The sequence below is a fragment of the Eublepharis macularius genome, chromosome 1, assembly GCF_028583425.1.
Source record: "Eublepharis macularius isolate TG4126 chromosome 1, MPM_Emac_v1.0, whole genome shotgun sequence".
Lineage (NCBI taxonomy): Eukaryota > Metazoa > Chordata > Lepidosauria > Squamata > Eublepharidae > Eublepharis > Eublepharis macularius.
The window spans coordinates 160,055,130-160,272,045 of NC_072790.1; the positions used below are offsets into that span (position 1 = coordinate 160,055,130).

General features: G+C 41.6%; 4 protein-coding genes across 9 annotated transcripts; 2 read left to right on the top strand and 2 right to left on the bottom strand.

Moving 5' to 3' along the window:
* Positions 1-30,573: 30,573 nt before the first annotated feature.
* DPY30 (dpy-30 histone methyltransferase complex regulatory subunit) lies at positions 30,574-36,445 on the bottom strand. The gene is made up of 5 exons (XM_054983114.1): positions 36,336-36,445; positions 34,657-34,728; positions 34,522-34,569; positions 33,732-33,874; positions 30,574-30,790 (listed from the first exon to the last, which is right to left on the bottom strand). The coding sequence occupies exons 2-5, from the start codon at positions 34,690-34,692 to the stop codon at positions 30,718-30,720; spliced, it is 300 nt and encodes a 99-aa protein (XP_054839089.1). The 5' UTR covers positions 34,693-34,728; positions 36,336-36,445; the 3' UTR covers positions 30,574-30,717.
* Positions 36,446-38,685: 2,240 nt separating this feature from the next.
* SPAST (spastin) lies at positions 38,686-102,725 on the top strand. 6 transcript variants are annotated; one of them, XM_054987632.1, is made up of 18 exons: positions 38,686-39,212; positions 40,785-40,871; positions 44,286-44,369; positions 56,315-56,410; positions 58,189-58,281; positions 64,305-64,492; positions 66,367-66,500; positions 69,788-69,881; positions 70,980-71,054; positions 72,020-72,091; positions 73,675-73,750; positions 74,026-74,117; positions 88,039-88,118; positions 88,888-88,930; positions 96,795-96,874; positions 97,147-97,217; positions 98,896-98,936; positions 101,508-102,725. In XM_054987632.1, the coding sequence occupies exons 1-18, from the start codon at positions 38,810-38,812 to the stop codon at positions 101,628-101,630; spliced, it is 1,932 nt and encodes a 643-aa protein (XP_054843607.1). In that variant the 5' UTR covers positions 38,686-38,809; the 3' UTR covers positions 101,631-102,725. The 6 variants fall into 6 exon arrangements, with proteins under 6 accessions (XP_054843607.1, XP_054843614.1, XP_054843623.1 ...); XM_054987639.1 differs by having other exon boundaries at positions 40,788-40,871; XM_054987648.1 differs by lacking the exon at positions 58,189-58,281.
* Positions 102,726-114,888: 12,163 nt separating this feature from the next.
* SLC30A6 (solute carrier family 30 member 6) lies at positions 114,889-147,424 on the top strand. Its single transcript, XM_054975861.1, has 14 exons — positions 114,889-114,934; positions 116,747-116,833; positions 118,527-118,611; positions 119,515-119,557; positions 127,175-127,240; positions 127,973-128,053; positions 128,315-128,350; positions 129,679-129,773; positions 131,790-131,838; positions 133,381-133,500; positions 133,586-133,688; positions 140,581-140,628; positions 143,719-143,787; positions 145,285-147,424. Exons 1-14 carry the CDS (start codon positions 114,932-114,934, stop codon positions 145,780-145,782), a joined length of 1,383 nt encoding a protein of 460 aa, XP_054831836.1. The 5' UTR covers positions 114,889-114,931; the 3' UTR covers positions 145,783-147,424.
* QPCT (glutaminyl-peptide cyclotransferase) lies at positions 147,362-188,467 on the bottom strand. The gene is made up of 7 exons (XM_054975872.1): positions 188,139-188,467; positions 175,630-175,776; positions 171,382-171,663; positions 171,111-171,290; positions 162,921-163,020; positions 153,396-153,512; positions 147,362-150,030 (listed from the first exon to the last, which is right to left on the bottom strand). The coding sequence occupies exons 1-7, from the start codon at positions 188,271-188,273 to the stop codon at positions 149,882-149,884; spliced, it is 1,110 nt and encodes a 369-aa protein (XP_054831847.1). The 5' UTR covers positions 188,274-188,467; the 3' UTR covers positions 147,362-149,881.
* Between the last annotated feature and the right edge of the window lie 28,449 nt (positions 188,468-216,916).

The following is a 216,916-nucleotide window of genomic DNA, read 5'->3' on the forward strand; positions in this document are numbered from 1 at the left end:
TAATTAAAATTTAATTATTTTATTCATCAGTACTACATAAAAGTGAAGCTCTGATAAGAGTGAATTATAAGTTTTTAAAAAACTTTCCAAATGAAAGAACATCATCCCAGAAAGTATTCTGGCTACTGTGAGGTGTCATAGGGGGCTGAGTATACAGGGGGAAAGGCGGGAACAGTGAAACGAGTACTGTTATGTGATCTTTATTGCGCAGGAATATACTTCGTAATTTCGCTATCACAGTAATCTATAGAAAAATAAAAAATAGAAAAAAGACAGGGAGCTGCGTGTGGCCAGTATCAGGATAGATTGCCCCAAAAAAGATATTACTGTCAACCAGGTATGATTTCAAAGACTTCTGAGTTTTGATACCCACAGAATGAAAGAAAAAAGGAGAAACAGGCGACAAAATACTAATGAGCAGTTGATAATAGAATCGGCCAATGGGAACGCAGGGAACGGCAGGGGAGACTTGAATGGGGGTTGTTTAAAAAAATGGCGCGTAAATTTCGCTTGTAGGCGTTCACGTCCACCGTGAAACTCCCACAAGAAACCAGCGACTTAAGATCCGAGATTAATGTGAGAGAAATGCATGCCGAGGATCAGGTAATGTGACCGGCACTCGGGAATGCGGATAAAAGGTGGGGAAAAAGGCATTGAAAAAGGGGTAATGTGGATTCGACCATAGTTGACATAAATTTACTGTATGCTGGCACCTAGCTTCTTTATAGTCTTTCATTGGAAACAAGTTTGGACTGTTTTAATAACTGTCCATGTAATAAAATAATCAGTAAGGGGAAGGATGCTATCCTTTTGTTGACTGGATCACTCTCATGACTTGCAGGAAGAAGCTAAAGAACAGGCCAAGCCAAAGTTATTTGGATTGTGGGGATAGGCCAAATTGGCCATAAATAGAGTTGTGAACTCTGGGTTGGGAAATTCCTGGAGATTTGGGGGTGAGGTTTAAGGAGGAACAAGACTTTGGCAGGGTATGATGCCATAGAGTTAAGGTTGACAGCCTCCAGGTGGTAGATCAAGATCTTCTGGAATAACAACTAACCTTCAGACAATAGAGATTAATTCCCTGGAGAAATGGCTGCTTTGGAGGGTGGATTCCCCTCTCTAATCCTGCCACCTCCAATCCACCCCTGAAATCTCCAGAGACTTCCAAACCTGGAGCTGGAAATCCTACAAAGTCCATCCTACAAAGCAGCCATTTTCTCCAGGGGAACTGTATAGTCTGGAGATCAGTTGTAATTCTGGGAGATCTCTATTCTCCACCTGGAGAATGGCAATCCAACCATAAAGCTTCCTTTCTACATGTGTTTAGCTGCTTAAGTGAGCAAGTGGCAACAGCAGTAAGAAGTAGGGCTGCCAGGTCCTCCCATTCACCTGGCCAGCAGGGGGGAAAGGCAAGGGAACAGGGCTCCTGGTAGTGCTACTGGACCCTGCACAATGATGTCACTTCCCAGATGTGATGTCATCGTGCCGCCCTGGGAGCACAGGCACACAAACAGAAAAAGGTGAATGCTGGGTCCCCCCCCCTCCTACTGGGAGCATGATTGGACCTGGCAATCCTAGTAACAAGCAATGAGGAGGCCTAGTCTTCACTCCTGCAGGTAGGGCAGGCTGCTGCTGCTTAGTGTCAATGACCTCCCAGGTCCCTGTGGTTATGGCATCTGAGATGCCATCCCCTGGTGGCATTGTTTATAGGGATAACCATGAAGCAGATCAGAACATGATCTGTATAAGTTTAAAAGTTGGGCTTGTTTTGATTTAGTTTGCATTTTGTCTATGCCAGCAACTGCTGGCATAGACTAAATGGGTTATTCACTGGGAATAGGAAAAGTGGAAGAATTTGGAGTTGCCAACATAAACCCAAGTGATAGGCATAAACATGAAATGATGCATTTTAAGTCTCATAGTGCCAAATTCAAGATTAAATTTTCCTTAAAAAATTAATATCCTCCATGTGTGCTTAAATTCAACATAACTGAGCTGTAGGTTAACATAAATCGGGAAATACCACAGACATCTGTTAATGCAAAGAAAGCATGATTTGCCCTGAGGCTCAGTATAGAACAAATGCGCTTCATGAAAAATAGACTGTGAAATTTTCAGGTCAAGGTAGCAATGTTATGCACACCTGCTAGGGAGTAAGAGCGCTTCGGGAGGATTTAGCTTTGAGTAAACATTCATAACAGATTGCATTATACACAACTGTATTCAGTAATTTGAGCTAATTGGTGTGCAATGCATGTATGGATAGTGGGAATTATATGTACTGAATGAGAACATTTAGTAGCCATGTTCAACATTGAACTGTCCCTCTAATGTTAATTTTGGATTTTATCATGCTATAACAAAAGGTCTGAAGAGAGATTATACCTTTTAAAATGTGTTTACCAAAAGTATGTGCATTGCAATCTAATTATGCACCTCTTGTGTTGCTAGCCATGGTTGTAGACTCAAATTCCCAAACAGCCGATTATAAAAATACTTTTTCCCTGGGAATATGAGCCACAGATCTTATTAATCTTTCAAGAGAACCAAATAATAAATCTATCTGAGATTCATTTTTAGCTAGCAGGAGGCAATGCACCAGGAGTACATTTTGACAGTCTGTCCTGGGAAATCTGACTGAGGTCCTGCTGGAGGTCAGGAGTGGAGCCATAAGCTCAAAGTGAGCAGCTCATGAACACCAGACTCAGGGTGTATTGGCAACATTGAGTCAACGGTCAATTTTCCCATATAAAGAGATAGTTGTGTTATAACATTTCTATTGGTTCCTTGTTCCCGCTCTTTTTTATGTAAAAAGTATAAAAGGTTATGAGGTGATTTGTTCTGTGGTAGGAGACTCCTAGAGCCCATGCAACATTAAAAAATAAAGTTTTCAGGTTATAAAGAACAGAGTGGTGGTTTCCTATTTCAGTCCACCAGGGAGAGCATGGCTTGCCTCAGAAAACAAGTTCTCAGAACAATTTGGTGAGCCACCCAGGAGGCAAGCTGTACAGACACTTGGACTGCCTGCTGGGGATGGCCAGACAGCTGGCACTCATCAGATTCTTTAGGTCCTATTTGTTTCTCCTGTTGCCAAGTAGGCCCCCTCCCCTGCTTTAAGGCCTGCTATGAACGGTGTTAAAGTTTCCTGCATTACTGTTTCACTGTTGCACAAAGATTGCTTTGCACGTGTGTGTTCTGATACACGTGTCAGTTTCCTGCCTGCGTGTCAATTACCCTGCTGCTGTAATAGACTGTGTAGTTTACTGACTCCATGTTTGGATAACTGCACAAAGGACTCTCTTTCTGGGCAGCCCTGCCCTGGCCTGTATCTGGAATTCCCAGTGTGTGTTTGGACTTTATTACAAGTGTGCCCTGTGCCTGCATTGCCATCTGCCACGGACCGTGCCTGTTCCCTGTTCTGGACTGTGTTTTAAAGTGTTGTTCCCGCTGCCTCCATGGAAGCCTGCCTCATATGGGCCCAAGCCGCTGCTAGCAGCCGGGCGCCTGCCGGGGAAACCTCCAGCGAGCCTGGCTAGGCGCTCCCTGGTCAGTTCCCGCCTGGAGCCTCCCGCGGGCCGGTCGCCGAGCTTGCCCTCGCTACCGGGCAGCCTGCAAACCAGCCTCAGCTATGCCCAGCCGGCATCCATGTTCTCAGGCACCCAGAAGACCCAGAGGAAGAAGACTGCTTTGAGAAGCCATTTTGGCGAAGCGGGCACACCACGTCTGCAGCGAGAGCCCCTCGCCCCGCTCTGCATATCTTAGGAGCCGCCCCGGAGAAGAACTAAGCGCCGACCATCCCAAGCACTTAGAGAATGCATCTCAAAGAAACCTCCGCATTCCAGAGCTGATGACATCAGGACAAGCCCTGTCCGCTGGAACATCCTTTCAGCCCACTTGGATTTCCCCCTCCCTCTTTTGTCCCCTCTTCCTGAGGTGTCACTTATCACAATCTGATTACCAAAGTGGCCCATCCAAGCCATTCAGTAACCCATTAGAACCTTTGTTTTAATCTGTGAGAACCACCAAGTACAGCACCAGCCCCAGGGTACGTTTTGGGGTATTTAAGCTGGTCTCCCAGACCACTCGGTGCTCAGGCCATTCCCTATCCAGACCTCCTTGCTGTCCGTCTGTGGTCCCAGTGCTGGCATTGGGCCACCCTCGCTGCTGTGTCTCTGCTTCGCTCCAGGATTGTGAGTATCTCCCTTATCATCGTTGGGAACCCGCTAATGCGAACGTCTCTGCATTTCCTACTCTATGTTTCTTAGATCTTGTGGGTTCCTTGTATGATTGTGCAAGTTAGGCTTACGCCACACTAAATACACGTGTTTGGAACTTATTCGTTGTCTGCCTCTTTTTCACTAGAGTGTCTGGGATCGGGACCTCCGTATACATAGGTTATGATCCGCGCTTAATATTAAGTTACAGACTGCTACAGCTAATTCCCCATTATAATAAAAGAGCAGTTCTGGTAACACTCCTCACCTGGGAGGTCGACCCATCCTTTGTCAGGTAAGGGTGCTTTCTTTATTCCTTTTCTGGTCTGGCCTGGGTCATAATCAGTCTCTGGTTCAGGTTCTGGTAAGACCCAATACACTCCTAGGATATATCTTAACATATTGGGGATAACTCCATAAAGGAGCATGTAATATAACTCAAAGTCTACTAATAGAACTCAGCTTATAATATGGCCAAAGCTCGCTAGGAAAACTAAGTTTCCTTTGCCAAAAGAAGGATCCTTTAATAGTCAGATATTAGCAAATTTGCATGATAACATTTATTGAAAAACCAATGAATTATTATTGGTGTATCTGGTCTTATACTGCTAATTTTTTTTTTTTGTAATCTTTTTTATTTTTCAATATCTAACATACAACTACTACATACATACATACCCTACAAAACAGTAACTACAAAAGACTACAATAACACAAGGAATGGGAAAAAACAGAGAAAAAAGAGAGGGAGGGAAGGGTGGAAAAAAGGGGAAGGTGCCCTACAAACACTAAACACTACATTTCTGTTTTCCCTTCATACTGTCATTATTCAAAAGTTAAAGCTTTATATTATATTGATGGAGTGGTTGACCTTACTAAATGCAAATTACAATTTAATTTCAAGTTAAATTTTTCTTCCCCTCCTGGGTCCCGGACGCAGTTCTCTCTGAGCAACTGCAGCCGCAGTGCTCGTTTCCTCCCCCCCCTCCTCAGACTTCTCCTGCTTGGTACACTGGAATTCTGGGTTCCTGTCCTCAAAATCCCTTAGTTGATCTTCTGATAATATCTTAAAGGCTTGATCTTTATGGCTGAACCAGATTCCTTCCGGGAATAACCATTTGTACTTTATTCCACGTTCTCTCAGAAGAGCTGCGAACTTTTTATACTTAAAACGTCTTTTCCGAACTAGAAATGGGACGTCTTTCAATATCTTAATTTTGTTGCCCAAGAAGTCCAAATCCGCATTGTATGAATTGTATAGGATAGTGTCCCGGATCCTCTTAGATGAAAAATCGATGATGATCTCGCGCGGCAACTGACGCTTCATTGCATATTTGAAGTAGCCCGACGGGCTTCCAAAATGGCGCTTTTTACTTCTTCTTTTGTTGCCCTCGCGGGTGTCGCCAATAGTTCCAAGACCAGACCCCGTAAATCCTCGTTTTCCTCCTCTTTCACATTCTGGAGGCGCAAAATTGTCTGTGTTCGTTCCACTTGTAGCCCGATCAACTGATTCTCCACCAGTTTAAGCTCTTTATTCGTAGCCTTCACGAGTGACGCACTTTCCCGAGCAGACTTCTCTGCCCCCCCCCCACTGCTTCCTTGATGGTTTTCACTTCGCTCTCAATTAAGCCCACCCGTTGATCTGTTTCATTCAGCTTGTCAACAAAGGGTTTTATAGCTTCACCAACCACCCTCCGTACAATTTCCTCCAGCGATTCTCCCTTTAAGGCAGCCGAAACTGACTTGCCAAGGGCAGGACTTTGTTTTTTTGTTGCCATTTTGGGGGGGGCGCCAACCAAATTTTGAAACTCAGCAAAGGGGAAGAGTGAGCCTTCTTAGCTTCAGATCTCACCTCTCCTTCACGTACGCTTGTAATAACAGAAGGAATTCGCTTACTTGTAGGCTCTCGCCTAGTTCTGCTCTTTGCCGTTTCTCATGGCCCGGCAGCACTCGAGGCGCCGCGCACGTCCGCCGGCCTCCGTAGGGACAAACGGGCAATTAACCCCCCGCATTGATTCCGGGGGGCTCTTCCCGCAGCATCCTGGACCCAGCCTCCCTCACTGGGAGTTTTGGGGGCTAATCTTCGCAGATCAGCCGCCCAGACAGGGTGCTCGGCCGCTTCCTCTCGAGCCAGCGAAGAGGAGCGTCCGACATGGCTGAGAAAACGAAACCGAATCGTCTTATACTGCTAATCATAAAGCTTCTGCTAAATTGCCTTCTCTTCCCTGAGGGGACTCTGTTTCTTCTCCATTTTCTCTGTCTTTGCCTTCTTATTCTGGTCTCTACCCTAGCCTTTCTGACTCTCAAGACTTTGTTCCTATGCCCCCTCCTTTTGTGGAAGCCATTCAGGCACCTCCTTCCTGTCTCCTACTCATACTCAAAATTAAACTGTCTGTCAGGCCAACTCTGACTCTGGGTTGGTTGTTTAGGCAGCATTGCAAACTTACCTAATGTCCCAGGAAGGAGGTGGTGTGGTTACTGCATACTCTCATTTTCCCTTCTCTCCTTCTGATCTTGTCTTATGGTAACAACAGCTTCTGAAGCTAAGGGAAGACCCTGAAAAGTATTTACAGCTGTTTTAGACTATTTTTGCAGCCTACAAGCTTACCTACCAGGATATACATCAATTGTTTGAAGCCCTGTGCAGCCCAAATGAGAAAATACTAATTCTTCAAAAGGGCAAAGCATGGGTAACTGAAGATGCCCAACACTGTGAGATGTGGCCTCAAGAAGACCCAAACCTCGGGGACTTCCGGTTTTGTCGTGACAAGATCAGTTGAGCTTCAGAGAAGCTTCTCCAGAGGTGAACTGAACTGCCCCATTGGGGAGATTTTTACATCTCAAACGGGCATCTGGGGGGTGCTTGTCAGCTGGGGATTTGAGGTGGCTTCTGTCAGTAGCAGCTGATAGAGGCATATCCAAAGGTATAACTTAGTGCCAAGACGGAGGCAGAGGCCCATGACCAACAAGCTGGGAACACCGGAACTGTGTAGTGAAATTTTCAATCTTTTTGCTGCTTGGGACATGATCTACATCTACATCGGAACTGTGAGTTTAATTACGAAGAAATGCCAAATATAGAGGTTTTACGACACTGTTACTCGAAAGGAGTTAAAAAAGGGGATGGAGGAGGGAGTGGCAACCCCCCCCCCTTTCTGAGCAGCTTTCAACTGTATAGAGACACTTTTTGCTTTTGCTTTTTCTTATGGATTATTTTTTATCTTGAAATAGAGGAAGCATAGAGTTATCTACCCAGTAGACTTTGAAGTTGGTACAGCTTTTTGTTGCTCCTTCTTTTTTTTCTTTACTTAATTTTTTCTTCTTGGAGATTGGGGATCCGCGGAGCCTTTCTCTATGGGATGTGTTAGACCAGTTGGAACACTAAGCATTTGAACTGTTACTATTGTCAGGGCTTGTCACTGCTGCTGCCGCTGGGTGGGGCGCCGGCTGGGCCAGCCCTGACGTCAGAGGGGTGCCAGGGATGCTGCAGGACCCTGCTCTGTGGAAGGAGGGGCGGTATACATCACCCAGACTCCCTCTCAGTCCACTCGCTGGCCTGCTCAACCTGGCATGCTCACCCCGTGCATCCTCCATCATCTCCTCCTCCCAGAACTCTCCTCCAAGCCTCCACTCTCTCACTGCTCTGCTCCCTCTCCATGCCGTCACTCCTTACTCACACCCACCACTACAGAGCTCTCCCCCAGCCAGCCTTTATAGGGCCTTCTCTCACCGCCCCGCCCTCCTTGCAGGTCCTGCCTGCCAGGCCACACCCCGTCCTGGCCTTCCAGCATTTGCCTGGGCTGTCTCAAGCTACTGCAGTTGGGGTAGCTGGCTGTTCTGCCTGGATCAGCAACAGCTGCGTCATGTAGGCTGGCTGCCAGGCCTCTCTGGCTGAGCTGATTACTGAAGGTAGGCCCAGCTGTGGCCCCTTGGCTGGCTGCCCAGCTCTTCCCACAGAATGCCTTCAGCAGCTTCACCTGGAGGGGCTTGGTTCTGAGCATCTCCTGAGCCAGGTTGCTGTCTTCAGGCTGAGGTAGAGGCTGGGGTGTGGCTTTGAGCTGCTGTGGCTGCTTCTCCTCTCTGCCAGGTAAGAGATCTGTTTGGGCAGCTGCTGGGTCCCTATTCCCCCTGATTTTGCCCTCTCCACTCTGCTGAGCCCCCTATTGCCCCCCTGGAGGGTGGGTCTAACTGGTGCCTCTCTGCCTCCTCTAGCCCTCTGAGGCCTTGGCCCTTTGCCCCTTTTCCCGGGTGTAGGTGGATTCTGACCCTGGTTGCTGGCTGGGGCAGTAGGGCTGCTGTCTCCCAGTTGTCTCCCTCCCAGCAAGTCCGGAGGCTGAGGCCCAGACCCCGGACAACTATATTCGTATGCACTGGTGTTACCAGAAGTGCTCTATTTGAATGGGGAATTAGCTAGCAGTCTGGAACTAAATTTAGTGTGGATCTTTTAACCAATATATACCGGGGTCCCTCTCCAGATGCTCGTGCAATAAAGAGGCAGACTAAATAACAATACAACGTGCTTTACTAAGTAATGTGGCGTATGCTTGAACTAGCACACGCATACAAGGCTACACACAAGAGCTGGGAAAACAGAGTAGGAAAATAGAGATGGTTGCATTAGCGGGATAGCCCACTTGAGAGCGATGAAGTCGGGTATACTCACCATCCTGACATGGAGCAAAGACGTAGCAGTGAGATGAGGTGGTCTAATGCCTGTACTCGATCTGAAATAGAGTGACAGCAAGGAGTCTGGATAGGAATGGCACGCGTGCCATGTGGCCAGCTGAGCAGCCTCCACAGCGCTCCAGGCTCCCTTGGTGCCAGCCACAGCTCTCGGCCCATCTTCCAGCTGAGTTGCTGCACCAGCTGAGCAGCCTCTGCAGTGCTCCAGGCTCCTTCGGCGCCAGCTATCACCTGCGAACCTCCAGGTGATAGCTGGGGATCTCACAAAATTACAACTGTTCTTCAGGGCATAGAAATCAGTTCACCTGGAGAAAATAGTGGCTTTGGAGCATAGACTGTATGGCATTATACTCTGCTGAGGTTCCACCCTCTCCAAACCCTGCCCTCTCCAGGTTCTACCCTCCAAATCTCCAGGAATTTCCCAAGCTGGAGCTGACAACCCTAGCCAAAGCACAGTGCTACATACAATTATTTTACTTATACCAGGCAATCCTTATCAGTATATTTTGGGTCTATGCATGTATACAGATCAATATTTTGGATTCTTGGAATATCAGTATCTGGGTCCAAATATTTGCTTGTATATTTGAGGCTGGCATTTTAAGCCTCCAGGCCTGTTCCTGCCCTCACCATTTCCTGGGCAATGGGAGGAAGGGGAGGGGGGAAGGAGACAGCTTTCTCAGGCAATGAAATCAGACATTAGGGAGAAGCACTAGGACAGTTTCCCCAATCACGTGCTCTCTGGGGTAAAAAGGATAAAGGGCAGGCCTGGCTATAGCTTGACTCTATTACAAGGGTGAGATTTTTATGGAGCCATGTGCTGCTGCTGTTGTGCCATAGATTAATTCTGCTGCCTTCTTGTTCAGCACCAGAACAAGTTTGCCTTTTGTTTAAAAATATAACTTAAAATATTTCAAGTTTTTCTCTGTCTTTATTTTTTGCCTTGGGGGGATTGTCGTTTAGGGAGAGGGGAGCCTTTGTTTTCTTTATGTTTCTTTTTTAAAAAAAAATAGTTTTCCTTGGTTTTGTTATGCACTATTTTTAAAGGGTTTAAAGTGTTAGTGGTATTCTGTTGAATTCTCTTCTCTTTGCTTGCTTTAGATTTTGTAACTGCTTTGCATTTTAATTTTTAAAAGGTTTGTGCTTTGAGGTGGGTAGTTTCCAGGTTGACATAGTTTTTAGAAGTTTATCATTTGACATTCTTCTGGGTCTGTTTTTTTAAGTTGTTTTAAATATCTTTCTGTGTGGTATTTGTGGGGGGAGTGGTTTCATGGGGTTTTGGACTGTTCTTGTTTTAAAATTTTTAATTTTGTAGTAGGTTCTGAAGGAAAGTTCTGGTTTGGTTTTAACAAGAACTGTAGGTGAGGGCTTAGGTATTTTAAAAAACAATACATTTCAGTTTAGAGTTTAGTGTTCTCAAAAAATAAGTAGGCTGTAGTTAAGGTCCCCAAAATAATTAACAAAGTGGTGTTTTAAAAAATTAATTAGAGCTTTACTTTTTAAAGAAGATCAGGCTGACCAGGGCTTCAAAACAATCGAAATCTGGTGGTTTTGACTTCCGGTTTGGGATCCATGGAGGTCTAACGCAGCTCTACGTGCTGAGCTGTCCGTGCCACTGTTTGGAAGGCTGGAGGGGCACAAGTTGCCCGCAGCCACCTGTTCTCAGGCAGAGAACAGGCGAGAACGCTCGAGGACCTGAGGGCACGTTGATCTCAGGTGAGGGGGGTTCTACACAACGAACTCCCACCCACCCTTGAGGTCCCACCCGAAGAAAGGTTGCTAAGATCTCTGCAGTGGCTCTGGAGTCAAATTCTGGCACAAGACCTGCATGCCCAAGCCTCAGTAAAACAGCAAAGGGATTGGATTTGATCGGATTACAGAAGCAGCGATTACAACCCAAGAAAAACATTTAAGAAGGTAAAGATCACTATCTCTCAGTACGGGACAGATTACAAAAGAAATAAGTGGCTAAAGTGGATTTAAGAACTGCAACAGACTAGTTACATAAGGGGGAAGATTCCGGCAAGAAAAAATTTGAAAAAGTAACTTTGTACAGAGAAGTTAGCAGGGAAATTGGATTATTGTTTACATACCTGTGGCGGAGAAGAGATAATGGACTGTGAGAAAGTTTAAAAATCGCGAGAACTGCTGTGCAAAGTAGGGGAACAGGAAGTACGTCAGAACTACAAAGAGAGTGGAGAGAAGGGCCCTTTCCTCAAACGCCAGAAGTAGGGCGACGCCATTTTGGAACAGGGCAAGCAGTGACTTCAATGAAAAAGGAAGTAGGCCATCTTTGAAGAAGGTAAGGGCGAGTGCTTCAGTATAAAACCATAGAGAAAAAACGCCCGACATTTTGGACACTTTAAAATAGTGTTTGACAAAAACAAACTGGAATTGGACTTAGAGAGCATTAAAAAAGCGCCACGGATCTAAGGAAAAGGGCAGACTCATGGGAGCGAAGCAGAGCCAGCCCCACGATGTTGAAGAAAGAGTGGCAAACTACGATGGAGAACCTGGACAAAAATTTTCAGAGGGGAATAAAGAGCTTAAGGATATGATGCAAGAGATGGCGAAAGAACTAAAAGATTTTAAAGAGACACTTAAATCAGAAATGGCAGAACTGACAAAAGGTATGGATAAAATACAAAATGACTTACAAGTTACACAGCAGAGAGTTAACGTAGTAGAGGAAACGGTAGAAACTTTAGCAGATGCGCAAAAGACTGAAATGAGAGGAATGAGAGACAGAATGGCTGTTGCAGAATGTAAACAGATGGAAAAGCAACTAAGATTTCGTGCGATCCCAGAAGTAGAGGGAAAATCAGCCCAAGACCAGATTACAGAAATCTTGTCAGACTACCTGGGGAAAGAAGAGGAAGAAATTGCAGCTTTTTTGGACGTGGCATACAGAATCAATTCCAGATTTGCAGCCCAGAGGAAACTCCCAAGGGACATGATTGTGCAATTTACGACTAGAAACACAAGAGAATTAATTGTGAGCAAACAGTTTCAGGATCCATTAGAAGTTGATGGAAAAGTGGTGAGAATTATGAAAGAGCTGCCCAAATCGGTGCTATTCGAGCGGAAGAAATACAGAGAACTGGTACAGATGCTAAATGAACTGAAAATTAGATATAGATGGGAAATACCAGAAGGACTGGCATTTGAGTTTGGTGGAGTAAGAAAGAGCATCAGATCCGGTCATGAGATGGAGACTTTTATTAGGGAAAATGAAAAGGACTTACCAAAAAGTATAAGAAAGTGATCATGGAGTGTAAAGTTATATCTTGGAATGTTAATGGACTAAATTCACCTTGTAAACGTAAGGCTACTTTCCACTGGCTATCAAAACAAAAATGCAATATAGTCTGTCTGCAAGAGACACATATTAGAAAGCAAGATGAAAAATATTTGAAATTTGTTAAATTGGGAAAAGAATTTGTTGCTGCCTCTAAAAAGAAAAAGAGGGAAGTTGTACTGTATATAAAAGATGAATTGCAGCCCAGATTAGTTTTAAAAGATGCAGAAGCCAGATATCTAGCAGTGGAAATTATTTGGAATTCTAAGAAGATATTGATGATTGGGATTTACGCACCCAATGGTGCAAAAGAATTTTTTTTAAGGACTTAGAGAAACAACTAGATGAACTGTCCTATGATCACGTAATTTTGGCGGGTGACTTCAATGGAGTTACAAACTTGGAGGAAGACAAGCAGTCTAAAGTTGCTCACAAAAAAAGAGGACTACTGCCAAAGGAGTTTTTTACACTTAAGGAACAAGAAAGCTTAGAAGATGTGTGGAGGAGACAATACCCTAAAAACAGACAATATACATTTTACTCTGCAAGGCATTTCACATTATCAAGAATAGACATGATCTGGGCCTCTAAAGAACTGGCACTATGGACCTGAGATGTGGAGATAATGCCAAAGGTAGGCTCAGATCACAATCCAATTATGTGGAGGTTTGGGAAAAACAATAAAAGGATGGAGAATAAATGAGGACTTGTTACAAATAGAAGAAAATATCGCGTTGCTGCGAAGGGAGACCAAATTTTTTATACAATATAATTTGAACAAAGAAGTGCCGACTAATAAAGTATGGGATACATATAAGGCAGTGATAAGAGGCATACTAATGGACTTGAATGCAAGAAGTAGGAGGAAAAAGGAGGAAAAGAGATCTGAAATTTTGGATAAAATAAAAGCCGAAGAGGAACAACTTAAGAAAAGACCGGGGAAAAAGAAAATATACCAGGATATTAAAATTCTGCAGGAGCAATTGACGGCAATGGACAATAAAGAACTAGAGTGGAATTTAAAGAGGATGAATCAGAGGTCGTTTGAAGGTGCAAATAAGCCCGGGAAATATCTGGCGTGGCAATTTAAAAAAAGGAAGGAGAAAAAAACTATAAGTAAAATTTTAGAAGATGACAAGGTGTTTATGGACCAAGCGGCCATTAGTAGAACCTTCTTCAAGTTTTATGCAAAATTGTATCAAAAAAAAGAAATGAGTAAAGAGTCAATAGCGGAACATTTAGAGAAGGTGAAAATCCCGACAATTTCTGAAAAATGGAAAGAGAAATTAAATAAGGAAGTGACGGAAGAAGAAATAAAGGAAGCTATACAACCAACGAAAATAGGAAAGGCGCCAGGACCAGATGGACTAACGGCAAAGTTCTACAAAGTGATGGCTAATGAACTGGCACCCTTCCTGAAAGAAGCAATGAATGGAGTGATGCAAGATCAAAGGATTCCTGATTCATGGAATGAAGCCAACATATCGCTGATTCCGAAGGAAGGTCAAGATTTGACCAATGTTAAAAATTATAGACCAATCTCGCTGTTGAATAATGACTATAAAATATTTGCAAAGGTGTTGGCAGAGAGGTTGAAAGGATGGATGTCGGAATTCATTGCTGAAGAGCAGGCGGGATTCTTACCTAACAGACAAATTAAAGACAATTTGAGGACAGTTATAAACGCTATTGAATATTATGACAAACACTGTGATAGAGAGGTTGGTCTTTTCTTCGTAGACGTGGAAAAAGCATTTGACAATCTGAACTGGGACTTTATGTTTGCTACCATGGAAAAGTTGCAAATGGGAGAAAAGTTCATACAAGCGGTTAAGGAAATTTATAGAGACCAAAGTGCAGCAATTATAGTGAATGAGGACTTGACTAAAAAACTGAAAATCAGCAAAGGAACTAGGCAGGGTTGCCCTTTGTCTCCATTGTTGTTTATTTTGGTTTTGGAAATATTGATGATTCAAATACGTGAGGATGATACAATTCGAGGTATGAGTTTTCCTACAAGGTCAGAGCTTTTGCGGATGATATAATGGCCGAATCCACATTACCTTCGCGCGTCCCGGTGTTGCGCTAAATGTCCGCGAAACACCCGGAAGTATAGAGTCTTTCAAGCGCGATTTCAGAAATCGCGCTTGAAAGACGCTATACTTCCGGGTGTTTCGCGGACATTTAGCGCCGCGCGGAGGTAATGTGGATACGGCCAATGTTAATAGTAGAGGATCCAATTGAAAATATGCCAAAAGTAATAGAGAAAATAAAACTGTTCGGAGATTTGGCTGGATTTTATGTGAATAAAAAGAAGTCAAAGATTTTATGTAAGAATATGACTAAACAGAAGCAGCAAGAGCTAATGGAGATAACAGACTGTGAGGTAACTAATAAAGTAAAATACCTTGGTATCGAACTGACTGCGAAAAATATAGACATGTTCAAAAATAATTATGAGAAACTGTGGATACAAATAGAGAGAGACTTAATAAAATGGAACAAACTGAATTTATCATGGCTGGGAAGAATAGCAGCAGTAAAAATGAATGTCTTACCACGTGTGATGTTCTTGTTGCAAACTATTCCAATTATCCGTGACTCCAAACAATTTGATAAATGGCAAAGGAAAATCTCAGACTTTGTGTGGGCAGGCAAGAAACCACGAGTGAAAATGAAGGTCTTGCAAGATGCGAAGGAAAGAGGCGGCTTGCAACTGCCCAACATAAGACTGTATCATGAGGCAGTATGTCTTGTATGGCTGAAAGATTGGATAACGTTAAAAAACCGCAAGTTGCTGGCCCTGGAGGGACACAAAAAAATATTTGGATGGCATGCATACATGTGGTATGATAAAGTAAAAGCGGACTCTATGTTTTTGCATCACTATATTCGGAGAAGCCTCTTCACGGTCTGGAAGAAATACAAGGTGTATATGGAAGATGGAATTCCTTCATGGGTGGTTCCGTACGAAATAATAGATCCGAGAACTGTGGATAATGAACAGCAATGCTTAACATACAAGGAGATCACACAAATACAATATTCAAAGCTGAGAATAAGGACAGAAGAAGAATTGTCTCCTTGTTATGGATGGTTTCAGTACAGACAGATCAGAGATCTTTATAATGCGGACTGCCTGAGAGGAGGTATAAGACTGGAAAATTTGGAACTAGAGGAAGTGATACTACAAGAAGACAAAAAGGAAATATCTAAGATCTATAAATTACTTCTAAAATGGTTTACGGCGGATGAAACAGTAAAAGTCCAGATGGTGAAGTGGGCAATAAACTTTCATAAGGAAATAACAATGGAGGCATGGGAGTACCTATGGAAAAACACAGTGAAGATTTCAACTTGTACGAACATTAAAGAGAATGTGTACAAAATGATTTACAGATGGTATTTAACACCAAAGAAAATTGCGCTAGGAAATACTAATATGTCAGACAAATGCTGGAAATGCAAAAAACATGAAGGATCACTATATCATATGTGGTGGACATGTGAAGTAGCTAAGCAGTACTGGGGAGAAATAATTGAAGTAATTAATGAGATTTTACGAATACAAATAAATAAGAACCCAGAATTGTTGCTACTGAACTTGGGAATGGAGACTGTTTCAATGCAGCATAGAACATTGTTATTTTACATGACTGCAGCGGCAAGACTTTTGTATGCGCAGAAATGGAAGACACAAGAAATACCAACTGTAGAAGACTGGATTTATAAATTGCTGTACATGGCGGAAATGGACAAAATGACAAGGAAACTCAAAGATCTTGACCTAGGGCAATATATTGTTGATTGGGGGAAATTGAAACAATTTTTGGAAAAAAAATGGGATGTAAAAGGAGAACTGTGGCAGTTTGAGAATTTTTAAAGAATAATGTTGGAAAGGGGAGAGAGAAGGGATCTTACCATTTAGGGGGAATGTAATTACAATCTAAGCTAGCATAATATTTAGGGGAACTTTACATAGAATATATGGGATAATGAGAGTGGTTAAATAGATACATTATTACTATATATGTATATTATTACTACTATATATCATAGGTATGTTATATACAATATAAAACGATGGGTTAATGGATCAGATTTAATACAATATCAGGTTGTTGTGTTATACTATGTTGTGTGCTGTGTTACATTGGTGGCATAGCATACAGTATATGTTTTATAATATATACTATATTGATAGTATATTTGACGGAGTATATGTCTAAAAGAAATAGAATATGTTTAAAGTAAGAGACACTGTGATCCTTGCTATATACTAGGCTATATGGTTATGCTTTATTGACACGATATATATCATATGGATAGTATGCTTGATAGAGTCTATGTAAAAGAATCAGAATGTGCTTAGAGTAAGAGATATTATGATTTATAGAGGGTAGGAAAATGTAAATGAAATAGATTTAAGCAATAAGAAGGGTTAGGGGTTGGAAAGCTGTTGGAAGTCAATAGGGAGGGGGGAGGAAAAGGGTGGGGGATAGAGGGGGGGGAAAATGAGATTATATGTGTTAAATTTGAAAATTCTTTTCTTTTTTCCACTCGCCAATAAAATTTTATTAAAAAAAAAAGAAATCTGCTGGTTTTCTTGTTTTTTTTTTTTAAAGAGGGCTTAGGCTCACTTTAGTATTTTAAAAATGAAATCTGGTTTTCATGATTGGCTTTGTTTGTGGTGCTTGTGGGGCAGGGGAGTCTTTGTTTGCAGGCTTGGGCAAAAATAAACTGATGCCTTTAAAAAGAATTCCATACTTCCACTTCAAGTTTACTTATTTATTTAATTAGATTTCTAAACCACCCTTCCCCTTAACTGGGCTCAGGGCGGTATACAACATTCCAATACAGTTCTAACAGCATAATTAAATTTGCAAACGTATAAATAGTTATAAATTGAATCAAAAATCAAGATAAAAACCATTAAAATAGTGCAGTCTGAGCTATAGATGGTGTTAAACAGTATACATTTTCTCCCTCCTTAAGGGGGCAGATAATGGGGCTGGATATGGTGGTAACTGTTGCTGTCCTCAACCATAAGCCTGGCGGAACATCTCTGTTTCACATGCCCTGTGGAACTGTGTTAGGTCCCGGAGGGCGTGGATGTCACCAGGCAAAGAGTTCCATCAGGCAGGAGCTGGGGCTGAGAAGGATGAGAACAGCCAGACATCTTTTGGGCCAGGGATCACCAGTAAATCCTGATCATCTGAGTGCAATGCTCTTACCTCCAGGAGAGGCGGCCCCACAGGTACTTTGGTCCCAGACTGTAAAGGGCCTTGAAGGTTAGTACCATAACCTTGAAACGTATCCAGTACTCAACCTGGAGCCAGTGTAGCTGGTGGATCACTGATTGAATGTGTGCTGTCATTGGGGTATCTGCAAGTACCCATACTGGAGCATTCTGGACCAGTTTTAATTTCAGGGTCAGCTTCAAGAGCAGTCCTGCATAGAGCAAGTTACAGCAATCCAGCCTGGATATGACCATTGCATGGATCACTGCAGCTAGGTCTGGGTGAGAGAGGAAGGCGACCAGTTGTGTGACCTGGCACAGTTAGAGAAACACCAGTCTGGCAACATTCGTAATCTGGGCCTCCATGGATAAAGAGGCATCTAGAACCATAACCCAAGCTCTAACAGTTGACACCAGTGTTAAAGGCATGCCATGAAGAGCTGGGAGTTGGCACCCAAACCTCGTATCACCAGCCACAGGATCTCCATCTTCGATGAATTCAGTCTCAGCCGACTCTGTTTCAACTGTCCAACCACAGCCTCCAGGCCCACAGCCAAAATAGATGGGGTGGCATCTGGCCAGCCGTCCATCAACATACTAGGGACATCCCAGTGCGAAACTCAACACTAGCTGGGCGAGGGGCTGGATATAGATGTTAAACAGCATGGGAGTGAGGATTGGTGGTGAAAAGTGCCCTCACAGAATCACAGAGTTGGAAGGGGCCATACAGACCTTCTAGTCCAACCCCCTGCCCAATGCAGGATGAGCCTAAAGCATCCCTGACAAATATTCATCCAGCCTCTTCTTGAAAACTGCCAATGAAGGGGAGCTCACCACCTCCCTAGGTAGCTGATTCCACCTTTGAACTACTCTGAGCGTGAAAAAGTTTTTCCTAATGTCCAGCCAGTACCTTTCTGCATGTAATTTAAGCCAGTTGCTTCGAGTCCTATGATCCTCTGCTGCCAACTGGAACTGTTATGCACAAACTTTGTGCCTTTGTGGTATCTTTCTCTCTCTCTTAGCCAATCACAATAAAATTAAATACGCCCGGAGTCCTGTTGAATTGAAGCAAAATAGATTGTTTACTTAAACAATGGATGAGGTCCCCCTTACACAGAAAGTAAAGGGATTCCCTCGTGCCTAGTGCTCATCAAAGCTACAATAGAAGTGCAAAGCAATTAGTACCCTCAGGTTAATTATAATAATATTACAATATTCTAATATTTGTTATCTTATTGGCTCGTAGTCTTTGACACAGGTGTCTAGGGTTAGTTTGATTGGAAGACGCAATTCTGGGTCGGCTACCTACTTGGGGGAATTCCAAATTTTGCAGCCCTTTATCTTGTCCTTGCGCTTGTTCCCCTTGAAAGGACATCTTCTGCCTCCGCTTTGCCCACTTCCCTTTTGCTACTGTTACCTTTGACAGCGCCATGGAGTCTCATCTTGGCAGCCTTGGGGCCTTCAGATAACTGAGGTCCGTGGGCAGAAAGGAATGTTCCCCCACTTCTGCACTCTCTCCCTTTTTGCAGCCTTGAGAGAGATAATGCCACAGGTGGCCGACCCAGCTTGCTGCATAAATCAGTTTCTACAAAAGGCTCTCTTGTATTGATTCCTATTGGAATCCTATAGGATAATATAACATATGTGTAATATTTTTATAGGTGCATCTCTACAAGCAATATATTGTTTAGTCCTCAGTTCTTACAGAGTTTCAGCGTATATTCTTCTTTGGTCTTCTTGTTTCAAGTGTCATGTTCTTATAAGTTGCATTACAAATACTACATTGGCTCCTGAGCATAGAAAAAGTGCAAGGCATGTAATACTGAAAGGCACAGAATACTGAAAGGCACAGAAGTGGTATATAAAATCCCTTTCTTCAAACCCATATTCCTCAGAACAGCTCCTTGCTCTCCTCCAAATGACAGCCTTTCAAATATTTAAAGAGAGCAATCATGCCTCCCCTCAATCTCCTTCAAACTAAACATTCCCAAGGCCCTCAACCTTTCCTCGTAGGGCTCAGCCTCCAGACCCCTAATCATTCTTGTCGCTCTCTTCTGCACCCTCTCAATTTTGTCCACATCCTTTTTGAAGTGAGGCCTCCAGAACTGCACACAGTACTCCAGGTGCGGCCTGACCAAGGGAGTATAGAGAGGGACTATGACCTCCTGCAATTTCGATGCAATGGCCCTTTTGATACAACCCAAGACTGAGTTTGCCTTTTTTGCCACTGCATCACACTGACTGCTCATACTTAGTTTACAGTCCACTCTTACCCCAAGATCTCTTTCGCATACACTACTACCTTGAAGTGTATTCCCCATCCTGTATTTGTGCCTCACATTTTTGTGGCCCAGATGTAATATTGTGCACTTATCTATGTTGAATTGCATCCTGTTCACAACCGCCCACTTCTCCAGAGTATTCAGGTCTTGTTGAATTTTAACTCTATCTTCTTGGGTGTTTGCCACTCCTCCCAATTTGGTATCATCAGCAAATTTAACGAGTTGCCCCTTTACCCCTTTATCCAGATCATTGATGAAAATATTGAAAAGTACTGGGCCCAAAACCAAGCCCTGTGGCACCCCACTGGACACCTCCCTCCAATCTGATGAAATTCCATTGACCACCACTCTTTGGGTGCGGTCCTCTAACCAGTTTCCTCTCCACCGAACTGTCCTATAGTCTAGTCTGCAGTCTTCCAGTTTACCCATTAGAATGTCATTCAGAACCTTATGAAAGTTATCAAGTCATAGTTGACTTATGGCGACACCTGGTGGGGTTTTCAAGGCTAAAGACTAGCAGAGGTGGTTTGCTATTGCCTGTCTCTGCAACCTTGGTCTTCGTTGGAGGTCTCCCATCCAAGTACTAACCAAGACCAACTCTGCTTAGCTTCTGAGATATGATGAGATCAGTCTCACCTGGGCTATCCAGGGCAGAAGAGGGGATTACCTGTCTCTCTCAAAAAAGCCAGCTTTTAGGCTAGAAAGTCAGACTTAGGTTTTTAAAAAGAATTCAGTTGAAGCAAGACTAGATATAGTTTTAGAAACAAAAAATTTGGTTTTGTACATTTTTTAAAATCGCAATTGCAGGTTAGTGCTCTAGAGGACAGGTAGACAGAAAAGTCAAGGGCAGCAGATTAATGAGTCAGAATCAAGAACAGGTTAGTGTTCAGACTCAGAGGGCAGTATAGTCTAGTGTAGCAGCTAGCTTACATGGGTGAAGTAGTTTAGGGAAAAAATGGGTTATAGAAGGGGAGTGGGGGGCCTAATCAAAAGAGTTGTAGGGGGGGGAGAAAATGTGCCCCCCAACCTGTGCAGAGGCCTGCCTCACAGCAGCCTGCCACAACTCCTTACTCTGGCTGGGATGATGCAATGAACAGGTCTCACAAGGCCCTCTTAATTGAGACTGAAGCTGGAATGCCATTAGGGTTGCCAGATTGACACCCCCCCCCCATGGACCCCAGAGTTCCTCACGCATGTGTAAGAAGGGCATGCTCCCAGGCCCGGCGCAATGACATCACTCACAGTGACATCATCGCTGGCCACTCCCCTGGGTGGTCAATTAGGCCAGCTGCTTCCTGAATGCAGCAGAGAAGATTAGCTGCATTCTCCTCCTCCATGCTCAAAAATACTGGACATTTATATGTCTGGTATTATAACAGCATTTCCCCCCAACAGGCCCAGAAAAAATGAACTTGAACACCTGGCAACCCTAAGTGCCATCAGCAGAGCTGCTAGAGGTAGGTACTGGCATTGGGTAGGGGTCTGCTGTTCAGATTGCCTCTCCTCATGCTATTGTGACTTAGCAGGAGGAAAAAGAGGAGGAGGAGGAGCTGTCTTTTGGGCTGAACTTGCAGGGACAAGAGTTTTTAGGCTCTTGAATTCACCCCAGGGACCCCGAAGTTGTTGGAAGAAGGAGAGACTGGTGCACCTTCTTTGGTTCCTCCAGAGTCCAGCTGGCCTTCTGAGGAGAGGCTGAAGGTGGTTCAAGAGGAAGAGATGGTGCACCTGGAAGCGCAATCTTCTCAACCCTTTTTTCCTTGGGCATCTCCTTCTGCACCCCTGCTTTCGACATGGTGTGACTGCCCCTCACAGGAGGCAACTCCAGCAATTGTGCTGAGAGCAGTGGGCAGCCGGACTGAAGAGTGGCATGGAGGTCAAGAAAATTGGTCTTTGAAATGTCAGGGGGCCTGAGAAATGACTAGCCCTTTAGTAATTTGCAATCTTTGTCACAGAATGCTTGTAGGCCCAAGTAGAATATTGTCTTTGTGGTTTTGTGGAAGAACGAATGCTCTTAAACTAATATGGCATAGAAGTAGGTAAGGTTAAGTCCCCTGTGCAAGCACTGAGTCATTACTGACCCATGAGGGGGATGTCACATCATGACATTTTCTTGGCAGACTTTTTGTTACGGGGTGGTTTGCTGAAGTATTGTCATCTATACTTGTTTAAAGTGTGAGGTTCTGGGGCTTGGGGGAAGTCGTATACTTGGATTCATTGCTTCATTTCTATAAAAAGAGGTGTTGGAACTCCATGGATTATATCTTACCAACCATTTCTGTGGACAGAAGAGGGGCAATTTTAGTTGATTTTGCACCTTCCATGCTGGATCTTCCACTCCCCTATCATGCTTTTTCTGGATGACCCCTTTCCTGCGGGAGCAGCATTTCAAGTGGTGTTTTGGCCACAGTGGCAGGAGTAAGGTGAGAAAGCCAAGCTCAGTGAGTGGAAATCACTCTGGGGGACCCATGCCAATGCTGAATTTCTAAGTCCCCCCCCCATATGGGCAGTGAATTCAATGCCACTCAGCCAAGCATGAATGGGAGAGGGAGTTCTGCATATCTGGGAGAAACCCCAGGGTTTAGGCAGAAAAATACAGCTCATTTTTGCCCCTAGATCAGGCTACCCCCCCCCCCCCCGCCCAGGATATGTGCATGTATCTAGTATCACTGCAGAAATGATAAGATTACAAAAGCAACTGAAATAACACCTGAGTTCTTACAAATCTTAGCACCCCAGCCAGATGCTAAGGCCTGTGGCTCCTGTTGTGCTGCAGATGTGTGATGCTTTGTCAAAGACACTGTACTCTATGAATAGGCCTTATGGTGCAACAGGAGCTGTGTACTTCAGCATCTGTTGGGTTGCTAGGGCAACCCTAAAACTCATGAGGTCATCTTGTCATAGCAACCCAGGATGGAAGTAGGAATACATAAAGGAGAAAAGCAGAGGAGGATCCACTGATTTCTCGCAGGACCTCTGACTGTAGTTTTTATCTAATCCAGATTGAAAAATTAACAATAGACAATAGTATTTGGGAATCTTCAGATCTGGCCTTCCTGGTGCCTGGTTTGTCAGGCTTAGAATTCAAGGAAGTTGGGGTGGGAGGAGCAAGAATGAGGAGAAACTGCCTTGGGTTCACTGTGTATGATGAAAAGAGTGTTTATAAATATTTTAATAAATGAAGAGACAGTGACACAGAAGATATGTAACTGACAGGGATGTTTTCCACTCAGTAGAGTTTCACATACAGCTTGCTACCAAAGAGGATTACACTGATAGGTTTATCTTTCCATTTGGTTGTTTAGAGTGATCACAATATTGGTTTCTGACTGAAGAAGGGCTTTGATTTGATTTTATATAAGCAGCGGTTCTGATTTGGTTTGTTCTCTCTGGTGCTGTACTGCAAAGCACAGGGACAAATATAGGTAATACTGAAGACTGTATGGGTAGAAGTTGAGGCAAATGCTGTCCTAGTGCTCTCCTGGTGACAGGGAGTGCTGTTGCAGAAATGGACAAAGGAAAGCATGTTGCAAGTACTGGCATACTGGCAGGCAGCATCTGCCATGTTGTCCTTAGGCTGTAATCCAAGAATAGAGTCCTTGAAGTAAACATTGAATAAAATGGGACTTACTCCCAAGTAGATCTACTTAGGATTGTTCCCTTAATGTGTGAATGCTGTAATCAATAATATGAGTGAGACAGACTCAAGACCAAACCAATTAAGATCATTGAGGAGAAATATTTGGATGGCATGCATACCTATGGCATGACAAAGTAAAGGTCAACTCGATGTTCCTGCACCATTTTGTACGGAGAAGTCTATACACAATCTGGAAGAAGTACAGAATTTATCTACAAGAAGGAACTCCTTGGTGGGTGGTTCCATATGAGGTGATAGACCCGAGAGCTGTTGATAACGAAAGACAATGTTTGACTTATAAAGAAATAACTAAAATAGAAGCATCTAAACTTAGAATAAAGACGCAAGAGGAACTATCACCGAATTACGACTGGTTCCAGTATAGACAGATCAGAGATTTGTATAACTCGGACTCTGTAAAGGGAGGTATACGAATAGAGAATTCGGAACTAGAGCAGACCCTTCTTAAAGAGGACAAGAAAAGAATATCCAAGGTATACCAAGTACTGTTGAAATGGTATACTGAGGATGAGACAGTTAAAACACAAATGGTGAAATGGGCTATAAATTTTAACGAAGAGATAACAATGGAGGCATGGGAATACTTGTGGAAGACTACAATGAAGACAACGACATGTACAAATATTAAAGAGAATATCTATAAAATGATTTATCGTTGGTACATGACACCAAAGAAGATTGCGCTAGGGAATTTGAACACTTCTAATAAATGCTGGAAATGTAGGAAGCATGAGGGCTCCCTCTATCATATGTGGTGGTCGTGTGAGGTAGCTAGGCAGTACTGGGGGGAAATAATAAGAGAAATGAGTGAAATTTTACAATTTCAAATTAATAAGAACCCAGAACTCCTGCTACTAAACTTGGGAATGGAGGGAATTCCAGCCCATCATAGGACGTTGATATTTTATATGACAGCAGCAGCTAGACTTTTGTATGCGCAAAAATGGAAAGTACAAGAAGTGCCAACTATTGAAGATTGGACCTACAAATTGCTGTACATGGCAGAAATGGACAAGATGACAAGAAAACTGAGAAATCTGGACTCAGGGCAGTTTAACACAGATTGGGAGAAGCTGAAACAATATCTGGAGAAGAAATGGGAGGTGGGAGGAAAACTGTGGCAGTTTGAGAACTACTGAAGTATAATAAAATGTAGAGGGGGGTGACTTTACCGGGGGGGGGAAGAGATAAATGTGAATTTATAAGCAGTTAGATTAACAGATTGATATATATATAGATATATATTGGTTAATAAATAGAATATTGATAGAAAATAATTAAGGATAAGGATTAAATATACGGATTGAATAATCAACAATATTTTCTTTCTTTGATAAGATTTGTATAATGCACCAAACTGAATGTATAGACGAGTCAAATTGATAGACTATGTGACGAGAGTTATATAGAATTACCATAAAAAGATAGAATGAGTAATACATAGAGAATAAGTCAAATTGTTTGATTTAAATGTGTAAGATTTTTATGGTTTATGATATATAGGTTTATGATATATAGAAATATTCAAAATTGGAAAATGGGATAAATTGTTTATCCAAGATGGAAACAAAGACTTACAGTTTGGGTATACAATAAGAAAAGTAGTTAAGGATGTACTGCTTAGTATAATGGAGAATATGTATTTGTTTTAGATAGAGAAATTTAATAGAAGTAAGGGAAAAGGGACAAAGGGTTGGAAAACTGTTGGAAGTCAACAAAAGGGGGGGAAAGGGAGGGGGTTAGAAATGAAAAATTTGGGGAAAATTGAATGTAAATGTAAAAATAACGGATTCTAACCCAATAAAAATTTTTTCAAAAAAAAAAAGATCATTGAGGAGGATCTGTTATCTTTCAACTGTTATTTTAGGTGAATTGATGGTGGCGATGAGATTTTACTATCCCCTCCCCTGTACCATTCATTTCCTTGATAAAAATCACACCTAGCTGTTAAAGAGCCCTTATAAGGAAAAGACAGGCTACCTGTTTTAGTTAATTAAACTGAACTACATGTGACAAGGAGGATCCACCTATTCATATGTAAAGAAAATGGGTGGGATCTATTTTTAAACAAAAACACACCAAACTAAACTCGTATTTATTATGATTTATTATTTGTGCCTGTTCTGCAATGCTGTTTTCTTGCATGTTCTAATGTCAACCTATGTCAGTTCTCTGACTTTTACAATGCGATCCTAAACCAGTGTCACACCCTTCTAAGCCCATTGATCTCAATAGGATTCAAAAGGTATAACACTGCTTAGGAGTACATTGTTAGTTACTTATGGGAGGGCATTCTCCTATAAATCTGGAAATTAGCATGGAGGATCTCTTGGAGGAATTGTGTGGGAGGAGAGTTATAAATAGAAAGGTGCTGCCTATTGAAACTAAACAAGGATGCCCCTGAGTGTATTTGTACTCCAAATATTCTAGGCTGGAGCCTGGCAATGAAAATAGATTCTAGAGACAAACCCTGGTAAACCCAAATCTACCTCTTTGATTTGGAAGCCAAGCCTCACTAATCCTAGATGCATAGTACCTGCTGTGGATGACTGAATATGCAGAGATACTGAATGGAAAGCATAAATGATGCAGACACTGTAGAAAGTGATTTCCATGTTTCACAGCTTCACTTTGTGTTTGGTGGGTGACATTTTTTTCATGACATACCTATTTGTTCTTGAACTTTCCACTAGTCATATGGAAAGCTCACATCTCAGGGCCTGATAGTAAGCCAGGAAACAGGTTTTGAATCTGGGCTACAGCAAAGCTTAACAAGCTGGCCTGTAAAATGCTATCCTATATTCCAGGGTATCCTAAAAGAATCTATGCAAGAAACATATTTTTCTTTACTGGAAAATTCTAGAGATGCGTTAATACTATACGTCATGAGTTTTATAGTCCTAGCATAACACCAGAAGATACCATCATATTACCACATGTGCCCCTTTAAAGATTGGATTAGAAAGGAGAATTTTTAAAAAGTGTCTATGCAGTCTTAGAAAGCACCAGTGAATAACCTGGGATCTACTGCTGAGTAATCAACTCATGAAAGTTAATATAGTATAGGGAATAGAAGCTTAGAATGAATGTTCATGCTAGGTAAGTGAGCTTCATATTCAGATTGTAGAAGAGGGACATACATAGAACACCCTTCGGTTCTCTTTCTACGTAACTGAGGTTTTTTTCCCCTCAAGCATTCCATTTGCTTGCAACACCCAGAGATTTAACTGAATATTAGAGTTACATGAACATCTGTGAAAAATGTAACAAATTAATAGGTGTTGTCTTTTTTTCTTGGAGGAAAATGTGAAAAGTAGTAAACTTCTCTGTGTGCTAGAAAGGTCTGCAAGACTACTGTAATGGCAGAATCATATGAAAAACAGGATTAGTTTACACATCACTACATGTTCTCTGCAATATAGGTCAGTGGTTCTCACTTTTTGAAGGAGACTCTGCTTTTCAGGGCCCACTTGCAAAGTATCTACATACTATTTTACCCTTACCCAACATAAAACAGGACTCTCTTATCAGTTAACATTGATCAAGTTTATATTTTGTCAGATTTAGTATTTATAAATACGCAACATTACTATATTTCATGGCCACTTAATACACCATTGGGAGAAACCCCAAATCTGCAATGGAGCCTCCCATTTCTGGCCTAGTGACAAATTTACATGAGATTTACATCCTACTTTTGGTCCTGATTAGAGGTGGGCACGAACCAAAATACAAACCATTGCCAATTGACTTGCATTGGCTCCATTGAAATACATTGCAGCACCAAAAAGCTGCCATGAAAATGTGGGATGGAGTTACAGAATCGTCCTCTGAAGAGGAAGTTACAGAATTTTCTTCTCCATCCCACGTTTTCATGGCAACTTTTTGGTGCTGCAGTGTATTTCAATGGAGCCAATGCAAGTCAATTGGCAATGGAATTTTCCTGTGGGCAGCTGCTTTGGGGGTGTATAACTCGGACATCCGAAATCCAATCTTCGCCAAACTTGGAGGGTGGCTGGAGGACAGCCAGCTGAAGACTCCCTGTGAGACTGGCATTTCTGACTGTCAAGGGGGCCATTCTACGCCCCCAGAAGTGACAAACCATGAAACAAACTGGTTCGCGAACCAGGGCAAGTTCGTGAAAGTTCATGGTTCGTGGCATTTTCCTGGTTCGTGTCCATCTCTCGTCTTGATTTACAGTTTGAGAGCTACTGGGACAGAGAGTTTGGCATGCCATTATTTTGAAGGGTAAAGTCTCCTAGCTAAGCCTCAGTGAAATGATTGGGAATTGTATAGAAGCCCAGTCCTGTAGGCTGTATTTGCATACTTTAGCTTTCCATAAAGGCAGTAGTTACAGAGTTCTAAAGCAAAGTGATAATGGATATTGTTTTAATGCGGGGTATATCTTTCAATGTTATGTAGTATAATATAGGCATAACAGTACAAATATTTAAATAACATTTAATACTCTCCAATAGTTTGTTTTTTTAGATCTACTGTTTGATAAATTAATCAATATCTTATGTGATTAATTAGAATTCAGAGTAAGTTGAATACTTGTTAGAGCTATTTTGGATGTAGTGCTATTGTTATTAAAGATGGACACTCCTAAAAATGACCAATCTGCATTTGTTGTAGTTCTCTCATATTTTTTTCCAATATATCCTGAAGTATATATAATTTGCATTTATTTAAATACAATTAAAGATTATCGATTGAAATATTTTCACCACCAGGTGGCTTTTTTTCTGGAAATCCAAAATCATATTTAATAATTAATTTTAATAATCTTTTAAATTATATTAGTCAAGCATGGAGTTTGACTGAAGTACCTTACCTGGAGAACCCAGTTCTGTTCCTTCTCCAATACTGTGGTCAGGCTTGTTGCCTCATACTGGCTGGCACCTCTGAAATCCCCAAAAAGGGATCCCCCTAATATTGGCTATTCTGCCCATGCGAGCAGTGTGTCCTCAGATTCCTCAGTAGGTGTTGGTCACCTTCCCACTCTGAGGGGCCAAGCATCCTTGGTAGGCAAGTCAGAAGAGGGCACTGAGGGGCCTTTAAGGCCAATGCATTTACTCCTGAGAAGCAGTCTGGGATACACATGGACAGAGGAGGTGGAAGAGCTTAAAACCTCAAAGAAAAAGACAGGAATAGTCAGAGAAGGAATCTGATACTTGCAGGAGTTGCGCTAGTGGAGATGGCAGCTGTTAACAAACTGGTCTACACCTAGCATGTTTCTTGGCTAAACTTTGATTCAGCTTTATCACCCTAGTCAGGCCACAAAAGAAACCTCTGGGAAACTTAATGAAACTTGGAGCTAGCTGTTCCCAAAAAGATGAGCTTAGAGATGGTGCTTGCAAACCCCAGGTGTGAGTGAGATCATCAAGGATGGAGGCCAGAGTGGAGGTTGGTCCTCTGCATTCCATTGCATTAGAACTCTGGTGGCCATGTTGCAGGAGACATAATGGGATTTTGGATTAGCATTTAGATCTTAGCCTTCTTACCTTTAGCCATTGTACTCTTGGACCACCATCCAAGATTGTTGGCCCTGGAGTTCTGTTTGGACTTTGTGGTATGATCTGACAACTTCTAGATTATTAGGCAGCAGAAACCAGCTAAGTATCTTAGGTTCTAGTTAAATAGATTTTTTTCCTTTCCTGTCTTGCACAATTTCAATATATGATCTTTTTCACAATTCTTATTAAAATATTTATTATACTCTTGTGTAGTATTACTGGGTTTGGGGGCATCAGTCTAAATCCAGTGTCCTCCTGGCCTAGTTGGTCTAGCTACCAATTTACTGTTTTTGTGGGACGCAATCTGCTGCTGGTCTGCCTCACAAGGCTGATTTGTTTAACACCCAGTATGGCTAAATTCCTTGGTCTCTGAGCTTAGGTTTAGCTAGAGGAAACTGGTGAGTGTTCTAACCTGGGGTGCAAGGGTTCTTGTCCCCCCCGACTTGTGTTTTGTTTTTTTAAGGCTCCCCCTCCACTGGCCCATGGGACCTGGGGTCGGTGACACCATCCACCTCTCAGCAGATGTCTTGATCTGGATGGCAATACAAAAGCAGACCCATGTGCAAGAGCAACAATTCTTGTAACTAATAGCAGAGCAACAAAAATAGTGGACGTGCAATTAGGCCCCAGTGTTGGGACTTTGGCTGGCACTGTAGCACATGGCATGGCAGACATATGGATTGCCAATATAGGACTAGAGGATGATCAATTGCAACTTGTACAGTAGTCATTTTATATAGTCTATAGATTGCTGCCTATTATGTGGGAGCATATTACTCCCATCTTTAAACAGCTTTAGAGGTTGCCCATATGCTTCTGTATCCCATTCAGAACACTTAAAATTATCCTTCAAAGCCCTTTGTGTCTTGTGACTTGCCTAGTTGAGGGACTACCTCTTCCAGTATGAAAGAAGCCCTTTCTATCTGTAGAAACGTTCTCCAGATCTATTTGCTTAGTCACCACCAGGATCTGTTTCTTTTTAGGAACAACCTTCCAGGAGAAGCAAGGAAAGCTCCTACTCTGCTTTCATTTCACAGACAGTGAAGACCATCTTATTTAGGTAAGCTTTGACAGATATTAAAGACGTTGGTGGTAAGCTATACTGTGGAGGATATTAGGGCTTTTTACTGGTGTTACTTTTGTGTAACTTCATTATACTGGTTTTAATGTGTTTATATAGCAGCTTTGGCTAATGATACAAGCCTCCATGAGTAGTGACAAAGGTAGGATAAAATTATTTTGAGAAATTACTTTTTAATTTTACTAGAAGTCCACCAATAAACTTGTATTTGTTTAATGGAGTTTACGGGTCACTGCCATAATCACATGGCAGAAATATTTCTAAATATTTACTGAATGTGTTTTTCCAAATACGTAGTAAGGAAATTTGCAGTAAACTACCTGAAAATAATCTGAAATATCATGGCGACCAATGTTTACACTTAGTGGGGTGAGTCTACTTCATTGATGTCAGAGCCTGGCCATGTATATATCATATGAGGACAAGATTAGTCACTTCTCAGTCATTTTGGACTTGACTATTTTCCCTGTGATGCAGTATTTTTTTTTACCATGGTGAAACATTATTGAAAAACTTAAAAGTCTCTCAAAAGAAATTTCAAGACTTTATTCTGAAGGCCTTTCCTCCTCAAAAGCTAGTTTAAAATAAGTGAACACATAAAATGTAAGATACTTTATTAAATAATTGCGAAGAAGTAGCATGAGAATGAAATTTTTGGCTTTGTAGAATTTATACATCAGACAATGATTCATGATTATTTAAGCATATACATTGAGTAATCAAGTGGTCTTCTTCAAAAGGAATTAATTTCGGTCCTCAAACTGTGCCTTATTTTTTAACAGATACGTTGCTAGGAACTCAATAGGATTTGGTGGCCTGAGAGGGGGGGAAAAGGAAAACATATGTATTACTTGAATAACTTTAACTTAAATACTTTCATTCCAAAAATATAACATACAATAAAGCCAAAAAAAGAGTACTTTTACATTATTAAGTAATATTCTTTCACTTTTGTTCCCAATAGTCAGTAAGAGGAAGACAAGTTTTTACTAAGTTCTTGGTTCTTTGCCTTCCACCTACTAGCTAAACAATTTCACTTAATTTAGCTGGTTATAATGTTTGACTGACTCTCTATTCACATGCATTTTGGGGGCACCTCTAATTTTAACATTAAGTATCAGGAATACTGTGTCTAGTAGATTTGTAAAAAAATCTTTTATTATTCAAGATCATCAGACATTTTAAAACATATGATAGCTGGCAATTAATATATGAAGAAAACACCCAGGGCCTAAGCAGGAAAAGATACATCAGAGCTGAAATTTTGATTTCATATACCATATGTTTGCTTGCCTGTTCTTCAGTAGCTTGCTAGTGCTATATGAGGAGGAAGAGGAATGTTTTCTTCTAATTTAATCTTTTTTTCAGACTACATTGTACAACTACAAGGTATGGTAGATTTTTAGTGGTTCATTTAATCTGCTCTTCTATGTTAAATTCATGAGAAGTAATTCATTTGTTTAGCCAAATTATTCCAATCTGTAGAACAAATTCATTTTACAACCAAAACAGAAAGTGCTATGATTTACTAAGAGGCATGCTGTGCTCACTATACTCCTCTCCTGCTTTGGGAGAGAAAGGAAAAGAGAAGAAATTGCTTTCTGTTTATTCATGTTTGTAGACAAGGAGGAAGAGATTGCTTGTTTGTAGTGGTTGCATACAGTTATCTCCCATCCCTCCTCCCTTTCTGTGGAGTGCAGCTGAAAATATAAGGGTCTGGAAGGCTTCAAATAATTCCCTGCAACTCCTAGGTGAACTGTAATTTCTTCACACATTGAATTTCTAGACATGGTTAAATCCCAGTTTGGAATCCAGGCTTATAGGGAAGATGTGTGTCTGTTATGGGCCATCAAGTCGTCTCCGACCCATGACAACCCTGTGAAGGAAAGACCTCCAAAACATCCTATCATTAACAGACTTGCTCAGATCTTGCAAACTGGAGGACGTCACTTCTTTTATTGAGTCAAGTCATCTCGTTTTAGGTCTTCCTCTTTTCCTACTACCTTCTACTTTTCCTAGCATTATTGACTTTTCCAGGGAATCATGTCTTCTCATAATATGACCAAAGTACGATAGCCTACGTTTTGTCATTTTAGCTTCTATGGAGAATTCAGGCTTGCTTTGATCTAGTACCAATTTATTTGTCTTTTTGGCTGTTCATGGTATCTGCAGAACTCTCCTCCAGCACCACATTTCAAATGAATCAATTTTCCTCCTGTCAACTTTCTTCACTCTCCAACTTTCACATCCATACATCATAATGGGGAATACCATTGTTTAGATTATCTTGATCTTGGTTCCCAGAGAGACATCTTTATCTTTAAGGATCTTATCTAGCTTCCTCACAGCTGCTCTTCCAAGTCTCAATCACCTTCTGATTTCCTCATTGCAGTCTCCCTGTTGGTTCATGATTGAGCCAAGGAATAGAAAAACTTGGACAATTTCAATTTCATCATTAACTTTAAAATTCCGCAATTCCTCAGTAGTCATTACTTTTGTCTTCTAGATGTTCAGATGTAATCCTGCTTTGGCACTTTCTCATTTAACCTTCATCAGTAGTTTGAAGTCTTCACTATTTTCTAACAGTAACGTGGTGTCATCTGCATATCTCAAATTGTTAATTTTCCTTCCATCAGTTCTTACTCCAGCTTCTTCTAGATCTAATCCAGCTTTCCTTATGATATGCTCTGCATAGAGGTTGAACAGGTAGGGAGATATTATGCATCCTTGGCTGACATCTTTGCCAACTGTATACCATTCTGTTTCCCCATATTCTGTCCTAACAGTAGCCTCATGTCCAGAGTACTGGTTGTGCATCAAAACATTCAGATACTGTGGCACCCTCATTTCTTTTAACACTATCCATAGTTTTTCATGGGAAGATACAAACTCAAATATGTCCTGCTGCCTACATTCGCTATCTAACTGTACATTAGGTGTCTAACTGTAGCTTGACTGAAACCTTCCTGAACCAAGAAGCTTTAATCACATTCTATAAAAAAGGGTGTGCATGACCAGGCAAATAAGCTATGTTCACATCTGTCATAGACAAACCTATCTGTGACTTCTGAACGCAGCCATTATCTTGGGCTTCTTTTCCTATAGAATTTTCTTGGTAAAGAGGGAGACACAGGTCTGGTAGCAGCTCACTTGTCACAAAAGAAGAGCAAGGAGAATAACTCATGGACATATTTTGCACTGTCAAATTGGATTGCATTCTGTTTATGATTAAGTCAGTCTTGATTTTGATCCCTGTTATTATAGCTTTTTTAAAACCTTTTCTTTTCAATGCCAATGTTACTAATTTGTAGACCAAAACTGGATAATCAGCTTTTACAGCATGGTATCCATGGTGCTTTTCAAATTAAAGGTCACCAAAAAAAGCAAGCCCAAGTGCTTCACAGGGAATAAAAAAGCCTCCATGCTGACTTTTTTTTCTGACCAAATTAAAAATGACAAGCCTGCACCACAAGAGTGTTTACATGAATAAAAGCTCCATTTTAAAAAAGTTTACCTGCACACAGAAATCCAGCATGTCAGAAGAAGAGCTGTGGCCTAACCTTGTCCCCAACATAACAGTTTTAGAAGGAGTTTTTTGACAAGAGGAACATTTAATCATATGAGTGACACCTAGAGACTGTACTACTGACTGAACTACTGTACATTCCAGATATGTTTTCCACTGCAGGTAGTGTACAAGGAGTAATTGTGTAGGTAAAAGAAAAACAATCCTAAGAAAAATGCTTATGCACCATACCTCTCTTTTGCAAGCACTGCAAGGCCTTGTAGCAAGATAGGCACAACTGTCTGATCCAGATAGGCACGTGTAGGTAAAGACTGAAGATCCACCTTCTGTTTAGATGTCTTTTCTGCAGCAGCCTTCTCATTTTCTGCTATCCGCTGAAGAATTTAAACACATGGTGCATGAAGAGAGCAACAGTTGAAAATATGAAGCCATGAATTTCTGAATTAGAATATCCAAAAATAACCAAAGATCAATGTTTTACTTTATACTCTTCACTCCTTGAATGAAGTCAATGTGCTCTCTTAAAAAGATCATAAAGAACCCTAAGATAAAGTTGCATTTCTCAGATAAGGGTGAAAGCTCACATTTTCAAAGTTTTTTTTAATGACTGGCTGTGGCTCCAAAAAAGTATCCCTACATACTGACACGTCATAGCTTGATTTTTAGATTTACAGCAAATATTTCTGATGCAATTTAATTAAGCTACTTTGCACTGAAAAGGACATGAAAAGGTACCAAAGCATTCTATGTGGTAATATATATATATGCTTCTACTGATTTCATATACCAGGATCCACTGAGCAACAAGCTTTGTAAGGCTGAGTCCCATTAAAGCAGGCTCCCCCCACCCCTTAGTTCCACTATTCAATCTCTTTTAAAAAAACATACCAAAGATTGTGTGGCTAAACTGGAAACGCTATCACAACCCGTGACACATTCTGAGCCCTCATTCACTCAGAGCTAGAATTCACTCGCTTGATTCAAGGTTAAACTCATTAAGTTACATGAAAATCATAATTACCTCTACATTTTCTGTAAGACCATATTCTGCATGAGGATTTTCTGGAACCTGTAAAATACCACACTATTATATAATAAAAATAATGAAATTTCTTTTAAAAGAATAGAACAGTAGAAATAAAATTTCAAACATTACCTGTGGCTGACTCTCCATGATCTGTTCTGTGTCCATGATATGATGTGTAGAAATTATCAAATATAAAGTACGCTTGGAGGGAAAAAAATTACCAATTACACTGTGATACATTTTAAAAGCTTACATGAAATCTATAATTAGTAGTTTTAAATTGTTGTAAAATAATTAATATATTGTTATATTTGGGTCCAAATGTTATCAACACCCAGCTTACAATTCTTTTTGTACAGATTCATTTTTTCCTGTTGGAGGCATTTTTTACTATACTTTTGCATATTAAATCTTAAATTTGAGTTACTACACTATGAGATTGCTGAACAACATCAAGTGGTTTAAACTATTAGAAACTACCATTTTGCTTGAATTAATTGTCAAAATTACCTGGAAAAAGCTTTAAAATTTTTGTGTGGGAATCAGGTGGTACATGCTGATGAATGACAAGTAACAATATTTTTGACCAACTAGTGTTTCAAGATAGCCTTTAAGTGTATTGCAGTATATAGGATGTATTAACATGGCTTAATCTGAAGGCAAAGTGACAGAGGCTATGTCATTCTGTTCCACAGTAAATGTAGCTGGCTGGGGAACCAGACAAAACTAAATGTAGTTGCAGCTGCTATCTCAGATGCCAGAAGCTGAGCCAGGTCCTTTTGGGGGAATGCATCTCAATCCAGATCAGGCATCTTCTCTGTCAAGACAAATCCCTCATCATCTATGTTGTCTGGATTATGTTTCAGTTTATTCACCTTAATCTGGTTTATTATCACCCCAAGACAATTATTTGTGATCTTTAATTTGTATTCTGGACTCTTGCCCAGGTTTACCCAGCACAGGTCTTACTATTATCACACTAGGGTTGAGTCCAGTGGAACCTTAGAGACTAACAAGATTTTCAGGGTGCAAGCTTCAGATACCGAGGGAGCTCTGACTCCTGAAAGCTCAGCATTAAAATCTTGTTGGTCTCTAAGGTGGTACTGGACACAAATCCTGCTGACCTACAGTAGACCATCACGGCTATCCACCTAAAACCCACTAAGGCATGCTTGAGAGACCTGACTTGTTGCAAAAGTGCAACCTTTGGGATGATTTGCAGAAACTGCAGAAATCTTGTAAGTTGGTTTTGCTCAACAGCCCATAGTATTTGTTTTTTAAGTGTCATCTTAAGAAGAATTACATCTGTCTAAACACATTAACTTCGGTGAACTTTGACTGGCGTAACTCTGCTTGGAATGGCACCCACAGACTTTGGGGGATGTGTTCAAAGAGTAAATCCGTTGATGGAATGACAGCTCACGGCCAAATCCTGCACATGTTTACTGAGAAGTAAATCTCATTGACTTCAATGGAATTTACTCCCAGTTAAGTATGCAGAGGATTACAGTCGAGGACTGCCTTGCCATACGCTCTGTGCTCGGACTACGCTGGCCAGAAGCTGCCCAACTGCCTCGCATGAAGAAAAGGAGCTGTGTGCCTCTCGTTTTGATAATCTGCACCGCGAACCTTCCCGGCCTAAAACGGCAGCGGACGCTTTTCTGTCGGCATGCTGGAAGGGAAAGCGGGAGAAGGTTGGGGCCCCATCAACTGAGGCGCCGACCTGGCAGTCCCCGGCCTGCGCCTTCAGGGCACGAAGTGTGGCGTCCTACTCTACTAAGCTCAGCCCACAGATCGCTCTCCCTCACCTCCTCTTATCCGGACAATCTTGGTCCGAAGACGCAAACGAGAGACAAGGACCCGTCGCGGAGCAACGAGCAAAACAACCGACTTCCCGAGTCGCAGGACGAGCTGTCGTACCCTGATGCCGTAAACGAGAATGTCGTGCTTCAATGCTGTAGCACGCCTGCGCAGTGAGAGAACTTTGGCGGACGAGAGAAGCGAAGTAACCTGAGTTGAAAGAGAGGCGATAAGAATGTGGATTCATTAAAATAAATTTTGTAGGTCTTTCCGTGTATCTCAGTCGCCCCTCCTTATGAATGATTGTAGGTGCCAGTACCATTCCTGAGGAGTTGGCCGTGTTAGTCTGTAGTACCAAAATCAAAAAGAGTCCAGTAGCACCTTTAAGACTAACCAATTTTATTATAGCATAAGCTTTCGTCAGATGCCTGATCAAAACTGGGCAGATACAGAAGAGGAGGGGGAAAGAGAGAGAAAAAAGGGAGGGGGCATAAATCACAAGAAGGCAGAATGCAATTCTGTCTCACTCTGCAGTTTCAGGACTATGCTTTTCCTAGTCCATCATGCCTTGGGTCTAATAGCAAAAAGGTGGCTTTCATGGCGTGGGGAATAACTGCAGCAAATTCTCAAAGTCTGAGCTTGTTTATTCGTTCTGTTTAATACTTCACCTTTCTCAGGATGGTTTGCCGTTACAATAAATAAGCAATATAAACAAACAAAGCTTAATATAAAAGAATAAAATTCGGGGGGAAAGGAGTATTAAAAAAATTCATGGAAAGAAAAAGAATACTTGCGCTTAGATACTGCTCTTCTAGACAGATTAGGGCCCCACTTAAAGCAGTGAACAAAGTATATTATTATCCCCACAGTACACCTGGGGAATGGGCTGAGAGGAGGAGCTTAACCAAAGCCACCTGCTGAGCTCATGGTTGTAGTGGGATTCAAACCAGTAAAGTGCTGATCTGCAGTCCAGCTATTAAATCACTATGCTAAAACTATTGGTTAGAGAAGTAAAATAGCAAAGAGTCCAGTAGCACGATGGTTGTTGGGGGTTTTCCGGGCTGTAGCACCTTTAAGACTAACCAAATTTATTGTAGCACAAGCTTTTGAGAGCCGCAGCTCTCATCAGACGAAGAGAGCTGTGGCTCTTGAAAGCTTATGCTAACTATTATATCCATAGATACATCAGATTCATCATGTATCTATGGCTACATCAGATGTATCCATAGATACATACACCCAGCAAATTTTCAAGGTAGAGGGGGAATCAAAGCTGGGTCGCTCAGGTCCTAGTCTGTCACTCTAGCCACTATACCACACTAGCTCTCTAAACTTCAAGTTTCGACTGTCTAGTGCCTTTATGGGAATGTATGGGAATCATTCATACATTCATGTCTGTTGGGAATGTATGAATGCCACTTTGAGTTCCATGATAGAAGCTGGGATATAAATGTTAGAAGTAAATCAAATGTGTTACATTAATACCTATTTATAGGTATTTATATTTCACTAAGACTCAGGACGGAATCATTTAAGAAACAAACCTTTATCAGTTTATGGCTGGGGAACTAGCCCTCTCTCTCATTCACTAAAAGTCATTATGGTGTTATTGGCTAGAGTGATAGACTAGGATCTGGGAGACCCAGGTATGAATCCTTGCTCTCTGCCATGGAAACTTGCTGGATGACCTTAGGCCAGTCACACACTCTCAGCCTAACCTGCCTCATATGGTTGTTGTGAGGAAAAATGAAGGTAAGGAGAATGATGTAAGCTGCTTTGGGTCCCCATTGAGAAGTGGGGTATAAACGATGTAAATAAATAAGAAACACAAACAAACAGTTTAATTTGCAGCGGCAGACAGCGGCTAGGTACCGTATTCGGCAACTGAGCCACCTCCAACAGCCATGGCATTCTGATGAGACCTCAGCCGACCGATGGAAAAAAAGAGAAATCCTCACTCCCGTGGTGTAATGCTGCTCAGCGCACATTCGTTTCTATACAAAGCTTTCTAGGGCAGGGGAAAGACTAGCTTAGTCTGTCTCACATCGTACACCATCACCAGTACCTGACCTCACCCGAAAGACTCATGGCGGAATTAGCCCTCTGCCTTACCCCTCCCCCCCCCTTGCCCCATAAGAAAGGTTCTCAGATTGATGTCTATAGGAAGCTAACAAAGCGACTAGCGCGTCGCGAACGTTTACGTCAAACTAAACCGCGTTAGTCTTTGGGCGCTGCTTCGAGCAACGTTCTGTCGTCTCGGCCACGCCCCCTATTGTCGCCTCACTCTGCGCAGGCGCCTGTTAACAATAGCCCCGCAAGCCTGGGAAGACCGGTTGCGTTGCTTCATATTCAGGAAGAGTCGCAGCGTAGATTCTCCGCGGGCGCTTGCGGGCTAAACGAAAGGGGCGTAGCCTCTGCCATGGCCGGGCCGCGCGGCTGTTTGTTGTCAGTCGTTGGCAGCGGGTTATGGCGACAGCGGTGAATGAATTCTCCGGGCGGGAGAGGGAAGAAGAAGGGCTCAGCCGGCTCCAGCTCCCCGCCCCGCGCCGCCGGGGCCTCCCCTTCACCCTCGTCCGCGGCCGGGCCGGCTCCCTCCGTCCAGCATCAGCAGGCGGCGGTGGCCTCTCCTCACAAACGGAATCTTTACTACTTCTCGTACCCGCTCTTTGCTGTCTTCGCACTGCTTCGCTTCCTGGCTTTCCAGCTCGGGCTGCTCTTCGCCTGGCTCTGTGAGCGCCTTTCTCGCGGCAGGGCCCTCATGGCAGCCGCCAAAGACACCGCCAGCAGAGCCGGCGCCGGCGATGCCCCCGAGAGGGTGAGAACCTGCCATAAGCGCGCATTCGAGTGCATCTCCACGGCGCTGCGCATCGACGAGGACGAGACCGGTAAGCGGAGGAAGCCGGGTTGTCGAGCTGCCGAGCGGGCTGCGTGAGGAGGAGGTATCGCGGCGAGAGCCAAAGGGAAGGGAGCGAGGCGCCCCCCATACCCGCCCTCTCACAGTATAATGCTGGCCACGTATGGGCTTCGTTCCCTTAGGCATCCGTGCCCAAGGGAACGTTACTCGGAGGTAAGCCCACTGGGGCTTCTTTCTGGGTGTGTTTTTATAGGTATAGCTGCGTGCGCCTGCTTGTGAGTCGCAGTTCGTCGGGTGACTTTGCAGTAAAAGAGAAATATGATTAGGGACGTGATAGGCCTGAGGTGTTAAAAAAAACAGCTTTAAGCTCAGCTTGTACGCGTAGTTGAAGTGGCAAAGGAGAAAACAGTGTTTTCCATCCTTCGTTTGAATGTGTCCCAGTGCATAGCTTGAATAAGAACAACGGTTGCAGATTCACCAGGAGTAAATGGCAATTGCTAGTTGCTGCCATGCGTACAGCTGGGTGTTGGTAATCCGGGGAGGCGGGTTGTGGTAGTGGATGCCTTCGGAAAGAGAAAGCGAGTGTTCGTGTATCTAGGCGAGAGGTATTGACATGGAGGGCTTGTGGGTGGAGTCTTAGATTCAGAGCAGAGCTTTCTCAAAGAAAGAGACTTTGTGCTGCCCTATCGGTCTCTTTGTTCTCTCGGTTCGGATTGTACTTCTGAGCTATCACCGCTTTTTCTTTTGTAACGCTGCCTGTCAGGTTTGAATTCCTGAGGTGCAAATATTATTTCAGTGGTTGCCGATGTGAGTGGAAAATAATGCCTATATAGTGGTGTGCTCTGGACCTGTGCTGGCCAGAATGGTGTTATCGTTGATGTTGTAATTTGTGGGACTTGCTACTGTTGTCAGAGCGTGAGAATAAATTCAGAGATAAAACTACAGGTTGGGACTTGTTGCCTGCAAAAGTAACTTCAAGCTTGCTTGCTAACTTCTATGCTCTAGAAAAAAGGTAAACTATTGACAAAATATGTTAAAAACATTTGGGAATGTATCCTTTTGTTTTAATTGGCACCACTACTAACAAGCTTCATACTGTAAGTGGATATGGCTTTCATTTGCTGAAAATAGGTCCATAGTACTCCAATATTGTTTATTTGGAAGTACTCTTAAAAGTTAATAGAGTTGCAGTCATGTGCAAGCATGAGAGTATGTCCTGTTGAACTTAATGGAAAATTCTTCTGAATTTATATGCATAAGATCATGCTGCACAATTGATACATTTTGCAGTGTGGTGTAAAGGTTAGTGTTGGCTTAGGATGTGAGAGATCCAAGTTTAAATCAGGGTCTGCTGTGGAAGCTTGCTGGTTGACCTTGGGCCAGTCTTACACTCAATCTAAGCAATTTCACAGGGTTTTTTGAGGCTAAAATGGAGGCGAGGAGAATGATGTATGCTGCTTTGGGTTCCCATTGGGGAGAGGGGGGATATACATGAAGTAAAAGAAATAAGGTATCGCAGAAATAGTAGATAACATTTAGGCTTTGTTCACTGTCTGTAGTTGAGATGGTACTTTTTCATGATGAAGAAAATATTTTTTTTCAGCAGGACAAAAGGAGCAAGCTGTGGAATGGTACAGAAAAGGAATTGAAGAACTGGAGAAAGGAATAGCTGTACTAGTTACAGGCCAAGGTAAGCCAACCTTGGGTGTATGAAATTGTGCATGCTGGTATATGTGTGCTTGTCTTGACTTTTTTCCTTCTAATAAATTGGGCTAGAGAATAAGTCTGAATGAGAAAACCATATGGTAGAGAGTGGACATGGTAATATTTCAGCAAAAAAAATCTTCAATAATTTTTTGATTGAAGTAAAAAAGGCCTAGTTCTGTTTTTATGTTATTGCCTTGCCTTGTGATGAGATCTTCAGAGCAAGTAAAAGTTCCTTAAGGTTATATGCTGTTTAGTTCAATGCACATGCCTAAAAAAGAATTGTCAAATGAATAAAGCACAAGAGCAGGCCAGCTTTTTCCCCCCTCAAAAGAGCAGTTTGTTGGCAGAGGAAGCTTTTCATAAACATAATCACATGTTCATGTCTGCACATCAGGAGCTCTCTTAGATAAATTTTTATCCTTCTCCAAGAAGGTGGCATACACGGCTTTCTCCCATTTTATTCTTGCAGCTATTCTGTGGGATAGAGTAAACTGAGAGAGTGACTGGCCCAAGGTAACCCAGAGAGCTTCAAGGCAGAGTAGGGATTTCAACCTGGACCGCCCAGATCCTTGTCTGACACTAACTGCTACATCATCCTGGCTCACAGAACAGTTGGGTTGCCTGCTTTTCAGACATTAAATTTGTTGGTTAAAGTTCAGCTGTTATTCAAGTTGAGCTGGATTAATGCTGATCCAGGTCAGTAAAGGTTTGGTGGCCTGCTTGGCTCATATGTGCTGAACTGATGTAGTACTTGTTCCTGTATGGTGATACTCATTTATGCGTATTTATCTAAATATTGGACTGTTCTTCCACACTCTTTAGTGAGAGAGAGCAAATTGTATGGGTCTGATTTGTTCTAAATCCGCATGGATTGCTTAAATCCACTTGGCCACCTGGATCCATGCTATGGTAACATCAAAACTTGACTATTGTAATCCACTGTGCGTTGGTCTCCCATCTCAGTTAACTAGGAGGCTCCAATTGGTGCAAAATGCTGCAGCTCAATGGTTAGCAGGAGCGAGCAGGAGCATGAACATCACTCCCATCCTACCGTCACTCCCTTGGCTACCTATCAGTTATCATGCTCAATTCAAGGTACTGGTTATTACATACAAAGCTCTTCATGGCCTTGGCCTGACATACTTACAGGACCATCTCCCTCCCTATGTCCCTCCATGGCAGTTTTGTTCATCCGAACAGGGTCTCTTGCAAGTGCCAACCTACACATGGGCAAAATCAACAGCAGCCCATACATGGGCTTTCTCTGTGGTGGCCCCTACCCTGTAGAATGGCCTGCCTGAGGAGGTCAGGAGAGCCCCCGTGCTCTTGGCTTTCTGCAAACAATGCAAAAAGTGAATTCAAAAATGCTTTTTACTTAGATAGGAGGGCGGTATTGTAGGGAGGTGGTCTCAGATGTTTTGCTAATGAGTTAGGAATCATAGACTTCACCATTTTGTTGTCTTACATATTATCTGTTGCTTTAAATATGTACTCCTATGTATTACTTGTGCTTCATGTTGTCTTATTCAGTCCTAGAATTGATTATGTTCTGTTTCGGCAGTTCTTCAGTCCCGTATTGGATTCTTGCTAATGCTATGTCTTTGTAAACTTGTATTCATTTACACTGTGATATTGTTTATGGAAATGTCATTGACACTGTATGGAAATGCCTACCTTTGTCCTTGCTGCTGATTGTACTAATCTCACACTATGTAATCCGCCTTGAGTCTCAGTGAGAAAGGCGGACTATAAATGAAATAAATAAATAAACACAACTAAAGTTAATGGAATATAAGCTGTCTGCATGCAGGTTTACAGATCAGCTTGCTTAAAGTAAGCCACGTAAAAGCTGTGACACTTGCAGTGGCTCTTGTACATAGGATTGCAACTTTACAGTTCATTTGCAGCTTTACAGTCCAAACATATTTATGCTTATTTGGAAGTAAGACCTATTAAATTCAGTGGGATTCTTAGTAAGACCACTTAAAGTAGATTCATTTTTTTCGTTATACTTGGAACATTGTGAAGACCTCAGCAAATAGAGCATGTTGCTTGTTGTTCAAGTATTGGGTATCTGTTGAAGTTCAGAATAAAGGTTTTGGCAACGATGTCAACTTGTATAGTGAATGGATGAGAACCAAGTGGAGAGTTGGGCAACTCACTACGGTACAAAGCTGCCTTCCATTACTTCCTCTGCTAGACCTTCATCCTGTCCGTTAGCTCCCAGCCCTTGAACATAAAAGCCTATGAACATCCAAACTGTGTAAGAAGAGTTCAAAATACAGGAATGATGTATTCAGTAGGATGACTCATAAGCACAGAACGTGTCCTGCTATAGTGGGACTTTTAAAAACAAGATCTTTTATTAGAAAATCTATAAAATGGTCAGGTTTTAGTGGGGAGGGATCATATCGATTTCGTCTTTGTTTTGGTTCATGTTTGTTCAGGTGTGGTTCTTTGTATTGTATTTGCTCTTAGGCACAGGATTAAAACCTCAATTGCATATTTACCTTTGATGGAAGATGGTACTTCTGTTTTGTATGTAATTACATACATATGGGCCATCAAGTAAAAATTACTCATGGTGACCCCAGCAAGGGGCTTTCAAGGCAAGTAAGAAGCAGAGGTGATTTGCTGGTGTATCTCTTTGCAGAGTCTTTCTTTGTGGTACCCAGTACAAGTGCTAACCCCTCCTTAGCTTCTGAGATCTGATCAGGCTGAACCATGCCACCTTCTCTGTTCTGTATGTAATTAGCAAAACTATTATATTAGAATTGCAATGTCAAGCATTAAGAAGCATCTCACACAGTAATAATCTCACTTGTTATTTTCTTTGATTAAACATGAATTAAGGTCCAGTCAAAAGGTAGACTTTTTTTTTCGTTCCCTTGATATCAGAGGGACAGGCACATGCTTAACTCCGGAAATTAATGAGGGTGCTAGGCACATATTGAAATCAATGATTTAATGTTTTCCTTTGGATCTTGCATTTGGTTTTTATAAACCTCTAGTCTGAAATATATAAAGTTTTCTAGAAAGACCCTGTTGCTGCTCACATAAGCATTTTGAAAATCTGAACAGGGAGAAGTCTTAAGTGTTCAGTAGAGAAACATAACTGGCCTGAACATGTTCTATCTACTGTGCTCATTTGCGTCCATTTCTTGTATGTGCAGCTGTACCAAAAGGAAAAAGAGCATGTCCAGGCTTGTTGTAATGTTAGGTAACCATGCAGAGCATCATGGAAGCTTCTTGCTGTGTCAGATACTTTGAGAGGGGGTGTTTTATTTTAAAAGTTGGCTCTAATTTTAGTATTTATTTCATACTCATTTTGTAGAGTAGGAGACAGCGCTGTTGTTGTAACTGTGCCCTCATTTGCGTATTTAATTTTCTTTTAAAGGTGATCATTATGAACGAGCTCGACGTCTCCAGTGTAAAATGATGACAAATTTGGCAATGGCCAAGGACCGATTGCAGCTCTTAGGTACTACTTAATACTATTACTGATGGAAAACTGTTGAAATTACACAGTGCATATGTTTAAGAGATTTTTTTGTGAACATTACTGGAGAAATAGTCATTTGAGATACCTAAGATTTTTTAAATGGCATCTCTAGGTGTTAGATTTTAACTATATAGAAACAAAAATACAGGAATATTGTCAGTTCTGTTCTTTTGTAATTTGAACAGGACATGGGGGAAACTATTCTATATTTCCGCCCAAAATCAGGTATTTGAAAAGTAGCTGCATGCAGGGTTGTTAGAGCTCAGTCTATGCTTTGAAAAGGTTGAAGGAATTTATTTACTGGATGCAAGTTCATTTAATGGAGATAAGTGTAAAGGTCCAGTTTAGCTGCAAAATGCATAATAAGAGCTGTTTACTGGCAGTTAATCAATTTCAGATTCATAATTAGACATAAAAGCAGTACATTTCTGGAACAGATGATAGACTTTCTTATTGTATGGGCATCCTATTACTAGTTCAAAGCTCTAATGTTTTCTAAAACATGCTCTGAACCCAGAAATGGGTAGCTTGTTCATCACTGATGGTCACTATAGATATCATAAGCAAAGATGATAAAAGACAGCCCTTTCATCCATCTTGCACATTGACAAAGTTGCACTGCTTCATCTAACTTCATCTTGCTTCTCCTTAACAGTTACTATTTTGATTGTAGGCCAGCTGCATGGTTCCATGACTGATAAAAACCATAGCTCTTACCTTTCTTTGGCTGTGTGATGTGATGGTTATGGCATAAGCATGTCTGTGGCTGTGCTAATATTGTGTTGCCTTGGGTTAGGTATTCATAATTTTCTTGACGGGGAAAGGATATAAAAGAAGATCTGCATGTGAAGCCATGTCATGTGGTTATTGTTCTAGTGGTAATCAGGGAAGATCACATTTTCTGAAGGATGTAATTAAGATATAGCAGTTGTTAATCCATTGCACATTTACAATTCCTTTGTGTTCTTTTAAATTTTTTTTAATTAGTTAAAATATTCACTAGCTTCCCACTTCATTGCATGTTTTCCAGTTTTCATGTTTTAGTCTGTCCAAAGTGTGGTTGAATTCTACCAGTTCAAAATTTGGTGAGTCTCTCTGTGTTTATAGTCTGGACAGTCTAATGATTGCAACAATGAAGTTACTTCCCAGACAATGTGTGTGTTGTGGCCTCTTTCCCCTCTCAAAACTCATCCTTGTGTAAAGCCTTTGCTTAACATCCTAATCTTTTATTCCCAAGAAAACTTTGGCCTGAGAAATATGCAATGGAACATGTACATATCCATTTACTTACACAGCAGCACTCTCCTCTCATTGTATTCTCACCCTCCTTAGTCTAAATGTGAATTGTAAGTTTTTAAAGGGCTTTTAGGGATTTTTGTATGGTACCTGTATTAATGGTGCTGTCCTAATGGATAAAACAGCCATTAAGAGATAGTTGTGAGCTTTCTGTAATGTTTCCTACTTAGCTTTATGTTCATGAGGTATCCCTCATTATTCTGTCTCAAAAGGTCGAGAGACCAAACACTGCTAATTCAAAAAGTTTTTAAAGAAATGTAACCATGTATAATGATTCCTAAACCATGTATTGTACATGTGGAGTTCATTTATTTCCCCTTTAGTTTCTGAGCACTTAGTTATTTTGTTTTCCTATTCGTTTTAGCTAAAAGTGCATATGAAACAGGAAGACTAAGCAGGTCTACTTGGATTCCTGCTTTTCAATGGGAAATTACTCACAGAAAACTATTCTTAGGATTGCACTCCTGATCAGAGTTATCAGGGAGTAGCTCACATCAAACTCAGTGGGGTTCACTTCGAAGTAAGCATGCAGAGAATTGGGCTGTAAGGTTCAGATTGTATCATCTACACACATTGAAAAATACTTCACTTCTACATACATTGAAAAATACTTCACATGTTGCACTTCTGTTTAGCGTTCCAGCATGAGATTAATTTTAGTAAAGGTGGTAAGCAGGTTAATCATTTGATTTCTAATAAAGTAATGTTTCCAGTCAAATTTCTAAAAGTACCTGCTGTGTAGTCTCCAGGTTTCCTAGCAGGCTCTTATCACATAAGGAAAGATTATTAAATTGAGGTAAAAATTACTGTTCTGTGTGTCTTCCCATGAGGTTATTTTCTTAAAATCAGAGAATCCAGGATCTGATCTGGGAACCCAGATCCAGACCTTCAAATAAATCCAGTTAAATCCAGGAAATATGACTTCGGTCTCTGGCTGGCTGTTTCCTTGGTTTCTCGTGTTTTTTCCCCAAGGGGAAGGGGGAGAAGGGAAGGGGAAGTGAGGCAGTGGTAGGATGGAGCAGGAGTGAGGCAGAGAGGGGGGCAATCCATGCAGGAGCTCTCCTTGTCTGCTTGGCTTCTGTGAGTGACACTGGTTCAGTTGGGTTAAGTTGCGACAGTGTCCCTTGCATGAGTTTGGTTTGACTGGAATTCTCTGTTTTGACATGATTTTCTGGTTTGATGTTGGTCCCCTTGATTCACTATGGTCATGCTCATCCACAGAACTTTTAAGACTTCGATTTTGGCTCTCAGACCATGTATACTGGGAGTGTGTACTACGTGTTCTTGGGGGATTCCATTCATTCCCTTGTTTCAGTTTGGTTCTGTTGGGCTTCCTCTTGCATTTGGGAGTGCCTTTGGCCACTGGCAGCTTTGCCCTTGTGTGTTTCTGCCTGAGAGCCTGCTTGGAAATGGCGAATGGCCAGATGTCAGACACGGGTTAACCTGTCTGGCATAGAAGGCAGAAGTTACATAGTTGCAGTTTAATGTCTGACAGGAGTTAGCCTGCCAGTTATAGAAGGTAGGGAAGTTACATAGTTACAGTTGAGTCTTCTAGTGTTGAAAGCCAAGAGTTCCGTTCCATAGGAAAATGGAGGGGCAAGGAGTATATAGTCAGCATTGTTACAGTTAAACAGTCATTCTCGGCAATCACCTTATGTTATTTGGTTGTACTGTGTTTCCTGAATTTAAAAAATCCATTTACTGAATCTGTCTCTGCCTGATCTGATTGGTGCGGATATTTTTGGGAAGATCCATGGAACAGAAATTGACATTTTGCTGAGAATCATCTTTTCCTCCTATGGACCACAGAGAACACACTGTTGGCCCCTGCAAAATGGCAGTCGAGCCAAGAAAGAGCAGTCTGGTGAAATCTGAAGGAGACCAAGGAACTCAGTGGGAGGAATCCAAGCTTAAAGGCAGAGGAGGTGAGGGGGCCTGGGATAATACTGCAGACAGACCTGGACTTCCTATCCTGGCTGGCAGTGACTCCCTGAAGCTGGGTTCCTCATTCCTGTGCCACTGCAGACAGAGAGCTTAGAGATAGGAGGAGGTCTAAGCTTTTCATGCCAAGTGGGGGGAAGGAAGAAGCTGTCCTGAGTGATGAGAGAGAAGAGAGCGAAGAGGAAACAGGGGGAAGACTCCAAAGGCTGTGACACCAGGGAAGTACAAGCTCTACGGAAGGAAGTAGAAGAGCTTAAAGAAGCAATGAGGGCGATAGTGGGAGGAATGAGAGAACTCCTGCAAAGCACCCAAGTATTGAGAGCCCCAGCCGATTTTCCACAGAGACGTTCCAATTTACCCAGGGACCCTTCTTCCTTACTACCCTTTCAACAGGGAATCCACACACCATCTTATCACGATCAACCAGTGGGGCCCTTGATCCAGGATCAAACCCCCCTGAGTTGGCGGAAGTTAGAAGCACGATTTGAGGGGGACCCTGAAGACCTGGCGTACCTCCTGGTACAGGTGGGGGAGTTTTTACGCAAGTGGGGCCATACCTTCCCCAGTGACCTCAGCCGGGTGAGCTATATCGGGTCCCGTTTAGGGGGGGGGTCAGTGGCCAAATGGTACGTAACTCTCTATGTGGCACAAGCCCCCGAGTGACAAAATGTAAACGTGTTCGTTCAAGCTGGTAAAGAGCAATATGAAGACCCTTTGAAGGAAGAGAGAGCAAGAACCTACCTGAAGTGCCTGAGGCAGGGCAATCGCCCTGTACGCGAGCATGCATCCGAGTTTAGAGAGCACGCGGCTAAGCTGAGGGATTCGACAGTGGGAGTGAAAATTGAATTTTTCCGAGCTGGCTTAAATCCAGATTTGGTGGCTAAGGCCCTGGTACAGGATGATCTGAGAACCTTATTAGGATGGATCCAGCTAGCTTGCGAGATCGAGAATAGGGGACAAGACAAGAAGAGTGTACCCAAAACAAAGACAGAAGCTGAAAAGGACTCAAGAGAGGCGGCCTAGACTTGTCACGCCGAGAAGGAGACGGCAGGGGCAGTGGCTTGAGTGCACGGGGACACTGAGGTATATAGTGGGGGGTCATCCTCAACTGACAAAGGAGACACCAAACCACTTGCGGGAAATGACGGAGACCTGCTGTAAAGGGTACCGGTCGGCAGGTCACGGAGGAGCAGGTGCCAACGAAGGTGAGACAGAAGGGAGCTTTATTCTTCTGTGTCATCACCCTGCTGAATCCAAGGTGGGGGACCAATCTCCGAGTTAGGACATAGATCAACTCGGGGTGTACTAGAGACTTGATTGCCCCCTCTCTAGTGACAGAACTGGGACTAAATGTATACTAACTGCCAGAACCATTAGTGTTTGAACAAATGGATGGTACGGTCATGAAGGGACCTCCCTCGGATTTGAAACCGAACCGATTCCGATAGGGATAGGGCACCACTGGGAGTTCAGGACTTTCGTGGTCAGCACAGCCACAAAGTTCCCGCTGGTGCTAGGGGTGAGATGGCTGTACGATCATGACCCATATGTTAAGTGGAAAGCAGGCGAGTTGGATTTTTCCCTCGAAACATTGTTATAAACATACGTGGAGTGACCAGTGGGGGGGGGTCCCCAACCCCCTCCGTGGGGTCCCAACCCCCTCCTATCACTGATGCTATATGTTTAACCGTGGAAGAGAGGGATAAGATTCCTCCAGAATATCAGGACCAGAGCAAAGTGTTCGAAGAAGGAGAGGCGGATGAACTGCCCCCTCATCGGTCAACTGATTGTGCGATTGAACTAATACCGGGGGGAAAGCTACCACAAGAGAAACTATATTCAATGAGTTTAGGGGAGAGGGAGGAATTGCACAAGTTCATAGATAAAAACCTAGCTAGGGGTTTTATCCGCCCAGCAAAATCTCCCCATGCTGCACCAGTGGTATTCAGGAAAAAAAGAGATGGGGGGGGGTTGAGGTTATGTACTGGTTATCAGGGAATTAATGTGGTCTCCATGTCCAATGCTTACCCTCTCCCACTTATTAGGGATATCTTGGGGGTAGTAGTTCAAGGAAAGATATTCACAAAACTAGACTTACGTGATGTGTATTTCAGGGTACGAATAAAAAAGGATGACGAATGGGAAACGGCATTTAACACTCCACTGAGCCAAGTAATGCCATTTGGTCTACAAGGGGCCCCAGGAGTGTTCATGAACCTAATTAACAATGCTTTGCATAAGTATTTGTACAAAGGGGTGGTGGTCTATTTGGATGATGTACTGGTGTACACGCAGGACCTTGCTTCCCATGTGAAGCTAGTAAGAGAAGTGTTAAGAAGCCTGCTTCAGCATCGATTATTTGCCAAGCTTTCTAAATGTGAATTCCACAGGAAAGCATTGGACCTTCTAGGCTAGTGGGGGTCCCATAAAGGTTTGGGAATGGATCTGGCAAAAATGGAAGCAGTGTTAGGGTGGGAAGCCCCCTGAACTAGAAGACAATTGCAATCTTTTTTGGGATTCGCGAATTTTTATAGATCCTTTATTAGGAATTTTGCCCAAGTTGCATTACCACTCACTGATTTACTAAAAACCAAAGGGAGAGGCCCGAATGGAACTAAACCAAGCACAAAGTTAGTATGGTCTGGGGAATGCTAGAGAGTATTTACGGAATTAAAATCTAGGTTTACCTCTGAGCCAGTATTGCACCACCCAAATGAAGCTCATAAGTTCATAATACAGGTAGATGCAAGTGATATGGCTATGGGAGGAGTTCTATTACAAGAAGGGGAAGATGGGAAGATGCATCCCTGTGCTTACATATTAAAAAAAAAATTCAGATGCCGAATAGCACTGGGCGGTCTGAGATAAGGAAGCAGCCGCTGTTCAACTGGCTTTAAGCACATGGCAGCATTGGTTGGAAGAGGCTGGGGTACCTTTCGAGGTGTGGACAGACCACAGGAACTTGGAAGCTTTGAGAAAACCGTACAAACTGGGAGTGAAGCAGCTAAGATGGGCAGAGTTTTTCTCCAGATTTAATTTCATCCGTAAACACTTCCAGGGGAAGTCGAATTTTTTGGCAGATGCCCTGTCTCACCTCCCACAGCATGCTAGCCACAGAGAGGAGGTGGTAGACACAATGTTTTCCCCTGCCCAATGGGGGGCAGTAGTTTCTAGGAACTAAACTAGAAAGGGGACTTCCCCGCTGCCTTCCCTTTCCATGGATTGCGAAGAGAGAACTAGAAAAAGAATCGAGAGGGATTACCAGAGCAATTGGAAAAGAGGATAAATGGATGTTGGTATCAAAATGGGAAGATGTATATTCCATCGGGACTGAGGGGAGAAATATTAAAAAATTGCCATGATAGTAAGCTAGCAGGCCATTTTGGCTACCTCAAAACATTGAATCTAATCCAAAGGCAGTTCTGGTGGCCCAAAATGTGGCCACCTTTCAACTATGCTTAATGGGAAAACCGAGAGGAGGAAAACCACCAGGATTGTTACAACTAATGGAGAACCCCCCTTGACCTCGGTCTGTAGTATCAATGGATTTTATCACGGATCTTCTTCCGAGTAAAGGAAAGACAGTGATTAGGTGGTGGTGGACCTGTTCTCTTAAACAGGCTCATTTTGTCCCTTGTGCCAAGCTACACACAGCCAAGAAGCTAGCCAGTCTGTTCATGTCGCACGTAGTGATGCTTCACTCTTTCCCTGATAAAGTAATTTTGGATAGAGGCCCACAGTTTATTGCTAAATTTTGGAAACAATAGAAGTGACTGGTATCACCCAAAGGATGTCATTGGGATACCATCCAGAAACTGATGGGCAGATGGAAAGGGTCAATCAGGTGTTAGAACAATTTCTAAGGTGTTATATAAACTATCAGCAGGATAATTGGACAGAATATTTAGTTTTCACTGAATACTGTTATAACAACAGCATTCACAGCTCTACCGGAGTGTCGCCTTTCAAGATTACCCAAGGGTTTGAGGGCAAGGCGATGCTGTTTATTAGAGCCACTCATCCAGAGAAAGGAGGAGAGGAGAAAACTGAACTCCACAGTTGGTGGAGGGGAATTGTAGAACGGTGGGACCTAATTTCACAGACTCTGAGGAAAGCAAAAGAGGGTTACAAGGCCCAAACAGACAAGAAGCGCTCGCCTTAATGGGACTTAAAAGTAGGAGGATGGGTATTTATATCTACAAAGAAGTTATGGGAAGAACAGTCTAGTAAAAAATTAGGTTGGAAGTTCGTAGGCCCATTTGAAATAATGTTACTCCATTAATGGAGTAACAGTAAGATTAAAACTGCCAAAGAATTTAAAGAGTGTCCACCCCTTTTCCATTGCAGCCTCCTAAAAAGGGCACCAGATCCAGACCAGTGGCACCCAGAACCGGGGACTCCCCCTGCTGTGATGGTGAATGGCCAACTGCATCATGAAGTAGAATCTAGTCTGGATTCAAAACACAAATGAGGGAAACTATTATACCTTATTCGGTGGAAACATTTTAATCAAAGTTACCAAGAGTGGGTCACAGCGGAAGATGTTAAAGCTCCAAAATTAGTTGAGTTTCACAAACAATATCCAGATAAACTGAGGGGGAGTTGAAAATAAGGGGGGGGAGAATGTCAGACGGGTTAACCTGTCTGGCATAGAAGGCAGAAGTTACATAGTTGCAGTTTAATGTCTGACAGGAGTTAGCCTGCCAGTTATAGAAGGTAGGGAAGTTACATAATTACAGTTAAGTTTTCTAGCATTGAAAGGCTGTCAAAGCCAAGAGTTCCGTTCCATAGGAAAATGGAGGGGCAAGGAGTATATAGTCAGCATTGTTACAGTTAAACAGTCATTCTCAGCAATTGCCTTATGTTAGTTGGTTGTACTGTGATTCCTGAATTTTAAAAAATCCATTTACTGAATCTGTCTCTGCTTGATCTGATTGGTGCGGATATTTTTGGGAAGATCCATGGAACAGAAACTGACACCAGAGGTACCTTCTTCAGGGGCTCGTAGAATTGGACTCTAGGACCCAATATTCCTGAAACTTGGTGGGTCTTTAGAAGACAGTTATGAGTAGGCTGGTGAAGTTTGCTTGAAAAAATTATTTAATTTAATTTATAGTCTACTTTCCGTGCACGTCTTGCCCCCTGAATAACCCCCAGATAGCCATTATTCCCTATGGGGAAAACTATAAATCAAGGATTTTCTAATCTGTTTTACACGGATCAGAGAATTTTTCCTGGATTTTTTTTCTCGAGTTTCCTGAAACCCAGATCTGGAGTTTTTGGAATTTTTTTTTGGAGGACACCCTCCTAGTCACTGAGTCGTTGCTATGTTTCCTTGGCCAGATAATAAATGTTTAAAGCTGGATCTTTTATATATAGTTTCAGAACTTTCTCTGAATTTAGTGCGATTTTCACTGCAAGTGTGAATAGAGTTATAGTCTTGTGTCCTGATTTGGAAAACTTGAGTTTTGTTTTGTTTTTTTATAGTTATAGGCTGATTCCTCATGGAAGTTTTGCTGTGGTATAACATCAAAACTAGAACAGGAGTTTAGAACATTCAGACATCATCTCTGCCTTGCTGTTATCTTTCCCATAACTGATTTGGTATGCTCTTCTTGGAAAGGCTGTTGTTGACATGTGTTTGTATGTCGTCTGAGCAAGAGGGTGTGCGCATTTTTGCAGGTCCCGCCTACACCTGCATCTTTTTTGTTCTTTCAGCTCTTTCCCCAGCTGCCATTCTCCCTGCCATTGGAAAGCTTTTGGGTTTTTTTTTTTAAAAAAGGAAATTAACACATCATTACAGCATTATATTGTTAGATTGATCTGTGAAGTAGTTCATCTGCATTCTCTGAGTTTGTTAAAGTAAATATATAGCACTTTTCATTTCAGAGATGCTTTGTATATCTACAGTGAAGGGGGCTAGAGATTTCCCTTTTGTTTTTGAATAAGAGCTGTGAATTTGGAGGACAGATCATAATGTTGTAGTACTATAGCAGTATGTCAGTTGCTGACTTTAGAAAAAGCCCTCTGGAGGTGCAGGGTGTGTGTGAAGCAAGGAGAATGCAGGGGGAGCGACTGTCTGGATGCCCTGTTGCAACTACAAATACCTCTTGCATTCACAATGGCAATGAAAGCTACATGGAGAATTGTTTTGTAAGGAAGCAGCTTGATTTTTGTAGTTTGTGGTATCATGTATGACTAAAAGAAATGTCAAATGTTGTGTGTCATGGAAGTGGCTTTTTAGATGAAGCCTCGCTCCTCCTCACTCACTATGTGAAATGTGATTGGACCTCCATCCAGATTTTCTTTTGTGTGTTACCCTTTCCCGAGTATCTCTTCCCCAATGCCAATTTTCTCTCTCCTTCCTTCCTAGCTCTGCCCTGTGGGGAAAAATATACAGGGTTTGAGCGTATTGGAAACCTGATCATTGATATTGCAACCTGTCCTCTGCTTGATCCTTAAACATGCTTTCTTCTAAACAGCTAATCTCATCTGCTTAAAATTTGGTGTGGCAGGAAGAACTTTTCCTTTATTCTTCCTAATGATCCATGTTTTCTCAGTAACTGGCCAAGGTTGATGAATAGCCATCCTTTGTTCTGCCTTCCTGTTTTAAAATATAGTTTAGTTTTCTGAGACTGTTAAGGAAAACTATGTACGTATGCATTATATATGGTTAAACTCTTAATATAAAACACCTTCTTAAAGTCATATGACTTTCCCCTTTGCATTGAATGTGATCTTTAGCTATTTGAAGGTCTTTCTCACTAACTTTTAGTGTTTTATTTTAACTCGGAGAATTTGAAGTGTACGATTAGGCTGTTCTAGGAAGAGAGCTTATTAAAATCAGTCATGCAATGATATTCAAAAAGACAGATGATTGAAAGCTGTTGAGAGCAGAATTGCATGTTACATGTAGTTTTGTGATTCTTGCAGAGAGTCTTTGACTTCACACAGCACAGTGTTTCTCCCAGTGGTGAGGATTTTTGGCAGGAAAATGGGCAAACAGAGGGGACTGAGAAGTCCTTCTCCCCTTATGCAGTCTTACCTTTTAAGTCACAGCCTCCGTAACTTTTTAAAAGTTTTCAAAAGATTTTTTAAAAATCTGGTATAGTGGAATTATACAGGACACATGGTTCTGCCTTGAAGTGTAAGGTGTAGCTAGCTTCTAGCTTGGAAGTGAAATTTTATACACAGGGCCTAAGAAGGTGAGGAGGTATTGTGCTCTTGGAAGAGATTGGTGGTGAGAGGATGAGGGCCTGAGGCATTATGGAATACTCCGTTTTCTACACAGATTAGAAATAACTGGCTAGCTGTTTGGTTGTAGGTCACTTGTTATTCTTTAAAATGTATATTAAATATATGTAAGTATGCTTCTTAAGATGTTGCAGAAGAATTTGTTTAACCTTTAGGTAACAATACACTGCAAGGCAAGTGCCTGGACAAGAGATCAAATTTTTGGGGGGTAATAGCTCTCAGTTTTAAACTTGCTCTTTGAGAGCTTAGGAAGTAAGTTATATCTGTGTTGCAAGCTGCATTTATTTCTTTTTATGGGCAGTTCTGTTACAGTATTTGATTACAGTAATACTGTTCTTTTCAGAAGTACACAAGTGGACATAATAATGGAATCAGAAAAGAGACAAGACTTGTGTACATGCTTTATAAATTAAGGAGCTGTAGGTATTAAGTAAAACATTTGTGACAACCTAATTTACTTGAAAAATAATGACCTTTTGACAATAGATGTTAGGCGTATAAAAGTGATAACTGGTTTTATCTCAGACTAATGAATATAAGGTTCCTGAATAAGAAGCTAACAAGTGTGGGTGCTTGCTAGTCATTCTCAGAAAGATATTTGCTGTACAAACCATGCCATAATTTAAGGTCCTTTAGAAACCTGACTAATGTATGGGAGCAAATTGAAGCAGTAGAGTTTCTTAAGATATTTCTCATGATTGCTTCATGCAGAGGAAGTGGCAGAAAAGATTTATTTTCCTTATCCACTAATTGTTTTGTAGTGTTGTCTTTTGAGAGTGTTTTCCAGTGTTACACAGATTGGATCCTGTGCTGTACGAACAGCCTCTGGAGCTGCAGGAAATCTTTACTATTAGTGGAGCAGTGCACAGGATCTAACTCAGTAATTCTTAGCAATACTTACAATACAGTTTGAGATTTTAATTACTGGAAAAGAGGGTTATTGCACAACTTGTTCAATGGGAGACTGTCTTGCAGTTTATAGGAATCAGATGACTCAAACATTTTGCATAATAGCATTAATAGTCAAATGTGAACTAGTTTATTATCATCCACAGATTTTTGTCAGTAAAATTTAATGCAACAATGAAATATGGTTGCAACGTGTATCACTTTGTTCTAAATCTCTCATTCCTCTCTTTCCCATAGATCAAGTCTTTGCACACTGCATAAAATAATTCCCCATCAATCTTTTTCATTGTTACTTCTGACTCAGCTACTGACTGCAGTTGACTCTTTTTTATAATAGTACTTCGTTTATTGCATGTTCTTGTAAACTCATCATAAAGTGAACATTAGATTAAAGCTTTGTAACTTTAATCCATATCAAGTCAACTGAAGGCAAAATCATTTTGGTGTGATGAGAATACGTAACTTTCATTGGTTCATTTTTTTGTTTTTATTTGTCCTTTCCCCCCCTCTGTTTTGTTACATAGAGAAGATGCAGGCAGTTAAGCAAATTCCCAAGCCGCAAATGGAAGTCTATAGTGACAGTACTAACCTGGTATGCCGCAATGGACATCTCCAGTCAGGTGGGTTTGGTTTTACCAGCACCTAATTAAGGGGATGTCTATCAATATCTTATCTATTACAGAGAGTATTTGCAGTGCTAAATTGCCTGCTCCGATCTCTTTAAAATGTTTTTCTATTTATAGGTTTCTGTAAAAATACATTCCATTTTAATGTCTTAACATTGTTCTTACAAAACTATTTTCCTGTACTTTTGAAAAGTTAGCTGCATTTTAAAATGAAATAATTGCAAAAGAAAGGCATTAATTTCTAGTAATTAAAAGCAGTGTGTCAGCATTTATTATAGCCTGTATAGAATGCCACATCAAGAAATAGTGATAGATTTCAGTCCGTTAAAAAGTCTAAGAAGAATCTCAGATTGTTTTGGATTCTATTTTCTGTTAATAGCAGACAAGCAGCATTGTAGTTCATTTTTTAATTTACCGCCCGTTAGAGGAAATTGCTGCTATCACAAAGGTTCACAGGCTGCGTACATATAAGAACTGTAGAGGATTAGTGTTACTGATTTAAGTAGAAGTACTACGTTGTCTGAGAGCCTCCCTACAAGTGACATCTTCCACGCGAACGGCACTTGATCATTTTCGCAAGTCTTTCTGGGTACTGAAGTCCCTCTCCCACACCCCTTTTCCTTCTGTTCCTTCCCCTGTCTGTTAGCACAGCTGCCTGAAGAGACGGAGAAAGCCTACGACAGCAGCTTTTGCAAATCGTCTTGCTGGGGGGTGGGGGATGCTCTGGAGAAAGCTGACATGTCGGTGAAGTCCTCCCCTCTCCGTTCGAACTGTTAGGATCGCTGCCTTAAAAGTCAGAGAAAGCCTGCGTTTGCAAATCGTTTCTCTAGTCGCAAGCCTGCTCTCAATGATCTTTGGGGGCGGGCAGCTGCAACTTTCTTAGCTTTCTCTAGAGTATTCCCCCCCTCCCCGAGCTGCCCGCTGCAACTTTGCTAATCGTCTTGCTCAGGGAGGGGGGGGAAATACTCTAGAGAAAGCTAAGAAAGTTGCAGCTGCCCGCCCCCAAAGATCATTGAGAGCAGGCTTGCGACTAGAGAAACGATTTGCAAACGCAGGCTTTCTCTGACTTTTAAGGCAGCGATCCTAACAGTTCTAACAGAGAGGGGAGGACTTCACCGACATGTCAGCTTTCTCCAGAGCATCCCCCACCCCCCAGCAAGACGATTTGCAAAAGCTGCTGTCGTAGGCTTTCTCCGTCTCTTCAGGCAGCCATGCTAACAGACAGGGGAAGGAACAGAAGGAAAAGGGGTGTGGGAGAGGGACTTCAGTACCCAGAAAGACTTGCGAAAATTATCAAGTGCCGTTCGCGTGGAAGATGTCACTTGTAGCGAGGCTCTGAGAGATGCTGCTTCCAAGATAGACAGTGAAATCCTAAACAGAGTTATTCCAGTCGAAGTCCACTGCTTTCAATCAGGGTGGATTTGATTTAAATCAAACTGATTTAAATCACGATTTAAATCACTAGTCATTAAGGCTTGATTTAAATCATAGTTTTCTACATAAAGACTAATTCTTGCTGGTATAACTTTAATATGCAAGTAGATGCCTGCCTTACCAATAGGTAAAGGAACTTCATTAAAGTATTCCCAAACTGGGTCTCTTTTACAGCCTGCTGCCATTATAGGTTTTTTCCTCCAAGGAAAGAATGTGATAAACCTCAGGTCATACACACAAAAGATCCAAAGACTTGTGCAGGATTGTGCTCAAAAAGTTTCACTTTCATTTTGTACTGCTTGTCCCTCCCTCCTCACACTTAGTTTCTTCTTGTGCAGATCTGTTCCACTCCAAACAATCAGAAAAATATTGTTTCTATTCACTGAACTTCTTGCAACTTAGCACTGGAGGGGTTGATTCTGTCTTCATAGGTTTGTAGAACAATAGGATTAAGGTCTTTTTCTCAACTCTGTTCATGTTATAACATTTTTGCTGTGAAGAAGAGGCATGTGATCTCTGCTGAGCTGCCACAAATTCAGTTTTGAGAACTGCAAAACCAAGCATCTGTGATAATATCTTGTAGGCAGAGAAACTGCCCAATAATCTTACAAAAACCTCTGGAAGAGCATGACATTGTGAATGGAATAATGGAATTTATTTACCAAAAAAATTAAACATATACAGCCTTATTCTACATAATTAAAAACTAATTTTTATTTCATGATGGAATAACCTTTGGATGGTAATATATTTTCCTCAAAAAGCATTTTATTTAAAAAAAATCCGATTTAAATAAAAAAAATCCGATTTAAATTTAAAAAATCCTGTTTTTTTTATTTTTTTAAAAAAATCATTGATTTTTATCCACCCTGCTTTCAATGGGCTTAAACTGGAGTAACTCTTCTTAGGATTGCACTGTAAATCTTACTACTTGGGAAAATTGTATTCAATAAAAAAAAATAATGAAACCTTAAACAACATATTACCTGTTTGGTAATCCGGTTTAATTAAAATAGTCCTAGATAGGATTTCTGGCATAGATGCATACAACTTCAAAAGTTAGTGTCTTGGTGCTTTAAAACATTCTTTACGTTTTTGTAACAGTGGTACTATGAAATATTGACATTTCTTCAGTTAAAGTTTGGTACTAATTATTTTTTACTTGAAAATCTGGTATTTGATTAGGTTTTTTGTGACACTGTAAGATTTTAAAGGCCAGACTTGGCCAGAATTACTGTTTTCTTATCTCAAAACATCATCTGAGAATCATCCTCATCTAATTTAGTGTAATTTAGGGGAAGTAAACATTTGACATTTGGTAACTGCTGTTGATCTAAGTGTCAGTATACTGATGTATACAGACAAACCAAGAATGATTTTTTGTCTTTGTGCAACAGTGGTACTAGATTTGGTTCAGAAGTAGCAGGTTGATTGCCCAGATGCAAAGAATTGGTGCAGCTTGCTGCTGGAGAAAAGTCTGTTCTGTTAATTGCAGTCTCATTTCTTAGTCCTGTATAATTTACTGGAGCTGTGGAATTCACTAGGGTACAGACCAGCAGATTCTTGTTTTGTCAGTTTCAAACCTAAGGGAAAATGTAAGAGAAAATGGTTTTTGAGATAATGGCATAGTTTTAGAGGGCGCCATGGATGCATATGTAGTAAAGTGTGTGTGTGTGTGCTTAAGCTTCATTTACCCAAAAATATTTTGAAAATGCTCCTTAAATTTTTACCTTTGAGCCAGTGTAGTGTAATGTCTAGAATGGTAGACTAGGTCTGAAGAGACCCAATTTCTAATCCCTTCCTTTCAATGAAGCCTACTAGATAATCTTGTGCCAGTCATATTCTCTCTCAACCATTATCTTTTAAGGATAAAACAGGTAGCAGGAACCCTCCCTGTGTATGCCACCCTGATCTCGTTTGGAGGAAAGGATGGTATAACTATGCAATATATTAAGTTTTTGCTTTAATGCACTGATAACACTTTTCTACCAATCATGTGCAAGGTGATATGCAAAAATAAGGTATTAACGTTTCATGTGCTTGTTGCTCATGATATGGGAACTGTTTAATAGGTGTCCTTCACAGTCATTCAAGCTGAAGCAGCAACTTTTTCATAGCTTATCCAGTTGATGGATTGTGACTCACTTGGAAATTTTAATAATAATAATATAATAACATTTGATTTATATACTGCTCTTCAGGGCAACTTAATGCCACACCTAGAGCAGTTTACGAAGTGTGTTGTTATTGGTGTATGTTTTCCCACAGCATTCAAGGCTCAACTTGAAAGAAATGTGTCCCCAGTGACATACATGTTCTAATTTGAAATTAATATTAAGAGCTATTGTTTTATCGGCCTATTGTCCTCAAGTTTTTACTCAGTACATAAATCTTACTGTGTGAAATGGATGCTCACTGAGCACAAGTATTCAGTAATCCCTAAAAGCCCCCAAAGTGTCTGAACTTGAACACTTAAGCATTCTCTATCCAAGTGTAACCAAGCTCCAGTAGCTCTTGTGGAATCTTTCTGGCATCTTCATGCTACTGGTCGCCTTTCCTCCTTTCATTGTCTTTAGCAGTTAGAAGTTGGTAGCTAGTTTTATAGAAATCACAGCCTTCAGTCTGCTTCAGTAAATACCCCACATTTACCTTCTGTTCAGCTGGTGAATATTTCCCCATGTGTAGGATGTGTGTGGTATGCAAAATATATGTACCACATGTTTGATAATACATTTGATATAAAAAGTTATTTCAGAAGAAGGGGCTATGTCCTGGTGTTATCCTAAATGGGGGACAGTCTCCTTGTGAGATGGGGAAATTAGCATTCAAGGAGATGTAGCAAGAGGGGGTAAGTGGGCTATCTCCACGAATGTATACCAGGATTGTTCCCTTAGAGAACTCTCTGAATGAACCAGGCAGGTGTTCAACAGGAATGATTTTTATTAAAGGAGCAGTAAAGGCAAAATCACATACAGCATATGCGTCGGGCTAACTAGAAAATCAAGGTGGAAGAGGGAGAGAGGTTCAAGGTAGGGCAATATTTATCAGACTGAGGGCAGTGGGAGGATGTCCATAGAGACAGCAGCATGAGCAGCCAGCACTTTGCAGCAAGAAAAGGAGACTCAGACATGCATCTGAGGCTGTGCATATGGATCCAAGGAACACACACATCACATGGCTGTGGGCAGCCTAGTTATAGTGTAAAATGTATCCTGAGGCAGAATTACGTCTTCTGCCCCCAAAACAATAGCTTGATGGCTTGTCCAGAGGTGAAACAATAAATTGAAAAAGGCTTGATTACATATCTGGGAGGAACTATAGGTGAGAAGGGTGCTTGATGGCCTGTGATTGCCAGATGGGAAGGGCTTATCAGGTCTCAGAATAGCCCTAATTGAGAAGGTGGGTGAGGGAAGGTACGGAAAGGTGTTGATTAGATGAAGCAGGAACTCGTGGAAGACCTCTTTGTTTCACTTAAGTGCTTCTTTGGGACAGAGAAGGGCAGTTAGCCTGACAGCCCTTCTGATAATTTTACAACTCCAGCTGGGCTTGGCATCTGTTCTGCCTGACCAGGCAGTTCTCAGTGCTTAAGGCACTTGAGAAAAAGGGGTTTATGATACTCCCTATTCATAAACTGCCCTTTTGGCGAGGAAAAGGGGTATGACTGCTAACACTGTGGATGTTACCAAGTTTCACCATTTAATAAAACTTGAATACTGGTATATATTCATAGATTAGAATATATTTTAGTCATTTCTTAACCGAAATATGTATTCTCACTTGAGGAAAGCTGTCACATTCCTTCCTTGCCTCAAGTGATGTATACTAAGCAAAAGTCTGTAGATGTTAGACTTCCTTGTATGAAAAAAGGAGAAAGGAGGGTTAAACAATGGAAAAACTTGTCTAGTTTGCCTTTTTGAAAAATCTAAGGCAAATTGGTGAGAAAAGTAGAAAGCATAGTGGCTCCTTCATAGTTTATCCACAGAAGTTTCCTGTTCCAGCTTCTCAGTTATATGTAATCAGCGTTATAATGGCCAGATGAGGATGAAGCAGCTTGCTGAGAAATTCTGGTTGCTAGGTGATGGAGAGTGATAGGTGATGGTAAATGACAGTTGCAGAAGGGTTAGTTGTAGAATGGATGAGAAAAAGGATACTGCAGGGGATGGGCCACCCCTTGATTCAGCTGTGAAGGGGTTGAAAAGCTGCAGCTCCTTACTCCAGATGCATGACTGTGAAGCTTGGTATAGTGGTTAGAGTGAATTCAGATCTAGGAGACCCAGTCCCCTCTCTGCCATAGAAGCTCACAGAGCAGAGGTGGTGAACATAAAGTGTAGGAGAGGAGAATAAAGCTGTTTTGGGTCCCCATTGGAGAGAAAAGTAGGGATATGAATACCTAAAAATAAAATAAGCAAACTTACATATCCTCTTAACATAGTTTATGTGCTGAACACATTTCTTTATTCCCATAATTCCCTAAAATTACAGCCTGTACACATTTTCATAGTATGTAAAAAAAAAAGAAAGAAAAACCTCTTCTTTTTTATAGAATTGATTTATGTTTTGTTCAAATTTCATAGATAACAGTTGCCTTTAATGCTGTAATTTCAATTTTGGTCAAATGCTGTTTTGAATATTTCGCATGTGTCATGATGAACCCAGTTAAGAATGTCCACTTTATATAACATTGCCAAACACATGATCCGGTCATCGTTTTTATGAGGCTGCAACATAATTCAAAGCAAGCTTATTCTAAATATTTTAAATGTTGCTGATGGGAATCAGCAATATCCTCCTTCATATATCATGGCCGAAGAAGCTGCAGGCAACATACAGGCTTTGTTACTCAGGTTTCAGTCATATGAGAGAGTATAAGTGAGAAGAGAGATCCTGAAGTTTTGAGAAATAGATTTTTAAGACTTTTGATTGATAATTTAAACTAGAAAATAAAATATGACTAGATAACAAAGAATTATGTTCATACCCCGTGGTGACATTTCTGAATTGGCTCATGAGCATGCACAGGACTGAGCTGCTTTTAAAATGTTGCTGCATATTTAAATGCTTTCTTTATTCCTGGAATAACTAGCCCCCCATTGTATAGTTAACTATCTGTAAACAAAAAAGTATCCAGGGTAAAAAAAAAACACCCCATAAATCTATTCTCTTTCCTATTGCAGTACTTTCTTTACCCCATGTTATGGTAAATGGGGCAGAAACTTCTACCACTACAAACATTTCTAGTTCAAAGGAATTTTTCTATCCAAAGATGATTTTAGGTAGGTAGCCATGTTGTTCTGCAGTAGAACAGCAGGATTGGAGTCCAGTGACATCTTAGAGACCAACAAGATTTTAAAGTTTTAAGCTTCCAGGAGTCAAAGCTCTAAAGAAGGTATGTGAAGAAGGGGACTTTGACTCTCAAAAGCTTTTACCCTGAAAATCTTATTGGTCCCTACGGTGCCACTGGACTCAAATCCTCCTTTTCTACCCAAAAATACACTGGGTTGGGTAGAAATATTTTTCAAACGCAACACTTGTATTTTATTTCAGAATTCAGTTAGAGGTTAGTTGAATTTTCTCAGTCAATGTGAAACTGTTTAGGCAACGTAAATAATCAGTGCAGTTACCTAATCAGAATATTCCTTCAGTATTTCTATGAAAAGAATGGTTACAATGTAGTTAACATTGCATCACTTGCTATAGGTATATGGTTAAGTGTAAGTTATATGTTCAAGTCCAGTTAAAATTTAGCTGATTTTTCGTGTTCTGAAAACTTGGTGCTGATTGCTATACGTGTTTATAAGTCAACTAGTGTCTTACCTCAAACTGCTGTAGTGGCTGAGAGCTATGAATTAATGTTTCCAGTTCAAAACTTGCATATGCTTTCAACTCACTAGGTGGTTTTAGAGTCTAGTCTGCTATGTGGGCATAATACTGAATAGTCTTACAGGGCTTTTGATAGGAAAGCAACATAGTAATGTATGTAAAGTACTTTGGAGGACTAATTAATTCTAAGTGTTGGCATCACTCATTATCAAAGAGTAAATTACAGTGGTGTATACCATGAGGATGATTTTCTCACAAGAGAATAATCAGCTGAATAAGTTACTAGCAATAGTATTGTGTTAGTCTAGCACGTGAGGTCAATACCCAGTGGTGCTTAACCACCAGTTTGTAATAGAAAATACACACAACTATAGGGCTTAATTTCATTTGACACTGATCAGAGAAAATGTTAATTGCTGAAGGATAATTAGTTTTTTTTACCATATTGCAGGTAGAAAATAAATGTTCTGAGGACTTATGAATAGCGAGAAAAATATCATCTTGCATAGGTAATACTTGTATAAATAAATTGTCCAAAGCAGTGTAGTTGATAAAGATGCGACGTTTTATATTGAGATATGCTGCTAGCTGTTTGGTGTATCCTGTATTGACACATCTTTTTTTTTTCTTGCAGAAAATGGAGCTGTTCCAAAAAAGAAGGATCCACTGACTCAAACTAGTAACTCGCTCCCTCGTTCAAAGTCTGTGGCAAAAACTGCGTCTGTAGGCCTTTCAGGGCACCAAAGGACACCTAGTTATAGTGGAATATCCAATTTCCCTGTGCCTAGACCGGCAGCATCTCCAACAACAATTACTCAGAAGGTAAGGAAGTAGTCTCCAGGCACAGTGTAGTGAGTTTTTAATTTAAAAAATTGCACTTCAAAAAAAGGAATTGTTTGATATCTTTCTGTTAAAGCTCAAAGGTTTCATTCCAAAATGTCTTCTGGAGAGACCACTTCTACTATATCTATTATTCTAGCACCTGTTTTGAAAGTAGAGATTGATAACTAGCAAAACGGAACCAGTTTGATCTCAGTTTTAACAGTGCTCTTAACAATATGATAGTAGGGGCTGGTTTCAGGGATATTACATATACTTGCTAACAGTTGCTCAGTTTTCCTTTAGAAGATCAGATTTTCTTCAGTTCATCTTGAAGTGTGAATGAATGTTGCAGGACTAGTTTCATCATAGGCTACATCCAGATAATTGATATGTGTGCTTGTATTGTAGGCAGATAAATTAATTTAGCCTAACCTCCATTGTTCTTGTTCTCTGCAATTTTATTTCACTTTTCTTCATGCTTAATTTGCAAATTTTTAATCAATTGCAAAAATAAAGAATCCTGGTAAGAGCTCTTAAGAATTCTGGACCTGCTAAAATCTTTTGTGGCAATCAAGACTTGCTCTTCCAAATATTGTTTTGTATTCCCTAACTGACTAGACTACTAGAATCTTGTTACCAATCAAATACTCTTCAACATGATTAGTTATAATCATGTGGCCCAGCCCTCTGGCCACAGATCCCCAGTTGGAAAAAGTCACCAACACAGAAGTAAAAATTGGTCCATACTATTTTCCCCGCATCATTGGAAAACTTGGCATAGTAAGTGTGGCAGAGCAAGAGTGCTATTGGAGCAAGACCAAATGGAGGCAGTTTCACCAAATCTCCCCTTCTCACTGCAGATCTCCTGGTATTTTGTTTTTGTCCATGGTAGTCTCATGACGTCAATGATGTCTTTTGGGAGTTTCAAGGGGCTGTTGTGGGAAGGGAAAGGCATGGATAGATCAGTCACTGTTCATGTGTTCTGCACACGCAGCTCTAGGATCCAACCCAGAATTTTAAAGAACCCTCTGAATTGGAAAATGCTCATAGTACTGCTCAAACTGATATTGGACAAATAAGGAAATGATGTGCAACCTCCTGTAGAGCACTACATCTTCACAGTCTAGTAATCATTTTCAGCATTCTGACTTAAAAATAAAAACCACAAGGTTTCTTTTGCTTGATCAGACCAGTGGTCTACCTACTTCTTATTTGTGAAAGTAGACAGGCCAAGAGTACAACTAAACAATTTATTGAAGTTTAAAAATCCATCATATGAGCTCTTTAATATAATTATGAATTTAAAAATGTAAGCCCTGCATTTGTATCTTTGGAGATTTGAGAAAGCTATAGAATAGTACACATCTAATTCATAAGTGCCCTGACCTGGATAGTCCAGGTGAGCCTGATCTCATCAGATCTTAAAAGCTAAATAGGGTTTATTGCAAATGTAGTGCAATAATTGTACTTCAGTTAGGAATAGCTGATGAATGTACATTGCAAAACTTGAAGCTGTTTGTTCACATCACTTATCCCCTCCCTGGTAAATCTTGCGGGGCATTCAGAGGACAGGTGGTGACTATACTAGAAAATTTTAAAACTGCAGCCACAATCTTAAAGGGTTAAATTATGTACTCTGCATGAGCAGTGGGGCTTCTAAAATAAGGTACATCCACCATTGGCTGAAAAGTCACTCATAAAATTCAAGGGACCTCTTCAAAACTGCCTGTGATGGTGGGTGAGTGAGATGTGCAACCGCAGTTCTTCAGACAGCATGTTTGATTGGATGAAAGCCTCAGAGCTTTCTAATTCATTAACTGAATATCTTAATTTCTAAACAATACTTAACATATTTGAAATCATTATTTCTTCAGACTACACCCAAAAACAATAGATCCAACAAGCCCTCTACTCCTACAACTGCTCTGCGAAAAAAGAAAGATATGAAGATTTTTAGAAATGTGGATAGTAATCTTGCTAATCTTATTCTCAATGAAATTGTAGACAGGTAAGTAATAGTGAGGCTTATTGTTAAAGGATGGGGTTGAAAAGTGCTGGGCCCACTGTGGGATGCGTACATTTAAAGAGGTGGTATGCTCAGTCCCTAATATTCTTCTGGGTAGAACTTGCGCCACCTGAGGATAATTAAACAAGTCTCAGATCTTTGCTGCCAGAGTGTGCATGTGTATGGCAAAGGAAGTCCTGTCTCTTTCAAGAGGGAAACCCTGGCAAGTTCTTTGTCCCTTGCAAGGCGACTGTCTCTAGTTTCTGAGCAAAGGGCCTACGAGGGGTGGGGGGACTTAGCAAAGAAAGTCTCGTAGAGCTAAGATGTGTTTTAAAATGTTTGTTCTGAGCACAAAAGATGTATGAGGATATTGAGAAAGGGAAGTACAGAAGACAAAATGCAACTTCTAGCTAATTCAGAGCTTCCAAGGATTCTCTGGTCTTTTTGTCTGCCTTGTAAGGTAGTTCAAACATTCAGGGATTCATAGCTGAAACAGACAAAAGTCCCCTTCTTGCTAGCCCTTATTTCAAGAGTTTTCATGGGAACTGGGGGGGGGGTCATCTATGACCAGATTGGCTTTCTGTTGACGTTCATCTCCTTCCCTCCTATTTGTCAGGCTCCCTGGCAGGCATCTAGGTATTTACATGACCTGCCTTCTCACATGAAACATAGTTTTGGTCAGGGCTTTTTTTCTGGGAAAAGAAGTGGTGGAACTCTCTGGTACCAGATGCGTGTGCGTTTTGTGCGCATACACTCCCAGGACCGTGCAATGATGTCACTTCCGGGAAGTGACATAGTTTCCTGGAAGTGACGTCATTGCATGGTTCCCGGGAGTCTCTCAAGTCTCTAAAACATTTAATAACATAATTGATATTTACCAGCCATACTAATAAAATTATACCAGATTCAAAATGTTAGTAGTTCAGAGTTCTCTGCTTTGGACATACAGAAGAGAGCATGGAACGATAAAGGCATAAGAAATGCAAACATTAATTACTACATATCAGAAACACCACTAGAAGAGAAAAAAAGACAAACCCCAATTCTTTAATTGCTTTATCCTCCTCATCCAAAAGTTCAAGCCACATATCATGGAATTTTTGCCAGCGGGGGTTGCAAAGGGCCCCTTTCCATGGCTTGTGCAGGGGCTGTCCAGTGAGAAGGAGGGCAGGCGGGACGCTGCTCCCCACAGCAGGGAACAAGAGAAGGGTTAGGGTTAGGGATCCTCATCTGTTGAGTTTCTTGCTCCTAGTCAGATTAGGAAAGGCTTGGGACTGTTAGGCCAAAATAAGAGGGCTCCCAAGTTCCAACTGCCTGGAGGGGGGGAAATCCAGCCCCTTTAATGGGATGTTATTTATGTGCATGCTATGAAGAGCTTCAGCTGCTCATTGTCATACATTAAACCACTATTAAAGGGACAGGACTTTTTTCTCCAAGCCAGTTGGCAACCTTACTAAATATGGGTTGCCAACTCCAAGTTGGGAAATTCCTGGAGGGGTGGCAGGTGTCTTCAACGGGGTATAATGTCATAGAGTCCACCCTACAGGCAGCCATTTTATCTGAGGGAGAACTGATCTGTGATGTCTGGAGATCAGTTGTAATTCTGGGACATCTGCGACCCACCTCTTGCTTCTCTCTCAGCACACCACGAGGCTGCTGTGTACATAGCCTCTTTTAAAGCAAGTCTGAGGCTTCTAGTCTCTATGGTAGCTTTACCATAGAGACTAGGAGGGATACTCTTAGATCATTGCTGCCATTTCTGAAAATTCAATCAGCTGGCAGGAGGGACTTCCCTGGGAGATTGCTGGGCACCTGGGAACCCTAGCTGCCTGGCCTGCTCTCCCAGGGAGGCTCCTTCTGCCTCCAGCAGGGGAAATCGAGGGAAAATCAAGAAGAATCAGGTGGGCAGGGCCACCAGTCATGTGACAATCTTGAAGATGTTCCAAAATGGTTTTCTTGGGCGTTCTGGCTGAAAAAAAGCCCTGGTTTTGGTCAACTTTGATGTGAAGTTCTGGGGGAAAAGTGAAAAATTTTATGGGGGAGAATGTGTGAGAATGTGTTTTCCCTTTTTAACTGAGTCCTTTTTTCAATGAAAAATTTGGACATTCTGGAGAGTACTGAAAAAAAACTTCTGTGAAATATTTTCTTTTAGAATGAGTGAAATGCTCTTAAAGATGCATGCTATAGACAATACAGGTCTTAAATCCAAGATGCATTTCTGCACTGAGAAGGATGCCTAATGTTCATGGGGAGCATGCAAGGCTTTCATTGCTTCTCAGCTGTTGCATGCCTTCTGTTGTTTTTGTTCCTTTCTGTTTGAGCTTTTCACCTCTTTCAAACCACTGTGTTAAATTATCATAGATTGGGTAACATATAGCTCATTGCCTAACTGATTGGAGGGGGAAAAGGTCAAAAGATCAGAAACAGCACCAAAGCCTCAGATGAAAATACTGAAAGTCTCATTGAGAACTGAGCTCTCTTTAGCCAGTAGCTACAAAAGGAGGAAGACAGAATCTATCTGGAACTACATCTAGCTGTGCAGATATTACTATTGACCCTTTGTGTGACCTTTTTCTGACCAAATAATGTGTTATTTACCACAAAGCTTGTGTTTTCTGTTTAACTTCTTCTTTTCCTCCTTTTTTTCTTTTCAGATAGCAAAAATTAAGATAAATGTGCTAAGGTAGCATAGGGCGCATCAGTGTGCAGTTTCCTCTCAAATATTGGGTATATTTGCAATTTTGTTTGCAGAATTCTAACGAATGTATAACTTAAATTCCATAAATAACAAGTATTTGCAATTTTATATGCTAAGTTTTTAAATGATACACTTTATGTTATTAAAATAACATTAGTTTGGATTTGATAGGACAGTAAGTATTGTATGTGTTTCAATTTCCCCCCAGAATCTAGATCCCCCCCACAACCTGGTGACTTCAAAATATCCTGAAATTTTACAACTCGGGGTCAGTTAAGATCCTCATAATATTGGCCTTTCTTGTGGCTCAGCAGCAAAAAGGTGGACATTCATTACAGGAGTGACCTTGGGTTATTATGTAGAAAAAGCTAACTAGATTTCTTATAGGGGAAGTAGTGCTTTTTCCAAGTAGAATTAAGTTTAGGCTGAAATATAAAGCTACATTCTACGAGTATTTTAGTATCTATTGTGGGTGACTTCATAATTTTGATTCCTTAAAAATGGCATTGTTGAGAGACGTGAAACTAGCCAGCTGCACTCCAGAAGAATGAGATGTCTATTGTTACACTAATTGGTATTCTGTATTTGTTAGTGGGCCATCTGTTAAATTTGATGATATCGCTGGGCAAGAGCTAGCAAAGCAGGCGCTACAAGAAATTGTTATCCTTCCTTCTCTTAGACCTGAGGTAAGCAATCTGTTTTCTTTCACTTTTCATATTGCCCATGCAAATCTTGTGTTATGTGATAATTAGAATATAGTTTATCTCAACCTTGTTCATTCACAGCTTTAGATATATTCATGTAACATCTGCAATCAAAATTACTTCCAGAGAAACTTAACAGTTTTTTCCTGTCATTTTCCTAATAATTGGTAATGAGAATCACAATTCTTTTTCATTATAGTCCAATTGGGTTGATAGTAATTATGACCATTCATTGGTGAGAGACTGATTCAGTTGCATATATATGTTCATAAAAATATTTTAAATGTGAATGTACTGCATTTACTACTGTATGCTCTATAATGTGTAGTAGCTAACTGCATGTTGTTAATTTGAGTTTAAATGATTCCTCCGCATCTCTTTGAAATTGGTTATTTAGTTTTGACTGTTCTATCACATCCATAATGTTTTACCAAGTATAAGATGACATGTCCCTCTCCTAGGAAACTTACAGCCTAAAATTTGACATAAGGGAAATGATGGGGGAAGAGGAGAAACAGTGATAAATAGTGAAAGTGTGCAAATTTGAGCAGCATACAAACCACTTGCAGAACACTGAAGCTATTTTATTTATTTTACTTTATTTATACTCAGCTTTTCTCCTCAGTGGGGACCCAAAGCCATTTATGTTCTCCTCTCTTCCATTTTACCCCTATGAGGTAGATCAGACTGAGTGTGTAACTGGCCCAGGGTGACCAAGCAAACTTTCTTGGTGGAGTGTGGATTCAGACCCAGGACTCCTAGATCCTAGTCTGACATTCTAACCGCTGTGCCATGCTGGCTTTCAGATGTGACAGCTAGATGAACCAAACATGATAATATTTAAATTTGTTTGGTCCTTCTCTGTTTTCTTTGATATGGATTGTACTGGCTATCTCTTATGTGCCCTTCCTCCCCATCATCTGTTTCCTAATTAAAGTGGAAATAGAAGGTCCTAGGTTGGTTCCAAATCTTTGTATCTTAAATGTCAGGGGGTTAAATGTAGTCTGATAAATTGCCAGTTTATGTTAACTTATATTTGTATCATTTGTCACAACAGAATAACTCTACCACTCTTCTTAGTTGTTTACAGGACTCAGGGCTCCTGCACGTGGATTGTTGTTGTTTGGCCCACCAGGAAATGGGAAGACTATGCTGGTGAGAAATCATTTTTCTGTGGCAAACTTTTAGTTAAGTCATATTTTTTCAGAAATCTGTACAGTTGTTTTACATAATAGTGAAAAATTGAAGTTGCCTGGTCTCTGAAACAGCAGCATTTTTTAATCTAGTTGGACTCACTAGAAACATGTTACATGACTGCATCACCATGTCTTGCTATGAGAGCTCTTCATGTGTTTGCCATAATTTTTTTGAGTGAGAGCATTTGTAGTTATTGGTAAATCAGCAAATCGTATTTTTAGACTGAAAAAATTGTATCTTCTGAAGTTTACTTTTGCATGCCTAAAACTGCATATTGTTTTCAGAGGAGAAAAGGGTAACTACATGCTTCTGAAACACAGAATTCTTAATGTTTGGATATTTAGGACTTGACATTAATTTACATTGTGTTAATATGCAGATATTTTTCTTCCCCTTACATTGGAAATGAGCTGGATAACTTCATAAAAAATTCCTTCCTAAGGCATACTTTCAGTATTTTGCTATGTTGAAAAGGCACTTGAATAAACCATTGTACTAAGCTGCTTTCAATAATACTTGGCAAATAAGAGATTGCAAAGTTTCCTGCTTACTTCGTTTCATGAAATAATAAAAATAAAAAATGAAATGCAGCCATTCCCTTCATAAACTTATGTTTACAATTGTGATAAGATGGAGGATGTTGTAGTTCATACTTTGGAGACTAACCTGAATAGGCCTTTATTCAGTTGTTGAAAAAATTGTGATATGTAATTATTTGTGGATAGTGTTAAGTTTTTAGAAGTAGAATGCTTCCAATTCAGTTTCATACTGTCTGCAATGAAACAGTATATTGCCACTTCATTGATACAATATTTTGATTTTTCTTTAATGGCACTTTATTGTTCTGTGTTACATATTTCAAGTAACCACACTGTAAACTCTTGTGTATTTTAGCTCCAATTTGGCATTTTCTCTCTTTCTAGGCCAAAGCAGTGGCTGCGGAATCTAATGCAACCTTTTTCAGCATAAGTGCTGCAAGTCTGACATCAAAATATGTAAGTTAATTGCTTATTCTGGTTGTGCACTTAAGAAAACACCCAGGGAGGCCTTGATTTAATAATAATATAATAATAATAACATTCGATTTATATACTGCCCTTCAGGATGACTTGACACCCCCTCAGAGTGGTTTACTAACTATGCCATTATTATCCCCACAACAAAACACCCTGTGAGGTGGGTGGGGCTGAGAGAGCTAGAAGCTGTGACTGACCCAAGGTCACCCAGTTGGCTTCAAGTGGAGGAGTGAGTAAGGAATCAAACCTGGTTCTCCAGATTAGAGTCCCATGCTCTGTCAACCGAAGAAAGGGCTTTTTTGGTTGTGGCGCCAAAACTACGGAATTTTTTCCACAGAGAAATTCATCTGTCCCCCTTGATCATTTTCTTCTGCCAGCAGATGAAAATGATTGTTTCTTCTGGCATGCCCTAACTGATCACCTCCTCATTTGTTTTTAATGACTGGTTATATATAAATGTATAGTTTTTAAAAGTTGGGGACTTGGGCATGAAAACTACAGGGAAATGTGCCATGTGAAAGCCCCATTGCTGCTTAGCTGTATTGGCAGCAGCAACAGAGAATCTACACAAGCTTGTTCTCTCTGCATACCACTATCTGGCTCACTGCTGCTTTCACAGGTCCTATACGGAGCCAGACTTTGTAAATGTTCCACCTGCATTTTCTGGCTAGAAAACAGCTTAGTGCAAAATTATATTACATGAAGTTATGGCTAACTTCTCTGACAGTTTTTAAAATTAAATGTATCTGTAGGAGGTTGCATTTTTGAATGAATTACCAGCAGGACAGAAAAGAGACACTTAACACCTTCCTCTCAGGCTATGTTTCTGCTCCAACTGCTCTTTTCTTCCAGACTGCTCTTCTCTGCAGCCTCCTGTGGCTGCTTTTCATTCTTAAAAATTGTGGGAAATGACTGCATATAATATGTAGTTTGGGCATTAGAGAGGAAAGGGTGACTGACTGGGTGTAGCAATGACGAGGCATAATCCTACTATATCCTTTTTCTGCCTACTTGCTAACTTAAGCCAGGAAGTATTTGTGGGAAGGAAGAAATGGACGAAAAATATCTTGGTGTGTCTCTGTCACCCTTTCTTCAGTTTTGGTACCTCAAATCACCCTTTCCTCAGTTTCCCTCACTTTTTAGTTTTTGTCATCAAAAGTACCCCATCGTGAAAATGAGTTAAGAAAATGAAATTTGTCAGCCTGTTGAGAAAATAAGTTTTTCTCTGTTACAACCATGAGGGTTATTTAGAGCCAGCTGCAGTATTTTTAGTACATTGAATATGCTTCCTAATTACAATTATTTGGAAATCTTCAATTGCATTTTTGGAAAAATAAGGATGCCAACACTTCATTTCATTGGAACTTTTAAAAATACATGACACACAATAAAATGGAGCTTAGTGAAAGAATGCAAAGAACATATCATGTACTAGCAGTGAGTTAATGTCATAACTCATAAGCATGTGGAATGGAGTTAATGGTCTTCTCATGCAGCCAACTTTTGTTAAAATTAAGTTTGTAATTATGTATTTTCTAAAGTGAGTATGTTAATGCTCATAGGTTGGTGAAGGGGAGAAATTGGTGCGTGCTCTTTTTGCAGTGTCCAGAGAACTTCAGCCTTCTATAATTTTTATAGGTAAGAGTTCAGTATTTGTTTACTAAGCTGCTCTAGTTATTTTTACATTAAATTTTAAAGTAAGCTGTTATGATAGAAGTTAACCTTCAATTTAAATTTTATCTTGCTTTTAAGAATGTGGCATGTACAGTGTTGTCCAGTTAACTGTAGAAGAAAAAATGCCTATAGGTATATGTTCTGTATACCAAATGTATAAAATTATTTTTATTTGGTAGCTCTTAAATAATTTGGCATCTTTGATATAGAAAATGTTAGTGTTCCCACTTTATTTTCAGATGAAGTTGATAGCCTCTTATGTGAAAGAAGAGAAGGTGAACATGATGCCAGTAGACGTCTAAAAACAGAATTTTTAATAGAGTTTGATGGGGTAAGTATTAGACTTGTGTTTATCTTAGCTGGAAGCTGTCACTGTATTCTAATTGTAGCTAGTTCATGTCTGGCTCATTGTTTCGGGTATTTTGGCAGTTGCTGACTCCAAGATCCATCATTAAATTTAAGGAACTAGTGGTTAGCAGTGATATTTCTGTGAAGTTTTTTGGTAATAAAATCTCTGATTTATTTATCTCATTTAAGTCCCAATGGGGACCCAAAGTGGCTTCTCTCATTTTATCCCTGTGAGGTAGATTAGGCTGTGTGTGTGTTACTGGGACGGGGTCACACAACAGACTTCCATAGCAGAGAAGGGATTTGAACCAGGGTCTCCCAGATCCTAGTCTGACACTGTAACCATTACACTGCACTGACGTGTTTCGCCAGTAGTAGTATAGTTCAGGAAGCAGAGGTGTCTAGTGACATAGGGAGTCTTTCCTCCAACATTAAAAGATGCTTTCATTCATACATTACTTAGAAAAATCACTGGAGAACAGTGGTAGGGGAAACTGTCATCCAATCCCATTCTGGCTTTTCTGGACAAGGTAATTAAGAAAGTGGTGGTGGAGCAACTCCAATTCTTCCTGAATGACACATCTTTCTTTGACCCATTTCAGTCTGTTTTCAGGTCTGGTTTCAGAATGGAGACAGTGCTGATGACTTTAATTAACTCTGAATGTAGAGAAGTGTTTATTCATTAACTTCATTTATACCCTACCTTTCTCCCCAGTGGGAACCCAAAGAGGCTTACATCATTCTCCCCTCCATTTTATCCTCACAAAAACCCTATGAGGCACGTCTGGCTGAGAGTGAGTGACTAGCCCAAGGTCTCCCAACAAGAGTCCATGGCAAAGCAACAATTTGAACCTGGGTCTTCTAGATCCAACACTCTAACCACTATACTACACTGGCTCTTATTGTACTTCTTTGTTGCTTCTTGAATTTATCAACAGCCTTCGATCTGGTAGATTATACTGTCCTGCAAAGACATTTTGTTAGTAGAAGTAGGTGTTAAGGGGTGTGCTGTGTTGAAAATGTCAACCCAGTGTGCCACAGCAGTGAAAAAAAGGAGATCACAGTACAAAGCAAAGAATAAGAAATAACCACCATGATAATCTAACTACTACTATAATTTAATCAGTTCTCCTGTGAAATGCAACTATATCTATATACTCTTTGTGTAAATATACAAAATTGCCTTCTCATCATATACCTATTCAAAAGCTGCTAACATTAACCAATTGAGATTCACAAAACTTGCACAAGATAAGCAGTATATAATGCACTTCAATAAACTGCTGCCTTCTGACCAAAACAACTCCCCCCAAACAGTCCGAGGGTTAGTGTTTGTCAGTTGCAGATGGCTGTTACACAATGGGTGACTGGCTAATTATAAATCCTGTTTCTACCAAGATCTTCATCAGGTGTGTAGCCATATACCAAAGTGAATCTCATATGCTGTAACAGATTACATGCCAAAAACTCTAGTAAAATTGCTTACAAAATAACTTTTAAATATAATTGTAAAGCAATACTTAACATTGCACATAAACAGCATACCATCAAAAACCCATTTTCATTGAGCCACCACATTCAAGCAGCCTGAATACCTGACCCAACAATATAAAACATGGTACGAAAACATTTACAAGGTATAATTTGCCTAAGTTTTAAAATTTACCAGCAGAGTCAAGTTGTAACCAATTACAATAAAACTATTTACAAGATTGTAATGCAGAGGCATTCTTATATAACACATTTCCAAAAACACTTTTAAACACAAATTCTCATTGAGCCTCCAAAATCAAGCGGCCTGGATAGCTAACCCAAAAATGCAAGGCATTATGAAGGAAGCCAATTGCATGCTATTCACTTGCTGTAGTTTTAAAGATACCTCATTTTCACAAACAGGATCCAACAGGTGTTGCTGTCTCCTACAGAAGCTCCAACAACCAAAACAAATGATGGCACCTGTTTCAAGTCTTTAAAGGAAACACGAGAAATTCAAACAAAAATTTAACCCGTGGGGTACAACAGTATCCAATTTGTAAATCCAGTATGACTCTGGTTTCAATGGCTCCGTTTGCATGTCAATAGTACTATCTGTCTTAATAACATGTAAAACAGAATTCAGTAGCATTGTAGTAGTAGTTAGATTATCACAGTGGTTATTTCTTGTTCATTTCCCCACAGCAGAGAAAAAGGCAAACTGTGCTGGGGATTATTAGAAAAGCAATTGAAAAAAAAACAGCCAATATTCTTACACCCCTGTATAGGTCAGTGGTGCAGTCTCATTTGGAATAGTGCATGTAGTTTTGGTCACTTTAAATCAAAAAGGACATGGCAGAGCTGGAAAAAGTACAGAAGAGGGCAACCAAAATGGTTAGAGGTTTGGAGCAATTTTCCTATGAGGAAAGGCTGAAGAGTCTGGGACTCTGGAGTTTAGAAAAGAGATAACTAAAGGGGGATATGATAGAGGTTTATAAAATTATACAAATAGAGAGGATAAACAGAGAACTTTTTCTTCCTCCCCTCATACTAGAACTCGAGGGCATCCAGTGAAGCTGATGGTCAGTAGAATCAGACCACACAGAAGGGAATATTTCTTTACGCAAGTGGTACATGGAATTCACTACTAGAGGATGTATTTATGGCCATGGGGTGGGTTTGTGTGCCATCAAATCACTGCTGATTTATGGAGACCTCATGAATGAAAAACCTCCAAAATGTCCTAATGCTAACAAACTTTCTCAGATCTTGAAAACTGTAGGATGTAGCTTCCTTTATTGACTCAATATATCTCATTTTGGATCTTCCTTTTTCCTGCTGCTTTCGACTCCAGCATTATTGACTTTTATACAGTGTCTTGTCTTCTCATGATGTGACCAAAGAATGATAGTTTCCATTTTGTCATGTTAGTTTCTAGGGAGTATTCAGGCTTGATTTGTAGGCTAGAACACACTTATTTGTCTTTTTGGCCGTCCATGGTATTGGTAAAACTCTTCTCCATCACCACATTTCAAATGAATCAATTTTCTTCCTGTCAGCTTTCTTCACTGTCCAGTTTTCACATCCATACATAGTAATGGGGAATAACATACTGTGGGTTACTTTGATTTTAAGGAACCTTAGGGATTTTTTTTTAGTTCCCTCATAGCTGATCTTCTCAGTCTCAGTCTTCTGATTTCTTTGTTGCAGTCTCCCTTTTGGTGGATGATTGAGCCAAGGAATAGAAAGTCATGAACAATTTCAATTTCTTCACTGTCAACCTCAATTATGTGATTCCTCAGTAGTCATTACTTTTGTCTTCTTGATGTTAAGCTGTAATCCTGTCTTGGCACTTTCTCTTAAACTTCTTCAGTAGGCATTTCAAATCTTCACTATTTTCTGCTAGTAACATGGTGTCATCTGCATATCTCAAATTGTTAATGATCCTTTCACCAGTTTTTCACTCCACCTTCTTCCCAATATAATCCACCTTTACTTATATGTTCTGCATATAGGTTGAAAAGAAAAGGAGATAATATATATCCTTCTCTGACACCTTTGCCTATTGGAAACCATTCTATTCCCTCATATTCTGTCCTAACAGTAGCCTCTTGTCCAGAGTACAGGTTGCACATCAAAATAATCAGATACAGGTTGCACATCAAATACTCAGAGTACAGGTTGCACATCAAAATATTTATTTATTTATTTATTTATTTATTTATTCAATTTATATACCACCCATCCCCAGGGGCTCTGGGCGGTGAACAGTTAAAATCGATAAAAACAAAAACTAAAATCAGTATACAAATAATAAAACAAATTAACAAGGTGCAGTGGTGGGGAGAACCTTCCCCACCCCAAAGGTGGGAGGCCGACATGGCACCGCCCCCTTCAATCACCAAACGCCTGGCGGAACAGCTCTGTCTTACAGGCCTGGCGGAACGATAATATGTCCCGCTGGACCCGGGTTTCCATTGACAGAGTGTTCCACCAGGCTGGGGCCAGGACTGAAAAGGCCCTGGCCCTGGTTGAAGCGAGGCGGGCTTCCTTAGGGCCAGGGACCACAAGTAAGTATTTATTCGCTGATCGGAGCAATCTCCGGGGAACATACAGGGAGAGGCGGTCCCGAAGATATGCCAGTCCCAACCCACTCAGGGCTTTAAAGGTAAGAACCAACACTTTGAACCTGATTCGGAATTTAACCGGAAGCCAGTGCAGCTGGCGCAGGACAGGTGTGATGTGTGACTGGTAAGGTATACCAGTCAGGACCCGTGCCGCCGCATTCTGGACCAGTTGTAGTTTCCGGATCAGGCCCAGGGGTAGCCCAGCGTAGAGTGAGTTACAGTAATCTAGCCTGGAGGTGACCGTTGCATGGATCACTGTAGCCAGGTCCTGGGGCGTCAGGTAGGGGGCAAGTTGCCTGATCTGACGAAGATGGAAAAATGCAGACTTGGCAACCGCCGTGACCTGGGCCTCCATCGATAGGGAGGCATCCAGAAGCACACCCAGACTCTTTACCACTGGCGAAGTTGCCAGTGGTGTCCCATCCAGGGCAGGGAGCTGGATCCCAACATCTGGCAGCCCCCGTCCCAGCTGCAGGACCTCCGTCTTCACTGGGTTCAATTTCAGCCTGCTCTGTTTCAACCATGCCGTCACAGCCTCCAAAGCTCTGGCCAGATTGTCTGGGGCCGTGTCTGGCCGGCCGACCATCAACAGAAAAAGTTGGGTGTCATCCGCGTATTGATGACAATCCAGCCCAAACCTCCGCACCAACTGGGCGAGGGGGCGCATATAGATGTTAAATAACATCGGGGAGAGTATCGCCCCTTGGGGAACCCCGCACACCAAAGGGTGACGGGGCGATAGATCTCCCCCGAGCGCCACCCTCTGTCCCCGACCCTGGAGAAAGGAGACCAGCCACTGTAAGACTGTCCCCCTAATCCCCATGTCGGCAAGGCGGCTGGCCAACAAATCATAGTCAACCGTGTCAAACGCTGCTGTGAGATCAAGTAACACAAGCAGCGCTGACCCGCCTCGATCCAGATGCCTGCGAAGGTCGTCTGTGAGGGCAACCAAGGCTGTCTCCATCCCATGGCCAGGACGGAAGCCAGACTGGAATGGGTCCAGGACTAGAGCATCATTCAGGAATTCCTGCAGTTGTACCGCCGCAGCCCGCTCAATCACCTTACCCAGGAACGGGAAGTTCGACACTGGGTGGTAACTGGACGGGTTGGTGGGGTCCAAAGATGTTTTTTTCAGGAGGGGCCGCACTACCGCCTCCTTTAACACTCCTGGAAAAACCCCAGAGCTCAGGGAGATGTTAACAATGGCCTCCAAATGGTCCCGTAGCCCCTCTGAGCTGGCCTTCACCAGCCAGGATGGGCAGGGGTCCAGAGGACAGGTGGTTGGCCTCATCCCCTGCAGGATCCTTTCAACATCGTCCTGAGAGAGCAGCCTGAAATGGTCTAATACGGACCCAGAAGACGGCCAAGGGGTCTCCAGTTCCCTTACTGTATCAACAGTGGGTGGCAGGCCACGGCGAAGGGACAAGATTTTACCCGCAAAATAGCTCGCAAAAGCCTCGCAGCCAATAGTTGAATTAAGAATTTGGTGGTCTCCCTGAGAGAGGGAGACCAAGGACCGAACTGTTCGAAATAACTGAGCTGGGCGTGAGCTAGCGGACGCAATGGAAGCAGCAAAGAAATCCCTCTTTGCTGCTTTCACTGCCACCTCATAGGCTTTCATAAATGTCCTATAAGATGTTCTTGCCTCTTTGTCGCGCCCCCGCCTCCACACTCGCTCTAGTTGTCTCAGAGACCGCTTCATCTGGCGAAGCTCCTCGGTAAACCAAGGAGCTACCCGTTTGCGGGCTTGGAGAGGACGGCAGGGGGCAATAGCGTCGATGGCTTCGGAAAGACGGTCATGCCAATCATCCACCAGCTCATCTAACGTACTGCCAGGGGGCATCGGATCCCGCAGAGCCGCCTGGAAACCAATTGGATCCATAAGCCTCCGCGGGCGAGCGTAAATCCGCTCACCGCCCACCCGGGAAAGGAGTGGCATGCTCAGACGAGTCTTCAGAACAAAGTGATCTGACCATGGCACTGCATCATAGGCATCCAGGACCACCATCATCCCTGCCCCAAAAATCAAATCCAGCGTGTGACCTGCTTGATGTGTGGGAGCCGAAACAAACTGGAAGAGTCCTAGGGCCGCCATGGAGGACACCAGGTCAATGGCCTGCATAGAGGCATCGTCGTCAGCATGGATGTTGAAATCCCCAAGAATTGGAATTGTTTGTAATAGAAACATAATTCATGGTAACACATTCATTTTAACTGCCGCTATTCTTCCCAGCCATGACAGATTTAGTTTATTCCATTTAATCAAGTCTCTATCAATCTGTTGCCATAGCTTTTCATAGTTATTCTTAAATAAATCGATATTTTTCGCAGTTAACTCAATTCCAAGATATTTAACTTTATGTGTTACTTCACAATCAGTAAGTTCCATTAATTCTTGTTGCTTTTGTTTAGTTATATTCTTGCATAGTATCTTTGATTTCTTCTTGTTAACATAAAATCCAGCCAGATCTCCGAACTCTTTTATCTTATCAAGCAACTTCGGCATGTTTTGTATTGGATCTTCCACTATAACCATCACATCATCCGCAAAAGCTCTAACCTTGTAGGTAAATTCTTTAATCCTTATGCCTCTTATAGTATCATCTTCTCGTATTTGAATCAATAACAGTTCCAAAATCAAAATGAACAACAATGGAGATAATGGACACCCCTGTCTTGTACCCTTTCTTATTTCCAATTTTTTTGTTAAATCGTCATTTACTACAATTGCCGCACATTGGTCTCTGTATATTGCTTTTACTGCTTGAATAAAATCTTTTCCCATTTGTAGCCTTTCCATTGTAGCAAACATAAAATTCCAGTTCAAATTATCAAAAGCTTTTTCTGCATCCACAAAGAAGAAACCAACTTCTTTTTCACAATGTTTATCATAGTATTCTATAGCATTTACTACAGTTCTCAAATTGTCTCTAATTTGCCTGTTTGGAAGGAACCCTGCCTGCTCTTCTGCAATGTACTCGACTAACCAGTCCTTTAATCTCCCCGCCAAAATTTTTGCAAAAATTTTGTAATTATTTAACAATGAAATAGGACGATAGTTCTTGACATTACTTAAATCTTGATTTTCTTTTGGTATCAATGATATGTTGGCCTCATTCCAAGACTCTGGTATCTTTTGTCCTTTTAAAATTTCATTCATTACCACTTTCAAAAAAGGTGCCAGTTCATTCACCAATAGTTTATAGAACCTAGCCGTAATTCCGTCTGGGCCTGGTGCCTTCCCTAATTTAGTCGTCCGAATAGCCTCTTTTATTTCCATCTCTGTTATTTCTGCATTCAACTTTTCCTTCCATTTTTCTGATAATATTGGTAAATTAATCTTGTTCAAATATTGATCAATAGTGTCCAAATTCACTTCTTTTCTTTGATACAGTTTTGCATAATACTTTAAAAAGGCTCTGCTAATAGCCAATTGATCTGTTAACATCTTGCCATCTTCTTGGATCTTGGTTATTACTTTTTTCTCCCTTTTCTTTTTCAGTTGCCATGCTAAATATTTCCCAGGTTTATTCGCACCTTCAAATGACTTTTGATTCAATTTTTTCAGTTCCCACTCTAATTCTTTATTGTTCATTACTCTCAACTGTTCTTGCAAAATTTTTATTTCTTGATACAACTTCTTCTTCCCTGGTCTTTTCTTTAATTGTAATTCCTTGGCCTTTATCTTTTCCATAATTTCTTGCCTTTTTTCTTCTTTTCTCCTCTTATCTCTTGCATTTAAATCCATTAAAGTTCCTCTAATCACTGCTTTATAAGTGTCCCAAACTTTGTGCGTTGAAACATCTTTATTTAAGTTGTATGGTATAAAGAATTTGGTCTCTCTTTGTAGTAGCACTATATTTTCTTCTAATTGCAGCAAATCTTCATTTATCCTCCATCCTCGTCTTTTGGTGCCTTTCCCAAATTTCCACATTACTGGGTTATGATCTGAGCCTACTTTAGGCATTACTTCCACATCTTTAGTCCATACCGCCAGATCTTTAGAGGCCCAGATCGTATCAATTCTTGATAATGTCGAGTGTCTCGCCGAATAGAACGTGTATTGTTTTGTTTTAGGATTAATTCTTCTTCATACATCTTCCAAATTTTCCTGATCTTTAATCTCAAAAAAGGATTTTGGCAAAAGTCCTTTTTTGTGAGCACCTTTCGTTTTTTTATCATCGTCCAAATTTGTTACTCCATTAAAGTCACCTGCCAAAATTATTTGAGCATATGTTAGTCCATCCAGTTGGTTCTGTAAATGTTTAAAAAAGTTCTCTTTAGCACCATTAGGTGCATAAATCCCAATCAAAAGTATTTTCTTTGTATTCCAAATTATTTCCACTGCTATATATCTAGCTTCCGCATCATTTAAAATCATTTTTGGTTGCAGCTCATCTTTAATATACAAAACAACTCCTCTTTTTTTCTGGTTTGACGCAGCTGCAAATTCTTTCCCCAGTTTAGCAAATTTTAAATATTTCACATCCTGTTTCCTAATGTGTCTCCTGCAGACAAATTATATTACAGTGTTGTTTGGATAGCCAGTGGAAAGTGGTTTTATGTTTAGAAGGTGAGTTCAGTCTGTTTACATTCCAAGATATGATTTTACACTCCATGGTCAAATTTTAGATCTTTTGGGTCTTTTTCATAGTCCTTTAGGAACATTTCCATCTCATGTCCAGATCTGAGTGTTCTTTTGATCTCACGAAATTCAAAGCTCAATCCTTCTGGTATTTCTCATCTATATCTAATGTTCAGTTCTTTCAGCATTTGTATGAGTTCTCTGTATTTCTTCCTCTCCAACAAAACCCCCCTAGGCAGTTCCTTCATTATTCTCACTCTTTTTCCATCAATTTCCAGAGGGTTTTGAAATTGCTTACTCACAATCTCTTCTCTTGTTCTTTTTGTTGTAAATTGGACTATTGTATCTCTTGGTAAATTTTTTTGTGCTGCATATTTTGAGTTGATTCTGTATGTCACAGCTAGAAAGGCTGCCACCTCATCCAATTCTTTGTTCAAAAATTCTGCTAGTATTTCTGAAATCTGCTCTTGGGTTGATTTCCCTTCCACTTCTGGGACTCCGCGAAATCTGAGTCGTTTTTCCATATGTTTACATTCCACCACGGCCATTTTTCCTTTCAAACCCTTGGTTTCTATCTTGTGTGATACAGCCAGCTTGTCAGTTTCATCTTCCACTGTTTTAACTTTCTGCTGTCGATTGTAATTCTTTCTTGACCTCATCAGTATTTTTAACCAGCTCCACCATCTCTGATTTAAAAGTCTCTTTAAGCTCCTTAATGTCCTTCACAATCTCTTGCATCATATCTTTGATCTCCTTATTCCCCTCTGTGACTTTTTTATCGAGACTGTCCAGCGCCGTTTGCCATTCTTTCTTCGACATCGTGGGGCTTGCTTTGCCTCACTCCCATGAGTCTGCTCTTTTCCTTAGCTCCGTGGCGTGGCTGATTTACTTTTCTCGGTATAAACGTCAAATTTTAACAAAAACTTTAAAATTAGCAATCCTAGTGTCCAAAATGTCGGGTGTCTTTTCTCTATGGTTTTTACTTGAAGTGTATGCCCTTTCCCTTATCCAAAATGTCCTACTTCCGCCCAATTTGAGGTCAAGCCCTTTCCCTTCTCCAAAATGGCGTTCTTCCTTTTCTGGTTCTTCAAAGGCCGCTTCCAGCCAGTCTCTCTGTTGTACTGACGCACTCCCGGTTCCTCTTCTCGGCTCAGAGTTTCTCGCAATTTTTCAGCGTTCTCACACTTCGCTATCTCTTTCAAGCCGCAGGTATGTAAACAATAATCTATTTTCCGCGTTAGCTCTTCTCTAAAAAGTTCTTTTTTCTCAATTACTTTGCCGGAACATTCACAGTAAATTTTTAAGTCTATTGCAATTTTTATCTTCTACTTTAATTCAGTTCTTTTACCAATTTTCTTCTCAAAAAGAGAGAGAGCAATCTTTACCTTATTAGTCCTTCTTTGCGGGTTGTAATAGCTGTTTCAGTAATTAAAATGATCCAGTTTTCCCAATTTGGTGCTGAAGCTTGGGTACGGAGGTCTTAAGCCAAAAACTTGACTCCAGAGCTGCTGCAGAGATCTTTCCCACCCGTCTTCGAGCAGGACCTCAAGGCTGGGTGGGTTATCATTGCGTAGATCCCCCCCCCACAGCCGAGATCAACTCACCCTCGGGGTCTTAAGCGTACTTGCCTGTTCTATGCCTGAGAACAGGGGGCTGTGGGTGATCTGCACCCCACTAGCCCTTTCAAACAGCAGCACGGACAGCTCAGCTCCCCGAGCTGCGTCAGCCCTCCATGATCCCCAAGCCGGAAGTCCGATACTTTGCAGAATTTGGATTTTCCATGCTCACTGCATTCTACTCACCCTTTTTTGGCCATGCTGGGAATGTTTTCCCACTTCAGGGACTCTGTCTTAATATCAATGCCTCTGCTTCCCGATGCTACCAGACCCCCTGTGTAGAAATCAGGTATAGCACTGTGATATAGCACCTCTGAAACTGACCATGTGGCTACTGAACCCACAAGACCCTCTTTCTCCAAAGAGGTGAACCAGGCCATTTTGAATACCTGCAAAATGGTATTTTTGGTATCTTATGGTCACAAGCGGAATTGATTCCTAATATGGTTAGAACTTAAAGGACTATCAACCTCCCCCTGACCATTGCAACTAATTTTAGTACTTACTATGACTTCATAACCAGGACCAATTTGTGTCTTCTATTAAAGTAAAATTAGCTGCCATATCAGCCTTTCATGGGAGGGTTGACAACATATTTTCTTCTACCATATTTCTTGTGTTTCTCAGGAATATCTTTGATACCCTTCCTCTGAGAATCCCTCTTGTTCCTTTATGGAGTCTCCTGCTGGTTCTCTCAATTAAGATTAACACCCTTTGAACATATGCTTTCCTGCCCCTTCCCCTCTTATCTCAGAAGGTGGCATTTATGGTTGCTGTAACATTGGCCAGAGATGGGAGGAATTCATGACCCTACGGCCAACTCCCCATTTACTCAATTCTTCCAAATAAAGTTGACTGGCACATCAGCCTCAAATTCCGCCCAGAGGTGGTGTCAAAACTTCGCCTACAACAAAAAGAGTTATGCCACCTGTTTTTCCCTTAATGCTGCTTTTGTAGCAGAACATAACTTGCACAGGTTGAATATGAAGAAGGAATTTTTTTATCAGTTAGAAAAACCAAAGCATTCACAAACCTGAATGCTCTCTTATGTGTTATTCTGGACTCCATAAGGGTCTCGCAAGTCCTTCCAAACCTTCTGTGGATGGATAGTGACAGTTAAACTCTGCTCCAATGAGGTGAAGATCACTTGAACCATGGTGATCAGAATATACTCAGCTATGATACAAGCCTCATTGGCAGCTTTCTCACAAAGGGTCCCTCTTCAGCACATCTGTCAGGCTGCCATGTGGTATGCAGCTGATAAATTAAATTATATTAGATTTATATTCCGCCCTCCCCACACTAGCAGGCTCAGGGCGGATTACAATTTACATACATTTAAAATACATCTAACAATTTACAGTTTAAAATTATAAATATATAAACATCCTAACATTTAAAATACATATATATACATACAAGTGTACACAGCGGCATAATAAAATGCACTATACACATACACAAGGCACCTCCCTTTCACCTTCACCAGAGCATTTACTGTGAAACTCAACAGATGGAGGATGTTGCTAGTGGAGAGGGCACAACCATGCTCGACTGAACAGGGTGCCTCCGCCTAGTATCAACCATACGCCTGGCGGAACAGCTCTGTCTTACAGGCCAGGCGAAAAGACAATAAATCCTGCTGGGCCCTGGTCTCATTAGACAGAGCATTCCACCAGGCTGGGGCCAGGACCGAGAAAGTCTTGGTCCTGGTTGACGCCAGGCAGGCCTCCCTGGGGCCAGGGACCTTCAGCAGATGTTTTCCATTAGAGCGAAGGGTCCTCTGACACTCATATGGGGAGAGGCGGTCCCGCAGATATGCCGGTCCCTGTCTGCATAGGGCTTTATAGGTTAATACCAGAACCTTGAACCTGATTCAGTACTCTACTGGTATAACTTAGTAAAGCACTGCGCTGTCGACACAAATACCAAAAAAGTGTCAGCAGTGGGAACAGCTGTCCTGCATTGGTAGACTGACCTACACACACCCTCCTCCACTGGGGAGTAGCTTGCTAAACTTCCGGTGTGGGACTGCACAGAAGACCAACAATGAAAACAGTGTTGCACTTACCTGTAACTGTTCGTCTAGTGTCTTCTGTGCAGGCACACATTCCCTCTCTCCTGCTCTGCTGTGTGTTTGTTTTTTATGTATTATACATTTAGCAGCTCAGCACCACCTTGTGGACTTTTAGAGCTAGAGACTCTGTTCTGGTCAGCAGGCCTGCACATACGGAGTCCCAATGTGTGCCTGCACAGAAGACAGTAGATGAACAACAGTTACAGATAAATGCAACACTGCTTATCACTGGTCTAATCCAGTAGGGCTCTTCTTATGTTCTTACGTGTTTTGGAATGTCTTAAATATTTTCTTATGGATCAAACTCAGAGTTACTGAGTTTAGTATCATCAGCATAGAACTTGTCCTGTAGAGTTCCTCGGAGTTTAGCTTTAGCTATTTAATCTTTATGGAAAGCCCTTGGGTGAGATTATCTGTGGATTTAGAGTTGGGTGTCATCAATATGCCAATGCTACTTGCCTCTGTATTTCTTTGTCTGGACCACCTGATACTGCCATATCAATGCTAAGCCAGTGCCTGGCTGCTATAGTGAAGTGACTGAGAGTGAAATTGAATCCTGACAAAACAGATGATGTTGGTTGGTAAGGCTGTGTTCTTAAGAGGGTGTTGTGTTTTCCACATTTGACAGGACTCAGATGACCCTAGCTAACTTGGTTAAGAGACTGGGTATTATAGTAGATCCAGCATTATTGCTGAAAAAGCAGGAGTTTGGCAGTGAAAAAATGGTATGTCCTTTATCCTTTTAGCACAAACGATGGATCTAGGCCATTTGGATTTATTTTGTAGCAACTTGATGGTGAGATTATTGTAACATGCTCTGTATGGGACTGCCTTTGAAGAAAATTCAAATTTCAGTTGGTACTATCAGGAGGTAGGGGAGTGGGCATATTACATGTGTTCTACATTGATTACCGAATAGTTTCTGGGTTCAATTCAAGGGGCTGGTCATTACCCATAAAGTCCTTAATGGCTTGGAACCCATGTAAATGAAGGACCACCTCTTCTGATACACTCTGCTGCAATCACTCACCTGCACAAGGCCTGTAAATGAATGAGATCAGTGTGTACCTATACCAAAGAATCTTCTGTTTTGGCCACTACCTGGTGGAACAGGCTGCCTGACAATATCAGGAAGCCTCTAGCGCAATTATCATTCCATAAAATGTACAGAACAGAACTTTTTAGGATGGCATTTCTATGAATACTGCCATAATGTTTTAGTGTCTAAGTTTATAAATAGTTCTTAATTGTATGGATTGTTGGCTTCAACTTCTGTAATCTGCCTTGTGCCTTCTGTGAAAAAGGTGGACTATAAGATAAATAAGTAAATAACGGTTTAACCCGTGAAATATTTGACATTTTACAATATCTAATCAAATTCAATATTCTGTGTGTGCTGTGTATAACCTCCTGCAAGGCTGTTTGGGGTATGCATGTCCAGGGCATTTATCGCAACGTTATCTTAATCTTCTGCAACTTGGCTCCTAAATGAAATAATAAATAACTCTGATTTATGGAAAAACTAGGTCCAGTCTTCTGGAGAAGACCGAATACTTGTGATGGGAGCAACAAACAGGCCACAGGAGCTTGATGATGCTGTTCTCAGGTACTTTAAATGATGCAATAACTTGCCATACATACAACATATTTTCAAGGATACGTTTTATTGTTTAAATGTGGCCAATTGTGACTGTATGAGACTTTCTGCCCAAACACTTTTTTTTGTTTACTACTAAAAACTCTTTCCTATCTTCCAGGTTAACAAAAACTAAGTGCTGAGATAGTATATAGTATAGGGTGCATCAATTTCTGTATATCTCTGTTTGCAGTTTTGCTTGTAGAAAACTGACATTCTTTCATATTTCATAAATATGCCAAGTAGTAGTTTTATATACTAAATTTTGTCTCTCTCTACCCATGTAATAATTAGTACTGAGAGAACTCTGAACATTCTTACATCAGCTGACTGAAGCATATTTCTTGCGTGGGTGCTGGTTTCTAGCTCTGTGTATATAATGTTTAATTTTAAAATCTGTGTGCGTGCAAACATGACATGTTTATAAAAATATTTTATTGAGACTAGCATAACTCATTGGCTTTATTGAATTGAAAATTGCATTTTTATAGTCATTAGATTTTACCAGTTTTTTAAAAATAGCGTTCTTTTGGAGCATGTATATTTTAGCAAAAATTTATGGATAATTTTCTATCCAAAGGAAAATCTAGCTACCTCAGTACCATCTCTGAATACAACCATTCTTTCAGTTCTTGTATAGAAAAGTGTGATGTCTGCTCTTAGCTAACTAACATTTGAGATGTGGATTTTTCCAGATGTTTTGATCTCCTTACTACAGCTTCTGCCATATCTTTTTCAGGCGATTCACCAAGAGGGTGTATGTATCTTTACCAAATGAAGAGGTATATAACTTGTTCATGCATCTTCACCTACTAGTGCACTTTTGTGGGAATCTAGATTATTTTATTGGTTTAAATATTGATCATATGCTGACGTCTCAATAAAGTTTGAGAGATCAGAGGTCCCTAGTTAGATGTTACTGCCTATAGTGCATAATTCCTTATGGCTTGGATCCAGACTAATATAATATTTCCACAATCACGAGAATTTGTGTGTGGAGTGCAAGTTTCCTGTCTCCTGTGACAGCCTGAAATGACCTACAAACCCTGTTCCTAGGGGAGAGGGGACCCACAGGAACAGGATTTTAGAAGGCATTTTGGATTGCTGTGGCTTTGCAGGTGGAATTCTTTATGTCTGGAAACATTAGTCTGGATCCAGCCACATGTTACTTAATCTATTCTTTCCTTCTGTACCAACAATTCTAAATTGATTGGAAACATATATTCACACAAAGTATAACCAAGCTAAACAGAGGCACGCTATTTTGAATACTTGATTCTAATAGCAAAAGTATTTTTTAGGTACTGTAAACATTGCAGCTGTTCTGGGTTTATTCAGTTTGTTTCTGTTGGACATTTAACATGTGCATTCACTACTTGAAAGCAATATCTAAAGAGAATCATAACAGCATATAGCAAATTGAAGTGTTAAAATGTTGGCTGAATGATCATGCTGTACAAATATATTTTTAAAACTTATTTATTTATTTTTTCCAACAGTAAAAAACATAACAGTTTAAACAACCAACAAAACCAAAACAATATATAGTAACTAGAACTAGAGTAAATTTAAACTGATGGAATCTAAATAAAATTAACTATATCATGCCACCTTCATAGTGTCTGCTAGCTCAGGCCGGCAAAATTATTTCAGGTAGTTCGGTCCTTGGTCTCCCTCTCTCAGGGAGACTGTCAAATTAGAAATTCGGCTATTAGCTGTAAGGCTTTTGGGAGCTTTTTTGCAGATAAAGTCCTGTCTCTTCGCTGCGACTTGCTAACCACGGTTGATACAGTAAAGGAACTGGAAACCCCTTGGCTGTCTTCTGGTCCAATTTTAGATCACTTTGGTCTGGTCTTCCAGGAGGATGTTGACAGGATCCTGTGGCTGGTGAGGCCCACTACATGCCCCTTGGACCCCTGCCCCTCGTGGCTGGTTAAGGCCAGTCTCGATGGGCTGAGGGCTCCGTTGGAGGCCATTATTAATCTATCACTGAGCTCTGGGGTTTTTCCCATGGCATTAAAGGAAGCTGTAGTGAGGCCCCTCCTGAAAAAGCCAACTTTGGACCCCACCGATCTGTCCAGTTACCACCCAGTCTCGAACCTCCCATTTCTGGGTAAGGTGATTGAGCGAGTGGTGGTGGAGCAGCTGTAGGGCTTCCTGGATGAGGCATCGGTCCTGGACCCATTCCAGTCTGGTTTCCACCCAGGTCATGGGACTGAGACAGTGTTGGTCGCCCTCACAGATGATCTCCGCAGGCATCTGGATCAGGGCGGGTCAGCGCTGCTGGTGTTGCTAGACCTCTCAGCAGCATTTGACATGGTTGACCATGAACTGTTAACCCACCGCCTTGCTGATGTGGGGATTCAAGGGACTGCCTTGCAGTGTCTTGTCTCTTTTCTCCACGGTCGGGGACAGAGAGTGTCACTGGGGGAGAGGTTATCAGCACGTCAACCTTTGGTGTGTGGTGTCCCCCAGGGGGCGTTACTCTCCCCATTGTTGTTTAATCTCTACATGCACCCTCTCACCCAGCTGGCAAGGAGTTTCGGACTGGGTTGCCATCAGTATGCAGATGACACCCAGTTGTATCTGTTGATGGCCGGCCGGCCTGGCTCTGCTCCCGAGATCCTAAGTAGAGCATTGGGAGCCGTGTCTGGATGGGTGAAGCAGAGCAGACTGAAGTTGAACCCTATGAAGACGGAGGTCCTGTACCTGGGCCGTGGGGGGATAAATATGGGGATTCAGCTCCTGGCCTTTGAAGGGGCACCACTTCTGCCTGTTTCATCGGTCAGGAGCCTTGGGGTGACGCTGGACTCCTCTTTGTCAATGAAGGCCCAGGTCAAGGCAGCTGCCAGAACTGCATTTTTCCATCTTCGGCAGGCCAGGCAGCTTGCCCCGTATCTCTCAACCCATGACCTAACGACAGTGTCCCATGCAACGGTCACCTCCAGATTAGATTACTGTAACTTGCTCTACGCAGGGCTTCCCTTGGGCCTGACCTGGAAACTGCAGTGGGTCCAAAATGCTGCTGCTCGTGTCCTGACAGGAATTTCATTCAGGGCACATGTGCCTCCAACTCTGCAGCAGCTGCATTGGCTCCCTGTGGAATTCCGGATCAGGTTCTGGTTCTGACCTATAAAGCCCTAAATGGACTGGGACCAGCATACCTGAGGGACCGCCTCTCCCCATATGTACCTCGGAGAGCTCTTAGATCTGCAAGTAAACACCTACTGGTGGTCCCTGGCCCCAGGGCGGCTCGGCTGGCCTCAACCAGGGCCAGGGCATTTTCTGTCCTGGCCCCAACCTGGTAGAACTCTCGGAAGACACTCAGGTCCGCCAAGATCTTGTGTCTTGTCGGCGGGCCTGTAAGACAGAGATGTTCCTCCAGGCATATGGTTGAGGCCAGCACTGGATCCATATAATTAGCCTCCCTGCTGGTCTCCTGTCAGTGCGGGGGAACATATGGTCCATCTGCCTCCCCATGCTTGAAGAGTTAGAGTTAGAGTTGGTGTGGGTCACCAACCCACACCTCCACCCTTTTCTTCCCTTGTGTATGGTGGGCAGGGAAAGGGGGAAGGGTGTCCCATTTGGAATGTGGATATCCATGAGATGTTATTTTACTGGTTTTACTTATTGTATCTTATTTATTTTTGTGACCTGCCCTAAGCCTGCTTGCGGGAAGGGCGGGCTAAAAATCCAGTAAATAAATAAATAAAATATATAACAATAATAGCAATTATACCATCTATGAAATAGGAAGTGCCCCAGCAAAACAATTTCTTTAAATACAAGTATTATAATTTTATAGACTAAAGGGGTCAATTGGATAAGCTTTGCCTGGATAGATATTCAATTCAGCCATATAATTCAATATTGGAAACCCGAAAAATACAACGATGCTACGATCAGCAAAAGACAGTAGAGACCCCCTCACCTCTGCAGGAGTATACCGTATACCCTGCAGCTGTGGACAAGTTTACATTGGGACCACAAAGCGTAGCATCCAGACAAGAATAAAAGAACATGAAAGACACTGCAGACTTGGACAACCTGAAAAATCAGCAGTGGCTGAACACAGCCTAACGCAAACAGGGCACAGTATCTTATTCCAGGACACCAAAATACTGGACAACACTTCCAACTACTTTGTCAGACTGCACAGGGAAGCCATTGAAATTCACAAGCATAAGCAAAACTTCAACAGGAAAGAAGAAACCTTAAGAATGAACAGAGCATGGTTTCCAGTTCTGAAAAACACCAGGCTAACAAAACATTCTATCCCCGACAATAGCCCTTCAGAGAAGATTAGCACATCAAGGACCAATCCATATGCAAAAGAACCTCCTCAGGATACAGTGAAGCCTCCCGCCATTAGCATTCCACACCCTGGGAAACTCTTACAGGATGACTCAGCTCAACCCCACCCCTCCTGAGTAGATACAAATGACCTACATCTTTTCCACACTGTGACACTGAGAGATCTCTGTCTTTTGGTGCTACACCTCTGAAGATGCCAGCCACGGCTGCTGGCGAAACGTCAGGAACTACAATGCCAAGACCACGGCAATACAGCCCGGAAAACCCACAACAACCATTGGAAACCTCATTTCTAAAAAACTAGATTGGCTATGTTCTGTTTTTAGTTGAGCAATTTGGTCGATATTTTTTTCCATATAGTAGTGGTCCCCAAGTTTACTGTGCCATAAAGAAATAGGAGATGCTCGAGAGTCCTTCCATACTGTTGCTGTAGTGGCTTTTGCAGCAGCCAGTAGTATGGCTATTAACTTTTTGGTATTTCAAGATCTGCCCACAAGTTAAGTAGTATCAATTCTGAAGACATAGGGAGAGAATAGCTTGTGATTTGTTTTACATGAGACAAAATATCACTCCAAAATTTAGAAATGTAACTGCAAGACCATCAAGTGTAAATAAGTACTAATTTCTCCACACAACCTCCAATAATAGGGAGAGATTGTAGAGTTTATATGATGACGTTTCTGAGGGGAAAGATATCATCTAGTGAGTAATTTTAAAGATTGAGTTCTTATATTTAGGGAGCTGGTAGTGAAGATATGGGATTTCCATATCTGTAGCCATTGCTCTTTGATGATGGTGATATTGCAATCTACATTCCATAACTTAGCATAGGATGGGAGTTTGATGCTTTCTAGAGAAATTAATATTTTGGATATTTTGGATATAGCTCCTTTATACTTACTGCATTCTAATTTAAGGATTTTTTGAATTCTATTGTTTCCCTGGTTTTACAAATATATTTAATGAAAAAAACCAATTTTTTAAAACAAATCTAAGCAGCTGATGAATAGAATACCCTATTGTTGACTTGCTCCTGAATGTATGTAAAGAGCCCTTAAGTCAGAGTGGACTGGCAGATAAAGGGAAGAGAGCTGCTGATGTGGTTCCACAAATGCTTGGGCAAGAGTTTTTACTGAGTGATAAAAGGTAGATTCTTTAGCTTCTGCTTACACATTAACTTGCAAGGAGAATGATTTTTGGATCAAGTTTCATTGGTGTGCAGATCTTCAACCTTTCTTCTTCATGGTCTCTGTTTTACACAGTTTTCTAGAGCTAGGTTTTAGATGGGGAAAAAACCATTTTGACTATGCATCTAAAGGATAGGGGAGACACTTTTCTGCTAAGCTTTCTTTTGACTGCAGCAGAATTGTCTGGGCACACTGTCTCTAGGGAGGGACTCCTTCACCATGAGCCACTTCTGCATTAACTCTTTTCTCCTACTTGAATGTCACCAGCCATCAAACTTGACCCTCTAAAGAACTGCACATTTATGGCTCATTAGGTGAGAAAGGACTGTTATCAGTTGATGGCCATGATTGGTGCTTCCTGTGCCTTGGGAAACTGTACATGGAAAAGAATTAGTCTACTGCCAGAAATGTATTAAGTAATCAAGGTGCAATTGATCCTCCAGATTCAAAGTGACCCCCTGGGAGCAGGTCCTTTTGTTTTCTGAGGAAGAAAACACAAGAGGAAGCATCAGTTCAAGGAAGATAGCTGAAGGTCCTCTGCCTTAACTGCCCATGCTGGCCCCTCAGGGTTGATGTGTGGTGTGAGAACTGGAATTGGTCCTTGAGAATATTCAGGAGGATGTCCCATTGCTGCATATATACTCAGCAAGTTGAGACAGATCCTTGGAGTCATTTTCAACCCATCTCCCTTCATTACTCTCTCTGGGAGAGTGAGATACAATAAAGCAGCTATTGAGAATGATATTCCCATTGCCTCCTATGGGCATCTTCTGCGTTTATATTCATATATGAATGAATGAGAGGTTTCAGCAGGAGATGCTTCATGTTTCATCATGCTTTTGGTATCATCCATATGTCATAATCTCACTTTCACTTCCTCACCCCATTCCACAGGAACTGCTAATACGTATTTTGTCAGTACTGCCCTTAGAACCAATCTCATGTTCTTCAGCCCACTCATGACTCCATCTTTACTTACCACTCTGAAAAACAAGGCAGTTCTGCATCCTGATATCTCTGCTTTTCCAAAGGTAGTCAACTTTCCATCTGAATTACGATTTGGGTCTTTGTATTTTTTCTAACCCAATATCCAGTGAACAAAGGGCTCTGCATTCCTTGGATGCCCATGAAATGTTGGCTTTTTATATGGACAAAACTGCCCCTTTTGAAAAAATCCTAGGGCCTGTCTCTGTGTTGTATAAACATATATAAGAGGCAGAAGTGTACAGCAGTTTAGCCACTGGGTTACAGCTGCCATCCTTATCTGCTATGAACTCATCCATAAGACAGTTCGTTATGACCCCTTTCTTTTTAATTAGATTTTTCTTTTAACCCTCTCTTACACCCTCTGGGTAGATTGCTGCCACCTGGAGTTATATTCCAAAATAATTTAAATTTCCCCTTTAATAACATGCCCAAGCGTCAGGGTCTTTCGTAGGACTATGTGGCCCTGAGGAAAGGAATGGGATATCTAGAAATGATAGATACTCTGTGTTGAAAAAACCCAACAAACTACACTTCTTAACAAAATAAGTTTATCAGTTTCATACTGTTAATTAAGCTTGATGGTTTCAAAGACAGTTATCCGCTCTTAAAGTTTCTCTTCATAGACTCAGTCACAGAGATATACACAAAGGCTCACACACAGTTTGCCTGCTTCAGATATCAATTTTTCACTCAAATACACATAGATTTTCACTCTAAGGTGTGCACACAGGTTGCCTGCTTTAGACAGAATGAATATTCTCTCATAGACGCACAGTTCAGGCTTCCACTCAGGTTGCCTAACTGAACTAGAATGAGAATTCCCTCAGGCTTCCACACAGCTTGCCTGCTTTGCCATCTTTGGCACAGCAGTGCTGAACACCCACTTTTTGTAGAGGCACCAGTACCTTCTACCTGTTAAGTTAGCTGGCTAGTCTTTTCCCATCAGCGTGATGCTCAGAGACCATGAAAAAGAAAGTCAGAAGTTAGGCTGCTTGCTTATAACTGGTGGTCTTTTATGCATTCACACAACCATCCTTTTCCCCTGCAGCAGGTGTTTAAAGCTTGCCGTGGTGGCTTTTACAGAAGAACTGAGTGGGGAATGAATATTTTCCTCTCTTTGGGCATGCATAATTGAAATTGCTTCTGAAAAAAGATTTTTGTGCTTAAAATATAGTTCTAGAATGTTCTGAGTTGATGTCAATGTTGAATGAATATTTGATCAATAGAAGAACACTAGTTTTTACCATACAGGCAGCAAAATGAAACCCTCAGTGTTGCAAGCATGTGACAGGAAGTCATGTGATTCCACTCATATGGCAGAGGAAGATCTGGAGTTAATGACTTACCTGGTGTCAGATCCAGGACTCTGGGCAAAAGGCCAAGACAGCCAGGCGCAGGAAATCAAGTAGAGCACCAGGAGCTATACTATACTAAAGAACAGGATGAAATTGGCAAGTTCAGAATCCACCTTGCCCTTTTCTCTCCATACCCCCTATGCCCCTATCTGTTGTCCAGTGCTTCTTGTCCATAGTTGTGACAAGGAGCTACCCCTCCACCTGTTAAAGATCAGCTTTCTTGGGGAAATGAGGGTTCCACATTAAAAGCACAGGGAATGGCAACTCTGACTAGCTGGGCAGGAGGAGAAGGCAAAAAAGAGCTTTCACGGAGTGGAGGCCTCCATGCCTTAAGTGTGTGTACTGAGAATTGGCGGACCAGCTGGCATGCATGGGGGAAGAATAAAAGGCAAGGAACAGTTTGTGTGTAGTAACTCTGATCCTGCCTATGCTTTAAAAAATCATCCTCTTCACTGAATGGTCTACCCTTCTGCTGCTCCTCTTAGTATGCATGAGAAGAGTGGCAGGAGGTATGGTACTATTGCTTTTTATACATATGTACCAGAAGAAAGGTCTTTCAAATACTGGTAGAAAAAATGGTTTTATGGGATTTGTGGCACTTCGTGGCCTACCTGAGTGCTAACCTCTCTAGTGCATAGTGTAAGATCCTTTTATAAGTGGAAGATACTTTGGATCTGATTCAGTGTTTTATATTCTTTTTCAAAAGAGGAAAATAATGTTTCAGACAGAAGTTATGATATTAGATCTTTTATAATTTCAAGACTGTGGTTTAACATACTTATCTATGGAATATTTCTTAACAGACACGATTGCTTTTGCTTAAGAATCTATTGAGCAAGCAAGGAAATCCATTAACCCAGAAAGAGCTAGCACAGCTAGCTAGGTAAGTAACTTTCTTTATTGCTAACTCTTACTGGTGTATATTTAGCAGTATTTGTAGCTATTGTTCATTAGCAAAAATGCCAAAAGGGTATGCTAAATGTATTTTATGTTTGTGCTTGATTTCTTGGCTTTTTATATAAATAGTGGGTGTATATATTTCTTACAATGGTAATGTCACTGTTTTAAGCTATACCTGAAACTTAATTGGAAAGGTGAACTGTAAAACATTGAATAGAATGCTTCTTAATTATGAAATTCTTCCTCTTTATAAAGAATGACAGAGGGATACTCAGGGAGTGACTTAACAGCATTAGCAAAGGATGCAGCTCTTGGCCCTATTAGAGGTAAGCATATTTAGCTATTGAGAGATACAATTGTAAGATGGCTAGACCCCCCCCCCCCAATCTGTTAAGAGCAGCTTTTTTGGCCATAGGATAGGCAGAGGTGGTATGATGCGAATGCTGCCATTTACACCTGCTTATAATTTGATTACCTTTGGAGACTGTCCAGTGTAGAATCAACTGAGATCATCCATGCATAACCTTATCATACCATCTGTGACAGAAATCAGATTGCCATTCTCTTAGTGGATGCAGTGTTGAATCAGTGGAGCACATTTGTTTCTGTGGACACCACTAAGGCCATTCAGGCACAGAAAAAGATCCAGGAACGTTTGCCACTAAAAATACTGCAAATAAGCATTCTAAATACCCTTTAAGATTAGATTTTCGAGCTGAAAAGGTAAATGATGTTTTAGCTGCTGTTTAGAGGATTCAGAGTAAAGTAACAAGGGATTTTGGAAACTTGGCTTAAAACAGATATATAAAGTTGCTGGAATCCAAAAGGGAGTGGGAGTGGTGAACTTTTGAGGCCATCAGACTATTAAACATAATGCCCTCCAACCCACCAAAGCAGCCTGAGGGGCTGCAGGTGAAAGGCTGATACAAGTATGTGCCTCTTTAGATCCTCTCCAGAAGTATAAATACTGTGTGCATATCCCCAGCAACAATCAGTTTTTCATAAATGAATGTCACATCTAGGGGTGTGCACTTCGGGTATCTGATTTGGGTAAAATACCCGAATTGGGCCCGATTCGGAAAGCTTTGTTATTTCCGAATTGGGGCCTCGATTCGGAAATACCAAAACACAGCTTCTAAAAGCATTCATAGTGCTTCAGGAAGCTTCGGGGGCCCTGGGGGTTAAGTTTAAAGGGCCCTGTTGTAAGCGGCAGGGCCCTTTAAACTTTTCCATTCCCACCCTTTCCTCCCTACCCGCACTTACCTGGCACCGGCTGGAGGAGGAGGCCCTTCTGTCACCCTGCTGGACTCTGGCGGTGGCGGCCCTTTCTGCCGGCCAGCCGTGCTGGCATGGTGCCGACGACAGGGAAGGCTCTCTATGCCAGCCGGCCGCTGTGGCAGCAGGGAATGCTCTCTCTGCCTACCAGCCACCTTCTCCGCTGGCCAGCTCGCTAGCAGGGCATGGTGGCTGGAGCCTGACCAGGTAAGTAGGGTGGGGGTGGGTGGATGGGGCTAAAGGGTGGGGGTGGGTTTAAGGGCGGGGGTGGCTTCCTCCCTCCCCCGTCACTTCAGTATGCTCCAAATCTTTACAAAGCATACCAAAGCGACTTAGAAACCCGAATCCGAAGCGGCATGCTGCTTTGGATTTCAGGGTTTTTTTCAAAGCTTTTTCCCGCTTCGGGTAAACCCAAAACGGGAAACCCGAATATTTTTCAGGTGCACACCCCTAGTCACATCTCTTCAAAGCTGGAAATTAATATCCAGCACTGAAATACTAAAAAGATACTTTAATGGCTTTTACATCCCCAATTCATTTCTCCCTATAAGGTTTATTTGTCAGCAACATTAATTTTATATGCTATCCTTCATAACTGAAAATGAATAGAACTTTACTACTGTTGATGTTGCCTTCTCTGAGTAACTGAGGCTGCTAATATGGAGGTTTCTGGTGTGACTCATTTTTTTCTTTTTGAAGCTAATTGATTGCATTTATTCCAATGTATAGAATTAAAGCCTGAGCAAGTGAAGAATATGTCTGCCAGTGAGGTATGTAATCTTAAATTTGCCTTGCAACAACCCTCCCCACAAACCCCTTGCTTTTTGTCTTTTTTCATATCCTTTATATATAAAATACTATAAGCTCTCTTTAAAAGTGGTTTAAACAATGAAGGTGAGGGGACTGTTTTTATAGCTGTTGCACAGGTTGTAAATTTATACTTATTTTAAAAATTTCTATTCTGCATCTCCAGACAACTGTTTATAGCAGCTAACAAACATGGTAAAATAATAAAAATGCCATAAAATTATTAAAATTAACAACCTGTAAAACAGCAAATAAAAACCCAGCCACAGCGTAAACATTTAACACTGTAAAATTATCTGTGTAAAACAATGCACAGACTAAAAGAGACTCTAAAAATTATTTTAAAATATCAAATTGATAAAAACATATTTTGGTCAAGTGCTTAAAATAATAGGGAACGCATCAGGAAGGCCTCAAGTGGGAGGGCATTCCAAAGGCAAGGTGCCACTGCTGAAAAAGCCCTGTTTCTTGTAGGGGCGTAGAGAGCAGAGCTTGTGAAGAGGATCTTAAAACAATGAGCTGAACAGTACAGGAGGAGGCAGTCTTTCAAATACCCTGGTCTTGAACCTTCTAGGACCTTAAATGTAGGGCTCAGCACTTTGAATTGTCCCCAGAAACACCTGCAGTTCAAATACTCCTGACCAGAGATGGGCACGAACTGGAAAAAAACCAAACCATGTGGTTTGTCGTATTTCATGAACCACGAACTTTCATGAACCTGCCGTGATTTGTTGAACTGGTTCATTTGGTTCATGAAAACATCGCATCTATACAACCAACTGTGCAAATTTATATCTTCAGAGAAACTGTCATTAAAATCTCTTCTAACTCAGTCGGGAAGAAGCTCCACAGAAGATGCAACAAAGCAGGTAAGTAGTAACAAGGGTAAAGTGGATTAAGTAAGCGCCACTCCTAGGAATGAATGAGAGTGATCAGGAATAACATAAATTGAAGTGTGGATAGGTTCCTTGCCCCTGAGGAAGTAATTGACGAAAGCTGAGACATGCAAGCTGGCTCCAGTTTGGGCAGGGCACGGACGGGCTTGGAATCCTTCCTCCATCCACACAGCTTTCTAGAGAGAGAATAAACAGACTTACTTAATCCACTTTACCCTTGTTACTGCTTACCTGCTTTGTTGCATCTTCCGTGGAGCTTCTTCTTGACTGAGTTAGAAGAGATTTTAAAGACAGTTTCTCTGAAGATATAAATTTGTAGTCGGTTGTATAGATTGTATTTTTGTAAGTCACATGAGTTATCAGCTGTTTGTATTTGTGAATGGATGCTATTTATTCCTGTGTATATATATGTCTATTTTTCTATGTAATTTTGATGAAATTATATGTATTCTGGTTTCCAAATATATAGCACTCTGTATAAGCACCTAATCACTTTAAGAGTAAATGTAAAAATTGCATACTTAGAGGTTGATTCATTGTGTACTCTTGATCTTTTTTTCTGAGGATTTGCTTGCATTTTTCAGGAGAGCCTTTGTTGTGTTGCTAACTTTCTGAAAGTCAGCAGTCTCTTTTCTATGTGTTATAAAACTTTGTACTGAAAACAGTTTAGGATGTATAGCCGCGTAAGTCAACATGTTCAGCACTAGGTTAGGGTCTAAAATTCAGTAGGGGATTTAGAATTTTGAAGTCTTCTGCCAAAACAAGAAGTATTAGACTGTTTGATCAAAGCCTGGTTAGTTTAGGTAGTGACCAGCTCATCTCTGCCACTAACATGGGGCACAAAAACTGCGGCAATTTCCAAAACAGAGAACCAGCAGGGCTCCAGGTTACTGGCAGAGATGAGCTGGTCTATATCTAAACTAACCAGATACTTGCACCTTCATAGCCCATTTGGAAAACAAGGACAACTTTAGAGTTCCATATTTATCTGGCAACTGGGCTTTTAGGTTGACTTAGCAGTTAAGATGCTCTTTGCAGATTGTCCAAGTTTCTTAGTGCCAAACAAGAGTTTGTTGTTACTTTAAGCAGTTGTTTGTACCATCTGTGACATCTAATTCACAAACCACTTTAAGTAGCACTGCTTCTTATGACCCTCTGATCATGGAGACAGCTATGTGGGGAGGATATCCTTCCTGGTGGGAGGCAGAAGGAACAAGAAACAGACAAACCAGGTTTAGGTACCCAGAGACTGTTGCAGAATCCATGGTTTATTGTAACATCTGAAGCCTTATTATGTGTAAGAAATTGATTTGGACATCTGTAGTTTTTAATAAAACATTCAGTTTCAAACACAGATGTGACCACAACAAGTTTAAATGTGTTCAACATGCAAGCCAACAAATCATAGTAGTGAAAAATAGTGTAATTCACATATACAGCACTATCTAGTGAAACAAGAAAACACTGCTAATAAAATCTATTTTGTCATTGTTCCTATCCTACTTGACTTTTGCTGTTTTTTCTCATTCTACTTTGTATTTTAAAGTTTCATAGCTGAGTAAGTTATAGCTGAATAATATATAGCTGAATAATATATATATATAGGCAGTTAATGTAAAATGCTTTCTTTGCTTTTAGATGAGGAACATCAGATTGTCAGACTTCACTGAATCTTTGAAGAAAATAAAGCGTAGCCTCAGCCCTCAAACCCTGGAAGCTTACATTCGCTGGAACAAGGATTTCGGAGACACTACAGTCTGATACATCGCTTTATCAAAATGAAGGGAAAATGATGCCAGCAAGGGACATCTGATATAAACTACTGCTGGAATGCAACCAGAGTTTACAGGACCTTACAGATTCCTAAGTATCTGCACTGAAATGAGACTGATTTTAAAGGGGAAAGCAAAAGGAAATGTTGATCAGATCTCTTAGCTTTTAACATTTGAATTTATACGCAAGGCACTGTAAGTGAGCACAATAACGATGCTGTGGGGAGGAAACTAGTAATTGAGTCATGGTAGGAAATGTAATTGGTGTATTTTGTTGCTGACAAATATTTTAATGGCATTATTTGTTGGGGGGAAAATTATTTGCTCATGACTTCTGATTTCCTTTGTTAGCTACTAATTATAAAGGTCAATCCATTTTCTTGACCTGTATATATTTACAGCGTGCCAAATTAAAATATGCTTGATACATCAGGAAGAACAGTATTGGGCATAGCATTATTTTTAAAAGTCTGCAATATAACAGAGCTGATGTGTTGCTTTTTGTTCTAATGGAACCTTACACTCTATAGAATTTAGAAAGCAAGATGTGAAAGCAGGACAGTAATGACCAGTAAAACCAGTTGCTGATCTTAAATCATTCTTTTCCTGCAATATTTCTCTAAATTGTAAAGTTTCCATGTAGTATGCTTACTACTTGTTCTGGTATTGTGTACTTGCAGCCCAAGAAATAAGTGTAAATGGTATTGATTGTCAAAAGAACTGCTTGATACTAGTTTCAAAGTTAGTGACTGAATGCCAGAGAAGTTTACCCTCTGGTAATTTTTTAATCTATTCAAGTGATCATAGCTATGGTTACTTGTTTAATTATGTCAGTCTTTTATACCTTTCATTTTGTAGACTATATTCTGCAAGAGACTCAACTGACTTTTTAAAAGTGCAGTAAATAAATTTTCTTGTAAATAAATTAATTTTTATGGTATGAATGATATGTAAATCCATGGCCTTTTAAGACTAAAGGAGAGGCATATTTGCTGCTTTGTGGTATAACTGTTGGTGTTTACAAAATTGATGTTTTGTTCACTTACTCAGTTGCTATGATTAAAACACCACCAAGTAAAAACAGGATGACTGTTCCATTTTTCATCACTTCTTAACTTGATGGGGGTGAGTTGCTGGGAGGTCAGTAGAAAATAAGAACATTGGGGAAATTCTGTTAGTGTTTGTCTTCTGAGTGTTTGTCTTCTGAGTATTTTTTAAAAATTGTGACTTCCAGTGAGAAGTAAGATTTATTTTGACGTTATTGAATGAAAATGGGACAGTCAGAATTCCTTTTGCTCTCTACAGTTTGAATATAAAATTACTGATCATGAACTGATGAGCTTTTTAGCACTTCTTTAGTGACTTGTCCAGCAAGAATGACACTATAAGTGCAAAGCCACAGGCACAACTCTCAATTGTACTAAAATATATAGTTATTGCTAAAAGCTAACAAGATTTGCTAGAGCACAGCAACTGAATTAAAATACAAAATAACTTCTCATCAATAGGTTGATTGTGCATGACAGGTGTACCATATCAATACCTGAACCCCACTTCTTCTGAGAGTTTGAAAAAGAAGCTGGATTCATGCTGGATATCTTCGATGCCCCCCTCTAAATAATTTTTTACCTACTTTGCATCAAAATGCCTTCAGCATTAGTGCCCTATTTGGGTCAAAATGTATTGTGTATTGGTTAAGGGCCACTGATCTCTTCTGATGCATAACTAGACTATTTCTAAGACTACGCTTTCTCCCGTGGTCCTGGGAGTGGGGCAGTCAGTCATGACTCGTGGGTAGCTCCTCCTCCTATCCAGCAGGGTCGGACAAACGTGCAGTCCTAGGGGGAGGGGCTTCCCTCTGCTCTCCAGTTTTTTCCGGCCCTGCTTGTGCAGGGAGATGGACAACTTTGCTCTGAAGAGCAAAATCGACCCTAGGGAAAGCATTCTTAGGAAGGCGCAGGCTCGCAGGGGAAAGGAAGGACTTGTTCCTCCACCCCCCCCCCCACCATCGGAAGGAGCCGCGGGAAAGCGGAGCTGGTTTGCGAGCGGCAGAACCGACGATCCCTTGGCAGAAGGGACCCGGTTCTGCAGGGGCAGCGGCAAAGCTCAGGGGAAGCCCCGGGAACCGCGGAAAAGAAGATGTCTGCTTTTGGCGCCTAAAACGGCAATTGGCGTGGCCGCGGCTGCAGCAGAACGCAGCGGCAGCGGCAGGAAACAAGCGGCGGGGCCCCAATTCACGCCGAAACGGCTGAGAAAGGTAGGAAATATCGTTTGGGGGGGGAGCATGTGTACATGCCAGCTGGAATACAACGGGGGGGGGGGCTTGGAAGCAGACCTCTGGGGGTTGCTAAGCTCTGTTATTAAACCCCTGCACTTTGTGCTTTCACTTTCCCAGGCAAGAAATTTTTGGCGGGAATGGCGGCGGATGCAAATGCGTCCCAGGGCAAGAACGTAGAAGCAACCCTTAGTGATATGGAGTCCCCTGGCTCACCATTGTCACCACAATTAGCCCACGGGGGGAACATGGGCACAGACCCTGATCTCTCTGGCCACGAAGCCAAGGCTAATATTCTGGCTTGGATCAGATCAGAGATTAAAAAAGGACTGGAGGGGGCGATGAAAGATCTCAGGAAGCAGACTATAACCCCCAGTACTGAGAAAGATGGGAAAGCCCTTGCAGAGAGAAAGAGACAGGCAAAACCATCAGCACTCCCTAAACCAAAAAGGTAAAAAGCAGAAAGTTGGTTAAGGGGTGACTCCAGCATATCAGAAGAGTCTCCTTCGGGATCAGACTGCCAGGGGCAATCCTCAGGGAGTGAAGAGGGAGAACTCTCAGATGAAGAGGAGGAGGAAATGGGCCATTTGCAGACCAGGCTTTTTCCCCAAGAGGTTTACAATAAGCTGTTGACTAAGGTGCTAAGGACTCTGGAGATCACTCAGACTCATACAGAGTCTCAGGATTCAGAACAGTCTTATCCACAGGGCTTGGAAAGGGCACTCCTGAAGATGGGGCCCAAGCAATCTGGGGTGCCCCTTCCAGCTGCTTTCCATAGCATTCTTAAGGCAGAATGGGATAATCCTGCTAAGCCTAAAGCGTATCAGTCTGTATTTAATAAATTTTACTCCCTAACGTCTGACTCAGCAAAGCAGGTTAGGTTGCCTATTGTGGATGATCCGGTTTCCATCCTTGCTACCTCATCAATCCTGCCTATGGATGCAGAGGGAGTACCAAAGGACCCTTTGGACAAAAAGATAGAACAAGCTCTCCGCAGAAATTATGAAGCATCATCGGCAGCACTAAGAGCATTGGCTACGGGTTCTCTTTTCGCCAGAGCAGCATACACCTGGACCTCAGACCTGGCTGCAGCAGGGAGTGAGGTTCCCAAGGAGATTAAAAATGAAGCAAAAAAGATAGCTCTTGCGTCAGCCTTTGCAGCAGATGCCACATTAGATTCCTTTCAGATGTCCTCCAGGGCCATGGGCTATAATGTTGCCGCCCGACGTAACACCTGGCTCAGGAATTGGGACGTGGATCCCCAGGCACATAGCAGAGTGGCAGCGATTCCCTTTTCCGGGAGTAAGCTCTTTGGAGATGCCTTGGGCAGGTATCTAGTAGAAGACACAGAAAAGAAAAAGGTCCTACCCTCCAGGAAGAGGGATGTAAAATACAAAGGGAGACAGTCCTTTCGGGATAACAAAAGAAACAGACCGGGACATGACAGGCCCTTCAGGAACCGATGGCAAGCCAGACAGAGGAGTGAACATTGTTTCTTCAACTTCAGAAAATCGGCCCTTCAAACAAAGGGCCAAAAGAAGGGTAATCAAGCATGACTATATGCTGATGGATACACAGATTGGAGGACGATTACAACATTTCTCCGATCAATGGTACCTAACGATCTCAGACAAATGGGTGCTGGACATAGTATCCAAGGGCTATTCCTTGGAGTTCGACAGACTCCCTTGGCACCGCTTCATTCAATTGACACGGGATCCCAGGCAACAAAAACACTGCAAAATACAGGAAGCCGTTCAACATCTCCTGAGGATAAAGGCCATAGAACTGGTTCCAACGAGACAACAGAGGCAGGGCGTGTATTCAGTGTTTTTCATTGTTCCGAAGAAGAACGGGGACGTACGGGCCATTTTGGACCTCAAATGGTTGAATCGCCATGTGAAGTCTCGCAGGTTCAAGATGGAGACAATGAAGTCCACCGTACAGGTTAGTAGAGAAAGAGGGAACTTTATGGCTTCCATAGATCTCTCGGAGGCCTATTTGCACATTCCCATAAGAGAATCTCACAGAAAGTATCTGCATTTTGCTTACAACGGACAACACTTTCAGTACAGAGCCCTGCCTTTCGGTCTCAAGTCGTCACCCAGAGTATTCACCAAGGTCCTGGTGACCCTAGTAGCCTTTCTCAGGACCCAAGGGATAGCCCTGTCTCCATACCTCGACGATATCCTGATAAAAGCTCCATCCCTACAGTCAGCTCAACGGGCAGTAGAGACAACGATACATTGCCTGGAGAGACACGGATTTGTCATCAACAGGCAGAAAAGCACTCTGACACCGACGCAGGAGATCACCCACTTGGGAGTGGTAGTGAACACGATCAAGGACAGAGCCTTTGTCTCCTCGGAGAGGCGGCAGAAGGTCATAGGGATGATTCAGGAAGTGCAGGAAAGACGACAAGTGGATGTGATGACGTTAGCAAAGTTACTGGGGATGATGGTATCCTGCCAGGAGACGCTCCAATGATCCAGATTCCACACTGAGACCATACTTAAGGTTTATAATACACAAACGGGACAAGATGGTAGAGGTCCCGGACTCCTTGTCCGAGGAAATGGAATGGTGGACAGATCCAGTCAGATTCGTGAAAGGCATTCCTCTCAGAGAACCAAAGAGGATAGTGCTGACCACGGATGCGAGTCTGCTGGGATGGGGAGCACACATGCAAGGCAAAGCGACCCAAGATTCCTGGAGTCAAGCGGAAAAGTGCCTCAATATAAACCTGCTAGAGTTAAGAGCCATAAAGAATGGCTTAAGGGAGCTGCAGAGTTGGCTGAGAGGACGTCATGTTCTGGTTCAAACTGACAACATGACGGCAAAGGCTTATGTAAACAAACAAGGCGGCACCAGATTCAAGGCATTAAACACAGAGGCGAGGGAAATTCTCCTTTGGGCAGAGATGAACCTAGAGTCTCTAAAGGCAGTGCATGTGGCAGGTCAACAGAATCATCTGGCAGGCTGGCTGAGCAGGAACCTGATAGACCAAGCCGAATGGAGGCTAAATCCTCAAGTTTTCACTCGAATATGCGAGAGATTTGGAAATCTGGAGGTAGACCTATTTGCGAAGGCTCGGAACGCTCAGCTTCCAAGGTTCTTCTCAAGACAGGCAGAACAACAAGCGGAGGGAATAGACTCACTGAATGCGGACTGGCTGATAGGTCTTCTATACGCCTTTCCACCACTGAGGATCATACACAGGGTGGTTCAGAAAGTGGTGGAACAACAGGCGGAAGTGATCCTAGTCGCTCCCTTCTGGCCCAGGAGGCCATGGTTTCAGGAGTTGTGGAGACTATCGCAGGTGGAACCGTGGAGAGGATCTACTAACTCAAGAAGGCGTGTGTCACCCAAATCCGGGAACACTAAGACTGGCAGCTTGGAGGTTGAGCGCAGCCAACTGAAGGACTTAGGATATGATGACACTGTCATTTCTACAATGTTGGCTTCAGGGAAAGGTTCAACGAATAGGAGTTATAACAACACGTGGCAAGTGTTCCAGTCGTGGTGTGCAGAACGGGATATAGTCCCGGTGATGGCATCAATCAGGCAAATCTTATTGTTCTTGCAAGATGGTCTGGACAAAGGTCTCAGCACCAGCACGTTAAAGAGACAAGTGGCAGCGTTGTCGGCAGTGAAGGGTTCCAAGAGAGGGACATCGCTCACGAAACATGCACATGTTAAGAGATTTCTGAAGGGGCTTACGTTGCTGAATCCCCCACAAGTTCATAGGTTTCCAACGTGGAACCTTAATTTAGTGCTTACGGCTCTTACGAAGGAACCATTTGAACCTATGGCGACATGTTATTCCCACCCTGAGTATTACTGCTAGGTATATATCCCACGAGTCATGACTGACTGCCCCACTCCCAGGACCACGGGAGAATGGAAGATTCTGTCACTTACCGTGAAGCTTCTTTCTCTGTGGTCCGGGAGTGGGGCAGTCCAATCCCACCCTAAGTTTTTAGAATAGCATTATCTTGTAGTTGTAGGAATATTTAGAATGTTCACCTGTTCTACCGAGGTTGTGAAGGGGAAAGACAAATTAAAGGTTGTGTTTTTGAAGTTATTTCTTGTTTGTGTTACCTTTCTTTGGATGTCTGTTGGTGTAAGTTCAATTACTGACAGGCAAAGAGTCTGGAGGGGTATTCCGGGCTTGAAAACGAACTGGAGAGCAGGGGAAGCCCCTCCCCCTAGGATCGCACGTTTGTCCGACCCTGCTGGATAGGAGGAGGAGCTACCCACAAGTCATGACTGACTGCCCCACTCCCGGACCACAGAGAAAGAAGCTTCACGGTAAGTGACAGAATCTTCCATTTTCTGTGAAACAAAATCAAGGCTTTTTTCAGTGTCTGAAAACAGAAATATTGTGCTGGGTCCCTATTAACCTCCTCAAGTTATATTAATAACTGCCTGTCTGAATAAAAGAATTACCCATATTGATAAATACTATGAGCCATTGGATAGACTAGAGATGGAAGTATTTAGGGGCATATGTTTGACCTCTTACTATGGGGAAAGCCAGTGTTGCCAGGGCAGACGTTGCATTTAAAACGGCAATAAATATTCTATCTTATTTAAAATTTTACCAAATCTGCCAAAACATCCCCTCAGAAATCACAAAGTTTACTTAAGATATGAGTAACTGAAGAAAATGTTTACATTCTCATCTTCCTGATGCAGCTGAATCTTGAGGGAAAGACAAAAGGAAGTGATTTAGTAGAAATCTTATTTCAGAAGCTCAAACTCAGTTCAGGTTTTGAAATCCTTGTCACTGAGATTAGCTGTAAACAATGGCTGCAGTCTTTTGCTTTAAATTTGCTCATTTCAGTGGGAAAAAGCAATCTTAACTGGGCTCAAGATTGCAGCTAGGATAACTGCATGACTAGCTTTAGGAGACACTCCCATAGGAAGGCAACAGAATGGAAATTTGTGGCTAAATACATTGCCCTTTGAAGGCAGTATCTAAGAAATATGAGAAACTATTTTTGTACTGTTCAAACCAACAGTACTAAAATCTAGGTAGAAATACTTGATAAAGGAATGGTATTGCAACATTCTTTGGAAAGACTTCATCATAATTACTTGAACAGATGTAATTCTGTGTCTTCTTTTTGCGGTCATGTTTTATGATCAGTAGTAGCAGCTGTGACTATTTTATGTTTCAGTGTGTCCCCAAAGCCTTCAAATGCATTTAGTTTTTATTCTTTGGCCAAGGAAAACAAGACTTGTATGAGCTATCTTTCACCCTCATCTTTTGCAAGTTTTTATGATGAATTGTTCAGTAACCACAATTCTTAACATTCCCCAAAAGTAACAGTGGGAGGGGAATAAAACTGTGTGTCATATGTTGGCTAAATCATGCTTTTATTTCTGTGGCTGTCACTAAATGCAAATTCCCCTTCATGCCATAAGTTAGTAATATGATTATTTTTCCTTTTGTTTCAAGCCAGAAGCTGCGCACATAGGATCTGGCTTTTGTAAAATACCATTCCAGTTCTACTGACATCTTCCTGACAAATGTGTATTGTCTTACTACTGGCTCAGAAGGTATTCAAAAAAACAAAAGAGATACCCTTCTGTGGTATACAATGATTCACAGTATTCTATGAGGATTTTTTTTTTTTAAAAGTGCAAAGTGTTAAGTACAATAAATAACAATTAATTATAATAAACAGCAATATCAAAAATACATATAAGTAAATCTCTTAGATGAATGACAGCCAAGATACTGCCAGGAGTATTTATTATCCCCTGAGGAAGCTCTGTGAAATGGGCCACCCGCTAGCAGCCTGTTGGGGCCACTTGGAGTGTTACAGCTTCTTCTGGACCTAGGATGACCTATAAAATAAGAAAATCACGCAATTGTTATTAGGACGCACTTATATGAAATAATTAGCTCAGTTCCAGGCTACAGTATTGATTATCTGCAATTCAAGAACTTTGTTATATTGTGTTTCTACCTAGGAATTTACATTGTGAATAGAATTATATTTATTGTCATTTAATGTGTTATCTTAGCCATCATTCATCTAAGAGATTTACTTACGTGTATTTTTGATATTGCTATTTATTAGAATTAATCATTGTTATTTATTGTACTTAGCACTTTGCACCATTGCACTTTTAAAAAAGAAATTTTCCTCATAGAATATTGTGAGTCATTATATACCACGGGACGGTATCTATTTTGTATTTTTGGCATTTGAACTGTGGTAGCTTCTCCTGTTCTGTCAATAGGCATTCAGCCATTAATGGGAATGTGGCAATAACTTTCTTCTGTTCAAGGCAGAGACTGAATGTTTGTTAATTGATCAGTAATTCTACATATTGCACTGTCTACACAACCATTCAGGAGACTTGTTCATTACAGTACTGGGGTCTTAAGAGAAAGCTAAAAAAAATTTCTTTTAAGAAACTGTGTGATTTATCTACAACTGGATAAAATATTTCTTTATGTTGTTCTGGCCTACTCCCTGAAACACTGCCTGGCAGCTATCTCTTTTTATTTGAAGTACTTTTATAGAAAGTATCATCTAGGAAGACCTTGAGATACTGATGGTGGTTTCTGAATTTAAAATCAAAGGTGCTGCCAAATCTGGATTTCATATTGACAGAATTCTTAACTATGGAGAGGCAATTTTGTATTGTTTACTCAAGAGTTATCAGATGTTCTTTCATAAACTTGTTCAAGTTATAGACATTGCTAATTGTATCAAGATATTAAAAATGGCAAAATAAAATGTGAAAGACAAACATTCAGATTTTTTTCCTTGATATATCTCAAGTTGTCTTCTTGTCTTTATTCCATTACTTGGTCCAAACTTGCCTTTTGAACCTATTGCCTCTTATAACCTTTGCTGTTAATATTTCTAATGTGACATGGGAATCTTTTTGTAGAATATTTCCATCTGGATTCTCAGACAAGATTAAAAGTCTTAACTCTACTGTAAGTTCTGATAAAATAAAATGTCCTGAAATAAGCTTTTTTTTAACCTTGGTTTTGTTAGATTCTAAATAAAACAGTAAAAACAATAATTGGAGTGACTACTTTAATACTGAAGGTATTACTTATACTTGGGAAAGTAATAGCAAACAACCCTGTAACAAAAAGTCTGCCAAGAAAACGTCACGATACAACATCCCCCCATGGGTCAGTAATGACTCGGTGCTTGCACAGGGGACTACCTTCACTTTTTTACTTTAATACTAGTATTTTAGTTCTGGAAACAACAATCAAGCTCTGTCACATGATATGGATCAGGTTTTTTTTTTTTAGTCTATCGAATTAAACTAGTCAGGGTGCAGAATCTTGCTACCTCAGCAGTGATTTCTCAGTGTGCTAAAATGGGTAAAATCGTTAAAATCTTAATTAAAATTTCTAGAGGAAGTAATAATGTTCTGTCTGATTACACTAGCCAAAGCACAGAACCTTGCGGCCTTAGCAGTAATTTCTTTGCAGGAATCAGTTAGGAGGGCAGAATAAGACTGACTTGGTCTGCCTGGGTGGGCAGCAATAACTGGTGAGATATACTTTGTACGAATCTCCTGATAAAACTTACAGTATAGAAGGACATGCTCTATTGTCTCTACCTGTCCGGATTGACAGGGGCAGGGCGATTTGCATATGGAATATGAGCGTATCTCCCCTCCAAGACAGAAGATGGGAGAGCATTAAAACGTGCTAAGGTGAAAGCTCTGCGGTATTTTGGAAACTCCAATGAAAAGAGATAGCTAGGTGGAGTAAAATTTTGTTTGCTGTTCCCCACCAATGGGACATTTAAGACCCGTGCTCTATCTACTTGGAGAGAAGTGTCCCATAGTCTCTGTTTAATAATTATTCTGGCTCCTTGATGGCCAAGGTGCATCAGCGCTGTGCTAGAGAAGCCCAGTAGTGACAATTTGCGTTCTATTGTTGAGATCCAGCTTGAACGGAAACTGTCTAGGAAAATTAGAGGAGTTAATCCTGAAGGGGAAAATTTTATCTTGAGCCATAGACAGATGGCATGGAACCATGCCTGGGTTTCCAATGTTACTAATCTCCTTTTAGTAACGTGCTCAAGGGTCAGGCTTTTTCCTGGTACTATGTGGCCCTGAGGAAAGGAATGGGACATAAGAATGATACTCTGGGGTATAAAAAACCAAAGTAAGCTTTTATTTTTATAAGAAGCATATCAGTTTCACATTATTTCTAAAACTTGATGGTTTCAAAAGAGTTCTCAATTCTCAGACCTTCTCCCAGGCTTCACACATAAATTGCCTGCTTTTGATACTAATTTCTCTCTCAATTACAAGACCACTCTCAGTCTAAAACTGCATCCACTCTGCCTACACTCAGTCATCAACCAATCACATCATTCACTCATCCCTCTTTCACCCCCACACTTCATGTATACCACACCAAGCATTTAAAGACACATACTGTACACACATTTACTTAAAATCATTACACATTCTTTTACTTTATAATCTGCCTTTCTCATTGGGACTCAAAGCTGATCACAAGTATGATAAAGACTATTCAATCAGCCAATGTAGATTACAAAACGTTACATTTTAATCTAATAGCAAAGATTCCTTGTAAAACAAAATGTGGGGCCGGGACTGAAAAACTGTGAGGATAAAAAATACAAGCAACAACTGTCTAAGTAATATAAGAAAACTATCCCTGATAGAAGTCACCTTCTTGCTGATCCGTTATACCATAGTTCCGCTTCTAGAAGAATGTCCTCCTGAAGTTACTTTTTTACACATTTTATGAAATGGCCTTAGGCAAGCAGATCCACATGGGAACCACCAAAGAGAATTCTATTAGTGGCTATTGATTCATGACAGGACTCACACATACCCTTCCCACATCGATGGCACAGAATGCTGCAAAACCAGGGTGCTGACTGGAATCCTGGGGACCGTGTCACTTCAACTTGGCCCATTTACTCTGCCTTCTCATTTGTTTGGGGGAAAATTCAAGGTGCTGGTGCTGGTATTTTTAGCCCTATATAATTTGGGACCAACGTACCTGAAAGACTAGCTATTCCCTTATAAACCTACCCAACTGGTTATGTTCAGAGGACCTGCTTCAGGTGCCCCCCACCTTCTGAGATTAAGCAAGGGACAACATGGAAGATGGCCTTTCTGGCAGTGACCCCCAAACTCTGAAACTCTCACCCCAAAGAGATTTACCTGTCCCCTTCTGTTGCATCTTCTGCTGTATTTATTTTAAACTCTGCTTTTAAATTGTTTTAATTATGCATTTGTGTGCTGGTTTTAATGGTTTCTAAATTGAGATTTTAATCTGTATGTTTTTATTTCTTAGCCATCTTGGTGGCCCTATTGGGGCAGAAGGACAGGGTAAAAATCTTTGTAATAAATACAATAAATAAACTTCTCCCTTTTCCTTTTACACTGAGATTTACATTTGAAAGGCTCATAGTGTGATTTACATCAAGCTTTGAACCCCCCACCAAGGTTTGCCAGCCTCCAGGTAGTGGCTGGAGAGCTCCTGGAATTGCAACTGGTCTCCAGGCCACAGAGATCAGTTCACCTGGAGAAAATGGCTACTTTGGGGGGGGGACTCTATGGAATTATGCCACGCCAAGGTCTTTTCCCTCCCCAAACCCCACTTTCTCCTGGTTTCACCCCCCCCTCCAGATCTCCAGGAATTTCCCAACTTGGAGCTGGCAACCCTACCCCCACCTCACTACCATTTTTCATCACATACCTTTCCGACAAAGTGGGTTGTGACTCACAAACGCTGATACTGAAATAAATGTTTGTCTTTAAGATGCAAGTGGATTTTTGCTTTATTTTGTCACACAAAACTACAGCCACTACACCATTGCAATTACCTTCAATATCTTCCGTAGCCTGTTCTTGCTATCTCAACCACTTGTTTCTCTCATCTCACCCTTCTTTCTTCAGCTCCACCACTCTTAGCAAACGAAAAGGCCTCCAACGTCTACAAATTATTCCACCTCCTATCCCTTGCTACCCTTTATATCACTCCAATTGGTATGGGAACTGGATAATTTAAACAGAGCGGAACAAGAAGAAAATACATCTTTAATTTCCTCTCTTACCTGTAAATCCTTATTTAGATGTAGCAGGAGGAAGCAGAAAAGCTGAAACCCACAGAAAGGGTTCATAATTCCTCACACAGGGCTTGAGATCCAGCTTGTCTCCAGGAAGGGCATTAGAGCAGCAGAAGGGTATTAGGCACCTGTTCTTGCGATCTCAAGCACTTGTTACATTTTGTAAGAGTAAGTTTTAAAATACGTCAGCGACCGGGAGAGGAGGGTGTCAGACCTGGGATCTTAAGAATGAATACTTCAATGCATTTAATGCACGAAAGCTTATGATGGGATAAATACTGCCTCAAGTCAAGACCTCCTTCCCCTCTTCTGTAATTTCTTTTTAAATATTCCCCATATAATTTCCTTTCCACATATCTGAAAAAGCGAGCTCTGACTCACAAAAGCTCTTACTGAAATATATTTTTAGTCTTTAAAGTGCCACTGCCTGGACTCCTGTTTATTTTTTATCTGGGATCTGTGGAGCTTCGTGCACTAACGAAGAGGGGCAAAGCGTAGCACAGCAGGATTTGAGTCCAGCAGCACCTCAGACCAGCAAGATTTCCAGGGAGAGTCAGAGCTCCCTTCTTCAGAAGCATAGCGCTTCTACCACTGACTGCGCGCCACCATCAGGACCAGTTCTGCGGCAACACCAGCCGTCCTAGTCCTTAACGGTACATAACACACGCTCACTCGGCTACTCAGCATCCTCCCGGTCACGGCCATCAACATTAACGCATGCGCATTTCAGTCTGTCTATGAAGCATCGCGTCTTGAGCACGCGGGGCCTGCACGAAACTTGTCGTCAGTTCCTGCTCTAGCTGTGCTTAGCCAATTACGTGTAACCTTATTCGACTCCGACCTCATCACCATGGCGACAGCAGGGACCCGCCTTTTCTGGCCCCTTGTGGGAGCCGTTTGTTCCTCAATATGGTGAGTTACCTTTTTTTCGCCGCAAAGGGTGAAAAGGGTTGTAGCGTGACAATAGGTCTTGGGCTCGAGCGCCTGCACTAGTGCTTAGGATGGAGTCCGTGTTTTTGATGCTTTTATAAGTCGAAGGAGGGAGGGGGAAGTGGTTGTTAAGGTCGTCGTCGTCACCATTTCTTACAGGATGATTTTCATTCCTTTAATAGCTGTATGATGACTAGGAATGTGATACCTAGAGTCTCTTCGATGGGAAATTTTTTTTTCCACGGGGCTTGTATGGTACAATGGCGTTGGACTTCGAGGAGACTGGGTTGAAGCCCTTTCTCAGCCATGACTTGCATAGTGTCTCTGGATGGGTTACTACTAGTTCTCTGCTTAATCTTCCATAATGGGTGTTGTGACGTTAAAACTGTATAAGTTAGAAATGTAGTAAATGTTGCCCTAGAATTGTGATACAAATTTCAGTTGACTTTCTGTCTGCTTTGTATTCGCTGAAGGCATAAAAATTGATCTTCTCAAAAAAGTTAGTAACTCTTCTAACTGCCTTGTGGTCTTAACAGAAGCTTGAGAATATTTCTGGTACTGCATCCCAAAGGTGATCTGCCTTTGTACTCAGTGTTAACTAGCCCATAAGAATTATTACAATATCACAGTTCAGTATCATCTTTCAGACTTGCTAGTAAATGGCTGTATTCCCATGTCATGGTAAAGATCTATTACTTGCCCAGACACTCCCATTCAGATATTACAGCAAATTGGAAACTGATCTGAGGTTTCTCAGTATTCTCAAATCAATAAGCCTCCAGTTGTATTCTGCTAGCTAAGAGAGTGCACGAGCATGATAAGAAGCTATGTTTGTACCTGTCACAGACATCTAACACTAGTGTGGCTTGCCCCATGTATTCAACATTTACTGATGTATGAGCCTTGTTATGACCTTTACTTTCTTTAGGGTAGATTTTTCTTTTAATCTATCCCTTAACCCTCTGGGTAGTCTGCTGCCACCAGGAATATTTTATTCCAAGATATTTTATTTAAATTTTCCCTTTGGTAACGTTCCTAAGTGTCAGGCTCCTTCGTGGTTTTATGTGGCCCTGAAAATAGGAATGGGATATAGCAATGACAGCTACACTGGGATATAACAAAACAAGATTTTTTATTTAGTCTAGAAGCGTATCGGTTTCATCAAGGTAGTTCTCGGTTCTTAAAGTTACTTCATTTACTCTCATTCACACAGCTGGCCTCTCTTTCCCTGACTGAGGGAGCAATCCTAAGCAGGTCGACTCAGAAGTAAGTTCCATCTTATTCAATAGGGCTTACTCCCAGGAAAGCGACCTTAGGATTGCACCCTGAGTGTCCTTTCACAAACATGCTCAGTTCAGGTTCCACACAGGTTATATTTCTCTCATAAACACTTCAACATATTCAGGCAGCACACAGCTAGCCTGCCTTCTTCTGACTAAAAATTTTCTCTCTACTCTCAGTCTCAAACTGCATTCACTCCGCCCACCCTCTCAGTCCTCAACCAATCATATCACTCACTCATCCATCTCCTTCACCCCCCACTCTTCACCTATCTCATCAAGCATTTAAAGATACATGCACACATTTACTTGGAATCATTACAAGCCTATATCCCTAAATAAGTGTTCTGTGATTGTACCTTTGCTTTATGCCAACAACATTGGTATTTCAATTGTTTTATTACAAAATATTCAAAATTAAATTTATTTAGTGAGAATATTATTGCAAGCGTACATTGTTCATTAGAAAATTAAGAATTTGACCAAGATAATTTTTTTTGGTTTATGTTTGCAGGGGACAATACATTTGTTTCGCAAATCACAAAGATCCCTCCTTGGCAAATTAACACAAGAATTTAGATTAGTAACAGCTGATCGAAGGGTGAGTGTTTTCTTTTTGAATATGAAAAATAATATTCTAGATCACTTATGTAGATTTTCAGAGAAATACCAAATGTAATTTTCTATAGCTGCATAAAAACATGCAGTGAATTCTAAAATTTGAATCGGAATACATACATTGAAAGGAATAGTCCGTTGATAAATGATCTTGTGCTCCCTCTTTTTTCACTCTTATCACCTTAACTCATTACTCTAGTTATATCACTGCTCTTTAAATATTGTTTTTATGGATTTCTCTGTTTCAGAAGGCTAATTACAGTGAGCTGCCACAGCTTCCTCTACCCCTGGTATTCCCTCAACTGAATAATTAGTGTGGACCCAGGGGCATAATATATATCTGTATCCAAACTATATCAATCCTGCAATATTTTATTGTTCCAAAGGCAAGAAAAAAATGCTGCAGTGATTGTGGAAATGGCTGCTGTATGTCACTGTACATTACACTAAACTTTTGCCATGCAGTCTCAGAATGGCTATTCACATGTTACACAGAATTACACATTTCTTTTTTGGGTTTCTCCTCCCAAGCATCCCTTGTCCTTTTAAAGCCTGTCTCATGTGCCACCTGCTCCACCAGTCTATTTTTTCTGTTAGTAATCTCTGTTGCTTTCAGATCCTTCCTTAAAACCTGCGTCTACAAACATTTTTAAGTATTGTCTTCTCTCTTTTTTTGCTGTATTTGTTTTTCTTAGATATGTTATCCAGCTAGTTTATAGTCGGTCACTTCTGTGTTCTAAACTGCACCTAATATATTTAGTGCTGAATGTTAGTAGCAGTAGGCAAGAGGATACAGAGATATCTAATAATTGTGAGAGAAAAGACTGTAAATACATTTGGACAAACTAGATATCATTTTAGTTTATTTTTCTATTGCTCTATTTGAATCATTGTGCTTTTAGAAATCTGGTAAAGATTTACTGGGAGTGTCACAGCAACTTGAGTTTCACTAGCTGCAAGAAATAACAGGCCATGCTACCCTATTGCATTTTCCTTGTGAGGCTTGTCTCATTTTTATTCAACACACTTTTCAGGAGACTGTTCTTATTCAGAGGGCTTTTTGATCAGTTGATTAGAATTTCTAAGATAAATTGTGATGGTTGTTGTGGATTTTCCGGGCTGTATAGCCGAGGTCTTGGCATTGTAGTTTCTGACGTTTCGCCAGCAGCTGTGGCTGGCATCTTCAGAGGTGTAGCACCGAAAGACAGGGATCTCTCAGTGTCAAACTGTGGAGGAGATGTTTGCAGGTGATCTGCAAACATCTCCTCCACAGTTTGACACTGAGAGATCCCTGTCTTTCGGTGCTACACCTCTGAAGATGCCAGTCACAGCTGCTGGCGAAACGTCAGGAACTACAATGCCAAGACCACGGCAATACAGCCCGGAAAATCCACAACAATCATTGTTCTCCGGCCGTGAAAGCCTTTGACAATATATCTAAGATAAGTTGTTCTGCAGCTAGTTGCTTTTTATTTATTGGTGTTCAATTAATCTTGTTTGTCTTTCTGTTTTTTAAAATTCTATTTTAATTGCTTTGACACACTTAGACGGCCCATTTCAAAATTGTGTATATGTATGCATATATATGTTGCAGGATCATAGATTTTTGAATCAAGTTGAAATTCATCAAGTTTCATTTTAATCATTTTGCTGAGTAGGTACTCTGTCTTTTATAGACCTGGAAAATCTTGCTGTTTGGTACAATAAATTTAGTATGTACTGGCTTCCTGCTGATGTGGTGCAGTTCTACAAACAGTATAGGTATGTTCTGTTCTTGAGTACATTTTTTTATAATAAATATATGGTAATAGTCTAAAATGAATAGAATTTTTGGCGTCAGAAGGCTGGAATAATAAATAAAGTGTACATTTAGGAATATATGGCAGCTAGCAGATCTTTCTGACACTTTTTTTCAAAATATGCATAGACTGTCTTATGGTTTCATAGCTTTTGCTTCTCTTGTGGAGTTTTGTCAGGCAGGATTTAATAGGATAGTAAGATTAATTAGAATGAATCCTAAAAGATATGAGACCTTTGTCTAGATTAGCAGTTTACCATTAAATCAATACCAGCCGGAGGCTACTTGAACATGTTAGTGTTAAGTATTATTTCTGTTGAAAGCCTCTAGGTGCATTTGAGCATTGCTAAGATATTATCATGTAAACTTATGCCTTCTGTTGCCTTGATGTACGTTTTTATTCTGGGTTAGATCTTGAATGTGCCATTCTTTCATTATGCGGCAGTGCAATGACGTGGTTATTGTGAGAGATCAAAAAAGTTAAATCCAGGGTTATAGGCAAAAAGATAATAGAGATTATTTTAGCTTAATGATGCTTGCATGGTTGTATCATGCTCCCACTCCAGACACTATCCAACTGATGCTCCAGGCCTTGGCCCAAAGAATTGTAGAATCAGAGAAAATTGCCCTAGAACTGCTTGCAAATGTTCCTCAGTTGTTGCTTATCTTCCATCAGTAGTGACGTCCTCCAGTAGCCCCAGCATTTGTGACTCTTACAGCTGTTTTGCAATCCTTGTGGAGCTCTGACCCACTGTTCGACATCTTAGATTGTGGTTAAGAAGGGATACCTTTTTAGTAAAATGTGCTTATTTAGGAAGTGGTATATTGCTAACACATTAAAATATAAACCTATTTTTTCCCTACAGCTTTAACTGCGTACACCTACCTGACCATCTTTGATCTTTTTAGGTATGGTTACTTTTAAAAGTCTTTATCTAACTTTGAAAAAACTGTATATGATAACGTTCTCTTACTACTTAAAGCCATAGGGTACAGCATATACATTTTAAGCAATAAATGTTGTTTATGTGAAGGTATAATGTAGATTATATTTCTTTAGTAATGGTGCTATATATAAAGTCTTTTCACTTTGTTATATGTGTAAAAAAAATCAGCTCATATATTTTTTGAAAGACATTAATCTGCAGTTTGATTCTGGATGCAGTCTAGAGGAAATTAAGCATGCTTAAGTCTCATTGATCCCAGATCACTGAATATTTTCTCTGAAATTCATCATGTACATCTGCCTACTTGTTTCAAGAGTGAGAGTGGTGTTTTTATTCAATTAGTATTTTATTGTAATTGGATGATGGGCATTTACTGAAATTCTCCTGTTTACAAACCTATAATTGGTTCTTATGTATTGAATTTATGAGTTGTATAAACAAGTTGGAGACCTAGAAGAATGCACAGAGAAATCTAAATCTCATTTTCTCCTCCCCATGCTGGCTCCCATATTTCCTTCTTGCCTGCTCTGTGTCCCTAAGCCGTTACCAGCCCAAGCTTTCCCTCCCTACCTTTGTGTTCATTTTTCTTCCCTCTCTACTTACTCCAGCTCCACTTCTCCTCTCCTCGCCCTGTGGCTGCTTTTTTTTTCTCTATCTGCTCCCATCTCCTCTCTCCATGGCTGTCTTCCCTCATTGACTTCTGTTTCCCCTTGCAGGTCACCATTGCAACTGATGCTTGGGAGGGGGCTCTTACAGTGTAATCCTGAGGCCTGCTGGGCCATTGGGGCTGCATACCTGCATAACTGCAGCACCGTTAGTCCACTCTCTAAGGACTTTGGTGGGAGAGCTGCACTGGCAGCTGAGCCCAGCAAGGCATGGTGAGGTTGCTGGCGAGAGTGCCTGCCCCACCGTTCCCCTGACAACCCTGCTAGCATCTCCCAGTGGCCATGCCGCCCTCCTGACAGGCATGTGAGTGGCAAGCAAAAGCGCAGCCAATGTGTGGGCCTTGATCTCTACTGCCCTCCAACACCTCCATCCCTCCCCAGCCACAGTGCCTGCAGTCCAGAGACATCCTCTTGTGCTAGCATCACGTAATCTGCTGGACAGGGCTGGCCATCCCCACCTGGCCGTGCCCACATGAATGCAAGGAAGGTAGCTTGTTTCCCACCTCCCTGCCACCATGGAGGGGCCTCCATCAGCAGATGAGGAAGTGCTGATCGAGGGGGGAAGTGCTGATCGAGGGTGGGGCTCGGCCCTCTGCCATCTGTTTTTTTCTTCAATATTCACTGGGTTAAGGGTCTTGGTTGGAACGGGGGAATGATGGCCAGCCACCTGTCTACCACAGGGACAGGTAGTCAGCCACCTGTCCAGACCCCTATTCTCACTGGTAAAGAAAAGAACCCCCTGGTCACAACAAGTTCTCCCCCAGCCGTGTGCACTGGCCAGTCCCCCCTCCCACAAATCATCCTTGCCCCCCAGTCCGCCATGGCCATCTACCTCGTATCCTAGGCCCTAGCGGTGCTGTAATGGCCTGCTAGTCCTCTCCCCCACATGGGAGAGACCCTGCATCCCACCCCGTTCACTTCCCAGCCATATGAGGGGGGACAAGGCAGGGTGGGGGCTGTGTGCGGCGGCAGCTTTCATGGCACCCCACCTTGTGGCAGCCTGGGGCTTGAAAACATCCCCAGGGATGTGCTGTGTGGCTGCCCCAGGAGGTGGGAGGGCCTCAGTTAGGTGTGGGTGGAGAAACAGGTGGGAAGCAAGTAGGTGTTCGATGCAGACTTTATTGAACTGCCAACAGTGAAGAGGGTGTCTGGCTGCATGTTGCCAATTTCCTTTGGCTGGGACAGGAGCTGTGCCTGTTTGCACGGTGATTGGGGCAACAAGGGCTGTTCGTCATACTGCCTTCTCAGGATCAGGGCGGAGTCGTGGGCTGCCCAGGAAATGACCCCGGGGGCTGGTCTCAGATGCCATCCAGGAACGAGCACCAGGGCCTGGAACAGCCATGCTCCTTGCTCTCCCTGATGGATAGCAACTTGTCTGAAAGGGAAACAGGCACATGTGTGGCACAGAGCTGTTCTTCGCACAAGCCATGTCCAGGTCTGCTTGTGTTCTAAGTCCCCATGGCAGGGGGCTCTCAAGCAACTGACTGGGTGTGAGGGAGGCAGCTTGGCTGCTGCAGGTGCATGAGCAGATTGATCCCTGCGGTAGTCAGCATCCTGTGCTCTGCCAGACTGCTTGGGCTGGGCTGGGCGCAAGGTGTAACTTTTTGCATACAATGGGCACCTATGCGTAACTTTCTGCTGCTGCTGGGGAGTGTTCCTGAGCCCGAAACAGCTTAGGGAGGCGACAAACTCATGCCTCGTCCCCCGCTCCACCTCCCAGTACTCCAGTAGTTGCACCTACCGTGGTTGCACCTGCATTTGGTCGCTAGGCTGCTATGCTAGCATGAGTCTGTGATATACCAGTGTAACTCCTGGTCAGCTCATAGGGAGCTTTTGCACCCCCCTCAGGAGTGCCCTGTTAATCTTTAATCAATTTCAGTCCAACAAGCCTGCAGTATTATAATTGAATCCCTCCTCCTCGGCCACAAGTAAAAAATAAGGACAGAAAATAGCACTGCAGTCAAGGCAACCTTATTTATCCTATATCTAATTCTGAACATGTCCTTAGATGCAGATCGTTATATCTGTAGATTAGTGCCATGTTCAGACAATACAGATTTTTCTACAGATCTGGGGCAACACTCAGGTTTGCAGAAAAATCTGAATTTTTTTTCAAAAGGTAAGAAGGATTTAAAATAATTAAAAGAGAAGCAATATCTTGCAATGCTCCAGCACGAGATCTCAGCCATCATCCTGTGGGTCGCCTAGCAAAGCTCGATGTGTTGGAAGAGGTGGGAGGGAGAGGGGCAGGGTGGATAAAAATCAATGATGTTTTAAAAAAAAATTAAAAAATCGGATTTTTTTCATTTAAATTGGATTTTTTTAAATAAAATGCTTTTTGAGGAAAATATATTACCATCCAAAGGTTATTCCATCATGAAATAAAGATTAGTTTTTAATTATGTAGAATAAGGCTGTATATGTTTAATTTTTTTGGTAAATAAATTCCATTAATCCATTCACAATGTCATGCTCTTCCAGAGGTTTTTGTAAGATTATTGGGCAGTTTCTCTGCCTACAAGATATTATCACAGATGCTTGGTTTTGCAGTTCTCAAAACTGAATTTGTGTCAGCTCAGCAGAGATCACATGCCTCTTCTTCACAGCAAAAATGTTATAACATGAACAGAGTTGAGAAAAAGACCTTAATCCTATTGTTCTAGAAACCTATGAAGACAGAATCAACCCCTCCAGTGCTAAGTTGCAAGAAGTTCAGTGAATAGAAACAATATTTTTCTGATTGTTTGGAGTGGAACAGATCTGCACAAGAAGAAACTAAGTGTGAGGAGGGAGGGGCAAGCAGTACAAAATGAAAGTGGAACTTTTTGAGCACAATCCTGCACAAGTCTTTGGATCTTTTGTGTGTATGACCTGAGGTTTATCACATTCTTTCCTTGGAGGAAAAAACCTATAATGGCAGCAGGCCGTAAAAGAGACCCAGTTTGGGAATACTTTAATGAAGTTCCTTTACCTATAGGTAAGGCAGGCATCTACTTGCATATTAAAGTTATACCAGCAAGAATTAGTCTTTATGTAGAAAACTATGATTTAAATCAAGCCTTAATGACTAGTGATTTAAATCGTGATTTAAATCAGTTTGATTTAAATCAAATCCACCCTGGAGAGGGGTATGTGTTGCAGCCTAGAGACCCTCACTCCCTGGTAGCTGAAACCCAGCACTCAGGACCCTCGGAATATCCAAGAGCTCTGGTCAAGGACTTGTGAAGTTCCTGGCTTCCTGGATTCATTTAAGTGTGTGCACACCTTAGGCTAGCAACACTGAGCACAGGCCGGTAAAATATATTGTTGGAGTTTATTGACAAAAGAACACAGAAGCTTGTGCAAAGCAGGAATTGCTCTTAAAGAGATTTAGGCAAGGCACAAAAACAAGTAGCTTGCTATTCCAAATATCATCCAAATAACTAAAATTACTGTAAGTTGGCTAACATTCTCTAACTTAGTTCCAAGGCTAGTTGGTCTTTCCAAAGGCTTAGCAAAGAGTACACCCAGCCAACTCCAGGCATCCTGGTAGAGTGGCACGGACCTAAGAATCTCTCTCACATTGTAGATGGGTAACAATGACTGAAAGGTAAAGGTTGAGATTTTGCCTAGAGACAATGAGGCTTCTTGAGATCTGGGAAAGTTGGCTCACCAGCTTGGGAACCAATCAGGGCTCAGTTACTTAATTGGCATTACAGCATGTGAAAATAGGGGAAGTGCTGATTAGGAGATGAGTTCAGCGCCAAGCTCTGGCCTGCTGAAGGACGCTTTCTCACAAGAAGAGAGTACCCACAGGTGCATCCAGTTAACAAGGCAAGGGACTTTCCACCAGATAGGCCTATTGAAAAGTCTGCATGAACAGAAGCCTGAACCAAAGTTTTAAACTTAGATGCTATAAAAGCTGGTAAAAGGCCTAGTTCTTACAGGGTGACTGAAGGCAAGAGCTGTTTCCTTCTGAAGTTCAGAGTTTGGGTTATCCCAGCTCCAGGCCTGTGTCAAGCAAGACAAAAGTGGTAGCAACAGACAGGAAGAAGAAGAACTGCTGCTATCTGCTGAAAGGTCTTGGAGCTGCCCAAGCTCCAATTGCTTGATGCTGGGGCAAGGTCCAATCTGGCTACTACCCACCCTTGCTTTTTCTTTACCCCTCCATACACATGTCCATTTCAGCCACCAGTCAGAAGTTTTTCCTCCTCAGACCAGCTAAGTAATGGAACAGGAAATGAGTGCCATTGCCACCTTCTGTCCCCATGTACAGCACCTCAGCAGCCATCTTGAAACAGGGCTGATGGAGGGGAACTATCTGAACAGCTGCAAGAGGGGTAAAGAGAAGCTGCACAGAGTATCTGTTTCCTCCAGGTGGGAAGAAAGCCTGCTGCAGAAAGCAGATGCTGAGTACCAAGTGCTTCATGGTGTTTGGGCTGGATTGGCAGTCAGGTAGCTGAGAACTCCCTCCTATCTCAAACACACTGGCACTCAGCATCTGCTTTCCCCACCAGGTCACTTCTTTCCCTCATGTAGGTGATGGCAAAGAGTAGGCAATATGGAGGAGGAGTTTTAGGGAACAGGACAGAGGAGGAAGGTGCAGAGGGACATGAAAGAGAGGGAATTTCCATGTGAGTTTCTTGTAGGTCCCCACTTCTATAGAATATTTATGATCTATGCATATGATACAACAATCTCCAGCATATATTCTATGGGGCCAACTCCTTAATCTTAAATTTGTGTCCTGTTTGACCATGCCACTTTTTTAGGGATCTGGTGAAGAAATCTAGAATCGGGAGTTGTCATACTAAGGGAGATATATCAAGGGGTACACTTCTGGGTAGTAATGTGTGTGAACAAGATCTTGGAATACAGGTGAATGAGAAGCTAAATATGAGCAGTCAGTTTGATGCAGCAGCAAAAGAGGTGAATGCAATCTTGGGGTGTATCAACAAAGGCATAAAATCCGAATCACAGGATATCATTGTCCCACTATATACTGTGTTAGTCAGGCCCCACCTGGAGTATTATGTGCAATTTTGGAGGCCTCATTTCAAAAAGGATGTGGACAAATTGGAATGGATGCAGAGGAGAACAACCAGAATGATCAGGGAACTGGAGACCAAGCCTGAGGGACTTTGGAATGTTTAAGTATTTAAAAGGCTGTCACTTAGGAGAGGAAATGGAGCTGTTCTGTTGGTATCAGAGAATAGAACTCAAAACAATGGATTTAAACTACAGGAGGGAAGGTACCAGCTGGATGTTAGGAAAAGCTTCTTCATGTTAAGAGTAATTCAGCAGTGAAGTCTGCTGCCTAGGAATGTGGTGGGTTCCCCCTCATTGGCAGTCTTCAAGGAGCATCTGGATGAATAATTATCAGGAACGCTTTAGGCTGTTCCTGCATTGGGCAACAGGTTGGACTAGATTGTGTCTGTAAGTCTCCTTCCAACTATATGATTCTATGAAGACAGCTTCTGGATATCAAGCTGGATGAGAATTCACCTTTCTAATCAAGTGGATCTCTTTTCAGGCAGGCGAGGCCAATAAAGCCAGCAAGGCAGTTCACCATTTATTCAAGCTGACCCCTCCTTGGGATGTTTGTTGTAACTATGAAGGGGAAATATATGTTTTTCTAACCTGTCGTTCTATCATAAAACCTAGCTCTGTGGGTGATGTGCCTAGGGTAGACCCTAGCCATGGAGGACTGCTTTTATCTCCCTAGGATGGAGAAGGGGTTTAAAGAGGGCTGCTGCCTTTTGTGTGTGTTGTTCATCAGGGACAGAGAAAGGAAGGTGCTAGAGGAGGTTTGCCTCTATCCTCTACCTCTCCAAGAGATGTACATCCATCCTACAGGGATGTCCAGGTCCTTTCTATATATTTGTTCTCTTAATAGTTTATATTCTCCTGTAATACGATAACCAAACTTTTCTTTGGTTAACTCAAGTTGTGTCAATCGTGTCCTCACCCACAGGCCTCTTGCTCAGCCATTTACTAGACCTTTGCACATGCAAAGATGCTCATTGGTTCCTTAACTGTTGGTGAGGGGTTAAGCTTAAGAATGGTGGAGCACTGGAAATCTCTCAAAGTTTTCTTGGGTGTCAAAGAACTTGGATTTTTTTGGGTTGCGTTGTCTATGCCTGCACAGATATTGCTATTTTCTAGCCTCCTTTAAAACTTTTTCTCTGTCTTTTTTATTGTTGTTTTATATCTGAGAGTTCTGCCAGGTTTGCAGAAATCTCTGCTGTAGTCCTCGGTAATATTGTTGTGTGGGTTTTTGATACATGTGGTGGGTCTACACATGGATATTAGATGTATAAATAAACCCAGGTCCATAACTTGCTTTATTTGATCATACTGCCCTTCTGTATACTGTCCTTTCCTATGCTTAATGAAGGATCAGCATAAATAAATGACTGCTGGGGGAAGATTCTGCTTCTTGCTGGTTCCATTGTACAATTACCATAACATTTACGTATGAGGAGGACTTTGCATCCTTTTCTGACTTATTTATCTTACTGCTGTTAATGGTGCCAGGATGAAGAGGAATTCTCCTTTCAGCAAAGCTCAGACTTTGCTGACAGGGACCCCAAAGTTGGGAGGATAATGAATATCTCAGTACTATTTCTCATTGAAGACCCTGGAACTGATTAGCTTTTCCTCTGACCCTGGTCATACTGTTTGCTTGCTTTTCATTGTAAGTGGCCTTGTTTGGAAGATGGGGTATTCCACTCACTAAACAACAGACATTTTGCTAGTTCTGTATAAGTTGAGAACAACTGACTTGAAAGAGTTTGTTTTGAAAGTTGTTTCTCAGCCATGGGCTGAGAGACTAAGTTACTATTGTATCAAAACGTTTTGATAGTTTCATTTTGGAACACGGAATCCTTTAAACTTCCTTGTTTGAATTTTCATGGTGTTTTTTTCCCATTCAGCTTAATAACATGCTTAATAAGTTATTGGGTAATGATGAAGAAGCCCAGTCCAACTTATTCATTTGGGTAAGTTCCTCTAATGAATATTGTAATCATAATATATACCCTGAAAATGTTTGAAAATTGCTTTGTTGATCAAGACAATCCACCACAACACAGATTTTATTTATTTGTTTAAAACATTTGTATATTGTCTTTCTACCTAGATAGGGTCCCTTTATGTTGGAGGAGGAAGCAAGAAAGGGGGAAATCTCAGTTATTTTGTTTTTTCTGCAAATGCTGCAGTAAAAATGGTATCCTATTATGTGTTGGGTAGATCTGGATTTGTGTGAGTAGTCCGAGCAATTTTTTTAGAAACTCTTAAGTGCCGTGAGATAATCTGGAGAGAGAGAGGTATTTCTCAAGATGTGCAGAAGTCTTGAATAGATTCTTATCTGTTGACTGTCTTAAGATGGTCATAAAGATAACCATAAATAGTCTAGGTCTTGTGTAAAAAAACCCCAGGGTTTTCTGATGACTACAAAATATAATTGTGAAAGTGCTTTTGTAAAACATTTTCTGTCCAAGTTATTTATTCTTAATTTGGCTATGCTTTTTAAAAAATTATTAATTTCGTTATGCACACTTTACATAAGAGTCCAGCTTTGATAGTTTACAGACATGGTGGCGTGACTAGTCTAAAATCTGAGAATTCTCACCTGAATGTGATTTATTCAGCAGCAGTATTTCATCTTCAAATGAAAATCAGAATGAATTATCTGACTGCGTTGATTTTATAAGTGTACTCTCATATTCCAGGTTTGAGAGATTTGAAGTGCTAGCAGTATTTGCTTCCACAGTTCTTGCACAACTTGGAGCTCTTTTTATACTAAAAGAAAGGTAGGACTGTTTACTACTTCACATATCCTTGATATACGAGATGGTCAAATCAACTGCAATGAAATGTTAAGGGTTTTTTTTCAGATGTTGTAACCAAAAAGCAAATGCTTAGCAATGACTCCAAGTGGTGATATTTTATAACAGTCCTGATAATAGTTGCTTATGTGAAATGTGAAGATGATATATGACATGAAGATAACAGATGTCTTAATAAAAACGTAAGCTTATTGATGGTAAAACTGTGATTCTTATGCCTTGTAGTGCTGAACGATTTCTGGAGCAACCAGAGATACACACGTAAGAGACTGCTTATATGCAAAATCTTAAATATTACAGAAATAAAATACAATATTTACTCTAATGCAAGACTAGGTTTTTTCCAAGTATGCTATTAAAAAAGAAGAGTCACCTTACATTTGCATACAAGTTACAGTTATGTCCAATAAATGTTTTTTTCTTGTTGAGTAACTTTTTTTTAGGGAGGTCATATTACATTTAGGGTTGCCTTCCTTTCAAGTAAAAAAAGTGCCAAATAATAGGGAGCTGAGTTTACATACTATAATTTGTAACACAGAATGTTTTATGCTGAATAGATAGGGTGAAACTTATAACATTGAAGTTAGTAGCAAGACTCTTGAATTTAATGACAGTGGATTGCATTTGTTGATATAAACCAACTCACATAAATAATTTTTAAAATTATTCTAAATTTGCTGCTGAGGAATATGGCAAATTTCTAGGTATGTTATATACATCTTTCTTTCTTACAGTTATAGTTGTCAGGTTAGGTTGAACTCCCAGTTTAACAAAATCAGTTTTCTATTTCAAAAAACATTTTTAAATGTAATCAAATCTGGAAAATATAAAGATAAATTGGAGAGAACTTGGCTAGTTAGTATTTTTACTCAGCAGCATATTGTGGAATTTTTTTTATTCATCACTTTTTTAAGTGTCAGGGCCAGCTCTTCTTCAAAGCATTTGTAATACATAGCTGTTAGCCCATCCAGACTGAGTGCTTTATCTTTTTTCAAACTTTTTATCATTTGTGAGATCTTTTGTATTGTTATATTAAGATTCAGCACTTCTTTGTCTTCTAACTTAAAACTTTGGGAGTATTGTTTCTTTAATATAATCTTCAAGTCCTTGTTCCACAATGGATTATTTTTTATATAATTCAGAAAAATAGGATGTAAAAAATTTATGTATTTCTTTTTCTGCATGGGTAATTCCATCTTGCTTTCTAACTGCTGTGATCCTTCTTCTCTCAGTTACTCTTCTTAGACGATAGGCCAGAAAACGACTTGGTTTGTTTGCATGTGCAAAGTATTTCTGCTTCATAAAGCTTAACTACTTCTGCATCTCTTCAATTTGCAAAAAGTTCAGTTGATTTATTAGTTGCTTAATTTCAGTTAGTATTGTCTTCTTAAGTGATTTTTTATGCTGTTCTTCCAAGTGTTGAATTTTAGCTACAATTTCATTCATCTGCTTTGTTTTCCCCTTCCTTTTTTTTATGTCAGGGCTATCAGGTTTCCTCTCATAAAAGCTTTACTTGCTTCCCATACTGTGGTAAAGGAGACATCATTAGTGAAATGTTTTAAAATGATTGATTTCTTTACTCTTTTCAGGGGTCGATTGTTGGTTGGTACCTTTGTGGCACTCTCTTTCAACCTGTTTACAATGCTTTCTATTAGAAACAAGCCTTTTGTTTATGTCTCTGAAGGTATGGAATAAATAGATGTGGGAGAAAAATAACTCAGTAATAATTTGGTAAATATTTTGTGGGCTTGGTTTATTTCAGTTGCCTGGGTTTACTTGTTTACTTCCTTTCCCTCCCCTGTGTCATCTGGTGTACATGCTGCATTGAGAACTTGTGACAGAACTGTGGTTAGTTGTTATTTCAAATGCAGACCTATCAACAAATTATAGTTTGTTTGGGGATATTCACTTGGGATTCTCAATTAGAGTTTGTAGTTGGTTGTTATCCACAGTTTGTGGGTTCTTATATGCAACACTTACAAAATTCAATTTGTTCAGGAGCACTGACCTCACAGCAGGAGGCCTGGACACAGTGTTGAACTTAAGCTCTCTTGAAGGCAACTTTAAAAGGCAATGAGGCAAAAGAATTCTGATCATGCGTAGGTAACTGAGCCACGATCGTGTGTTTCTTCCCAAGCAGAGGAGGAGCTGGGGTGGGGGGGGGCGGAGAGTAGGCGAGTAAGTTCAGGTAAAATTAGTAAAGTAAAATGGAGAAAATAATTTGAGGACAGGAAAAGCTTTTTTTTGCCTGGAATAATGTAGTTAGACATACAGGCGGATGGAACAAAGGAAAAGCTTAAAGCTCTAAAATATAATTGTGAATGAAGCTGATGATTGACATTGTCAAGAGCAGTGTCACAGAACAGCCCTGCTGATCAGCAAGCACCATTCTGTTTTGGCCTTACAAGGTATCTGAACACACAGCGGTCATCCTGAATCTCAGCCTGGCAACATTCTGCTCTCCCAGGTCATCCCAACTCATAAAGGAGTTTTTTCATGATTCTCCTTCAGTACACTGCCATTAGCTGGCAATTTCAAAAGTTCCCATCAAGAGGGCCAGCAAGCTAACTTTCCCTTCAGCATTGCCATGTAAAGATTCCATCTAGTGCCTGTGTCTCCTACTTCCCAAAGACTGGTTATCTGTGGAATGGCTTATTGCACTTGTGCACTCTCTAGGGTGACAGTGGTCTAGGAATCCACCATCTCCCTTCTCCTAGCATCTGTTTTAGAAAGGATGTTCAAATGGTGGAGGTCTATGTGGTACACAGAGCAGCTACCAGTATTTAGAATAGAAAAGGATTTATTGAAAAAAGTCCACATCCATGTGTTGCACAGCAATGGTTCAAGCAAGTAATACAAAGAAAAAGTGTTAACATATTGTTCCTTGTCACTTAGCCCTACATATGCTCTAGCTAAGGCAGGCTCTTTAAACCTAAAAAGTTAGTGGTCTTAAAGCTTCTCATTACCTTGTAGCCTTTGTCTCCTCCACTGGGAATGGGCACCATCCAAGATGGAACCTGATATGAGAGCTCCTTCCTGCAAGCTATCCTCAGTTGCAATCTGCTGAAATGAGTCCCATTCTCTCCATGACCAGACAATTTATCTCTTCTGTCTGCCCACCCCGCTGTGGATCAGATCTTCCTTCAGCTGGGAGAACCATTTGGTTTCAGCTTCCCCATCTCTTTGCAGTGGCCACTAGCAGAAGGCCTGCGTGTGTAGAGATGATGGACAGTGTACGCTGTTTAGGAAAGCATCTGAAGAATCTGCTTCAGGGCAGTAAAGGAAGCAAGTAGTAGCCTTAACAATTTCTACAAAACTGTTGTTTGTTATGTACGTCTGGTACAACAATGTTGGTTTGTTCAACAGACTCCAAGTGCAATAAGCAAGGTGAAAAGAACACTATACGTGGGTTGGCACAATGGCTAAATGAATTGATCTGATGAAAAGGGTACATAAGTTTGCCTAGCGTATAGGATTGTACTTGCAGTTTATTAGAATGATTATTTTTAATGCATCCAGTATGTACAACTCAAAGTATGATAATAGACACACACATCCCAGTGTCCCTGGAGCGTTGAAATAAAATCTGCCTGAACTCATATAATAAGACCTGTCACAGATTTTCAGTGATACCAGGTTGATTATAATCTTGGTTTAAAGAATGTGGCCTTAATAATAATCAGCATTATTTTTTGCATAGCTGCAAGTACAAGCTGGCTTCAAGAACATGTTGCAGACCTCAGCAGGAGGTAAGATACAAAGTGACACTATATATTGGGGAGGGGCGAAGAGAGAGGGAAAGAGAAAAATATCAATAATTGGATGGCCTTTGGTCCACACCAGGCCCACTAGTTGCCAGGTTGAAAGTGGAGGGAAAGACCATTGTAGCCATTGGTCTTGAAAGACTTGCCAGAGTCCTGGGATACCTCTGGCTTGCTACCTTCCACCTGCTATTGCGTGTGACCTTACAGTAAAATTAGTTACTGAAGTAGGGTAGAGAAATACTTAAAAGATAAAGTAATGCAATTCCTGTATTTAAATAATCAGTAGTGTTGAGATCTGCTTGCTCTAGCCTTAAGTAATGGTTCGGGAGGCACGTTAGGTATGTAAGCCCCCAAAAAGTACAGGGAGCTTCTTCTTTCATTTGCTACTTGTCTGGAGTTCTTTATTTATTTATTTAAAACATTTGTATGCTGCCTTTCCACCCAAATAGGATCCCCAAGGAACCAACATAAAAACATTAAAATATTTTAATATTAATGCAGGATTTAAAATTATATATAAAATAATTTGATAATGTATAAACATATCAACCTATAACACCAAAAATGGAGAAGTGAATGAGACAAAAAAAAAAGTTCACCTGCTGGCAGAAGACAAAGACAGAGGGAGACAGGCGAGTCTGAACAGTTTCTTGGCCCTTGGGTTGTGTTAGAGAGAAAACTGAGCCTTCGATTTTTAACCTGGTCTGGATTTTTCCACTCTTCTATTTTACTGCCATATAAGAGTCATGTATATATTATTTGGGAGCTCTGTCCTTTTGTTGCCAGTCTAATCAAGTGAAGCATTATCTTCCTGCCTTGTTTTGATCGTAGCCATTTTCTCTAAGAAAAAAAGTGTTTGTTATGAAGGATTTCTACTGGAGGATCAGCAGAAAATCTCTGTTCAGCAAAAAGAAGGCTTGCAATTTGTCCTGTGTCACAGTAGTATGAAAATGTTTGTGAGGATATTTGTTAGTACTTGTCTCAGTTGGACTGATACATCTGACTATTCTTTCCTTTATGAGTGAGGTGGAACTCATGTAGGTAGAAATGGAACTAAATCCCCAATAATCATTGGTTATCATATCAAAATGTAATATCAACTCATTGAAATTGATAACATCCTAAATGATAATATTGTGAAAACTGAATATATATAAAATTGAATATATAGATATGAGAACAAAATACTTCCTCCACTTCTACTAAATAAGTAGTTAGAATTGGGATGGACATTGTATCATTTAAAGAGCTAAAATATTTTATGAAACCAGAAACACTTACTTGGAACTATGGGGAAACATTGTAATCAAAATTTGACATCTTTGGACTTGATGTAATTTCAGAAAAGGGGAATGAGCTAAGGGCTACAGGCACTTATAAAGAGTCATTAACACCAATGATCAGGCTGATCAGTTTTCTGGCTGCAGAGAGATGCCAACATAATTGCTAATGAATGGGGTGTACTTTTTAATTTGCTGTGTCTCCTGTTTAACGCCAGTTAATCCGTATTTTTCTTCCTTTCTTTAGTTTATGCGGCATCATTCCCGGATTGAGCAGCATCTTCCTTCCACGAATGAATCCATTTGTCTTAATTGACCTTGCAGGAGCTTTAGCTCTTTGTATTACATACATGCTAATTGAAATTAAGTACGTACAGTTACATTGAACAATAACAGTAATTCAGATACTGAAAAACTGGTGTGCCCTCTAATGCTACATTTCTGTGTTTCAGCAATTATTTTGCTGTTGACACTGCATCTGCAGTAGCCATTGCCTTGATGACATTTGGTACCATGTATCCCATGAGTGTCTACAGCGGAAAGGTATTACTTCAGGTGAGACATTATAATATGGACTGGCATTTCACATATATTTCAACAAATGAATGACAAGAAGCAGACAAAATAAACATTTGGAAATCACAATAGGCTTCATGGCATATGCTTTTTATAATCTCATTTACATTTACCAGTGCTCAATATCAATGAGATTCTTGTTTGTTTAATGTGTTCAAGGATAACTAGAGTGATTTTCAGTAAAGTTTTTTAAAAGACAACATTGAGTCATCATTGGCTAGGATACAAGGTTTCCCCCGAGACCTGGAATAAATAAATTTTCTGACTTCAGTCAGAAGTCTGGTACTTGTACTAAATTACAGTTAAAGAGACTGATAATTCTTCATACAGCCTCATGTTTTAGTGGTTAGTGTTTTGCTTTAAAACAGACACTTTTGGTTTCAAATCAGATTATAAAAAATATCCTAATATTGCCCTCAGAAGAAGCAGCCATTGATTTATTTAATCATCTATATTGTTAATGAGGTGCTAATACTAATCTTTCCCGTTGGTCAGCAAATAAAAGTGAATGCTTAAAGTTGAAAAGGATTAATGGAGAGACATGAGTACTGGCATTTTGAGATTTTGTGGACTTCCTGTTTGGGATCCATGGAGGTCTAACGCAGCTCCACTTGCGGAGCTGACCGGACTGCCGTTTTAACCGGCCGGCGGGGTGAAAATAGCCCGCGGCCGACTGCTCTCAGGCGGGGAGCAGGCAAAGAACGCTCAAGACCCTAGGGTGAGCTAGATCTCGGACGAGGGGGGGCTCTACACAACGAGTCTCCCCCCAATCCTTGAGGTCCCACCTTGCGACGGGTCGGCTATAATCTCTGCGGCAGTTTTGGGGCCAATTCGGCTGGCATAAGACCTACATACCCAAGCATCGATTGGGGGAAGAAGCTGAGAGGAGAACTTAAAATCGAAACAGCGATTACAACCCGAGAAAAGTGAAGAGAAGGTAAAGATCATTATCTTCTGAGACGGGACAGATTGATAAAAACAGAGAGGAAAAAAAGTAGATTTTTAAACTGCAACAGACTAGTGAAAAGGAGGGGAAGACTCGGCAGGAATTGAATTTAAAAAGAGACTAAGTTTAAAGAAGTTATTAAAGAAATGGGACTATTGTTTTGAATACCTGTGGCTTTGGAGCTGTGAGAAAAAGACACCATCGCGAGATCTGCTGTGGGAAGACGGGAGACAGGAAGTGCGTAATAACAATAGAGTGGCTGGAGATAAGCGGCCCTTGCTGGAGGGCAGGAAGTAGGGAATCGCCATTTTTGAAAGGGGAAGGGTCGCGGCTTCAGCGGAAGAGGAAGTAGGCCATCTTGGATTACAAAATCATAGAGAAACCATAGAGAAAAGACGCCCAACATTTTGGACTCTTTAAAATTTAATTTCTATAAGAAGACCGGGACATTTAAAATAGAAAAACGTTAAATTTTACGCCACGGAGTTAAGGAAGAGAGCGGATTCGTGGGAGCGAGCTAAAGCAAGCCCCACGATGTCAAAAAAAGAGTGGCAATCGGCAATAGAAAACCTGGATAAAAACCTGGACAAAAAACTTTTAGATATGATTAAAGAACTTAAGGACACGAAATTGGAGCTGATAAAAGAGGTTAAAGAGGTTACACAGACAGTAAAATCGGAGCTGTCAGAAGTGAAAAAAGGTATGGAAACAATACGAAGTGAATTACAAGGAACGCAGCAGAGAGTTAAAACAGTAGAAGACGCGATGGAGAATTTAGCAGACACGCAACAAACAGAGATGAGATTGGTGAAGGGGAGAATGTCAGTTGCAGAAACTAAACATATGGAGAAGCAGCTACGTTTTCGTGGCTTGCCAGAAGTGGAAGGAAAGTCAGCACAAGAACAGATGACTGAGGTGTTGGCTGAGTACCTGGGGAAGGAGGAGGAGGAAGTTGTGGCTATCCTAGATGTGGCATACCGTGTGAATTCGAGAATAGCAACCCAGAGGAAACTACCAAGAGATGTGATTGTGCAGTTTACAACACGAAATATGAAAGAGAGGATTGTGACAAAACAGTTTCAAGATCCATTGGAGATTGATGGCAAGACGATTATTATAATGAAGGAACTGCCCAGATCAGTGTTACTGGACCGGAAAAAATATAAAGTGCTAATTCAGATTTTGAAGGACATGAAAATCAGGTACAGATGGGAGTTACCGGAAGGAGTGTCCTTTGAGTTTGGAGGGGCCAAAAAACGCATCAGATCTGAGCGAGAGATGGAGCGATTTATTAAGGACAATGAAAAAGACTTACCAACAAGATCATGAGTATGGAGTGTAAAGTATTATCTTGGAATGTAAATGGACTAAACTCACCGAATAAGAGGAAAAATACTTTTCACTGGCTACTAAAACAAAAATGTGACATTGTTTGTTTGCAAGAGACCCATATCAGAAAGCAGGATGTAAAATATTTAAAATCTGGAAAATTGGGCAAAGAATATGTAGCGGCCTCCAACAAGAAAAAAAGAGGAGTGGTGTTGTACATAAAAGAGGAGCTACAGCCAAAATTTGTTATGAGAGATGTGGAAGCTAGATTTGTAGCAGTGGAATGTATTTGGAATTTAAAGAGAGTGTTGGTAGTCGGACTTTATGCACCTAACGGTGCAAAAGAAAGCTTCTTTGAGGATTTAAGGAAGCATTTAGACGATCTTGCATACGACCAGATAATTCTTGCTGGAGACTTCAATGGAGTGACAGACTTGGAACTAGACAAAAAGACTACAACGGCACAAAAGAAAAGAGGACTATTACCAAAGCTTTTTTTTGAGTTGATTCAACAAGAGACTCTTGAAGATGTATGGAGGAGAGAATATCCTAAAAGCAGACAGTTTACTTTTTATTCTGCAAGGCATTCTACATTATCAAGAATTGATATGATCTGGGCCTCAAAAGACTTAGTATTATGGACTAAGGAGGTAGAAATAATGCCTATGGTAGGCTCAGATCACAACCCAATTATGTGGAAATTTGGAAAAAAGAGAAAAAGGAAAGCATGGAGAATAAATGAGGACTTGTTACAGGAAAGAGAGAATATGGAAATACTGAGAAGAGAGACAAAGTTTTTTATACAATACAACGTGAATAAAGAAGTACCAACCAATAAAGTTTGGGATGCCTACAAGGCGGTTGTAAGGGGCATACTAATGGACTTAAATGGTAGAGCAAGAAAGAAGAAAGAGGAGAAAAGACAAGAGATTGAGGAGAAAATAAAAGCCAAAGAAATACAGCTAAAAAAGAGACCAGGGAAAAAGAAGGTATACCAGGAAATTAAAATACTTCAAGAACAGCTAACAGCAATGAGCAATAAAGAATTGGAGTGGAATCTCAAAAGACTGAATCAAAAAGTGTTTGAGGGTGCTAATAAACCTGGGAAGTACCTGGCATGGCAATTGAAGAAGAAAAGGGAAAAGAAGATAATAAATAAAATTTGCGAAGATAACAAAACGTATTTGGAGCAGGCTACCATTAGTAGAGCCTTTTATAAATTTTACGCTAAGCTGTATAATAAAAAAGAAGTAAACAAAGAATCAATAGCGTCATATTTGGAGAAAACCAAACTTCCAGAAATCTCGGAAGCTTGGAGAAATAAGTTGAATAGTGAAGTAACTGACGAGGAAATAAGTAAGGCAATACAATCTGCAAATCTAGGAAAGGCGCCAGGGCCAGATGGACTTACGGCTAAATTCTATAAGACAATGGCTAATGAACTGGCACCACTCCTAAAAGAGGTGATGAATGGGGTTTTAAGGGATCAAAGGATTCCAGAAACTTGGAGTGAAGCGAATATATCATTGATCCCAAAAGAGGGCCAAGACCTGACTAATGTGAAAAATTATAGACCTATATCGCTACTCAACAATGACTACAAAATTTTTGCGAAGATATTGGCGGAGAGATTGAAGGGGTGGCTCTCGGAAGTCATAGAGGAGGAACAAGCAGGCTTTTTGCCAGACAGACAAATAAGAGACAACTTAAGGACAGTGATCAATGCTATTGAATATTATGACAAGCGTTGTGACAAAGAGGTTGGTTTCTTCTTTGTTGACGCTGAAAAAGCGTTTGACAATTTAAACTGGGACTTTATGTTTGCCACTATGGAAAAGCTACAATTGGGAGAAAGATTCATCAGAGCAATTAAGGAAATTTATAGAGACCAGACTGCAGCAATTGTGGTGAACGATGAATTGACCAAGAAATTGACGATAAGTAAAGGAACAAGACAAGGTTGCCCGTTATCTCCATTGTTGTTCATTTTAGTATTGGAGATTCTGATGATACAAATACGTCAAGATGATGAAATTCGTGGAATAAAAATAAAGGACTATTCATATAAGGTCAGAGCATTTGCGGATGACATAATGTTAATTGTAGAGGACCCATTGGAGAACATGCCAAGAGTGATAGATAAGATCAAGGAGTTTGGAGACTTGGCAGGTTTCTTCATTAACAAAAAGAAGTCAAAGATATTATGCAAAAATATGACTAAGCAGAAACAACAATTGTTAATGGAAACAACGGATTGTGAAGTAACAAGTAAAGTGAAATATTTGGGAGTCGAATTAACTGCAAAGAACATAGATCTATTCAAAAACAATTATGAAAAACTATGGACTCAGATAGAGAGAGACTTGATTAAATGGAATAGATTGAATTTGTCATGGTTGGGCAGGATTGCAGCAGTTAAGATGAATGTGTTACCAAGAGTAATGTTTTTGCTACAGACAATACCAATCATCAGAGACTCCAAACAATTTGAAAAATGGCAGAGGAAAATATCAGATTTTGTTTGGGCAGGCAAGAAGCCTCGAGTGAAAGTGAAAGTTTTACAAGATGCAAAGGAAAGAGGCGGAATGCAACTGCCCAATCTGAGACTTTATCATGATGCAATCTGCCTAGTTTGGTTGAAAGAATGGATGACATTAAAGAACAAGAAACTATTAGCCCTAGAGGGATATAAAAAAATATTTGGATGGCACGCATATTTATGGCATGACAAAGTAAAGGTCAACTCGATGTTCCTGCATCACTTTGTTCGGAGAAGTCTATACATAATCTGGAAGAAGTACAGAATTTATCTACAAGAAGGAACCCCTTTGTGGGTGGTTCCATATGAGGTGATAGACCCGAGAGCTGTTGATAATGAACAACAATGTTTAACGTATAAAGAAATAACTAAAACTGAAGCATCCAAACTTAGAATAAAGACACAAGAGGAACTATCACCTAACTACGATTGGTTCCAGTATAGACAGATCAGAGACTTATATAATTCGGACTCTGTAAAGGGAGGTATACGAATAGAGAATTCGGAACTAGAGCAGACCCTTCTTAAAGAAGATAAGAAAAGAATATCCAAGGTATACCAAGTACTGTTGAAGTGGTATACCGAGGATGAGATAGTTAAAACACAAATGGTGAAATGGGCTATAAACTTTAATAAAGAAATAACAATGGAGGCATGGGAATACTTGTGGAAAACTACAATGAAGACAACGACATGTATTAATATCAAAGAGAACATTTATAAAATGATCTATCGTTGGTACATGACACCAAAGAAGATTGCGCTAGGGAATTTGAATACTTCTAATAAATGCTGGAAATGTAAGAAGCATGAGGGCTCCCTCTATCATATGTGGTGGTCGTGTGAGGTAGCCAGGCAGTACTGGGGGGAAATAATAAGAGAAATGAGTGAAATTTTACAATTTCAAATTAATAAGAACCCAGAACTCCTGCTACTGAACTTGGGAATGGAGGGAATTCCAGCCCAACACAGGACGTTGATATTTTATATGACAGCAGCAGCTAGACTTTTGTATGCGCAAAAATGGAAAGTACAAGAAGTGCCAACTATTGAAGATTGGACTTACAAATTGCTGTATATGGCTGAAATGGACAAGATGACAAGAAAACTGAGAGATCTGGACTCAGGGCAGTTCAACACAGACTGGGAGAAGCTGAAACAATACCTGGAGAAGAAATGGGAGGTGGGAGGAAAACTGTGGCAGTTTGAGAACTACTGAAGTATTGAAGTAGAGGGGGGAGACTTTACCGGGGGGAGAAGAGATAAATGTGAATTAATAAGCAGTCAGATTAATAGATTGACATATATATAGATATATATAGGTTAACAAACAGAACATAGAGAAAATAATTAATTATAAGGACTAAATATAAGGAGCGATTAACTAACAATATTTTCTTTTTTTTTTCTGACAAGTTTTGTACCAAACTGAATGTCTGAAGATATAGATGGGTCAAATTGATTGACTACGTGAGGAGAGATATATAGAACTATTATAAAAAGATAGAATGAGTAATATATATAGAGAATAAGTCAAATTGTTTGATATAAACGAATGTATGATCTATATGGTTTATGATATATAGAAATACTTGAAATTGAAAAATTGGGATAAATTGTTTATCTAAGATGGAAACAAAGGCTTACAGTTTGGGCATATAATGTTAAAAATAGTTAAGGATGTACTGCTTAGAATAATGGAGAATATATATTTGTTTTAGATAGAGGAAGCTAATAAAAGTAAGGGAAAGGGGATAAAGGGTTGGAAAGCTGTTGGAAGTCAACAAAAAGTGGGGGGAAGGGAGGGGGTTAGAGATGAAAAAATTGGGGAAAATTGAATGTAAATGTGGAAATAATGGATTCTAACCCAATAAAAATTTTTCAAAAAAAAAAAAAAAAGAGATTTTGTTTGGTAGTCCTGTCATAAGCTTAGTATTCTGCTGTACTTTCTCTTTCTCAACAATTATTAGCTCACAGCAACAGTCACAATCCTGTTGCAGGACTATGTCACTTAAAAAAAATAATTAGATTAAAAAATAATGATTTTGTTTTTCCAGACAACACCATCTCATGTGATTGGACAGCTAGATAAACTTATAAGAGAGGTGAGTTACATGTCACTTGTACACGTAGACAGGATTATTTGTGGACAGGATTGTGTATTTGCACATGCGGGGGACAATTGTCACTTCTGAAGGCAGTGTCTCTGACCTCTTGGGGTGCTGTTCCTATGGACTTCTTAATATGGGGCTTTTCAGGAGGTACTGGAAATTAGTACTAGAAGGAGAAGCTAAACTGCCCGCTGTGTTTTGGATCTTGCCTTCTGAAGAATTGAGCATAAGGGTTAAAAGATTATAATGGATACTGATCACTCTTTCACATGTTTTTAGATGCAAACATTCTTTTTTAACTTTTAAAAAGTGCTTCTAGTTTGAACTAGGTAAAAGTCAGGTTTTGCAAAATCAACCAAAATTTTGCCCCATTTGTTAACTTCAGAAGGGTGGCTAATCCAAATTACCTCCAGCTTTTGGCTTTGAACAACTAGGATACATCTGTTCCTTTTCTTCTGGCATTGCCAACATCTGCAGCTATACTCTACCTTCAATTTCCATTTCCCCAGGGTAATAAGGGTAGGTGACCAACAGCAAGCGGGGGAATGTGGTATGTTCTAGACAGACATACTGTCCACCTAGAGTAGTTTATTTTCATACCAGACCATTTCTGTACATAGTGGCTTGGCTCTTGCTTCTACTTGTGCTGCGCCCTTTTCCATTGAGGGAGCTGTAGATAGTGATAGGTGCTTCCACTTACATAATACCAGAATCTTTCAGTGAGCTGAAGCGCATTGTGCCAGCAGAACATGCTCCACAGCAGATCAAAGCTAGCATTTCCCCCCAGCACTTTGAATAGCTAGCTTGGAGGAGAACCTCATTCAGTATGAGCAAGAATGCTCCATGCCTGAGTCATTCCAGCTATCTAGCCTAAAAGCAGAAGTGAGGAAATGCTTTGCTTTCACTGATGGTAGTTGGTGGGAAGAGGCCGAGGTGTCAGCCTTGTCCAGTTGCAACCTCCTATGCTTACTGACCTCTGGGATAAAAGGAGAAAGGGCTGCCATGCCACAAGGGGGTGTGATAGGATCCAAAGAGCCAGAAACTGGTTCTCTTATGTTCCATTTCCCCTCCTGTCATGCCAATCAACCTTGCTGCTTTGCAAAGTCAAGGTTAAGGCCTTTCTAACAGTAAATAAAAAAGCATACACAGGACGAAACAAGAGGTGAAAAATATATCTCTGTGAGAGAGACTCCTGACTGAGGATCTGAAACCTGAGGGGGGGGGACGACCCACTTAAGCTTGAGTCCACCTGTTTATATGTAAAGTAAGGATAGGTGAAGTTGTGTTTTTATTTATATATTATTTATTTATTTAAAACATTTCTGTATCACCTTTCCACCAGAATAGGGTCTCCCAAGGTAGCAAATATCAATGCATTAAAAAATTAAGCTGTATTTAAAATGTATATATAAAATATTTAACAATATAATAGAAACATTTAGACATACAAACACAAGACAACCACGGAGGACGGCTAATAAGAGTTCACTAAGGGTACGCCAAATGAAACGGAAATGTCTTCACCTGTTGGCGGAAGACAATGACAGAGACAGACAGACAAATCTTCCATGGGGAAAAATTCCTAAGTTTTGATGCCACAACCAAGAATGCCCTTCGGGTGCTTGCTCAGCATGGAGGAATTTTAATGGCTTGGGGATCCTTTATCTTCTCTGTCAAGAATTTGATGGGGAAGATCCATTGATTGAGGGCCACAATCCTTGAGAATTTCATCCCAGCTGTTTGGGAGACAAAAAAATTGCAGGCAAAAGTGTCATAAGAATTCTGTACTGGAACTGAGCTCATGCCATTATCTTAAAGAACTGTCCGGAGGTGGCAGCCCCGCCCCTTCACTTACCTACTACGGAGGAACCTCTGGCAGGGGACAGCCTCATGCAGGCACTGCAAGGACAGGCAACTTAGCCAGTCACGGTGAGGAAGGAAACAAGAGCAGCCCTACGCCCAGAGGTGCCTATGTAGAAGTCTCAGAACCTTGCAGGAGAGAGGTGGGGCTCAGGTGATATGCTGCAGCTGGGAACAGGTCAGAGGAGGAGACCAGCAGTACCTGGGGCTTCTTGAGGCCTGAGCAAGCAGGCACAGCAACCTCTTAAAATCTCTGAGGAGGGTGGGGTAGGAGAAAGGGAAGCCTGGCCAGGAAGGTCATTGGCCCAGGTTCCCTCCACTCACCTTTAGCCCACCTCTGAGGAGAGGGTATTGGAGGAGTACAGGGTCAGCCCACCCCCAGACAATCCTTTATTAGGCCAGATCTGGGAGAGTCTGGCAGGGCTAGACTGCTCCAAGGTGTCAGTGGAGAGCAGGAGAGACATTAGGAACCAGGGTGCAGCAGAACTTTCCTCTTCTCTGCATCCTGAGGTTCATGTGCTGGCGGTGGCCGGGAGGAGGGCTTGAAAAGGGAGCATTGGTGGACACTGCAGCCCCAGACGTTACCCCTACTGGGGAGGAATCTGATGGAACAAAGTTATTAACAAAAGAAATTGAATCTGAGACCAAATAACATCTTTGTAGCCATCTGTAGTATGCAGCTATATTATGATCTTTTTTTATCCTTTCAGATCCTCTGATTTTTTTCCCATCATTGACATTTTGTAAAATAAATGGTATGGTATACAACTCTTGTGGAGGTAGCTAAATAAGAAGTGGACAGTTACGAAGTATTTTACTGATAAGTCTATTTTACTGATAAAGTATTGTTGTTAGGCAAATTTTGTCCCTTCTGAAAGTGATAGTTAGTATGGACATGAATAGATTTGAATCCTGACTTGCCCTGTTCAGTTCAATAAGGCTTAATTCCAAGGTTGTTGGGGGGTGGGGCATTGAGAAACAGCCTTTTGTTCTAAAAATGCTAGTTCAGACAGTCTTCTAGGAAGTTGTCTAATAAAATCTCCACTAAGAGCTGTGCAATAGTCATTCAGTTCAATCAGTTAGGCTTGTGCTGGAGAGCTTTGTATCATCAGAATGTATTTCTCATGTCTAATGCATTGAGCTTTTCCAAAAAGTGAAAAGGGGTGGATTGTGTTTTGGATTATTTCTCAACAATACTATGTACCATTGTATATGTTGAACTAGGTTTCCACTTTAGATGGCGTCTTAGAGGTTCGAAATGAACATTTCTGGACACTGGGTTTTGGTACTCTGGTATGTATTTTTTATTTTCCTTCTCATGATATTTCCAGAACTGAGAGCAGCTTACAATAGACACAGTAAAACCCTATTTTCAGAGCAAATGGCTACAGGTATAAAAGCCAACAAAATTGGCCTATAATGTAGATCCAAAGAATCAAGCCACAGGAAAATGTGTTGTATATAACATACTAAATAGTTTCCAAACATCACTCCAAACAGATTACTTTCAGATCACTGCATCCAACAAATTTAGACAAATCAGATAAAAGCTCTTGTGAATCATGTGACCTTACATGCATTTTGAAAGGAACCACCTATGGGAGCTTGTTCTGAATAAGAGAAAAACCTCTTGAATGTGAGGCAACAGTCTTTACCAGTTGCCATGAGGGCACTGTGAGAAGAAATTGCTGTGCTGAAAAATGATGATGCTTGGGAGGGGTAGATTTTCAGGCATGCAAGTCACAAGCTATCAGGGACTTTAAAGGTAACAACTGGCACCTTGAATTGGACCTCTGAAGAGTATTTGTTGCCAATATAATTGTTTTAATATTGGTGTCCTGTGCACATGGTGACTGGTTCCTCCTCACAGGCTGCCTCTGTTACCCAAATAGGCAGTCTCCTTAATTAGTTGGAATTAGCTTAAAGGAGATGAAGCGAGAAGGGGTAACTCTGATTCATCTCCACCTATGTTCACAGGGATTATTCCCTTTGAGAACTCTCAAAATAAAGCTAGCCAGATGTTCAAAAGAGAAATAAAAGGGTAAATGTACAAAAATCACACACAGCACACATACAAGGCTAACTAAGAGAAAATCAGGGAGGAGAGAGGAGAAAGCAGTTTCGGGGAAGGCAGTAGTTACCAGCCTTGAAGATAAAGATTCACGAAGGCAGCAGCAAAACAACCATCATTTCCTGGAGAAGAAAAGAAGGCTCAAACGGATTTGGGGGCATGTGTTTGGATCCTAACACAGCGCGCGCGCGTGCGCGCACACGCGCGCGCGCGCGCGCGCACACTCTCTCTCTCTCTCTCTCTCTCTCCCCTCTCTCCCCCCCCTCTCTCCCCCCCCCCTCTCTCTCTCTGGTGGCTAGGGAGTCCAGATATAGGTCACACTGCTTCCTGGTTCTGAAATCAGTTGAAGCTTCGGAATTGTCTTCAAGGGCAGCCTCATATGGTGCACATTACAATAAGCTAGTCTAGAAATCTCAACACAGCAGATCAGTGTGGCTAGACCAGCCAAAACCAGAAGGGCTGAATATTTATCAAGATGATGAGGGTGAAAGAAGGTACTGTTAGCAACTGCTCCAACCTCCTCCTTTCTTCACCTAATCTGCTAGAGATGGCTGGATCGCCTCCAAAATTAGAAGAACAATCCCATCCAGAACAGCTTTCCCAAGCAGCAACATCTCTGTTGCTTGGAATGCAATAGCATAGCAAATCCCAATAGTTTCCATTTCCAACATCTGTAATCTTCATGTGACTATTGATTTTATTTTTACTTTGCTCTCTAGGCTGGATCAGTACATGTAAGAATTCGGAGAGATGCCAATGAACAAATGGTACTTGCTCATGTGACCAATCGATTATATACTCTAGTGTCCACTTTGACTGTTCAAATTTTCAAAGATGACTGGATCAGGCCTACCTTGGCCTCTGGACCTATTACCAGCAATATGCTGAATCTTTCAGACCATCACATCATTCCAATGCCACCTTTAAAGATGGCAGAAAACTCTAATCCTGCTACATCTACTCCAGCTAAACCAAGCAGCCCACCTCCAGAATTCTCTTTTAACACACCAGGCAAAAATATGAACCCAGTCATTCTCATGAACACTCAAACCAGACCTTATGGTCTGGGGTTCAACCGTGGAACAGTACCTTACAGCAGTGTGTTCACTCAAGGATTTGGAATGCCAGGAATGGGAGCAACCCACGGATTCAGGACTGGCTTTATAAATGCCCCCCACAGATACGGAACTGGCACTCAAGATCAGTCCAGACCGTAATAACCATTTCCTCTATTTATTGTTTGACTTTTTTCACTTATTTTATTGCTCACCTTTTACAAGACCATTCAAATGTTCTAGGTGACTGGGATCAAATATTTCCAAAAATCAGGAAAATGTATGTTTATGTTTTCATTTAATCTTAAAGCAGTTACTGCTGTCAAGAACTGCCCCAGCTTGACAAATAAACAGCTTAATTATATTCTTATTCCCCCCCCCCTAATTTTTACAGCATAATATGAATGGAATTTCAGAAAAGAACAAAGTTGCAAAGGAATGGGTTTTGTATCCTTTTCTTCATCTGATAATTAGGGAGTGTTCTCAGTTGATGTAACGTTCTTAATTTTCTAAAATTTCAGTGCCTCTGATGCAATCATATGATCATTTTTAAAGTCACATTTTCCTTCACTGGAAAAATGTTTGCTATAAAAATACCTACTTGGAGGTAAAACAGATTTCTGAAATCCACTTTTGACATGAAGGTATTATTGTTTTATCTATATCACTGTGAGGTTTACAAAACTTCTGTTGGTTCTTTTACAGTTGTAACTATTGCAGATTCATTTTTATGTCCATCTTCTTTGCTGGACAGTATGCTGGAAAATAAAGTATTAAACATGGAAAACTGCTTTTAAAACCTGTTAATCTTCTTTGAAGCATTTAGAGAAGATGCATTTGTATGATGATTGGGTGTTTTTGTTATCTTACTAGAATCCAGATGTTTTGAGAACACTACTTTTCAAATTAGTCTGCACCTGCTTTTAAATAATAATGATACCTCTTCGTAATAAGGAAGAGGCTCATACAGAATGTCTAGCTCCTTACCCTGTAATTTTCATTAATGTTCCCTGAGAAGGAGGTGCAGCTTAAATATTTGTGATGCTTCTCTTTATGGTTAGATAGAAGACTGCTTGGTTTGTGTTCTAACTGATTTCTCATATATTGGGGGAAAATTGCAGCCAGTATCCACTTTTCTAACATGGAAAATCAGTGTGGCCGGTTCTCCTCCCAAAAAATTACACTATAACAGCATTCCTGGAATCAAATAGCTATCATAGGAATGTGGAATTTCCCTTCTCCTTCAAATTGTTCTTCAAGAATAAAGACAGCATATTACATTGTATCCCTCATGCTGGCGATTCAAACGACCCTACTTACAATCTGCAAGAAGGACGGAGGGGTGGGGGATCTGAGTTCCTCCTTCTCCCTCCCCACATGATGGATAGTTAACCTTCCTCTGCCTTTTCAGACTCATCAATTTAGTGGTAAACCTGTGCAGGGTCCTCTGTGAAGCAGGGCACTACCTAAGCAAATTCACTTCTGTCATTTGATGCTATAGTTTAGACTATTTCCTCTGCCTTTTCTGTTCAATGAGACTTTATAGAAATAAATGGTTTGGGTCATTCAATGTGTGTTACATTGAAAACATGTTTGCTATGGCTGATGAGGAGTTCTTGAACTGGAAAGGTCATATTCTCCTAGGCTAATAGAAGTTGGTCCAGTGAAAGACATTCTCTTATTCACTGTGTATTGTTCTTTAAATGTGTGTAAGTGTGGGAATAAATGAATGGGCTCTGTCTGACTTAATGACGTTTATTTTATTGTATGATGATAATCTTGCCTTTTCAAATGTGTAAACAGAGTGATGCACTGTTTTAAAGACTGTATCCACATTCTTGCGTTTTTGAGAGTTAGAAACAAATCAGACTAAAAGTCAAAATGGTTGCCTTCTTAAAATTGATGACCAACGACTGCAAAGATGCTATTTTTCCTTGGAAAACACTTGTGTTCTGTATAACAAAGTAATGCAATCAAATAATATTTAAAATATCTGTTGAGAATCTATGCATTTCTATTGTATCTTTGACTGATTTTTTCCATAAGGTTTAAGATTTATCTTTCAAATGTTGTATTATTTTGGCTCAGGTATATTTGATTTCCATGGTGCAGATAAGTTCTTGCAGAAAGAAGAAAGTTTAATCCTTCTTCCTATATGGAACAATGGTTTTCTTGCCTCAAAGTTCATGGGGATGTTTTGTAAGAAAACTATAAGCTTTGAGGAGTCTTAAATTACAATTTTTTTATTTCTGTGCTGTATCCTGTCTAGAACATCTTTATATTGTCTTGGGATTTTCCCCCCCCTTCCATTAAGAGGTGACAAAGTGATCTTTCATTGATTGTACAGTGGAGGTGATTTTTTTACATTGTATTTGTGGAATCTATCCTGTAAACTCTGTTTGATATTAACACCAGCAGAAAAATAATTTCATTGGGACTCAAAAGGAATTGCATACTTAAAGGTCTTCGCTTTGAATTGGTTATCTGGTTGTTACCTAGTCATGTTTGACCTGAAGCCAGTAGCTGTTAATTCAAGATAGCTTGTAAAATGTTAATGTTTGTCCAGAATGGAAGAGTACTAAAAACTATGAGGGGAATGCTATCAACCAAACATATATTTGATGGATATCTTAAGAGTTTTAAAGTACAATAAAGGGAATTAATTCAAATTAAGGGCAGCTACTGAAATGCCACCCTGTATATATACCAGAAACCAGTGCAATAAGAATCCAGGGATGTGTATTTCTTAGAACAATGCTAATGGCATTGAGGTCTTAGAGCTCAAATGTATGAACCGCTTAATGGTCACACTGCTCGTATGATTGTGCACCATGGTAAAATCTGTTTTCTGCTGACAGAATGGGATTTCTGCTAGTTGAGGGTGTGTTGTGTGACTTCTCTTCTACTGCAGACCCCTATGTTGCACTCAGCACTGTCCCAGGAGCAGTGTTTTTGGAGGCGCAGTGGGCTACAGCAGAAGTGAGGCAAGGAAATTCTGCTTCTACTACTTTAGATCCAAAGTAGTATGTTCCCAGCCAGCACTTGCCATGCGTACTAGATAGAAAATAAGTGAAAATATGAGTCAAAATGCAGTATCTTATTTGTGGGAAAGCTCTGGTGGCAGGTAGAAGATTTCAAAGAAATTGGAAGAGGATGGTTTACCTATGGCAGCCAAGTAACTGTTTGTGATGTTACTACTAAAGTGGTCTAATAGAACTGGATTTTTACCTCAGTGTGCATTATATACTGAAAGAGTATGAAAATGTGAGACAAAATGTATATGTGCAAACGTTATAGTGAGTTTATATGGTAAACAGTATTCAGTTTAAGCTGTGACATAATAGGTGATAGCCAAAGTACTACAAGATGACTACCTTTGATCTTACTAAATGTTAACAAGGTTATGGAGTTGGGATGACCCATCACCTCTGATAAATTAACTTTCAACTAATTAGGGCATCATATACTAACTTCAACTATGATATGATCTAATGTGTGCTATTACTTTTCTAACATGCACAGTTGTAATCCAAGGTCAGGGTTCCTTTTTTAATAGAACCCTGTACAGAATGTAAGTTTTAGGAACTGAAACTTTGCTTCAGGGTGATCTATAGGAAATGCATACTCCAGTTGTAAAGCAGCTCGTGAGATCCATTAGAGCAGAAGCATTGTGCAGCAAATGAACCATATGAAAAGCATTTGCTGTAGAAATAGATACATATGTGAGCCCAGTGAACTTGTTTTAAAATGATTAAACTAATGTGGTAGCTAGGGCAAATTAAGACCTTCCATTCATTTCTTCTTGAGATGAGAAATGGAGGATGGGGGGTGGGGGTGTTTGCTTTTGCTACAACAGAATTTGGTGTGTGGGTTTCTTTTCAACTCTGTTATCATTATTAGCTTTGGAATCTGACAAAGGGAGCTTAGACTCCCAAAAACGTATACCCTGAAAATCTTGTTGATCTTTAAGGTGCTACTGGACTCAAATCTTGTTGTTCTGCAGACCAACACTGCTACCCACCTGAAATGATTGGCTTTGGGTTCTCTCAACAATACTTTTCTTTGGAAGAGTTAATTAAATTTTCTATAGCAGAGCTGAATTATAAAGAATTGTCTCTATTCCAGTTCTTATCTAGGGTAAGGAGAATGTTTTATTCCTAAATAAACTAGAAGCCTGTTCTTGGGAATAAGTAAAGATGGACTGGGGGGACGGGGGTGGTATTTAAGACAAAGCATCCATTTGATGGCACCAAGAATGTTGTCAAGGCACATTTAGATATTCCAGCACAAAGACTTGTAGAATTTTGTTGAGGTTGTCAATGGTCAGCTTGTCAAGATTTTCTTCATTATCTGCCATGGTATGCCACACTCTAGGGAAAGGATCTGGTATCAAGTGAAGGATTGGAACTCCTGGAAGGAATAGAGGACAGAGAATAAGGCACTAATAATCAAACTTTTTGGAAGCTCCTGTAGTTGTAACCAGTTTTACATGGTATATAAATAAAATACACTTTGCTTCAGTTAGATGGATTTTTGCTTTCAGTGAATTTTTGTTCAGAAATTATCTGTCCTAACAGCCACAGCTATTACAAATATAGGGACAACCACATAAAGGAAGAGAACTAGTTTCCAGTATTGGAAATTAGGCAATGTCAGTTCAGCTGTGTGTCTCACCCTGAAGGTCACACTAAATAGGATAGAGAAACCTATGTTCCATTCCTGCCTAAAGTGTATTGAGAAGGGGAGTTAAACCCTGCCTCTAACATAGGAAACGCCCCCTTTAATGTAGTCTGGTGCCAGCAAGATGCCCACCAAAGTAGCAATGAACCAATTAAATAGTTGAGCATCTGCTCTACACCAATCAATCACTGAAATCTAAATGTGTTCATTAAAAAAATAGTTAAGTACCCTTTCAGGAAACTGAAGGCATAACACTACAATTAAATAAGTAAAAAGTCCTATACTGAAGGAGCTTGTCCATACTGTGTAATCTGCCTTGAGTCTCAGTGAGAAAGGCAGGCTATAAATGACATAAATAAAATTAAAGCCTAGCATATTTACTACAGTATAAACTTTCATGGGCCAGAGCCTATGTTCTACAATGTATGAAGTCATCACCAGAGTGGGCTGATACAAAAATCCTGATTTGAGAACAAAGAACTTTTTTTCACATAATGAGGACAGAAGGTGAAACAATGTAAGTGATCATAGTGGTTGTGTGCCATACTGTACAAATGAATGCAGAATCCAATCAAATGAGTAAGCTCCAATCTGTGGGTGTAAGCAATTTCAAAGTAGCTGCTGAGGAGGAGCAACATAATGAGATCAAATGTAAACAAACACCTTAGGAACATCCATTACTCTCTGTAGTGAGCTAGGAATTCAGGATTTAGTTGGATCAAAGTCCACAAAAGGTTGTGCCTCAGTACACCTGCTGAAGTTCCATGTGCCACAATATCCAATTGCTTTTGCTATAATAGATGAATATAGCTATTTCTCTGGAATTTATCAAGATATAAATAATAATATATTTATATACTCTCCTTCAGGCAACTTAACACCCACTCAGAGTGGTTTACAAAGTATGTCATTATTATCCCCACAATAATCACCTTGGGTGATGGGTGGGGCTGAGAGCTCTGAGAAGCTGTGACTGACCCAAGGTCACCCAGCTGGCTTTCAAGTGGAGGAATGGAAAATGAAACCAGATTAGAGTCCTGCCGCTCTTAACCACTACACCAAACTACCACAAGGTAATGATGAAAGTCCATTTGTAATATTTTCTATTTCATTCCATAATACATCAACCAAAACAGCCTCCGAAAACAAGCAAGTGGGCCCTAGCTTACGGCCCTGGGGACAGAAACTTGTCCTTCCCAATTAAAATGTGCCCCCTGTGAATAATCTGCTAAAGTTGGTTGATTTAATCAAAGTTTTGCCGCCAAATGTAAATTTATAGAGAAATGGGGCCATATACTCAAATGAAACCTCAGCTTCCTTTCTGGCTGGTTTTGCCTTCTGTTCCTGCTTCGTCCTCCCATTGCCTAACTCCCATCTCCTTATCTTGTCTTTCCCCCCTTTAATTCATGAGCCTGCCTACTTATTTTTCTTTTCCTTATCCTCTTCCTTATTCCTTGTCCCTATTGGGCAGCTGTAGCAGCACTTCTCTCTTTTCAGTGGCACTCAGCCAAAATTAGAGATTTGTAATCATGCAAATATGTGTGAGTAGAAATAAGGGGAGTAATCTAGCTATTGATCTACAAAGGCGCTCTCAGTGCAATCCTAAACAGATGTAGGAGGATGGTTGTTGTGGGTTTTCCGGGCTGTATAGCCATGGTCTTGGCATTGTAGTTCCAAACGTTTCGCCAGCAGCTGTGGCTGGCATCTTCAGAGGTGTAGCACCAAAAGACACCTCTGAAGGTGCCAGCCACAGCAGCTGGCGAAACGTCAGAAACTACAATGCCAAGACCACGGCAATACAGCCCGGAAAACTCACAACAACCATCGTTCTCCGGCCGTGAAAGCCTTCGACAATACAGATGTAGGAGGGTTTAAGTCCATTTAATTCAATGGGTTTAGAAAGGTGTAACCGCTTAAATCATACTATTATGTGTACATATATAGAAAACTTTGCCATGATTTTCCTCAACTGAAGCCTTTAAAGGAAAGGATATGGAGGGTGATGGTTGTTGTGGGTTTTCCGGGCTGTATTGCCGTGGTCTTGGCATTGTAGTTCCTGACGTTTCGCCAGCAGCTGTGGCTGGCATCTTCAGAGGTGTAGCACCAAAAGACCAAAAGATCTTCAGAGGTGTAGCACCAAAAGTCTTTTGGTGCTACACCTCTGAAGATGCCAGCCACAGCTGCTGGCGAAACGTCAGGAACTACAATGCCAAGACCACGGCAATACAGCCCGGAAAACCCACAACAACCATCGTTCTCCAGCCGTGAAAGCCTTCGACAATACATCGATATGGAGGGTGCTTTCTCACAAATGAAAGGTTGGTGATAGCCACTTGCTTTCTGAATGCACAGTTCCTTGGCAAGCAAAGTCAGGAAGCAACAGTTTAAGAAGAAGAGTTATCCTTTATCCTTTATCAGGTCAGTATTATGGGGTTTAATATAAGTCGTCATGGTATGATATACCCTGTATGTATTTTTATAGGTCTTGCTCCATTAGTTGGTCTGAATCAATTAAGGGTCATTGAATCTGCTTATGACTTCCTGTAACAATTCAAAACAGGCATTGTTCATTCCCATTATTCTAATACACAGATTACTTTTCAATATAGTTTTAAACCAAAGCAGTAAGTGATTATTGGCTGGGAAATCAAGGTCTTTTAAATAAACTTCTGATTTTCCCTTATAATCAGAAATTTTAGCCTTGTAAGTGGTGAATGCCAGAGGGAGCATTCACACACTACAATACTGTGACTTATTTGTTTGTGTATTGCTAAAATTCATCCAAAAAGATACCTTAAGTTTCCATGTGATTTTTTTTGGTAACACCCCCTCACAAGTGGATCGCTTATCCTAGCACACAGGTGGTCTATCTAGTCCAACATCATGTTTCACACAGTTTGTCAACTAGTTGCCTCTCCCAACAGACCGAACACAAAAGCCAAGGCCTTTCCTGATGTTTTATCACAACTTTAGCATCCAGAAGTTTTCATGGATATTGTGGCTACCTCTCTGGAGTTTGTCACAAGTATTGCCAGAAATAATATAGATCTTAGTATACTAACTAGAGAACATTAAATGTGGGATTTCTTTCCTACCTCTTCTTAAAAATGGAATGTGGTCATCTTCAACTTGTCTTCTTAGTACTTCACCCCGGAAATATTGCCTTTGAGAAGGGTGTTTCTTCAACAAACCCAAATCATGAAGGTTTTGTTCTGCAGTGTAAAAAAAAAGTTTAAGCGGTGAAGTGCAATATGATTGCTACAAAAGGCTGTATGCCTGAGGTGGAAACTCCGCCTAAAGAAATTTTGCGTACAATTTTCATATGAAGAGATTTTTCCAGGAGCCAGTTCGCATGATAAAGTTATTCATGACTGCCATGAAAGCTTTGTATCAATTGTGCACTGGGAGTTTTGTCCCTTCCAGGTACGTGGAGGCCATATTCCTCTTGTGACTATGGTGCACATGGAGAAGGGGGGTTAGAATCCCATCCAACACACTGTTTTTGAAACTGAAATAGCCCTGGGAGTTGCAATTTTTTTCCATTGGGCAAGTTACATGGGATGGCAGCACACTTCCAAAAAAAGTAAATAGCAGCTTCCTGGGGTTATTTCCCGTTAAGGAAATTGTGTGCATTGGAGTGGTGGTGGTGGTGGCTGAAGCTCCCTCTCCACATGTGCTGTGGTCATGATTGAAATACTACCTTGACAAGCCAGAGAGGCATGGAACTTTTGGTTCACATGTAATACAAAGCATCCTGGTGGCCATGAGAACTTTGTGTTATGTGAACTGTTCCTACTTCAGTCCCATGTACTGATGACATCTTGGAAAATGACCTCACAGGTGGCTGCATGAATTGGATGTTTTACAAATGCCATAACAATCTGATTAGCTGCTGTGTTAGATCACTGTTCTGGTAATACTTGCACTGATCTTTATTTAAAGAGTTGGGATTGCTGTGGTTGAAAAAGAAAGGAAATGTATGTGAGGGCTTTTCTATGACTGAGTCATTTGCTATATTGATGCTTTAATAATGGAGTCCAAGAATTTTTCCCTTCAAGATGTTTTTTGGGGGGAGGGGGTAGATGAAATGGAAAGATGGGAGTATCCTAACAGTGATGTAACATGTTGAGTGTGCTTTAGGGCAACATTCAGCGTATATTGCATAAGACTCACATGAACAGGGCTTTCTGCACACCTTGAACATGGGTAAAATCTTTCTGCACACCTTGAACATGGGTAAAATCTTTTTTTTTAATTTATTGGTGAGTACATAATTTAATTTATTGGTGAGTACATAAAATATTATTCAATACACAAATTCCCCGTCTTACCTAAATTATATCAGCCCCCCCTTCCCCCCCTTACTGACTTCCAACAGCTTTCCAAATTTCTCAAATTACTCTTAACCATAATTTTTCTAAATCTTATATATGTTATATCACTTATTCTAAGCATGTTCAAATTCTTCTATATCTCCAATTTTCTAATATATCAATCTACATTTCACTATTTCAACTATTTTTTAATACAATCTCCTTAGTTCTAATATTAGCTTAGATTGATTAATAGCTAAGTTTCCCCATTAATGGTAAAGTTACTTCTCTCTCCCCTTTATAATATCACATATTAATAGTTCTCAAACTGCCACAGTCCTCCTTTCACATCCCAGTTTTTTTCTAGATATTGTTTCAATTTCTCCCAGTCTGCAATATATTCTCCTGGATCAAGATCTTTGAGTTTTCTTGTCATTTTGTCCATCTCAGCCATGTACAGCAATTTGTAAATCCAATCTTATATAGTTGGTATTTCTTGCACTTTCCATTTCTGTGCATACCAAAGTCTTGCTGCTGTAATCATGTAAAATAACAATGTTCTGTACTGCATTGGAACATCTTCCATTCCCAAGTTCAGTAGTAACAACTCTGGGTTCTTATTTATTTGGGTTTGCAAAACCTCATTAATTATTTCTATTATATCTCCCCAGTATTGCTTAGCTACCTCACAAGTCCACCACATATGATAAAATGATCCTTCATGCTTTTTACATTTCCAGCATTTGTCTGACATATTTGCATTTCCAAGCGCAATCTTCTTAGGCGTTAAATACCACCTATACATCATTTTGTATACATTCTCTTTAATGTTGGTACAAGTTGAAATCTTCAAAGTATTTTTCCACAAGTATTCCCATGATTCCATTGTTATTTCTTTATGAAGGTTTATTGGCCATTTCACCATCTGGACTTTGACTGTCTCGTCTTCCATATACCATTTAAAAAGTATTTTGTATATTTTCGAAATATCTTTTTTGCCTTCTTGTAAAATCACTTCTTCTAACTCCGAGTTTTTTAGTCTTATTCCTCCCTTTAGACAGTCCGAGTTCTAAAGATCCCTAATTTGCCTATATTGAAACCATCCATAGTAAGGAGATAACTCTTCTTGTGTCTTTATTTTTGGTATTCTATGTTCTATCGACATTATCTCTTTATAAGTTAAACATTGTTGTTCATTATAGACAGTTCTCGGATCTATTACTTCATATGGTACCACCCATGAAGGGATACCATTTTCCATGTAATTCTTATATTTTTTCCAGATTGTGAAAAGGCTTCTTCTAATATAGTGATGCAAAAACATAGAGTCCGCTTTAACGTTATCATACCACAAATAGGCATGCCATCCAAACAACTTTTTATGTCCCTCCAAAGTCAGCAGTTTACGGTCTTTTAGCGTTATCCAATCTTTTAACCATGTCAGACAAATTGCTTCATAATATAATCTTATGTTTGGCAGTTGCAGCCCCCCTCTTTCTTTCGAATCTTGTAATACTTTCATTTTCACTTGGGGTTTCCTGCCTGCCCACACAAAGTCTGAAATTTTTCTTTGCCATTTGTCAAATTGTTTGAAGTCTCAGATAATTGGAATAGTTTGCAGCAAAAACATCACGTGTGGTAGCACATTCATCTTCACTGCTGCTATTCTTCACAACCATGACAAATTTAATTTACTCCATTTTATCAAGTCTCTTTCTATTTGTTGCCACAGTTTCTCATAATTTTTAAATAAATCTATATTTTTTGCAGTCAACTCAATTCCTAAATATTTCACTTTATTAGTTACCTCACAGTCCGTTATATCCATTAATTCTTGCTGTTTTTGCTTCATCATGTTCTTACACAATATCTTCGACTTCTTTTTGTTCACATAAAATCCCGCCAAATCACCAAATTCCTTTATTTTGTCCATTATTTTTGGCATATTGTCTATTGGGTCTTCCACTATCAACATTACATCGTCCGCAAATGCCCTGACTTTGTAGGAAAATTCCTTTATTTTTATGCCACGAATTGTATCGTCCTCTCAAATTTGAATCAGCAAAATTTCCAAAATCAAAATGAACAACAATGGAGACAATGGGCAGCCTTGTCTTGTACCTTTACCTATTTTCAATTTTTTAGTCAAATCATCATTAACTACAATTGCTGCACACTGGTCTTTGTAAATTCCTTTAACTGCTTGTATGAACTTTTCTTCCATTTGCAGCTTTTCCATAGTGGCAAACATAAAGTCCCAGTTCAAATTATCAAATGCTTTTTCCGCGTCTACAAAAAAGAAACCAACTTCCTTATCACAGTGATTATCATAATATTCAATAGCGTTTATTAATATCCTTAAATTGTCCTTAATTTGTCTATTAGGTAGGAATCCAGTTTGTTCTTCTGCAATAAATTCCGACATCCATCCCTTTAATCTTTCCGCCATAATTTTCGCAAATATTTTATAGTCATTATTCAGCAACGAAATTGGCCGATAATTCTTAACGTTGGTCAAATCCTGTCCATCTTTCGGGATCAATGATATATTAGCTTCATTCCATGAATCAGGAATCTTTTGGCCTTGTAATATTCCATTAATTACCTCACTTAGAAACGGTGTCAGTTCATTGGCCATCATTCTATAGAACTTTGCTGTTATTCCATCTGGTCCCGGTGCTTTCCCTAATTTTGTTGATTGTATAGCTTCTTTTATTTCTTCCTCTGTCACTTCCCTATTTAACTTCTCTTTCCATTCCTCTGAAATTACTGGAAGCTTCACTTTCTCCAAATATTCTGCTATTGAATCTCTATTCACCTCTTTTTTTGGTACAACTTTGCATAAAATTTAAAAAAGGCTCTACTAATGGCTGATTGATCTGTCAATGTTTTATCCTCCTCTCGAATCTTAGTTATGATTTTCTTCTCCTTTTTTTTTTAATTGCCATGCTAAATATTTCCCAGGCTTATTTGTACCTTCAAACAACTTCTGTTTCATTTTTTTTAAATTCCACTCCAATTCTCTATTATTCATTGCTATCAATTGTTCCTGCAGGATTTTCATATCCTGAAATATTTTCTTTTTTCCTGGTCTTTTTTTAAGTTGTATCTCTTTGGCTTTAATTTTTTTCATAATTTCAAGTCTCTTTTCTTCCCTACTCCTCCTAGCTCTTGCATTCAGATCCATTAGCGTTCCTCTAATAACAGCTTTATATGTGTCCCATACCTTCTTAGTTGGTACATCCTTATTCAAGTTGCACTGTATAAAAAATTTGGTCTCTCTTCGTAACAACGCCATATTTTCTTCCGTTTGCAGCAAGTCTTCATTTATCCTCCATCCTCTTTTTTTTATTTTTCCCAAATCTCCACATAATTGGATTGTGGTCTGAGCCTACCTTGGGCATTATCTCCACATCTCTAGTCCATACCACCAGTTCTTTGGAGGCCCAGATCATGTCAATTCTTGATAGTGTAAAATGTCTTGCAGAGTAAAATGTATATTGTCTATTTTTCGGGTTTTGTCTCCTCCACACATCTTCCAGACTTTCTTGTTCCTTAATCGCAAAACATGATTTTGGCAAAAGTCCTCTCTTTTTCTGTGCACTTTTAGATTTCTTGTCTTCTGCCAAATTTGTAACTCCATTGAAGTCACCTGCCAAAATTATTTGATCATAAGTCAATTCATCTAATTGTTCCTGTAAGTCCTTGAAAAAATTTTCTTTTGCCCCATTAGGCGCATAAATTCCAATCACCAAAATCTTCTTAGAATCCCAAATTATTTCCATTGCAATATATCTAGCTTCTGTATCACTTAGAACCAATTTTGGCTGTAGCTCCTCCTTTATATATAATACAACTCCTCTCTTTTTCTTTTTGGAAGCTGCTACAAATTCATTTCCAAGTTTTGCAAGTTTCAAATATTTCACATCCTGTTTTTTGATATGTGTCTCTTGCAAACACACTATATTACATTTTTGTTTTAAAAGCCAGTGGAAAATAGTCTTACGTTTAAAAGGTGAATTTAGTCCATTTACATTCCAAGATATGATTTTACACTCCATGATCAAATTTTAGCTCCTTTTGGTAAGTCTTTTTCACTGTCCCTAATAAACCTTTCCATCTCTTGGCCAGATCTGATGATTTTCCTTGCTCCACCAAATTCGAAAGCCAGTCCTTCAGGTATTTCCCATCTGTATCTGATTTTCATGTCTTTTAACATCTGGACCAGCTCTCTATACTTCTTCCTCTCCAACAACACCGATCTGGGCAGTTCTTTCATGATTCTCACCACTTTCCCATCAACCTCTAATGGGTCCTGAAATTGTTTACTCACAATTGACTCTCTTGTCTTTCTAGTTGTAAATTGCACAATCATATCTCTTGGTAACTTCCTTTGAGCTGCAAATTTTGAGTTAATTCTGTATGTCATGTCCAGAAGTGCTGCGATCTCCTCTTCTTCTTTTCCCAGGTATGCCGCCAAAATTTCTGTAATCTGCTCTTGGGCTGTTTTTTCCAAAACTTCCGGGATTCCACGAAATCTCACTTGTCTTTCCATTTGTTTACATTCAGCTACGGCCATTCTTCCCTTCACGCCTCTCAGCTCCATTCTCTGCACATCTGCCAAGGTATCGGCCGCCTTTTCTACTGCGTTAACTCTCTGCTGTGTAACTTGCATTTCTTTTTGAACCTGATCCATATTCTTAGCTAGTTCTGCCATCTCCGATTTAAGTGCCTCTTTAAAGTCTTTCAAATTTTTCGCCATCTCTTGCATCATGTCTTTAAGCTCTTTGTTCCCTTCCGAAACTTTTTTGTCTAGGTTTTCCAGTGCCATTTGCCATTCCTTCGACATCGTGGGGCTAGCTCTACTTCGCTCCCACGAGTCTGCTCTTTTCCTTAACTCCGTGGCGCAATTTTATTATTTTCTTTAATTTTTAAAAGTCACAGTTTAGGTTATTTTTGTAAAAACTGATATTTACGCGGTCCAAAATGTCGGGCGTCTTTTCTCTATGGTTTTGTTTTGAGGCAACCGCCCTTACCCTTGTCTAAGATGGCCTACTTCCGTTTTCCTTGAAGCCGCAGCTTTGCCCTCTTCAAAAATGGTGATATTCCACTTCCGCTGCTTACAAGCCGCTTCTCGCCAAACTCTTTATGGTTCTGATGCACTTCCTGTTCCTCTCCGTTTCACAGCAGTTCTCGCGATGTTAAAACTTTCTCACAGTCCACTATCTCTCTCTAGCCGCAGGTATGTAAACAATAATCGTTTTTCCACTCTAACTTTTCTTTACAATGTCACTTTTTAATAATTTATTTGCCGGAGTTTTCTCAGTTATATAGCAAATCTTTTGCAGTTTTCTAGATCTTTGTCACTTTATTTCTTATTGTAATCAGTCCTGTAATGAGAGATAGCGATCTTTACCTTATTAGATGTTTCTCTTGGCTTGTAATCACTGCTTCGATTATCCAATCGATTCAGGTTCCCTTCTTAGTTTGCTGAAGCTTGGGTATGTAGGTCTTATGGCAAAATTTGACTCCGAAGTCGCTGCAGAGATCTCAGCAACCTCTCTTCGGGTGGGACCTCAAGGGTGGATGGGGGCTCGTTACGTAGAACCCCCCTCACACCCGAGATCAACGCGCCCTCAAGGTCTTGAGCGTACTTGCCTGTTCTCCGTCTGAGAACAGGGGGCTACGGGCAGTTTGCACCCCTCCAGCCCTACAAACAGAGACTCGGACAGCTCAGCTCCCTGAGCTGCGTTAGACCTTCCTGGATCCCAAACCGGAAGTCGCCACATGGGTAAAATCAATAGCTACCCTTACACATACATTCTCTGTAGTGGCTCTCACTTTATGGAATGGAGAGAGCTCCCACTCTCCTGGTGTTCCACAAACTATGCAAAACTGAATTATTCAAGAGGGCTTTTTACTCAGATAGGAGGAGTGTACTGTGAGGAAGTGGTCTCTCGCATCAATAAACAGATAGGGAGGGGCTATAGACTTTACTACTATTGCTGTAAGTATGATAGATCACAGAATCTATTACTATTGCTGTAAGTATGATCCTACTGGGTAGTTCCTATGTTGTTTAAGACAGTCTTAGAATTTCCTATTTCTGTTTTAGCATTTCTTCAGCTTTGTATTGGATTTCTGCTGATTTAAATCTTTGCAAATTTGCATGTATATACATACCCTATTACATGTTTATTGAAATGTCTTTGAAATGGACTATACTGATATTGTGTAATTACAATGACAGACCTTAACAGGATCCTGGCATCTATGAAAGCCACTACTTGTGCACTTGATCCTTGCCCATCTTGGCTGTTAAAATCAAGTAAAGATCACATAAGTGAACCACTGATATCTATTGTAAATCAATCACTAACTCAGGGCACCTTCCCCTGGCCGCTCAGGCAGTTATCCATCTGCTAATTAAAAAAACCATCTCTAGACAAAACTGATGTGGCTAATTATTATCCAGTCTCTAATCTGCCCTTTCTGGGCAAAGTGACTGAGAGAGCAGTAGCTGACCAACTCCAGATCTTCTTGGAAAACTCAGGCACTCTAGACCCTTTCAAGTCTGGATTCAGACCAGGGTATGGGACAGAGACAGCATTAGTAGCGTTAATGGATGATCTCTGTCTGAATATAGACAAAGGCCATGCCTCCTTATTGCTCCTCCTGGATCTGTCTGCAGCCTTTGACACAGTAGACCATGCCATCTTGTTGAGATGTTTAGAAACAGAAGTGAGCATCAAAGGATATGCCTTGGGCTGGTTTAAATTGTTTCTCATGGAATGGACTCAAAGGGTTGCCAACGGAGATCAGCTATCTCTAGAATGGGAACTATCTTGTGGGGTCCCACAGGGTGCAATCTTATCTCCCATGTTATTCAACCTCTACATAAAACCTTTAGGAGAACTCATTTGCAGCTATGGAGTTGGATGTCATCAATATACAGATGATACCCAACTCTATATCTCGCTATCCAGGTCCCCGCAGGATGCAGTGGAAATCTTAGATCGCTGCCTGACAGCTGTAGTGAAATGGCTGAAAAATAAATTAAAATTGAACCCAGACAAGACAGAAGTGATGCTTGTTGGGAAGTCAGAGATCTTGAAAAACATTGTACTCCCCACTTTCTATGGAGTTCATTTGACCCTTGCAGACTAGGTTAAGAGCCTAGGGGTTATACTGGATCCAGCGCTACTACTAGAAAAACAAGTTAAGGCAACTGCAAAAAATGCTTTCTACAACCTCACTCTAGCTTGGAAAATGGCTTCTTATCTCAACATGGCCGATCTGGCCACCTGAATCCATGCTATGGTAACATCAAAACTTGACTATTGTAATGCATTATACATTGGTCTCCCATCTAAGTTAACTAGGAGGCTCCAATTGGTGCAAAATGCTGTGGCTCGACTGTTACCAGGAGCAAGCAGGAGCTTGAACATCAGTCCCATCCTACAGTCACTCCATTGGCTACCTATCAGTTACCATGCTCAGTTCAAGGTATTGGTTATTACATACAAAGCTCTTCATGACCTTGGTCCAGCATACCTACAGGACCGCCTCCCTCCCTATGTCCCTCCATGGCAGCTTTGCTCATCTGAACAGGGTCTCTTGCAGGTGCCAGCCTGTACATCGGCAAAATCAACAGCAGCCTGTACACGGGCTTTCTTTGTGGTGGCCCCTATCCTATGGAAGTCAGGGGATCCCCCCCCCCGCTTCTGGCTTTCCGCAAACAATGCAAAACTGAATTATTCAAAAAGGCCTTTTTTCTCAGCTAAGAGGGCAGTACTGTAGGAAAGGGTTCCCAGATGTTTTGCTAATGAGTTAGAAACTATAGATTTCACCATTGTTGCCTTACATATTATCTGTTGCTTTCAATATGTACTCCTATATACTACTTGTGCTTTATGTTGCTTAATGTAAGTTCTAGAATTGATTATGTTCTGTTTCAGCAATTCCTCAACCCCGTACTGGATCCTTGCTAATACTATGTCTTTGTAAACTTATATTCATTTTCCCCATGACATTGTTTATGGCAATGTTCTTGACACTGTATGGAAATGCCTGCCCTTGTCCTTGCCACTGAATCTCACACTATGTAATCCACCTTGAGTCTCAGTGAGAAAGGCAGAATATAAATTACATGCATACATGCATGCATGCATGCATACATACATACATCTGCCTTGAGTCTCAGTGAGAAAGGTGGACTATACATAACATAAAGTATATAAAAATAAATGTGGGGCTCACAGAATTGTGGGTTTTTCTATTCATATGTTTTGTATAGTTTGTCCTTACCAATTGCTTCAAGCCTCCTAAACCAGCGAGCAGTGTTCAGAAAGTAAATAGGAAAAGTTGGGTTTCGAGCACCAATTAAATCCAGCAGCACAAAAAGATCCTATAAAAATCAATAAAGAAATAAACCATTTTAATGTTATTTTCAGAGACAAGTAGATAAAGTATTCAAAAACTAGTGACTACTGACAATCTCAGTCAAATGGTGTTGGATAGACACTAGTGACTGGTAACAGCCTCATTTAGATGACTGTAAGCAATCACTGGTAATCTCATTTTTGGTTGCTCTCAGCATTCAAATTTCAGATATGATTATTGCCAACATAAAGGATCATTCTTCTGACAACTGTCTCCAAAGATTGAGAACTTACTGACTACAATTAAAGTTGGTAGTAAATTCTTTATAAAAAATTATGAGACAATGAGACACATAACGAACTATGTTTAGAAAAGAAGCAAGTAGTCCTAAGTCTGTCTGAAATCATCCAGCAGAGTAGAGGCCTTTGACAATGCTCCATTGTCCTAATCCTTTAGAATGACTAGAGCTTTTCCTGTAATTTAGTAAAGCGACCAGTAGCACCTTTAAGACTAACCAACTTTATTGTAGCATAAGCTTTTGAGAATCACAGTTCTCTTCTTCAGATGCATGAAGGGTAAGAAGAAACTGGCCAGAGATATATAAGTCGTGAGGGGAGGGAGAAGTGGATGCAAATCAGTTGCAAAAGTCATGAAAAAGGTGGAGTGCACAATCCAGGCTGGGTGTGGCCCCTCCCCGGAGGGAGCCTGCATTGTGCCCTCCGCCTCTTTCATTAATTTTGCAACTGATTTGCATCCACTCCCTCCTCCTCTCACCACCTATATATCTCTGGCCAGTTTCTTCATACCATCCATGCATCTGACGAAGAGAACTGTGGTTCTCAAAAGCTTATGCTACAATAAAGTTGGTTAGTCTTAAAGGTGCTACTAGACTCTTTACTATTTTGCAACTACAGACGAACATGGTCATAGATCCAGAGGAGTTAGCCGTGTTAGGCTAACTCCTCTGGAACGACTTCCTGTAATTGTACTCCTCCAAGATGGGTTTTTAATCGGACAGCATATTCTCTTCTACCTGACGTGCTTTTATTATATAGAGTATCCACAACTGTGCATGCTTCTCAGTACAGGCTCAGAAATAATAGTAGCCCCAAGTAACACACAGAAGTACACAGTTTCTAGGATGTCTTTCCAAATCCATGAAATCTTGAAGTATGATGGTGGGGGTGGTTTGTAAATAAGTTTCTGGCCGATTCCGCACGGTTTACCTGAAGCCAGAACGTTGCAGGATGTTGTGGAACATGCCGGCAAAAACGCGAAAGATCACGTTTTCTCGTGAGTTTTGCACGATGTCGCACAAAACTTGCTCAAGAAAACGCGATCTTTTGCATTTTTGCCGACATGTTCCGCAATGTCCTGGCTTCAGGACGTTGGAACTTTCTGGCAGCTAAGTGATTTTAGGCCAGAAACCATCTAGGGTATGTTGGATGTGATCATAGCCATTCTTGATTCGATGGTGGACAACTGCTTTGAGAGGAATAAGTGGTTGCTTACTGCTGGATAAAAAAGGGCATGATCCAATTCTGTTAACTCCAGTTAATTAATTACATTAATTTAGGGTTCTGTGTTTGGGAAGAGACCATAGCTCAGTGGTAGACCATTTGGTTTCCATGCAGGTCCCAGGTTCAATCCTTACTCTCTCCAACTAAAAGGATTATAGATATAAGGAAAGATCCTTCTCTGGCTGAGACTATGGAAAACTACTGCCAAAGAAAACAATACTGGGTAGGATTGCCAACTCTTTGTTTGGAAATTCCTGGAAATGTGGGGTAGAGTCTGGTGATGGTGGGGTTTGGGGAGGGACCTCAGTGAGTTATAATGCCATAGAGTCCACCCTCCAAAGCAGCCATTTTCTCTAGAGGAATGGACATTTGGACACTGAAGGGTCCTTCTCCTCTGAGGAAAGGAGGACATTTTGGGTGTTTCCCTTCATCCAATCAGGGAGAAAGGAAGTTCATTTTTCTTCCTCTTTCCTGTTGGCAGTTGGAACACCCCTTCTCCATATAGCAGTAGTCTCTTATATAGGTATAGGTCAGACTACCTCTATTTTATGTATCTGGACAACCTGTCGTAGAAAACAGATAACACACTCAGAGCAGAAGGAGAGTTACATTTAAAAGGAAATAGCACAAGGTAACAAAAAGGTAAGGCACGAAGAATGAGGGACCTGTGAGGGTAAGATGTTCTCCTTTCCTCAGAGCCTTCACAGTAAGTGTCCAAAGGTCCATTCTCCATCTGAAGCAGAGGACATCTTGGGTGCTCCCAAAGCAATTACTCCTTTTCAGGTGGGTAGTGTTCCTCATCCTGAATTATATGCTACAGTACTCTCCTTCGGAAGGTAGCATCCGCTGAATTGTACAGGTTTAGCTTACAGTGTTTAGGGTAGAAACGGATGACCATGTGGCTGCCTTGTGGATTTCCTCCACCATTGCGTTGTTTGAAGGGCTGCATTAGTTGCTGCCTTCTGATGGAATATGCTGAAATTCCCTTTGGGATGTCTTGTTGTTTGCCTTCCACATCTCTACGGTGCAGGTTTTGAAGTTGTTGCCAATTGACACTGATATTTTTCTTCTGGCACTTGGTGGCATCACATTAATAAAGAGGGAATCTGATTTTTTTATTGACTCCATCCTGGACAGACACGCCCTGATATTGAGGTTGTCTCATTCCATTTCCCCAGCCCATGAGACCTTGGGACAAGAGGATAGCAGATTGATCTCCTGTGATCTGTGAAACTTGTAATATGCCTTGGGCGGCAGGGTGGGATCCGTATGGAGGACCACATTGTCCTCCTGAAGTATGCATAGATGAGGCTTAATTGGCAGAGCACCTAATCCCGAGGTCCTCCGGGTCGATGTGATGGCTACTAGGACAGTGATAGCTTTAGCCATTCCAAGGGGCCCTTGGAGGCTCGAAAGGAGGCTTGGTCAAGGCCAATAGGACAACATGCAGTCTCCATGTGGGGAGAACGATGGACTGTAGGGGTCTTAGCAGGGTTGCTCCCCTCAAGAATCATTGAATGTGGGGTTGCCTGGATAACTCAAGACCATCTGAGAGTGGTAGCGTGGAGGTCAGTGTTGCTATTTGTTTCCTCAATGTGGCTGACTTAAGGCTCGAATCCAGTCCTTCTGGAAGGAACCTAGGACTGCGCCTGAGATGGGATGTAGGAAGTCAACCTTCTTTCTCTGATGAAGAGAGCTGTGGTTCTCAAAAGCTTATGCTACAATAAGGTTGGTTAATCTTAAAGATGCTACTGGACTCTACTTTTTTGCAACTACAGACTAATACGGCTAACTCCTCTGGTTCTTTCTCTTTGACCATCTGACGAAGGTCTTCCAGGTGGTGTTACCCATTTTAATAGCTGGCCTATTTTTTGGAGAATAGAAGTATGTTGATTATTCATGGAAGGTATCCCAGTCTTGATAGGGGTCCCTCTCAACCTCCAGGCAGTCAGACATGTCTAGTCTCGGTGTGGGTGCCAGACTGGGCCCTGTTGGGGGAGGTCTAGGATTGATGGAAGAGGGAGAGGGGAGGTGGATGACATCAACCGCAGTGTTGAAGCCATGGCCCTCTCAGCCATCATGGGGCTATCAGCATCACCTCCGCCCTCTGTTCCACTATTTTCCGTTACAGCTTGGGAATACTTGGAATGGGAGGGAATGTGTAGAGCAGACCCCTTGGTCATTGAGCTGTGAAGGAATTGGTCCCTCCACCTGGGGTGGTAATACCTGGTCCAAAATCTTGGAACCTGGTGGTTCTGATGAGTTGCCGGGGGTCCAACATTGGAGTCCTGAGGTGATCTGTCAGCATCTGGAACAAACCTCTTTCTTGAGGGTCCATTCTCCTGGCTGTATTGTACATCTGCTCAGCCAGTTGGCGAGCCAGCTGGCTCAACCTCATCACTAAGAAATTGATTGGGAGATGCATCTCTGCTTCAGGCCAGAGACCCTGAGCTGAGCGACCCTCCAGTGTTGCTCCACAACTGACTAGGCTTGCATCTGTGGATATTTGCAGCCTATGTGAAGCTGGGAAGCTCTTGCCCTGTATAGTGTTGCTATATCTGGTGCACCATTTGAGACTTTCCTTGACCTTCCAAGGGACTGAGGTGATTGTGTTTGCCTTGGTCGCTACCTGCAACTGAAATGGGCAGAGAAGAATAACAGTTTTCGTGTGTGAAGACATCCCCAGTAGATGGCTTTGCAGTTTGCCACTAGAGTTCCCATCAACCAGGATAGAGACAGACTTGGATTGTATGGTTGACTAGATAAGCTCCTTGGCTTTCTGAATCTTTTCTTGTAGGAAGAAACACAACATTTTTTGATATCCACTATCATCCCCAGGTGTAACAGCCTCTGGGACAGTTGGATGGGGCATTTGTCCAGGTTTATTTGGAAGCCATGGAGTTGGAGGTAATACATTGTTGTCCAGGTGTCCTGGAGGGACTTTCCCCACGAATTGCCCCGGATCAAGGTATCATCCAAACAGGGGTGAATGTGGATCCCCTTCTCCCTGAGATGAATGACAGGGTTGGTGAGAACTTTGGAGAACTCTCTGGGAGCCGTAACTAGGCCAGAGGACAGTGCTCTGAGTTGAAAGTGGCAATTGTTCTCACGAAACCTTAGAAAATGTCAATGAACTGGATTGATGGGATGTGAAGGTAGCCCTTGGTGAGATCTGGAGGCATGAGGAACTCCCATGGTTGCAACACTTGGGGATAGATGGCAGGGTCTCCAAACGGAAACTGTTCAGCTTAATATATCAATTTGCAAATTATGGGTCTAGAATTGCCCTCCAGTCCCCCTTTCTCTTTGGGACTGTAAGAACAGGGAGTATACCCCTAGGCCTGTCTCTCCACTGGTGATGAGTTCTATCGCCTGGATGTCTAGAAGATGCTTGAGTGCTTTCTACATGATAAGTTTCCTCTGAGGTCCTTGCAGAGAGGGGATTTCAGGAAGGGATCTGGTGGGTAAGATTCAAACTCAATTAACCTTTGGAGACCACTTCAAGGGTCCAGGCAACTGCCTTTGATTCGACCCATGCTTGATGGACTTGAAGCAGCCTCCTCCCCAATGGGCCCTGAAGCAAGTCAGGATTTAGAGGCCTTGTTGTCAAAGCCATGAATGTCTCCTCGGCCCTGCTGCTGCTTGTTTGATCTGGAACTGAAGATTCTCTCCTAAGGTTTGCTTGGAAATTCCAAGAGGAGGATCTTGGCTCTTGGTGAGGTCTGGCTGAGGAGTGGCAGGAATGAAGGACTGGGAAGCAAAGGGATGTTTGTCCCTTTTCTTAAGCATCTTTGACTTTTCACTAATATCTTCTCTAGTGCCTCCCCAAAGAGCTCATCACCCTGAAAGGGGGTAGGCCATGAGGATGAATTTGGAATGGAGGTTGGGTATCCAGGCCCTCAGCCATAACCATCTCTTAGCTACCATTGCTGACACTGTGACTCTAGAGGAGAAGGTTAGGGTGTTCAAGGTAGCACCTACTGCAGAGTGTTGGCCTTAAGGATCCTGTTGAACTCCTCTAAAGGGCATCAATGATTTTCTGAGAGCGGCAGGATAAGCTTGCACTGAGGATCTGGACACAATGGAAATGGCAGTGGTGGCCTTGATGGCCATAGCTGAGGCTTCACAGACCCTTCTGAGAGCAATCTCTGCCTTTCTATCCAGATTGCCCATCACAGAGCCCTGGCCATCCTCTGACCAGAGGCCTGAGGAGTGCGATGCTGCCACCGGGGTGTCAATCCTTGGCACCTGTAAGAACTTGTTAGTGAAGGAGAGTAAGACACATAAATTTTTACTGAGTCTGGGCATTGCTTGGCCACGGGAATGACCTATTTGGCCCTCATTTGCCACTCAAGGTACACAGGGAATAGAAAAACCTTTTCAAGTGTGTCTGCCGTGGGGAAAAAATTTTTGTGCACCCCTTGGGACTGGAGGTAGCTTGCCAGCCTTGAGGTCCTCATACTCCCCTTTGGGCCTTCCTGCAGTTCTAGTCTTCTAGGGTTTTAGTCAGTTGATATTGATAGACTTCTACCTTGAACAATTGGTTCAACTGTTCAGGTATGGTGACCTCCTCCTCCTCTGAGAGGAACTCACCCTCCTCTCTGTCTTCCCAATCTGAAGACATCTCTCCTGCCCAGCCCCCTCCCATGTCTTTAACCTTGCCCAGTGTTGCCTTCTGTGCAGCCTTAGTGGGCTACTACTGTTCAGGTCAGCTTTGCCTATCTCTGACCTGGGGAGGGGGAGGAGAGGGGGAGTTAGAGGTCCATTTGCTAGTAGCCCTGGGTCAGGACTGGCAAAAACTTAAATATCTCTCCTTTCATAGTTTGCTTTAAGAGAGGGAAGAAACTTGACTGAGAAAGAAAATCCGAGATCGCCAAATACATTACCCACCCTTGGAAGGTCAATCACCAGAGCTTGCAGGTTCCAATCTGAGCAGGAGGGACCTGTAGCACCTTGGTGGGAGATTGGTAAGCACATCTTTCTGGGCCGTGTGGGGTTTGGTGCGAGAGCAGCTGCCATTTCCTGCCTTTTCTGCAGCCTATTGCAAAGTGCTGCTCTCAACCTCCAGGCAGATGTGCGCTGCCAATCCAAGTTCCCGCTGCTGTCATTGTGCCTTTTTTGGCTGGGATACATGGCTCAGTAGCTGGAAAGTTGCCAGAAGCATGTTCCAGCCTTAGAGGCAGGATGGCACTGGAGGGATTGACGTCTGCTGCTGTGGCTGTTGTAGCTGGAAAGTTGCCAGGAGCCCCTTCCAGCCTTAGAGGCAGGATGGCCCCAGAGGGATCGGCTTCTGCTACTGCGGCTGTGGCTGTTGTAGAGCTTCCTGTTCTTTGTTCATAAAGCTCCCGTCAGAGTCCATGGAATCCATGGCACCATCGGACTCTTTGAAGAAGAGAACAGGACCGAAGGCAATGAGGAGCAGGAGAGATCAAGTAAAGGAGGAGTAAGAGAGAGGAAAGAGGGAAAGTGAGGAATCAGAATGCAAAAAGAAGCTAGAAATCCTGAGGAGTGGCAGCGTACTCTGCTGCTACAACTGCCCTCCCTGGAGGCAGGGAAGAACTGGGAGAAAGGGTGTTCCAACTGCCAACAGGAATGAGGAAGAAAAATGAACTTCTTGCCTCCATGACTGTACAAAGGGAAACACCCAAGATGTCTTCCTCCTCAGAGGGAGAACTGATCTCTATAATCTGGAGATAAATTGTACTTCTGGGAGATCTCCAGACCCCATCTGGAGGTTGGCAATCCTAATACTGATTGGGGCAGAATGTAAATCTTTATATACACACATCAAGATAATTAAGCATATATTTAATTGTCTCCCATTGATAACAAAGTGTTTAACCTGGGCTGGATTGTGGCAAAATTTGTGTTAAGAGGATCAATGCTGTCCCTTTCCTCAGGTTTCAGGGGGGACAAACCAGAAAGTTAGAAAGATAGAGAGGGCATTTGTTTACTCTCTACTCTTCAGTGCCCTGAACTGGCCTTTGATGTGTAGATTGCTAATCTCAGGATTTCTTCCTCATGGCATCCTTCTCTTCCTCTCTTTGTCACAACTCTCTCTCGTCTCCATCTTGCACTATGGATGTGGGACTTGTCCTGCAATCCAGTCCGATCCTTAGACTAGATAGATAAATAGGAATCTATATCTCCTCTTTCCTATCAGAGTATGTAGTTCCTATAAACCTTCTAAACCTAAGCTAAGTACAAGTTTGTTGTTTTCTCTCTCTCACACACACACCAGTCAGCCAAAGCTCCTACACCTATCATGTTCTTCCCGGCAAGTGATGCTCTTCTGCTACCCTCCTACTAATTAATGGAGGCCCTGATGCTTATACTTGTATATATTTTAATAATTCTTATATGGAAAAACAAGAAAAGAGGAATGTCTAGACTTGTTTGGGCTGCATATATATAGGAGTTCCAAAGCATATTGGTGTCTCTCTCTGAGCCTGTTCTTTGAGCACTAGTGTTTCCCTCGTATTCTTTCAAGACTTTTCAGACAGTTGTACTATAAGAAAGTAATTAATTGGGAGAAATTAATTGGGAGTGTGGCTTGAAACAATTACTTTAATCCTCCCCAATAGATTTCACATACAATGCCCTGAATCTGATTTGTATTTGTTGCACCCGGTGGATGTGGTGTAGACGCCATTTTCCGAGCCAAGTGCCGAGAGCCATACAGAGAATCAGAAGGGCTCCATTGCACAAATGCTTCTTCACCATCAAAGAAAATTAACTTCAGGGAGAGATCTAGTGTACCATTGGAGACAGCTTGCTGTGGAATGAGAAGGGAAGAAAGGAGACAATCAATTGCCATGCTGAGATTCCAAATTAATGCAGAAGCAACTGGAGAGAGTAAGAAATACCTCAAAAGAGTGCAGCTGCCTGTCCAGGGAGTGTGCCAATTCAAGTATCATAGCACAGGGCACAGCAGAATCAGTAGCTCCAACAAACACCTGGCCATCCCACTGTGGTGGAAAGTATTTGGAATCATAATGGCAAGCAAGCACCAAATGGCGCTTGGCAGAGGGGTTGAGGGTACTGATGATGTTTGAAAATGTGCGGTAACCATAAGGAGTGTAGCTCTGAAAGGTGTCTTCTTCAACTGCCCAGCCAGCCTGTAACCCTTGCAGACGGTGCTTGATATGCTACAATGGAAAAGAGCCACAGGTCAATTGAGACAGTATTTGTTTTCAAGCAGGCCTATGCATCTTTACTCATCAGGAACTAGCTTTGCAAAAGAAATGCCAAAATTTTCACCTCTGAAATTTTATGCTGGAATCATACCCACCTATAGCTCTCCTATCAAAACTAGCTTTCTTAAGGGTCATATTTCAACCCAGTGCTAGGCTGGCCTGATGGAACAGTGGACATGCTCATCTTCAGACTGGATGCCATTTAAGGGGAGGCAAATTTGGGAGAAGAATTTTCACGCCTTTTAATCTGTCACTATTAAGTCAGTAGCTGTGGCAGTGATTTTAGGAGGAAAGGCTCTTCCAAGATGATAGTGCATGCCCATAGAATGGCCAACAGATTTGGAGAAAAATGTCCTATCCATTCAATAGAGGATTAATGTGTGGAAATGGGCAGCTGAAGCTTTTCATAGCATGGAGGTAAATAACATCATCTGGTAAATAATATTCCATTAAAGGGACAATTTTATTTTCTCTTGGCAGTTCACAATGCTATGCCCATGTATTGCCCTCTTGGAAGTGCTATCGATCTATACTCAACACCAAGGTCGGAGTAGGACCAATGGTGCCCCAGAGAAGAATGAATGCATGCAACCAGGCCAGCCAAAATGCTATGGAGAGAGAGCGCTCAAATGCTAAAGCCAGCCTTGATCAAATGTATATGTGTGTGCAGAATATATAGCCAATTTTCTCACACTTTCATTATGTTTTCAATTAGGAAAAACATGCAAGTAGCTGTAATGTGACAGAGAAGAGCTTTTTACAGACGGTAAGCCCAGTCACAAATGTAAAGGAGAATTCTAATAAAGGCAACCTGATTCTGGACTCCACCTGCTGTCACTTAATGAATTTAATTGCCCATCCTTGATGATGTCACTTTGGCTGTTTCCTTAGCAATATGTCTCATCTGCTTCTGAAATTATCTCTGAGGCACATTTAATGTTATTGGAACCAAAGTCTAGTGGGGCATTCAGGACCTTGTATAACATGTTGATACTTGTCCATAGAAACATGCTGTACAGATTAAGCAATATGACTAAAAGCCAGTTAGTCATTCAGAAGGATACAAACTGACTCTTCCATGAAATTAAATAAATGAATTTTAAAAAACCCAGGAGGACTCAGTGCTTATGAGATTGAAACCACACAAAGATCAAGACATAATTAAATATGAGAAGATTGCTTGGAGTGAACAGAGGGTTATCACATGGTTCCTTGGCTCTCTGTACACTCACTAGGAAGGAGCGTCAACTAAATTTCATTAAGTCCAAGTTCCAGAGAAGGTGTCTGATGTAGTGACATCTTGGAAGCTAATAAGGGTTCAGGACTGGACAGGTTTGGGATGCCCTCTCTGAGCATACTAAAGGAATAGCAAGAAAAAATGTTAACAAGCAAATATAAAATCAGCATCAATGCATGAAAAAAGAACCAAGAACCTAAAGCAATTTCTCTTTTTGGGGAGGGGAACGGAGATTGACACACCAACTCCAACTTCATGTGATCTCTGCTCTGAGCACCTGTTTGGCAGTGGGCAATCTCTTCTGCAACAGACATTTTGGTCATCCCAACTGAAACTGATTAGGAAGAGTGTGATATGTTTTCTGATAGGTTTTACTTTTGGATACTGTTCTTTTCCCATAACAATATATTCTGGCCTGAACATGCCTAGTGATTTCTATGCTTGAGGCGTCACTGTTTTTCCTCTTTGCTCAGGCTATCTGCCATAAAATCTCCTAAGAAATGACAGAACTAGGAGCAAAAAACCTGTCTCTTTGAAACAAGGTTTCCTTTTTTGCTTTATTCATGGCAGATCATCAAACTCCTTGTTGGAACATACTAGGATAGATTACCATTATTTTCTAGCTCTTCCAGAATATCACGTTTTAGTACAATAAGTGCCCTGTTGTTGCCTGTGAGTATCCAAGCCTCTACTCTCATAGCTGTACTTCCACTGCAAGGATTTAACCTTTTCCCAGTATAAGAAGGTATTTTGTAGCTGGGAAATACATTTCTTCTCCCAGCTAGAAAATTCTGATTACTCTGTTGAATGTGGTTGTTTAATTATAGAATACTGTTGGTGCATGTGGTGCTTTACAGCATAAACACAGATTGCTGCCCCAAGGAACATACAATCAGATATTTGACAGCTGAAGAGGGATACAGGAGGGAGATATAATGAGAGCAGTGTATTTCTTCTAGAGGGTGTTAATTCAGAGTATGTGCTTCTTCTCTCTTCACCCACTGCACTGTCCTGCCAGCTCAGGAAAATTTACTTGAAACTCTCCAATGGTGTAACTAGGATTGCAGATGGAACCTGAAGATTTCACAGAATTACAGCAGATTTCCAGACTACAGAGATCAGTTCCCATGGAGAAAATGGCTGCTTTGGAAGGTAGACTCTATGGCATTATACTCCACTGAGGTCCCTCCCTTTCCTAAATTCCACCTTTCCCAGGTTCTGCCCCCAAATCTTCAGGAATTTTCCAACATAGAGTTGGCAACCCTTAGTGTAACCCTTGCTGTGCAAATGCAATGTCTGAGCACAGACTTCTATTCTGAGAAGAGCACATAGCTTTATCTCCCTTGCTCCCTCATAACAAACAATTTCCTTCCTCTCCATTGCATGGGAATGAGATATTGTGTTACTGGCACTGGATCAATACTAATAGGATTACTGTATTAAAGACATTTTTTTACCATTGGGAAAGTCCCTTAGTGGACAGCTGAGAGAGCTGGTCAAGAGTCTGGTCAAGACTGACACCATGAATCAGGTTGTTATAACAAGGTATCATGCTGAGTAATTATCTGAGGATAAAAAGTATCTATGGGTATTAGTAGACCATACACTGAACATGAGTCAGCAGCGTGATATGGTAGTTAAAAAGGAAAATATGGTTTGGGGCTGTATAAACAAAAGCATAGTGTCCAGATCATGAGAAGTGATGGTATCCCTCGACTCTGTTCTGGTTAGACCTCACATAGAGTATTGTGTTCAGTTCTTGGCACCAGGGTTTAAGAAGGATATAGACAAGCTAGAACATGTCCAGAGGAGAGCAACGAAGATGGAGAGGGTTCTTGACACCAAGTCCTATGAGGAAATGTTGAAAGAGCTCGGTATGTTTAGCCTGGAGAGGAGACAACTGAGAGGTGATATGATAACCATCTTCAAGTACTTGAAGGGCTGTCATATAGACGATGGCGCAAAGTTGTTTTCCACTGTCCCAGAAGGTTGGGCCAGAACTAATGGCTTGAAATTAAATCAAAAGAGCTTTCGGCTAAACATTAGGAAGAACTTCCTGACAGTTAGAACGATCCCTCAGTGGAACAGGCTTCCTTGGGAGGTGGTGGGCTCTCCTTCTTTGGAGGTTTTTAAGCAGAGGCTAGATGGCCATCTGACTGCAATGCTGATTCTGTGAACCTGGGCAGATCTTGAGGGGGTGGGCAGAATGGGTTACATCAGTGCTTAGTCCTCGTGGCCTTCTTACATGCCCAAGGTAATGATGAACACCACCTTGGGGTCAGGTAGCAATTTTCCACAGACCAGTTTGGCTAGGGAATCTGGAGGTGTTTTGCCATCTTCTGGGCATGGAATAGGGGTCATTGGGGTAGCTGGAGGGGTAGTTGTGGATTTCCTGCATTGTGCAGGGGGTTGGACTAGATGACCCTAGAGATCCCTTCCAATCCTACAATTCTATGATTCTATGACCAGTTCACCTAAAACTGGGAGACCATGAAAGGGACTGGGAGAGAGTGGTATGTCCTCTGTTATAGGAAGAGCCACTTAAATAGAGGAATACTACTTAGGCTGGAGGAAGGTTGCTTGGAGAATGGTTGGATTCCCCCCCACCCCCTGCCCAGTCTGCGGGAAGGTTTATCCCTGATAATTCTCATAGACTGATTTTTCAGACTGCCCAGTCTCACCTGACGCACAGCCCAGCTCCCTGGTGATTCTGGATATCTCTCGATCAGTATAGGAAGCAGGTCATACTGCCACATTTGATTTACATCTGTATTTGCAGCAACTTCTTGAATAAGAGATGCATTTAAAATGGTTGGTTGATGGGAATACTGTGGAAAGAATCAGAGGCAAGGTGATGAGCTACTATAAGAAATTTAGATTTAACCATCGAGAAAGAAATATTAGTGACATGTAATACAATGTTCTTAGGATATCCTTCACAGGCAAGAGATTCAGACAGTGCAAGTATGTAGAAGTTTAGGCTGCAATGTTGCATGCAACTGACCTCACTGGGGGCCTCCCGCACATACACCGGAGCAATTGCCCCATAGTGTGACCCCTGATGGCTGTGGCATGTTTGATATCCAACTATATCTGTTGATGGGTGGCCAGCGTGGATCTGCCCCAAATGTCCTGGAGCATGCTTTTGAAGCCGTGGCTGGATAGTTGAGACAAAGTCGACTGAAGTTAAACCCTGCAAAGACGGAGATCCTGTACTTCAGCTGTGGAAACATGGATTTGGGACCCTGACTCCCTGCACTCGATAGGGCGGTGTTTACACCGGCTCCGAGAGTCAGGAGCCTGGGGGTGATCTTGGATGCCTCCTTGACAATGGAGGCCCAGATCACTGCGGTTGCCAGGTCCTCATTTTTCTATCTTCAACAGGCCAGGCAGCTCGCCCCTTATCTCTTGTCCTGCGACTTGACTACAGTGGTCCAGGCCATGGTCACCTCTAGGTTAGACTACTGTAACGCTCTCTATGCAGGGCTCCCCCTGAACCTGATCTGGCGGTTACAGCTGGTGCAGAATGCGGCAGCGCGTGTTATCACAGGACTGCCAATGCATGAGCATATAACACCCAGCACTGCATCAGCTGCTCTGGATACCACTGGAGTACCGAATCAGGTTCAAGGTTTTGGTACTAACCTATAAAGCCCTATGCAGACTGGGACATGCGTATCTGCGGGACTGCCTCTCCCTATACGAACCCCAGAGGACTCTTCGTTCCAGTGAGAAACATCTGCTAAAGGTCCCTGGCCCTAGGAAGGCCCGTCATGGCATCGACCAGGGCCAGGGCCTTTTCAGTCCTGGCCCCAGCCTGGTGGAACTCTCTGTCTGATAAGACCAAGGCCTGGCAAGACTTGTTATCCTTTTGCTGGGCCTGTAAAACAGAGCTGTTCCAGCAGGCATATGGGCAGTGCTAGGCAGAGCCCCCCAGCTGGTTGATGGTGGATTGGGCCCTCCCCACCACACAAATACCTCCCATTTAAATCATCTTTTTACTACAAAGATGCTCTGAAGATGACAGGCTGGTCAGTTGTGCTGCTATGTTCAGGTTTTTATATGTATTTTAAATAGTGTAATATTTTTGGATGTTTTATGGTTGCTAATTTATAATAATTGTTTTATATATTTTAACTGTATGTGCCTGTAATCCGCCCTGAGCCTGCTGGAAATGTGGGGAGGGCAGAATGTAAATTGAAAATAAATAAATAAATAAATAAATAAATAAATAAATATTAAAACTAGTGGGTGGGACAGATCATGTGGATCTTTCTAACCTAATTGCTACTACACTGGGAAGGACATCCAAGCCTAGATGGGGGAAACCCGTATGATGAGCCCAACCAACCAGTTCTGCTGGTCTCACGTGAAATTGCACCATGGGGAAGTAGTTCCCATAAATCTCTGTGTGAAGGAAGCTCTGAGTTGGCAGCTCTAGGCAATAAAGGACAATCCATGGTATAGTACTTGCTGCAACTAAAGGATTTGTCACAAGCTGGCAGAAAAAAATATAAAAGCTCCTACTAATACTTCCTGATCAGTTACTTTGGTTCCTACTTATCTCTAAATGCCAGGTACACATCGTGTTAAAGAGGCCTCTGTAGCATCCCCCTCCCTCACCCCACCCCATTTTGCCCAAGTGGAGAATTAATCTAGCTAGCCAAGTTGCGAGGCCTCATTGAGAAAACCTGTTCCTTCCTGGCCTTGGCCGTTTTCACACGGCCATTTATTCCGTCAGTTTAGCGCCACAAATCATTTCCTGTGATATCGCCATCAGAACAGATTCTCCCATCTTTTTATGACTTGTTGCACTTCCACAAGTTCACATTTCACAGGCAGAAGCACAAGAGGGGGCGGTCAAAGTGCTTGTGACGCTGCACACGAAAGCACATTCCCACCCACTTTATTTTTTTTTGTTATTTTTGCACACTTTTGAGCTATATCACACTTTTGTAATACCAAATTTGCTTTTGCCCACCCTTAAAGTCCCTTGTGATAGGCAGCAGCAGTTTCCCACCCATGAACTGCCGAAAATATTGGTTGAACCAAATTTTTGCCAAATTTGAACGCCCATAAATAGCCTTGGGGTTTCCAAAATCGCCTCGTCTGATGAGATCTTCCTCTCCTAAGACTTAACCATAGCCCTACAGAGAGTGTTGTTGCTTCTGTTGGTGCAGCTGATTGGATATAGCTGGTTGGAAATATTTTTAAAAATTGGGCAATGCAGCACCGTGCAGCACAGAATCGATGGCTACATGAGGAATTTTTCAGATAAGAAACATATCTGTATAATCTGCGGGATTATACAGTTGTTTTTGCCTAACAATACATCGCAATTGTGCAATACAGCTTCCCTTTAAAAAAAATTAGGGGGGGGTTCTGGTAGAGCGTGCAGTGGCTTGTGGGAGTCTTGGGCGGGAAAATCTGTGTTAACTGTAAAGAAAATTTAAAGGTTGGGATGGGTAACTTGGGAAGTAGGTGCCTTCACATTAGAAATTTTTCACACCCGTTCCAGGTTGTTCACATGGAAGCCGTTAATGCCGACATAAAGAATCACAAAGTGGATTTGGAGGAGAATAGAGAAAACGCAACAAAACTGTAATGAGGTGAGAATTCTGCAGGAGGTGGATCTAGTTTAGCTCTAAATTCATGGCCGTGTGAAAACGGCCCTTGTTCACACACCCACAGCAAATATACAGAGATTTCAAGATTTTAGTCTTCCTGTCACCCAACTCCTCTCTGAAGGCAATTTTTAAAAAAAATCTTAAAAATTAGTTTTCACAGGAAATTCCCAGGCCTTCTACTCCATAGAGCCAATTCTTGAGACTGAAACCTTTCTTAACAAATAGCAGGTTGGCTTCAAGCAACCAAATTTTCTCCAGTAAGTCCACATTACCTCTTCCCTCCTTCTTTTCCAGCTCAGGACAACAGACACACCACCACCAACAAAAAAAATCCCTTTATTTGGGCCTATTGAACCACATCCTGGAGAAAATTTCCAGGAAAAGCCAATGTCTTCTGCCCTCCTGCCTATATTTGGAGAAGAGCCCTTTATTTACACGTCAATTGCAGTTTCTTCAGCTTACTAGATTCCTGCTGCATACTATCTTGGGAAATCTATTTTTCAGTCTTTGACCTATCTGAAAAGGTAGCTTTAGGCTACCCTCTGAATATTAGCAGAATGCATATTTAAAAAAACCTCCTCAAAACTGTAAATTTAACTTTGGTTACCTCACCTGGCTAGCCCAGGCAAGCCTGATCTCAATAGAGCTCAGAAGCTGAGCAGGATCAATCTTGATTAGTAATTGGATGGGAGACCTCCTACAAAGACTAGGGTTGCAGAGGCAGGCAATGGCAAACCACCTCTGTTAGTCTCTTGCCTTCAAAACCCCAGCAGAGAGTCGCCATAAGTCAGCTATGCCTTGATGACACTACCACCACACCTGTGGAATGAAGTGTCATTTTGAAACGCACACAAATGCAATATGGTAATCTTATGGTTATTTGACTTTTCTACTCATATGGACATTCATTCTGTGTTCCCTCACCTCTAGCAAGCACTAACAACCAACAGCCACAGGCTGATTACTATAAGTTATAGCATTTGTGGTAACTTCCTCATCCCTAAATGGGCTTCCACTCTTAAGGACTCCCAATTGAAAGGAAGGGAATACTTCATATTATGTGGGGAAGGCAGGATTGCTAGCCAGGGAAAAATATGTTATTGTGGAAAATGTTGCATGCATTTATGAATAAGCATGTGCTTAAACATAGATGCTGGAATATATGTGTGAGATACTTGTTATTAGAGTGTCTTGGGCTCTCCGTGCACCAACTTTGAGCTGTCTAAGCAGTGTGGAAGTTAATTCTGTGGTACATCCTTAGTCTCCTGTTTTGAAGAGGAGATGTACAAATGTTCAATTTTCAGATTTTTCTAGTAATCTGTGTACCTTTTACTGTATACACATTGCAGGGCTTTAGCTTTCAGTGAGTTATCCTAATAACTTCAATTGTCCTTTCAGTCTGTGAATGAGCTTCTCTATACAGAACTTTACAGTGGCTTGCCAGAGTGGAAGGCCTTCACATAGAACAGAAGAATCTAAAATCTGTCAATGTGGGGCTCCATGTTTGTTTTAATTTTGCTGGTTTCCTGGTTTTCAGTTTAAAACTATGCTTATATTATACTTTTCTTGAAGTATGAATAATAGAAAGCATTTTTTAACTTTTCTTATTGGTGATAATATCAAAATGCAAGAGTCTGTCAATCCTTAAACAGTGCAAACATTTATAGATAGCAGCCTTTGTTTTTAATATACGTAACATGAAAAACTGAAATTCATATAATACCTTTTATTAGGATCAACTACAATGACATAACATTGAACTGAAATAGCACAGAAAAGCTCTGGAGAACTCAAAAACGTACAGAATGTATTATGTTATTTTGATTGATCTGAATAACAGGTTTAACATGGGCTTTAGCTTTGAATATCACCATGGACCAATACAGCTACAAGTTTTTTTTTAAAAGCAGTAAAACATGGTAATACTGTAATTACTGTTGCTGAAGTACAATATAGTCTATATAACAGAGAGGAATTACTTGGGCTTGCCAGTGATTGAAATAATAAAGGTGATACACGTGATCTTCAGTTGCAAATCTATTTTTTTTTCAGAGAAAAAGGAGGTATATTGGACAGCACATGGTTGGCAAGTATGCAGGAGGTGCTTCATCCTTTCCTTGCCAGCCATTTTTTTCCCTCAAAGGTGCCCTTATCCTAACTCCTGTTGCCAAGTAGGCCCCCTCCCCTGCTTTGAAGCCTGCTATGAACTGTGTTAGAGTTTCCTGCATTACTGTTTCACTGCTGCACAAAGACTGCTTTGCACGTGTGTGTTCTGATACACGTGTCAGTTTCCTGCCTGCGTGTCAATTATCTTGCTGCTGCAATAGACTGTGTAGTTTACTGACTCCATGTTTGGATAACTGCACCAAGGACTCTCTTTCTGGGCAGCCCTGCCCTGACCTGTATCTGGAATTCCCAGTGTGTGTTTGGACTTTATTACAAGTGTGCCCCGTGCCTGCATTGCCATCTGCCACGGACCGTGCCTGTTCCCTGCCTTGGACTGTGTTTTAAAGTGTTGTTCCCGCTGCCTCCATGGAAGCCTGCCTTATATGGGCCCAAGCCGCTGCTAGCAGCCGGGCGCCAGCCGGGGAAACCTCCAGCGAGCCTGGCTAGGCGCTCCCTGGTCAGTTCCCGCCTAGAGTCTCCCGCGGGCCGGTCCCCGAGCTTGCCCTCGCTACCGGGCAGCCTGCTACCCAGCCCCAGCCATGCCCAGCCGGCATCCATGTTCTCAGGCAGCCAGAAGACCCTGGGAAGAAGACCGCTTTGAGAAGCCATTTCGGCGAAGCGGGCACACCACGTCCGCAGCGAGAGCCCCTCGCCCCGCTCTGCATATCTTAGGAGCCGCCCCGGAGAAGAGCTAAGTGCTGACCATCCCAAGCACTTAGAGAATGCATCTCAAAGAAACCTCCGCATTCCAGAGCTGATGACATCAGGACAAGCCCTGTCCGCTGGAACATCCTTTCAGCCCACTTGGATTTCCCCCTCCCTCTTTTGTCCCCTCTTCCTGAGGTGTCACTTATCACAATCTGATTACCAAAGTGGCCCATCCAAGCCATTCAGTGACCCATTAGACCCTTTGTTTTAATCTGTGAGAACCACCAAGTACAGCACCAGCCCCAGGGTACGTTTTGGGGTATTTAAGCTGGTCTCCCAGACCACTCGGTGCTCAGGCCATTCCTATCCAGACTTCCTTGCTGTCCGTCTGTGGTCCCAGTGCTGGCATTGGGCCACCTCGCTGTTGTGTCTCTGCTTCGCTTCAGGATAAGTGAGTATTCCCCCTATCATCGTTGGGAACCAGCTAATGCGAACGTCTCTGTATTTCCTACTCTGTATTTCTTAGACCTTGTATGTTCTTTGTATGATTGTGCAAGCTAGGCTTACGCTACACTCAATACACGTGTTTGTACCCTACTCCTTGTCTGCCTCTTTTTCACTAGAGTGTCTGGGATCGGGACCTCCGTAAACATAGGTTATGATCCTCGCTTAATATTAATAGTTACAGACTGCTACAGCTAATTCCCCATTATAATAAAAGAGCAGTTCTGGTAACACTCCTTTCCAATCATCAGGAGAAAAGATATAGGCACACACCTTTCTTCTCATGTGCATGGCAAAGCAGCTTGGGGAGCAGAAATTTCTCCCCCCCAATTATTCTGCTGTAAAAATAGCACCCAAGGTAACTTGTAATATATAACAAAAGCAGAACATACACATAAATTTTTAAAAAATCAGCCGAAGCATAAGAATACCCATAAAATAGATTTATATATCTGAACAGAACCGTCTGCAGATACCACTTTGCAAATGGGCAAAATCAACACTTGCTCATATATGCACATTTTCTGTTGTGGCCCTCACCTGACAAGATCAGGAAACTTCACGCGCTCCTGGCTTTCTGAAAACTATGCAAAACTGAATTATTAAGGGTGACTCCCCCCCCGCCCCCAGGTAATAGGACTGTGCTGCAAGAAAAAAGTTCAGAAAGATGCTTTGGTAAAGTGATCGAAACTGTAGGCTGTACTACTGTATACTGTCTGTTGCTGAAAGTATGCTTTTACTAGGTAATTTCTGCATTATGTGACATGACATATTTAATTGCTTATGCTTTGTTCCAGCATTGTTTTAACTCTGTATCAAATGTCTGCTTGTATCCAAACCCTATTGCACTGTTTATTGGATATCCCATATACTTATAGTATGTAATTCTCCTTGAGCCTCAGACCTTTTACACACAGTGTATTTGTCCCCTGTTTGGTCCTATAAAGTGTTGGGTGATTTATTTATTTAAATAAATAAAAACAAGACTATAACAATAGAAAGCTTAAAAACAGCAGTCAACAATTGAACTAACAATACAGATTAAGACAACAAAATAGATCAGACACAGACTGAAAAAAAAGCATCAGGTTGAGGAATACCTTCAACATAAAATGGTTTTAACAAATCCCTAAAGGACCACGTGGGGACTGGGGAGCATCCTTGTCAATAGGAAGTGGCTGGTAGTGATGGGCTCAAGCATCTCCTTCCTATTTGCTAACTCTCCAGCCTCCTGAAGCTCCTTAAACATACAAACTGCCACATGTAGGTTGGGGCCTGATAATGCACTATGCCAACTGCTTTTCTTCCTTTATGAACATTGTCCCAGGCTCCCTTGCCAGTTTTTTTCTGATTCTTTTGTCACTGGACTCTAGTTGAAGGCCAGTCCTTATCTGAATACATTTTAAATCATGGGCTTAGAAGGGCATTATTGTTTTGGACTACATTGTAAATTATCTCCCTCCAGAGACTTTCCTCCCTGAGAGGGCAAATGCACATTTCAAAACCCACAATGGAGGACAATCTGTAGCAGAGAAACAGTGGGCAAGAAAAGATTTAAATGCCCTTCTCCCACCCACTTCTACACACTAAACCTCCTCTTCCCAAAGCTGCTTTGCTTTTTAATGAACAGCATTAGGGCTCTGTTCTATGTAATATTTAGTACCTCACCTTGAAGCTCTGCATGCTTTTTAAAGTGGTATGCAGACTCTGAAGTCACACACACTAATTTCAGTACACTGAACTCTGAGCTTTGATGTTTATTTTCCCCTTAAGAGGATAGTTAAGGCTTTTTGTTAAATATGTGGGCAAATTCTGTCCTAATACTCCCCCCTCCATATCTACAGTGTTGCTATAAGTCCTGAACCAAGACTGTAAAAGCTACATTAGTGCCTTAATCCTGAATCCACACACAACCTGGTACATTTGTTACTGCACATAAAATACATTTTGGCCTCAGGAAATGAAATGTCCTCTTAAAACAGGCAATATAATCTAGTTCAGAAAAAAAACAAGCAAGACATCTGTTAATGTCGGTCACACTTACTATAGATTTCAACATGAAGATATTGCAAAACTACAGAATTATGAACACTCTACTGTATAAAGGGGACATCCACATTCAAGCTTAGGCTATGGTCCTTCAATAATGAAGAAAACACCTTTGTATTTAAATTGCAGTTTGGTTGCAGATTGCAAGCAACACCCTCAAACACTGAAAAAATAGTTCACGTTTCCACAAATAGTCAAAAGAGTTCTAAATTGTATTGCAAAGGTTTTGTGTACAAGTGCTTTCATGCTACTTTCCTACAGCTGTTCTTATCCCCTCCTTCTCTACTACACTGTACTTATCCCACCCATGGGTGGAGAGAAAGCTATGTGGGTTGTCTCTCTAGTATTCCAGCTGGGATTACCAACCTCCAGGTGGGGTCTAGAGATCTCCTGGAATTACAACTGATCTCCAGATGACAGAGATCAGGAAGGAGTGTATGGCATTATAGTCCACTGAGGTAATTCTTGACCCCAAACCTCCACCTCCCCAGGCTCCACTGCCAAATTTCCAGGAATATCCCAACCCACAGTTGGCAACCCTAATTCCAACCATGCCCAGTTTGCCTACTTGAATCCCAAAAGAAAGTGTGTTTGTTTCAGTCCAGTGTTGTATTGTCAATTGGGATCAATATCCATTTTCAACATGACCCCATTTGTGGATACTTAAATATGGAGATTGGAGCATGAACAGACAAGTGCTTTTGGAGGAAAGGTGGCTAATAAATATTTTAAACAAATAAAATAAAAATAAAATAAATCTTTCTACAAACATGAGAAATGCCCCAGGTTTGCAGAAAAATCTGAAATTAAAAACAAATACAACGGGGAGTTTTAAAAAGGCATTATAATAGAAGCCGTGGATACAGCTTTAAAAAACAATTGCACTCCGTGGTTGTTGCTAAGCAACCACACAGTATCACCAGCCTTCTAGCTTTCTGTCAGTAAAAGACAGGGAAAGGACTCTTTCTAGGGATGATTTGGCCTTTGATGAAGGACTCATCTGAGCCAGGCCAACACCAACCACCAGGGATGACTCATCCAGGCCCAGCTACTTGCTAGCCAGTTTCGTGTAGTGGTTAAGAGCGTGGGACTTAATCTGGAGAGCCGGGTTTGATTCCCCACTCCTCCACTTGAAGCCAGCTGGGTGACCTTGGGCTAGTCACAGTTCTTCCAGAGCTCTCTCAGCCCCACCCACCTTACAGGGTGTTTTGTTGTGGGGATAATAATGGCATACTTTGTAAACCGCTCTGAGTGGGCATTAAGTTGTTCTGAAGGGCAGTATATAAATCGAACATCGTCATCATCATCATCATCATCATTATTATTACTGTTCAATAATAGCTACCCCATGAAAGCCAGTGTAGTGTAGTGGGTAGAGTTTAGGGCTAGGATCGGAGAGATCCAGGTTCAAATCCCTGTTCTTCCATGGAAGCTCACTGGGTGACCTTGGGCAAGTTACATATTATCAGCCTGATCTATTTTACAGGATTGTTGTGAGGATAAAATGGAGAAGAGAATGGTGTTAGCTGATTTGGGTCCTCATTGTGGAGAAAAGTGGAATATAAATTAAATAAATAATAAATATAGCTGAAGATGGCAATGTAAATAAAAAGTCCATTGGTGGGTGGGTAGGAAGTAGAAAAGGAAGCAAGGAAAGGTAAGGATATGAGGAATTGCCAGGAGGAGGAAAAGAGGAAATCGTGGGGTAAGGGGGATACAGGGGAAAGTGAGGTGCCCCCTGGCAAGACCTTGTGAGTTCCCCACCATGCAACTGATAATGGCTTGATAGCTGGCACTGCACAACTGGGCCCAGTGCATCCTAACAGCCGGAACTGTGCAGAGTTTTCTCAGGGAGAAGCTGCTGGGGAAGAGAAGGAGGGAAAGCTGAAGACAGCAGATAAAGGTAGGTTGGCTGGTAGGTAGGAGGGAGAGAAGGAAGCAGGAAAAGGGGAGAGGCTATAGTGGCTTTCAGGAAAGAGAAAGAGAAAACAGCAGAGGAGGGGAAAAGGAGATGCACCCTACAAGTCCTTCTGGGTCCTCTGCTTGTTTCTATTTAGTATGTCAGAAGAATGTTGAAGGCTGCTAAAGTGCAGATGCAAAACTACTGCTTGTTTGGAATGGCTAAGAAATCATCATCAATGCATTCATATGATGTGTTCAACTTGAGGGAAAATGGGTATTATGAAGGAGGTGAGGTGTTTTTTTTTTAATTCTTATTTGCAAAAATCAAATCAACCTTACAACTAAGTACCTTCCAAGTGCTACTTGGCTTATAGTAACCCTTTTTGGGGGGGGGGGGAATATCTTGGCTGCCAATCATGTTAGAAATAGTAATTTTTTAAAAAATTATATTTTATTGGTTAGAAATAGTAATGATGGGCATCAGAATCAGCAGGCTTTCAACTGGTTAAACAGAAATAATCAAAACTTGTGAAAAATGGAAATGGGGAAGGCAAAAAAAAGTGCTTGTCCTAATACATCTACATCTGGAATAGCCCATATGGGCTCCACCAGATATTCTTCTGTGGTATTCTACAAATAGCAATGTTCTCCATTATAGTTAAAAATAATAATCTTGTGGTACTGAAACTGTTTTTTCTTATTGTCTTCCAATCAATTTTGGTTGCACCTATTCTGCATAAAAATATCCAAAAATATAAGAAAACCTATAGTTTGTGAGTAGATAAATGCATTGAATGTGTTGATATAAATATGCTTTGTGGGGGACTGGAAATGATATTCAGTGAATCATCACCATCACCATCACAGTGTGTTTCTATGCTGCTCTTCTAGACAGATTAGAGCCTACTCAGAGTGGTAAACATAGCCAGTGTTGTATTTATCCCCACAATACTGCTGAGGAGCTAGGGCTGAGAGCTTACCCAAGGCCACCTGTTGAATTCATGGCAATAGTGTGATTTAAACCAGCAGAGTGCTCACTCACAGTCCAACCACTATGCTATAGCAGCAACATGAATTGTTGGTCATTGGAAAATCCATTTATAGCCCCTTTGTTCCCTGACCCCATTAGGAAAACTTCCTAATATGTTTGTGTTCAAAGATTCTAAGGATACTGAAGATAGTACTAGATTATATATGAGGTCATAAAGCCACATTGAGAATATATGCAGGCCAGAACAGACACATATGCATTCCAAATGCCTTGTAGCAATGCAGATCCCTAGAACCATCCAGATAAAGTGGGATCGAAGCTGAATAGCACAGAATATTTGTGTAGGTGTTCCAACTTTTCAGTCTCTGTACACAGTTATATTACCTCACATTGGAGGTCCTTGCAATGTACAGCTCCACTTTCCACATACATCCTGTCTGTCATATGCTGGGCATCTTGCTAAATGAAAATATTGTAAACAACTCATTCAAAAGCTTATATTGGTATTCTAGTTTATTGTTCATGGCTGAGTATTGTGAGTGTCTAATGTGCTTTGTGGTCTACATTTGTGTGGCCCATCTGTAGGCTCTTTGTGTTGCCACGTAGTAATTTCTTCATGGATCATAAATGACATTCTCTCATATGAACTAACTATGCAATACTTGTAAATATTTACCTGGGAGTAAGTCCTATTGAACTCAGTGGGGCTTCTGAATACACACTTGTTAGACTGGGCATCTGTATTGCAGCTCTATTTTGTGTTCTTTTGGTGCATTATCAGCCTGTATCTAATATGCATGTTCTTTTTATAGTGTTTGAGTGCTCTGATTGGTGCCAAAATAACCAGGCTGAGTGGGTAGCTTTTGTTTGTACATCAGCCTACCATGTCATCTAGCTTTAAGATTTTCAATCCACATCTGGAAAACGCATAATAAAAGCATAATAGCAGAGCAAATAGAGATATAAAGAACTATAATAGAGGAACAGCATGTGAGAGTTCAGCTCTGGGCAATCCACATATAGAAAAACAGATGATAAAAGCATAACAATAGAGATAATAATACATATAATAGTAGAACAGCTCATAGAACCCAGACCTCCCAGCACATAGCTTTATCATCACAAAGATGCACATTCATAGGGAAGAAGCAATGACCATGAAAGGCTATTTTAAAACCTTCATTCCCTGAACTCGTGATTGCCAGGCCCACACGACTTCTTCTCACACTGATTTCTTTCCACCCTATCATTCCCATCTCATGTTCACCCCTTCCAAGTACTCAGAAAAACACAGCTGACCCACCTTTTCCTGAGTCCAGTCTGCTCTTGTTCCTCTGCTACTTGCTGCTACCTGAGGAAGAGAGGCTAGAGTCACTGAGATTGCCCAGGCCAGGCACAAGGATGCTGCAGCCATGCAACATCTGCCTCCCCCAGCCATGCCTCTTCACCAGGCTCTTTCTTTTACTGATGTGGCCGCAGAGGAGTTCTTGCTGAAAAGGATCTCTGTGTACATGAGAAGCAGCTTCAGGAGCTATGTTGAAGGAGGAGGGAAAGGGGCAGTGCTGGAGGAGTGTGCAGCCTTCCCACTGAGAGGCGTCTGATGTGGCTGTGTGTGATTTACTCAGCAGCCCTTTACCTTTGCCTCAGCCTTAATTAAGCTTAGCTTGCTTCTCCACACATTTCCTGTCTCTCTTGCCTGCATAATAGAGAGAGCTATGTTTATTCACACAGCCAATCAATCTAGCTTCCCTCTGCATTTCCTCAGGGAAGAGAATTTTGTCCCTGGCACTGTGTCAGCAGCATCAGGAGGCCTGCATATGACTAATCCTCAACCTTGGGCAGCTGCCTCAGCAGGATGGTCTCTCCCCTCCCTCATTTCCTCTTGTCTCCCTCCAGAGAGATAGTGTTGCAGTACCGCTAGACAGCAGTTTGTTTTTCACTGACAAATGGAAAGAGATGTGCATTCTATGAATATATATTTTAAAAACGTTGGAATAGGGAATCAAAAGACATTCTTTGCTCCTATTGATAGTGCATTAGAATGGCACTCTGAGTTCCTAATAGCTAGCATAAAGTTATGATTTTTTTTTGCGGGGTGGGGGTGAGGGTTGAGAGTGGGATTAGGGTTGCCAGCTCTGGCTTGGGAAATTCCTGAAGATTGGGGGGGGGGGAGGTGGAGCATGAGGAGGGTGCAGTTTGCGGGGTGAAGCAACCATTTTATCCAGGGGAACTGAACTCTGTTGTTCGGGATCAGTTGTAGACTTTGGCGATCGTCAGGCCTCATCAGGAGATTGGCAATCCTGAGGGGATGGGCCATTATTTAAATCCCCTAAAACTACCTTGAAGGTATAATTTTTAGATGTATTGTCGAAGGCTTTCATGGCCGGAGAACGATGGTTGTTGTAGATTTTCTGGGCTGTATAGTCGTGGTCTTGGCATTGTAGTTCCTGACATTTCGCCAGCAGCTGTGGCTGGCATTACAGCTGCTGGCGAAACGTCAGTCACAGCTGCTGGCGAAACGTCAGGAACTACAGTGCCAAGGCCACGGCTATACAGCCCAGAAAATCCACAGCCACCATATAATTTTTAGGTTCTATTTTTTTCTTGTGTTAACATTAAGTTATGCTTCTTACATGAAGGCTGATAATAAAATCATCTAATTTTTTGCAAAGTATTGTATTTTGGACTCTGGCTGTGGTTTCCTTCTTCCCTAGGAAGGCAGGTCTAGAGGGAAAGTTCCACCATGTATCATGAAAACTTTGTTCTCTTCTCCCCCATTGTAGCCCATACGGTTCCTTTTTGGCCAGATTACCTCTAGGGAGGTAAGTCAGGAATAAACAGTGAGAGACCTGTTGGCAGCTGTACTGTGATCTTATTCTCAGGAGGGCATAAAGAGTAGGGTTGCCAGCCTCCAGGTAGTCAAAAACCAAAATAAGGGCACACCGGATAAGGACAAAAATACCAAACAAAGCAAATGCCAGTGTAAAAGAACTACAAGGTTCCACACTCTACTAATAGAAATTTTCTATTTTTGTATATAAGGTGCAAAGTGTGCATTCAATAAATAACAATAAATGACAAACAATTTCACTAGTAAGGTGCACAAATATTTAACTGAGTCCAACTTGTAAAGTGAAGTAATCCATATTCATATAAGGAAGAGGCATATAAAGCACATCCGCCAAAACTTTGGCTTCCACATCCACAATACAGCACAATGGCTGCAACTAAGGGGTTACTTTTGTCCCCATCCAAAGTGCAGCGAAGAACGCTGCTGCTGAGAGGTAACTCCAGCCTCCAGCTACGGGTTTTAGCCAGCAGTTTTCCAATACCCGTTTTGTAATTCCAACTTCCTCAGGTGATGATATTAAACCACAATCATCTTCTCGCTCATGACTCAGTTAGTTGATGCAAACGGAACAATGCCATGCCAAGGTCCTTTCCCTCCCCAAACCCCACTTTCTCCAGGTTTCACCCCCCAGATCTCCAGGAATTTCCCAAGTTGGAGCTGGGAACCCTAATAAAGGGGCATATTGAATCTAGTAAAAATGTACATGATGGTATTCTAGTATGTATATCCATCTAAAGGGCATGGTATGTATTGCATTGGAACACCATTGTGATAAAGAGAGAGAGAAAAATCTGAGAAATGGTCTTTTCTCAGTTTGTAAAATGCCAAAAAAACAAAGTATGAACTAAATGGTTTCATGAGGAAATGCCCTAAGAACAATTAATTGCTGCACATCCAGCATTCCTGTAAACAGATAATCTCATCACATCCCAATAGTAGACTCTCTGTTAACATATATGGGAACTGCATGTTGCCCTTCCAGAAATATAATTTTACTTTAAATTGAAAAGTTATATTATAGCAATGACAAAGAAGGGAGAAGTAGTCTTGCTTGCAACACATTCCGGAGTTGTGATTCAACATCCTATTGTGAATTTGGCCAGCTTGATCATGGTGAATCATACTATTGGTCTGTCAAGATCAATATTGCCTACTGTGGCTGCCAGCTGCTTTCCAGGGTCCCCTTCTGCATTCAGAAGGTGTGCCCAATATAGCTGGCAGCAACAGCAATTAGTGTGGCAATTATGGTTCACAGGTTGTCATCTACTGGCTGTTTCCCTGCTTGAGGTAGATAGCTCAACCTGGCATCTTTAGAGTCTGTGCTTTTTCCACTGTTGCTCCCACCCTATGGAATAGGATCCTTGAGGAGATGAAGGGGTACCATCTTCAGATGTTTTACAAAGTGCTGTAAGGCCCTTTTATTTGTCTTTGATGGGGCATGGTGTGCAGGCATTTTTGGTAGGTTACTTTGATTTTATTTTACTTCATATGTTTTTTAAATTTGGGATTATAAGATGCCTTGAGCTACAAAGGAAAGGTGTGGTATAATAGCAATAACAACAATACACTAAGCACACTGCTGAAATGAGTTATGATCAGAATTTCTGAGCGTTTATTCAGTAGGGTTGCCTTCCCTGACAACAGGCAGGATGTTGGGGGGCATGGCCATGTGCATTAGCATGCACGTCCATGGGGGTGGGGAGGCATGATGATATCACTTCTAGTGCAACTGGAAGAGATGTCCTCATTTCAGGGCTGATTCTTTAAGAACTAGTCCAAAACAGCATTTTTGCTATCTGGTATGATGCCATTCCTTCCAGTGACACAAGAAGGTTGAGTTCTTGCCTCACAACATCAACAATCCAGTTTTAATATACTTTTACTAATTTAGGATAAGTCCTATTGACTGGGACTTCTGATTTTCATTGATGTTTTAACTTCATGCTCTATATTTTTCAACCATTTTCCAATAAACATTTTCATTGGCTTTCTATAAAGAAATAGTAAATAACTAGATAGCAACCTCTTTTCTCTGCCCAATGTAATTCCCCCCAAAGCATCTTAATATTTTCCCCTTCCTTATTTGAGCATTTTTTAAAATAACATTTCATCTTCAGATACTGGCAAACTGTTTTATGTCTACTTTTTCTCCCGAGAGAACCCACACATTATTGATCACATAGATCATATCTTGCCCAGCCCAATTTTCCTATTCTTTAAACTGCTTATTTTGAATTTTAAATTTGCATCTCCAATAACTGATGAAAGGGGGGAATTAGAAGGGCAATTTTATTACTACATTTTTTCCATATTCATTCATATTATTCATAATATACATTTCATCAGGGCTTTTTTTTAACAGGAACGCAGTGGAACGGAGTTCCAGAACCTCTTGAAAATGGTCACATGGCTGGTGGTCCCACCCCCAGATCTCCAGACAGAGGGCGGCACAGAGGGCAATCTCAACTCCCCTCTGTCTGGAGATCAGGAAGTGGGGCCACCAGCCATGTAACCATTTACAAAAAAAACCCCTGCATTTCATTTGTACAATGTTGTCCTTTTTCTGTTTTCCCCATCCAAATCTGTCAACTTTGAAAAACATCATCATAATTAGACATTTGAGTGTCACTCAGGGAAATCTGGCAATAAGCCCAAACTTAGAAGACCACACTAATACAGAAATTACTGTAACACCAAAGCATCCACTCCATACACAACATCAGGTTGTCAGGAACAGTTCATGATCAATGTGTTAATTTTCTTGATGTTGTGGTGTATAAACGGCTGGGGAACAGGCTGGGAGTGAGATCTTTCTGCAAAAGCACTGATAGGAGTGCATACTTGCATTATAACTCCTTCCATAATCGATCTCTTAAAGAGAACATTCCATATGGTCAATTTCTACGTATTAAGAGAAATTCTTCTAGAGAAATTGACTTTAGGAAAGAAGCGGAGAGGATGGGTGAAGCATTTAGTGCTAGAGGTTACCCACTAAGGGTAATAGAGAGAGCTAAAGAGAAATCTTGGCATACACCTAGGGAGAAATTATATGCACATCGCATTAAAGATAAGGAACAGAACATCAAATGGTCTATTGAGTTTACTACTCCTGCACCGCAGATAGTGAGAATTATCAAATGAAACTGGCATGTGATTCAGGGAATACCAGGTTGTGAATCCCCCCCTACAGTAGGTTATAGACGGACGTGCAGTATAAAACATAGATTAGTGCACTCAGATTTTAAAGAAAAGAAAAATGTAGACCCTTTGCCTAAAGGACACCATGCCTGTGGGCATTGTAATGTATGTGCTCTCTTGGTAAATACAGATGCCATTTTCAATTCTAAAACTGGAAAACGATTATTCACCGAACACTTCTCAACTTGTTCAACCCCCAGTGTAGTCTATATAATAGAACGTAAATGTGGGCTACAATATATAGGGAACACAACGCGACCCCTGAAAATACGAATCCAAGAGTCCATGTCGAAAATAAGAAACAGAACTCTTGAGGCACCTTTAACACAACACTTCAATCAATTTCTCCCTTGTGAGAGGTATTTTAGATTCTCGGTTTTATATGCAGCAGATCCTGCAACCACTACACCCATCCAAAAATTGTTATTATGTATTGAAGCCGAATGGATCTTCAGACCTGCAGTTTGGCACCTGCAGGTATGAATAACGAAATAGACTTTACTGCATTTTTGTAAAGATTTTATTGGCACCAGTCACTTTAAATAAATAGTGTGATACTGCCTTAAGATTTTCGCTTAGTCATGGCCACTATGGATATAAATTAAGTTGACCTTTTGATAATTACATGCTTGTAAGGAAGATACTTGCCAATGCTGACGTAGTGAAGATACTTGTTGAAGAGGATGTAAGTAATGTAATGTTGTTTAGGTCATTTTTGTATTGTGTATGGAACGGATGCTTTGGTGTTACATTAATTTCTGTATTGTAGGTGTTAAATGATGGCTTGATAAAGCATAACAACATGAACTGGGCTGTTACAACTGCTGGTGCTCCTGTTGCCAATTGCCCAGGAGACCTATATTCCATCTTGTCTCCCGTGGGTACAAGTAAATAAATAAATAGACTAGGTTATTTTTATGGTTATAATCACTGTATTGGTTTTAGTATGTGCTGTCATGTATTTTTATGAGCCATCTCAAGCTCCTGAAAATGTATAGAGTCCTGGTGTAATGATTTCAAGTAAATGTGTGCATATATCTTTAAATGCTTGGTGAGCTAGGTGAAGAGTGGGGGTGAGAGAGAGAGAGAGAGAGAGAGAGAGAGAGGGAAGAGTGAGTGATATGATTGGTTGATGACTGAGAGGGTGGGTGGAGTGAATGCAGTTTGAGACTGAGAGTGCAGAGAAAACAGGCAGTCAGAAGAAAGCAGGCTAGCTGTGTGCTGCCTGAGTATACTGAAGTATTTATGAGAGAAATATAACCTGTGTGGAACCTGAACTGAGCATGTTTGTGAAAGGACACTCAGTCAGGGAAAGAGAGGCCAGCTGTGTGCTGCCTGAGCAGGTGTAATATTTCTGTGAATAAGAGTCAAGGAAAAAGAGGCTAGCTGTGTGCTGCCTGAGGAGTTTAAAGGATTTCTGTAAGAGAAATATTGTCAAGAGAAAGTAGGCAAGCTGTGTGCTGCCTGAGTAACTTTAAGCACGTCTGTGAGAGAAATATTGAGTCAGAGAAAGAGGCTGTGTGTGAAGCCTTAGAAGAGATCTGTGTAAATGAGTTTAAATGAAGTAACTTTAAGAACCAAGAACTACTTTTATGAAACTGATACGCTTCTTGAAAAATAAGTTTATTTTGTTTTGTTACATCCTAGAATAGCTGTCATTGCTATATCCCATTCCTATCCTCAGGGCCACATAGAACCACGAAGGAGCCTGACGCTTAGGCATGTTACCAAAGGGAAAATTTAAATAAAATATCTTGGAATATAATATTCCTGGTGGCAGCAAACTACCCAGAGGGTGTAAGGGAAAGATTAAAGGAAAAATCTACCCTAGAGAAGTAAGGGTCATAACACCTGGTCAGGGAGATTTTGGTTGGGGGGGTGGTATTGCTCAATATTTTAACCCCCCTCTGCAATTTCATCTGACCCCTGTACCTCCTGAAGCATGCTCAGTCATTAGACCATCGAGACCAGGGTTCTTTTCTTGTGATTGTACTTTCTGGTACTGACACCTTTGGGGTGGGTGGCCTCTCCCAAGTCCTAATCCTTGTGTGCTGGTCTGCCCCACTCAACTGGTTTGCCCCACTCAACCAACTCAGAGAAAGAGAGCAGACCTTTAAGAACATCTTAGTGATGATCTGCAGAATGAAGGGGGAATTGGTGGGATAATCAGTGCAACATTATATATGAGTACTGGCACCTTCTTATTACCCCCCCCCCTAAAAAAAGAGCACTGACAAAGACATATTTCTATCTTTGTCTATGGGTGGCCTACTTTTATGATTAGAACAAGATGTCCACTTTACTATTAGATTGCAGAGATTATAAGAAGTCCGTCTGGGACAATTGCTAGATTATACCAGTGTAGTCTACTAGCTAGAGTGATGGAATAGGATCTGGGTGACTGAAGTTCAGTTACCCCTCTGCCACGGAAGCTTCCTGGGTGACCTTGGGTCAGTCACATACTCTCAGCCTAATTTACCTCACAGGGTTGTTGTGAAGAAAACAGAGGGGAGGAGAACAAAGGATTCCCTTTGGGGGGAAAAGGTGGGATATAAATGAAGTAAAATAAATAAGTAAATATGCTCACCCCAGCAGGGAAAACGTTGCAATATAAATATATTTTTATTAATAAATAAAACTAGGAGGATATGAAAGAGACAAGTAGGGTGTGTGCCTGAGAAATCATAGCTTGAGTTTGATTCTGCCTGGTATAACTGGAAGTTCCATATTCTGCGTCCCCATTTCTGTATACCTATAACATGGTCTTAATCACAAACATATATTTAGTACTGTGTTAGGAGCTAAAGCTTTGAAAAACTAAGCTGCACCTATGGTTGCCAACCTGCAGGTGGCCTGACATTCTCCTGAAATTAAAGATGATTCCCCCTCCCCAAGTACATCCCCCAAATTTCCATAAAATTCCCAAGACAGAGTTGACAACCCTAGTTGGATGCTGTATGATTGGCGATAATTTATTCATTTAAAATATTAATAATCCAATTTTCTCCTGATCAATGGGACTCATGTATTTTTGCAACTAAAAGCATGTTTTTCAATACAGTTTAGTATTTATTTATTTATTTATTTATTTATTTCTATTCAATCATATTCTGCCCTCCCCACATCAGCAGGCTCAGGGCGGATTACACCAAAGTTTAAAATCACATTTCACAGTTTAAACAGTTTGAAAACATAATGCATTGCAAATGGTTTTATATGTACTGGTCGCAGACTGTAATAATAAACTTGACTTGACTTGAAACATAAAGCACTGTCATGGGGCTCAGTGAAGGTGAAGACTCCTCAGGAGAAGAGGAGCCTTGTGTAACCAGCCAAGCCAGCTCTGATACAGCAGAAGCTGGCAATCAGGAGGAACAGCTGCTGGCAGATCAGAGTCCATGGGCAGCAGCTGAGCCAGAAGCCCCAACACCCTTCAGCCCCAACACCACTGGTGAAGCCCAGCACCGTCCTACAGTTCCAACACCACCAGTGAAGCACTGTCAAGGACACCCAAACCTCCAGCTTCACCCAGAGAGCGCCATAGACGAAAGCAATGAGTGGAACTTCAGGAGAGGCGGCAAAGTGCACGCCTCCTGGCCAGACGCCAGCTGCTTGTTGAGAGTGATGAGGAAGTAAGCACAGGATAGCTCCCAAGCAGCTGGCTGCCAGCCCAGCTTGTCTATAAAACCCAGCCACAGAAGACCAGGAGGTGTGGAAGCAACACGTTGGAATCCTGTTCCTGCTGCAATCACTCCACTGAACCTGGCCTTGCCCTTGCCTTACTATTGTGACCTTTGGGTCGCGCCTTGACTCTGCCTTTGCCTAGCCCTTGGGACTTGCTGTTAACTGATCTTTGGACTGCCTGACCTTGCTGTCTGGACTCTGGAATGGACTCTGACCTTGCTACTGGACAAGCCCACAACAAGCACCTTAAATACTATATATATATATATATATATATATATATATATATATATATATATATATATATATATATATATATATATATATATATATATATATATATATATATATATATATATATATATATATATATATATATATATATATATAAACACAGCAGCACATATTCTGGACGACCACCTTTTTCGCTATTTCCAGAGCATTTTAATAGGGAGCTATGTGAGAGATGGAAGGTGTCACTAAAAGGGAGGGCATATGGTTTACTCCCCCTGGCTAGGGGATACTGCCTTGCATCAACCATATGCCTGGTGGAACAGCTCTGTCTTGCAGGCCCAACAAAAAGCTAACAAATCTTGCCGGGCCCTGGTCTCATTAGACAGTGTTCCACCAGGCTGGGGCCAGGATTGAAAAAGCCCTGGTCCTGGTTGATGCCAGGTGGACCTCCCTAGGGAGGTCCACCAGAAATCTAGGGAAATCTAGGTCCACCAGAAATCTTTAATAAATGTTTAATAGATGTTTATTGCTCGAGCGAAGAGTCCTCTGGCGTTCATATGGGGAGAGGAGGTCCTGCAGATACACCAGTCCTAGTCTGCATAGGGCTTTGTAGGTTAGTACCAAAACCTTGAACCTGATTCGGTACTCCACCGACAACCAGTGCAACTGGCACAATACCGGTGTTATATGCACACATACCAGCATTCCAGTGATGATCCGTGCCGCCACATTCTGTGCCAGCTGTAACCGCCGGATCAGGTTCAGGGAAAGCCCAGCATAGAGTGTGTTAGAGTAGTCCAGCCTAGAGGTGACCATTGCTTGGACCACTGTAGTCAAGTCGCGGGATGAAAGGGGCAAGTTGCCTGGCCTGTCTAAGGTAACAGAAAGAAGACCTGGCAACTGCAGTAATCTGATCCTCCATCCTCAAGGATTGAAGATCACCCCCAGGCTCCTGACTCTCAGAGCTAGTGTAAGCACCGCCCCATCGAGTGTAGGAAGCCGGGGTCCCAAATCCACGTTTCCATGACTCAAGTATAGGATCTCCGTCTTCGCAGGGTTCCGTTTCAGCCGACTTTGCCTCAACCATACAGCTACAGCTTCAAAAGCACACTCCTCGAAAACCGGGGCCGATCCAGGCCGGCCATCCAATAACAGATACAGCTGGGTGTCATCCTTATATTGGTGACACCCAAGCCCAAAGCTCCGCACCAACTGGGTGAGGGGGCGCATATAGATATTAAATAATAATTGGGAGAGTATCGCCCCCTGTGGCACACCATATATTAGTGGCCTACGGGACGATAACATCTCCCCCCAGCGCCACCCTCTGTCCCTGATCATGGAGAAAAGAGACTAGCCACTGTAGCGCTGTCCCCTGTATTCCCACATCGGCGAGGCAGTGGGTCAGAAGGTCATAATTGACCTAATTGAATGCTGCTGAAAGATCTAATAAAATCAGCAGCGCCGATCCACCTCGATCCAGATGCCTGCGAGAATCGTCTGTGAGGGCGACCAGCAATGTCTCCACCCCGTGTTCCGGGCGAAAACTGGACTGGAAGGGATCTAGGGTCGAGGTCTCCTTCAGGAAACTGCAGTTGTTTCTCTGCCGCCTGCTTTAACCACCTTACCCAGAAATGGGAGGTTTGAGACCGGGTGGTAGTTGAGCTGGTTGGCAGGATCCAATGATGTTTTTTTCAAAAGAGGCCGCACCACAGCCTCCTTTAGCGCCCTGGGAAAAACTCCAGAGCTCAAGGACAAGTTTATAATAGCCTCTAAGGAATCCCGTAGTCCGTCGACACCGGTTTTTACTAGCCACAATGGACACAGGTCTAGGAGGCATGTGGTAGGCCTCATCACCTGCAGAATCCTGTCCTCCTCCTCCCTGGAGGCTGAAATGATAGAATATCCACCCTGAAGACGGCCAAGGGGCTTCACGTACTGTATCAACTGTGGCTGGTAAGTTGTGGCAGAGAGACAGGATTTTAACAGCAAAAAAGCTCCCAAAAGCCTCACAGCTTATCTCCGAATTCAAATTTTGACAGTCTCTACCTGAATGGGAGACCAATGAACGCACCACATTGAACAATTTAGCCGGGCGTGTGCTAGCTGATGCAATGGAAGCTGCATAATATTCCTTCTTAACAGCTTTCACTGCCATCTCATAGGATTTCATAAGCAACCTATAGAATGTTCTTGCTTCCTTGACATGAGATTGCCGCCACACGTGCTCAAATCATCTTAATTCCCGTTTGTTGCCATAGCTCCTCCGTATACCAAGGAGCTTGGTGGTTTTGGGAATGAAGAGGACGACGGGGAGCAATTTCATTGATGGCCTTGGAGAGCCGGACCTGCCAGTCCTCCACCAGCTCATCTAATGAACCGCTGTGGAGCATCGGTTCCCGTAGAGCATTCTGGAAACCAGTTGGATCCATGAGTCTCCGCAGGCGAGCATAAATTTGCTCACTGCCCTTGCAGGGGGGTGACACCCCAAACTGAGCCTCCAGGAGTGCATGGTCTGACCATGGCGCTGACTTTATTCTTTCCAGAACCACATCCAATCCCATCCGGAAGATCAAATCTAGTGTGTGGCCCGCTTCATGTGTGGGTACCGATACAAACTGGGAAAGCCCCAGTGTTGCCATGGCTGACACCAGGTCCGCATCCTGTACAGAGGTGGCATCATCAGCATGGATGTTGAAGTCCCCCAGCACTATCAGCCTGGGGTACTCCAAGGTCCATCGCGCCACCACCTCCAACAGGCCCGGCAGGTGGTTGGTACACCAGACAGACAGCCAAACTTTCCTCAGCGCTCCACACCAGTCCCACACAGTCAATGCCAGAGATCTCCGGGATGGGAAGTGGCCTGAAGGAGAAACCCTCTCAGATAAGGATTGCCACCCTTCCCCCCAACACCCTGTTCGCGACTGATGGAGGACTGAGTATCCTGGGGGTGGGGGTCAGCTCACCCAAGGCAACTGTTTTGCCCTCCCTCACCCAGGTCTCGGTCATGCATACCAGGTCCATATTAGCTATTGCAAGGATATCACGCAGAGTTCTAGTCTTATTATTTATGGACCTGACATTGCACAACATCAGTGTTGAAGGGGGATTTTTCCTCTCTCCAACACCAGCGTTTCTCGGGATTAGACGTAGGTTAGAAGGGCACCGAGCTTTTCCATATCTCCATTTTAACCGAGTACCACCGCCATACCTCCCTCGTCGCCAGAGGACTGGGATCCCTGTCCCTGTTGCCCTCCCCACATCCACGTAAATATGGATACATTTAGAACTGAAGCACTATTGTGATTAAAATGCATAGGCCTATCCCAGGTATTGAAACTCACAAAAATATAGGAAATTGATATAACATTCAAAATGATATGGACATGCCCAGATAGGGGAAGAAAACCATAGGTATAGAGTCTTCTCTGGCTGTTGAAGCTGGCTTTTTAAATCAGTTCTCTCTGAATTTGTATTAGAAAAGTCTGGCAAGCCCAGGCTGAGTTTCTCTTTCAAATCATAAACTTTGGTTACTAACCTCCTCATGGGGCCTGGGGTTCTACTAGAATTACAACTGATCTCCAGATGACATATATCAGTTCCCTTGGAAAAAATGGCAGCTTTGGAGGACAGGCTCTATGGCATCACAACTTTGCTTTGATGTCCCCAAGCACCAACCCCAAATCTCCAGGAATGTCCCAAGACAGAGTTGTCAGCCTAATGTGGAGGTGGTGTGTGACATCTAAAGCCTTACTGAGAAACAAAGCGGGTTTTTAAAAAATGTTTCAGTATATATTTAAACTATATTTTTTTCTCCTAATAACAGAATGTGGCCTTTCTAGAAAGGCCTGTGATTTGATGCAAGGCATACTAAGAACCTTACAGTTTCTCATAAGAAACTGAAATAACTACTGCAAGGGAAATGTCACAATTATTTTGAATGAGGATTATAAAGGTAAAAGAAACCTTAAGAACATTCTTATTTACCTTTATTTTTTTACCGCTCTAGCATGCTATACTTTTGTGCCAGATCAAGTTTAAAACAGCTTTCCTTCGTTGTTGTTAAGGTAAAGTTACAGTGCCATCTGATGGATATTGGGGGGAAAAACCTTTTACCAAAAGCACTTTATGCAATTAATATTTATCTTCTGTTCTAAAATACACCTTAGCTATCTCAATTACTCAAGAATTCTTATTGTCAGATGATTGTTAATATGAAGCAAAGAGACATCATTATTATACAGGCATGAACCATACTGCAAAGAATACAGCTACAAGACTCCCAGGAAATGTTCCAAATAATAATACATCCAAGGTGAATAATAAATAAGGTATGATCCTTATCCTAAAGGGTATGATCCTGACATTTTTCTATCCTGTTGAGCTGTGTCTTAAGAATTTCTCACTGATAATCAATAGGACATCATTTAACTTTGATTGGATTCTACTGCGTCTGAATTTGAAAATGTGGCTCATAGCAAGGGGATGGACAATTGGATTGAAAGCTGTAATTTATAAACTTCCCCCTTTTTCCTATGAACTGAAACCAGACAGAGAGATTTTTTTTCAGTTTCAAAAGTTCCACAGGAAACCTCAAACCACTTTGGAGTCTTATCAGGAAATGATAATTTATTTTACCACAGGCAAATGCAACTTTAACGATAGAAATGACCTGGAAAACAAAAAGATTAATTGAAGTTATGAATTATTGTTGAAGGCTTTCACGGCCGGAGAACGATGGTTGTTGTGGGTTTTCCGGGCTGTATTGCCGTGGTCTTGGCATTGTAGTTCCTGACGTTTTGCCAGCAGCTGTGGCTGGCATCTTCAGAGGTGTAGCACCAAAAGACAGAGATCTCTCAGTGTCACAGTGTGGAAAAGATGTTGGCAGGTCATTTGTATCTACTCAGGAGGGGTGGGGTTGAGCTGAGTCATCCTGTAAGGGTTTCCCAGGGTGTGGAATGCTAATGGCGGGAGGCTTCACTGTATCCTGAGGAGGTTCTTTTGCATATGGATTGGTGCTTGATGTGCTAATCTTCTCTGCATACTGCTTGTAGGTTATGCTTTTTCATAAGCTTTCCCATCTGATCAGTAATTCCTTTGATATATGGCAAAAACACTTTTCCTGTAGGAGACTGTTTTTCCTTGGTTGTTTGATTCATCCTGGGTTTGATTGCTCTTCAGATTTCATTTCTGGAGTAGCCATTTGCCTGAAGTGCGTGGTTTAGATGATTAATTATGAAAAAGCATAACCTTCAAGCAGTATTCAGACCCACCCGAAAAATACAACAGATGCTACGATCAGCAAAAGACAGTAGAGACCCCCTCACCTCTGCAGGAGTATACCGCATACCCTGCAGCTGTGGACAAGTGTACATCGGGACCACAAAGCGTAGCATCCAGACAAGAATAAAAGAACGTGAAAGACACTGCAGACTTGGACAACCTGAAAAATCAGCAGTGGCTGAACATAGCCTAACTCAAACAGGGCACAGTATCTTATTCCAGGACACCAAAAATACTGGACAACACTTCCAACTACTTTGTCAAGACTGCACAGGGAAGCCACTGAAATTCACAAGCATAAGCAAAACTTCAACAGGAAAGAAGAAACCTTAAGAATGAACAGAGCATGGTTTCCAGTTCTGAAAAACACCAGGCTAACAAAACACTCTATACTTGACAATAGTCCTGCAGAGAAGATTAGCACATCAATCACCAATCCATATGCAAAAGAACCTCCTCAGGATACAGTGAAGCCTCCCGCCATTAGCATTCCACACCCTGGGAAACCCTTACAGGATGACTCAGCTCAACCCCACCCCTGCTGAGTAGATACAAATGACCTGCCAACATCTTTTCCACACTGAAACACTGAAAGATCTCTGTCTTTTGGTGCTACACCTCTGAAGATGCCAGCCACAGCTGCTGGCGAAACGTCAGGAACTACAATGCCAAGACCACGGCAATACAGCCCGGAAAACCCACAACAACCATCTAAGTTATGAATTATTTTATTTACGTTTTATCAAGACAGATTTTTGAATGTCTTACAAAACTCTATCCTTTTTATTTTCTTTGTCATAGAATGAACTCTCTTTATCACATTGATGGCCAGAGGCTAACAACTATACTTGTTGCTTTACTTTCACTATGACTTGTTTTAGCTATTATTTATTTAAATCTAACAGTATACTATCTAACCCGCTCCCACTGTACAGCTTTCACATCCATACATGGCAATGGGAAATAGCAGAGTTTGGATTATCTTGATCTTGATTCCCAGAGATACATCTTTATCTTTAAGGATCTTATCTAGCTCCCTCAAAGCTGCTCTTCCAAGTTTCAATCTTCTTCTGATTTCTTCATTGCAGTCTCCCTTTTGGTTGATGATTGAGCCAAGGAATAGAAAATCAATTTCATCATTGTCAACTTTAAAATTGTGTAATTCCTTGGTAGTCATTACTTTTGTCTTCTTGATGTTCAGTTGTAATCCTGCTTTGGTGCTTTCTCCTTTAACCTCCATCAGTAGTCGTTTCAAGTCTTCACTATTTTCTGCTAGTAATGTGGTGCATATCTCAAATTGTTAATGTTCCTCCCACCAATTTTCACTCCACCTTCTTCTAGGTCTAATCCAAAGATTCTCTGGAAAAGTCAATAATGCTAGGAAAGGTAGAAGGCAGCAGGAAAAGAGGAAGACCTAAAATGAGATGGCTTGACTCAATAGAAGAAGCAATGATCTTCAGTTTGCAGGATCTGAGCAAGTCTGTTAAAGATAGAACATTTTGGAGATCTTTCATTTATCGCCATAGGGTCGCCATAGGTCAGAGATGACTTGATGGCACATAACACACAACACCCCCAGAAAACAGTGTACAATTAGTGTGATTTGAATTATATAGTTAATAAAAACAATTTAAAATGTTATTCTTAATATTGTTGTTACTATTTTAATAATAACAATTTAATAGAAGTGATGGAAAAGCACATGAAATAAAGCACTTGCCTTTTCAGAGATGCTTCCTGTCTTTTTAGATATGCCTTGTCATATCAAGCAGGAGTACGGACAACTATCAAGTTAACTTGATTTTTTAAAAAGCCAGTATAGTATAGATTAGGACTGCAAAGACCCAGATTCAAATCCCACTCAGCCTAAATTACCTCACAGGAGTTTTGTAATGACCATATATGCTACCCTAAGCTGCTAGAGGGTGGGATAAAATAAATAAATGTCACATGATGTGAGTGTACATCCACTGAACAATGAGAAGGGAAAGCAATAGCCTTCGTTTGGACAGCGTGCAATTATTCATTCTGAATGATGCCCCAATACCTGTTTTCCTCAGGAAAAGCTTATTATGGGGAAGAACATCATTTTCACCTGTTTTAGGTAGCCACCAACAAGCATCTCAGACTTAGTTGCACATCTAGCAATCAACATTCCTCAAACTAAGGAAAGGAGTAGTCTGTTATTTTTATCAGATGATAAAAAGGGAAAGGAGTAGTCTGTTATTTTTGTCAGATGAAAGACTAAAGAGTTTTTTGCCTTTGTCTCAAGGCTGAAAAGGACTGGATCTGATAAAGATTGTTATTGGTAACCCTTAGGAAGAAAAGGAGTTAAAGGGTCATTGCCTTGCACAGGGGAAAGGGACTATCAATACAGAACAAGGGGGAGGTGGTTAGTAGAAGCAAGCAGGCTGGGTTCTGGGTTCCATTTCAGTTTGTTCACCTTCAGCCATTTGATTATAGGTGTCAGGCAGCAACTCAAAAACTTCTACTGCATCACCAGGGATTTGGATAGAGAGATACACAGCTGGGTAGAAGAGCAAGATCTTGGTCAGACCAATACAGCCGGGTGTCATCCACACATTGATGACATCCAATCTCATAGCTAAGAATTATTTCTCCTAAAGGCTTTATATAGAGGTTACATAACATGGGAGATAAGACTGCTCTGTGGAACCCTTCAAGGTAATTCCCACACTGAAGACACCTGGCTTCCTACAGCAACCTTTTGAATACATTCCACAAGGAACAATTTAAACCAATCCAAGGTGCATCCGCTGATACCTACTTCTACTTCCAAACATCTCAAAAGAATGGCATAGTGTGCTGTGTATCAAAAGCTGCAAAAAGAACCAGAATGTAGCCTTTGTCTACATTCAGACTAAGGTCATCAGCTAAAACTGCAAAAGCTGTCTGTCCCATAGCCCAGCCTGAAACCAGACTAAAAAGGGTCCAAAGCACTAGAGTTATCTAAGAAGACTTGGGGTTAGTCTGCTACTGCTCTCTCAATCACTTTACATAGAAGGGGCAGATTAGATAATTGTACACATAATTTTTGTCTAGGGATGTTTTTTTAAAGTAGCAAGTGTGTAATATTTGCCATGTAAATAGTCTATTTTATTTCAGTTACTTAATGTGGGGTTTTGAATATAGGATGCTATGGGTTAAAATGCAGGCCTTTAAAGGAAGAAGGGGGGGCTGGATGGGTGAATGAAGTGTGCTAAGATTTATTGGTAGCTGTACTCTAGGGGGCGGAGTGAGCTGCAGTTTAGTTAGAGTGCTAATGTTCTGTCCAACAGTCAGTCAGTCTGTGTAGAAGTCTGTGTCTGTGTGAGTGAGAGGGCAGTTTTTCTGTGAACGAGGTACTGAGGGAAGAAATTTATGGTTTTTACTTTGAGTGAAATCAGCCTATGCAGCAAGTGAATTTTTGAGAACTCAAAGAATTCCATGTTTTCTTTTGGGGCAATGTTTAGCCTAAATGGCAACTGTGTGGAAAATGTGACTCAGTCTGAGTATAAACATTAAAATATCTATACCTATTTTGAAATCACCAAGCTTATGAACCATTCTTAAGCCAATAAACTTATAAATTACTCTGAAACTTTTAGTCATATGTACTTAAAAAATAAACTCTATTTCTGGTTAAGTAAAAGGTCTGTTTCATACAGAATAAAGGATCCCTTTCTTCACCTCCCAGCCACCCCCATGAACTAACTGTTCTGTCATAGTATTAGTTATAGATAAGACTTCCTATGCAATATGTCAATCTGAGAGAGAATGAAGGTAGAAGCAAAAAATCTAAGGGAACATTAAGGAAATCAGAGAGTATCATAGACTGCCCCAATTTAACGTGGGGAAGATGAGTCCTTGTTGGAGGAGAGGGTGAAACTGCCCTGGCAGGCCCAAAGGGACCCTAAGCCAGCACCGGCTCCAGCCCGAGCCAGCAGGGCCTTCAACCCTGAATGCCCCAGCATGAATCTGCCTGCTGCCAGACCCATCATGATCTTCCAAAGGACCCCAGAAGTAGAGAAAGAGGCCTGGACCAGACACTGGAATGTGTGCTTGGCAGCCCAAGGCCTTTCCCCTGCTGAGGAAGTATCAGCAGAGACCACTAAGTCACTGCAGGATATGGGCCCCAGTACTCCTCAGGAGTAGAGACGACTCGGCTTGTAGAAAGGAGCCTAATGAGGAACCCAGCCTCACCTGTAGAGGAAATGCCCTATATAAGCTTACAAGGAGGCTGGAGCCAATGTGGGATCAATTTGTCTGCAGTTTTGCTGATCAGGTTATCAATGGGCAGACCTGCTTGTTAGTGGATTCTTAGACTACCTTTTGGATTAGTTACCTGACCTTGGACTATACCTTTGGACTGTGACATGGGAACCAAAACTGTTGGAGACCCTGTAACTTGCTGGTAGGGATGTGCGTTTCGGCATTCAGAATGCCGAAAGAATGCCGAAACAAAAGTGTTTCGGCTTCTTTCGGGGAATGCTGAAACGTTTCGGGGAATGTTATGGCCCCCCAAAGCAGGTCCCCCCATCCTCCCATAAGAAAGCGAAGGAGCAGCATATTGTTAGCATGCTGCTGCTGATCTTTCTTCATTATTTCCTATGGGGAAAAAATGAAGAGGCAGGCTTCCTTTGCCAGGGGTGGCATTTTGCATGCAAAATGCCCCCCAGCCCTCAGGGGCCCTTCTCCCACCCCTCCTCCCACCCCCCACCAAGGCTCAGCCTGCTCCCACTTGGGGGGGCATTTCATGGCCTCCCCAAGTAGGTGCTCTGCTCTCATCTCTACCACTGACAGCTGGGGGAGGCTTGTGTTGCCAGGGGTGGCATTTTGCATGCAAAATGCCCCCCAGCCCTCTGGGGCCCTTCTCCCACCCCTCCTCCCACCCCCCACCAAGGCTCAGCCTGCTCCCACTTGGGGGGGCATTTCATGGCCTCCCCAAGTAGGTGCTCTGCTCTCATCTCTACCACTGACAGCTGGGGGAGGCTTGTGTTGCCAGGGGTGGCATTTTGCATGCAAAATGCCCCCCAGCCCTCTGGGGCCCTTCTCCCACCCTTCCTCCCACCCCCCACCAAGGCTCAGACTGCTCCCACTTGGGGGGGCCATTTCATGGCCTCCCCAAGTAGGTCCTCTCAGCCCCTAAAGTCCACCCCTTACAGCCCCACACAAACCCAATTCCCCCCCAGCTGCCACACACAGACCCAAATCCCCACATTAGCCCCTCACAGACCCAAATCCACCCCCACCTGCCCCACACCCATAACCCCAGGAACAGGCTGGCAAAGGCCAGCCCTCTCCCTTTGTTCCCTATGCTGGGAACTTCTAAACTCTCTTTCCCTAGGCAATTCTGCACAGCCCAGGGGTGCCACAATGGTGGGCACACTTCTGAGTGCCAGCTGGTCCCTGTGAAAGAGCACCTGAACCACAGACACCCTCCCTCAAATTCCCCCACCACCTACAGAGATGGCTGGCCAGCCAGCCCCATTGTTCCCTATGATGGGAACCAACTGCACAACAAAGAATAAAACAAGAACAACACAAAATAAAGTTTTAAAAAAATTATATTCTCCCTTCCAAAGTACAAGTAGGCAAAGCATTATGACACATTACACCAGCAGTCCCCCACACAGAAAAATTAAAACAAAACTCACTTAACATCAGAGAATCACAAAGCATGATTCCTGTCAAAAACACTTTATTTCTTGAACAGCTTTAGGTTACACAGCAGGGGGGAACACCAAAGGGCATGGCAGCACTATCTTACACAAAAATAACACAACTCACTTCACATCAGAGAATCACAAAGCACAATTCCTGTTAAAAACACTTTATTTCTTGAACAGCTTTAGGTTACACAGCAGGGGGGAACACCAAAGGGCATGGCAGCACTATCTTACACAAAAATAACACAACTCACTTAACATCAGAGAATCACAAAAACACAATTCCTGGCAAAAACACTTTATTTCTTGAACAGCTTTAGGTTACACAGTAGGAGGGCACAACAGGGCATGATAGCAATGTACTGCAAAAAATAATACAACCCACTTCACCGTTTTTGACAGCAATTGTGTTTGTGTGATTCTCTGATGTGAAGTGAGTTGTGTTATTTTTGTGTAGTACACTGCTTTCCTGCTCTGTGGTGCCTTCCTAAAGCAGTTACAGAAATAAAGTGCTTTTGACAGCAATTTTTTGGGGTGATTCTTTAATGTGAAGCGAGTTGTGTTATTTTTGTGTAAGATAGTGCTGCCATGCCCTTTGGTGTTCCCCCCTGCTGTGTAACCTAAAGCTGTTCAAGAAATAAAGTGTTTTTGACAGGAATCATGCTTTGTGATTCTCTGATGTTAAGTGAGTTTTGTTTTAATTTTTCTGTGTGGGGGACTGCTGGTGTAATGTGTCATAATGCTTTGCCTACTTGTACTTTGGAAGGGAGAATATAATTTTTTTAAAACTTTATTTTGTGTTGTTCTTGTTTTATTCTTTGTTGTGCAGTTGGTTCCCATCATAGGGAACAATGGGGCTGGCTGGTCAGCCATCTCTGTAGGTGGTGGGGGAATTTGAGGGAGGGTGTCTGTGGTTCAGGTGCTCTTTCACAGGGACCAGCTGGCACTCAGAAGTGTGCCCACCATTGTGGCACCCCTGGGCTGTGCAGAATTGCCCAGGGAAAGAGAGTTTAGAAGTTCCCAGCATCGGGAACAAAGGGAGAGGGCTGGCCTTTGCCAGCCTGTTCCTGGGGTTATGGGTGTAGGGCAGGTGGGGGTGGATTTGGGTCTGTGAGGGGCTAATGTGGGGATTTGGGTCTGTGTGTGGCAGCTGGGGGGGGAATTGGGTTTGTGTGGGGCTGTAAGGGGTGGACTTTAGGGGCTGAGAGGACCTACTTGGGGAGGCCATGAAATGGCCCCCCCAAGTGGGAGCAGTCTGAGCCTTGGTGGGGGGTGGGAGGAAGGGTGGGAGAAGGGCCCCAGAGGGCTGGGGGGCATTTTGCATGCAAAATGCCACCCCTGGCAACACAAGCCTCCCCCAGCTGTCAGTGGTAGAGATGAGAGCAGAGCACCTACTTGGGGAGGCCATGAAATGCCCCCCCAAGTGGGAGCAGGCTGAGCCTTGGTGGGGGGTGGGAGGAGGGGTGGGAGAAGGGCCCCAGAGGGTTGGGGGGCATTTTGCATGCAAAATGCCACCCCTGGCAACACAAGCCTCCCCCAGCTGTCAGTGGTAGAGATTAGAGCACCTACTTGGGGAGGCCATGAAATGGCCCCCCCAAGTGGGAGCAGGCTGAGCCTTGGTGGGGGGTGGGAGGAGGGGTGGGAGAAGGGCCCCTGAGGGCTGGGGGGCATTTTGCATGCAAAATGCCACCCCTGGCAAAGGAAGCCTGCCTCTTCATTTTTTCCCCATAGGAAATAATGAAGAAAGATCAGCAGCAGCATGCTAACAATATGCTGCTCCTTCGCTTTCTTATGGGAGGATGGGGGGACCTGCTTTGGGGGGCCATAACATGGCCCCCCAAAGTCCAATCTGTCTGAAACTTGGGTGGTTGTTAGAGAAGGGTTAGAGGAAGGTCCCCACCAATTTTGGGCTTATTAGGTGGGAAAATGCCTCCTCCAGGCGTCCTGAAAGACGGAGACATTTTCCCAAAAAAAAACCCCGAAAGAATGCCGAAAGAATCCCGAATCCCGAAAGAGATTCTTGTTTCGGCTTTCGGCTTTAACGGTAGAGAATCTTGTTTCGGGTAATCCCGAAACAAGAAAGCCGAAAGTTTTTTCCTTGCACACCCCTACTTGCTGGGGCTTATCTCTCACCTGGGGAACAAGAGGAGGAGGCAACACTATACAAGTCATATATGGGCAAAATGCCACAGGGCAGATAAATGCCCTTTGAGCAATTGAGGGAAAGTGCCTTGAATGAATGACTAATTTAAGATAGACATCAAGGGCTTATTTACTTAGTCTTCACATTATTTTAGCAGCCAAAATGGGCAAGGATCTAGTGTGCTAGTAATGTCTTCATAACTACCATGATTCTCTCAATATCCATCACTGTAACTAGCTCATAAGCAAACCAGATGGTGTATTCAGCATTCTTCTGCTTCACCTGTATTTCAGCTGATAAGCTACTTGTACAGTACTATTCTTCCCTTGGCAAGAGTATCTACCATGGGTGTTTTCCCAATGTATCTGAGGAAGAGAGCTCTGACTCATGAAAGCTCATATTGAAATAAATGTTGTTTTTTTGGCTTCTGTTTTGTAGTCACAAAAAACTTTTAGTTATCATATGCATCTAATGGCTGGAGATTATGACACTACTCTGAGGTCTCAAATTTACCCTACACATATCATTTTAAGTATTTTTAAATGTTAAAATACTTTGCATCTCCGTATAAAGTACTATTATTAAATAATAGTAATGTCATTTATACCTGCCCTCCTCCATAATGGGGACCCAAACTAGTTTACACCATTTTCCTCTTCTCCATTTTATCCTTAAAACAATCCTGTAGGCTGAGTGTGTGTAATTGGTCCAAGATCATCTAGTGAACTTCCATGGTAGATTGGGGATTTGAACTTGGGTCTCTCAGATCCTAGTTTGACACTCTAACCACTATAACACACTGACTTCACATAAATCCATACTCCCTCCCATGCATTCACCCTTGCCTATGCTAATGAAGGTTTCCTACAACTAAAAGAAAACTAACAGACACGAATAGTCTACTCAAGTAGGTCTGCTGACAATGCTAGTTCCCCTTCACTGCATTATGTGAGGATGGATTTGACTTGTACTAATGAAGTATTAAGAACAGACAACATTATTACCCTTATGTGGTGGTGGAAAGTGCCCTCAAGTCAGAGTTGACTTATGGTGAACCCTTGTGGGGTTTTTATGGCAAGAGACTTAACAGAGGTGATTTGCTGTTGCCTGGCTCTGCAACCCTGTTCTTCATTGGAGTTTTCCGACTCAATTACGAACCAAGGCCAATTCCGCTTAGCTTCTGAGATCCAAGATCAGGGCATTACCCTTATGCAGAAAAGTCCTAATTTGGAAAGGTACTGACTCACATACAAGTTTGAGGAGAAAGGTATTGTGTCCAACATTTAAAATGAGATGGGCTATTTTTCCTATTGGAACAAACAAAGTGTTTTTTCTGTACTCAGTTCCACTAAAGGTGTGGGTTGCAACATCAAATATTGCCAGGTCATCTGTAGGTTCCAGAGCCCCCTGGTGAGATCAGACAAAGAAACACTTCATAGGGCTTGCTGATTCTGAAAAGAAAGGCCTGCTCCCTGAAAAGGGTGGGATGATTTTGAACAGAAACAGAGTTCTACTGGAAAAAATACAAAGGTGTTTAAGAAAAAACATGGCATGGCCAGAATTCATCAGTCTGAAAAAACAGGGACAAGCACTTGCTTACTCTGGCTCCAATTTTCTAAGTAACAAGTACAGTGCTAGAGACTAGGACACTACAACAAAGTTGTATTTCCAAAGCACAGATTGTCCATTAAATAACATTGCCATGAGAATATTTCATTTGGATAGACAGTGCCATAACTGAGTTTCAGTAAATTCAGAGGGCTAACAGCATCCAGAATGGGGAGAATGACACTGGTACTGGGATGGTGGGGCCATGCATCATTAGTATTTTTTCTACAATGGAAAGACTTGCATAGTCTGATAGAGTGGACTGAGCATCATTTTTGGATAGCATTCACTGCAGGCGGTCTGAGAAGTTTTAGCAGGAAAGTAATTTATCAATAGTGCCTTGGAAATTTACATTTTAAAAAAAACTGTAGTATGGTTTGTTCTAAGTTAGCCTGTATTATGTATGAAAGAATAATTTCTGAAGGCATCTCTGTAGGGCACTCACTACTGGTTGGAGAATAAATAGCTTGTGCAATGTTGCATTATCAAATAAACTTCTTGCCAAGCCACTCTGTAACGTCATTATGCAATGCTGAGTTATTGTACGTTTTCAGACATGGTGAGGAGGTTTGCTTCCAAATGTTGCTATCACCAGAGTGTTAGGCTTAGGGTGAAGTGCATTTCAATGTAAGGAAGTAATCTGAGGGATGATGAAATACATGAAAGCCCCACACTAACTACTTACACTAATCGCCAGCTGGGGAAGCAAGTAACTCTTAAAATTTCTAGTTTGCATGATCAAAATCATGAATCCTTCTCTAAAAACCATCTTACAATTTGGGGGTCTTTTTACTTGCATTACTAGTGTTCATAATATTGTATTTCAATGAGGGATCGGACCTTTGGACACTTACTGTGAAGGGTCCTTCTCCTCTGAGGACAGGAAGACATCTTGGGTGTTTCCCTTTGCCCAATCAGGGAGGCAGGAAGTTGATTTTTTCTTTTTTCTTCCTCTTCCTGTTGGTGCCTGGAACACCCTGTTCTCCAGTTTGGGTGACTCCAAACAGCAGTAAAAGAATCCAACTATTCTCAAACCTATAGTTACAGAAGAGCCCTATTGCAGGGGAACAAGAAACTGAGTTATCAGAGAAACGAGAAATAACCAGATAGACTCAAGGTTATAGAGAAAGAACATTGACATCACAGTTAAGAGTCAGAGTGATGCAGGGAAAAATTAGTAGCAGAGATAAAAACGATAAACCTGGGAGGGCAAGATGTCCTCCTGTCCTCAGAGAAGAAGGACCCTTCACAGTAAGTGTCCAAAGGTCCGTTCTCCCTCTCAGGCGGAGGACATCTTGGGTGCTCCCAAAGCAGTTATGTCCTACAGGGTGGGTCAAGGTTCTCGTCCTGCATCACATGTTGCAAGACCCTCCTGCCGAATGCTGCATCTGCTGAGTCATAGAGGTTCAACTTGTAATGTCTGACGAAGGTGGAAATAGTAGACCATGTGGCGGCTCTACAGATTTCTTCCACTGAGGCATTATTGTGGAGTGCAGCATTGGTTGCTGCGCTTCTGATCGAGTGAGCTGTGATCCCTTGAGGAATATCCCTGTTGCAGGCTTTGTAGGCCTCTATTATGCATGTCCGGATACTCCTGCCAACCGTAACCTTGGACATTCTCTTGCCCACGTTCGGTGGAGATGTGTTGACGAACAGGAAATCCAACCGCCTTATGGATTCGGTTCTGGTCAAATAAACTTTAATGGCTCGCTTCACGTCCAAAGTGTGCCACTCCCGCTCTTTGGGGTGAGACGGATTGGGACAGAAAGATGGTAAGTTGATCTCCTGCGATCTATGGAACATGGAGACACTTTTGGGGAGGAAGGTGGGATCTGTGCATAAGACCACCTTATCCCTATGAAAATCACAATGTCCAGGTTTGATGGAAAGGGTCCCGAGTTCGGAAATCCGTCTGGCCGAGGTGATGGCCACCAGAAATATAGTCTTCAATTTTAGCCATCTCAGAGGAACCTCTCGCAAGGGCTCGAAAGGTGCCTTGGTCAACGCCGAGAGAACTATGTGCAGTCTCCACGTGGGAAAACAATGTATCGTTGGAGGGCTCAAAAGAGAGGCTCCTCGCAGGAAACGATGAATGTGTGGGTGCTTAGATAAACTGAGTCCATCCAGCAGAGATAACACCAAAGACAATGCCGCTACCTGTTTGCGTAAGGTAGCCAGCTTCAGCCCCGAGTCCAGGCCGTCTTGCAGGAATGCCAGAATAGAGTTTAGTTGCGGTCGTAAGTGGTCAGTCTTTTTTCCAGGCAGTGTTGTAGATTCTCGTGGTCAATTTCTTTCTGGAAGAAAGCATAGTTTGAACCACTTGTGAAGAGTACCCTAAGCTGGATCAAGAGTGCCTCTCAATTTCCAGGCGGTCAGACACATCCAGTCCGGGTCGGGATGGAGAATTGGTCCTTGGTGGAGTATGTCCGGAGTGGATGGCAGCCGGAATGGTGGCAGCGCTGCCAGTGACTGCAGGGACGAAAATCAGGGTCTCCTTGGCCACCACGGAGCTATTACTATCACCTCCACGTCCGTGTCTGCTATTCTCCGCAACAGCTTCAGTAAGACTGGGAGTGGTGGAAAAGCATACAGTAGTCCCTCCAGCCAGAGAGTCGAGAGAGCATCGGTCCCTTCTGCTAGAGGGTGGAGATACCTCGATAGTAAATGTGGGGTCTGATGATTCAAGTGGGTCGCGAGCAAGTCCATGACTGGATGACCGAATCTGTCCGTGACTAGACGAAATATTTCCTGTTTGAGGGACCACTCTCCCGGCTGAATGGTTTGCCGGCTCAGCCAGTCGGCCTGTAGGTTGTCTATCCCCTTGATATGTTCCGCCTGAATGGACGCTAGGTGAGTCTCCGCCCACGAGATGATCTTTATCGCCTCGTTGTGCAGTTTGGAAGATCTGGAACCCCCCTGCTTGTTTATGTAGGTCTTGGCGGAGATATTGTCCATCTTTATGAGGACGTGCTTGCCCAGTATCAAGGTGGAGAAATGAGTCAAAGCTAATTGGATTGCCCTGATTTCCAGCAAGTTGATGGGAAGCTGAGACTCCTCCTTGGACCAAGAACCTTGTGCTGGGCGTCCGTCCAGTGTCGCTCCCCAACCTGATAAGCTCGCGTCCGTGAACAATTGTATCGTCTAGGGGTTCAGGAATGATTTGCCTTGTCGTAGACTGGAGTCCCTGGTCCACCATCTGAGGTTCTCCTTGATTTTCCAAGGCACCCTGACGTGGCAATTGAACTTGGACATAATTTGAAGTTGATAGGGCCGAAGAAAGTTGAGAAGGACTCGGGAATGAAAACGGCCCCAGTTAATGGCCTCGCAGGATGCTACTAGTGTGCCCATCAATTTTGCCAGCTTCAGTAAGGGCGTTGATTGTCCCTGAATCACAGACTTGACTAACTCCTTGGTCTTTAGGATCTTCTCCTGGGGTAGGAGGATGAGGCCTTTTTTGGTATCTATTAACATCCCCAGATGATGGAGTGTCTGCGATGATGAGATGGAGCACTTTCCCATGTTTATCAGAAACCCGTAGGCTTGTAGACAATGAATCGCTGTCCACGTGTCCTGGGTGGCCTTTTCTCTGGAACTTGCTTGTATGAGAATGTCGTCCAGGTAAGGATGGACATGTATCCCTGACTCCCGAAGTTGAACAATGGGGTTGATCAGAACTTTAGAAAATACTCTGGGAGCCGTGGCGAGGCCAAAGGGAAGTTCTCTGAACTGAAAGTGACGGCCATTGACGCAGAATCTCAGGAAACCTGTGAGAAGGAGGGATAGGGATGTGTAAGTAAGCCTCGGTAAGGTCTATTGAAGTCATAAAGTCCCCATGGCGTAAGGCCTCCGAAATGGAGCGTAGTGTTTCCATTCTGAAGTGTTTCAGAAGTATGAACTGATTCACAAACTTTAGGTCCAGTATCGCTCTCCAATCTCCATTTTTCTTTGGGACCGTGAAAAAGATGGAGTAGACCCCGAAGCCTGACTCGTGATGGTTGACTGGCTCTATTGCTTTAATGTCCAGAAGATGTTGTATAGCCTTGAGAGTGATCTGTTTTCTTCGTGGATCTTTCCAAAGTGGTGATCTGAGGAATCGATCCGGTGGGAGGGATTTGAATTCGATAACATATCCTTGAGAGACTATTTTGGTGGCCCAAGCGTCCACGTGTGACTCCTCCCAAATCCGATTAAAGGACTGTAGTCTCCCTCCCACTGGCGCTTGATGCGAGCCAGGACTTTGGGGCCTTGGGGTCAAACCCCTGTCTGTCCCCTCTGTGTTGAGATGTCTTGTAGGATCTGGATCCAAAGGGGCCTTTTCTCTGACCAGACTTGGATGGGTTCCAGAAAGGTCGTTTGTTTTCTTGTCGATATCTGGGTAACGCATGCGGAGACCGAAAGGGCTGAGGGTTGTAGATACGTCTGTCCACCCTTTTGAGCGTCTTTGGGAGTGCCCTTTTCTTATCGCGGGTCTCTACCAGTACCTTGTCCAGAGCCTCTCCGAATAACTTGTCGCCTTGGAAAGGGTAAGCCATGAGAATGAATTTTGAGTGTAGATCCGCTGGCCAAGCTCTCAGCCACAGAAGCCTCCTAGCTGCAGTCATAGAGGCTATTGCCCTGGAAGAGAAGGTCAAGGCGTCCAGGGTGGCATCTGCAGCAAAGGTGTTTGGCCTTTAAAATTCTGTTGGCTCCCTCCAGTAGTCGTCTGCGATTACCTGGTAGGAGTTGAATAAGCTTACGTATCCATACAACTGTTGCTCTGGAAACGATGGACGCAGAGGACGCAGCCCTGATTGCCATTGCCGAAGCCTCGTGTGCCCGTCTGAGTGCAGTCTCTGCTTTCCTGTCCAGATTATCTCTGACGGATCCTTGACCGTCTTCTGTCAACAATCCAGATGACTGGAGGGCTGCCACAGGTGCATCGATCTTAGGTATCTGCAAAAACTCATTGGTAAAAGAGGGTAAGGCATAAAGTTTTTTAACTGAGCTGTGGTATTGTTTGGTGGCTGTTGGGGCCCTCCATTCTGCCCTTAATTGTCTTTCAAAATATTCAGGAAAAGGAAAAACCCTTTCCGGGGTACTATCCCTAGGAAAAAACTCTCTGCACCCTTTAGGCCTGGAAGACCCCTTGTCTGACTTGGGGTCCTCATCCCCCCCTTTTGAAGATTCCTGGAGTTATAATGCTGCCAGGGTTTTAGAAAGTAAATATTGGTAGTCCTCTACCTTCAACAGTCTATTGGGTTGTTCGGGAATGGATACCTCTTCTTCCTCTTCCTCAGAGAGGAATTCTCCTCCATCCCTGTCCTCGCTATCCGAGGATGATTCACCCCCCAAATAGTACCCACTGTCCTTGAGGAAGACTGGGGTCAACTTTGGGGCAGCCTTGGTTGGCCAGTTAGCCTCCGTACGGCGCT

What these genes read in the sequence shown, in the direction of transcription:
- SLC30A6 (XM_054975861.1), top strand. An exon ending in CAGTTCTACAAACAGTATAG is followed by an intron (nt 118,612 to 119,514) that starts GTATGTTCTGTT and finishes TTTTCCCTACAG; the next exon opens with CTTTAACTGCGTACACCTAC. An exon ending in ACCATCTTTGATCTTTTTAG is followed by an intron (nt 119,558 to 127,174) that starts GTATGGTTACTT and finishes TTTCCCATTCAG; the next exon opens with CTTAATAACATGCTTAATAA.
- SPAST (XM_054987632.1), top strand. Translation starts at nt 38,810, where the DNA reads ATGAATTCTCCGGGCGGGAGAGGGAAGAAGAAGGGCTCAGCCGGCTCC. An exon ending in CAATGGACATCTCCAGTCAG is followed by an intron (nt 56,411 to 58,188) that starts GTGGGTTTGGTT and finishes CTTCTTGTGCAG; the next exon opens with ATCTGTTCCACTCCAAACAA. An exon ending in GAAATGGGAAGACTATGCTG is followed by an intron (nt 71,055 to 72,019) that starts GTGAGAAATCAT and finishes CTCTCTTTCTAG; the next exon opens with GCCAAAGCAGTGGCTGCGGA.
- QPCT (XM_054975872.1), bottom strand. Translation starts at nt 188,273, where the DNA reads ATGGCTGGGGGAGGCAGATGTTGCATGGCTGCAGCATCCTTGTGCCTG. An exon ending in CAGACTGGACTCAGGAAAAG is followed by an intron (nt 175,777 to 188,138) that starts GTGGGTCAGCTG and finishes TTCTTTCCACAG; the next exon opens with TATTCCCATCAACCAACCAT. An exon ending in GGAGCTGGGCTGTGCGTCAG is followed by an intron (nt 171,664 to 175,629) that starts GTGAGACTGGGC and finishes TTTCCATTGTAG; the next exon opens with CATATCAAGCACCGTCTGCA.
- DPY30 (XM_054983114.1), bottom strand. Translation starts at nt 34,692, where the DNA reads ATGGACACAGAACAGATCATGGAGAGTCAGCCACAG. An exon ending in GTCTTACAGAAAATGTAGAG is followed by an intron (nt 33,875 to 34,521) that starts GTAATTATGATT and finishes TAAATTCTTCAG; the next exon opens with CGGATAGCAGAAAATGAGAA. An exon ending in GCAGTGCTTGCAAAAGAGAG is followed by an intron (nt 30,791 to 33,731) that starts GTATGGTGCATA and finishes CCCCCCTCTCAG; the next exon opens with GCCACCAAATCCTATTGAGT.